Source organism: Esox lucius, chromosome 20, assembly GCF_011004845.1.
Source record: "Esox lucius isolate fEsoLuc1 chromosome 20, fEsoLuc1.pri, whole genome shotgun sequence".
Classification (NCBI taxonomy): Eukaryota; Metazoa; Chordata; class Actinopteri; order Esociformes; family Esocidae; genus Esox; species Esox lucius.
Genome location: NC_047588.1, coordinates 745,320 through 1,033,677, shown reverse-complemented (window position 1 = coordinate 1,033,677; position 288,358 = coordinate 745,320). Strand labels below are relative to the sequence as shown.

Genomic DNA, 288,358 nt, shown 5'->3' with positions numbered 1-288,358 from the left:
CTTTTCCTGGATATCATGATTTTCTAGTTGGTTAAGAACTACTCTCTCTAGTACTTTAGAGAGAAAAGGTAGCATAGAGATGGGCCTAAAATTTGAAAGAACATTAGGATCTAGGTTTATTTTTTAAATAAGATGCTGTACTACAGCATGTTAAAAAGCAGCTGGAACACACCCAGAAATAAGGCAATTATTAATCAGAATAAGAATACTGGGCCCAACCCTATCAAAAACATATTTTAAAAGATGAGAGGGAATGGAATCCAGGGGACAATGTCTGGGGCGCATGGTACGAACTACCTTTGTTAATAATGAAAGTGATACAGATTCAAACTGATCTTAGACAGCTGAGAAAGTAGAGGGAGTAGAGGGGTCTAGGGCAGAGGCAGTCGGTAAATTTTTTTGAGCAGCAATCTTTCCAATCTTTTTTCTTTACAATCCTCACACAGTTTGGCTGATGGAAAAATACAAGCCGCGAGAGTTAAGGGAGTTGAAAAGAACCTGAGGCCTATAATTATTGTTGGAAAAAAGGTTTGAGATAATTTGTGCTTTTGCAGCTTTAACAGCTGATAGTTGTAAAAGGTGCTCCATAAACTAGCACTACAGGTCATTTGATCAGTCAAACCCCATTTAAACACCTTGCCTTCGGACAATTCATAAAATGCGACTGCTGGTATCTAAGGGTTGAAAATGTATCCACCAGTTCACCCGTCTTTCAATTTCCACTCCTGTGCCAACATATCCTAGTTTAGTTGATGAATCAGAGTCAGACGCTGAATCAGTTTCTTTGGGGGTGGCATCATCATTGTGTTATCACTACTTAAATATATTCTCTTGTTGACTTGCTGTGCAGTTGTTAAGCTGTAAACCTTCACTAGTGTTTCAAACCTAATGTTGATTGCTGTGGAATCTGCCATGTTTTGTAATGCACACATAGGTTTACACAGGCTAGTCTGAATGACCAACACTTGGGGTCTGTTTGGTTTAAATACACTGACCATGCCAGCCACCTATGGCGTTGTAAAATCATGGAAAAGTACACTGGTTATAATTTGTTGTACAAACTTGTGGTAACATCTTGTACCTTAGAAGTTTAACATTCCCAAACTCTGGCGCCCTATTGTTAAACAACGGTCTTATCGTAACATCAAATGTCTAGTGAATTTAACATCCCCAGAACCCTGGAGCCCTTTTGTTCAACATCAAAGCCACTATAAATTACATACCACACACACCCCATAGCATATTTCACCCCTGGACATGCATATGTCATACAGGAAGTTACAAGTTACAACCCCTTAACATACGTCACACAGGAAGTTCCACCCCGAAACACACGTCACACCGGAAGTCCCAACCCTGCTTACGTCACACAGGAAGTCCCACCTACCCGTCTGGAAGTCCCTCCCCCAAACCAGAAGTACTACCTACTGTCAGTCAACCATTCAAAATTGACAGAATCTGTTCTGGATATACTACTTGCAGCTGATGACATTGTGGCACATAGGTAGGGATTTCATTCTCAGCCTGAATCCGATCACAACAGGGCAGGGCCTTAAATTCTGATATTGTAGTTTGGCTGGGCTTGCGACAGTGATAAAATAATTAATAAACGCAACAATAAATAATAATAGAATCCATCACTGCAAGGAGGGCATGCAATTAGTGCAGCATTGTACATGTTAGGATTTCTGTAGCGGCTGGTGCCGTAATTGCGTTACAATATTCATATTTTTATGGACGTTTGGAAAACAAAAACCAACCCTATTATATGGGCTTGAATTTTCAGGCACGATGAAATCTTTAAGTCAGAATACATTCTGTTATATATTGCTAATCTCGGCTATTTAATATTTCCAATATTTTTGGGTCAGTTGTTTGTACAGTGGGGCTATAGTATAGGCTACCTTTACATGCATATTGTTGAGCAGGGTTTATCTTTGAGACCAAATGCACTCAATCTATTTTCTATTCTGCATTTTGAATGGGGAGGGTCATGTTTTTTTCTCCCAAAGTCTTGGGGAGGGTGATTTGAAAATATGTTTTGCTTAGGGGATGGTCAACCATTTTCGGTGGCCTTTATCCCCCAGATACTCCATATCATAAATAACGATACATTTCTGATCCCTGAACAGTCCCCTAGATTCAGTGATCAGAAGTGATACAATTAGTAGAGCAATAACATAGGAGCAATATTCTGTCCTTATTACAACCCTTTGTGTAAATTGACAGGTAGTTTAACTCCTCTTCTAATCACCACACTGGACGAAGATGAATCGTTCACTTTAATGATGATCAAAAGTAGGGTAAAACTGAAACCGAAAGTATACATAAATGAGTACTAAATCTTCACATTGAGTCTGTTTACATGTTTTAAACAATACAATTGTACAAATAACTTGTTAATTTGCACAATGAAATTATTATTTAAATGTTTTTAGTCATAACTTAGCTCAGACTATTGTTTATATCACAACCGGAAAACTATACAACAATTTTAATAATATACATCTCATCTTACATGAAAATATTCCTCTGAATAGATAGATGATATGTTAAAGAACATTTATATACCAATGATGCTCGTTTAAAGCTTGAAACGTGAGCAGAAGGACTTAGCTTGATTCCCGAATTTGAGACGCTGCTGACTGTAGACATTACTGAGCGCTTCCTGGTGACATCATTAAAGGGAGCCGCAGAACAACGTGACTGTAATACTTTTAGTATCCACTAGGGGGACGAGTAGCAATACAAAACACTCCAATACAGAACACTCCCCGTCTGGTGTCCCTGGATACCATTACTTAATATATCATACATGTCTGAAAGGGCCGACGTAGTCTTCGGATGGTAAAAGGAGGACCAACTCTGTAACTGGCCTCAAGAATACTTTAACCCAGTCTGGATGTGCCACCTTCATTTCCACCTTGCGGACTCTACCATCCTTGCTGGGAAACACTTCTGTGATACGCCCTATAGGCCATGTGTTTCTTTTGGCTTGATTGACCTTGATGACCGTGGGACAAAAAATATGAAAGTGGGATTTTGAATGACATGTGCTGTGACTTTTTTAACTGCACTTTGGTGCTCTGGTAATACATTTATGAAGATCCGATAAGCCCCAAAAATGCCAGTATAGGCCCTCACAAGTGCTTCTCTCATGTTTTATCATGGTAATGCAAAAATAAAATCTGGCACTGGGGGTTGTTTCAGCGAGACAAATGACAATGCTGCTACTTTGTCCTGTTGTGGAGCTCAATGATTTGAGAAAATCAGCCAGAATAAAGGCTTGCTGTGATTCTGTGCTGGCAGACAAATATCTTCCTCTTCACAATATTTTACATCATCCCTTGTGCGTCTGCGAGAGATCTTGCGAGAGGCCCTCAGCACACAAATTTAACAGGTCTGAGAGGAGAGCAATCTTTCAAGGCAATATCCATTAATTTTGGCAGTAGTGCCCATTGGCACTGGAGATGTTTTCAGGGCAAGAAACACCAATGATTACATTATCCCCATCTCCAATAATGCCTTAATTGGCTTCCTGCACACATTCTTGCCACACTCACAGGACTGTAATGGGAGTTCCACTCAATTTAAACAGCTGTCTTACGCTTTGCCTGGGGTGCTTTGTTGCTTTGGGCATCAGCCATGGCAAGGATTGCAAGTGCTTCAGTCACACAACATTAGCAGCCATTTTACTGGGTAAATGAGTCAGTACTAGCTATGCTGCTACCTTAAAGTACACGGAAGGTGCCTTCTTTTCATCATCTGCTAAACAGTAACAGTCTTCATAACAACCTCTGAAGGATTTTTGGATTAACTTGAATTTCAATTGCCATAAACACTGGCCCTCAGCTACTTCAACTCTCATTTACGCAAATGCACAGCGTCTAAGAGCTGCTAGATATCACCTTAGAGGGCAGCCACTAAAAATACTAGCAGCATGAGCCTGGTTGGACTCCCACCACCAAGAGTGAACCAAGCATTCAACAACCTCTTGATGGAGATGACAAACTCAGTGACACTTACATGGTTGGTGACTGATGCTGACAATGTCCAGACATTGTCCAGACAATGTCCAGACACAATTTTCAAAATTGAGGTGAATAGCTTTTGGATTAACATGCCGCTCAGCTTGAAATTCACACTCGTTACACTGCAGTCCCATGCCTCAGCACACATCACATTGCTCCCAAGTGGGTGCGTATAATGGACTTTACAAAACATTGACTAATGGCATTCTGAAACGGATGAGTCACAGGCAGAGTGTGTGAGTATGTGGGTAAAAGAACACATTGTGAAAGTACAGGAAAATAACCAGTGTCCTCTCACAGACTTATAAGAGAGCCATTGGATAGACACATCCCCAGATAGCAATGAGTCGGCGGACCAGCGGCGGTCCTCCAGAGACAGTAGAAGCATCAGAATGTCTTAATCGCAAACATGTTTGCTGGCTCACCGCCAGCGGCAGCCGCTTTTTAAAAGCGGCAGCCACCTTCCTACAGCCTTTGTTCTGCAGCCGGCCCGTGGGCCAACCGCCGTTATTAAGAAGGCGGACCTTCCGCGGCAAACGCTATTTTCGAGCAATCTGCCGCTTTTATATATACATATTTAATATTTATAGCATGCAGTTTATCGAGAATAATGATTGATCAAACCAGACACATTTCCATTTTGTGTTTTAATTCCACATTTCAAAGTACAGTAACTGTCATTCAAACAAGATGTGTCAGATCACTAAAATAAATAACAGGCAGAAAAAAATATACATATAAATAAACACTACAGAACATGCAGGTTTCCAATTAAATATTGGTAAAAAAAACAGCCATACAAGCAAATTATAACACAAACACAATAATTGTTAATAATATAAAGAGCTCAGCTCTGGGATGAAAATAATTACCAGTAAACATAACAAGTAATGAGGATATTTGGTACCAAAGAATGTGCAGGATACCAAATAAATCGAGGTATAACATCACATTTTCAAGCCATTTCTAACAATAGGAAAAGTGGTAAGAATTTAGAATAAAGCTCTAGAGTAGAATAGACCATTGTAATGGCATTGCTGACCTGGAGCACAAGATTTACACCGTGCTGCAATAAGAATCTGTGTCTCTTGTATCTGTGATAAACAAAACTTGACATATATATTTATATAAAAATACGGAGGTAAAACAGTAGTAGAACAGACCATTATAACTACAATGCTGACCTGTGGCACAAGGATTTACAAGCTATATTCAACAATAGAATAACAGTTAAACACTGTGACGGAATGAAAAATGCTGATGTTAAAAACAGAGTAAGTAGAATATTTGGTATCAGGTAATGTGCTATATCAAGTATCAGAGGTATGAAATAGTATTTCCAAGCTATTATTAATAGAATAACAGTTAAGCACACTGATAGAATGAAAGTAGAATGTTGGTACTAGTTAATGTGCAATATCAAGTAACAGGTATGAAATAGGATTTACAAACTATAATAGAATCGTTAAGCACTGACGGAATGAAATAAGCCAATATCCATCCATCCATCTTCTTCCCCATATCCGGGGACGGGTCGCGGGGGTAGCAGTCTAAGCAGAGATGCCCAGACTTCCCTCTCCCTAGACACTTCCTCCAGCTCTTCCGGGGGGACACAGAGGCGTTCCCAGGCCAGCCGGGAGACATAGTCCCTCCAGCGTGCCCTAGGTCCTCCCCGGGGTCTCCACCCAGTGGAACGGGCCCGGAACACCTTCCCGGGAAGGCATCCAGGATGCATCCGGAACAGATGCCCAAGCCACCTTAGCTGACCCCTCTCTATGTGGAGGAGCTGCGGCTCTACTCTGAGCTCCTCCCGGGTGACCGAGCTTCTCACCCTATCTCTAAGGGATCGCCCAGCCACCCTGCGGAGAAAGCTCATTTCGGCCGCCTGTATCCGGGATCTTGTCCTTTCCGTCATGACCCAAAGCTCATGACCATAGGTGAGAGTAGGAACGTAGTGGTGATAATACATTTTTTGATAAAAAGTGATGCTGAAACTATGTGCAGATGATAATGCACATCCCCTACCCCCATAAGACAGAACTCATCTTTACAGTATACCACCCAAACTCATGACCATAGGTGAGAGTAGGGACGTAGATTGACCGGTAAATCGAGAGCTTCGCCTTGTGGCTCAGCTCTTTCTTCACCACGACAGACCGATACATCGACCGCATTACTGCAGAAGCTGCACCGATCCGTCTGTCAATCTCCCGTTCCATCCTTCCCTCACTCGTGAACAAGACCCCTAGATACTTAAACTCCTCCACTTGAGGCAGGAACTCTCCACCAACCTGAAGTTGACTGAGGACCATGGCCTCGGATTTGGAGGTACTGATTTTCATCCCAACCGCTTCACACTCGGCTGCAAACCGTCCCAGTACATGCTGAAGGTCCTGGTTTGAAGGGGCCAATACGACAACATAATCCGCAAAGAGCAGAGACAAAATCATATGGTCCCCAAACCTGACACCCTCCGGCCCCTGGCTGCGCCTAGAAATTCTGTCCATAAAAATTACGAACAGAACCGGCGACAAAGGGCAGCCCTGCCGGAGTCCAACATGCACTGGGAACAAGTCTGACTTACTGACGGCAATGCGAACCAAGCTCCTGCTTCGTTCGCATTGCCTGACAGACCTGACAGCCCTTAGCAAAGGACCCAGGACCCCATATTCCCGAAGCGCTCTCCACAGGATGCTGCGAGGGACACAGTCGAATGCCTTCTCCAAATCCACAAAACACATGTGGATTGGTTCGGCAAACTCCCATGAACCCTCACACACCCCATAGAGGGTATAGAGCTGGTCCAGTGTTCCACGGCCAGGAGGTTCTACTATCGGCCGTATTCTCCTCCCCAGAACCCTGGCATAGACTTTCGGGGGAAGTGTGATCCCCCTATAGTTGGAACACACCTTCCGGTCCCCCTTCTTAAAAAGAGGGACCACCACCCCGGTCTGCCATCCCAGAGGCACTGTCCCCGACCGCCACGCGATGTTGCACAGGCGTGTCAACCAAGACAGCCCCACAACATCCAGAGACTTGAGGTACTCAGGACGGATCTCATCCACCCCTGGTGCCTTGCCCCTAAGGAGTTTCTTGACTACCTCTGTGACTTCAGCCCGGGTGATGGACGAGTCAGAGCCCTCAGCCTCTGCTTCCTCAATGGAAGACGTGACGGCGGGATTGAGGAGATCCTCGAAGTACTCCTTCCACCGCCCGACAACATCCCCAGTTGAGGTCAACAGCTGCCCACCTCCACTGTAAACAGCGTTGGTAGGGCACTGTTTCCCTCTCCTGAGGCGCCAGATGGTTTGCCAGAATCTTTTCGAGGTCAGCTGATAGTCCTTCTCCATGGCCTAACCGAACTCCCAGGCCTGAGTTTTTGCCTCCACAACCACCCGGGCTGCAGTCCGCTTGGCCTGTCGGTACCCGTCAGCTGCCTCAGGAGTCCCCAACCAGGCCTGATAGGACTCCTTCTTCAGCTTGACAGCATCCCTTACTTCCGTTGTCCACCACCAGGTTCGGGGATTGCCGCCTTGACAGGCACAGGAGACCTTACGGCCACAGCTCCGAGCGGCCACTTTGACAATGGAGGTGGAGAACATGGTCCACTCAGACTCAATATCTCCGGCCTCCCTCGGGATCCAGTCGAAGCTCTGCCGGAGGTGGGAGTTAAAGATCTCTCTGACAGGAGACTCAGCCAGACGTTCCCAGCAGACCCTTACTGTACGCTTGGGTCTCCCGAGTCTGTCCAGCTTCCTCCCCCACCATCGGATCCAACTCACCACCAGGTGGTGATCAGTTGACAACTCTGCCCCTCTTTTCATCCGAGTGTCCAAGACATACGGCCGCAGGTCAGATGAAACGACAACAAAGTCGATCATTGACCTACGGCCTAGGGTGTCCTGGTGCCACGTGCACTGATGGACACCCTTATGCTTGAACATGGTGTTCGTTATGGACAAACTGTGACTAGCACAGAAGTCCAATAACTGAACATCGCTCGGGTTCAGATCAGGGGGACCGTTCCTCCCAATCATGGCCTTCCAGGTGTCACTGTCGTTGCCCACGTGGGCGTTGAAGTCCCCCAGTAGAACGATGGAGTCCCCAGTCAGAGCACTTTCCAGCACCCCTCCCAGAGAATCCAAGTAGGTTGGGTACTCTGCACGGCCCATAGGCACAAACAACAGTGAGAGACCTATCCCCAAACCCGTAGGCGCAGGGAAACGACCCTCTCGTTCACCGGGGTAAACTCCCAACACATGGCGGCAGAGCTGGGGGGCTATAAGCAAACCCACACCAGCCCGCCGCCTCTCACCATGGGCAACTCCAGAGTGGTGAAGAGTCCATCCTCTCTCAAGGAGTGTGGTTCCAGAGCCCAAGCCGTGCTTAGAGGTGATCTCAACTACTTCTAGTTGGAACCTCTCAACCTCACGCACAATCTCAGGCTCCTTCCCCGCCAGCGAGGTGATGTTCCACGTCCCTAGAACTAGTTTCCGTGTCCAGGGATCGGGTTTTCTAGGCACCCGCTTTCGATTGCCGCCCGATCCTCTATGCACCGACCCCTTATGGTCCCACCTGCAGGTGATGAGCCCATGAGAAGGCGGCCCCACGTCGCTCCTTTGGGCTGACCCAGCCGGACCCCGTGGGGAAAGGCCCGGCCACCAGGCGCTCGCATACGAGCCCCAACCCCGGGCCTGGCTCCAGGGTGGGGCCCCAGCTGCGCCATTCCGATTGACTTCACGGTCCTCAAAATGTTTTCCATCATTAAAGGGTTTTCATTCATTCATTCATTCATCTTCTTCCGCTTCATCCGGGGCCGGGTCGCGGGGGCAGCAGTCTAAGCAGAGATGCCCAGACTTCCCTCTCCCCAGACACTTCCTCCAGCTCTTCCGGGGGGACACCGAGGCGTTCCCAGGCCAGCCGGGAGACATAGTCCCTCCAGCGTGTCCTAGGTCTTCCCCGGGGTCTCCTCCCGGTGGGAAGGGTTTTTGAAAGTTAAATTACAAAAAAAAATCCACAGTGAACAGGGTGGATTTGGTTATTGTAGTCTGGCACTTCTGGATTCTTGAAGTTACTGACTGCAGGATAAAGAAAGTGTTCTGGATAGTCAACAGAGACACTAAAGGGTTATACAGATTGACGAGTACCCCTCTAATCCACCCTAAGCCATTTCTTAAAAACAATTACTAAAGGCAATATTTTCAATATTGGTAAAACACTGGACAATAAGACATAGGCCTAGAATATACCTTCATAGCTGAAAACTTTGTGCTGTACACGAGATGCCAGGGGCGTCCAAGGGCCAATAACAAAGCGATGACTTTCTCCTATTGATAATCATTAAATTTGCTGCTGGGGGTGTAAAGCTTAGTACTTGACGAGCTGGGGGAACAAACATAACAGCTTTAATTTAATTGCAGAGATTGCATATTCAGTAATGAAACAATAATTGAACTGTGCAAAGCTAATGGAATGTACAACACACCTCGACACCTTTTATCCAGAAAGTCAAGTGCCCTAATGAAAAACAGATTATGGATAAAAGGATTCCTAATCTTAAATAGAAGCAATAGTTTCCAACACAAAAAACGTCACAAATAACATCACTTACTTGTACTCAACCTCTTGGCTCTGTGAAGTGGAGTCTGAATTACTGGGGAGAAACCTGGTTCTGAGAAAGAGGGAACAGAAATTTGAAAATCTAACAAAGTGTATATTTTAGTTACAGGATCACAAATTAAGCATCACAGCAATACATTTTACATACCAGCACTGAAGTCTACAGATGGCTCAACATTTTCCTGGTTTTCTGGAATCGATGCAACTTCTGTAGCATGTAGTGATTCAAGTGAATGTCCTGTTTGTCCCTCTCAACTCTTTTCAATATTATTTTCCTTTTGGCCCAGTAACTAGACATTGTGACTAACAATGCATTTACCTTTAAAGCCAAAACGATTGACCAACAGTAGGTCTCTTGGGTGAAGATAACCGGTTATGCTCTGGCCAAGGTATCGGCAAGAAAACGTGAACAAAACCAGATTGTTAACGTTAGGAATATACAGTAACTATGCTGTGGGGGGGAAACATTATCAGCCAAATGTGGAACAGAGAAATTGTTAAAAATAAAATGTATTCATTGAGTGTTGTGACTCAAGTGAACACAGAATTTTCCTCAAACATAAAAAGTACAGCAGTTCAGAGAATTTGAAATCACAATCGCCTTAAATCCAGTACAGTAGCAACACAGCACAAAACTTGCTAGTCACAGTGTGTACAAAGGCAAAACAGCATGTGCTAGCTAACACTTACTAGCCACTCTAGCTACTGGACTAGCAGCATACTTGTTCAGGCAAACAAAATAATTTTAAATAACATCGTTATTTTTGTAAGAAAACACTAAAAGTTAAACTTAGTCTTTCTAGATGTAAAGCTTTTGCTACCTACTATAGCTCGTTAAAATTCTACATGTACTAGTAACATTGCTTAAACAAGGCTACTTTAGCTAGTTAGGCAAGAACAAAGATGACTACACATTTTAAATATATAAACTAAAAACAATGTAAACATTGCTTTACACAAAAAGGAAACATGTACTTACTTAAACGATGGTAGTCGATGACTTTGCTAGCTAGCAAACTGCAGGCTGTAGTAACTCGCGATTGAGCGACGAACTGATGCAAATGTGTGTCCAAACCAACATGGCTGGTCGATTTTGAGAGTAGCCTTGTATTTAAAAGCGGCTTGCCTCCAGACGGACGCGGTCCATTAGACCGAGGCAACCGCCAGAGAAAATGAAGCAGTCGGACCGCTGGCTGTTCGCGGGCGGCTTCTCGCAAGAAATGGGAGTGACGTATTCGTCGGCAAACGTTTCATTCCCGCCAGCAGGACGCACCTATAACCGACAGCTTAGGGCCGGAGGCAAAAAGAAGCCGTGCAGATATTTTTTGCTATCTGGGTTTAGGTCTGTAAATATTTGAACACTGACACAATTTTCATAATTTTGTCTCTTTACGCCACCACAATGAATTTGAAATGAAACAACTGAGATGCAATTGAAGTGAAGTCGTTCAGGTTTATTTCAAGGGGTTGAACAAAAATATTGTATGAAACGTTTTTGGAATTGCAACCATTTTCATACACAGTCCCTTTATTTCAGGATCTCAAATGTAATTGTACAAATTAACACAATCATAAATACAATTTTAATGTTTAATACTTTGTCGAGAATCCTTGGCAGGAAATGACTGCTTGAAATCTGGAACGCATGGACATCCCCAAATGCTGGGTTTCCTCTTTTGTGATGCTTTGCCAGGCCTTTACTGCAGCTGTCTTCAGTTGATGTTTGTTTGTGGATCTTTCTGCCTTAAGTTTTGTCTTCAGCAAGTGAAATGCATGCTCAATCGGGTTGAGATCAGGTGATTCTGCCATTGCAGACTATTCCACTTCTTTGCCTTAAGAAACTGCTGGGTTGCTTCCGCAGTATATTTTGGGTCATTGTCCATCCGTAAAGTGAAGCGCCGTAGTAGTTTAATAAAAGATGTGTTTTGGAAGGTTTGTGAAGGTGCCGTGTTTTCTGGCGTCTCAACTCAGTGGGACATCCTAATCTCACACCAATGGACCTATTTGCATCATGAAAGGAATGGACATGCACGGTGGGGGTCAAGGTAGCCCCATCTGCTCAGTCGAACCAGGTGTGAGGATGGACAATTCAACAGAGTAGAAGTATGACTTCCATTGGATTAACTGCACTGATGTTTGGTCTTTTAATGCGTGTCCCATAAAGGGATGAACTCTCCAGTAGGTTTCAATGCTATACATTTTATGTATCGTTTGTTACAGGTAAATGTTTACCAGATGAAGAATTCTGCAACACCAAGTGTCTAGCTTTGAATGGTGCTAATTTAATATATGTACATGCATGAATGCCAGTTTCTTTGTTTTCTTTGTTTTGGCCAAGGTGAGGTGATCCTATTATAGATGCAATGGGAGAGTTTGGAATCAGCCTGTCTGGGTGGGATAAATAGGGAATCTTGAATTAGTTCTGGGAGTCTATCTTTAACAGAAGCACCTAGCATAACTTTGTGCAATTGTGTCTGAAATACTTATGGTATAATTAGTAGACTCTTAGGCTAGTTGAGAGGACGTTGAATTGTGTTGGTATGTAACTATGTTTTGTATTGTAATTTTATTACTTGATTGGAATAAATTATTGGATTATAGATTACTACGGCATTCCTCGTTCATCTCCATACTCAAGCTAGTAGGGCTACTAGTAATTACACACACATAAGTAAGTCTAAGCGACCAGTCCCTGAGTCATGGAATACACAAAGCAGTTTGGTTAGGTATGGAGGTAATTTACTGAGCTGACGTATTGATTAATTATACCATTATATACAGTGGATAAAAAAAGTCTACACACCCCTGTTAAAATGCCAGGTTGTTGTGATGTAAAAGAATGAGACAAAGATAAATCATGTCAGAACCTTTTCCACTTTTAACGTGATATATAATGTTAATAATTCAATTGAAAAACAAACTGAAATCTTCAAGGGGGAAAAATTAAAAATAAAAACCTTACAATAACCTGTGTTAAAGAGTTTTTTGATCTCTGCCTTACCTAGAAGGAGTTGTAATTGATGGAATTGCCATCACATTAGTCCTAGGAACGCATGATCCTAGTCATCCCTGAGTCACGGGCAAATTAACTTTCGGTTAGCCCCAGGAACACATGCCATATTACTGTATGGTTTCTGTTAAACTACCTACACTTTATGGTCGCTTATAATAACTGATATAGGCACATACACATACGTAAACCAAAGTGACCAGACTGATCATCCCTTGTTTTCTGGACTTGACTGATGAGGAGCATTGAGGATAATGTAGGCCGTGAAACATATTATCTTTTATATTTGGCTTGTGAAGAAACTTAGTTACCTAAATATTAGAACTTCCAGCATATCATGGTCATTTATGATAGCGTATGTTTACAAACAATATGGAGTCAGATTTTTAGATATTAAATTATCATGTAGGTCCTAGATTCTAAATTGTTTACAATTAAACCAAGATAAAACAGAGATTATTGTGTTTGGCAACAAAAATAAAAGAACTAGAATTAGTAAAGAGCCGGACCAAGTGCGTAATCTTGGTGTTCTGATAGACTCAGACCTCACATTCAACAGTGATATCAAAGCGGTCACCAAAACAGCATTCTACCATCTTAAAATATAGCAAGAATTAAGGACCTGGTGTCCCAAAAAGAAGCTCATCCATGCTGTTATGGAAATTTTGAACTAAGGTGCATTTGAGAAATGTCTGTCTTTCTATTGGCTGGTATGTAAATCTGTACTTTGATTGTGACACACATGTCTGTATAATATCAGAGGATTACTAGGTATTTGGGCCATGTCCTCCTGCCTAGAAGAAGGATGTATTCTTTGTCTTCCTATACATGATGCCGAGAGGGGTCTGGTGTTTGAATAGGAGACATCCTTGACCGGCAAGGGTGGATTAGAGGGGTACTCGTAAATCTATATTACCCTTTAGTGTCTCTGTTGACTATCCAGACATTGTGTCTCCTCAGGAGTTGAGAAGGATAAGGTGGGGGGACAGCCCGCACTTTGGGTAAACTCTTATGACAAGACAGATGGCAGCATCTTACCACACCCCTTTTTTTTATGTAATAAATATGGATTGTTCATGTATGGAGTTAGAGACTCCATGATGTTTATGTTGGTAAGCGGTTGACGCGTCTCTCATATTTGCATAATAGTTAATAAAACTGTTAGAATGTGCCAAGAGAACTTTGTCTCTGTTTCTTACTCCTTTAAGAGTGTCGATACATGGAATTTCCATCACAATGCTAATACTAATGTAATGGTCTCTTAACTGGACTCCCCAAAAAGACTGTAAAACAGCTGCAGCTCATTCAAAATGCTGCTGCTAAAATGTTAACCAGGACCAAGAGAATGGAGCACATCACTCCAGTTCTTAAATCTTTGCACTGGCGTCCAGTCAGTTACAGAATAGATTTGAAAGTGGTGCTTTTAGTGTATGAATCACTGAATGGTTTAGGCCCCGAATACATTTCCAATATGTTTGAAGAATATAAACCAAGCACTGCTCTTAGATCCATTAACTCAGGTCAGCTAGTAGAGCCCAGAGTCCAAACTAAACATGGTCAAGCGGCGTTTAGCAGTTATGCTGCACACAACTGGAATAGATTATCAGAAGTTCTTAGACATGCCCCAAATGTATACGTTTTTTAATCTAGGTTAAAAACACTTATTTTCACATGCCTTTGACTGCCTTACAGCTTTTATAGCTTCCAATGTTTTTATCATGTTTGTATTCCATTTCTATTTTCTTGTTCTGTTTTCTTATTATACTGTTATTTTATGATGTATTCTATATTACTCTCTTTGATTCATTTTGCTATAAAATGTATATTTTTTTACCAATCGTAATGCAGGTTCTGGTGCTATCAGAGGAATAACCTCTGTGTAAATGGAACAATCTGCGGATGACCGATAATGCAAGTTCTTGTGCTGCTGTTTAGACATCGATGTAGGGTATTTTCTCACAAAAGGACTGACGAGTTTATCCAAGCACAGGAGTGCGAGGATTGAGATACCAGGGTGGTACAGTAAACAGTTATGGTAACTGTAATACATTGAGGATGAATATAAAATGTATGTACAGACGTGGCATAAATGTCCGCCTGGAGAGAGCCATGTAAGACATTGATGCAAAGATTATTTCACAAAGGGACTGAAGGGTTTGTCATAGCACTGGAATGTGAGGATTGAGATACCGGGATGTCAAAGTTAATGTAGTCCCCCTGGTGACAGCTAAGTTAGAGAATTGTAACAATTTGACTGTTTTAATTCTATTGCATATTTTTTTATATATTTCTATCGTAAAGCACATTGTATTGCTTCTATGTATGAATTGTGCTATATAAATAAACTTGCTTGCTTAATTGAAGAAGAAATGACAAAGTAATAGCCCACACCGGTCCGTGAAACTCAATTGTTTTTATGAGTCAATTGTTTTCAATTGTCTTCTGGTCTCATCAATTACTTTTGGTCCCATTGAAAAGAGGGGGCTACATATTAAAGAGCTGTAATTCCTAAACCCTTCCGCCAAATTGGATGTGAATACCTTGAAATTAAAGCGGAGAGAGACAGACCTTTTAAGCCCATATTTATTATTTAACTGTAACTTGAATATATTTTGGAAAACAGCCTAAATAATGAATCTTGTGTCAGTGTCAAATTATTTCCAAACCTACAATGGATATAAAAAGTCTACACATCCCTGTTAAAATGTGTGCTTTGGGTCATTGTTGTGCTGAAAGTTGAAATTCCTCTTCATCTTCAGCTTTCTAATGGATGCGAGAAGGTTTTGTGCCAAAATTGCCTGGTATTTGGAACTGTTCATAATTCTCTCCACCCTGACTAATGTGCCGGTTTCAGCTGAAGAAAAACCGCCCCAAAGCATGATGCTGCCACCACCATGCTTCACTGTGGGTATGGTGTTCTTTGGGTGATGTGCAGTATTGTTTTTGCACCAAACATACCTTTTGGAATTATGGCCTAAAAGTTCAACCTTGGTTTCATCAGACCATAACACATTTTCCCATGTGCTTTTGGGAGGCGTGATGTTTGTTTTTGCAAACTTCAGCCAGGCTTGGATGTTTTTCTTTGTAAGAAAAGGCTTCCGTCTTGCCACCCTACCCCATAGGCCATTCATATGAAGAATACAGTTTGTTGTCACATGTAGCACACAGCCAGTCCTTGCCAGAAATTCCTGCAGTTCCTTTAATGTTGCTGTAGGCGTCTTGGAAGCCTCTCTGACCAGTTCTCTTCTCATCTTTTCATCAATTTTGGAGGGATGTCCAGTTCTTGGTAATGTCACTGTTGTGCCATATTTTCTCCACGTGATGATGACTGTCTTTAGTGTGTTCCATGGTATATCTAATGCTTTGGAAATTCTTTTGTACCCTTTTCCTGACTGTTATCTTTCAACAAAGAGATCCCTCTGATGCTTTGGAAGCTCTCTGCCGACCATGGCTTTTGCTCTGAGATGCAACTAAGAAAATGTAAGGAAAATCTTTAACAGCCACTGTCATTGGGGTGCTTCACAATGCAACAGAACAATGACCCATGTTACACTGGTCAAATCAATATTCAAATTAAAATTTGATTGAACATGCATTTTACTTGCAGAGGAGGAGACTGGAGTCAAAAAGCTGGCCTCCTAGGCAGAGTTATTTCTTTGTCCAGTGTCTGTGTCTTTTACCCATCTTAATCTTTTCTTTTGATTGGTCAGCATCCCGGAGTTGCCTCTTCACTCTTGACGTTGAGACGGGTGTTTTGCGGGTGCTATTTAATGAAGTTGCCTGTTGAGGATCTGTGTGACTGACTGACGAACAAATAATTTTCAAACAAGGGAATTTGTAGGTGACCCCAAACCTTTGAACAGTAGTGTATATAATGTTCAACTGTATTAATAATAAAAATAATAGTCATAGGAAAAACATGTAACCCTAACCCATTTTATTCTATGACATATTTCTCATAGAAGTTGATGAAGACATGGCAAAACAGCCTACATTTACTAAAAAGTGCTCAAAATGCATATCATTCTCTTTCATTAACAGTATGTTTGTATTTTGAAGATATTCTTTGTTTCTGGCCATTTTGAGCCTGTAATCGAACCACTAATGCTGATGCCGAAGATACTGAACTAGGACAGTGTAATTGCTTAAATCAGCACAACAGTTTTCAGCGGTGCTAACATAATTGCAAAAGGGTTTCTAATGGTCAATTAGCCTTTTAAAATAATTAACTAGGATTAGCAAACAAAGTGCTATTGGAACACTGGAGTAATCTTTGCTGACAATGGGCCTCTATAGTCTGTCTATGTACATATTCCATTGAAAATCAGCTTTCCAGCTTCAATAATCATGTACAACATTAACAATGTCCACACTGTATTTTGGATCAGTTTGATGTGATTTTACTGGAAAGACAATTTTCTCTACACGGTGTAGAGCACTGTGCCTCTGCATCTTTATGGTGCCATGGCAACTACAGAACCACAGGACAATGACACTCATAAAAACTAGATATTGTATAAGGTCCCTGTTGAGAAAGTGTCAAAGACGGACATACAGGAACCTGCTTAGACAAGCACCACAATTATTTTTGTTGACCATTCAGATCAAATTTGAATAGCTGATGTAAAAAAACTTCAGTTTTGATTGGCCAAATGGAACAATTAGTGTATTAAAAAACTAAATCAGAACTGAGTTGAAGACCTACATGAAGTTTGGGGTCCCCTGTTGGAGCTGCTGCCCCCGTGACCCGATACCGGATAAGCAGATGAAGATGAGAGGGATCTACAATACGATGGAATTAGTTCAGTGGTTAGCTCATAAATTTATATTCAACACTGCAGTCCAATCTCAGCATGTCATTTCTTTTTAGCACCTTGTCTAATTTCTTTGATGATTCAGCTTTTATCAAGGAAGCCTATAATTGGTTGTACAGGTAAAATATGTAATTCACATGACATCAAAACTGTAGCAGAGTTTGTAAACAAAAATAAACCCTTTAATTGTATCCTTTATAGATAATTTTCCTATAAAAGTGGGACAACATTGACAGTGCTTTGTTCTCCCAGTCTCCACCATTTCCATGGTGATATCCTTATGCTGTGCTGCTTGGAACTAAAGTGTTGAAAACCATTGCTCCAGTTGTGTAAGAACACTGGTCACATCTACAACACAGTAAGAGCTACACAAGAAATAAGGTGGAAAGAACATCATTATAATACATCCGCATTTGGGTCTGTAGATAAACATCAATCCTATCCATTATCCGGGGCCCGGTTGCGGGGGCAGCAGTCTAAGCAGGGATGCCTAGACTTCCCTCTCCCCAGACACTTCCTCTGGCTCTTTGTGGGGACACCGAGGCGTTCCCAGGCCAGCCGGGAGACATAGTCCCTCCAGCGTGTCCTAGGTCTTCCCCGGGGTCTCCTCCTGGTGGGACGGGACCGGAACACCTTCCCAGGAAGGCGTTATGGAGGCATCGGAAACAGATGCCCAAGCCACCTCAGCTGACCCCTTTCGATGTGGAGGAGCAGCGGCTCTACTCTGAGCTCCTCCCGGGTGACTTTCTTCACCATGACAGACCGATACATCGACTGCATTACTGCAGAAGCTGCACCGCTCCGTCTGTCAATCTCCCGTTCCATCCTTCCCTCACTCGTGAACAGGACCCCTAGATACTTAAACTCCTCCACTTGAGGCAGGTACTCTCCACCAACCTGAAGTGGGCAAGCCACCTTTTTCCAACTGAGGACCATGGCCTCGGATTTGGAGGTACTGATTTTCATCCCCACCGCTTCACACTCGGCTGCAAACCGTCCCAGTGCATGCTGAAGGTCCTGGTTAGAAGGGGCCAACACGACAACATCATCTGCAAAGAGCAGAGACGAAATTGTGTGGTCCCCAAACCTGACACCCTCCGGCCCCTGGCTGCGCCTAGAAATTCTGTCCATAAAAATTACGAACAGAACCGGTGACAAAGGGCAGCCCTGCCGAAATCCATCATGCACTGGGAACAAGTCTGACTTACTGCCGGCAATGCGGACCAAGCTCCTGCTTCGGTTGTACAGGGACCTGACAGCCCTTAGCAAAGGACCCAGGACCCCATATTCCCGAAGCACCCTCCACAAGATGCCGCGAGGGACACAGTCGAATGCCTTCTCCAAATCCACAAAACACATGTGGATTGGTTGGGCAAAGTCCCATGAACCCTCCAACACCCCGTAGAGGGTATAGAGCTGGTCCAGTGTTCCACGGCCCGGACGAAAACCACACTGTTCCTACTGAATCCGAGGTTCTACTATCGGCCGTATTCTCCTCCCCAGAACCCTGGCATAGACTTTCCCGGGGAGGCTGAGAAGTGTGATCCCCCTATAGTTGGAACACACCCTCCGGTCCCCCTTCTTAAAAAGAGGGACCACCACCCCGGTCTGCCATCCCAGAGGCACTGTCCCCGACCGCCACGCGATGTTGCACAGGTGTGTCAACCAAGACAGCCCCACAACATCCAGAGACTTGAGGTACTCAGGGCGGATCTCATCCACCCCCGGTGCCCCGCCACCGAGGAGTTTCTTGACCACCTCTGTGACTTCAGCCTGGGTGATGGACGAGTCCACCTCTGAGCCCTCATCCTCTGCTTCCTCAATGGAAGACGTGACAGAGGGATTGAGGAGATCCTCAAAGTACTCCTTCCACCGCCCGACGACATCCTCAGTTGAGGTCAACAGCTGCCCACCTGTACTGTAAACAGCGTTGGTAGGGCACTGTTTCCCTCTCCTGAGGTGCCGGATGGTTTGCCAGAATCTCTTCGAGGCTTCTCCATGGCCTCACCGAACTCCTCCCAGGCCCGAGTTTTTGCCTCCACAACCACCCGGGCTGCAGCCCGCTTGGCCTGTCGGTACCCGTCAGCTGCCTCAGGAGTCCCACAAGCCAACCAGGCCTGATTTCACACTGTAGTGTCAAATTGGATGTTAAGAAAACAGATACTGAAACAGATACTGTAAAAATCAGTTCTCTTAGTATAGGAATATTTAGGTTTATTAGTGTTAAAAAAGCAAGTTAGTGACCAAATTGTATGTGTTCACAGTAGTCATTCGTGGGCATGGATACACTAGTTGTTCCAGTAACTAACAAAGTAACCCAGTGGTATAGGCGAGAGTGAGAAGGCTCAATGGGCTACTTGCACTCAGGGTGGTGATGTACTTCCCTTTTACAATAAACATGATTGAGACTCAGATTTTTTTTTTTTTAAGAAACAAGTAAAGAAATATTCAGAACTCTGTAATTCTGTGCTCCGCATCTATTAAATTCAGTGGGGTTATTAGTATGTATAGTAGTGATGTGCAGTTTGCGAACGATTTGTTCATTTTGAGTTCATTCAGTTCACCGATCAATTATGCAAATTTGCAGAGATAAAAAGATCAAGGCAGGAACTTCATAAAGATATGTTTATAACTGTATTTAATGCAGACTATAATAATGAATATAGTTAGTTGATTTGCCTAAGTAAAAAACACCCGTGAACGACTGACTTGGTCAGTTTCTACCCCGACCGCTGGCTTCCAGCAGAATATCCTACTCTCCGTCTAACAGCTGCAGCTGTTAGTCTGACATTCTCAAAGAAAAGTTGATCAAGCAAGTAGCATTGTAAATGCATGTTTGTAACGGATAATTGGACTCATTGGCCTATAGTAATTAATGTAGTATTTGACTGTAATGATAAACATTGTTGTAATCATAGAGTAAAACAAGCGTTTGGTTAAGTAGAAAAGACACGTAAACAACATTGTGTTTGGGGCGGGCTGATTTAAGATCCAAACTTTTTACTGAACGTCTCGACAAGATCCCCGTCAGCAGAAAGAGTCAAACTTCCAATCACTAATGCATAGCTTCCCGCTTGACGTAGACCTGAAGAAGCAGTGGTTAGTGCAAATACGCAGAGACCATTTCACAATATTGCAGTCCAATCTGAAGTATGCAGCAGGCATTTCAACAAAGACTAACTAGGTCAGGGCTGCACAACCCTGTTTCTGGAGATCTACGGTCCTGTAGGTTCTCTCTGCAACCCGATTCCAATAATTACGCAGTAAAAGAGGGGTTTTCACGATTCTCTGTTTTCACTTGATGAAAAAGTCAGCAGGTATCGTCACCTACATTGTTATGCAGTTATTCTATCAATGTCATTGACGAACGAAGGAAAAATGTATGTTGCTGGGGCATGAAATTAAATAGCTTTGGTAGCATAAATTTATCTTCAGTCTTGCTCACAATTGCTCAATTCTTACAATTATTCCAAGTAGTAAGATACTAATAGGCCTATTACTGGCTAATAAGCCATTAAACTTCATAGGATAAGTTAGTCAGTTTAGTGATGGTTAATGGTTTCAAAATATTCAAACTTGGCGTTATGTTAGTGCGTGAAACAATTATTGAATGTTGAGATAATTGTATGATGAGGTAATATGTCCTCATCGGTCCCAATACTGGAATACTAGCTTACTATATACTAAACAGTACATACTTCACCATCCGCGAAGTACATACTTGTAGTATGTAGTACATTTGAGAATCTTCATCAGTCTGGATCATGACTACTCTGCTGTCCCCAAACCAGCTTCACTGGATGTCATTTCATGAAAAAGAATACCTTCTGTTGAAGTCTAACACTTCCCTGAGTTGGTTTGTTGGAAAGGAGAATAAAACACCAGGAGTCAGGTCAATTACCGTACCGCATATTCCGTTTATTACAAAAGCTTTTGGAGACAAGCTGTCGCCGCACAATGTCTAAACATGAACTGTCATAACAGCATTATTTATACTTCAAACACGCCTAAAAAGTGGGGGCGTTAAGGTAGCCAAGCAGTGTGCCATTGGTCCAATTTATGTTATATACCTTATATGTGTACATTCAGCACAAGCGTCATATTTGGGCTTTATGTCTTCAGCTTGAAGTTCCTCAGTATGTGTGTGCGTTGTCAATCTGTGTCCTGTTCCCTGTATGTCTGAGACACTCAAGCTAAATCTACTTCCTCTTCCTAGCAACTTACTAAATAAGATTTCCTGTTTTTCTACTTGCAACTTTTAGCAGACATTCAACATTTGGCCTTAATGCCCACAACAGTTTAACAGCTTATACAGTCAATATATACACAATTCCCCCTTTTGATCTCTCCCCAGAGAGATCACCCCTATTCGCCCAGCTCCAGTTCTCCCGGGTCGTGCTGTTCCAGTATAGGTATCAGCATACCCAGTGGCAGTCCTGGAGCCTTCTCAATGGCTGTAGAGATCACTCTCATGGCGAGCCCTCTTATGCATGGGATACAACAACACCCACAAGTAACCATTATTGCACAAAATGTAGCAAGCGATAAAAGGACAGACATTATCAAACCTTTCCACTGGCCAAACATCGAGGTCATCCATTCCTCCAGCGGATTATCTACCCCAGAATGCTTGTATGCGACCCCTTGAAATAGTCCAATTCAATGCCCCCAAATTTCCTCAAGCAGGTGTCCTCAGGTGGGGTCGCAAACCTCGCTGGGGGAATGAAGACCCGATGCCAACCTGGGAAACCTGTAACAACATACAACACACATCATTATTCCACCAATGTCCATGTACCACTTCCTTCTACTATCATCTCCCCAGACCTTTCTCAGTAACCCTGTCATCTTGGTACGAGTGGTAGGAGCCACTCGGTATCCTAAACCCCCTTTTGTGACAGTATTCTTTTGGTTCCTTCCCCTAAAAGTCTATTCCCCTGGCGCCGTCCTTTGTCTCCTTCTCTCGCTCCTAGTCCCGCAGTATCTTGTGGTCCGCTCCGGGCACCGGTCCGGCTGGGTTTGGTCCTCTTCCGTCCACACTGGGGCAAGCTCCACCTTCCCAGTTTGGATGAGGTCCGTCAGATATATCCCTGGCTCCTGCGCTGGTGTACACTGGCTCCAATGGTACCACGTCTCTCCTTTGTCCCTCAGGCAGACCGCATGGCTTGTTCTCTCCACCACCTGATGAGGACCCGTCCACGTTGGCTCCGACCACTTTCGTTTGATGACCTTCAGCAGCACCCACTCCGCCTGGGGCAGGTTCTGGTCCAGCGGGTCCAGGTTCCTCCGTTCTCCGACTCTGTTGGTGAATTCTGAAATGAGAGCTCGCAATTTATCAAAATACACTCTGTGATCTTTGGGCCACTTTTCCCCTTCTGGGACCGCAGGCCCCGCGGCTGGTCCTGGAAACTGTCTCCCTGTCAGCAGCTCGTATGGGGTGAACCCAGTGGTCTGATTTAACGAGCATGGAATCGTCATGAGTGCCAGTGGCAGTGCATCTACCCAGTTCAATTTAGTCTGTGCACATATCTTAGCCAACTTGTTTTTTAAATTTTGGTTCATCCTTACTGCCTTTCCCTGGGACTGTGGGTGGTATACAGTGCCAAAAGCATGTTTTAGGCCCAATAAGCTCTCTACCTTCTGTAAATCACTGTTCTTAAAATGAGTCCCGTTGTCTGACCTGATTTTCTCTGGGAAGCCGTGTCTGGGAATGTATTGGTTCACTAAACACTCGATCACTGTCTGACTGTCCTCCCATCTTGCCGGCCAGGCTTCTGGCCACCCTGTGAACATGTCCAAACACACTAACATGTAACGGCACCCCCGTACTGTTTCCCCCATGTCCGTGTAGTCTATCACTATCTCTTGTCCAGGTCTCGTCGTCATGGGGAACGCCCCCATCTCAGGTTTAATCGTCGGTTTTGGATTGTGGTGAGTGCAGATGGTGCATGTCCTAGTGTAGATGCGTACCATGTCTACCATAAACGGGTGCCACCAGTGGCACAAGTTTCTTAAAATTTGAGCCGGCCCTACATGGCCCAACCCATGAGCTTCTGCAAATTTATCTCCTCGCATGGCTGGTGGAAGTATTACTCTACCGTCTGGCCCTCTCCAGAGCCCTCTCGTCTCTGTTGCTCCTCTCTGTCGCCAAATTGTTTTCTCTTGTGGGGACGCCCCCTTTTGATGTCTCACTAGCTCGTTTCTCTCAGGGCCTTCTCCCCACCCCACTTCCTCTTCTGCTCTTACCATCATTACTCGCGGAGTGTACCCTGCTGCCTGTTTTGCTGCTGTGTCTGTTGCTTGATTTCCCTGAGCTACAGCAATATTTGAGCTATCGTGTCCTTTGCATTTTATGATTGCAGGTCCAGGGCCTCGGCTAGCTCTCTCATCTCCGCCTAGTGTTTAATCGGTTTGTCCCCTGCTGTTCTAAACCCAGCTTTTAACCACTGTTCTAGCTCCACGTGCGCCTACCGCGTATGCCGAATCTGTGTAAATGTTTACTCTCTTCCTCTTGGCCTGCCTGAGTGCCTCTATCATTGCTCTCACTTCTGGTCTCTGGGCTGACTGCAGCCCTTGAAGTCTCTCTGCTTTGACCGTGACTAGACCCTCTGGTGTTAAGTTTCACTACCGCAAAGGCCGCCCTCAGCCCATCTTGCACCCATCAGTGAAGAGGTCCTCTGCCCCTTGGAGGGGTTCTGCCTCCAGATCGGTTCGTGTCTTACTCTCCCTCACTACCTCTTGCGCGCACTCATGTGGTAGCCCCGTCCCCATCCAGTCTGCTATATTTATCCCATTGTGTGTGAAAATCAAATTTGGAGCCCCGAGAATTTTGCTTAGGTGTTGTTGCCTGAGGGAAGTCATAGTGAACATCTGTGAATATACATACGCCACTACACTGTGTGTTGTAAGTATCTGAAGTTGATGTCCCTTTACTATGTGTGCACATTTTTGAATGAGTCTCGCCACCCCCGCTGCATGCTGTGTGCAGGTGGGGTGCCTTTTTTCGGTTTTGTCAAATCCTACGCTTATGTACATAAGGATGTTCCTATCTCCCCCTTTTTTCTGAAACAGGACCCCGTTCATGACTTGTCCTGTTTCAGAAACATCTACAAAAAAGGGTTTTTGCCAAATCAGCAGCGGTGGCTAGTTGTTGTTTCAGCATAATGAAGGCCTGGTCGGCCGGGAAAGTCCAATTGAGTGTGGCTTTAAGTTTACGCATTCCCTGCTCTTTAACTAGCGCTCTAAGTGGCCCTGTGAACCCTGAGTAGTTCGGGATGTAATTGCGGCTATACCCCGTGAGCCCCAGGAATGATAGCATTTCATGCACTGTAGTGGGTTTGGGATGGTGGAGGATGGTTGTGCGGTGTGCCGGTGAAAGCCCCGCTCCCTTCTGCGAGATTACTCTGCCCAGAAAGGAGACCTGTGTTCTTACCAGCTGTAGCTTTTCTTTTGACAGCTTGAACCCTTTCCCAGCCAGTCTGGTGAGGACCGTCATAGTAGCTTGCAGTGCTTCTCTCAGTACCTGGTTGAGTATGCCAGGGGTAAGCGCGAACCCCTGTGGTAGTCTCGTGTATCGCCATTGTCGACCCCTATGTGTGAAAAAAAATATATCATGAAGTTTCTCTGCTAGTGGGAGACAGAAAAAAGCATTAGCCAGGTCAATGCAGGTGAACCATTTTTGATCAGGGGTCAAATTAGTGAGTGCTACATACGGGTTAGGTACCCGTATGGTGGGTGTGAGTAAAATGTCGTTAATAGCTCTGAGATCATGGGCCATACGGTATTTCCCTGTCCCTTTCTTTTTTCGGGAGGATAGGTGTGTTTCACGTGGAACATGACTCCTCCAACACCCCTGTGGGCCACAAACCATTCAGTGTTACCTCCCTTCGCTCTAAATATACCCAGTATACTCAGTCCCTGGTGCCTCTAACATATACGTCTTACAGCTGGGTGAGTACCATACGTTTGGCGCCTGAGTGGGTGTCCAATCAGTGCATTCGACCGCCCTTTTAGCCAGGTCTTTTGCTTGATGTTTAGGATGCAGGGCCAGTGACACATGCGGGACGGACTCCTCCGCCATCATGTACCACTGTTTTCTCTGGAAGTCCCTCAAAGACCGCCCTTTTAAACCACTCCTGCTGCAGACCCCCCTTCCCTGGGTGGTGCCCTGTGTGTTTGGTCCATGTTTCTTTACATGCTTCTAGATACTGTCTAGGGTGTTGGTCTTTTTCCCAAGGTAACTTGGGTACCAGGGCCCCAGCAGGCAAGGGGAAGCGGTCCCTCAAGGCTGCGGCTATGCGTCCCGACCACCTGACTGAAAGGGGTGTCGTCATGGTTCCGCCTAGTGGCGCCTCCCACTCTAAAGAGAGGTAGCTGAAACCCAGCGCAACTACCTTCCCCTGCTTGTGATCACGTATAAATTTTATTTTTAGTCTTTTGAGCTGATTCTACTGCGTCATGGTGTAGTTTTTGTTCTGGTGGGGGCGAACGCGGCGGAAGATCTACATCTACGTCGTCCCTTGTGTGAATTTCCCTTTTTCTGCTTATTTTTTTGTCTTTCTCGCTGTGTCACTCCCCTCAGACCCCGACCCTGTGTCCTCAACTAACTGCCTTTAGCACTGCCAGACCTTTTCTTCCTGGTTACTTTAACCTCACTCTGTTTTTTTCACTTTCCTACTTTGTTAGCTTTTTCACTCCTCTCCTCATACCTCCAGTACTCTCTCTCTGCTCTTGCCTTAAACGGCCTCCCTTCCTCCTCAGTGTCTGTCTCGCTCTCTGACTTTGTGGTTCTACCCAACTTCCTCTTTTCTTTCCTTTCTGTAGACTTGGCTACCGGCTCACTGTTCTCCTGATCTCTAGATTTCCTTTTCTTGACCAAACTTGCGGTTTCCTTCTCCTCCCTTACCCTGTCTCGATTCTTGGTACACTCCTTTTCTTTATCACACAAAATTACATGCAATGGTCTCCTTTCATTCATCCTTAATCCTGCCTCACTCACCACTTGTTGCAATTTCTCTTCTATCTTTCCCTTTTCTTTCTGAGTTGGGTCCATCCTGCCTACAACTGTCATTACATTTGCCACCTGTATTCCCAATTTCTTCCATCTCCCAGAACCTGGACCCCACCCATCGTCATCTACTTCTCTCTCAAACTCCCTGTCCATTTCCTTACTAGTGTTTATCTATATGTGAGATCCTATCTCACCCGTTATGTTCGAGGTGTCCCTATCTCCTCGGGTCGTTCACCCGACTGATTGTCAAGTCCCTTACAATGTCCACCGTCCCCGTCGGGAAGTGGTCTGGGGTAGTCAACCCGAGAACAAATACCAATTGCCTCGCCCTCCTGAATTTACACCAGTACCCCACTATGTTTTCCACAGGTTCACAATTTAGTTCATAGCCAATATGCAGATTTAGATATAACAGGCTCTGCTTACCTTTATCATGAGCCGGCTCTGGAACCTGTGAATCTCGTGTATGTTGTCTGGACCGGGTCGAATTTCTTGTCCTTTTTCCAATCCCGGACCGAGCCCCCAAAATTGTTGAAGTTTAACACTTCCCCGAGTTGGTTTGATGGAAAGGAGAATAAAACACCAGGAGGCAGGTCAATTACCGTACCGCATATTCCGTTTATTACAAAAGCTTTTGGAGACAAGGTGTCGCCACACAATGTCTCAACATGAACTGTCATAACAGCATTATTTATACTTCAAACACGCCTAAAAAGTGGGGGCGTTAAGGTAGCCAAGCAGTGTGCCATTGGTCCAATTTATGTTCTATACCTTATATGTGTACATGCAGCACAAGCGTCATATTTGGGCTTTATGTCTTCAGCTTGAAGTTCCTCAGTATGTGTGTGCGTTGTCAATCTGTGTCCTGTTCCCTGTGTGTCTGAGACACTCAAGCTAAATCTACTTCCTCTTCCTAGCAACTGCCTAAATAAGATTTCCTGTTTTTCTACTTGCAACTTTTAGCAGACATTCAACATTTGGCCTTAATGCCCACAACAGTTTAACAGCTTATACAGTCAATATATCCACACTTTGTAATAGTTTATGTATGTCGATAGAAATATCTTAAATCCTTTCTCCAACTTGTTAGCTGGAGCCTTGCAAATACGATTAACATTGTTCATTTTAGGCAACTTTTGTAAACATCTTGAATAAAAGTGTCCCATTATTTTTATAACGGAGCGGCACAACCGGAAATGCGGAAGCGGTTGTGCAGGCAGCCCATTCACCTGCTATACATCCCAATCCCAGAAACCCTGTGCATCCCGCCTTCTTTCCCATTACCAAAACAACCTGATAAACAAAGAACTGAATGTGCCCTTTTCAAAACATATGCCTTCAGCCCATATAAAATTCTTAAATAAAATGTTCAGACAAGTAGCATGGCAGAATCAGATTTGTATTTGATTTCAATGAATGTGGTAAGAGGAAAATTGTAATAAGATGTATGAATAAATAAGATGTAAGGCACCAAGCTGCCAATGTGAACCAGGCGTAACTAAGGAGGAATGTTTTGAGGCAGCAGAGCAATTGGTACTACTGTCCAACCTCGGGTTGTCAGTTCAACCTTTGGAAAGCATGAATAAAAATACGACATGAAATACACAATATCAGGCACAGCATAATGCAAACTGGATAGATTGCACACCCCACCCCCACTTTGTTCACAACATTTTCTTGTCATAGGAAAAATAAAAACAGCCACTACAGAATGGGGCAATGCTCATCAATTAAGCACTTATAGGCAGTTTTTTAGCATTTCAAAGCCTGTGCTTATTGAGTCATTAAGTTTGTGGCTTTGATCTACACACAGGAACCATCATTTGCAATTTGAAGTGATTTTTTTATTTTAATTAACATTTTACTTAAATAGCAATAAATGGTCTGAGATTGATAAAATGTGCATCTGTTGCCCACACATCCCAGCTGTGCCAAAACATGGACAAAGTTTGTCACTGCATCCACCTCAGAAAAAGAAGGGAAAAAAAGGCACCAGGTAAGCCTAGTTCAGCCATCCCGCAATTAGAAGTGATGAATATTGTTGCCCTCGCTGGATTTGAACCTGGGTCTCCCACGTGAGAGGCTGTCTTTAACCACTAGGTCACAGTATAGCACCTCAACATTAAATCATTTTATCAGGAATTATCATCACGACAAGTTTGAATATTTCCCTAGACACCATTAAACATTGGGTTAAACTAACATTTCTTATCGAGTTTACCTCCACCACAAATGGCATCTATGAACTGTATGGCTTTGCCACAGGCCGTTTTAACAGCTTATTAGCCAGTAATAGGCTTATTAGTATCTACTAACTTACTACTTGGAATATTCATAAGAATTAAGTAATTGCTAGCAAGACTGAAGATGAAATTTACACTGCCAAAGCCATTTCATTTAATGGCACAACAAAGTTTTTTTCTTTCATTCGTGAATGACACTAATAAAATAATTATCAATATAGGTGACAAACTGACTTTCCATCCAGTGAAGACAAGAGAATCGTGGCAACCCCTACTCTTTTACTGCTCAGGGGTTTTTGATCTAGCCTATATTACCCCATAAAGCACGCATGGATATGTACTTTGAAAATCCGCCAGAAATAGACGCAATATAACCGTAAACAGTTCTGTTTTAAGCTTACTATAATGTAGCTATTGAAGTTTTTGTCTATCCTGAACAAATCGAATGTGGAAATCACTCATTCAAGACATTCGCTCTTCTTGGCCGGCTCTGCTTACGTGGTCCGACAAAAATAACATCCAAACAATAATCAGTATAAAATTCTACTTTATTTCCAAATTGGACAGGCAAAAACTTGTGCAAGGGGGTACAGTGAACAGCTGTCTCTACTACAGTTTCAAGACACCTAAGGCCATATTTCTCAAATGCCATCATCAACAAGTAGTAGTATTACTTATTAATGATGTTGGCGTGGGAGTTGTATTGCTTGTAACAAGAATGAGCTGTGACTAATTAAAAGGCTTGTCACTAATTTTCCTTGCAAACATACACACACAATGACTGGCATCCCTGACAGGCATACTAAAGATTCTCATTAAAAAGAATTTAAGAAAGAAAAATAAGCACAAAGTAGATTAAAAAAAATATATAGTTTCTCGCTTATTCATCATGATCTACTGAAACACATCGAAATACATTACAGGATTCCACTGGCGCTGATTGGGAGACCAGAGTCCTCTTTAACGGGGATGACGAAGTCGCACCTCGGCCACTTTACCAACTTCAAGGGCTAGCCTGGCTCAGCACCGGAAGTCACATTTGGCCACAAACCCCTCCCCTACATGTAGGCATCTAACACCGACCCCTCACGCACACACCAATAGGTCACCCCATGCCTGAGGACATCAGCTCTCCTGCTCGTCTTTAACAAGCAGGACTGTGTGCTGCCCTCCACTGGCCACCATCAGTACTATGCGCTTCTCCAGCTGCTTGCCCATCATCTTTACAGGGCTCCACTCGTCGTCTTCCTCACCCGTGCCAAGTTGCAGGTTAGTACCCATGCCCCAGGCATAGACAGACCCTGCAACACACACAGACAAAAATCAGTGGACCGCATAGACAACATATGGCAGAGACAGACAAGGAGCCAACCACATGCAAGGTGATTTATGATATCGTAATTTTTACTCCCCACTCGAAGAAGCCCCTAAATGAGGCGACAATCTGCCAGTTTCCTCAATAATGAAATCCAATCAATTCATTTTTTGGTTCCCAAAAGTAGAATAGGTAACAAACAGAGTTGATTACATTTCAACCTTACCTGCGGTAACATTTATACAGTTGTGCTCATTAGTTTGCATACCTTGGCAGAAATTGTGAAATTTTGGCTTTGATGTTGAAAATATGACTGATCATGCAAAAATAAATTCTATTATTTAAGGATTGTGATCATAAGAAGCTGTGAAAGAGGCAAAACAGCAGGTGTGGGAGGAGTTTGGGGAAGCCATGGAGAAGGACTTTCGTTCGGCACCAGGGTGTTTCTGGAAAACCGTCCGCCACCTCAGGAGGGGAAAACGGGGAACTATCCAAGCTGTGTAAAGTAAGGATGGAACACTGTTGATCTCAACTGAGGAGGTAATTGGGCGATGGAAGGAACACTTTGAGGAACTCCTAAATCCCACTAACACGCCCTCTATAGTGGAGGCAGAGATGGAGGCTGATGGGGAAGCATCGTCAATCTCCATGGCAGAAGTCACTGAGGTAGTCAAACAACTCCACAGTGGCAAAGCTCCGGGGATTGACAAGATCCGTCCAGAAATGTTGAAAGCTTTGGTTGTGGAGGGGATGTCTTGGATGACACGCCTCTTCAACATTGCGTGGGAGTCGGGGAAAGTGCCTAAGGAGTGGCGGACCAGGGTGGTGGTTCCCCTGTTCAAAAAGGGGGACCAGAGGGTGTGTGCCAATTACAGGGGTATCACACTTGCCTCCCTGGGAAAGTCTACTCAAAGGTACTGGAAAGGAGGGTTCGGCAGATAGTCGAACCTCAGATTGAAGAGGAACAATGCGAACAACCAACCAGCTCTTTACTCTTGCAAGGATCCTGGAGGGGGCCTGGGAATATGCCCATCCAGTCTTCATGTGTTTTGTGGATCTGGAGAAGGCGTATGACCGGGTCCCCCGGGAGATACTGTGGGAGTATGGGGTGAGGAGGTCCCTTTTGAGGGCTATCCAATCCCTGTATGTCCAAAGTGAGAGCTGTGTTCGGGTTCTCTGTAGTAAGTCGTACTCGTTCCAGGTGGGGGTTGGCCTCCGCCAGGGCTGCGCTTTGTCACCAATCCTGTTTGTAACTTTTATGGACAGGATTTCGAGGCGTAGTCGGGGTGGGGAGGGGTTGCAGTTCGGTGGGCTGGGGATCTCATTGCTGTTTTTTGCGGATGATGTGGTGCTGATGGCATCATCGGCCTGTGACCTTCAGCACTCACTGGACCGGTTCGCAGCCGAGTGCAAAGCAGTTGGGATGAGGATTAGCACCTCTAAATCTGAGGCCATGGTTCTCAGCAGGAAACCGATGGAGTGCCTCCTCCGGGTAGGTAATGAGGCGTTACCCCAAGTAAAGGAGTTCAAGTATCTCGGGGTCTTGTTCGCGAGTGAGGGGACAATGGAGGGGGCGGTATTGCATTCGTTTTACCGCACCCTTGTGAGGAAAAGAGAGCTGAGCCGGAAGGCAAAGCTCTCTATATACCGGTCAATTTTCCTTCCTACCCTCACCTATGGTCATGAAGGCTGGGTCATGACCGAAAGAACAAGATCGCGAGTACAAGCGGCTGAAATGGGTTTTCTCAGAAGGGTGGCTGGCTTCTCCCTTAGGGATAGGGTGAACAGCTCAGCCATTCGTGAGGAACTCGGAGTAGAGCCGCTGCTCCTTTGCGTCGAAAGGAGCCAGTTGAGGTGGTTCGGGCATCTGGTAAGGATGCCCCCAGGACGTCTCCCTAGAGAGGTGTTCCAGGCACATCCAGCTGGGAGGAGACCTCAGGGTAGGCCCAGGACTAGGTGGAGAGATTATATTTCGACACTGGCCTGGGAACGCCTCGGGATCCCTCAGTCAGAGCTGGCAAATGTGGCTCGGGAAAGGGAAGTTTGGGCTCCCCTGCTGGAGCTGCTGCCCCCGCGACCCGATACCGGATAAGCGGATGAAGATGAGAGATCATATGAGGCCATTTATTATCACAGTTTTTTTGGCTCCTTTTACCATATTGATAATAGAAATCACCCAAATGGCCCTGATCAAAAGTTTACATACCCTTGAATGTTTGGCCTGGTTACGGACACACACGGACACACAGGTGAAAATGGCAATTAAAAGTGAATTTCACACACCAGTGGCTTTGTAAATTGCAATTAGTGTCTGTGTATAAATAGTCAATGAGTTTATTAGCTCTCACGTGGATGCACTGAGCAGGTTAGATAGTCATTTTCTGCTCCCCATGGCTCACTATCAAAAGACCAGAGTAAAAAGGTAATGGAATGTTATAAAGATGGAAAATTATATAAAAAGATATTCAAAGCCTTGCAAATGCCAGGCAGTACTGTTCAATGACTTATTAAGAAGTGGAAAATAACTGGGATCTCTTGATACCAAGCCAAGGTCAGGTAGACCAAGAAAGATTTCAGCCAAAATTGCCAGAAGAATTGTTCAGGATACAAAAACCCACAGGTAACCTCAGGAAAAATACAGGCTGCTCTGGAAAAAGACTGTGTGGTTGTTTCAAGGAGCACAATACGACAATGAACAAAACTGAACTGCATGGTTGAGTTGCCAGAAAGAAGCATTTACTGCGCCAATGCCACAAAAAGCCTGGTCACAATATGCCTGACAACACCTTGGTACACCTCACAGCTTCTGGCACACTGTAATATGGAGTGACGAGAACAAAATAGAGCTTCACAACCATAAGCGCGATGTTTGGAAAGGGGTCAACAAGTCAACGGGGGGGGGCTTTCCTATTGCTTGGTATGTAACCATTTTCTTTGATTGTGACACACGTCTGTGACCATCTGTTCCTCTGCTTAAACCAAGAAGGGTATCTGTCCTTTGCTCCTTAGGAATGTAGCAGAGGGGGACCTGGTATTTGCCTAGGGGGCATCATTGACTGGTATAGGCAGATATGGTTAATCATTAATCTGCGCATCTGTATAACTCATCAGGGCATTTATTGTCTGTCCGGATGCTGCAAGAGCTCTTTAGAGTTCATGAGGATACCTGTGTGGGGAAGGACAGCTTGCCCATTGTGTGAAGCCTAGGTATTGACAGAACAAAGGGAATGTGTTTTATTGACAAGACAAATGGGCAGCATCTTACCACACCCCTTTTTCCACTATAAGTACTGATGATTTTCATGTATTAAGTTAGAGACTCCTCAGATGATTATTCGTAAGTGTTTGACGCGTCTCTCTATTTGCAAATAAACTATTAAATAGTGCCAGGAGCATTTTGTCTCAGTACTTCCTCTAAGAATTCTGATGGATGAAATTACCATCCCAAGTGGTAAAAGCAGAAAAAGGTGAATGTTCAGCAGTGGCCATCACAGTCTCCTGACCTTAATATCATCGAGCCACTCTGGGGAGATCTCAAATGCATGGTTCATGCAAGATGACCAAAGACTTTGCATGACCTGGAGGCATTTTGCCAAGACGAATGGGCAGCTATACCACCTGCACGAATTCGGGCTTCATAGACAACTATTACAAAAGACAGCACACTGTCATTAATGCTAAAGGGGGCAATACACAGAACTAAAGGTAAGCAGACTTTGGAACAGGGGTCAGTTCAAGTTTCTTTGTTGCCATATTTTGTTTTATGATTGTGCCATTCTGTTATGACCTACAGTTGAATGTGAATCCCATAAGAAATAAAAGATGTGTTTTGCCGGCTCACTTGACAAATGGTACAAATATTACCAATTCCCCAAGGGTATGCAAACTTGAGCACAATTGTAAATATACAAAAGTACAAATCGCATTGTTCAGGAGTGAAGGGTGACTTGAATCATGACCGATGCATACTTCAAAAGAGTAGCTTCGCGCTAGCTCGAGCATGGTTCTGCCCACCTCTTTCCTAGGTTCTGGCAAATTGAATTCACAAGTATTCCATTGGATCTCACCTTGTATCAGACCCAACACTGAACACCATCACTAGTTCACATGCTGATATTGGCTTTTGTTTTGTGTTCGCCAGTGAGATAAAATAGCACTTAGCCGGTAAGAGATTGTCTAGAGAGCATTGCAGAGTTTGAACACTAGTCTCAACTAGGATTGAACCGCAAGTTTGTGTACAAATATCGCAATCAAACACGTGTAAACAGAGTAGATAACCTAACTTCTAGAATGAGATCATATAAATCCTAGTCTATATATCGTGCTAACTGAATTTAAGAAAAACCTTTGAAGCTTGTAACACGTATTAGCAATTTCAAGATGGGCCAAATGCCTGTGTCTAAAACATTGCAGCATCTACTCATTCACTGAGAAGAGATCTGCACAGTTGCCAGATTGCTAGTTAGGCAAACATTGTAGTATAGTGTGCTAAGATAATTTTAGTGTGCTATGCCACCATTCATAAGCTATATGTATCGGTTATATTCAATAAGAGTATCAAATTGCTGCTAGGCTACAATGTTTTATATTATTGCCATACCTATAATGTTCAATAATACTACCCAGATTGCTGCTAGTTTACAGTACTCTTTTTAAACTGCTGCAAGTGTACAGTGTTATGTTTATTATTGTTTTACTTTTTGTTTGACTATATTTCTCACTATAATTCTCACTAAGTAGTTGTCGGGTGCCATTGCACAAGAATTTTATTGTGCAGCATGACGCTGTTTTGTTCAGTGCATTTGACAAATAAACTTGATCCTCAACCCTTGAGTGACACTTTCTCTTGTATCAAGTAGCCGACGTTTACAGGCAATTACCTATTATATATTTCTTAGGGCTGGGTAACAATTTTTTTTAATCTATTATTAAAATCGCCATTATAAATCTATACATTTTCTCGTTGGAAGTGTTAACTGAGTGGAAGGTTAGAGAAAAGAATAACCAGCCATTGTGACGGACAATGCTGCTAAATATGCTACATTATGGTGATATAGTATATGCATGCCTTGGCTTCTGTACTCAGATCACTGGATACAATCGATTACAACCTTACGTTTTATTACTGTTGCAAATTACTGACATAAAAAAGGGCCAGATATTGGAAGTTTTTATATAAGGCAGTCATGCAAAAACATCCTGAATATCTGAGAAATTTAGTTGGCAGAACAACTTTTACTAAACACTATAAAGGCTGGACAGTGCTGGAGATACCGTGGGCCTATTCTGGGTAAAACCGCTTTTGAATATTTTATCTTAACTGTTTTAGTGCCTTTAGCGCATTTTCCTAACTTATGTGGTATTTCCATTTTGTATGAGTTTTTATTGTGGTAATACAGGCCTCAACTGTGAAAAAGACCTTGGTCTAAGTAGATTTCTTTGTATGAAGAAAGGTAAATAATATGATCGGTGTTGTGGCATTGATGGAGCGGCTTCATGTCGCAGGCTGCTCTCAAACTTTCAGCAATCGCACACTTGCTTGGACGAGTCTGGCACAAGCTGTTTTTACATCAGCACTACAGCCAGCCAAGTGCTTACAGAGAAGCAGAAGTTGCCGGCAATTGCACAATCTTCTGATAAACGTGGTGACCCGGTGGAATGTCATGGTCATTGGTAAAGTGCAGATCGCAAACAATTTCTTCTTTCTGAACAACCTTTTACTGACTTGTCATTTTTAGGGTCTCTTTCAACTGTATTATTCAGTCGAATAGTTTTCGGCGGATTTGTACTAAATAATTGTTTTAATATGCGGTCCTCCAGTTCCAGCCAACAGCTATTTACATTCATAGAGAAAAATAAATCAAGCCAGGCAGAATTGTAAATACACATTATTAACTCCTAATTGGACACAGGTTGCATTAATTAATGCAGATAATCGATTGTGCTGATTAAACATTTATATAAAAACAGAGGTTTTTACTTATACTGGCTAGCTGATGTTACAAGGAAACCAAAAAACTCCCGGCTAAAAGGTTCTCTATGGTTTTAACAAGAAATAACACCAATCATCAGCCGTTGTACAATAAGGGAAAAGTACAGGAAAAGTTGAACTTTCACTGCGCTGGACCTTTAAAAAACCCGGAAGAGATCATCTAACAATGACTTCACCTTTTTTGGTAATAGCGTAGCTGACAGACGCCCCACACGCCACTGCCTGGGCTCCGTCCAGACCTTCGACTGGTGTGGGCTCGCTCTTCTCTTCTGCACCCTGGCCGAGACCCAAACGGCCATACTCCGCCCGGCCCAAACTGTATACCTTCCCTGAACGAATACAGACACACAGGAGACATCACATTTCAACATCCTAAATTTAGGCAATATGAACAAGATGAGACTTGAAACATCCCAAATAAGGAAGTTCAAGCTCTGACATGGTTGCTCTGACCAAGAGTGTGTAAAATAATACTCCTTACCATCACAGTCAAGACAAACTGTATGATGCTGTCCCCCTGCGAAGCTCATCCATTTAATGGTGGAGTTTTTAAAGCATGTAAGTTTAATTGGAACGAAGCAGGTGGTTATTTCTTTGGTTCCTGAAAAGCACAGAGGTCTATAAGTCAATGGGTTTTTCACAACAATTTCTCTGATGCAGGTGCCTGCCATTCTAAAGCAGATAGTTGCACAGCATAGAAAAAAGGCAATGGAAAGTTTGACTCAGTAAATACAAGAGCATGCAGGACACCCTAGTGGTGAACAACAAACAGAAAAGTCTATTTACATACAAGCCTTTTGTTCGGGGCTGAAGTCAGGGCTCTGTGCAAGCCACTTGAGTTCCTCCACACCAACCCCGTAAAGACCATGTCTTTACGGAACCCCACTTTGTGCATAGGGCTGGAACAGGAAAGGGCCTTTCCTGAACTGTTGCCCCTAAATTGGAAGCACCCAATTGTATAAAATGTTTTTGTGTCCTGTAGCATTAAGATGACCCTTCACTGGAACTAAGGGGCCTAGCCCAAACCCTGAAACACAGACCATTATCCCTCCTCCACTGAACTTTACAGCACGCGCTATGCATTCCGGTAGGTAATGTTCTCCTGGCATCGGCCACACCCAGATTCATCCAGGTGTTAGCCATCACTCCAGAGAACAAGTTTCCACTGCTCCAGAGTCCAGTGGTGGCATGTTTTACACCACTAAAGCTGACGTTTGGCATTGCACGTTGATGCGAGGCTTACATACTGTTGCTCGGCCATGGACACCCATTTCCTGAAGCTCCTGACGCACAGTTCTTGTGCTGATGTTGTAGTTTGGAACAGATGGGCGGCCCCACTCCGTGAGTTTGTGTGGTATTCCACTTTGTGGCAGGGCTGTTGTTGCTCCGAGATACCTCCACTTCACAATTACAGCACTTACAATTGACCGGGGCAGATCAAGTAGGGCAGAAATTCCACAAACTGACTTGTGGCAAAGGTGGCATCCAATGACAGAGCACGTTTAAAGACCCTGAGCTCTTCAATACGACCCATTGTACTGCCAATGTTTGTCTACAGGGACATCATGGCTATGTGTTGGATTTTATGCACCTGCAAGCAATGGATGTGGCTGAAACACCTAAACTAAATAATAGGTAGGTGTGTGCACATATCCTTGGCCATATAGAGTATGTCTCAGCTATACAAACAAAGATTATTGTTATGTTTCAAACAAGAATATCTGAAACGATAAACCCATCATGTTTGTGGACTGCAAAGGTAAGGTTTTGTGTACTGTATTTTTTTTGTCATGTCTATCAATCCCTCCAGTTCTGTTACAGTATTTCTGAATGTGGTTGAATAATTGTTCACACTCACCAAGCTGATGATAGTTTGACAGCCCAAATCCGTAGACGTGGCCTTCTCCTGACACCGCAAAGGTCATATAGGCCCCACAGAATGCGTCTGTAAAGTGAACCTTGCCTCTAGACTGGACCTTGACCATCTGTGGTATCAACAACCGTACTGTAATCAAACAGAAACATGGTCATATGAACAGACTCACACAGAGTGATCAAACAGAAAATGTATGTAGTGACCATCTTGACCATAGAATATCCAATCATCATTTAAGTGTACACACCCAAACTGAAGCTAATAACTGGGCCAATATACTATGCATCCTTTTTGCTGTGCTGAACAGGTTAATGAAGGTTGTCTTGGTACTTACAAAGTCCTTTCCTGCCCCCTCGATTGGCAAAGAACTCTGGTACCCTTCCCAGCTGCCCTTGCTCTCCGCAGCCGGATGTGTAAAGGTCACCAATTGCAGTCAGCATTACCAAATGGTCATTACCTGAAGGGGGTGGGGGTATTGTCAACCATCAGTCTTGAGCATGGAACAATGTGGTAGAAAGCGCTGATGTTGAAAAAGCAATGCACTCGAAAACGCAGAATAAGAAATCATGATTGTTCTAATAGACAGGGTATCTACAGGTTTCAGCAAGTTAAATGTAAGACTTTTTTAATGCCACTTCAAATTCAGTTTAAGACCAATATCACAACTACACTCCACGCAAAAAATACATAAGGACTCCAATTCAACTGAAGTAGGGTGGTGGGCGGCAAAATGCAAGCAGTTTTGCTAGCGGCGCAGGGTGTTCAATCCCGTGAGCAGTATCGCTTTCTGGGTCTAGGCGCCAAAAGTTCAACCAAAAATTGACCAACAAACAGGGTTCATCTTGTCAACTAATAAAATCATTGTCAACATCGAAATTCAAGCATAAAAATGAAGGCTAATTAATTATTGCTGTTTTTGGTTTAGTTGATGAGCACCAAAACAAGCAGCTGTTTAAGGTGCTTCCATATTTGCATGCAACGGCAGGAGATACAAGCCCCGGCTGAGTGCCGCTATGTTGAAGTTTACCCCTATGAATGAGAGGGTCGCCTCCCAACGCCTACGGGTTGTGGGGGGGTCTGACTATTGTTTGGGCATATGCCCCAAACAGCAGTTTCGGAGTATTTGGCCTTCTTTGAGACCCTGAATGGAGTCCTGTATGGGGACTCAATCATTCTGCTGGGGGACTTCAACGCACACGTGGGCAATGATGGGAGACACCTGGAGAGGCATGATAGGAAGGAATGGCCTCCCTGATCTGAACTCGAGTGGTCGTTTGTTGTTAGAGTTCTGTGCTAGTCATGGATTATCTATAACGAACACCATGTTTGAACATAAGGATGCTCATAAGTGTACATGGTACCAGAGCACCCTAGGCCGAATGTCGATGATTGATTTTGTGATCGTGTCATCGGACCTGAAAGCGCAAGTTTTGGACACCCGGCTAAAGAGAGGGGCAGAGCTGTCAACCGATCACCATCTGGTGGTGAGTTGGGTCAGGGGGTGGGGGAAGACTCTGGACAGACCGGGAAAACCCAAACGGGTAGTGCGGGTGAACTGGGAACGTCTGGAGGAGGCCCCCGTCCGAAAGATCTTCAACTCACACCTCCGGCTGAGCTTTTGTGGCATCCCTGTGGAGGTTGGGGGCATTGAACTGGAGTGATCGATGTTCAAAGCCTCCATTGCCGAAGCTGCGGCGGGGAGCTGTGGTCTAAAGGTCTTAGGTGCATCAAGGGGCGGCAACCCTCGAACACCGGTGGTCAGGGAAGCAGTCAGACTGAAGAAGGAGGCCTTCCGGGATATGTTATTATAGACAGGATATCGAGGCTTAGTCGGGGTGGGGAGGGGTTGCAGTTCGGTGGGCTGGGGATCTCATCGCTGTTTTTTGCGGATGATGTGGTGCTGATGGCATCATCGGTCTGTGACCTTCAGCACTCGCTAGACCGGTTCGCAGCAGAGTGCGAAGCGGTTGGGATGAGGATTAGCACCTCTAAATCTGAGGCCATGGTTCTCAGCAGGAAACCGATGGGGTGCCCCCTCCAGGTAGGGAATGAGGCGTTACCCCAAGTAAAGGAGTTCAAGTATCTCAGGGTCTTGTTCGCGAGAGGGGACAATGGAGCGGGAGACTGGCCGGAGAATCGGAGCAGAGGGGGCGGTATTGCATTCACTTTACCTCACCGTTGTGAGGAAAAGAGAGCTGAGAGTCAGAAGGCAAAGCTCTCGATATACCGGTCAATTTTCCTTCCTACCCTCACCTATGGTCATGAAGGCTAGGTCATGACCGAAAGAACAAGATTGCGAGTACAAGCTGCTGAAATGGGTTTTCTCAGAAGGGCGGCTGGCTTCATCCGTGAGGAACTCGGAGTAGAGCCGCTGCTCCTTTGCATCGAGTTGAGGTGGTTCGGGCATCTGGTAAGGATGCCCCCAGGACGTCTCCCTAGGGAGGTGTTCCAGGCATGTCCAGTTGGAAGGAGACCTCGGGGTAGGCCCAGGATTAGGTGGAGAGATTATATTTCGACACTAGCCTGGGAACGCCTCGGGATCCCCCAGTCAGAGATGGCAAATGTGGGGTCCCCTGCTGGAGCAGTTGCCCCCGCGACCCAATACCGGATAAGCGGATGAAGATGAGATGATACGGCAGGAGAACATGACTGTAGCACCGATATGCATTGTTAGTGAAACAGGTTACTGTATCTCCAATGTTGTTTAATTCCCTCCGCAGCGTCCAGCCAGTTTCACTATCATGAACATCGTTTTACATCGTTCATGTGATTCCACAGATTAAATTCTCATAGTGCCAATCATAAAAAATTTCACGCAAAAAACACAGTAGGCTTCGTGTTCTTTCCTTTCAACAGATTAGTTCAGTTCAGATTTGAACCACAAACCAAAGTTGCTGTTGTCCAACAACTTCTGATTTAATTTGCACTTTCTTATGGTACATGCGGGACATTTAACAGCCAATGTCTATTAATGAGCTAGTTAAATTACCTAGCTTGTGTGGAATCATATGAATAAGTTTCATGAAAGTTAAATGTGCTTAGATAATGAGAACAACTGAAACATCTGTGCCCTTCAATGTATTTAACCGCTAGCAACCATATGGAGCCAAATTGAGCTCAAATGCATTGACAGTAGGAAAATAACTCAATCGTATAAAATCACAAGGAAGCAGTACTGGTTGCTGAAAAACTGAACAGTGAGTCGTAAAACTACACCATGTAAACAAATCAAGACCACAATAGCTTAGGTACTCAAAAATAAGACCTATGCCACAAATAATATTGAGTAACTTGAGGGGTGGATAAATGAGAGAAGACCTAGTTACTCCCTGACTAGGCCACAAATATCATCACGCAACTCTCTAAGGGTGGATACTTTCGAGAGTCCGTGCTAATTTTAGCACAGGAACCAGTTAGTGCTAAACTGTATTTCGGGTGACCACAGTATGACAGTGCTATTGTGTGTTAGGCGATTATACAGTGATATGTACTGGTAAAATTAAATAATGCCGTCCTTCAGTCGTATGCATAAAACAGGAGAAGGGGACCTGCAGCCACTGAAGCGCATGAGCTCATATTTAAATATCATGGTGCAAAATGGACACCAACAAAAAAAAAAAAGATAATTAAAAGGAACCCCGACTAGTACGGCATGTTGGCCTTATAAGATAACGTGGGCGTCAGTAACAAAAAAGGTGGTACATAAACAAACAAAAATGTTTTTGTTTTTGTTAAAAAACGCAGATAATCCGTTCACTTGTAGGCCGCCATGTTTATGTATGTCTCAATGCATTCTAGGTAGTGATGTGTAAAGGTTGCACCACCTGCGCTGCGCCAACGTACCAGCTAAGTTTTGACAGTAGGCCTACAGTAACAGCGACATGAACACGTCTGCCGTTCAGTCTTTTCTTAAAAAGAACTTAAAATGTATTCCGGATCAGATCGACAGTACTGTGACTCTGTTCACCAAGTTCATCATCTGAGAGGAACAGATCCTGAGAGTTACCAACATCATCCTCCTGTACACATATGCCCAACTCAATTTCAGGTTTACCTGCACACATACGGTCCGATTTGACTGGGTAGTCCACATCTGCTGGCCACTGTACAGCTGCATCTGGTGGATTGTCGGTTACCTCCATGATCGGCGTAGTGTCCGATGATTTGTCTTCCACGACTGAAACTGTAGGAGCGGGTTGTTTACATCCTAGCAGGAGTGTCCAGAGTCTCTTGCCTAAGACGTTTGTTAGCACGGCTTTCACACGCTATGCGCAGATGTTTAGGCTCCTTGTGGGGGGGTAATTGAAGGCACGGCATTGGTTTTAGTCTTCGCTGGTAACCATCAGCCCCTGTGAGCTCTTTTAGCCAACTAAATGCCTCAAATGCATCAGGGCTGAAGTGGCGTGAACACAGCCGTGGGTCTGTTTTCTTATCATCTTCTCGTGAGGAAAGCAGTGGAGGCTTACATCACTCCCCTTGTTGCCTTTGGACTGGAAATTACAACCAAATGCTGCACAATGTGGCATTATACCTCACCTCTCAATCGGAACACAACCATTACACGTCATCAACCCAGAATGCATTTCGAACGCAAAAAATAATGGCTGCCTCCGTAATTCAAAATCTGTAATACAATGTGAGGATTTTTTAAATAACGAAAATATTATGTATTTCTAACTGTTTTTTTTGCAGGGGAGAACAATGGTAGCATATTTAGGCCTATGTATCTTAATAGTCAGGGTTCCCTTTAACAATGACTCCTGAAATCGAAATGGACAGAAAGAATAAGAAAGTTTTCCAGCGTAGCAAGATGGATTCGGAGGAAGTTGTGCTTGGAGGATTCATGGAAGGTGCGGTTCAGACAAAGACCAAAGACAAAGGAATAAGTTTGTTTGTTGGCCGAACGACAGCGATCACAAGATGGTGTCCCTTTTATGGGACCGCGGAATCATGGACGAGACAAGGAACTGATGTGAGCTTTCATGACCATTAATTCAGAGTTCTAAATGTTTATTCCCAAAAGTGTATTGTACCTAAACATTCAGGACAGCTGGAACTTAAAGAATATTGATCGCCCTAACCCTAGTTAATGGCCAGTAGGGGTGGGATGATATGAAAATGTTGATTATCCTGGGCCAAATTATCCCGATTTACAATTTTATCCCATTAATATAAATCCCAATAACAACTCTGGTTTTGAGCTCAAAACGGCTGATCGGATATTCTTCCATTACATAAATATTATTCTTGTACATTTAAAAGCCATTAAAATAAAATAAAGAAAGTTTAATAATTAACTAATACTATAATAACATGTAAATCTCAATGTACAGTGGGGAGAACAAGTATTTGATAAACTAGATTTTGCAGGTTTTCCCACTTAAAGCATGTAGAAGTCTGTAATTTTTATCATAGGTACTCATTAACTGATTTTTTTAAAGAGATTTTTTTTTAAATGCATAAATACTTTATATCAGTTTAATGTACGTATACATTTGTCCACGAAGGTGTCATGAGGGTAGTAAATTGAGAAGGGCACAAGGGTTAATACAAGAAAATCTTCCTTTTCCTTCTGTCTGTACCAAATGTTACAACTGAGCTGGGAAAAAAGGCATTTAAGTTTTCTGCTCCCTCTGCATGGAACAAGTTACAGAAACATTTGAAACTTAATACGCTTGTCCCATTGGTTGCTTTTAAGAGGATATTAATTGACTTGGAAGAAGCCACATCTGGCTGTAGTTGTTCTGCAAGATATTTTAAGGATTTGTGGTTGATGAATTTGCTAATTTAGTTGTTTTATGTTCTTGTGTATTCTGTGTTGTATCTATGGTTGTACTGCTGCCTGTCTTGGCCAGGACACTGTTGAAAAAGAGATTTTTAATCTCAACAAGTATTTTCCTGGTTAAATAAAGGTAAAAAAAGAAAAACAATTCCGCCCTCCTCTATTCGCACTTGTTAGATGCTAATTGCATTTCGTTGCACTGTACTTGTTCAATGACAAAGTTGAATCTAATCTAAAAAGTGATGTGCTCCAACACGTAAACAAAACAAGTAATCAGAAACACTTCAGTGACTGGTAAGAGCTTTTTCAAGTCACTCCTCCGCGGATCAGAGGTGAAAATATATTTAATTTCTTACTGGTACTGACATGTGAGTGCATGAACTTCTGTGCGAATCTTATGTGCCTTATTATCTAACAATAGGCCTATGTGACGTGTCGATTGTTCATAAACTTTATAATTCATTATAACAGCTCCCGATTATGTTGTGCGCATCATGTATTGTACAGATCATGCAGATAGTCAATGCTATTTTGGCACGCACCAATGATATTCTATTTGTCTTCTCCTGTCACTTTCAGTAGGAAAGCGTTAACAATCAGGCTACAACAAAATTATAATTAGAAAATTGAAAGGTATGTATAGTAATGTATATCTTATTCATATTTTCTACAATTAGCAGTTCGTTTGCAGGTTTTTTTTCTGCTTGCCTCCCTCGAAGCTGCATACCATCTAGGATAAGTATAATTGGTTTGTATGAGCTCAACGTTGCTGACAACCGCTTATTTTCAACGGCAATGGAATGGACAGTTATTTGCATATAGGGGGAAGTGGAGACGTGATCAGAAGCTTTTTTGTAGACTACTAAGTGTAGTGGTTACTGTTGTAAAGAAATTGGGAAATTTTATTCTTGGTCATTACAATACATACCCAACTCATAAGAATTTAATTTAGATTTTTATGTTAATTGACAATATTCTTCTAGTTACGCTAGCAGAGCAATTCGGCTTCATTGATTAGTAAACACTGCAGAGGATGTTTGGTGGCGTAGCACGTGAGATGAGATGTGTGCTCTACAAAAAAAAAAAAAAAAAAAACAAGCAGTCAAGGAAACTTCAGCGACTGGCAGAACTTTTTCACTCAGGTGATGATTATCCCGACATATGATAATCCCGATTATGGAAATTCTCCACAATTTCATAATCGTGAGTATTTTCCATCGCGATTAGTAATAAAATCGTTTATCGTCCCATCCCTAATGGCCAGGCTCTCCTAATTGAATACTAATTTGAGAAGCAATTTGATGGTGAATAGCATGTTTTAATATGCATACAAGAAATAGCCTGTTTTGTTGTGCTTTGTCATGTCGGATGCAATTTGAGGGCTGAACGCATTTAGAGCATTGATAATGTTTTATTCTGTGAGGACTCCACTAAGGTGGGGGGGGGGGGGGGGGGTTCTCAAGTTTGGTTGAAGATTTGTTGGGATGGTGAGCACTGTTGGTGTGTCCTGTGTGTGCGCGTCCGACGGTGATCTTTCAATAATTGCCGTAAAGTGTGGCTCGTGTGCTCTCAACCTAGCAAGTTTCAAATCAATTGGTCGTCATTTGAGGAAGATGCATATCAAAACGCACAAGCTGTGCGTAATCGGTGCCAGACTGCATGTCTTTGTTGACGTCGTGTGAAGCATAGAGGCCATGTAAACTATGTCTGGTTAAATGCTAGAGACTCTTCTTTTCAGAAATAATTATGGTGGGTTAAAACCTAGTAAGGGTTTAGAATACCATGTATAGTTTTGTACCGAGTTGGGTTTCGTTCTACAACGCTATATTGAACATGAATCGTTTTCAATTATAAAAACAGATTTTATCAAACAAAACAATGCTTTGCTATATTTCTGGGACCATCAAGATAAGAAATCAGAAGACGCCTCATTGTAAGTACAAAATTTACCATCAGACCCAAAACTAGCAGCCCTGGTTCCTTAGAAAAACTGTTGTGTGGATGTTGACTATACTCAAACACTTGCATAGGAGTTAGTCGCTGTAATGGCTACTTTAAATGATATACTGCAGTTAGAAATGCATGATTTTTTTTTTTAGAATAAATCATGGACTGTGAGTCAAGAAACTTGGTGAGTACAATAAGAGATTACCCAACACATACAGTATATTAGTATATTAGGCAATGTTACGCTATGTCAGTTTCTGAGCGTCTTACTGCAAATTGGGTTACGTCATTATAGTAGATTTCAGTTCATAACGCCCTAATATGTAATCAATTTTCTATGCGATTTGGCTATGACATGTTGTGGCTGTTTCTTATGGCCTATTCATCCCATATTTCGCCATGAATCCCCAACAGTGATTCAGGAGGTCCCTCTGGCTCTTGACCCCCACTGTGACGCCATCATCTGGCTGGCCATTTCAGAGCTTTCTCTCAAGTCAATAAGTATCCCCCTTCTTTCTCCTATTCCCTTCTACTCTTTTCCTTTCTACTCCTGCCAACTGTTTGCTTACTATCTGTGTGTGTGTAAGGAGGCATAGATACCACATATGATCTAACATCATATGTGGTGATCTAACATATGATGTTAGATCATTGGATCCACCTCCTTGTGGCGCCTCCTGTTAGTACCTTTATGAAGGGAAATACATTTTCCAACATGTATAACATTCCTGGGAGTGTGCAACCCTTATTTTAATCACTTTTGCACTGTGGTATGTTCTGAGTAGGTATGAACATGAAAATGAATGTGTCCAAAGTGTCCAATTTGGCACCAAGTGGCCAATCCATAAAGGACACTTTGGCCTTGCTTTACAAATGAGTAAGTAGATCACTGAATTTTATATCAAATGGCCATGAAACTTTACCCAGATCCTGCTGACATCTAGTGGATCAAGTGGAAAGTTCCTACAGGTTCATAAACCCCACTGCAATTCAAACATGTGGGAAAATTGACTTTTTTTGCCCTAACAGGTTAAAAACATACTACCGCATGTGTAGTCACGTGACTCCACCCCGTCCAGTCAGCCACATGGAAGCAACATGGAGAATTCAAACAGCGAGTCAACTGAACAACTTATACCAAAGAAAAACGCAGTGTCCATCGTTTGGACACATTTTGGCTTCAGTAAGGACGACACCTATCACAATGAAGTCAAATGTAAACACAGAAAAACAGTTTCAAGGTAATGCCACCAATCTGTTTCCACACTTGGAGCACAATCACGTTACCGAACAGTGCATGACTCAAAAAGAGAAACTGACAAGCGCCCAGCAAGTACGTCCACAAAGCAGGTGTCGATAACAAGCATTTCCCAAAGCTACACATTATGAAAAGGATTCCAGAAGATGGAAAGAAATAACTAATACCATTTGTTACTACATCACAAAGGATATGGCTCACATAGCTACAGTGGAGCTCAGCTGAAGTCTGTTCAGCACTTTGCAGCCACATCGGATCTCTGGTCAAGTAGGACGATGAACCGATACTTGAGCCTTACTTAGCACTACACTGACAATGAATGGAAGCTGCGCAACAGATGCCTTGAGACAGCATATTTTCCAGTCAGTCACACATCAGAGATGATAGTTCAGGGCCTGAGAGATATGCTTTCTGTGTGAGAACTCAAAATAAAACCCATGGCCATAACGACAGACATTAGCACTAAAGTTGTCAAAGCTGCACAGCGTAATAGACGGACACGGCAGAGTGTTTTGGACACAGGCTGCACCTTATAAATCGGTATGTGCATATCAGCTTAACAGACAATGCTATAGTATTCAATAATCTAATTAGGGATGTCTAGGTGGTGACTGGCTGCTATATTTTTTGTTTGTTTGTGTCATGAAAGATAATGACTATGTTTTTATATGACTGTTTTATTCTCCTTTTCTTTTTTGTTCTTCGATTATTGTTAAGCACTGTTACATGTGTTTAAAAAGGAGCTATATAAATAAAATTTTACTTCAGCACACTAAATACTGTGACAACAATAATGTAGCACCTTAATGTTACAATGTGCTTGATATTACAATGTCACAAGGTAAACCTGACATTACAAAACAAAGCAATTTTTTAAAATCTTTTTCATTAATAGTAATTGATTTGACATTTTCAATTAATCGTGATTTTAGGTCATATCGTCCAGTCCTATAGACTATCATGGCCTTTTCAGATCCTTTTATTTAGTTAATAAAAGAGGAGGGTGAAATGCCCTGAAGCAGGATGTTACCTCTGCAACTGACTGCCTCTCTCAACTCCACACCCGTCCCTCAAACTCACTCCCCTCCCCTTCCAATGTTGTAATAAAAGTATTTTTTAAACCAGTTTTGTTAATGAGGTTTAATTTATTCAAGCATAATAGACATTTTTGTTTATCAAATGGTCAGAAATAACAAGAAAACGCATAGATTTCTGTCACAAGGTGTGGGTGGAGGACCACCAGATCAAGACCTTGTCATGGCCAGCCCAATCACCAGACCTGAACCCCATTTAAAACCTCTGGAATTTGATCAAGAGGAAGATGGATGGTCAAATGAGCTACTTGAATTTTTATGCCACTCCTGGCATAAGGTCACCCAAAAGCAACGTGACAGACTGGTGGAGAGCATGCCAAGACACATGAAATCTGTGATAAAAAAATGAGGGGTATTCCACCAAATATTGATTCTGAACTCTTTCTAAGTGAAAACAAGTATTCTGTCGTTGAAAAATGAATATGAATTTGTTTTCTTTGCATTATTTGAGGTAAGAAAACATTTGTTATTTTGACCAGTTTTCTACAAATAAATACTTTAAATTACAAGATTTTATTTGGAATTTGGGTGTAATGTTGTCAGCAGTTTATATAATAAAAAAATAATAAAAAAAAGTTACTTTTACTCAAACACATACCTATGAATAGTAAAACCAGAGAAACTGATAATTTTCTCTGTTTTTTTCCAGAGCTGTATTTGTGATACAGGGGAGTGTGGAATCATATGAATATATGTTTAATTAAAAGTAAAATGGGCCAAGATAATGAGAACAACAGAAACATCTGTGTTTAGGTTCTCTCTGTAGGTCACGCACTGCCAAACTCAGGAATGTCAAGAATACCAACACTATATGCTATGGTCAACAAGCTTACAAATCCCCTTAAACAGATAGCATAGGAACGTGTCCACTGTGATATGTAATGAATTTGTTTCTTTCGTGAAAAAATCTAAAGTATTAGATGGACCATCAGAACTACACAGTCAAAAAAAATGACACTGTACAGTCGTTAAGATCACCAAGACATAACTCAGTTGCTAGGTCGCATTTTAATACAATTGACCAAAAATCCCTAGAAAAAAACTATTCGACATCTTAAAGCTTCCACATGTCGACACACTGCCATCTGGATCTACAGCAAATAGTTTATGGCTCTCTGCAATCAGGTATTTTCCCAATGTCTCTAAAAACAGCTGCCATTAATCCTTTAAAAACAAAGATGCATGTATATTGAACAACTATAGACCTGTATCAAAACTCAAGCAGTCTCAGGCTTCCAACATCAACACAATACTTAAAGGACACTGATAAAAAATGTAAATGATACAGTCAGGGGAAAGATTTGATTTTAAGTTAGCCCACTGACAAAGAAATGATCAATCTATTACTTTAATAGTAGGTTTATTTGAACAGTGAGACAGAATAACAACAATAAAAACACGTCAAAAATGATATGAATTGATTTGCAATTTAATCAGTGAAATAAGCATTTGATCCCCTCTCAGTCGGAAAGATTTCTGGCTCCCAGGTGTCTTTTATACAGGTAACGAGCTGAGATTATGAGCACACTCTTAAAGTGAGTGCTCCTAATCTCAGCTTGTTACCTGTATAAAGACCTGTCCACAGAAGCAATCAGATTCCAAACTCTCCACCATGGTGGTCAAGACCAAGAGCTGTCCAAGAATGTCAGGGACAAGATTGTAGACCAACACAAGGCTGGAATGGGATACAAGACCATCGCCAAGCAGCTTGGCGAGAAGGTGACAACAGTTGGTGTGAGTATTCGCAAATGGAAGAAACACAAGAATTGTCAATCTCCCTCGGTCTGGGGCTCCATGTATGATCTCACCTCGTGGAGTTGCAGTGATCATGAGAACGGCAAGGAATCAGCCCAGAACTACACGGGAGGATCTTCTCAATGATCTCAAGGCAGCTGGGACCATAGTCACCAAGAAAACAATTGGTAATGCCGTGAAGGACTGAAATCCTGCAGCGCCCGCAAGGTCCCACTGTTCAAGAAAGCACATACAGGCCTGTCTGAAGTTTGCCATTGAACATCTGAATGATTCAGAGGAGAACTGGGTGAAAGTGTTGTGGTCAGATGAGACCAAAATCGAGCTCTTTAGCATCAACTCAACTTGCCGTGTTTGGAGGAGGAATGCTGCCTATGACCCCAAAAACACCATCCCCACCATCAAACATGGAGGTGGAAACATTATGCTTTGGGGGTGTTTTTCTGCTAAGGGGACAGGACAACTTCACCGCATCAAAGGGACGATGGACGGGGCCATGTACAGTCAAATCTTGGGTGAGAACCTCCTTCCCACAGCCAGGGCATTGGAAGTCAGTTGTGGATGGGTATTCCAGCATGACAATGACCCAAAACACATGGCCAAGGCAACAAAGGAATGGCTCAAGAAGAAGCACATTAAGGTCCTGGAGTGGCCTGGCCAGTCTCCAGACCTTAACCCCACAGAAAATCTGTGGAGGGAGATGTCAAGTTGCCAAACGTCAGCCTTGAAACCTTAATGACTTGAAGATCTGCAAAGAGGAGTGGGACAAAATCCTTCCTGAGATGTGTGCAAACCTGGTGGCCAACTATAAGAAACATCTTACCTCTGTGATTGCCAACAAGGGTTTTGCCACCCAGTCATATTTTGCAGAGGGGTCGAATACTTATTTAGTCATTAGAATGCTAATCAATTCATAACATTTGACATTTTTCTGGAATTTATTTTTTATTAATTCTGACTTTCTATGTACATAAAAGGCCCATTTCTCTCAAATATTATTCACAAATCTGTCTAAATCTGTGTTAGTGAGCACGTCTCCGTTGCAGAGATAATCCATCAACCTCATAGGTGTGGCATATCAAGACACTGATTAGACAGCATGATTATTGCAGAGGTGTGCCTTAGGCTGGCCACTCTCAAAATGTGCAGTTCCATCACACAGCACAATGCCACAAGTTTTGAGGGAGCATGCAATTGGCATGCTGACTGCAGGAATGTCCACCAGAGCTGTTGCCCATGAATTGAATGTTCCTTTCTCTACCATAAGCCGACTCCAAAGGCATTTCAGAGAACTTTGCAGTACATCCAACCGGCCTCACAACCGCAGACCACATGTAACCACACCAGCCCAGGAATGGTCGGAAAATTGTGTAGAACCAATCAAGGACTCTCCGAGAGAGTCCTTAAATCGGTTCAGGTCTTATTTATATGACCAGAGTTACTTTGTCACCATTGGCAATCATGAATCTGATAGCGGGACTATGACATGCAGAGTTCAACCAAGGATCAGTTCTTGGACTGCTTCTGTTCAATCTTTATATGCTACCTCTGGGCCAAATTCTACAAAACAACATTAACAACCATAGCTATGCAGATGATACTCAAATATATGACTCAAACTGAATGACAATAGCTCAATAGACTCCGTGTCACTGTACAGAGCACATAAATACCCGGATGAACCAAAATTGTCTACAATTAAACCAAGATAAAACAGAGATTGTGTTTGGCAACAAAGTTAAGAGAACAACCATTAGTAAAGACCTGGATTCACAGGCCCTAAAAACCAGGGACCAAGTGCATAATCTCGGTGTTCTGATCGACTCAGACCTTATGTTCAACAGTCACATCAAGGCAGTCACCAAAACAGCATTCTATCATCATAAAAGTATAGCCAGAATCAAGAGCATGGGGCCCCAAAAAGACCAAGAGAAGCTAATCCACGCTTTTATCTCTAGTAAGGTTGACTACTGTAATGGCCTCTTAACTGGACTCCCTAAAAAGACTAAAACAGCTGAAGCTCATTCAGAATGCTCCTGCTAGAATGTTAACCAGGACCAAGAGAACACAGCACATCACTCCAGTTCTTAAATCTTTGCACTGGCTTCCAGTCAGTTACAGAATAGATTTTAAAATGGTGCTTTTAGTGTATAAATCACTGAATGGTTTAGACCCAAAAACATTTCTGATATGTTTGAAGATTACAAACCGAGCAGGGCTCTTAAATCCATGAACTTAGGTTAGTTAGTTACAGCCCAGAGTCCAAACTAAAAATGGCGAAGCTGTGTGATTCAATGTTTTATTATTTTGCAGTTATTCTATTTCGCTATGTTTTACCAATCATTTTTCTGTAATGCAAGTTCTGGTGCTATCAGAGGAATAACCTCTGTGTAAATGGAACAATCTGCAGATGATGCAAGTTCTTGTGCTGCTCTCAAAAAAAGGACTGATGAGTCTATCCAAGTGCGGGAACGCGAGGATTGAGATAACGGGGTGGTTCAGTAAACAGTTAAGGGAACTAATTCATTGAGGATGAATATTAAATGCAAGTACAGACATGGCATAAATGTCCCCCTGGAGACAGCCGGATAAGAGATCGATGCAGAGATTCTCACAACAGGACTGACAGGTTCATCCTAGTGCTTTTATTGTGTCACCTCTTCCCAATAACAGAACTGAAATACTTTTTTGACCTTTAAAAGACAAAATAAGACTATTTAAGACTTTAAGGCCTTTAATTTAGATAAATTAATTTAAGGCATTTAAAGATTTTAAAGACCTGCAGACACCCTGAATACAAGTATTTGCAACACTCCACAATGTTGGACCTACTGAGCAAGGAAAGATCCCCAGCAGTCTGAAGAAATCCAAAAGTTTAGTGAAAGAAGCACCATTTCTCACCAGACACTACTTTTGTAACATGTTCTTTCAGGGGGATCTTGACAGGCAAGGTAACCTTCTTCATAGGTTCTAGAAGACCAATGACTCCGCTGTTATCCTAACACAAAGGGTAAAGACAACATTTTGTAAAATGTGTCAGAAAAACCGGTATATGATTTGGGTCTACAACCAAAAATATTTTCAGAACATTGAATGCTGCATTAACATTTCCCAGGGTGTCCAAACAGAGTTAAGCCCCACCCACCACTGACCCGGAAAGAGCCCCAGATGTAGACGGAGCCATCATCTGTGAGCGCAGCTGTGTGACTGTCCCCAGCAGACACCTGGACCACCCTGTCGCCCAGGGCCACCTTTCCAGGCACAGTCTCAGAACCCTCCACGGTAGTGTCGCGACCAAGAGCACCCTCATCATTACAGCCAAATGTGTAGATCTAAACCGGAGAAGAATAAAAAATAAATAAAAAGGGAAATTATTTTACATTAAGAGATTTTCCACCAGTTTTTCCAGGTCTGAGTGCTGATGCAGCATCCGTTTTGCCAGTTAAATTAGTGTAAATAACAAAGCAACTCCCAAAATGCGGACTCTCAATTTAGGCTAATTGGTGAATACAGGGCTTAATGAACTGTTTCAATGAAGGATGTCAGTTGAGCATGATTTTAAATTCAGTACCATGATTAATCTGAACTCTTAAAATTGAACAGAAAGGAGATGGCGTGCGATTTACAGATCTAAGTATTAGAGATAGTTGTCATTGGATGGCCACTTTCACTCACATTTCCAGTGTCACTGAGGCAGACTGTGTGCATGCCCCCCGCCGCCACCTGCACGATGCCCTCTGGTAGGGTAACCAAGGCCGGCCTCTTCCTCTCCATGACATCCTCTCCCAGACCCAGCTGTCCTACGTCCCCTTGTCCCAGGACCAGCACCATGCCCTTCTCCTTCCCATGGCTGCTGTGAGAAACTGACACAGATAAAGAGTATGGTTTTTATTGTTTAATACACAGCACAATCTATAGGCACAGGCGCTGATGATTTCCAACATGGGTTATGGTAGCATAACAGGTTGTGTTTAAGAATACCGCTTGACTAAGAAGATAAATGTCTCACAGGAGAATTCATGTTGGAGCCACATTTCATATCTTACTTTTAACTTTCTTAGTATCCTTTATTTCCTGTTTTTTTTCTGCAGGTCTCTTAGGAGCCTTCTTGGCAGGCATGGCAGCAACAGGACCCGAACAAAACACACAGAACTACAGAGATTTCAGAGGGGAAAAAAGCCTGTAAAAAAACAAACAAAAAGAACAACAATGAAAACTAATATATGGTCAACAACTGTTTTAGAAAGGTTGTTAGATAAAGCACAATTCCAGATAAGTTCTAATACTGCAATAGTGATTTTGCAGCAATAAAATATATCAGTTAAAAATATGATCATTGCTAGAGAGCAGGGTTGTTTTGGACACGGGAACAAAGTCCTATTAATTAATTCAGTTGCTGGCAAAACCAGTAAGGACAGCTGTTTCAAAACATCATGATGCCAGTATCCATATGCGATGTTATGACTGACAGGCACCAATGTTCTGCACAACAATAGTCGTTCCTGTCTGCAAACTTACATGACAGACGTACCATTCATATTCTGGCTAGACAGCTAAACTAATTTAACAACTTCGTAACGTTTGCCATGCGTCTTGTACATATCCTGTGACTTAGGAAATTATGATGGCTGTAACGTTACAGACATTAAGTCAGTCCATGTGTGAGGCGGAAGCTAGTAAACTTCAGAAACATGCAGTCATCTCCGTCGGTATCAAGTTAGCTAGCTAGAGGCTAATCTTAACTGGCAAGCGCCAATATAAAAACATGTGGCAACGAGTCTGCTTCCACCACAGTACAGTACAAAGCTAACACTAACTAACAATCAATGTGGTTACATACCGTACCTTAACTCTAACTACAGTACAGTTTAAAGCGCGAAACTTTGACTTATCACGTTTCCGTTAGCATTTAATACAGGAGTTAGCTAACGCTAGCTAGTGAAAGTTAGCAAGCAATGCATGGTGTACTAGTAATAAACCATGCATTCACATGGACAAAAACATTGGTACTGTACGCATAAGCGAATTTAGATGACTGAGGCGTTGTGGTTAACTAGCAAATTAGTTATATTAAAACAACTCGCAAATGCATATTTTCCCACATTCATAGCAACTTACCTTAATTCACTAACGGAAAAAGAAGAGGCCAAACAGTCATCAAATGCGCTACTAGTATTCTGCCAGCAGCACTAACGATGACGTCATAATCGTATTGCAATCAGGATACCTTCAGATTAAAAGCGCCGATGTCAATATATTGCTTAATTCGTTCTAAAGATGGTTAAGTGTGAAGACGGCATTTTTAACACATTTTCTAATGAATGCAAATAGGAAATAACAGAAGAATTAAACAGGATTATGTAAAATAACCTAAAAAACAATATTAAGGCATAAAATATGTAATACTCTTTATCCCAATTTGACCTATGCAAAAAACTGCATTATAACAAAAAAACTAGACGTTGTGATGTGGAACATGGCATTCCAGTATTACTCATTAGGTTATAAAGAATCCATAAAGAACTTCAATTCATGGGGGGAAATACAGGTATTGGCCAGCGGCACTTTCTTAGCCACCCACTCCATTGACTCCAGTTCAATACACTGTAAGCCAAATATGGCTATTCAAATTGCCCTACAACAAAAAAAATTATGTGGTGAGGTAGAACATGGCATTACTCACTAGGGTATAAAGAATCCATATAGAGTGTCGATTTATGGGGCAAAATACAGGGTATAACCAGAAGCACTTTCTTAGCCAGCCACAATTTTGGCTCCAGTGCAAGACTCTATATCTGAATTTGGCCTATGCAAATTGCTTTATGACAAAAAAATAGATGTTGTGAGGTGGAGCATTCAAGATTTACTCACTATGGTATAAAGAATCCATACACAGTGTCAATTCATGAGGGAAAATACACAGTATTTTAATCCAGGGAAAATACAGTCTGATTCTAGCTGTTGCTCTGGGCTTGTTCGCTACATCTGACTGTTAGACCCACCCCCTCATTAGCTTAAGGACAAGGAAATAAATAAATACAGAAATAAAATAATATGGAAATAAATAAATACAGAAATAAAAGAATAGAGAAATAAATAAATAAAAGAATATGGAAATAAATAAATACAGAAATAAATATATAAAAAAATATAAGATTTTGGAAATGAATATAAACAGAAATAAATACAGAAATTAATGATCAAGGAATTAAATAAATAGGGAAATAATATTGATTAATACCTTTATTATTATATTTGTATGTATAAATATATTTATTGATATATTTGTTTATTAATTAAAAAAAATCAAATTTTGGCAGGTTTGGTCCTCCATATGGCAGACTGTGGCTGTTTATCAATCCGCGTTTTTGTGCATTCTTGCAATTGATAAACAGCCTGTGTCTTTAACCATTACACTATTTAAAAGGTGGGTTTTGTTGCACGTGTAGAGATATGGTGTCTGTTTACTTCTACATTGTTAAACCAATTAGTCGAAACTCCACGGATCTTGAAACTAGTTTCCTACATTAGCTAACATCCAAACCAACAACAGGTATAACAGGGTAGCTACACTACATTCAACATGTTAAATTAGAAAGAGATTACTGTAGATGGCTAGCTTATTAGCTATACAGTAATGAAACAATGACTTCAATCACTCCATGCCTGGTTCCAATATGCCAGTGGCTCCCAACCTTTTTCAGTTACTGTACCCCCAAAAAGATTGTGCACTGCTTGGAGTACCCCTGAAGTACCCCCTCATGTTAATTTCACTAATATGCCTATGGTGTCATGAGTATTTTCAAGTACCCCCTGTGGAGAGGCCAAGTACCCCCAGGGGTCCTAGTACCACTGGTTTGGAACCACTGCAATATGCTATGTGAACTACGATATGTAAATCAACATCGAAAGGTTTGTGTTTGTTGTCTGAGTAGTTTTTCCATCGCAATATAACTGTAAACTGTTTTATTTTAGGCGTAATATAACATAATTACTGACGCTTGTAGCTAGCAAAGTTTTACCTGGAACAAATCCTAATTTGTTAATATTGGTTTTGTCCGTGTATGGAGCCAAATTGAGCTCAAATGTAAGAAAATAAAAATGTAACTGAAATATTTTATAGTATTCAAAATTAAATTCAATCGTATTTAAAAAAAAGATTCAAGCGTGGAAAAGGTGTATTGCAAAATCATTAAATGGATTTTCGCATCTGATCCGTTCGCTTCTTCTTATGATTACAATTTCTTCCCATCTTCGTTCAAGTCATTGCCCATCTTCGTATTGGCATGGAGGCGGGGCTTTATCTGGGCACTGAATTCTCGCACCCAATTAGCCATGAATAACACCATTATAAGGTGAAAATCATAGCCTTTCCATGCACTGCTTTCCCAAAGCAACCTGTGGAGAGAATTTTAAGAATTGTACAAACTAGGCTAAATTATTCTGTTTACATTTAAACAGAATAATAAACTGTTATACACATACATAAATTAATAAATGAAACTATCACAACTTAGTTATGAAAAACAAGGGATATTACTAGAAATTAACAAACACAAATATGTGTCACAACATGAGGCGAGTGAAAATGAGGATCGAGAATGATGTCCAACTGAGACCACACACTTCCCGGAGCATTCAGGAAGAGGATGACGTGAAAAGTCCTCAACATGAGTATTATGGTTTGCAGCATGCTCTGTACTGTCTGCAGTCATGGAATGTACTCTGCAACCACCTCTGTAGTCAGATGCAAGATAAAACTGATGGCCTACTGCAAGCATTTTGTGATCAATCAATCAAATGGATTTTATAAAGCCATTTTTACTTCAGCAGTTGTAACAAAGTGCGTATACTAAACACCCAGCCTGACACCCCAAAGAGCAAGCAACAAGTGGCTAGGAAAAACTCCCTAAAAGGAATGAAATTTAAAAAGAAACCTAGAGAGGAACCAGGCTCTGAGGGGTGGCTAGTTCTCTTCTAGAGACCTAGAGAGGAAAATTTTAAGAGTACACATTTTTATAATTAATAAATGCATGTGGGCTTTGTCCAGAGTCTATAAAACATAATCCAAGTCTGCTGCATGACCAGATGGACGAAGACAGGGACAATCAGGAATGGTCGGCAGAGGGGCATCTGGTATGGTCAGCTACTTGAACTGCAACCAAACCAGCAGGAATTTGGACAGGAACGGCTATGAGCCTTTCGGGCCAGGTAGTCCTGAGGTGTGGTTCAAGGGCTCCTGTCCTCCTAAGTTAACACTGAGCAGAACACAAGAAAAATTTAGAGAGAGAATGACTTACATTTACAAATGATTTACAAAGGAAAACTGACCCTACTCCTCCGGCACAATGATACAGAAGTGTAAAACATTGGGACTGAGACAGAGCAATGTGGTGAAAAAGTTACTCACCTCAACCAGTTAGATTTGGAGAAAAGAATTGCAGGGTTGGTGACCACTCTGAGATGCTGAAGACTAAGAGAGAAAGAAAAATATATGTGATTAGACCTAGGCACAAAACTAATAGAAGAAATGACAAGGAATGTGCAGCTGTAACTTTATGCACCATTCATATGGTGTGTGGATGCTACTGTATGTGCACATTTGACTAAGACACATTACTGTTACACTGGCTAAGTTAATACGTACCCTTGACTGACCAACCAGAATCTTGGCCAACCAGTTAATGTTTAACATTAATTACTAGTACAAATCAATCAGCTACTGTTAACGAACATGATACTAACTTTAACAGAATACCAACAAGAGCTACTGTAGCCAATAAACAAAGTTTGCTAAGTTACTATACTAGGCTATAATTGATACTATCCATTAGCCCAAAATAGTCATCATCCTGGCATAGAAAACTAGCCACAGTAGTAGCAAATCATTTTATTTACCGAACGTTAGCTACTGACTGTAGGTCGTTAGAAAGTATAGATAACCAGTGCCGGTCCTAGCCTTTTGGGGGCCCTAAGCAAAATTGTATTTGGACCAGCAGTCCAGGGCCCCCTAGCAGTCGGGGGCCCTAAGCAACCGCTTATGTCGCCTATACCTAGGGCCGGCCCTGTACCTAACATTGACATTGGCTACATATTACTGTAAAACTTATTGATGTGTTTATAGTGAGGATTCTTTTTTTTTCTTTTATCCTAGACCAAACCAATTCAATTTAGTCTAATACAAATAGCAAAATGGTTAGCTAGAAGTGCTCAATATTGCTTGCTACATTTAGCTATAGCACGCTTAGTAAACATGAATTAAAATCAAAAGATAACCTTGTTAACTACAGGTGACTATTTGTAACATCATGTAACATTATTTACTCACATATATTGTTGTTGGCATTCAACAAACATTAAACTAGAAAACGTTTATTCACCAGTATGCTGAATAACTCCTTGTTTTTGATATGACCAACGTCCCAAATGCTTCAAATGGCTGCACCAGCGCTACACGCGACCGTAGATTATGCGGCAGACGCATCCTATCCGAATCTGGACCACTTCCTTCAAACTAGCCATCGCTAAAAACGTGCATTTTGGATCTGGTGCTGAGGCGCTAAGTGAGTGTGACTTGCTAAGAGGATTTGCCATAACAACGCCGGATCCGCCGCGGAGTCAGGTGTTGTCTTGGTAGTGTACCCATGAAAAGCTACGAATATCTTGATTTTTATGTACAATAATGTCAATACCCCTTTTGAGAAATTGCCATTTCTTTGGAGATTTTTATTTTTTTAAACTAACCACCCTAGTTAACGTGTTCTCTAAGATCGCTTATCTGCTAAATGCTTTGAATCTGAAATTCAAATTGCTTGCCAGTGACAGAACACAGAAAACACGACAACCCTTCAACCCTTGTAGCTATCCAGTAGCTACGTTTAAAGATAGTTAGCTACGACGAGGTAGGCTACTTGTTAGCCAGCTCCTGTCAATTAATGTACATTATAACTAGTTAAAGATGCATGATGCACCTGTCACTATGTGCAAAGATCCATTTATTTTTTTGCTTCATATACGCTATGTTGTCATTATTTAGAAAATTATAATTTGTCATGGCAATCTTCTATGCAGTGGTGTAAAAAGTAAAAAGTAGAAGTATTTGGCTGTGTTCACCAATTTTGGGAAGTTGATAAGGATGAGCTAACTAACCAATGACCTTAATTGATCATTTACACTCTTCCTTTTTATTTTATTGATCACTGGTTAGTTTTGAACTCCCTTTACCTGGTTACTTAGATCTTAATTAGATACTTCCCTAAAGTGGTGAACACAGCCGAACCCAGTTGAGTACTTTTACTTTGTACTCCTCTTCTTCTATGTGGTGGTTGTGATCTTTCATTTCAGTTGCCAAGATGCATTGTTGACCTGGGGGATGCTGTTGACTGGGAAAATGCCAACATGGGCCTCTTCTGAGAATCTGGGCAAAGCTGAATACACAGTACATAAAGAAACAGTTTAGTTTTGTCAGTGAGGGAATGTTTTGAATATTTGATCAGGTGATTCAATGTTTAATTGTCTAACTGGCATATCATTTAATTTTGTATTTTTAGGTTATACCATTAACTTCATGCTTTTGGACTGCATTACTTGACTTTCAATAATGTCTTTTGGGCTCATTTGGACCTGTTCTTATTGTAATTTATGCTATTGAATCAACTTTTAGGATAAGGGTTAAATTAGACTTCAGATAATAAATTCCAAGACATGTAACACTTATATTCCTCCCAACAATGTTTTAAGTCCATAACCACATCATTACTCTAGAATTAAAAATGTGCTTGTTCCAGGCACCCCCGGAAAAATTCATATTTCAGATGCTGACCTGACCTCTACATGATGCAAATTGAAACGTGCCCCCTTTCTGCCAAGTACCAATTTCAACTTTCTAGAACATTAAGGGGGTTTTGAACCGCTCTTAGTCTGACCTGTCGTTCAAAACCCCCTTAATGATGATAAAGACTTTGAGTTCCGTGACGTCGCCCGGTATGGCGCAGCCGGGGCCCCACCCTGGAGCCAGGCCCGGCGTTGGGGCTCGTAAGCGAGCGCCTGGTGGCCGGGCCTTTCCCCATGGGGCCCGGCCGGGCTCAGCCCGAACGGGCGACGTGGGGCCGCCTTCCCGTGGGCTCACCACCCACGGGAGGGACCATAAGGGGCCGGTGCGAAGAGGATCGGGCGGCAGTCAAAGGCAGGGGCCTAGACAACCCGATCTCTGGGCACGGAAACTAGCTCTAGGGACGTGGAATGTCACCTCGCTGGCGGGGAAGGAGCCTGAGATTGTGCGTGAGGTTGAGAGGTTCCAATTAGAGGTAATCGGGATCACCTCTATGCACGGCTTTGGCTCTGGAACCACACTCCTTGAGAGAGGATGGACTCTTCACCACTCTGGAGTTGCCCATGGTGAGAGGCGGCGGGCTGATGTGGGTTTGCTTATAGCTCCCCAGCTCTGCCGCCATGTGTTGGAGTTTACCCCGGTGAACGAGAGGGTCGTTTCCCTGCGCCTACGGGTCGGGGATAGGTCTCTCACTGTGCAGTGCAGAGTACCCAATCTTCTTGGAGCCTCTGGGAGGGGTGCTGGAAAGTGCTCCGACTGGGGACTGTATCGTTCTACTTGGGGACTTCAACGCCCACGTGGGCAACGACAGTGACACCTGGAGGGGCGTGATTGGGAGTAACGGCCCCCCTGATCTGAACCCGAGCGGTGTTCAGTTATTGGACTTCTTTGCTAGTCACAGTTTGTCCATAACGAACACCATGTTCAAGCATAAGGGTGTCCATCAGTGCACGTGGCACCAGGACACCCTAGGCTGTAGGTCGATGATCGACTTTGTTGTAGTTTCATCTGACCTGCTGCCGTATGTCTTGGACACTCGGGTGAAGAGTGGGGCGGAGCTGTCAACTGATCACCACCTGGTGGTGAGTTGGATCCGATGGCGGGGAGGAAGCTGGACAGACTCGGGAGGCCCAAGCGTACTGTAAGGGTCTGCTGGGAACGTCTGGCCGAGTATCCTGTCAGAGAGATCATTAACTCCCACCTCCGGCAGAGCTGGACCATGTGGACCATGTTTTCCAGCGCCATTGTCGAAGCAGCCGCTTGGAGGTGTGGCCGTAAGGTCTCCGGTGCCTGTCGAAGCTGAAGAAGGAGTGCTCTCAGGCCTGGTTGGCTTGTGGGACTCCTGAGGCAGCTGACAGGTACCGGCAGACCAAGCGGACAGCAGCCTGGGTGGTTGTGTTGGCAAAAACTTGGGCCTGGGAGGAGTTCGGTGAGGCCATGGAGAAGGTCTATCGGCTGGCCTCGAAGAGATTCTGGCAAACTGTCCGGCGCCTCAGGAGAGGTAAACAGTGCCCTACCAACGCTGTTTACAGTAGAGGTGGGCAGCTGTTGACCTCAACTGGGGATGTCGTCGGGCGTTGGAGGGAATACTTCGAGGATCTCCTCAATCCCACCGTCACGTCTTCCATTGAGGAAGCAGAGGATGAGGGCTCAGAGGTGGACTCGTCCATCACCCGGGCTGAAGTCACAGAGGTAGTCAAGAAACTCCTCACTGGCAAGGCACCGGGGGTGAATGAGATCCGCTATGAGTACCTCAAGTCTCTGGATGTTGTGGGGCTGTCTTGGTTGACACGCCTGTGCAACATCGCGTGGATGAATGCTCAGAGGTGGACTCGTCCATCACCCGACTCGTCCATCATGACCGAGCTTCTCAATCTCTAAGGGATCGCCCAGCCACCCTGCGGAGAAAGCTCATTTCAGCCGCCTGTATCCGGGATCTTGTGATTTCGGTCATGAGAGTAGGAACGTAGATTGACCGGTAAACAGTGCCTCTGGGATGGCAGACCAGGGTGGTGGTCCCTCTTTTTAAGAAGGGGGACCGGAAGGTGTGTTCCAACTATAGGGGGATCACACTTCTCAGCCTCCCTGGGAAAGTCTATGGCAGGGTACTGGCGAGGAGAATATGGCTGATAGTAGAACCTCGGATTCAGGAGGAACAGTGTGGTTGTCGTCCGGGCCGTGGAACACTGGACCAGCTCTATACCCTCTACGGGGTGCTGGAGGGTTCATGGGAGTTTGCCCAACCAATCCACATGTGTTTTGTGGATTTGGAGAAGGCATTCAACTGTGTCCCTCGCGGCCTCCTGTGGAGAGTGCTTCGGGAATATGGGGTCCTGGGTCCTTTGCTAAGGGCTGTCAGGTCCCTGTACGACCGAAGCGGGAGCTTGGTCCGCATTGCCGGCAATAAGTCAGACTTGTTCCCAGTGCATGTTGGACTCCGGCAGGGCTGCCCTTTGTCGCCAGTTTTGTTTGTAATTTTTATGGACAGCATTTCTAGGCGCAGCCAGGGGCAGTTTTGGGGACCACACGATTTCGTCTCTCCTCTTTGTGGATGATGTTGTCGTGTTGGCCCCTTCAAGCCAGGACCTTCAGCATGCACTGGGACGGTTTGCAGCCGAGTGTGAATCGGTGGGGATGAGAATCAGTACCTCCAAATCCGAGGCCATGGTCCTCAGTTGGAAAAGGGTGGCTTGCCCACTTCAGGTTGGTGGAGAGTGCCTGCCTCAAGTAGAGGAGTTTATGTATCTAGGGGTCTTGTTCAGGAGTGATTCACGAGTAACCCTCTAATCCGCTGATGCCGGTCAAGGATGCCCCTTAGGCAAACACCAGATCCCTCATGGCATCTTTAACTAGTAACTCATTTATACATGTATAGGACAACCTATACATCAGTGCAAGAATTTCCACAACAATCCATCCTGTTGATACCAAATCAAACCATGGTATCAATCCATAAACACTTCACTCATTAGGATGTGAAGTGTTTATGGAATGAGTGGATTGAGGGGCAGAGTGGAATAGTTCCATAATTCACCTCGTCTTAACACAAATCTTGACAACATGTTTTATTATAATCTTCATTAGCAATGTTATCATTTGGTAATGTTTTAAAAATCAGGGTGGGATCTTTAATATTGTCATCCAAAGAATACCGTTTTTTGTAGTAATCAGATATATAGTCAGCAATTTTGGTCACCCACGTGTGCAGTGATGGAGACACCTGGAGTGGCGTGATGGGGAGGAACGGCCTCCCTGATCTGAACTCGAGTGGTCATTTGTTGTTAGAGTTCTGTGCTAGTCATGGATTATCTATAACGAACACCAAGTTCGAACATAAGGATGCTCATAAGTGTACGTGGTACCAGAGCACCCTAGGCCGAATGTTGATGATTTTGTGATCGTGTCAACGGATCTGAGACCGCATGTTTTGGACACTCGGGTAAAGAGAGGGGCGGAGCTGTAAACCGATCACCATCTGGTGGTGAGTTGGGTCAGGGGGTGGGGGAAGACTCTGGACAGACCGGGAAAACCCAAACGGGTAGTGCGGGTGAACTGGGAACGTCTGGAGGAGGCCCCCGTCCGAAAGATCTTCAACTCACACCTCTAGCTGAGCTTTTCTGGCATCCCTTTGGAGGTTGGGGGCATTGAACTGGAGTGGTCGATGTTCAAAGCCTCCATTGCCGAAGCTGCGGCGGGGAGCTGTGGTCTAAAGGTCTTAGGTGCATCAAGAGGCGGTAACCCTCAAACACCCTGGTGGACACCGGTGGTCAGGGAAGCCGTCCGACTGAAGAAGGAGGACTTCCGGGATATGTTATCCTGGAGGACTCCGGTGATGGTTGCAGGGTACCGACAGACCCGAAGGGCTGCGACCTCTGCTGTGAAAGAGGCAAAACAGCAGGTGTGGGAGGAGTTTGGGGAAGCCATGGAGAAGGACTTTCGTTCGGCACCAGGGTGTTTCTGGAAAACCGTCCGCCACCTCAGGAGGGGAAAACGGGGAACTGTGTACAGTAAGGATGGGACACTGTTGACCTGAACTGAGGAGGTAATTAGGCGATGGAAGGATCACTTTGAAGAACTCCTAAATCCCACTAACAGCTCTGCCTCTATAGTGGAGGCAGAGCTGGAGGCTGATGGGGAAGCATCGTCAATCTCCATGGCAGAAGTCACTGAGGTAGTCAAACAACTCCACAGTGGCAAAGCTCCGGGGATTGATGAGATCCGTCCAGAAATGTTGAAAGCTTTGGGTGTGGAGGGGATGTCTTGGCATGCCTCTTCAACATTGCGTGGGAGTCGGGGAAAGTGCCTAAGGAGTGGCTGACCGGGGTGGTGGTTCCCCTGTTCAAAAAGGGGGACCAAAGGGTGTGTGCCAATTACAGGGGTATCACACTTCTCAGCCTCCCTGGGAAAGTCTACTCAAAGGTACTGGAAAGGAGGGTTCGGCAGATAGTCGAACCTCAGATTGAAGAGGAACAATGCGGATTCCGTCCTGGTCGCGGAACAACCGACCAGCTCTTTTCTCTTGCAAGGATCCTGGAGGGGGCCTGGGAATACGCCCATCCAGTCTACATGTGTTTTGTGGATCTGGAGAAGGCGTATGACCAGGTCCACCGGGAGATACTGTGGGAGGTGCTGCGGGAGTATGAGGTGAGGAGGTCCCTTCTGAGGTCTATCCAATCCCTGTATGTCCAAAGTGAGTAGTAAGTCGGACTCGTTCCAGGTGGGGGTTGGCCTCCGCCAGGGCTGCGCTTTGTCACCAATCCTGTTTGTAACTTTTATGGACAGAATATCGAGGCGTAGTCGGGGTGGGGAGGGGTTGCAGTTCGGTGGGCTGGGGATCTCATCGCTGCTTTTTGCGGATGATGTGGTCCTTGAAGGCATCAACGGTCTGTGACCTTCAGCACTCACTGGACCGGTTCGCAGCCAAGTGCGAAGCAGTTGGGATGAGGATTAGCACCTCTAAATCTTAGGCCATGGTTCTCAGCAGGAAATCGATGGAGTGCCTCCTCCGGGTAGGGAATGAGGCGTTACCCCAAGTAAAGAAGTTCAAGTATCTCGGGGTCTTGTTCGCAAGTAAGGGGACAATGGAGCGGGAGATTGGCCGGAGAATTGGAGCAGCAGGGGCGGTATTGCATTCGTTTTACCGCACCATTGTGACTAAAAGAGAGCTAAGCCGGAAGGCAAAGCTCTCGATTTACCGGTCAATTTTCCTTCCTACCCTCACCTATGGTCATGAAGGCTGGGTCATGACCGAAAGAACAAGATTGCGAGTACAAGCAGCTGAAATGGGTTTTAGGGATAGGGTGAACAGCTCAGCCATTCGTGAGAAACTCGGAGTAGAGCCGCTGCTCCTTTGCATCGAAAGGAGCCAGTTGAGGTGGTTCGGGCATCTGGTAAGGATGCCCCCAGGACGTCTCCCTAGGGAGGTGTTCCAGGCACGTCCAGCTGGGAGGAGACCTCAGGGTAGGCCCAGGACTAGGTGGAGAGATTATATTTCGACACTGGCCTGGGAACGCCTCGGGTTCCCCCAGTTAGAGCTGGCAAATGTGGCTCGGGAAAGGGACGTTTGGGGTCCCCTGCTGGAGCTGCTGCCCCCGCAACCCGATACCTGATAAGCGGATGAAGATGAGATGAGATCAATTTTGGACACTGTCAATATTTAATTTTTTCAAATAATTGTTTTCAGCCATTCAGTTTTCCAAATTGAAAAAGTAACAACTGTTTTCTCTCCTTTTTCTAACCATTGTCTCCGGGATTTAATAAAAGCCCCTTTTGCATTGGTCTCATATATTTTGTCAAGCCAGGTTTGTAATAAAGAGAGCCGAGCTTTGTCTTCATGAGAGATGCTATCTGTTTCTGTAATCACAGTCATTTATTTTACTAAGTTGGAAACCTGTGCTTTTCTTTGTTTTGAGTGAGCCTTTCCATAAGTTCCCAGGTTGTACCATAGTTGCCAGTAGAGATTGCTGCATTCCAATTACCAATAATATTTTCATGACTAAGCAATAATATCATGACATTTTCCAATGACCACCTAAAAAAACACTTATGAGGATCTTTTTTTTAAAAAAAGATTCAGGATGATTGCGTTGTGATCAGTTAGTATAGCTGGTAAAATACTGGCATCCCTGGTTTGATTCTTGACTGTAATGATAGGTCTTTATTTTTCCAAGTATAACTCTTATGTGATGGATTTCTTATTCTCCAAACATCTATCAAACCGAGATTTTGGGAAGAATATAAAAGTTTGTTTGTTTCAGAATTTGGCTTTGGGGGGAATCTATCTTTCTCATTACACATGACCATATCAAATTCACCTCCTACAATTAGCTTTGCATTGGGATATTTAATCACTAATTCTAAGTACTAATTCTACCTCCTTCAAAAACAAATGATTGAGTGCATTGGAACAGTAACCATAAACATTACAAATAATGCACTTTCTATCATCAACCTCATTGCCATAGCTAACCATAGCTAACCTCATTGCCAAAACTATTGTCCATTTTAGAAATTAAAATATTGCCCTTAAATTTGTGAGAGGATTGCCACTCCCGTCGAATGATTTGATCCATGAGCCAACCAAATGTCTCCACCCCACTGTGTTTTCCAAAAACTTTTATCCTCATTGCATGAATGTGTTTCCTGTAAGAAAATAAAGTTGACGATGTAGTCTTTGCAGAATAAGAAAAAACCTTTCCTTTTGATAATATTTCTTAACCCTCTAGCATTAACTGAAAACAAAATAAAGTCCATAAAAAATATATCAGCCTCTAATGAACAGGTGGATGGAAGAAAATATAAAACTCAGTAATTTCAATTGAAACCTCCCTGCATAGAATGCAGATTTTTGCTATTGAGAAACATTACACATAAACAGTTGCCTGGGGAACCAAAACTTTCTCCGCCGATTGTTCGAAGGGGTTGCCTTTGAGGCAAGATGAACGTCCCCCATAAACCGATGATGATGATGATACATATAAAAACTAGCCTTTGCAGAATATCTCCATACTTTCCACAAAGGCTCTGACTCCTCTGTAGTAAGCCTTTTTGCCTTGCCTCTGAGCTTGGAGGATCAGTGGCCATAGCTTCTCCCTTGCTTTTTTGTCATCCATGGTTAGGTCTTACCCAAAACGCAGCTTCTTTTCCTTCAGGAACTTGTCTCGTGCTTGTCTCCAGACAAAAAAAGCAAATAGCATGATCACTGCGTGGGTTCAGGAGTCTTCTGTTCTGCCCACTCGATGCACCACATCAATAGAGCAGCCCACATTCTGTTTTGGGGCGATCCGCTCACATATGCTGGTTACTTTATATTTGATGTCTTAGCTTTTGATTTTGTTTCTTCAAATCTTGAATTTCACTAAAAGATTTTAACTTGTCAATGACCTTCGTGTTTTCACAAATCTTTTTCTCTAAACTGTCTGCTCTTTCGTTGACGACTTTGATAATTTTAGGCTGTATTTCATGAAGAGATGGTTCTTTCTTCTTTATTTTGAAGGCAGGGCTAGCCTTGGGTTATATGTCATGGAGCTCCGCCCCCTAGGGGGCTTCAGCTCCTAGTGGTTTACCCTGGCCGCGTCCGCGGCCATACTTAAAACTCATTATGCAAGATGCGACAGCCAATCAGGGCATGCCTGCCCCTATATAGGACCCATGAGCCCAGAGAACGCCCTCCCTTTTTATTCAGCAAACACTTGCTGAGTGTCTACTGATTACTCTAATTCAGCCTGAGAATTTTTGCCGTCAACGTTCTTTAGCTCGGTGTCTCAACATGAAGAACTTTTTTGCCGTTGCGCCGACCTGTCTCTAGACCAGGACTCCCATTGTTCGTGTGTTTCCTGCCTGGGACCGGCCCACGCTCACAAGTTCCAGCAACAACGACGATGAGATGTCTGAGGAGGACACTTCTACGCAGAACCCGACTCCTCTGATGCAGGCGGACCCACTCCCTTCCCACGTGGGTTGTGGTAGCGGATCTCGCGCTTCTCCCTCTCTCTGGGGAGAGATGGAGGACGACCTCTCCTCTGCTGTTTCTTTCCGCCCGTAACCATGGTGGCTTCTCATCCCGCTTGCTATGACGAGATCAAACGCCAGGTAACGCCGCTGGCTTTCGCCTCCGTCTCGCTACCTGTCCTCCCTGATCATTCCAGTCCCGTCTGCCCTACTCAGCGTCTCCTTGGCAATGCGTCCCCGCTCAGGGTGCAACGTCCGCGTATTATCTGGTCCAGTTTCGCTCTGCTCCACCCTCCTTCTCGGGGATAGTGGAGACGGTAATGTCATCACCTGACAGAGCGTCCGCTCTACTGTCAGAGGTGACAGAATTGCTGAGCAAAGGAGCGATCTCAGGCAGGACGGCTTTTACTCCTGTTACGTCCTGGTTCCCAAGAGGACGGGAGGAGTGAGGCCGATCTTGGATTTGCACAATCTGAATGCTGTGATGGCAATTTCTAAAATCCAAATAATTGTATGAAAATGGTAGGTAAGACAGGAGAAATCAATTGCGCAATAAACGGTTTTAATCTTGCTTGCAAGGAGAAAGTATACAGGTTACAAAGTAACAGTGGATAGTTTCTAAATAAAAACATCATTTCGACAGTATTTATTACATAGAAAAAGGGGTGTGGTAAGATGCTGCCATCTGTTTCATGTCAATCAAACACCTTTCCCTTTGTTCTATCACACAAGTCAAATGCTATCTTCCCCCACCTTATCCTTCCTGCCATAATGTTTACTGTAGTGTTTACCCAAAGGGGCCAACTGGCCTTACTGCCCCCTGTTGTATCTTCTCCTATCCTGTCCTAAAACCCATTGATCTGCATCTGGACAGACAATAGATGTCCCCTATGCAAATACCAGATCCCCCACATTCCTGTACCTATCTTAACAGTGGGACTCAGTCCTTTACTCAGTGAGAATACATTGTATAAAGAAATTTCCACAACAATCCATCCTCTTGATACCATGTCAAACCTTGGTATCAAACCTTAAACAGTTCACTCATTAGGATGTAGACTGCAACAAAACAGTACTCTTTAACAACATGACCCAGTCAATATTATTACCCTTAGTGATTAGAGAACTGAGCAAATCTGAAATGTCTGGATCCTCCTTTACATTCTTCTAGATCATTACCTTCCGTATAAACACCAAGATCACACATTGTCATCATACAGAATCATAACATAGTACAGCAAAACTTTTATGTTAAAATCATCATAAACACCAATCACTGAATGCATCCTTCAATTCATCACTGTTACAAAGTCCTGTCATGCCAACTGCTCAATTCACTGAAAAGTCCTCTCCATGGTTCCAATTAGATGTACTTCCAAAGTCATCACAAATGGTCTGCTCCTTCAAACGTCAGAAGCTCACAGGAACTCAGCATCCTGTAGACGTGCGGCACCTAGACGCGCAGCGCTCCAGAATCGACTCCTCTCTCAGCTGTAGGACAGTCTGTCTGTGAGATCCATCTCACCTCAGCCACCTCACAGTTGTCCTTTTAAGCCAAGCTCAGTCTCTCTCTGGGCTCCAGCAAGTCCTCTGTTGTTGAATCGCTTTCAAGTGTTCTGTATCTGAATGTGTGAATTATCCTTGAGAAGATTAGTTCCAACTGCACAGTACATCATCACATATGTCCATCACGTTAGCTTGTTGCATCTCGCTGATACATTAGAACCACACACTAACCCTATATTTCCAATATCTCTCTACTTCTTTTCTCCAAATAGAGTAGAACAGTTGAAATCAATAACAGTATCGTTAAAACATTAACATCTCTGGTGCTTCTGTTCTGCTAGTGTAGCAAAATAACAATTCCACTCTTTTCTATAGTTGGTGTAACAACTAACACAAAGAACAGAAGAACACAATTTCACATTTCTCATTACTGTTCCAAAAACTCATCAGTTAAGATAGTTTGCTTACATTGAAGTACCACTTTCTAAGAGCAGTTCATGAACAATTCTCAGTTCACCTATATGATTTACATCTGATTGTGTTGGACCGGAACTACAATCAAATTCACCATTGTTTCAGATAAAGGATCAAATACCTTATTTCAAATCAAACATTTCACACCATCTTGAAGGTCAGCTAACATAACTAACATAATTTAGCCTAATTTCTCTACAAGATGAAACTCAGTGTGAACTTCTCCAAATCTCTTCTTATTATCCTAGCACATCAAAGACACTCTGAAATGCTGTCATAAATCATGACCCCCCCTTTTTACTCCTTTATCACCACAGGGCTCTCCCTGGAGTGGGGGGTGGTCTACTGACCTAAGAACAAACCCTGGTCTTATCAATAAGGGACACTGTTGTTATCTCGAAACACCCCAGGCATTGAGAATAGTAAAACAACCTTTTTTCTCTTCATTCACCTCAAAGAAACCTCTGTTAACCATTGACTTTCCAATGATTGCCTACTAGGACAGAACTTAAATTAGAATTAGAATACCCAATTTTGATAATGTCTGTTTCTCTTCTAAAGAGTCCAAACAAGTTAAAATCCATCTCAAACTGTTTTTTTTTCCTGTAAGTGAGCGGAGTGCTACAGTGTGTCTGTACCTCTCTTTATGCAATTTAGACTATGTAAGACTTCTCAACTTTTCCCCAGAAATATAACTTGATGCAGAATTATTTTCTCAAGATCAATTAAAACATGGCAACATTTTGTAAACATATAAGGAATAACAAAATGTGCTCCCTGCACATTTCTACCCACTTATTCAATAATGTATGAGATTAATATGATTACTTCTAATCAAATATTAAACTAACTGAAAAGTAACACACCCATCAAATTAGTTATTGCTTAGCTAAACCATTTCAAAAATGGCAAGATGTATTCCACTCAACCATAACCATGTTAGATTTCGCATAAAACATACATTTCAAAAACCCAATTTGACAAACTAGATTATTCACGTAACTTCTTTAAGTACCTATTTAATTTGCTTTGAACTCTAAGTTCAACTCTTTTTCATTTGAACTCTAAGTTCAACTCTTTTCCACTATAGATAATAATTTCATACAATCCCCCCCTGCTTTCAAGACAGAAAATGACTTCAAGCTTGAAAGCAGAACCATTACAGAACCGAAATTAAAAAGAAAATCGATAGTTAGGAGGAATCTAACATACATCCAGTAAACGTCGCAAACTGAATATCCAACCAAAACAACCGAAAATAAGAAAAACAAAGGAAATAAAAACTGTACCACACACACGGTCACTCGTGTGAAGGAACTCCCAAAGTAGCATATCAAAACTTGCATTTCCACAGGCAACGGCCAAACTAAGTTGAGACCAACAAACATCATGACTCAATTTACCTCCTAAAGTCTAGGGAATTTTCTCAATTTTAGATGTAAGTCTATGTCGTTCAAAATAGTGGCGGTCAGCCAAAATCGCTACTTTCACGCATATCTCATGCAAAGACATCAAATTTGTACTAGCAATTAACAATGTTGGATAACTTAAGGTCTCCACCCTTACTACAATTTGATTCGAAATCATAAATGTAAACATTAAAGCAACCAAAAGGAAAACTTATTCAGCTTTCACTTAATGTTTTATCATCCCAAACTGAACATGCTTGTGTTGGTAAAATTACCACGGGTGAGAACAGGCTGAACACTCGAATTTAACCCTTAGTAATATGCTACCTTGATATAATGTTAAAGGTGGCGGAAGCCATCCCAGTGGACCTGCCCACCCTTCCTGAAGCTCTGAGCTCCACACATATATGGTAAGCCATTAGCAAGGCCAAATGTTCGTTTATGGTCCCCAGACCATCCTCTCAATTTAGCCTACATCGTTCGTTAACTGAAGATTCTAGATTTAGTGTCCAACCTATCTAATATTTTCGCAGTTTGTAAAAATGTGCTTATCATTATCTATACAAAAACTCAACATTATGGTGGAAATTAAGAAACTCTTAAGAATGGCGATCCAGGCAGAAAACAGATGTATGACGTCACTATAATCAAGGTACAATAAGTAATCCAAAGGAAAACTCAATGTAGCCTTAAACACCTTTACATCAATACCCTATTTGTTCACTAATGTACCATTCCAGAATTTAAATTCCATGAACGAGTAGCAGGCGCTGGTTTTTTAAAAACACAAGTATTATCCCAGTTATCGTTGGTACATACATATAAGAGAAACTATATTATTTAACCAAACTCAATTTAGCGTTTAAAATAGGACGTCTAATTTTAGGTTAATTTAAACGGGAATAAACTGGCTTTGGCTATTTGCAGGCTATGACTATATTGACTGAATCCAGTCTTCATGGAAACAGCATGTTATCTTAATACTAAAAACTTTCGCTATCGTCTGCTTCCCACTCCATACAAGGAGAGAGAAAACACTATTTTAACCCCTCATTACGAAACCATATTTTACCATATTTTACCAAATCACAGAATCATCATTATACCAATTTCTAAGCTATCCCTCTAATTATATTTCAGACAATATTCTCTTAAACACCTAAGTTAGCAGGCTAACACTCCCACGTGTGCCAGCCATCAGGGAAATTCTATTTCGCAATTTCAGCACAAAGGGAAAAGCCGAAAGAGTAGGCCTCCCCAAAGAACCATATTAACAACGCAATGTAAGCGTTCGCCCAAACGCACACCAAACAAGACGAAACATTGCGATTACAAAACTTCCAAGTTAACACCGACCTCGGTAAACGAGATCAAATATTCTATCAAGGAATACTCAATGCAGCCAATCGGATCCCTCGTGCACAGGGAATACCAAAATGGACAAATGCATTTACTAGACCGACCACAACCAGACAATGACAAATGCCCGTGACTCGGGCCATAACCACATACACAAGTGGCGCGTGCATATACAACTTCTGTAGCATACTGATCCAAACCATAAGCTGACTATCAATTGCGGCAATTTACAGGAGCCTTCTACAGGCACTGAAAGTATGAGATCCAATCTCAATTTCATATTTAAGTCCACCCTAAATTGCAGATGTTCAAGCAGTCCAACCGCTTATAATCCAGCACTAATCGCAACGCAATAGGTTAGCAGCATAGGAATTGTTGTGAGGCCTAACTACAGTCGCTATTAACCAAAACACCACACTTCAACATCCAAAACCATTATATACAGGAGCACGCTATACTCCATCACGCAGTCCAACTGCTGCACGGGAATGGGTGTCAGGACACGGAACAAAAACGACATGTTTCTAACTACAGCCGCCCTGACTGCAATACTCCAAAAAAACTTCTAGTCACCATACTTTCTCAAATCCATCTATCAATTTCCACAAAACCATCAAACCTGACTTACAAAAACAACCACATTGTTTACTAAAGCATATGAAAACTGTATTAAGGAACAATCTCACCGGTTGATGCTCCCTCTGGTCCCCTGTCTGACCGTCCGCACCCCTCCCTTAGGCGGTTCAGCGTTCCTGCGTGTTTCCGTTGAATCACTCGCGGCAAGGCCAAAGAGATTACGGGTGTATACACCTGGTGTGTACAACTCCCCACTTTTGGAACTTTTCTTGAAACTCGTAGACATGCTCAACACTTCCAAAACGGAGCAGAAAACGGCCTCCAGCGGCCCACAGCATTTCCACGTTCACAACGAAAAGGTCCACAGAGCTTGGCCACGTTATGACTCCAACGATGCAGTTTCCCGAGCGGGCCTCCAAGGAGACCCACCTATCGGTCCAGCTGAACTCCGCGGGGTGGGGTGACGGGCGATCAGAGGAGAACGAGCCATCTAACCTGAGCAAAAAAAAACTACAACACAGATCAATATACTCCACGCAAACTTTCCATCTACCTCCAATCAACCCGACAGGCCGCGCATCCATCACCGAATGAAAACGCCAGTCGCCGGAAAAACCTAATAACACTCAAAGAAACATTGTTCACATGTCCAAACACCATAAACGTCAGTGATAATTTTTGCCGGTCCAGCGTAAACACGAGAGACCGGCAAAGATTTACTGTCGCACTTCCCCATGTTCCAGATTTACCCAGTAAATCTAGTTTATCTCAACCAACCAGAAAGCGAAGTCAAGCTCGTCAGCCCACAAATGAGATTTTAAAAGGTCCAACCTTTTACTGCAGATTTTAAACTATAAAGTCCAACTTTAAGTTTTTAAACCGAATTGCGTTCTTACCTCCAAATTCAATTTCCGCAGGAAACCTGTACTGATCAGGCACGAGTCACAGCTCCCGTCAGGCACTCTTTCTCAGCCCGTCAAAGGATAAGCCTTTTCTGGACGATACTAGAATTCCAGAGCTTTCTCTGGCCGTGCACGGTTAACCTGTTAGGAAAAGGACTTGAACCGATCAGGATTAGGATCCCGGACGTGCCCCCAAAATGTGATGGCAATTTCTAAAAACCAAATAATTGTATGAAAATGGTAGGTAAGACAGGAGAAATCAATTGCGCAATAAACGGTTTTAATCTTGCTTGCAAGGAGAAAGTATACAGGTTACATGGTAACAGTGAATAGTTTCTAAATAAAAACATCATTTCGACAGTATTTATTACATAGAAAAAGGGGTGTGGTAAGATGCTGCCATCTGTTTCATGTCAATCAAACACCTTTCCCTTTGTTCTATCACACAAGTCAAATGCTATCTTCCCCCACCTTATCCTTCCTGCCATAATGTTTACTGTAGTGTTTACCCAAAGGGGCCAACTGGCCTTACTGCCCCCTGTTGTATCTTCTCCTATCCTGTCCTAAAACCCATTGATCTGCATCTGGACAGACAATAGATGTCCCCTATGCAAATACCAGATCCCCCACATTCCTGTACCTATCTTAACAGTGGGACTCAGTCCTTTACTCAGTGAGAATACATTGTATAAAGAAATTTCCACAACAATGTGCACGTAGGCAAACGACCGTTCCGTATGCTCACCACCAATCGCCTGCTGTAAGCCTTCCTGCCGGGGGATTTCTGTTTGAGGATCAAGGATGCTTACTTCCATGTCCCGATCGTTCGCAGGCACAGGAAGTTTTTCCAATTTGCTTTTCAGGGCAGGGTCTACGAGTATACAAGGATTCCATTCGGCTACGCTCTAGCCCCACGCACCTTCTCCAAATGTCTAGAGGTGGCGCTGGAGCCCCTACGCAGGGAGGGCATCAGGATTCTGGCCTATCTAAACGACTTCCTGATTCTAGCATCGTCCCTGGAATTGGCCAGGACGCACACTGTCTGAGTGGCCAGCCCAGCAGGTTTCTTACTTGGGTCTGGTCATGGACACGCGCACGATGAGAGCACCCATTTTGGACGCGCAGGCTCTCAATCTGCTCTTTGCCCTCAACCTGTGCCGGCCGCCCTGCAGGCGCCCGGTTCGGACAATCATGTCCCTGTTGGGCATGATGGCCGCAGCGCACAAAGTTGTTCCCCTGGGCCTGCTGCACATGGGCAGCCTACCGGCCTGGTTCGCTCACCAGCGGGTGTGAGGGAATTTTCTACAAATTACATATATAATTACACGTTTTATGACGTTTTATATCAATATGCATGCTTAATCACTTGTTTTATGAAATATATTAATATGTAATCCAGACACACTGACAGTGAATGTTATACTCCGGCCACTCACTCAGGGACAGTGAGCTCTTGGGAAAATGCATGATCATCATGATATGTGTATCAAGTCCCGAGAGCCATCATGAGTGATCATCCTCCTGTGTTCAGACACTTATGACTCTGAGATATATGGCCTTTTTGAGTTCATTGGAAAAAGTGACCCAAAAATGAACCATGAGGTTGCTTTTCTTGAGTTCATTCGAAGTGTGACCCAAAAGTGAACCATAAGGTTGTCATGAGTTAGGAGTTTTAATAAAGGACACTTGGGAAGAAACGGAGAACAAAGGAGAGGGCCCCAACCCAAGGGACTTCCAAAAGCGATGGTCAGATGGCGTTATGGGTAACATTTTGTATAAAAGCCATGATCCTGGAATTTGGACGTATCTGCAGAAGGGTTTGGCTTTGATGTCTGTCATTCTTGTATGATTTTCATTAAAGTCTATTGGATTCACAAGTTCCAGAGTTTAAGTGCTTTTTGTTTTAGTCGTTGTGGACTTTTGTTTTAGTCGTTGTGGGTCGACCCCGTGCGTCATCAAAACCGGACTTTGTCTCTGCCAGCTCGCCTACAAGGGGATCTGAACTATAGCGCGTCTACTGGCTCGGATCAGAGCGGAGGGGCTTCGGGTCATCCTGGTGGCACACGATCGTCCTGCAGCTATCTGGTATCTGGAGATGATCCAGTTGCTGGCAGACCGTCCGTGGTTGGAGGGCTCAATTCTACACCCTCCATCGCTCTCAGGAGCTCTCAGGGTCTAGCTCCTGAGTGTGACAGGCTTTTGAACAGAGGTTTGTCCTCTGTCGTCGTGCGCACCATACAGGGCGCTAGGGCAGCGTCTACGTCCAAATTGTATTCCTCTCGCTGGAATTGTTTGTGTCATGGTGCACGCAGAGGTCCTCGGACCCTTCGTGTTGTCCTGTAGAGGAGATTCTGTCATTACGCTTGGTGTAGGCTCACCTCCTCCCTGGGGTGTTACCTAACATTTCATATTCATTTGTATTCTCATGCCCCTCATCTCGTGATGTGTGGTACATGGGTATTTTCAGTTGTGCTTGTGTGGAACGGATACATTTCCCTCTCGCATGAGCTCAACATCCTTTCTTCCTGGGTTGGCCTATATGATCATGGGCCTACACAAAGGGGGATTCCATCATTACGCATTCGATCATCCCTTTCTGACCTTGTCAGCTGTTGTGTATGTTTTTGTCTTGGGGTTTTTGAGGAAGGTTTTATTGGACCCTGCGAGCTTACTGGTGTTCCGGCAGGGAGTGCATCTTTGGCTCGCTCGCTTCGCCGTGAACCACTAGGAACTAAAGCCCCTCTAGGGGGCGGAGCTCCACGACATATAACGTTAGTTACCGGGAATGTAAATCCGGTTATATGAGTGGAGCGGAGCCCCCAAGACTTGTTGCCCTGCCGTCCCACGAGTTATGCTGAATAATCTCGGGAGGGCGTTCTCTGGGCTCACGGGTCCTATATAGGGGCAGGCGTGCCCTGATTGGCTCTCGCATCTTGCATAATGAGTTTTCAGTACGGCCGTGGATGCGGCCAGGGTAAACCACTAGGAGCAAAAGCCCCTCTAGGAGGCTCCGCTCCACTCATGTAACTGGAGTTAAATTCCCGGTAACTAACGACTGCTCACCGGTGTGGGATTGTCCGAGTCGGTAGACATTTCGTTGTCTATCTTCTCCAGTTTGTCTTCAGGAACATAGTTGATTATACACTGGATATAGAAAGTCTACACACCCCTTTTAAAATGACAGGTTCTTGTGTTGTAAAAGAATGAGAAAAAGATAAATCATGTCAGAACTTTTTCCACCCTTAATATGACCTTTAACGTGAACAATTCAATTGAAAAACAAACTGAAATCTTTGAGGGGGAATTATTTAAAATAAAAAACGTACAATAACCTGATTGCATAAGTATACACACCCTTAGTTGAAGCACCTTTTGATTTTATTACAGCACTCAGTATTTTTGGGTAGGAGTCTATTAACATCTTGACGTGGCAATATTTGTCCACTCTTCTTTGCAAAAGCGCTTGAAATCTGTCAAATTGCGAGGACATCTCCTGTGCACTGCCCTCTTCAGATCACCCCACAGATGTTCAATTGGATTCAGGTCGGGGCTCTGGCTGGGCCATTCAAAAATGTTAATCTTCTTCTGGTGAAGCCATTCTTTTGTGGATTTGGATGTGTGCTTTGGGTTGTTGTCATGCTGAAAGATGAACTTCATCTTCAGCTTTCTAACGGACACCTGAAGATTTTGTGCCACAATTGCCTGGTATTTGGGACTGTTCATAATTCTCCTCCCTCCTGACTAAGGGTTCCACGTGCAGAAAAACTGCCCCAAAGCATGATGCTCCCACCACCATGTTCACTGTGGTTATGGTGTTCAATCAAAATCAATCAAAATGTATTTATAAAGCGCTTTTTACAACAGCAGTTGTCACAAAGTGCTTTACAGAGACACCCGGCCTTAAACCCCAAGGAGCAAACAACAGCAGTGTTGAATTTCAGTGGCTAGGAAAAACTCCCTAAGAAGGTCGAATTTTAGGAAGAAACCTAGAGAGGACCCAGGCTCAGAGGGGTGACCAGTCCTCTTCTGGCTGTGCCGGGTGAGATATTAAGAGTCCAATTGGAATAATAAATAAATTTCTCTTGGCTAAATCCAGAGTATATTCGATTTTAGACTAGGTCAGAAGTATGACCAGGTGGACAAGGACAGGAACAGCAACGGTCCCCCCCAAACCAGGTAATCCGCAGGTGTGGACCAGGACCTCATCTCCTTCTAAAATTTAAAATTGGAGGAAACTGAGAAAGTTAGTAGTACATCCCTCATGTCCCCCAGCACAATAATATAGCAGCGTAACACCTTGGAAACTGTTCTTTGGGTGATGTGTAGTGTTGTTTTTGCGCCAAACATACCTTTTGGAATTATAGCCAAATAGTTCAACCTTGGTTTCATCAGACCATAACACATTTTCCCACAAGCTTTTGGGAGATTTGATGTTTGTTTTTGCAAACCTCTGCCGAGCTTGGATGTTTTTCTTTTAGGAAAAGGCTTTTGTCTTGCCACCCTACCCCATAGCCCATTTATATGAAGAATATGGGAGATTGTTGTCACATGTAGCACACAGCCAGTACTTCTTCACAGCCAGAAATTCCTGCAGTTCCTTTAATGTTGCTGTAGGTCTATTGGAAGCCTCTCTGACCAGTTTTCTTCTAGTCTTTTCATCAATTTTGGAGGGATGTCTAGTTCTTGGTAATGTGTCTGTTGTGCCATATTTTCTTCACTTGATGATGACTGTCTTCACTGTGTTCCATGGTATATCTAATGCTTTGGAACTTATTTTGTACTCTTCTCCTGACTGATATCTTTCAACAATGAGATCCCTCTGATGCTTTGGAAGCTCTCTGTGGGCCATGGCTTTTGCTCTGAGATGCAACTAAGAAAATGTCAGGAAAAACCTACTAGAACAGCTGAACCTTATTTGTGATTAATCAGAGTCACTTTAAATGATGGCAGGTGTGTAATGACTTCTATTTAACATGAGTTTGAATGTGATTGGCTTATTCTGAATACAGCCACATCCCCAGTTATACAACCAGGTTATTGTAAGGTTTTTATTTTTCATTTTTCCCCCTCGAAGATATCAGTTGTTTTTCAATTGAATTGTTCACATTATAGGTACACATTAAAAGTGTAAAACGTTCTGACGTGATTTATCTTTGTCTCATTCTTTTACATCACAAAAACCTGGCATTTTAACAGGGGTGTGTAGACTTTTTATATCCATTATAGCTTGGTTGTGGTCTGAGGCTGTGGTAGCTGAGTTAGCTCTGGGCTGATGCTTCCTTTTCTGTTTAGGTGTTATTTTTGGTGAAGGTTCCATAATTACTAAATTCTTTTGATTGTGTAAGTTAAGGTTATAGCAGCTTGAGAGGTTTCAAATGAAATTAAGTATACAAGCTCACATGTGCGACTGCACACTTTGCCAGCTTGAAATCTCAGCCGCCTGTTAGATTAACGCCTACGCCTGTTACATTCACGCCTGCGCCTGTTAATCTGAAGCCTACACCAGTTACCAACGGCTGCGATATAAAAGCTTACTAGTGCTAGATAAACCTTTGTTTGATTTTAAATGCAAAATGTACCACCGTAGCATGTTCCACCTTTTATTATGTAAATATAGTACTCACTCTTTACTTGGGGATCACACTACTCAGCCTCCCCGGGAAAGTCTATGCAAGGGTTCTGAAGAGGAGAATACGGCCGATAGTAGAACCTCAGATTCAGGAGGAACAGTGTGGTTTTCGTCCGGGCCGTGGAACACTGGACCAGCTCTCTACCCTCTATGGGGTGTGTGAGGGTTCATGGGAGTTTGCCCAACCAATCCACATGTGTTTTGTGGATTTGGAGAAGGCATTCGACTGTGTCCCTCGCAGCATCCTGTGGAGAGTGCTTCGGGAATATGGGTTCCTGGATCCTTTGCTGAGGGCTGTCAGGTCCCTGTACGACTGAAGCAAGAGCTTGGTCCGCATTGCCGGCAGTAAGTCAGACTTGTTCCCAGTGCATGTTGGACTCCGGCAGGGCTGCCCTTTGTCGCCGGTTTTGTTCCTAATTTTTATGGACAGAATTTCTAGGCGCAGCCATTGGCCGGAGGGTGTCAGGTTTGGGGACCACACGATTTCGTCTCTGCTCTTTGCGGATGATGTTGTCGTGTTGGCCCCTTCAAACCAGGACCTTCAGCATGCACTGGAATGGTTTGCAGCCGAGTGTGAAGCAGTGGGGATGAGAATCAGTACCTCCAAATCCGAGGCCATGGTCCTCAATCGGAAAAGGGTGGCTTCCCCACTTCAGGTTGGTGGAGAGAGCCTGCCTCAAGTGGAGGAGTTTAGGTATCTAGGGATCTTGTTCACGAGTGAGGGAAGGATGGAACGGGAGATTGACAGACGGATCGGTGCAGCGTCTGCAGTAATGCGGTCAATGTATCTGTCTGTCGTGGTGAAGAAAGAGCTGAGCCGCAAGGCGAAGCTCTCGATTTACCGGTCAATCTACGTTCCTACTCTCACCTATGGTCATGATCCCGGATACAGGCGGCTGAAATGAGCTTTCTCCGCAGGGTGGCTGGGTGATCCCTTAGAGGGTGAGATGCTCGGTCACCTGGGAGGAGCTCAGAGTAGAGCCGCTGCTCCTCCACATCGAGAGGGGTCAGCTGAGGTGGCTTGGGCATCTGTTTCGGATGCCTCCGGAACGCCTTACGGCGTTGACATAAAGGTTAGGATGGTACGCGGTAAAGATGAGTTCTGCCTTATGGGGGTCGGGGATGTGCGTTATCATTTGCATATATTATCAGCGTCACTATTTGTCAAGAAAGTGTCTGTTTCGCCAGCCGTGAAACTTGGACATGCTCATGCTCAACCAATGCCAAGTACCCAATTGAAAGAGTGTGTATGAAGACATTTAGTTTACCGGCTGGGGGTCGCATTTGCAACCAGGAAAACCTATTTTTAGGACCTCTACAAAAATGTATTGTAATCGTATTGGTGGACAATGACAGTTTTACCGGAAGTTACACAAAAATCCATTTAATTTCAAACATTATAATTTGGAGTTTATGGCTATGTATACAGATGGTCAGCAATTTCCTAGCAAACCATTCCAACCAAATCACACAACAGGGTCAGCAGTGCATGAATTTTACCAATTGGCCTTAGCTTCAGGAAAACACCTAAAGGACCAAACCTTGGCTATTGACAGGTCGGACTTCTTACACATGCCCTTTATGCATTCAACTGTGCATCCGACGAGGAGTGTGGTCAGCACCTGTCCTTGATCAAGTCAGGGAATGTACAACTTGAGATGAGGTTCAGACAACCACTACCCCACACAATTAATTTAGTTGTTTATTCAATCTTTGACTCCATTATCGAACTGTCAAACTGGTGACAAGTCATGGTTGACTACTATTAGGAAAACGGTGTGGAAATGAATAGCGCAGAGTTGACTAGTGGGGTGAACCAATTTTCATCTAGGACCCATTTCTATGGTGTGCTTGCAAGCGAACAACTACCTAGGGGGTCAGACCGAGATGTTGCATCAATGATGATTGTCAATACACACCCAAGCATTCAACCCGGGGAGCACTGGCTGGCTATTTACATAACGCACAATGGTCAATCAATGCCTTTCTGAAAACCTGTGAGAATGTGGAGTACAGTTAAAACAAGTACAGGACGTGGTTCAACCACGTGTGGGCAACATTATTTGTTCTTTCTCTATCAAATGACAAAAGTTTTAAAGATACAGAGTTATAAAGATGTTATGTCTTTTTATGTTGATGATTCACGAGAAAATGATGTCCTAGTCTCAAAGTTTATAGCTAAGATGTACCAGAGTAAGCGTGATAAGCAAATGTTTAATTGCATACAACATGCTCAATCTTGTGAATCGTTTAATTTGTGCCATGGTGGTTGAAGAAATAGAAAAGCAAATCACGTGTTTGTCAACTTTATTATTCAAAAATAAAACCATTTGTAAAACCACATCAATGTTTACATAGAATTTTTCATACAACATTTATTCAAGGTAAAACATACACTTTGACAATGGATCACAAATGATAAAAAAGCATGAAATAAAAACACATTAAAAAGGATGCCATTTTGTGGGGTCCGGGATAAGGGGTTCAAAGAAAGCTTTGGTTGGTTGAAAAACTGTTGCTGGGGGTGTGGCTAAACCATCCATTGTGTCCCCAGACGTTTGTTCATACAAATTGATTTTATGTCTTACAAGCGCATTTGGAATAGTCGTAAAAGGCATATTGAGACATGCCATGGCCTCTAAAAACACCCCCCACCCCAACGGTCTTCTATCGTCAGCAATTTTATTGGTTGCAGTCACACTTTTAACAAGATCCAACAGGTGGGACCTTGCAACTGAAGAGTTCTTTCTAGACATGTATATAATTTTGTCTTTTTGTCTCTTTACTTCTCGGAGCTGCGATTCTGTTAAGGGTATATTTCCGCGCCTTAGATCAAGCGCTATTTCACAGAGTGATAGAATGAGGTCGTGGATGCTGATTCTAAAATAACTTTTCGTTGACTTGCCGGTGCCTTAAATATCATGTTCAAAAGTGTTGCATTTCTACGAATGCATTTAGACATGATCCAACTTTCTTAGGAACATACACGACAGTCCAATCCCCTGAAAATAACCCTGTTCTCAGACGGTAGTCTTCTGATGTTGTAGCTTTAAATTCAATAAGTAAATAACCAAAAGGTGGATGTGTTGCATCTTTAAAACTCTCCATGAAGAATCGAGAAAGACCGGGGTATATATGTCTGCCTAAAATGATAATCTTTTGCTTGTCGCGGGGGGTTTTAAACAAGATGAGGTAGTTTGTGTTCAAGTTAATAGTTCTACTAGATTTGCCTTTAACAAACATGTTTTGGACAAGGTAAATTGCACTCAGGTTACGGTGGTGTGAATATTGTGTGAAAACTCTCTCCATCTCCAAACTCTCTGATGCACTTTTCATTAAATCGTCAATAATTAAAAGGTTGTTTTTCTGAATCGGTAGCAGATTGTCATCACACAGCAATGTTGGTAGACCTTCTATAAAAGTAATCTCCGTTACCTTCAACATTTCGTCATACAGCGGTTGCCAACATGAATAAACCAAAACGATATTTTGAATTTCTTTGGAGAAAACAACATCAGGATTATCCAGCAACATCTTCACAAAATATGTTTTACCAGAGTTACTGGGGCCACTAATGACACAGCTGATGACTGGGTGTTGTAGTCGTGGGTCAAAACCGCTATCCATCCTAGACTGTGGTTTAGTACTCGTAAGGCCTTGTGCTGTAATCAGGGAGCAGTACACGCTTGTTGTACACAACTCGGAAACGCTCAGACACTACTCGGTTTTTCAAAGTGAATGTTCTTTTATCTCTAGCAATAGTGTCTGCATTAGCAAGGACATGATCATCATCACCGCCCTCACCCCGTACAAAGTTATCAACCAGTCGTTTCAGCATCTCCAAATTAACAATGGTTGTGTTGTAGCTGTTGAGCGTAATGCCTTTTGCTTTGAGACAGGTCAGACCTTTAACGGTTTTGTAACCGTATGTTTTGGCCCACCACTAACAAATTGAGCTATGCTGTCACTATCTGGTAACTCATCGGTCAAGTCACCTAAGAATGGCCCCAGTGGGGGAACCCAATCCCCAAGGCGTGTGACAAAGATCACGGAATCAGTGTCTGTGTAGAGTACACGTCTATCCAACTTTTCCAAGAGTGAATACAACTCGAGTCTAGCATAAGCGGTTGTGAACGTGGCAATACCAATGTTGCCGTTACGTGGTTTGATTGGTGTCTGTTTTGTGTAACGCCACTGTACCATTGCAACAGTGTCTGAGATGAACGAGAAATAACCAACATCTATTTCACTGGAAAAAAGGTAGTGGCTGAACTCCTCCGGATCTGTAATTAACATTGTGTTCATAAGGTTAGTCCGCTCACCCATCTTACCCCAAAGACTATTCATTGACAATTTAGCTAAAGATCGCCTAGCCCTGTTTATTATAATATTTTCCTTGTCAAGCTGCACACCCTCCTTTTCATGATATTCACGGATATCCTGGTCTTTAGCCTCATCGTCAACCACAGATGGTGGGAAGCCGCTAGCTTCCTGCTTGTGCTTCAGGAATGTTCTCATGTAATCCGCAAAAAGATCATCTGATGTCCTAGTGAAATCCCAGACTTCAAATATTTCCACAATGCGATAACCTTTCTCAACAGCCTTAACCAGCTCAATAGAAACCCAGGTACCGGTTAAAGATATTTCTGAATCAGTATGTGAACAATCAGTTACCTGGTTTTCAGACTCTGCACATAATCTACACAAGGGAAACACAGCAGTAAAACGGGGTGATAAAGGCCTTTCGGTGGACACACTGTAGCCTTAACAATACCATAGTAGGTGTCTAGTGGTTTGAAATCTCGAAAGATTATGTCTGGATTGCCAATCGGATAAGTCTTTGTCTTGTTGCAGAATGGGTAAAGACTACAGACATTGTTATACTGAATAGTCTCCCCTTCTCGAGCCGTAAACTTCAGATGAATCGCATTAGTACGACCGCCAAAAAGAGCATCCCTAGGGTCAAGGCGCTCTGGAGCATCAAAGGTCTTCAAGAAAGCTTTGACATCTGCGGATGTGTTTTTAAGCTGATTCCACTCACACTCCCATATGAATTGAACATGTACGTTGTGTTGTTCTTTCAAAGCCTCTAGCTTTATCAACCATTGCTGGTGCATCAACCCGTACTGAAACTTTGTCACTGGATTGATGCTTGTTGAACAACGACACATTGTGACCGTGCCAGAAACAACATAGAAATTCATAAACCGTGCTCAACCCATCGCGTACTGCATATCCATCAATGCAGTAGGCACCGATTTTCACTTCTCCCTTGTTCAGGGTGTGTTGTATTGATATATTCTCATCGGAGGCCACATATTCAAACCACTTGATTGAGCTGTTTGAGAATGTCTTCTGACAACGGTTGTAGTTGTCTGAGGGGACCAATGCAATGGTGTCCTTGGTGAGGAATCTGTTGCAAAAGATTTTCATGCAAGCCGAAGCAATCGTAATTGACCGGAATTGGTTAACACCACCACACTCTAGGAACTCGAGTCTGTAGGGCATACAACCTCTCTCAAGATGACCACATCATTCACACAGTAAGCCTTTATTTCATCCTGCATGACAAAGGGGTCTGCGGAAACAGTTGCATACCATTGAAAAACTCATCTTTTTCTTTAGCCATCATGGTATTCACACCATAGTAATGCAGTTCCGGATGGGGGCCAGCATAGTTCTCATTCTCCTTGATGTTAAATTTGTAAGGATAGTAGCCTTTTTTCGAATTCTTAAAACCCATAGCACGTGGCAAGGCCGACGCTTCATAGGTAGGAAGCAATGACTATCAATGTATCTCTGATTGAATGTGCTGTCTGTAAAAATCATGAGCTTGCTACCATTAGCAATAAGTGTCGTGCCAACACCATTGTTAGCAAGGTATTGCATCAAGATGTAACCATCGAAACCTTTAGAGTTGTGTGCTATAAATGTGTAGTCATTATATTTCAGTTGCCTAAACTTTTGGAAAAAAGCAGCGACACAACCATCTCTGGCTGAACACCACGTCTTGTTATCAAAGCTTATCGCGCAAACAAAATTTGCAGTGTGTACACCATTCACCGGATTGGCAATTGTCTCAAAATCGTAAAATATGTAGTGCTCACTGGGGTCCTCGGGCTTGGAGGGTTTTATAAAACACTGATGATTCATTTCAACCATCAGATCCACGTTACAATTGGGGCACATGTTAACCATGCACCTGTGTGCTTTATAGTTGGTAATACCAACATTGTAATAACGGCCGCAATCAACACAATATTTCTTCTGGTCACACCTGCTAACCCAACGATCCACACTTTTGTGGTGCTTCAAGCGTTTATGCTGGCTATAACAAAAATCTGAATAACATATCCGTTTACAGTCAGGGCACTGCTTTGTGTTACGGGTGTGGGTATGACAATCTTTATGAAGACAGACACTACAGCTATGTTTACAACCATTATCACCACGGGTGTTGAAACCGGTATAGCACCAGTCACAGACATATGACACACCCAGAAAACCCTTCAGATTCATGATGCCATAGAAGTGGTTATCGTGTTAGTACATAAGGACGGTTCTAGGGTGGGTGTCCTTGCTGTTTTGAAACTTGGTAAAGTGACCATCCCGTGTTCGGTGAAAGACAACAATTTTACACCCTGTCATTTCTTCAAACCTAACGATACCCATCAAACAAACAGAAAAACATGTAGAATCATTATTCACAGCCACATATAAATGCCTTCTTTTTTTTATTGATAATTTGCTCTATCAAGTGTTTGAGCTTTACGTCGCGGGGCACTACCCTCACGGTTTTTGTACCACCAGTTCTAGTGATTCATCAATCATAATCTTGGCATTACTCTGCATAACACTTTCAAGAAAATTACCAAACGTGTGTTCATTATATTCATCCGCTCTCATGGTCACATGTACGGGGTCTATCAGAGATTCACCAATCAACTCAATCTGCAGACGGTACAAAGTCTCAAGCTTTAACAATCAAAGTATCCAAGCCTGCCATAATACTTTCGTAGAATGTGCCAAAATCACCAACTTCACCAGTATTTTGTAAATGTATCAATTGTCGTAATTCAACATTGTCAATCGCATTACGTTGTATAACTCTAACATCGCCATGACTGCATTGTGTTTGCATCAGAAAGCTCGAAGGAGAGTCAACTAGATCATGTGAAAAATGGGGGCTACTAAGCTCGGTTAACAAGCCTTGTATTTGAGGATTATTGTGTGCATCGCTGTGTAACAAAGTAATGTTTGGTTCATTTGTATTTTGGGGTGTGATCGATTGATTATGTGTAGAGGTTGTTGGCTGTTTTGTGTCTGGTCTGTTGTTAGCATTATCTTTCGCCATTTCTCTAGCTTAACGTGTAAACAACGATACACTATTCAGGTTAAAACTCAAGCATACATTTACATACAGCGCAGTTTTTGATGGGTTGATGGTATTACCTTCCGCTTTCAAGCATGAAAGAAAACAATGAAACAAAAATTCCTTTATGCTGTGCAGCCGCAAGGTAGGGTGTCCGTACTCTGTATCATCACCGGGCTGTCCTCAATCTGTTGGAATAAAGAATGTTGTACCAAGGTTCAGCTGTATGCATAGTCAATTGTTAATAACACTTTAGAACAACCCTAAACATTTCTGTAAATATTACACAAATACACAAAAAGTATCTGCTCAGCTTTTGTAAGATCACAACCGCACAGTCCAGCTGACACAGATGCTGTTCACTTGGTCTAAATACAAATAGAATTAACAAGCGTATACAGATAATTAAAGCTGATTAACAATAATGTCAAAAGTCTACTTAACAAGATTTGAAGGCCCAGAAATGTGTTTACCAAACATGGCTGGTGTTTAATTCCGCTCAACCTAAACCGGAGATTTAAACAGGCAATATGAAAGACAGCTAAAAATGCATGGATTGCGCAATCGTAAAATTGATTTACACATTCTTAAAAAGCTCAAATGTCTCGTTTGTTAGCATTTGTAATTGCAGCACAATTCTAATAAATTACTTCAAATAAAATAACTTGTACTTACAACAGAAACGATATACTCCGCGCTTGAAACAACAGCTGACTTCTGTGGATGCTGCGGGTTTAATTACTGTCTTTACATCGCAGCCGGGGCGTTTCCAGCAAGTCACGCCTCTTAACTTTGTCATTGGTTACATGTCATCGTTCTTCACGTTAGATTCAAATTGTGTTAGAACTATACAGGCTGCAATGATAAAAATTCTGGATAAAACGTAACTATTTAGTTTTCTGATTATTGTTGCCGTTTGACAACCAAATATATTGATACATCCTGTCTGTTAGAACCGCCATTCTCGTTAGTTTTCGCAGCTCAGCCGTGACATCACGTCATATAATTTTAAGTATTAACGATAAACTAATCTGCTTATATATAAACGCTGGCTATTGTCACCATATCGCCATTAATCTGTTCAACATTTAACAAACCCAAGACCGTAATACATCAATCAAAAATCTGATTTCAAGAATTGGTCATTACGAGAATGCAGATACTACAGTAATTTTTTTTTTTTTACCAACGTTGCCTATTATTAAACATTTCTAACAATGTGTGGCAAAAGATCTTGCGTTGATCCCCGTTGTAGAATTTCAAAAGACGCCTTTACGAATGTTTTAATTACCTGAAATAACATATCTTGACCTGTCAACGATTCGCCGTTGTTCATGCAAATTTATACGCTACCTGGGGGGTAACTTTGTAAATTTTTGCAGTATAAATCAATGAATGCATGTTTCTGAAATAAATTAGGCCAATAGATAAACTAATGTTTTAGCGGACTTGAGAAATTAACTGTTGCAATGTAGGGTCAACTTCAAAGTGAGGTGAAGTAGCATTATTAGGCACTCTAGAGTCAAATCCAGTGGGACAGAGTTTGATTTTGAGACTGTCTTGTCTGGCTTGATATAAACAAAGGAACAAATGCTGTATGTCTGATTATTTTGCTTGTTTTAATCCCAGATGAAGTAAAGCACAAGGTGCCAAAGATAATGGGTCTTTGCTTTCTTGCAGAAACACCATGTGATAATTGTGCGTTGTTTGTACACTAGAACTACCAAGGCAGTGATTTTGACCGTAGGTAATAACTGCGTGGAAATGAAACATGTACCTATAGGACCCTATACTTGTTGTTTCATTAAAATTGATATGGAACAATTTTTTATGAATACTCATATATTTTCCTTATTTCAAGCAGTGTATTCACTTCTTGGTATAAAATTTGTAAGAAACCAAAGTATGTCAACAGAACAACATTTTTACATCATTATTATAATGCAAATGACATCATATAGCACAAAAACCCATACACTTACGTCATACTCAAAAAAAGGAGGCTGAGGTCCACCGGACCAAAGTACATTTTGGTTCGGATGGACCAAAATGTGCAGCTGGTCTCATCAACAAGACCCGTGTCCCTTACTGACATTGACTGTAATCCTGAACCCACTGACACCAAAAAATCATATAGAATCTAATTCTGTAAACAGTTTTTCATATCTTCTATTACAAACCTGATTCCAAAAAAGTTGGGACAATTGTGAATAAAAACAGAATGCAATGATGTAAAAGATTCAAATTTCAATATTTTATTCAGTATACAACATAGATGACATATGAAATGTTCAAACTGAGAAAATGTATCACTTTAAGGGAAAAATAAGTTGATTTTAAATTTCATGGCATCGACACATCTGAAAAAAGTTGGGACAAGGCCATGTGTGGCATCCCCTCTTCTTTTTATAACAGACTGCAAACGTCTGGGGACTGAGGGGACAAGTTGCTCAGGTTTATGAATAGGAATGTTGTCCCATTCTTGTCTAATACAGGCTTCTAGTTGCTCAACTGTCTTAGGTCTTCTTTGTCACACCTTCCTCTTTATGATGCGCCAAATGTTTTCTATGGGTGAAAGATCTGGACTGCAGGCTGGCCATTTCAGTACCTGGATCCTTCTTCTATGCAGCCATGACATAGTAATTGATGCAGTATATGGTCTGGCATTGTCATGTTGGAAAATGCAAGGTCTTCCCTGAAAGAGACGACGTCTGGATGGGAACATATGTTGTTCTAGAACTTGGATATAACTGTCAGCATTGTTGGTGCCTTTCCAGATGTGTAGGCTGCCCATGCCACACGCACTCATGCAACCCCATACCATCAGAGATGCAGGCTTCTGAACTGAGCGCTGATAACAACTTGGGTTGTCCTTGTCCTCTTTAGTCCGAATGACATGGCGTCCCAGTTTTCCAAAATGAACTTCACATTTTGATTCATCTGACCACAGAACACTTTTCTACTTTGCCACAGTCCATTTTAAATGATCCTTGGCCCAGAGAAAACGCCTGCGCTTCTGGATCCTGTTTAGATATTGCTTCTTTTTTGTCCTATAGAGTTTTAGCCGGCAACGGCGAATGGCACAGTGGATTGTGTTCACCGACAATGTTTTCTGGAAGTATTCCTGAGCCCCTGTTGTGATTTACATTACAGTATCATTCCTGTATGTGTTGCAGTGCCGTCTGAGGGCCCGAAGATCACGAGCATCCAGTATGGTTTTCCGGCCTTGACCCTTACGGACAGAGATTGTTCCAGATTCTCTGAATCTTTGGATGATATTATGCACTGTAGATGATGATAACTTCAAACTCTTTACAATTTTTCTCTGAGAAACTCCTTTCAGATATTACTCCACTATTTTTCACCACAGCATTTGGGGAATTGGTGATCCTCTGCCCATCTTGACTTCTGAGAGACACTGCCACTCTGAGAGGCTCTTTTTATACCCAATCATGTTGCCAATTGACATAATAAGTTGCAAATTGGTCCTCCAGCTGTTCCTTATCTGTACGTTTAACTTTTCCGGCCTCTTATTGCTACCTGTCCCAACTTGTTTGGAATGTGTAGCTCTCATGAAATCCAAAATGAGCCAATATTTGGCATGACATTACAAAATGTCTCACTTTCAACATTCGATATGTTATCTATATTCTATTGTGAATTCAATATAAGTTTATGATTTTTAAATTATTCCATTCCTTTTTTACTCACAATTTTTACAGTGTCCCAACTTTTTTGGAATCGGGTTTGTATTAATGTGTCACTTAATTGTACTGTACATATGCATTTGCCTGTTATTGTCGGTGCACTATTGGTTTATAGTTATGCATCATCAGACCAAAGCAGGGTCCTTGTATGTGAAAATGTTTAAGTTAGAATATTATTTTAACTTGTAAGTGTATCGTAATTTTAAGTGTATCGTACACCACCTTTTTGTTATTATAATTGAATCGAAACAAAGATCCTAAAAAACCTGATAGACAATTCAGAAAGTTTAAGCTATAGAAAATGTTAGAGATGGTGAACAGAACAGACATAATCAGCAGACCACACTCCAAAATACAAATGAACCAGGTAATACATTGTTACACAGCAATCAGGGCAGCAATCCACAGATGCAAAGTTTGTTAGCAGAGGTTAGAAACCTTTTTGTTATACATAACCTAGTTGACTAAAGTATGTGGTACAAATTGCATAGCGTGGGGCCCCACGGGGTAAAGCTCAAACACTATTGATAGATCTGATTATCAATAAAAAAGAAAACATTTATATGTGGTTGTGAATGATGATTCTTTTGGTTAACAATTATTTTGGTTTGTTCGATGAGTATGTTGAACCCACAATACCCATATGCTGAGGTCCTGGTTAGTGGTCATGAGCTACATGTAGGGGGTGGTTTAGCATTTGAACACTGTGACATTCACGGATATTGTTCGGTGTGAAGAAATGACAGGGTTTAAAAGTGTTGTCTTTATGGTCACTTTACCAAGTTTCAAAACAGCGAGGACCCCCATCCTAGAACTGTCTTTATGTACTTACACGACAACCATTTCTATGGCATCATGAACCTGAAAGGTTTTCTGGGGGTGTCATATGTCTGTGAGTAGTGTTTAACAGGTTTTAACACCCGGGGGAGAACACGGTGGTAAACACAGCATTAATGTATGTCTTCATACAGATTGGAATACCTAGCCTCGGAACACAAAGCAGTGCCCAGACTGTAAGCGGATATGTTATTCTGACTTTTGTTAAGGCCATCATAACGGATTGAAGTTCCACAAAGGTGCAGGTCGTAGTATTAGCACCCCTAAACCCCACAAGTATGTGGCTAACATGTGACCTGACTGTTGAAATGAATCTTGAATGTTTCATTAGACCGTCTAAACCTGACGAACCCAGTGAGAGTTACGTATTTTATAATATTGAGACAATGGCCGATCCTGTGAATGGTTTACACACAGCAAATTTTGTGTGTGCAATAAGCTTTGATAACAAAATATGATGTTCGGCCTGGAATGGCTGTGTGGCGGCTTTTATCCACAAGTTTAGACAGCCAAAATATAATGACTATAATGACACCTTTATTACACAACTCGAATGGTTTCAATGGTTACATCTTGATGCAGTACCTTGCTAACAATGGTATTGGCAAGACACCTATTGCTAATGGGTGTAAACTCACTGGCAGAATGAATAAAAAACGTGAGTCCGATAAAGGCGCTTTTGTTTGCTTTTGGAGTGAAGACTTGAGAAGAGTTGATTTGATTCTTAGCTATTGGACCCTCCCAGAACCCGGCGCTGTCTGTACTAGTGATTGACTAAATAAAGGTAGGAACTTGTAAGAGCTCTGTCTCCCTCTTGGTCTCTGTGTGTGTGTGTGTGATTGTCAAATGCTTGATCATAAATTCCTCTGCCTCTGAGCCGCAGCCCTGTTTTTACTAGAGATAGTAGTCATTGAGATTCCGCATACTCCATAAATCAAAACGTAGACCTTGAGACGATATTAGTTCCCCGTCTAGGTCCCTTGCAGGCAACTGAGAGAAATGGGTAGACCCGATCGTCAGTGAGAGTGTGTGTGGTACTGGTTTGCTTCAAGGTTGGGTAAAAAATTAATACCCACACCTTGGAGCAAACCAGAAAATAGTTTAAACTGACCTTAAAGGGACCTAAAGGCTATATAAAGCCATCGCAAATACGATAGGGGCGACTTTCTGATAAAGGTCTGATAAATAACAGGAGGTAAGTTGATCGGGTGATCCCAGAGGTAAAGGCCGCGAAAACTGCCAGCAATTGTTTGTTGAACCCATGCTGTGCCATGTCTAACAGACTCTTGCCCGAGTCACAAGCAGACTCGATTTCAGACACTGACTTTGAATCAGATTCAATTTGAATTTCACTTCTGCCCTCATCCTCATTCTCCACCTCAATATCCACACAAGGTTTACCTTCTGATTCCAATTTGTCAATATTTTGTAGAATGTCTACAACTTGCAGAGCCATATATTGTACCCTTCGGGAAATTATAAGTGAATACGCTACTGACCAAACCGTGCAACTGCTCTTACTGTGTAGCCGCCCAATTACACAATGAACTCCAGCCACACACTCGCTACTATATAGCACTAAACGCATTTTCATAACTGCAACCATGCGAATGGATGATAACAGCCTTCTGAGCCTACCAGTAGGCTAGCAGGCCCCTTCTGACCCATATCTATGAGGCTGATAACCACTGATAACGCCTATTCAATCCAATGATAACATTTGAACCGCCTGGGGCCGCCGACATGTTACTTGCTGGGTATGTTTCAGCTTGCTAAAGAAAAATCGAAAAGATAGAAAAGAGAAAAGAAAAGGTGACAGTATATTACCCAATTTTTCTAAAAGGATGGTGGGTGTAGTCTGTGTGTGGTGGAAATTAACCTGTTAGCTTAGCCTGTCCATAGTGAAATAGGTTACTTTTGCACCCCTAATGTTCATTAAATGAAAATTTAAATGAAAGTTTCCCCACACTGGTATTCACTTCCACACTGTTTGGTTATTGTTTCCTAATAGTAGTCAACCATGACTTGTCTCTGGTTTGACACTTTGATAATGGAGTCAAAAATTTAATAAACAACCAAGTTAATTGTGTGGGACAGTAGTTTTCTGAACCTCATCTCAAGACGTACATTCCCTGACTTGATCAAGGATAGGTGTTGACCACATTCCTCATCCGGTGCACAGTTGAATGCATAAAGGGCATAACCATATAAGAAGTCAGTCCTGTCAATAGCCAAGGCTTGGTCCCCCAGGTGTTTTCTTGAAGCTAAGATCAATTGGTAAAATAAAAGCACTGCTGACCCCGTTGTGTAATCTGGTTGGAACAGTTTGCTAGGAATTTGCTGACCGTCTACATACATAGCCATTTTTTTGTATAACTTCCTGTAAAACTGTCATTGTCCACCAATCCAATGACAATACATTTTGGTAGAGGTCCTAAAAATAGGTTTTCCTGGTTGCAAAGCCTGACCCTTTGCCGGTAAACAAAATCTCTTCATACACACTCCTTCAATTGTGTAGTTTGCAGTGGTTGAGAGTAGCGCTTGGGCGTGTCCAAGTTTCATGGCTGGTGATACAGTCACTCTCGTGACAAAGAGTGATGCTGATACTTTGTGCAGACGATAATGCACATCCCCTGCCCCCATTAGGCAGAACTCTTCTTTCCAGTGTACCATCCTAACCTTTAAGTCCACCCTGTTTAACCTGAGTTTTTCTTGAAAGAAGATGTCACTATGAACAGGGCCAATCATTTCAAATGTTGTACTATCCGCTGAATAGGCAGCCATTTTCGTGATTCCATTGTTCTCTCCTGCAGGGTCTGTAACATCCATGTGACCTGCGGCATCCTTGAAAAACAAACCAGCTGAAAATTGTGTCTTTAAAGTGTCACATCCATAATTCAGAATGCTGTCTATAACAGCTCCGTAGGGGTATGTATTGCTATTCTGGTTAATTAAACAATCACCCAAAGAGACATCCACTTGTGAAAATAGGGTGGCTGTCAGGTAATTGATAACGTGCTCCGGCATCAATATTGGTTCCGTCCAGGTATAGTGACTTTTACGCGTAGGTACAGCAGAGTATTGTTCAGATCAACGTAGTCTTCGCCCTTTCCAGCAATAAAGAACTCCAGGGGGGCTGTATCTGATATTGTTGATAGGGTTTATATTTCAACGTATTCATTTTTCTCAATAGATGTCTGTGTGAAAGGAACCGTGAATAAATCCAACTCTTTTTTCATACATTCAGCAGACATACAGTGTAGGAGTGCCATCTTCCTTCCTTCTTAATCATTCTTGCGGTTTTCCCTTTCACTGTCCTCCGATTGGTATGGTTTCGTTTAATCATGGCTCTTGTTTTTGTCTCATTCTTGTGTTTTTTACTCTTTGGTATGCTCCTCCTACAAGGTGGCCTCTTTCTAACACCTCGAGTCATAACCATCAATCCTGATCCATCTTGCTGTTTTGTTTGTCGTGCCATAACATTGCTGACAACCTCGCCAACAATATTCCTCGCAGCATTTTTCAAATGTGGTTTTGTGAGAGAAACCACACTTCAACTACGGGTATAGCCATCTTTTAGATCCCACGGAAAAGGCCCTCTAGACCCATGGCCCCCTAGACATGTACATTGCAGCGCTATCATGTTACCCTGGTAAACCGTTACCCGCCTGAGATGTATGGTATTCAACAAACCTTTGAGGATCATCATAGAGTTTCTGAGGCTGCATCTTACTTTAATACAGATCTCATCAAACTCACTCTTACTGAGTGGTACATAGTGTGGCTTGTCGTACGTCACTATGAAAACGTCCTCCTTTTTCCGTGCAATACAGTGGGGAGAAGTATTTGATACAATGCCGATATTGCAGGTTTTCCTACTTATAAAGCACATAGAGGTCTGTAATTTTTATCATAGGTACACTTCAAGTGTGAGAGACTGAAAACAAAAATCCAGAAAATCACATTGTATGATTTTTAAATAATGAATTTGCATTTTATTGCATGACATAAGTATTTGATCTCCTACCAACCAGTAAGAATTCCGGCTCTCACAGACCTGTTAGTTTTTCTTTAAGAATGCCTCCTGTTCTCCACTCATTACCTGTATTAACTGCACCTGTTTGAACTCATTACCTGTATAAAAGACACTTGTCCACACACTCAATCAAACAGACTCCAACCGCTTAACAATTGCCATGACCAGAGAGTTGTGTAAGGACATCAGGGATACAAATCTAGACCTGCACAAGGCTGGGATGGGCTACAGGACAATAGGCAAGCAGCTTGGTGAGAAGGCAACATCTGTTGGCGCATTTATTAAAAAATGGAAGAAGTTCAAGATGATGGTCAATCTCCCTCGGTCTGGGGCTCCATGCAAGATCTCACCTCGTGGGGCATCAGATATCATGAGGAAGGTGAGGGATCAGGCCAGAACTACACGGCAGGACTTGGTCAATGACCTGAAGAGAGCTGGGACCACAGTCTCAAAGAAAACCATTAGTAACACACTACGCCGTTAATGGATTTAAAATCCTGCACCGCACACAAGGTCCCCCTGCTCAAGCCAGGGCATGTCCAGGCCCGTCTGAAGTTTTCCAATGACCATCTGGATGATCCAGAGGAGGAATGGGAGAAGGTAATTTGGTCTGATGAGACAAAAATAGAGCTTTTTGGTCAAAACTCCACTCGCCGTGTTTGGAGGAAGAAGAGGGATGAGTACAACCCCAAGAACACCATCCCAACCTTGAAGCATGGAGGTGGAAACATCATTCTTTGGGGATGCTTTTCTGAAAAGGGGACAGGATGACTGCACTGTGTTGAGGGGAGGATGGATGGGGCCATATATCGTGAGATCTTGGCCAACAACCTCCTTCCCTCAGTAAGAGCATTGATGATGCACACAGCCAGGGCAACTAAGGAGTGGCTCCGTAAGAAGCATCTCAAGGTCCTGGAGTGGCCTAGCCAGTCTCCAGACCTCAACCCAATAGAAAATCTTTGGAGGGAGCTGAAAGTCCGTATTGACCAGCGACAGCCCAGAAACCTGAAGGATCTGGAGAAGCTCTGTATGGAGGAGTGGGCCAAAATCCCTGCTGCAGTGTGTGCAAACCTGGTCAAGAACTACAGGAAACGTGTGATCTCTGTAATTGCAAACAAAGGTTTCTGTACCAAATATTAAGTTCTGCTTTTCTGATGTATCAAATACTTATGTCATGCAATAAAATGCAAATTAATTACTTATAAATCATACAATGTAATTTTCTGGATTTTTGTTTTAGATTCTGTCACTCACAGTTGAAGAGTATCTGTGATAAAAATTACAGAGTTCTACATGCTTTGTAAGTCTGAAAATCTGCAAAATTGGCAGTGTATCAAATACTTGTTCTTCCCACTATATATACATTTCTCAATAGCGACTCAACTCTTTCATAATCTATTATATCTGTTTAGATGTATAGGGTGTTAAGTATAGACCTTTGCTGCATTTGAATAAAAAATAAATAAATTCACCCCAGTAACGGCACATTTTTTACATTAAGAACAACTGCATATTAAATGCACATCAATAGTAATTAATTAGTAATATAAACCATAGCACACACATTAGACTCTGCGCTGATAGGCCTGTCAAGCCGTGAGTTTGCTGTGTTTTATCTACTCCTGTCACCCAGGTTACCCTTAACCTGGGTGGAGATTATGTTTGGGTACATAGTGCTGCCATAAGCAGAGCACGTTAAACTTTCAACTTTCATTTACCACGTTTTAATTTAAAAAAATGTCATCCTATTGAATTTAGTTTTTTTATACGGTGAAATCTTTTTTGTTAACCTTGCTTTTATTTTTATTTTCAAAAAATATTAGTTACATTTTTCTTTTCTTACGGTTAATAAATAGTTGTTGTCTTGGCACCATGTTGCCAAGTCACTTACCTCCTCTCTGTATTAGGTCTCATCATCGTTGTTGGAGATGAGACCCAAGATGGTGGTGTCGTCCGCAAACTTAAGCATGACATTGGAGCTGTGTGTAGCCACACTGTCATGTGTGAACAGGGAGTACAGGAGGGGACTGAGTACGCAGCCCTCAGGGGCCCTGATGCTCAGGGTCAGTGCAGAGGTGGTGAGTCCCGAGCAGATTGCCTCTCAGGGAAAACCCTACAACGACAACCGACAATTCCACCAACCAGTATTCTGTAAGGAGATATATTTTTAGCTAAATGTTATAGCTAGTTTTACTGTAGGTACAATACAGTAAAGTTTTTTTATTTATTTGATCTATCTTTCCTTCCCCCAGTGGAGCTGACACCCTGTGGGATGGAGGAAGTGCAATGCGAGGATATTGCAGCAATTACTGCAGCAGCACCAGAGAGGCCAAGCAAAAGCCCCAAACCAGACATGAATCAGGCCCATATTAATGTATTGCAGCTAGAGAGAGAGAAAAATGCAGCCTACTGCAGATTGAGGTCCTGAAATTACATAAGAGGTTATTCTAATAATAAAAAAAGTGCCCACTTTGCAATGAAGGATGATTGTATTTACAGTAAATGTATATTTATTTATAATAATTTATATTGATTCTTTAATTTGAATCCAAGTAGGCCTAAAACAAACATTTTCCAAGCAATAGTGTCCTCCATTCTTGTCCCACTCTTCTGTTTGTGCTTCCAGTTCCAACAGGTATAGTGTTCAGAATAACAACAGATAGAAGTCTCAAAAATATATTCTATCAAAATATTGCACACAGGTGACTGTTATCCCATATTCTGCTGTCATGGGTGGATCCTGGCCATCTAGCTACAACGTTACTAAGATGGCCATTTTCATCACAGACAGCCTGCACATTGATGGAGAAGTAGCCTTTACGATTATGGAACAGACCTCCATTCTCGCCACCAGTGTTGCCAAATCTTCAGTAAAGAAAGTAGCTATTGGCTGTCCTAAAAGTCACCAGAAGACGCTACGTGACGTCATCACCTAATTTGCATAATGGGCCATGTGTATGTAATTGTGATGGACACAGTAGGAGAGAGGAATAACATTGTGGGATAGAAAGCAGCTCTAAATGCTTCTCCAATGTGATCACATGCCAGCATGGAAGTGTTCAGCGATAGCTAATGCTATGGTGGCCTCAGCCTTTTTTGCAGAGTTAATTTTTTATACCATAAATGGCAACTTGTTTTGGGTGGAACTGTTATAAGGTTTTGCCTTTTGAGTATGTTTTTGAGTTGTCATGTGTTTTTTTTTACATCACTAAGTTTGACGTAGAAATCAGCCTTACAATACAGGCAGTATGCCCGTGTATCATCTTCAATAAACAACTTCAACCAGCATTTGAATTCAGGGTTTGATTCCCACTCCTTTCTGTATTTTATAGTGTACAGTTAAGACTGAGACATGATGAGCTAGCCAGGTAGATGTTTAACTTATGTCACAGAGAGGCACACACACAGTGGACAAGGTAAGAGACTGAGTATGTGTGAGTCAAATGCAGTGATTTATTTTTGTGCAGGGATTTATTTTAGACAAAGAACATGTTACATTTACATCCCGCCCTGAATGTAAGCCAGGGCGGGATCAGCCAGTGGTGGCTTCCCGCCTGCACGATTTATTTGCAGTCTCAGGACACGGAACGCTTGTTGAGAAGAGTAAGAATGATAACACCAGAAAAAGTTGTTAGACTTGTCGGTAGTCGCTTTTTTGAAAAAGACTCGCTAGAGGGGTCTAAATACTCGCTAAATATAGCAACAAAATCACTGTTTGGCAAAACTGCTTGCTACCAGGGTTGGAAAGAGGAATATGAGTACAGCCTATTAACCCTAGAACAGCTGGGAATCAAGAATTTCTTGAAAATCCACCTGCTGTTTCTGCTGTTGGGTGACATTTGATATACTGACACTTTTCCAGACATTCTGGCCACAATCCTGACTTGAGTCCAAAAAGGTCTTCATCCACTATTTGGAAGCATCCAGTTGCAAAAAAACACAGGGCCACCAGGAGCAGAAGCATTGGAGGGACAACTGCATTCCTATGCTGAATGACTGGTCCAAACTTTTGGTTTAAATGAGTAACCGAGTCCTTGGAGAAGCACTATCATAAAACTCAAAAGAGCTTAACCTGTCTCTTATTTTTCTACTGTACGTCTACTGTACTCTCTCCACAGCAAATATGCTCCCATCTTTGTCAATTTAAACCTCCTCCAGTTTAGAATTAATCTGTTATCTATGTTTAAATTCCCAAAAAATATTTTTGGAGAAACAGTCAAAGTTAATTTAGGTTTAAAGTCAGAAATAAACCAAAAGCAATGGAGAACATCAGCGAGCGTAACTTTATGTTCAGGAACCCCCATATTAAGTAATGCCCCTGACTTGCACTCTGCAGATATACCTTATTGCCCTTTGCTTGCAGTGCTTCTTTTTTTGCTTTTGAAACTTTTTATTTATTTATTGAAACACTAGTTCTTTGTTTACGCTCTTGACCCCACAGCTGTGGGTGGGCTTTAGTGGGAGGTATGGATGATGCGTCTCCATTGGTCAGCCATTTAATTTTTTTTAGTTTGGCTACAACCAATACTGTTCCTGCCTTTCTTTTCTACTCAAAGGAAGTCATAGTGGATCCCTACCTAGGAACTTGTACCTACGAGCATCTCAGGTAAGCAGCACAGCTTTCTTCAGTCCAATTCTTACATAGCTAGTTGTTTTGCTGCTAAGATTCAGTGTCGATTCATTATGTTCTACTATATTACATACATTCTGTAGAAGACAATGATATAAATAGAAACACACACTTGCACTCAGTGTCATATATATATATAAAATGTACTTTTTCTAGGCACCCCCTGATAAATTAATATTTCTGTAAACAGATGTTGACCTGACCTCTACATGATGCAAAGGGAAACTTGCCACCTTTCTGCAATAGGCTATAGAAAATTCAACACTTCCAGCTGAGAACAGGTGGGAAAATGCATTTGTAGCTCTTTTGGTTAACTTGAGAATACTTATTGTATGATTTATCATTCTGCCGTATGTACAGTAACTCACAAAAGTGAGTACACCCCTCACATTTATGCAAATATTTGATTATATCTTTTCATGTGACAACACTGAAGAAATGACATTTTGCTACAATGTAAAGTAGTGAGTGTACGGCTTGTATAACAGTGTAAATTTGCTGTCCCCTCAAAATAACTCAACACACAACCATCAATGTCCAAACTGCTGACAACAAAAGTGAGTACACCCCTAAGTGAAAATTTCCAAATTGGGCCCAAAGTGTCTTTATTTTGTGTGGCCAATATTATTTTCCAGCACTGCCTTAACCCTCTTGGGCATGGAGATCACCAGAGCTTCACAGGTTGCCTCCGGAGTCCTCTTCCACTCCTCCATGACGACATCACGGAGCTGGTGGATGTAAGAGACCATGCGCTCCTCCACCTTTCGTTTGAGGATGCCCCACAGATGCTCAATGGGGTTTAGGTCTGGAAACATGCTTGGCCAGTCCATCACCTATACCCTCAGCTTCTTTAGCAAGGCAGTGGTCGTCTTGGAGGTGTGTTTGGGGTCGTTATCATGTTGGAATCCTGCCCTGCGGCCCAGTCTCCGAAGTGAGGGGATCATGCTCTGCTTCAGTAAGTCACAGCACATGTTGGCATTCATGGTTCCCTCAATAAACTGTAGCTTCCCAGTGCCGGCAGCACTCATGCAGCCCCACACCATGACACTCCCACCACCATGCTTGACTGTAGACAACACACTTATCTTTGTATTCCTCACCTGGTTGCGGCCACACCATCTGAACCAAGTAAGTTTATCTTGGTCTTATCAGACCACAGGTCTGGTTCCAGTAATCCATGTCCTAATTTTGCTTGTCTTCAGCAAACGGTTTGCGGGCTTTCTTGTGCATCATCTTTAGAAGAGGCTTCCTTCTGGGACGAAAGCCATGCAGACCAATTTGATGTAGTGTGCAGCATATGGTCTGAGCACTGACCCCTTCAACCTCTGCAGCAATACAGATATTTGTCAGGACCTGGGACACCCAGCTTGAAACCGGGACAGTCCCGGGCAAACTGGGATGTCTGGTCACCCTAATGTATGTATGTATGTATGTATGTAATATAGTAGAATGTTATAAACCGACACTGAATCTTTGGAGCTAACTACTAGCTATGTAGAAGTTGGACGGCTGCTTAACTGAGATGCCGTCATCACACAGTCCTTCGCAAGTGTCAGTTATGACTTCCTTTGTGCTGGAAAGAAAGCTTGAATACTCAGAAAATGGCTGACCAATGGCAAAGCATCATCCACACCTCCCAATAAAGCCCGCCCACAACTGTGGTGTCAAAGTGCAAACGAAGAACTAGCGTTTCACTAAAAACGTTGTAAAAGCAAAAAAAAGGCTCTGCAAACAAAGGGGTCTGTCTAGTCAAAATGGAGGGTGGTTGATTGCGCTCTAGCACAAAATACTTGAATGCAAAAAATAATTATTACTTTGTTTTTGCTTTCAGAACGATTATCATTGATTGAAAAGAGAAAGGTTTTGCTCTCGACACAAATGTACCTCCATAAACAAATCCTTAGATTTTGGGTTAGGTTCAGATAAAATAATTCTGGAAGATCATGGGTTGTTGGATTAACTGGAATGAGTGAATATCTGAGAGACATTTAGTGTGTAATGTAGAGATGTAGCCCTATCATACTGAAGTAGAAAGAAAAAATTTAGAAACCCTTTCTAAACACACTGTATATAATCCATAAGGTAAGACGCAAAATTCAGTTTTTGGCCAGATATGTAAACTCTAATATTGATTGATCCAACAACAGGTGTTCAGTTAGTAATATTCCAGTTTATCTTGTAATGCCTCTTAAAAAGAAAGTAATTTAAAAGTAATTCAAAGTAATCAGAGTTTGAGTAATGTCACTTGTAACTGTAGCAAATTACATTTAAAAAGTAACCAACCCAATACTGCTTGCAAGTGGAGCCTCTATTAGTGTAGAATCGATCAAAGGGGCCACTGGAGGGTCTAATTAGTCCCTACACCCTTGCTTGTTTTTACTCCTCCTTTAGGTTTAGGAAGCTTGTGCAAATGGCAGCAGCACCTGGGAACCCTGGAATAGAGGGCTAAGGGTGGAGTGGATTTACTGATTGACAGCTCTCAGGTGCATGCACTAATGTTGCAAATAAACACACCTGCTTAATAAGAGAGAGATGTGAAGCCAATTTCCAAAATACTTTTGCTCCCCTTACATGGGCAATATTTACATTTACATAAATTGTTCATTTGAAATGGATGAAAATACCTCAGATTAAAGCTGACAGTCCGTATTAACCCACTCATTATTGTATCACTTCATATCGAAAGTGGTAGAGTCTTTGTACAAAACAAAAAAGTGTCACTGTGTAAAATAGGCCTTTACTGCAGCGATCTACAGTTGTTGTTTGTTCGTGGGTCTTTCTGCCTTAAGTTTTGTCTTCAGCAAGTGAAATACATTCTTGATCGGGTTGAGATCAGGCGATTGACTCGACCATTGCAGAATATTCCACTTCTTTGCCTTATAAACTCCTGGGTTGCTTTCGCAGTATGTTTTGTGTCATTGTCCATCTGTAAAGGGAAACGCCGTCAAATCAACTTCGCTGAATTTGGCTGAATCTGTGAAGACATATCCCTATACACTTCAGAATTCATCCAGCTGCAGTGCAGACAATATATCCCAATACATTTCAGAATTCATCCGGCTGCTTCTGTCTTCTGTCACATCATCAATAAACACTAGTGACCCAGTGCCATTGGAATCCCATTCATACCCATGCCATCACACTGCCTCCACCGTGTTTTACAGATGATATGGTATGCTTCATCTGTAAAATACAGCGAATACGGCCGATAGTAGAACCTCGGATTCAGGAGGAACAGTGTGGTTTTCGCCCGGGCCGTGGAACACTGGACCAGCTCTATACCCTCTACGGGGTGTTGGAGGGTTCATGGGAGTTTGCCCAACCAATCCACATGTGTTTTGTGGATTTGGAGAAGGCATTCAACTGTGTCCCTCGCGGACTCCTGTGGAGAGTGCTTCGGGAATATGGGGTCCTGGGTCCTTTGCAAAGGGCTGTCAGGTCCCTGTATGACCGAAGCAGGAGCTTGGTCCGCATTGCCGGCAGTAAGTCTGACTTGTTACCAGTGCATATTGGACTCCGGCAGGGCTGCCCTTGTTCATCGGTTCTGTTCGTAATTTTTATGGACAGAATTTCTAGGCGCAGCCCGGGGCCGGAGGGTGTCAGGTTTGGGGACCACACAATTTCTTCTCTGCTCTTTGTGGATGATGTTGTCGTGTTGGCCCCTTCAAACCAGCATGCACTGGGACGGTTTGCAGCCGAGTGTGAAGCAGTGGGGACGAGAATCAGTACCTCCAAATCCAAGGCCATGGTCCTCAATCGGAAAAGGGTGGCTTGCCCACTTCAGGTTGGTGGAGAGTGCCTGCCTCAAGCAGAGGAGTTTAAGTATCTAGGGGTCTTGTTCACGAGTGAGGGAAGGATGGAACGGGAGATTGACAGACGGATCGGTGCAGCTTCTGCAGTAATGCGGTCGATGTATCGGTCTGTCGTGGTGAAGAAAGAGCTGAGCCACAAGGCGAAGCTCTCAATTTACCGGTCAATCTATGTTCCTACTCTCACCTATGGTCATGAGCTTTGGGTCATGACCAAAAGGACAAGATCCCGGATACAGGTGGCCGAAATGAGCTTTCTCCGCAGGGTGGCTGGGCGATCCCTTAGAGATAGGGTGAGAAGCTCGGTCACCCGGGAGGAGCCCAGAGTAGAGCCGCTTCTCCTCCACATCGAGAGGGGTCAGCTGAGGTGGCTTGGGCATCTGTTTCGGATGCCTCCGGAACGCCTTCCGGTTCCGTCCCACCGGGAGGAGACCCCGGGGAAGACCTAGGACACGCTGGAGGGACTATGTCCAGAAATGCCATAGTTTCATCTGTCCAGAAATGCCATTCCAGAACTGGGCTGACATTTTTTGATGTCTGGTCTTTCTGTTCTTGAGGATTATGAATGGTTTGCATCTTGTGGTGAATCATCTGTATTTGTGCTCATGAAGTCTTCTCTTTATGGTAGACTTGGATAATGATATGCCTTCTTCCTGGAGTGTTGTTCACTTGGCAGGATGTTGTGAAGGGGTTTTCCTTACCATAGAAATAATCCTATGATCATCCACCAGGGACTGTTGTCTTCCATGGAGGTCCAGGCCTTTTTGTGTTACAGAGCTCACCAGTGCATTATTTTCATCTCACAATGTACCTAACTGTTAATTTGGCCACTCCTGATGTTCCTGCTATCTCTCTGATGGATAGTTTTTTTTACAGCCTAAGGATGGCCTGTTTCACTTGCATTGAGAACTGCTTTGACCGCATGTTGTGAGTTCACAGCAACAGCTTCCAAATGCGAATGCTACAACTGGAATCAACTCCAGAACTTTCCCCTGCTTAATTGATGAAGAAATAAAGGAATAGTCCACACCTGTCCATGAAACAGCTTTTGAGTCAATCCAATTACTTTTGGTCTCTTGAAAAAGAGGGGGCTACATATTAAAGAGCTGTAATGCCTACACCATTCCTCCAAATTAAAGCTGAGAGACTGCATGTTAAGCCCATATTAATTATTTAACTGTAACTTGAATATATTTTGGTAAACAGCCAAAATAACAAAACTTGTGTCAGTGTCCAATTATTTCCGGACCTAACTATCTGAATTTACAAGGCATGCATGTACAAATCAAGTGGGTATTTCAATCCAACAATAACAATTGAAAAGTTATCCGTAAGGTTTTTAATTAGATTTTAAGTTGACTATTTACATACAGAAAGATACTGTCAGTTACTAAAAGTCCACATAAAAAAAACTACTGAGTAAAACAGAACAGGTACCCTAATATTCCTGTTCTCATTCACTAATATTTGTGCTTAAAATAGCAAGCAACCTATAAAACTTAAAAATGATATTTCAAATGTATTCTCAAATAATAAGAAAAACAAGATATACACAATATTATGTTAAAACCAAAATTAATCTGTACAGTACATGACCCTGTAATCAGCTGGCCAGAAGATAACGCATGATTAAACTTATCCACAGATAAAAGTATGTTCCTGCCGAAATGATTCCCTGTCAACTGAAAAATACACTCAATTATGTTTGAGTAATTAAGCCCAATCTACTCTAACTGCACTTTGAGACATTCAGTAAAGATCTAAAAATCTATTTAAGATGCCATCCTGATGATCTTAGCATTTTAAAACAGTAATTATTTGAATTGCATTGCTTGACCAATCTACAAAAATCTATGAGTTCAATAATTGCACTGTGTTGGCTCATGCAGCTAAATGAAATAAAAGGTGATATGGAAAAAAACTGGACTCTATTGTCAGCATGGAGAGCAGTTTCTGGCTGCTAAACAAATTAGCACACTTTATGCCAACTATCTACCTTGTGTTCTCTCATATGACAAGTTGCAGCTCAAACACTCACCCCACGCCAGGGCCATAAATACAATGCAAACTATAAAACGGTCATAAATACAATGCAAATTATAAAACGGTACAATCGAATATGATAAAAATTACAAAATAAAAATATTGTGGAGTAACAGTTCTGTCATTATTAGTGCTCTCAGTTTCAGTCTAAGAATTCACAGCCATCTATACACAAGTATACACATACAAAACAATTTTCCCAGAGCTTTTCCAGTCTCACGAACGGCAAATCCCAGTTGCCTTTTCCACGCCTCTTTCCACACCTTCCAGTCTGAAATGTATTATTACTGTGTTCATTATTGTCATTATTATTCATATCATTATTACTTTACTGTTATTAGATGTCCGCAACATGGGTTAGTTCTGTGGTATATACAGTAAAAGCAAGAAATAAAGGCAACATAGAAGTAGGCGGGAAAACGTTGGCGGAACCAAGTTTCTGAGTAATGCCAAGCTTGACAGAGTGGCTCCCAGTCAGCCTTCTCGATCATGCCTGTTTGTTGGCACATGGTTCCCCCTACTGTCCAGGAAAATACTGCATCAGGTCTTCAGCCCAACTCCACCCCACACATCAGCTCTGCATTAGTAGTAGTGGCAGAGTGCTAAGCTAGGGGGATCTGTGTTACGTTTAGTCTGTTCCAGGGCCTTTTCTGATCCGTACAGCACAATTAGCAACATAAAGGAGTGGTGTGTTTAGGGTGCACCAACACCCTGTGACTGGTTTTGAGAGACTCGGGTGGCCACCTGCTAAGTAAGTGCTTTCCCAGTGGAGGCTAAGGCCGGTGGAACCTAAAGATGGAGACATCAGTGCTACTTTTTAATTAACAGAGCAAAATCAACAAATCATAAAGCAGTTTTCTGTGTCTTTAAGAGCAGGCCTTAGTAAAATACAGAATAATGGTGCATCAGCCCATAGGTAGAGGAAGTACCTTGTATATATCCTACTGTCTTCATGAACTTCCATTTCAGAACTCTTAAACTCATTGAGTTCTTTCCGAATGGCAGCCTGGAAGGAAAGTAAACTGTATTAGGGAGTGTGTTTGAAAACATCTAACTTTTAGATGCAGGAAAAGTAGAACTACATTTCTTTTAATGGCGATTCAGGGAGATACCAGTAACCACTGATTGTACCTTGTCAGCAGGTGTTAGTTTGGTCCAAGGCTTGTCCGCCCGTCGGTCATAATCATTGGCTGTGGTGACCTCCACATACTCGTGGAAGCGCAAGATCTTTCTGGCCTGTAGCTCAGCAACTGTGGGCCTCTGACTCAGCTAGAAGAGGAATTAAATACAGAGTTTAAGACAACTCTATTTTCTTTCAGCCGGTCTTCTAAAAGGTTTAATAAATTCCTAGTATATACACGTATGCAAATCTTCTGTTAAATGATGTAGCAAGCTTGTAACAGGTAGCAACAGTGTGTCTTATTGTATTGCATTACCAGAAAGAGGACCAGAATTTTTTTTTTTTATATGTACAGACGTTTTATAAAGACTATATTTGTCTGTTTAAATAAACCTGTTCTCTGTCTTCGAGCAATAATTTTCAGAAAATATATCAAGTTTAATGTTAAAGGCATGGTCAAGGTTATAATCTATTTAAATCCATTGTTCATCTACAAAAGTTCTTAAGTAGTGAAACACCAAAAGTTGTATGTTTGTACAGTGGTGAGAACAAGTATTTGATATACTGCCGATTTTAGAAAAATCCAGAAAATCACATTACATGATTTTTAAATAATGAATTTGCATTTTATTGCATGACATAAGTATTTGATCACCTACCAACCAGTAAGAATTCCAGCTATCGCAGAACTGTTAGTTTTTCTTTAAGAAGCCCTCCTGTTCTCCACTCATTACCTGTATTAACTGAACCTATCCACACACTCAATCAAACAGACTCCAACCTTTCCACAATGGCCAAGACCAGAGAGCTGTTTAAGGACATCAGGAATAAAATTGTAGACCTGCATAAGGCTGGGATGGGCTACAGGACAACAGGCTAGCAGCTTGGTGAGAAGGCAACAACTGTTGGCGCATTTATTCGAAAATGGAAGAAGTTCAAGATGACGGTCAATCTCCCTCGGTCTGGGGCTCCATGCAAGATCTCACCTTGTGGGGCATCAATGATCATGAGGATGGTGAGGGATCAGCCCAGAACTATAGGGCAGGATCTGGTCAATGACCTGAAGAGAGCTGGGACCACATTAGTAACACATTATGCCGTCATGGATTAAAATCCTGCAGCGCACGCAAGATCCCCCTGCTCAACCCAGCGCATGTTCAGGCCTGTCTGAAGTTTGCCAATGATCATCTGGAGGATTCAGAGGAGGAATGGGAGAAGGTCATGTGGTCTGATGAGACAAAAATAGAGCTTTTTGGTCTAAACTCCACTCGCCGTGTTTGGAGGAAGAAGAAGGATGAGTACAACCCAAAGAACACCATCACAACCGTGAAGCATGGAGGTGGAAACATCATTCTTTAGGGATGCTTTTCTGCAAAGGGGACAGGACGACTGCACCGTATTGAGGGGAGGATGGATGGGGCCATGTATCGTGAGATCTTGACCAATAACCTCCTTCCCTCAGTAAGAGCATTGAAGATGGGTCGTGGCTGGGTCTTCCAGCATGACAACGACCCGAAACACACAGCCAGGGCAACTAAGGAGTGGCTCCGTAAGAAGCATCTCAAGGTCCTGGAGTGGCCTAGACAGTCTCCAGACTTGAACCCAATAGAAAATCTTTGGAGGGAGCTGAAAGTCCGTATTGCCCAGCGACAACCCCAAAACCTGAAGGATCTGGAGAAGGTCTGTATGGAGGAGCGGGCCAAAATCCCTGCTGCAGTGTGTGCAAACCTGGTCAAGAACTACAGGAAGCGTCTGTAATTGCAAACAAAGGTTTCTGTATCATATTTTAAGTTCTGTCCTCCCCGCTTTACATCCACCTACTTCACCATTTTGGGGTAGCTCTGCAGATGCCCTGTTAATTCTTCCTGTTGTTTTTTTTTTTTGCCCTTTTAGACGTCTCTACTCCATTTCGCTTCTTACACTTTTCCCTGTTTGTTTTTTGAACTACTTCTAAATCGTGTGTAGTATATTACTATGCCTGTTACTGTCTTTCCTACAGTTTCTACTGTGTTCTGCTTCCTGTTGTTTTGATTCTGTTTGATTATTTCATACAAATGTTTACCCTTTTTTTGTACAGTTTCTACAGTGTTCTACATCCTATTGTTTTATAATTTCATTGTTTAGTACATATCTGCTTCCCTCTATGCTCATTGTCCTTAGCCTCATACATCTCCCCATATAGTGTGATCCGGAAGAATATGTTGAACAATGACTTCTACGTTGTCAATAATACAGCCTCATTGTGACCATTTTCTATATTCACTATATTGGAGGACCCCGTCCATTGTTGCTATGCAACAATACAGCTCCAGAAAAAATGGTGAGGAACAGAAGTTCCTTAAAGGAATTAAAAAGGAACAGAAATGGTCTCTTAATTTTAACCCTTCTGTTCCTCACTCCCTTAACACTTTTCAACTTTTTAGGAAAGGAAAGAAAAAGGTGCATTCATTCATTCATCATCTTCCGCTTTATCCGGGGCCGGGTCGCGGGGGCAGCAGTCTAAGCAGGGATGCCCACACTGTTGGTAGGGCATTGTTTCTCTCTCCTGAGGCGCCGGACGGTTTGCCAGAATCTCTTCGAGGCCAGCCGATAGTCCTTCTCCATGGCCTCACCGAACTCCTCCCAGGCCCGAGTTTTTGCCTCCACAACCATCCGGGCTGCAGTCCGCTTGGCCTGTCGGTACCCGTCAGCTGCCTCAGGAGTTCCACAAGCCAACCAGGCCTGATAGGACTCCTTCTTCAGCTTGACGGCATCCCTTACTTCCGGTGTCCACCACCGGGTTCGGGGATTGCCGCCTCGACAGGCACCGGAGACCGTATGGCCACAGCTCCGAGCAGCCGCTTCGACCATGGCGGTGGAGAACATGGTCCACTCGGACTCAATATCTCCAGCCTCCCTCGGGATCCAGTCAAAGCTCTGCCGGAGGTGGGAGTTAAAGATCTCTCTGACAGCCAGACGTTCCCAGCAGACCCTTACAGTACGCTTGGGCCTGCCGAGTCTGTCCAGCTTCCTCCCCCACCATCGGATCCAACTCACCAACAGGTGGTGATCAGTTGACAGCTCCGCCCATCTCTTCACCCGAGTGTCCAAGACATACGGCCGCAGGTCAGATGAAACGACAACAAAGTCGATCCTCTCCGCACCGGCCCCTTATGGTCCCTCCTGTGGGTGGTGAGCCCACGGGAAGGCGGCCCCACGTCGCTCCTTCGGGCTGAGCCCGGCCGGGCGCTCGCGTACGAGCCCCAACCCCGGGCCTGGCTCCAGGGTGGGGCCCCGGTTGGGCCATACAGAAAAAGGTGCAGTGGTCTCTTAATTCTTTCCGGAGCTGTATTTCTTATTATTAGGGGTCCAAGCAGCCAAGCTGGGGGGCGCTACTGAAGTCACGAAACCAATCTGAAATTGTGCTTTGTGTTGCACCTATGACCTGCGTCATCTTCGTTTCCCAATATTTTGAATAGATTAAGATTCTTAGGCTGTTCATCCGAGTTCCCCTAAACAGCCAAACTAAATTGTGTCTCCCATCAATGAGTTCTGTCATATTCATTTCCGTGAACTTATATTAGATAGAAACTAAAACAAATCAGTCCTAGACCACTGGTCAGGTTTTTGAGAACATTTCAACAGAATCAGCTTTCGGCTACGCATATATACAATCATAAAAAAGTTGGAATTTCATAATATAGTGGCCACCATATGCCAATCAATTTAAGCACCATGCATTGTATGTTCACATTGGCATGTAAATGGACTAGAAGGCCAAAAACAGGCCTATGAGACCTACAAGCATTGTAAGGCCTTAAAAGGGCTAAAAGGCCTATAAATCCTTTAGACAATTTTCTGTGACCATAAGATAACCTTGTACACAGTGATATGCCTACACCTCTAATGGCTTACCAAGTATGTGTCTATAACATTAAGCCGACGGACAAGTTGTCACCAACAGCCTTGTAGAAAGCGATGGGGCATATGGGACACTAGGATATTTGTTTAGTTCAAAGCACTATGACCACCAAAACACTTCCCCAATACTTTTTGGGGGGTGGTACAGTACATCATTAAACTTGAGATTTGGTAATCACCATATATTTAAACAACTTTGACCTATAGTCACCAACTGTATTTCAAAGTGTGTATCATATTCTAATTACACAAAATGTGCACGTGTTGGACATATCACTTATATCACTTCAATATCACTTCAAGCACAATAGCACAAAGAAACAGAAACAGATTTATTACCAAGTAGATTTTCACATACAAGGAACTTGCTTTGGTTTGTTGATGAATAACTAAAAAAACAATAGTGCACAGACAATAACAGGCAAATGCATATGTTCCAAATAAAGTACAATTAAGTGACACATTAATAATAGAAGATATGAAAAACTGTTTACAGAACAAGATTCTATATGATTGTTTGGTGTCAGTGGGTTCAGGATTACAGTCAATGTCAGTAAGGGACACGGGTCTTGTTGATGAGGTTTCTGTACCAAATATTAAGTTCTGCTTTTCTGATGTATCAAATCGCAATAAATCGCAAATCACAATAAAATGCAAATGAATTACTTAAAAATCATACAGTGTGATTTTCTGGATTTTTGTTTTAGATACCGTCTCTCACAGTTGAAGAGTATCTATGATAAAAATTACAGACATGTTCTACATGTTTTGTAAGTGGGAAAACCTGCAAAATCGACAGTGTATCAGATACTTTTTCTCCCCACTGTACATTCTAATAGTATTTTAGTAAAAAAAAAGTAAAAAGAAAAGCAATTGAATATTTTATTGAATTTAAAGTATAGGCAGTATTATGCTTGCAATGCATATGAACAACTATTCAAACTAAACAATTAGTTTTTTGGGGCCAATATCTTTTTTTGCTCTTCTCAAATACCAAAAAAAAAGTTTTTTACAAGAAATGTGTGTATTGTTACCCGGGTCAGATTTCTGTGTGTGTTTTTGTTGATGGTCTTACCTTCCTGGTGAGCCTGCGTTTTATCTCTCGGACCTCTGCCTGCCTGTCAGCATGGTTCTTGGCTGGAAAAGATAGAGTGGTATAGAACCCTGTGAAGACTTTGAGCCAAGCTTAACAGTTGGATTCACAAAATAGGTACATTATGGTCTCCCTCACAAAATGCGATTTCACAATGGGATTAAAAAGATTTCCTAGGTACCAGCGGCTGCTACCTCCGTGAAGTTGGCACCCCATAAAAGGAAATAATCTCCAAAACTATGCCATTCGTTTGTGCTGCGTTTGTGCTGATTTGTGCCGTAAAAACTGACGTTTGTGCTGGTTTTGTTTTTGAGATATTGAACATTATTTTTTTGGTTGTGTTATGTCACTCTCCACCCCATGTCATTCAAAGCGCTCCAAACCGGTGTCATTCGTTTGTGCTCGGTTTGTGCTGATTTGTGCCGTTAAAACAAACACTATCTATTTCCCGTTCACAGATATAACAATTTTAATTCGGGAGCTGTGACGTCATCTCTCCACCCCATTTCGTTCGAATCTCTCCAAACCGGTGTCATTCGTTTGTGCTGATTTGTGCCGTAAAAACAAACATTTGTGCTGGTTTTGTTTTTGAGATATTGAACATTATTTCTTTGGTTATGATGTTGTATGTTGAGATAAGCCTATAGGAACTTTTTTTTGATCGAGTTATTAAGACTGTCAAGGTAAATAGGCGGAAGCAAGATGCAAGTGACTCAAGTTTTAATGTAGTAGGCTATATAGTCCAGAGATAACACACAATAAGTCCACAAACACTGATGATGATGATGATGGCGACACAGGGACTTCGATGGTCGGTGATGGTGATGAAGTGCTCAGTCGTGATGAAGAGTGATGAGGTGAATAATCCAGCAGAAGTGAAGACACAGACGATCAGGAGCGTAAACAGGTAGGCTACACACTCGACTCAACATTAAACAGGATAACTGAACACACACACGAACGATGCACCAAACAACGATACGACAAAGGAGAAGCAGACAACACAGTGAGTATGGATGAGCTGAATGAGCTGCAGCTGGTTTATGAGTGATGGTGATCAGCTGCGCGCTGATGGGTGTCATTCGTTTGTGCTGATTTGTGCCGCAGGCTATAAACAATGGTTTTGTTTTTGAGGTATTGAACATTATTTTTTTGGTCGAGTTATTAAGACACTCTCCTCCATCCCATGTCGTTAAAATCGCTCCAAACAGGTATCATTCGTTTGTGCTGATTTATGCCGTAAAAACAAAGGTTTGTGCTGGTTTTGTTTTTGAGATATTGAACATTATTTTTTTTATCGAGTTATTAATACACTCTCTAAAAATCGGTCCAAACCGGTGTCATTCGTTTCTGCCCATTTTGTGCTGGTTTGTGCTGGTAAAAGTTTTGTTTAAAAATCATAAATCGTTTGTTTTTTTCTTCTTCTGGAAATCAAGATATAGCTACAACTATTCAAAGGTTTTGGTTAAGTAATATAGCCTAGGCCTAACCTAAAAAAAAAATTCCCCTGTAATGTGTAAGATAAAAAGGAAAAAATAAGAGTAAGCTAACAGCAGTGAACACCAGTAATAATTGAGCACAAAATCAACATCTTAGGCCTACTGATTTCTAAAAAACAATGTGATGTTGAAAACGAGTAATGGTAGCCTAGCATACATAAAATTCAGCTTTGAAATTACTAAAACAGGAAATGTATTTTAGAGTGTAATCCTATTTCACAATATCAGCAGTATTGTGCAAGTTAATACATTATAGATTATCCTTACTGTTAGGCCTATTTAAAAGTAGTTCTTTACATTCCAATATTACTGCCTCAGAATTGTAAGTATTACTCCTGTATTTCTTATTATTTAGTTTCACCAAAATGTAACTAAGAACTTAACATTCTTAAACAACTAGACAGAACCCGTCCAGGGCAACGTCGCTATCCTTTCACGAAGTGCTGAAATGTATGATTTCCAGAAGAAGAAAAAAACAAACGATTTATGATTTTTAAACAAAACTTTTAACAGCACAAAATGAGCAGAAACGAATGACACCGGTTTGGACCGATTTTTAGAGAGTGTATTAATAACTCGATAAAAAAAATAATGTTCAATATCTCAAAAACAAAACCAGCACAAACCTTTGTTTTTACGGCATAAATCAGCACAAACGAATGATACCTGTTTGGAGCGATTTTAACGACATGGGATGGAGGAGAGTGTCTTAATAACTCGACCAAAAAAATAATGTTCAATACCTCAAAAACAAAACCATTGTTTATAGCCTGCGGCACAAATCAGCACAAACGAATGACACCCATCAGCGCGCAGCTGATCACCATCACTCATAAACCAGCTGCAGCTCATTCAGCTCATCCATACTCACTGTGTTGTCTGCTTCTCCTTTGTCGTATCGTTGTTTGGTGCATCGTTCGTGTGTGTGTTCAGTTATCCTGTTTAATGTTGAGTCGAGTGTGTAGCCTACCTGTTTACGCTCCTGATCGTCTGTGTCTTCACTTCTGCTGGATTATTCACCTCATCACTCTTCATCACGACTGAGCACTTCATCACCATCACCGACCATCGAAGTCCCTGTGTCGCCATCATCATCATCATCAGTGTTTGTGGACTTATTGTGTGTTATCTCTGGACTATATAGCCTACTACATTAAAACTTGAGTCACTTGCATCTTGCTTCCGCCTATTTACCTTGACAGTCTTAATAACTCGATCAAAAAAAAGTTCCTATAGGCTTATCTCAACATACAACATCATAACCAAAGAAATAATGTTCAATATCTCAAAAACAAAACCAGCACAAATGTTTGTTTTTACGGCACAAATCAGCACAAACGAATGACACCGGTTTGGAGAGATTCGAACGAAATGGGGTGGAGAGATGACGTCACAGCTCCCGAATTAAAATTGTTATATCTGTGAACGGGAAATAGATAGTGTTTGTTTTAACGGCACAAATCAGCACAAACCGAGCACAAACGAATGACACCGGTTTGGAGCGCTTTGAATGACATGGGGTGGAGAGTGACATAACACAACCAAAAAAATAATGTTCAATATCTCAAAAACAAAACCAGCACAAACGTCAGTTTTTACGGCACAAATCAGCACAAACGCAGCACGAATGGCATCGTTTTGGAGATTATTTCCTTTTATGGGGTGCCAACTTCATGGAGGTGCTGCTGGTCTTTCAAAGAGGGGAAGCTAATTTTTGGCCTACATTATAACCCTCTGATGGTCTTCATTTGTAGTGACACTCAGGGTCTTTGGGGTCTTTTGGACCCCAGACAATAACATTTAATTTTGTAACAGAACAATATATTTTTTTTTACAAATATAATTTTACTCTGTTTATTAATGGCTTTGCTAAAATCAGGTAGACAATATTAGCACCTACTGTATATGAATGAATGAATGAACGAACTATCTAAAAAATATATATTAAACTTTGTAAAACTGAAACAAGGATTGTGGTGTACCCTATAATTATGTGAAATGTATGATGCAAATCGGCTAGCAATTTCGCCAAACAAATATCAAGAACTATTGCAGCAGTTTGTCTTTCAAATATACTTGAGAAATCCGCGATGGGACTGAGCGCGAAATAGCTTCTGTGACTTCTTATAGTACAGACCGCTGTCAGTCAAAAGGAGATGCAGTTTGACAGATCGTCAGATCCTCCAATCATCACGCGGAAGCCCGGAGTCTGGGCCAGCCCACTCCTCATTCACCCCCAGAGACGCTGAGCGTTCGTGGACGGGACATAATCGCAGCATTTATCCAATCATCGTCTAAAACTGTTCTAAGCAGCCCCATTGAAGTCAATGGACGCTCAGCTTCAACAGGGAAATGCACTGTGACGCTGCGGGATTGTATGAGAAGAAAATCGAGTCAGCCGGCCTGTAGCTGATTCTGAACTAACTAGTTATAGAGATGAACGTGTTTTAACGCATTTTTTGTCAATAAAATGTTTACACAATAGTACATATTTGACCATAATTTATTTTGACATTATAGGGGAAGCCTAGCTTCCCTTGCAGTCTTAAAGAAATCCCCACTGCTAGGTACATAATCTGGGTTATTTATAACTGGTCTCGTGCTTTTGTAATGTGGCCTTGTTTATATACAAAATCTTTATTGAGGGAAAAATACTGAACCAGCTGGCATTGAGCAGTGATTAAGGATAAACATATGCATTATTCCTTCCACCCTTCTTTGAAGTCATGTGAGTATGTGTGAATGTACTTAGCGAATAAAGGTGATTCTAATTGTATGTGATTGGAAAGGTAAACACATGGGCTCCATGAAATTTCTTTTACCTGTCTAGTCATTTGTAATAAGTACTTTGGTAAAAAAAAATACATTTAGGAATAATGAATGCACTTCTATATCCACAGTCTGGATTTGAAAGAATAATAAAAAAAAATTGAGGCTATACAGCTTGAGTGTTATAAACATTGGCATAAAACACGCTTTTGGGATCTGCTTTGCACGACAGCCGAAACTAAGCACATGAGACATTTTTAGGTTACATTCTTCAAAATCAATGGCCATTCACCACCATTACCAAGTCCAGAAATGGATGTAGCAGCTAAGGATTGGTGCTCTAAAAAATTTGAATGGGACCCTGTTTATAGTTCAGACAGAAAGGAAAGCGTTGGTGAAAAGCTGACTAACAGAGTCCATGCGGAGTATCTCTATGAATGAGGATGAACAAAAGGGAACTGGATGGACAGAAAGAATATAAGAGAGAATGAAAGACTCACGCTGAAGGATGTTTCTCTGCTCCAGCTCCTCTGCACTGGGTCTCTGGCTGAGGCGCCTGTAAGACAGAGGTTAGGACATCACCATCACCCCAGCCTGATGTTGTTTCTGCAGGTGTGTGTGAGTAAGAGAATGTGAAAGAAGGATAATGAGACTATAAATCTGAGTGTGTTTTATATATGTATCTATGAGTGTGCATATGTATCAGTGTGTGAGAACCTAAAAAACATCCCCAATAAAGTTTATGGCAGGTCCCCATTAGGAAAGATCTGGTTCGGGACTGGGCATAGTGAATTGGAGTTACTTTTAGGTTTAGGAATACTGGTTAAGCTTAGATATTAAGCTTAGGTTGCATTTAGGGGTAAAGGTTAGGTTATTGAGGTTAGGTTCAGATTAAGGCCAAGGCGATATGGAACTGGTATTTCTAGGTTAGTTACCCACAAGTACAGAAAAACCAAGGTGTGTGTGTGTAGCTCAATGAATGACCTTGTGAGTGCGGAGCCGATCTGTGTGCGTATGGCCTCCCACTGCTCCCTGCTCTGCCAGGTCAGTCCAGTTGACCCTTGGTGAGTGTGTCCCGGAATGTGTCCTCCAGTGTGGCTGCTGGACTGGTCCTCCCAAGCATGCCTCTCCAGGGTGTGCCTGTTACTTAGTTTCAAAGCCAAAGTGTCTTTCCTTCTGACCCTGCTGGCCAAACCACCTTCACCAGAACCAAAAGAGGTATACAAAGACAAAAGTCTTAATTGACTCAATGGTTGATGTTGTCTACCACTGGCAGTACCATTACACCAAATACATTTTGGGCATGTGTAGATGTATTTACTAAATAAAGGAAATCCTGAGTCTGAATCGGAGCAGTCAAGAACTTACACAATAAAATATTATCATATTACCAATCCATTACGTACTGCGATTCTCACATTTTTCACAATTATAATTGCATTACATTCAAAGGGATTGAAAAGGAAAATGTATTTCAATCCGATGTTCCAAATGTTTATCAGTATTTGCCTACTGCAGGGAGATATTCCCAAAACATTTCATTGAAAGCTATGAAAGAAAAGCTTTTATTAGTGCCATGAACAAGTATTTGCATCTTTCCTGATTTGCTCTATTATTTTATATTTGTCCCACTGAATGGTTTCATATCATCATACAAAATGTAATATAAGACAAACAAAACCCAAGTAAACTCAAAATTCAGTGTTTTAATGATTATTTAATTTACAGAAGAAAAAGGTTATTCAACACCAACTGTGAAAAAGTGATTGCCCCCTTAGTTACTAATTTAACCCCTTTACCAAATTCAGATGACAGACGAGTCAAAAGTGTTGGCTGCAGTTATGTCTGGCGAAAGCAAACAAAGCATTTCCCAATAAGAACATCATCCCTACAATCAAACATGGTGGTGGTAGTGTAATGGTGAGGGGATGCTTTGCTGTCATCATTGAAGAGACCATGCTCTCTACCAGAACATTCTGAAAGAGAAAGACAGCTCATCACTTCGTGATCTGAAGCGTAATAAGGTTATGCAGCAGGACAACAGATCCCAAACTCAAGAGTAAGTCCAACTCAGAATGGCTCAGAAGAAACACAATTAAGGTTCTTGAGTGGCCTAGTCAATGTCCTGACTTGAACCCCATCGAGATTCTGTGTCTGGTCCTTAAACAAGTAGTTCATGCTCAGAAACCGTCAAAAGTCGCTGAATTATAGCAATTCTGCCAAGAAGAGTGGGCCAAGATTCCTTCACAGCGATGTGATAGACTGATCTCCAATAACAGGAAGCCTTTGGTTGCAATTGTTGCGGTTAAAGTTATAATTTTTACACTCAATTTTGCGTTTACTCAGGTACTGTTTGTCTTACATTACATTTTGTATGAAAATCTGGCAACACAGCGGTTCAAAACCCTTTAATGATGAGTTACATTTTGAGCAACGTGACGTCGCCCGGTATGGCGCAGCCGGGGCCCCGCCCTGGAGCCAGGCCCGGGGTTGGGGATCGTATGCGAGCGCCTGGTGGCCGGGCCTTTCCCCGTGGGGCCCGGCCGGGCTCAGGCCGAAGGAGTGACGTGGGGCCGCCTTCCCGTGGGCTCACCACCTACAGGAGGGACCATAGGGGTCGGTGCGGAGGGGATCGGGCAGCAGTCGAAGGCGGGGGCCTCGACAACCCGATCCCTGGACACGGAAACTAGCTCAAGGGACGTGGAACGTCACCTCGCTGGCGGGGAAGGAGCCTGAGATCATGCGTGAGGTTGAAAGGTTCCGACTAGAGAGTCGGGATCACCTCTACGCACGGCTTGGGCTCTGGAACCACACTCCTTGAGAGAGGATGGACTCTTCACCACTCTGGAGTAGCTCATGGTGAGAGGCTGCGGGCTGGTTAGGGTTAGGTCCCCAGCTTTGCCGCCATGTGTTGGAGTTTACCCCGGTGAAGGAGAGGGTCGTTTCCCTGCGCCTAGGGGTCGGGGATAGGTCTCTCACTGTTGTTTGTGCCTACGGGCCGAACAGCAGTGCAGAGTACCCAACCTTCTTGGAGTCTCTGGGAGGGGTGCTGGAAAGTGCTGTCAACTGATCATCACCTGGTGGTGAGTTGGATCTGATGGCGGGGGAGGAAGCTGGACAGACTCGGCAGGCCCAAGCGTACTGTAAGGGTCTGCTGGGAACGTCTGGCCGAGTCTCCTGTCAGAGAGATCTTTAACTCCCACCACCGGCAGAGCTTCGACTGGATCCCGAGGGAGGCTGGAGATATTGAGTCCGAGTGGACCATGTTCTCCACCGCCATTGTCGAAGCGGCTGCTCGGAACTGTGGCCATAAGGTCTCCGGTGCCTGTCGAGGCGGCAATCCCCGAACCTGGTGGTGGACACCGGAAGTAAGGGATGCCGTCAAGCTGAAGAAGGAGTCCTGTCAGGCCTGGTTGGCTTGTGGGACTCCTGAGGCAGCTGATGGGTACCGAAAGGCCAAGCGGACTGCAGCCCGGGTGGTTGTGGAGGCAAAAACTTGGTCCTGGGAGGAGTTCGGTGAGGCCATGGAGAAGGACTATCGGCTGGCCTCAAAGAGATTCTGGCAAACCGTCCGGCGCCTCAGGAGAGGGAAACAGTGCCCTACCAACGCTGTTTACAGTAGAGGCGGGCAGCTGTTGACCTCAACTGGGGACGTCGTCGGGCGGTGGAAGGAGTACTTCGAGGATCTCCTCAATCCGTCACGTCTTCCATTGCGGAAACAGAGGATGAGGGCTCAGAGGTGGACTCGTCCATCACCCGGGCTGAAGTCACAGAGGTAGTCAAGAAACTCCTCGGTGGCAAGGCACCAGGGGTGGATGAGATCCGCCCTGAGTACCTCAAGTCTCTGGATGTTGTCTGGCTGTCTTGGTTGACACGGCTGTGCAACATCGCATGGCGGTCGGGGACAGTGCCTCTGGGATGGCAGACCGGGGTGGTGGTCCCTCTTTTTAAGAATGGGGACCGGAGGGTGTGTTCCAACTATAGGGGGATCACACTTCTCAGCCTCCCCGGGAATGTCTATGCCAGGGTACTGGAGAGGAGAATACGGCCGATAGTAGAACCTCGGATTCAGGAGGAACAGTGTGGTTTTCGTCCGGGCCGTGGAACACTGGACCAGCTCTATACTCTCTACGGGTGCTGGAGGGTTCATGGGAATTTGCCCAACCTGTCCACATGTGTTTTGTGGATTTGGAGAAGGCATTCGACTGTGTCCCTCGTGGCATCCTGTGGAGGGTGCTTCAGGAATATGGGGTCCTGGGTCCTTTGCTAAGGGCTGTCAGGTCCCTGTACGACCGAAGCAGGAGCTTGGTCCGCATTGCCGGCAGTAAGTCAGACTTGTTCCCTGTGCATGTTGGACTCCGGCAGGACTGCCCTTTGTCGCCGGTTCTGTTCGTAATTTTTATGGACAGAATTTCTAGGCGCAGCCAGGGGCCGGAGGGTGTCAGGTTTGGGGACCACACAATTTCGTCTCTGCTCTTTGCGGATGATGTTGTCGTGTTAGCCCCTTCAAACCAGGACCTTCAGCATGCAGTGGGACGGTTTGCAGCCGAGTGTGAAGCGGTGGGGATGAGAATCAGTACCTCCAAATCTGAGGCCATGGTCCTCAATCGGAAAAGGGTGGTTTGCCCACTTCAGGTTGGTGGAGACTGCCTGCCTCAAGTGGAGGAGTTTAAGTATCTAGGGGTCTTGTTCACGAGTGAGGGAAGGATGGAATGGGAGATTGACAGACGGATTGGTGCAGCTTCTGCAGTAATGCGGTCGATGTATCGGTCTGTCGTGGTGAAGAAAGAGCTGAGCCGCAAGGCGAAGCTCTCGATTTATCGGTCAATCTACATTCCTACTCTCACCTATGGTCATGAGCTTTGGGTCATGACCGAAAGGACAAGATCCCGGATACAGGCAGCCGAAATGAGGTGGCTTGGGCATCTGTTTCGGATGCCTCCGGAACGCCTTCCTGGGAAGGTGTTCCGGTCCCGTCCCACCGGGAGGAGACCCCGGGGAAGACCTAGCACACGCTGGAGGGACTATGTCTCCCGGCTGGCCTGGGAACGCCTCGGTCCCCCTCCCCGGAAGAGCTGGAGGAAGTGTCTTGGGAGAGGGAAGTCTGGGCATCTCTGCTTAGACTGCTGCCCCCGCGACCCGGCCCCGGATGAAGAGGAAGAAGATGGATGGATCTGGCAACATTCAGTATGCAATAATGGAACAAAGGGGGCAAATACTTTTTCACTGCACTGTAATAATAATCATCGACCTGAATAATAAGTCTACGACTGCTATCTGACAAAAAAAACTGAAACTGGGAGATACGCACTCTGTGGAGACTCCTCCTCCTCATTTTCATCTGAATCTTCATCTTTGTAGAGCACTGGCCCGTCCGAGTCGCTGTCGTCTCTTTGCAGTTCCTGCTCTTCCTCATTATCCTCTTCCTCCTCACTGCTGTTGGGTCCTTCCGGGATGACGCTGACGCTGGGTTCTCCTACCATGCACCTCCTGCTCCGTGGCTCCAGCTCTGGCTGGGGGAGCTCTCCATCATACTCCTCTTCCTCCTCTTCATCCTCTTCCTCAGAGTAGTCATCTTCAGCCCTGATGAGGAAAAAGGAGGAAAGGGAGAGAAATGAATACCAGATGAGATTTTGGCAAAACGATGCCAATCTAATATCACTGGTGATTGAGATGTCAAACAGTTAGAATCGCAGAAGCATTCTGTGGCTACATTCTACAATACACCCATGAGATCCTACCAACTTCACGCCTTGCATTTCTCAAGTGTGATTTACTAAAGTCTCATAAATGGTTTAGATACCCACAGTGCAAAATCAAACAGTACTTACAGTTTGAGGGGCTGGAGACTGACAGCTAGTGGGCGGCCGCGGTCCCCCTGGTATTCGGACTGGGTCTCGAAGAGCAAGGAGTGGGCTGAGCGCTGCAAGCCATCGGGGTGTGGCTGGGCAGGCCCGGGACTTGAGAGGGCCCTCTGAATCATGATGTGCAGCGGCACAGGTGCTGGCCGCTGGGGGGACTCGCTGGTGGGGCTGGGAGGGTCGAAAAGCATGGGCTGGGGGATGGGGTGTTGGTAGGAGTGCTGATGGTGGAGGTGGTGTGTGTGCAGATGCTGGCGGGGGGGAGAGGGGGGTGTGTGCGTTGGTAAGGGCGGCGACGGAGGAGGGGAAGGCAGCTGGAAGCTCACTGATTGGCTGTTCTGGCGGTCTTCAGAAGACAACGGGGAGGGGGTGGAAATAGGCTGGGTCGAGGCATCCTCCGGGGTGCGCTTGGTCACCGGGGTGGTCCGCTTCGGTGGCATTGGTGGCGAGGGCTTGGCTGGCACCAGGCTGCTACCGCCGCCAGCCTGCATGAGGTCGCCTGTAGGATGGAGAAACACAGTCTGAATTATTACTGTTCATCTGGCTGTCAGCAGTGGAGTGGAGTGCACGCGATTGTAAGCGTATTCATACACGCGTATGACCCCGAATAACATGGGATCCATTAAGCATGGACAATACAAACATATCAAGTACACTTGGCAACTGAGGTTTACAGTGACGCCTTGAAGTACACATGTTCTAAGCATAAGCGATGTAAAAATTATTGGCCATTGGTGCATCTGATGGCATATCTGAACAGAGCATTATGGAAATGTTCCATTCTACCAAGCTCTGGAATAGGCATTTCGCTATTGCATGCAAACCTTTAAATCAATAAGCTTGATGAAGTGGTTGTCAAATGTGTTTTCAATGTAAAAATGTGCATTAAAATACATTGCTGTGGACTCACACTGCGTCCAAGCACAATAGATCGCAGCACCTATTGACTGCAAGGTTTCAAGCATGCAATGTGACTGGTTTGGATTACGACATCCAAGTTATCCCCTGCCCCAGCAAACCCTCCTTCACCCCACAGATGTTCCTTAGAATTAGCATTGATGCCACAGCAGCGAAACCCGTTCACATGCCAGAGGTGGTGATCAGATGCTTGCATACCCGCAGGCACGCATACACACACACCCACCCACAAACGCACATGCAGTCTAACAGTGGCACCAGCAGAAGAGCGCTCAATTGAATTTCAGGGTTAGTCCAGCAGAATTTAGCTGGGGTTTGACACGTCAGGATGATGCAACAAAATAGGTTGAGATTTAACGGGTTGGAGGGTGTACACAGCCACACACACAACGCAGGCTTGGCAAGGCACCGTTGCTGGGGGTGGCCGACGCCAGTAAAGAGAGGTCATCCTTCATTTTTTACCTGAGCGCAGGCCTCTGCCCTCCCGTCGGCACAGGTAGACGGGAAGAGACAGGTAGACGTCGTAGTCGCCCTCACGTTTCCAGCAGGACCAGTAGAGTGGCAGCTGGGAGTTGTTCTGGTTCTCACCCCCCTGTATTGTGGAGGCTGGCAGGGGACGAAGAGTCACGGCATGGAGGCCCTCAGCTCTCTCTCGGAGGGCTGAATGCTCAGCATGTGTTCTCACATTCAAATCATCTTATTTTAGCTCTCTGGTGTATTTACACAGGGTGCCTGTATAACTGAGCATTTTTGGGACAACTGCTGATGTAAGGGCTTTATGAAATAAACCGGACTGATCAGGACGCTAGAATTCGAAAACAAAATACAACAAAGTGTTTTTGCAGTTGTGCCACCGATATATTCGAAGGCTGAAAACACACTGCCAGTGCCTCAGAACAAGGAGGTTTGTTGTTGCAATCCTTTGCTAAGTGTCTAAAGGCTTGTCTGGACTGTGAGAGGGACACCAAGTAGAGGACACAGAGAGAGGTAATCACCTTAAGTGTTGGGACCTTCAGGTTTGCCGTTAATGTTTCACTACCTGTTAATCCATTCTCAAAACAAACTAGCAAAATGGCTTTGAAAACAGTCCATACAGGCTCTGATATGGAGATAGAATTGCTTCTAAATTATTGCAAATTTGCAGATCACAATTTACAAATGTATATTACAATGTGTAAACAGAAAATAAAATGTACAAATAGTGTAACATCCACGAAAACATTTCTCATGATCTGCAAATGCAAAACAAATATATTTCACAACCCATAAATGAACTCCATTCTACAAAAAATATTTTCGATTATCCCTCACACCCTTGAACAATAAATACACTATTTGCGGATCACATTATATTTGTGGATTGGTTCCTATTTGTTTGTAACATTTTGAGTCAAGTTTTGCGATGTTTGATACAAAATAAAAATCTACAATTACACAAATTATATGAACAAATACATCATGATCTGTAAATATGAAACCTGGTCCACAAATGCAGGGTTTACAGTGTAGTAGGCTATATACAACATATACCAGAGTTAAGGGCTGTTATGCACTCTGCAAAGTATAGGCATACAAAGGTATATCGCTCAACCTTTTTTCTGTACCACCTGTTGATACTGTGATTTCATATGACACATCTGTTCTATACTATTGTATATATTTTCTATAACCTCTTTTTCGCTGTTTGTGCTCTGAATGTTGATCAAACTGTAAATATAGTATTCAAGTTTTCTTGTCTGTGTCAATTTTGTTCATACCCCTTACCATTTCATGTGAAATTAAAATTAAAAGCCTGAATATATTTGTAATTGTCTAATTTTGTTTTGCCCATATATGCTTAATTGATAACATACAAAAAACTCAAACTAAAGTCAGACAAGTGTTAGATATAATATTTTTTTTTTTTTGTCATGTTTATTTATAATTTATATTTTAGAAATGTTGCTTTTTTAATATATGTATTTCATGCTCATCCTACCCATGTATATTTTGATTGTATGTGGTTAATAAAACTATGCTGTATAATGGTTCAAATTATCACACTAAATATGCTGATGCTGTGTATAATCAAGAGGTCTAAGGTAAGGTTAGGAACATGTGTACATTCTTTCTCTGTTGTCTCTGGCCATTCATTTCCTGGCTACTTCTGAAGATACTATGGTAGCATGCTACCTTTTACCTTTAATTTCTGTCACAGTAACAGAAATAAAATGAATGACGGTAAGTATTTTCTCTGACAGGACAGTAGACTAATATGTTACAATTGGGCAACAAATGAGGACTACGCACACACATGCACCCACAGAAGTAGTACCACTCCTGGCCAGGTCTTCAGCTAACAAACATGGATCTGTAGACCATTTATCCAATGTTATGTTTTTCAGTACATAACATGTACGTTTTCATAAATGGCCCTCCCTTCGCCACAACACAAATTCAGAGACACATTTTCATGGCCGGTTTGAGATATGGCTTTTTCCTTGTAACTCTGCTTAGAAGGCCATCATCCCAGAGTTGCCTCTTCACTGTTGACACTGACACTTTGCAGGTACTATTTAATGAAGTTGCCAGTTGAGGACCTGTGAGGCGTCTGTTTCTCAAACTAGACACTAATGTATTTGTCCTCTTGCTCAGTTGTGCACCGGGCCTCCCACTCTTTCTATTCTGATTAGAGACATTTTGCGCTGTTTTGTGAAGGGAGCAGTACACAGTGTTGTACGAGATCTTCAGTTTCTTGGCAATTTCTGGCATGGAATAGCCTTAATTTCTCAGAACAACAAATGGCAAAAGGGTTTTCTAATGATCAATTAGCCTTTTAAAATGATAAACTTGAATTAGTAAACAACATGCCATTGGAACACAGGTCTGGTTGTTGCTGATAATAGGCCTTTGTATTTACATATCCCATGAAAAATCTGCTGTTTCCAGCTGCAATAGTCATTTACAACATGAACAATGTTTTCACTCTATTTCTAATCAAATTTATGTTATTTTAATGGACAAAATATTTTCTTTTCTTTTGAAAACAAAGACATTTCTCAGTGTTCCCATACTTTTGAACAGTAGTATAATCACCTGTGAATTCACCTTGATTGAACTTGCAGGTGCCTAAACCCATTAGAAGCAGTTGCTTGAGTGAGTCAGCAAGGCACACCTAGTCTATGTCTCCAGTTAAACCTCAGCTTCTGCCTTAAGTTTTGTCTTCAGCAAGTGAAATGCAAGCTTGAGATCAGGTTGAGATCAGGTGATTGACTTGGCCTTTGCAGAATATTTCACATCTTTGCCTGGGTTGCTTTCGCAGTATGTTTTGGGTCATTATCCATCTGTAAGGTGAAGCGCCGTCCAATCAACTTTTCTCAATTTGTCTGAATCTGAGTGGACAATATATCCCTATACACGTCAGAATTCCTCAGGCTGCTTCTGTCACATCATTAATAAACACTAGTGATCCAGTGCCACTGGAAGCCATGCATGTCCTTGCCATCACACTGCCTCTACCGTGTTTTACAGATGGTGTGGTATCCTTCGGATCATGAGCCGTTCCAAGCCTTCTCCATACTTTTTCTCCCCATCATTCTGGCACAGGCTTATCTTTGTTTAATCTGTCCAAAGAATGCTGTTCCAGAACTGAGCTGGTTTTTTTAAATGTTTTTTTTTGCCAAAGTCTAATCTGGCCTTTTTATTCTTGAGGCTTATGAATGCTTTTCAACTTGTGGTGAACCCCCTGTATTTGCTCTCATGAAGTCTTCTCTTTATGGTAGACTTGGATACTTCCTGGAGAGTGTTCACTGGACTGGATGTTGTGAAGGGGTTTTTCTTTACCATAGAAAGGATCCTACGATCATCCACCACTGTTGTCTTCTGTGGACATCCAGGCCTTTTTGTGTTGCAGAGCTCACCAGGGCATTATTTTTTTCTCAGAATGTACCAAACTGTTAATTTTGCCACTTCTAATGTTCCTGGTATTTCTCTGATGGAACTTCTTTTTTGAAGACTAAGGATGGCCTATTTCACTTGCACTGAGCGCTCTTTTGACCACACATTGTGGGTTCACAGCAACAGCTTCCAAATGCGAACTCCACACCTGGAATCAACTCCAGACTTTTTACCTGCTTAATTGATGAAGAAATAACGAAGGAATAACCCACAACTGTCCATGAAACGGCTTTTGAGTCAATAGTCCAATTACCTTTTGTCCCTTGAAAAAGAGGGGCTAAATATTAAAGAGCTGTAATTCCTAAACCCTTCCTCCAATTTGGATGTGAATACCCTCAAATTAAAGCAGAGGGACTGCACTTTAAGTCCATATTCATTAATTATTCATTTATACTGTAACTAGAAAATATTTTGGTAAACAGACAAAAAAAAACTTGTGTCAGTCTCCAATTATTTCCGGACCTAACTGTACCTTTGTATGCCTACAATTTGCAGAGTGCATAACAACAGACCTTAACTGTGGTATATAGCCTACTATAAACCCTGCACACTGTAAATCCTATTAGGTTGTATTTTAAACAAGGTAACCACATGGGTACTCTACACACAATCAGTATGGTATATAAATAAATCAAAATCAGCTAGATCATGTGGTGGTCCAAATGAAGCTGGCAAGTTTATCTTTTTAAGATGGATACATGCACATTGCATATGCCTGCATTTTGTTGTATTTGTTTGAAGACTAAACACACTGTAGATGTTATAGTATCAAGAGGAATGCTGAGGCGTCATTCCATGTTGTCTGAACTTCTGCTGAAGTAGTCGTGCAACGTAGAGCTGAACCAGGAGCAATTGTCTTTATCATCTAGGCAAAGAAACAATGAAATGACAATGCGAGAGCTACATGTGAAACTATCACAACATAGGATGGCTGGATAGCTGGCTAGCTAACAAACTACTTTGACAGGGATAAATAAATCAGGCAGAGAGAGTGACACGTGTGTCACTAGTGTATCTACTCTATTTAGTAATGAAGCCTATACCCGGTAAACTAGCTAGTATTGTAGCGATACAACGCTAGGTTTTAGTCAGGCACAAAAACAATTACCTGAGTGAGGCATACAAATAGCTAGTTGGTCACAGTAGATATCAAGCCATTTCTTCCAATAACGGTTTTTAAAACAGCTTGCCAGTTTTCTGTATAGTTGCTATTTTCACCAAGACTTCAGGAAATATTACACTTCGTAGCTCTCGAACCAAGACCTGACATAAGACTAAAGGCAAGTGCCTGATCGGCAGGAGCTCAGGCCAAGATGGTGTAAAGAAAGTTGGCGAAGAGATAACCCTATTAGCCTCGTTGGATTGCAAGTACAAATTGTTTTTGCAAATCTAAGGCGGAATATTTGCATAAAAAGTTGGTAAACAAAAAGGAACCAATCCATAAACACAGTTTTCTATCCACAAATATGATACGTTTCACAAACTAAAATGTCACTCACAAATATCTCTTCACCTGATGAAAATAGTTTGCATATTGTGAATTCCGATTGCGGATCGTGATTACAGATCATAAATTATTTGTTTGTGAATTTTAAATGTGTTTGTTTAAAGATTCTGAATTACATTTGTGGATTGCATTTCCTATTTACAGATCGTGATGTATCCTTGCTTTGAATATATTTAATATATAAGTTTGAAGGAGTTTATTTATGGGTAGTGAATTATTTGTAGAATGTGTTATGTATTTGCAGATCATGAGAATGTTTTTTGTCGATGCTACAGTGAGGGAAAAACTTTTTTGATCCCCTGCTGATTTTGTACGTTTGCCTGCCGGTGTAGCGAGCTGGACCCGGCCGTGGACACGTACACATTAAGCTGTACGTGTCTGGGGCCGCTTCATGCTCATGAGGGTGCTACTGAGGAACCTGTGTGCACCATCTGCGCCGTCCTCCCTTTACCGGTGAGGATGGAGCGGCTTGCGTACTTCACCGAGGAGGTCCCCCTCGCCGACGTCCTCTCTCTCCTCTCTGAGGAGGACTCCTCCCCTCGGGTGAGCGGGTGTGGCGGCGTTCCAGCTCTTCCTCTTCGGAGGGGAAAGAGGCTGTCGTCACCCCCAAGGACAGGAGGATTTCTTTGCTGCCACCCGACGTCTGCGCATCCCCTTGCCGGTGCCAGAGGAAGGGGATGATTTGTTCGAGGCTGCCCGCTGGACGCGGGGCCACCGCCGACAGCTGCGACAGAGGTCCCCTCTCTGTGTAAATACGCAGAGGAGGCGTGGAGCGCTCCGTTCATGACCAGGGGGACCGTGAAGTCACACCTCACCTTCACTACTGTGGAGGGACGGTTGGAGATGCTGAGCAGGAAACCTGGAAACAGCTCTGGTGTCCTTCCTGGATCTGGGCCTGAGTACCTGGTCCGACAAGAGCCCTGCCCTGCCTTCGGTAAGGGACTGTGTCTCCGCCAGCTTGGCGGAGAAACAATACGCCCTTTCGATGCAGTCTCTTGCAGCCTGCAACAATGTGGGCCTCCTGGCTGCGGCGGTGGCCGGGATGACGGTGGGTCGCACCTCTTTGACCCCGGCTGAGGTGAGCGAGGTGGCGTGTGCCTCGGCGGCCATTTTGAAGCTGACTCAGGCTAATTCCCTCTCGGCTGGTAAGGTGATGGCGATGTCGGTGGTGCAGGTTTGGCACTTATGGCTGGCGTTGACCTCCCTGAAGGGAACGCTCCACTTCAGGAGGACGCGCTGTTCGGTGCTGCTGTCACCGAGGCCCTGGTGCGTCAGAAGAAAGAGAGGGAGGAGCGTCTCCGTTTGGGTCCCCTCTTACCCGTCCCTTTTTCGTCTGCAGCGTCCTCTGCTCCTCCTGAGGCCTTGCGGAGGCCTGGGGGTTGCTTACGTTGGCGGGCGCAACTTTGCCGCGCTAAGGCAGTGGGTGCTGCTGAACTGGACACGGCGCATCCGACGCAGCGCATCCGACGCAGCGCCCCCAGAGGTTGTCCCCTCCTCCTCCTCGCCAACAGAACGACGGGAGCCTTGACTCTTTGGGGGGGGGTGTCCCTCGGACACTTCCTCACCCTGTGTGCGTTTGGTGGGGATCTCCTCTGTTTCGGTAAATAAAGCCGTGTGTTCACTTTACCTGTGAGTGAGCCTTCATTTCAAACAGCCGCTGTGTGCCAGGGTATGGTTAGTGAGCGGGCTCCCTGCCCTCAGTCTCTGGCCGTAGAGACCGTCATGACATCTGTGAAGGTCGCTGCCCTACAGGGGGAGATTGAGGACCTTCTAGAAAAGGAGTCCCTAGTCCCGTTGGGGCGGAGGGAGAAGGGGCTGTACTCCCCTTGCTTCCTGGTGTCCAAGAACACGGGGGGCATGCGGACGATTCTTTACCTGCGTGTTTTAAACAAATGCGTGTCAAAGCGGCCATTTCGCCTGCTCACGACGAAACGTCTCCTGGAGTGTGGGCACCCCGGGGATTTTTGCGTCAGCATCAATCTGAAGGATGCCTACTTTCATGTTCCTGTTCTGCCACGCCACAGGAAGTTCCTGCGGTTTGCCTTTCAGGGTCAGATGTACGAGTACACAAGGATTCCGTTCGGGTATGTGTTGGCCACCCGCACTTTCACCAAGTGCGTAGAGGCTGCGTTGGGACTGCTGAGGTGTCAGGGGGTCAGGTTTCTGGCCTACCTGGAAGACCTGTTGGTTCTAGCGCACTCGGCGAAACAGGCAAGTATTCACACGTTCCGGTTGGTGACTCAGCTCACTCGCCTGGACTTTGCGGTGAACTGGAAAAAGGTGCCCCCCAGCCCAGTCAACTGGTGGTATTTCTGGGGCTACAGTTATCCACAGTCTCTGTGAGGGCCTTGGCTCATGTCCGGCCGTCACGAACGGTGGCGGTGTACGCGGTTATGTCTCTCCTGGGCTTGATGTCGGCGTGTTGCTCCCTAACCCGGCTTTTCTGTCCAAGGTGATCAAGGCGTCTTTTCGTTCTATGAAGATGGTGTTGTGTGCGTTTTCTCCACCTCCCCATGCGGGTGTGAGGGAGGAGAGGTTGCATCGTTTGTGTCCGGTCCGCGCTTTGGCACAGTATGTGCAGCTCTTTGTGTCCCTAGCTCTTTGTGTGTCACGGTGGCCCCAAGGTGGGCCAGCTGTTGTCAAAACAGCGTCTCTCTCACTGGTTGTGTGAGGCGATTGATCTGGCCTACAAGTTACGTGGTATTCCTGCGCCTAGTGGGTTTGCGGAGCCCACTCCACGTGTGGGGCGCGGCCTTAGCCGCGCCGTTTAGGCGCATGGGGGTGGAGGACAATTGTGCGGCCGCGTCTTGGGTGATGCCGTCGCCATTTGTCTGATTTTACTTGTGTGACATGGCCTCAGGCACGTTGGCTCACTCTGTGCTCAGTGTGGCTGAGTCTGGGGTGTGAGTTGGGTCCGTTGAGCTACTGGGATGGCGCAAATTGACTTGGGTCCATCCGCTGCTCCGGTTTACCTGTGTGCTTTTCTGTGTGACGCTCGCGTTGTGTGTGCTTGAGCGTCTACTTGTGCGCCAAGTCAGGGTCTCAGAGTGTTCTATGGGCTGGCCTCGGATGCTCCGGTTCAGTCAAGACTGATTGAGGAGGTACCGGTTGGGTTGGTGCTGTGTGTACATTTGTTCGGGGGCTGTGGTCAGCACGCAATCAAATGTGCTTAGTGTGAGCCGGATGGAAGCGGCTCAGTGTCGTGGTTTCCACGCCTGGGCCGTCCTGTTTGGCACTTGTCTCTTTGGTGAGGTGGGTGACAGGCAGGGAGTACATCTTGGGCCTCTTTTATAGCCATGGGGCAGATGGCCATGAGAGGTGCGATTTGCATATTTAAATATTCAGTGACTGCCTATTGGCAGAAAGGGTAAACCAATAGGAGCGAAGCCCCTAAGGGCGAAACTCCACTCATAGAACTGGGGTTACGAAAGTAACCATCAGACCTTAATGTGCTTCTTCTTGAGCCACTCCTTTGTTGCCTTGGCCATGTGTTTTGGGTCATTGTCATGCTGGAATACCCATCCACGACCCATTTTCAATGCCCTGGCTGAGGGAAGGAGGTTCTCACCCAAGATATGACGGTACATGGCCCCGTCCATCGTCCCTTTGATGCGGAGAAGTTGTCCTGTCCCCTTAGCAGAAAAAAACCCCAAAGCACCTCCACCTCCATGTTTGACTGTGGGGATGGTGTTTTTTCATACACAGCATTCCTCCTCCTCCAAACACACAAGTTGAGTTGATGCTACAGAGCTTGATTTTGGTCTCATCTGACCACAACACATTCACCCAGTTCTCTTCTGACGGGCCTGTACATGTGCATTCCTGAGCAGGGTTACATTGCAGGCGCTGCAGGATTTAAGTCCTTCACGGCGTAGTGTGATACCAATTGTTTTCTTGGTGACTATGGTCCCAGCTGCCTTGAGATCATTGACAAGATCCTCCCATGCAGTTCTAGGCTGATTCCTGATTCTCATGATCATTGCAACTCCATAAGGTGAGATCTTGCATGGAGCCCCAGACCAAGGGAGATCTTGTGTGTTTCATTTGCGAATAATCACACCAACTGTAGTCACCTTCTCACCAATCTGCTTGGGGATTGTCTGGTAGCCCATTCCAGCCTTGTGTAGGTCTAAAATCTTGTCTCTGACATCCTTGGACAGCTCTTGGGTCTTGGCCATGGTGGAGAGTTTGGAATCTGATTGATTGATTACTTCTTTGGACAGGTCTCTTTTATACAGGTAACAAACTGAGATTAGGAACACTCCCTTTAAGAGTGTGCGCCTAATCTCAGCTCGTTACCTGTATAAAAGACACCTGGGAGCCAGAAATCTTTCTGACTGAGAGATGATCAAATACTTATTTCACTCACTAAAATGCAAATCAATTTATAACATTTTTGACATGCGTTTTTCTGGATTATTTTGTTGTTATTCTGTCTCTCAATGTTCAAATAAACCTAACATTAAAATTATAGACTGATTTCATTTCTTTGTCAGTGTGAAAATGTACAAAATCAGCAGGGGATAAAAAAAAAAATATATTTTCTGTTTACGCATTGTAATATAAATTTTTAAATAGTGATCTGCACATTTGCAATAACTTAGAAGCAATTCTATCGCCATACTCTGATACAGTTGTGCTCAAAAGTTTGCATACCCTTGGAGAATTGGTAATATATGTACCATTTGTAAAGAAAACATGAGCAGGCAAAACACTTTTATTTGTTATGGGATTCACATTCAACTGTAGGTCATAACAAAATGGCACAATTATAAAACAAAACATGGCAACAAAGAAAAGAATGAACTGGTCCCTGTTCAAAAGTCTGCATACGCTTAGTTCTTAATACTGTGTATTGCCCCCTTTAACATCAATGACAGCGTGCAGTTTTTTGTAATAGTTGTCTATGAGGCCCCGAATTCTCGCAGGTGGTATAGCTGCCCATTCGTATTAGCAAAATGCCTCCAGGTCTTGCAAAGTCTTTGGTCGTCTTGCATGAACAGCACACTGAGATCTCCCCAGAGTGGCTCGATAATATTAAGGTCATGAGACTTTGATGGCCACTCCAGAACCTTTACCTTTTTCTGCTGTAACCACTGGAGGGTCAACTTGGCCTTGTGCTTAGGGTCATTGTCGTGCTGGAAAGTCCAAGAGCGTCTCATGTGCAGCTTTCATGCAGAAGAATGCAAATAGTCTGCCAGTATTTTCTGATTACATGCTGCATTCATCTTGCCATCCATTTTCACAACATTCCCTGTGCCTTTAGAGCTCTCACACACACGAAACATCAGTGAACCACCATGCTTCATAGTGGGGATGGTATTCTGTCCACTATAGGCCTTGTTGACTCCTCTCCAAACACTGCACTTATGGTTGTGACCATAAAGCTCTATTTTGGTCTCGTCATTCCAAATTACAGTGTGCTGTTATGGAAATTCTGAACTAAGGTGCATTTGAGAAATGTCTGCTTTTCTATTTCCTGGTATGTACAGTGGGGAGAACAAGTATTTGATACACTGCCGACATTGCCGGTTTTCCCACTTACAAAGCATGTAGAAGCCTGTCATTTTAATCATAGGTACTCTTCAACTCTTCAAAAGAAATCCAGAAAATCACAATGTATGATTTTTAAGTAATTAATTGGCATTTTATTGCATGACATAAGTATTTGATATATCAGAAAGCAGAACTTAATATTTGGAACAGAAACCTTTGTTTGCAATTACAGAGATCATACGTTTCCTGTAGTTCTTGACCAGGTTTGCACACACTGCAGCAGGGATTTTGGCCCACTCCTCCATACAGACCTTCTCCAGATCCTTCAGGTTTCGGGGCTGTCGCTGGGCAATACAGACTTTCAGCTCCCTCCAAAGATTTTCTATTAGGTTCAGGTCTGGAGACTTGCTAGGCCACTCCAGGACCTTGAGATGCTTCATACGGAGCCACCCCTGGCTGTGTGTTTCGGGTCGTTGTCATGCTGGAAGACCCAGCCACGACCCTTCTTCAATGCTCTTACTGAGGGGAGGAGGTTGTTGGCCAAGATCTCGCGATACATGGCCCCATCCATCCTCCCCTCAATACGGTGCAGTCATCCTGTCCCCTTTGCAGAAAAGCATCCCCAAAGAATGATGTTTCCACCTCCATGCTTCAAGGTTGGGATAGTGTTCTTGGGGTTGTACTCATCCTTCTTCTTCCTCCAAACACGGCGAATGGAGTTTAGACCAAAAAGCTCTATTTTTGTCTCATCAGACCACATTACCTTCTCCCATTCCTCCTCTGGATCATCCTGATGGTCATTGGCAAACTTCAGACGGGCCTGGACATGCACTGGCTTGAGCAGGGGGACCTTGCGTGTGCTGCAGGATTTTGATCCATGACGGTGTAGTGTGTTACTAATGGTTTTCTTTGAGACTGTGGTCCAAGCTCTCTTCAAGTCATTGACCAGGTCCTCCTGTAGAGTTCTGGGCTGATCCCTCACCTTCCTCATGATTGATGCCCCACGAGGTGAGATCTTGCATGGAGCCCCAAACCTAGGGAGATTGACCGTCATCTTGAACTTCTTCCATTTTCTAATAATTGCACCAACAGTTGTTGCCTTCTCACCAAGCTGCTTGCCTATTGTCCTGTAGCCCAGCCCAGCCTTGTGCAGGTCTACAATTTTATCCCTGATGTCCTGCAGTTAATACAGGTAATGAGTGGAGAACAGGAGGGCTTCTTAAAGAAAAACAGGTCTGCGAGAGCCGGAATTCTTACTGGTTGGTAGGTGATCAAATACTTATGTCATGCAATAAAATGCAAATTAATTATAAAAAAATCATACAATGTTTGTTCTAGATTCCGTCTCTCACAGTTGAAGTGTACCTATGATCAAAATTACAGACTTTTACATGCTTTGTAAGGAGGAAAACCTGCAAAATCGGCAGTGTATCAAATACTTGTTCTCCCCACAGTAACTATTTTCTTTGAATGTGAGACACATGTCTGTATAAATATCAGAGCATCACTAGGGGTACTCTGACCATGTTCCTCTGCTTAAATCAAGAAGGGTATCTGTCCTTTGCTCCTTAGGAATGTAGGAGAGGGGGATCTGGTATTTGCCTAAGGGGCATCATTGACTGGTATCAGCAGATTAAAGGGTTACTCAATCTGCCCATCTGAATAACTCATCAGGGCATCTATTGTCTGTCCGGATGCTCTTTAGAGTTCAAGAGGTTACCCATGTGGGGAAGGACAGCTTGTCCCTTGTGTGAAGCCTAGGTATTGACAGAACAAAGGGAATGTCTTTTATTGACAAAGACAGATGGGCAGCATCTTACCACTCCCCTTTTAACTGTAATAAATACGGACTGTTCATGTATATACTTCAGAGACTCCTCAGATTATTATTTTGTAAGCATTTGACGCGTCTCTCTATTTGCAAATAAACTATTAAATTGTGCCAAGAGACTTTTGTCTCTGTACTTCCTCCTTTAAGAGTTTTGATCAATGGAATTGCCATCACAGTGCCAGAGGCTGTGAGGCGTGTCAAGGTGTTTTCGGGCATATTGTAACCTGGCTTTTTTGTGGCATTGGTGGAGTAAAAGCTTATTTCAGGCAACTCGACCATGCAGCTCATTTTTATTCAAGTAGCGTCGTATTGTGCTCCTTGAAACAACCATACCATCTTTTTCCAGAGCAGCTTGTATTTTTCCTTAGGTTACCTGTGGGTTTTTCTTGGTATCCCAAACAATTCTTCTGGCAGTTTTGGCTGAAATCTTACTTGGTCAAGAGATCCCAGATTTTTTCACTTCATAATAAGTGATTGAACAGTACTGACTGGGATTTGCAAGGCTTTGGATATATTTTTATATCCTTTTCCATCTTTATAAAGTTCCATTACCTTGTTATGCAGGTCTTTTGACAGTTCTTTTTTGCTCCCCGTGGCTCAGTATCTAGCCTGCTCAGTGCATCCACGTGAGAGCTAACAAACGCATTGACTATTTATACACAGACACTAATTCACCTTTGATTGCCATTTTCACTTGTGTGTGTCACCTTGTGTGTCTGTAACAAGGCCAGATATTCAAGGGTATGTGAACTTTCAATTAAGGCCATTTGGGTGATTTCTGGTATCATTAAAAAGGAGCCAAACAACTATGTTATAATAAATTATGTAGTTTGCATGATCAGTCAAATTTTCAAAATCAATGCCAAAATGTCACAATTTCTTCCAGAGTATGCAAACTTATGAGCACAACTGTAGCATACAGTTGAATATGTTTTCACAATGGCTGGGCAAGTTATGCAGGTTTAGTACCATTATAAATTAGGTTTGAACTATTTGTCCCTTACGTTATCAAGGAAATTGAACACTTTTTATAACAACAATCTTGAGAATAGTTAAGGGAGGTGATGAATGAGCCAAGTGGAATCACTGAGCACAAACGGATTAACACCACTATGCCCTTAAGTATCACAGAATTCTTCATAACCACTGTCTGGGCACCATTCTAACATCCCCATCTGAAATACGGTACATCGAGCAATGTCCTCTTCACTGCCCTGGGGCTTTGGGATTTTCTCATTAAGAAGAGTCCCCCTACTAGCCATCCAACTCAGCAGCAGTCTCTTTAGGGGAGTGCCAGGATGTAGGAAACTATTATGTTCAGTAGTTTCATGTAACCTTGGTTTGAACAATACCTAAAAAAAATACACTGCGGAAATTCAGACAATATCAGTATGTTTATGAATGTATTGTAAAAAAATAGGAGAGTCGAGTAGTTCATCAACAAAGCAATTTCCTAATTCAGTTTTCTATCCATCCTCCTACCATGTCTGCATTCATTCTTCACTTCAAAGTTACTAAAATAGAGATCCAAATAAAAAACTCCAGAGTTCCCAAGAGTATTCCATGCCTGATTTCCAATCGTATCTGAGGTGGATTAATCATTAATAATTGTTTGCGTAATGACAGCTGAAGAGTAATTCTAGAATGTGCATGTGAAATAGCTAAGCGTGATGTTGTGGAAATTCTTGAACTAATGTATTCTTGGTCGTCCTATACATGTACGAATGAGTTACTAGTTAAAGATGCCAAGAGGGGTCTGGTGTTTGCCTGGGGAGGCATCCTTGACCACCATCCTTGACCGGCACCAGTGCATTAGATGGTTACTCGTAAATCAGTAAATCTGTATAACCCTTAAGTGTCTCTGTTGATTATCCAGACATTGGCCCTCATTTATCATTCTTGCGTAGAAACAGGTGTATGTGTTGGCGTAAGATTTTGCTTACACTCCTCTCACCGCCTGATTTATGAAGCTGTGCGTACCTTTAAAATACAGGTGTACGCAATACCTGCCCTTGATAAATGCCGCGGCTGAAAACGACCGTCATTTGAATAACACGCCCCTATATAGTCAAGTCTCCACTTCCCCCACGCCCTCATTCTACGCCATGGACACACGGAAGACGGGAAAAAAGAGAAACTTCTGTGACGTGGAGATTGAGATGATCACCAGGGAGGTAGAAAGAAATAAAATTGTTTCATTTGGCAGTTTAAAAAGCGGAATAAAAGATGATGATGTGATGTGGAGTACCATTCATTCACATTAATATTTGCATGACAATTTGTAACATTCGTCTTATTATTTTATGATATTTATTATTAATGACCTTTATTGTTATTTAGAAGAAGAATGTCGTTATTTTTATTATTTCTATTATTATTATTATTATTTAAAAGAAGAAGAATGTCATTTTTATTATTTTGTCAGTCTGAATTATATTTTGGTCATTAAAAGCCTTTTATTACTGAACCCAGTCCGTGCGCAACTGCCGGGCCTAACCCTGAAACGTCATGTAAAGCGCACAGGCTCGCATCTGAAGGAATACATATAAATCAAAAGCTTTGGTAAAGTCACACAAATTAAACATTGAAGTCCATGTTGCACAAAACTAAACACTGAAGTTTTTTTTTTACAGTGGGTCATGATATATCATATCTTTTAGTTTGTCAGTGCGTTAGGATTATTTTTTCTGCGCATTTCCGCACTAACTCAAAACGTGTGTACACCACCTCCTGAGCTAGCGTAGGATTTGAGAGTGCCGTACGCCAACGTCCATATTGATAAATCTCAAAGTCACCGTGGTTTTGGGTGTACGCACGAAATTTGGTGTACGCACTTTTGATAAATGAGGGCCATTGTGTCTCCTCAGGAGTTGAGAAGGATAAGGTGGGGGGACAGCCCGCCCTTTGGGTAATTGTTAACCAAGACAGATGGGCAACAACTTACCACACCCCTTTTTGTATGTGATATATACTGTTGAATGAGCTATATTGAGTTAGAGACTCCTCAGACGATTATGTTTGTAAGCGGTTGACGCGTCTCTCTTATTTGCAAATAATAATAAAATGATTGCACCAAGATAATTTTGTCTTTGTTTCTTACTCCTTTAAGAGTTTTGATCAATGGAATTACCATCACAATTTGGGAGCTCGTCCTCGGTTACTGATTCTGGGGTCTCCTACTTTTTGGGATTCCTCAGTACAGGTAAACTCGGGAGGTAAGGGCACTTTAGTTTGCGTTAGGGCGCGAGTATACTTGGAGTTAGGGCTCCTTTTTGCGTTAGAGCACGAGTATACTAGGAGTTAGGGCTCCTTTTTGCATTTGCGCGCAAGTATGTGTTAGGGCACATTCTGGTATTATGTGTTAGGGCACATTTAAATTCTGCAGACAAGGCTAGGCCTTGAACATCTCACTTACGGGCCGACGGGTCTATTAACGATGTTCGGGCTCGTTGATTGAGATGAAAGTGTTAGAGCACTTATGCGTTAGGGCGCAGGTATGTGTGTTCGGGCACATTAAGTTTACATGGTTCTGGTGTGAGCGACGCGCAACAAAACAAATAGGGTTTGTTTCGCCGCGTTTGTTTTTTTTGCTGCGTTAAATGTTGGGTAAGCATTGAGGTGAGTTTTTGGCGACGGTGTTTATGTTTCTGATGTTTGGACATGTGAACTTTTGTTTCTTTGAGTGTTATTAGGTTTTTCCGGCGACTGGCATTTTCGTTCGGTGACGGATGCGCGGCCTGCCGGGCTGATTGGAGGTAGATGGCCGTGGTAACGAATGGAAGTTGCAGGAGGCGCAATGTGAAGTTGTTTGGAAGGCGTAGGTTACGGTATGTAGAAAGTGGTGACTGATGGAAGCTTTGGGAAAGTTGTGTGGGGTGTATTGATCTGTGTTGTAGCCCTTTTCGTTCAGGTTGTCCTATCTGACTGCCCCCCCCCCCCCCCCCGCTAGGACTTCTTGGAAGTTTGCGTGGTCCCAACATTTCCCTGGAAGCGTCTGAGGGACATTGGATTTGGGAAAATACCAGTGGGACTCCAGACAACGGCTATTTAGATGTATTGTTCCCGCAAGCATTGAGACAGTTTTGGCTGCCTCGTTGGCCTCACCCACAGGAACACGCAGGAACGCTTAACCGCCTGAAAGAGGGGTGCGGACGGTCAGACAGGAGACGGACCAGAAGGAGCATCAACCGGTGAGATCGTTGCTTAATACAGCTTTCATATGCTTTAGTAAACTATGTGGTTGGTTTTTGTATGTCAGATTTGATGGTTTTGTGGAAGTCGATAGATGGATTTGAGAAAGTATGGTAAATAGAAGTAATTTTTGAGGTGTTTTGGTTATAGCGCCTGTAGTTAGGAAAATGTTGTTTTGTTCCATGTCCTGACAACCATTTCCATGCAGCTAACCTATTGCTGGGCGATTTGTGCAGGATTTTATGCAGCTCTCTGTTGGTGGAATTGGTTTCTGTGCACCTCTCTGTGCGGAATGCGAGAAGGGTGTCTCATTTGTTTTTCGACTGTAGGGGAATTGTGCCCCTATGTCTCCCCATGCAACCTGTATTATGGGTAGGGGAGAATCGGTCCTATGGGCTAGCGGTGAGCAGGCCTCGGGTTGTTTCCAACCACGTAGCTAGGGCACTGATGGCTTAGGGGCTATATCTGTTGCGCGTCTATGCCTACTGCTGTGCTTGGAAGACCTTGTGGATTTTGTCAAAGCTCTATGTCCACCAATTTCAGAGACTGTGGGAAGGAGTAGGGATTGCACCTGTCAATTGCCAAAATTGTTGGTCAGCTTATGGTTTAAATCAGTAGTTGTACTAATGAATTTGTATGTGTGCGCGCGCCAATTGTGTTTTTTCTCTATGTGATTATGGCCCGAGTCGCAGGCATTTGTCAATATCTGTTTGTGGTTGACATCTAGTAAATGCATTTGTCCATTTTGGTAATCCCTGTGCATGGGGGTTCCGATTGGCTGCATTGTGTGTTCCTTGGTGGGATATGTGTATTTGTTCAAGGTTGTTGTTACCATGGAAGTTTTGAAATCGCAAGGTTTTGCGTTGTTTGGTGTCCACTGGGGTGTATGCGAAAGTAATGTCCTAAATTTAATAAATGGGATAGATTGGTAATTGGTATAATGCTGCTTCTCTAATTTGGTAAACTATGGTCTCGTAATGGGGGTTCAAATAGTGTTCTCTCTCCTTGTATGGAGTTGGATACAGACCTGGCTGGACGACGGTAGTCTCAGAGATGGAGTCTCTCTTACGGGATCCTGGAATCATGGACGATACTAGAAACTGACGTGAACTTTCATAATAATTGATTCAGAGTTCTTAAATGTTTATTTCCTAAAATGTATCATACCTAACCATTAAATGAAGCTGGAACTTATCAAGGAAACCTGATCACCTTCCTAGGTAATAGCCAAGCTTATTTAATTGAATATTACATGCAGTTTGAAAAGCACTTGAATGTTATATAGCATGGTTTAATAGGCGTTCGAAATAGCCTGTTTGTTCTGTCATGCTTGACCATGTTTTAATAGGTATTCAACAAGGCCCACCACGTGGTACCCGGCTGTTCTCTAGCAGAAGTGGGTAGGTCTGCAACCTAGTGATGAATTAGAATTTGGTACAATGATTTTCTAATCTGGTAAAATAGTCTCATGGTTGTCTTACAAAAGGTTAACGTATTGTTTTCGCTCTCCTTATATATTGTATAAGTGGTAGAATGAAGAATCCACATGGTGCTAGACTTGAACGTTAAGGAGACATGCTGTGTCCCATGAGGACTGAATTTGAATCCAATAGTCATAGCCTTAAAAAAGGGGTAAAACAGCCAACTCAAGTTTATTCCCCACAAAATTAGATAACCTATTTTTTAAATGCTGAATTGAGCTTGGTTAATTTAAGTAGTTTCACTTCGTTTGTATTTACAATGATACCTGGGATAATACTTGTGTTCTCGGACCTACGCCTGATGCTCGTTACTGGCGTTTTAAATTCTAGCCTGATGGGTAGATGTGTCTGCGTTTAGAGATCTGGGTTGGAGTATCATGGGGTTCACTCCCTGATTGTTCCTTGATTTTAGTAACTTCTTGCATCTGTTTTCTGTTAACTTGCCTTTATTTTGAGAGTTTTTTTCCCCCTACTGTTGCTGTGTTGACAAGATAAGCAATTTTTTGGGGAACAGCAACGATATTAGATGGGTGGAGCAATTACTCTGTACTTTTGGTTAACGTAGGATATCGGCTAAATTGTAGGCATGACATCTTTTACTCCAGGCAGTCTGAAGACTGTCACGTCACGTTGTTGTGTGGGGACTTTTATTGGCTCCAGGAAGGGGGGAAGCCCCCTGGGTTGGCCTTTGCTCTAAGTTTCTGTTCGGGTTTTCTGCCTGTCCTCACCAGTGGTAATGTCCCCTACATGAGTATGTTTAGTTTTGGGTTAATCAAACATTAAGTGTGAGCTACATACGTTTTCCTCTCAATAGCTTTAATGTAGAAATTTATGATTTTGAAACAAATTGTAGTAAGAGTGGAGTCCTTATGTCATCCAACATTGTTAATTGCGAGAACAATCTTGCTGTCGTTGCATGAGAGTAGCGATTTTTTACTGATCACCGCTATTTTGAATAACATGCATCTAAATTGAGAAAATTCCCTAGACTTTAGGAGGTTTGTTGTGTCATGTTACATGTGTTGTTTCACCTTAGTTTGGCCGTTGCCTGTGGAACTGCAAATGTTGATATGCGAAGTTGGGAGTTGTTTCGATGTACTTCCTTCACACGAGCGACCGTGTGGTACAGTTGTTTTTTTGATTTTCTTTATGGGTGTTTTTCTAATTTTCGCATTTGTTTTTCTCAGATTTTCAGTTTGCGACTTTTTATTGAATACATGTTAGGATTTTCTTTTCATATCGGTCCTGTAATGGTTCTGCTTTCACTTGAAGTCATTTTCCGATGACTCTATTGTGAAAGCAGGGGGGGGGGGCTGTATGAAATGATTATATATAATGTAAAAGAGTTCAACCTAGATATTTAAAGAGTTACATGAAGAATGGAGTTTTTCTGAAAATTGATATAAAATCTAACATGATTATGGTTGGGTAGAAAACATCTTACCATTTTAACTTGGTTTAGCTAAGAAATAACTAATTTGATGGGATTCATTTCTAATTCAATTTCTGTCTTAGTAGGCAATCATTGGAATGTTTCAGATGTTACAGAAACAGATGTTTCTGTGAGGTGTATGATGAAAAATAAAGGTTTGTTCACTATTGTCTGGCCTGGGTTGTTTCTCAAGAAAACAACAATGTGTCCCTTATTGATAAGTTGACCATTCTTCAAGAACAGGGTCTGTTATCCTTAGGTTAGTAAACCACCCCCCACTCCAGGGAGAGCCCTGAGGTGATAAGACAAAAAATGGGGGGTCATGATTTATGACAGGATTACAGAAGTGTCTTTTATTTGCTAGGATTATAAGAGACATTCACACTGAATTTCATCTTGTAGAGAAATTAGGCTAAATAACAGTTATGTTAGCTGACCTTCAAGATGGTGTGACATGTTTCAATTAGCAATAAGGTATTTGATCATTTATGTGAAACAATGGTGAATTTGATTGTAGTTCGATACAACACAATCAGATGTAAATTATATAGGTGAACTGAGAATTGTTCATGAATTACTCTTTGAGAGTGACACTTCATTGTAAGCAAACTATCTTAACTGATGAGTAATTGAAGCAGTAATGAGAAATGAGAAATTGTGTTCTTCTGTTCCTAGAAAAGAGTGGAATTGTTATTTTGCTAGCAGAACAAATGTTAATGTTTTAATGATACTGTTACTGATTACAACTGGAAGTAGAAAGACATTGGGAATACGGTTTCGAGTGTTTGGCTCTAATGTATCAGCGAGATGCAACAAGCTAATGTAATAGACATTTGTGATGGAGTACTGTGCAGTTGCAACTAATCTTCTCAAGGAGAATTCATACTTCAGGTACAGGACACTTGAAAGCGATTCAGCGATAGAGGACTTGTTGGAGCCCAGAGAGAGACTGAGCTTGACTTAAAGGACAACTGTGAGGGGGGCTGAGATAAGACAGATCTCATTCACACACACACACACAGATTGTCCTGTCCGACAGCTACGAGTGGAGTCTACTCTGGGGCACCGCACATCTAGGCGCCACACGTCTACAGGATGCCGGGTTTCTGTGAGCTGGACTAATTCTAGTCCTGACGATCCTGCCATGTGATGGAGAAGGCAACCTCCAACATAGAGGATGGAGGCGAAGGAAAGCTCCGGTTCCTGACAAAAATTACGGGGGCGCGGAAAGACCAACTGCACGACATCATGCTACGCTGATTGGGTCCAGGTAGCTGAGAGAGGAACCTGGGGTTGACGACACAGGCTACAGGAGGGCTTCGGTGGTTAAAGGTTAGGCACAGTGAATTGAAGTTACTGAGGGGAAAGGGATTTTTCTGGTGCTAGTAACCAGTCCCTTTTTCCCGGCCTTTAGCTATGGAGCCTTTAGCTAAAACTGGTCATCTTGGCATTCACAAGGGAGAACACACAGACAACACCTTGGAATATACATCTGACTTTTACGTTCTGTTACACTGGCCTGCCAAGAAATGGTTCATAACTGACTGTCTGACGTTTGGAGGAGCAGAACATTTGTGATGACTTTGGAAGTACATCTAATTGGGACCATGAGAGGACTTTGTAACAGTGACTAATTGAAGAATGTATTCAGTAATAGGTGGTAACACACTCACGTGTCGATGCTACATAACCAATACTGTCAATATATGTGTCACCTGAATTCATTTCCTTTGTACTATGTTATAATTCTGTATAATGAAAGTGTGATCTTGGTGTTTATACAAAGGTAATCGTCAAGAAGCATGTAAATGAGGATCCAGGATTTCAGATTTGTTCCGTTCTCTAATCATTAAGGGTAATGATATTGACTGGGTCATGTTGTTAAGAAAGTACTGATTTGTTGCAGTCTACATCTTAATGAGTAAACTGTTTAAGGGTTGACATGGCATCAAGAGGATGGATTGTTGTAGAAATTCTTGAACTGATGTATTCTTGGTCGTCCTATACATGTATGAATGAGTTACTAGTTAAAGATGCCGAGAGGGGTCTGGTATTTGCCTGGGGAGGCATCCTTGACCAGCATCCTTGACCGGCACCAGTGGATTAGATGGTTACTCATAAATCAGTATAAATCCCTTTAGTGTCTCTGTTGATTATCCAGACAATGTGTCTCCTCAGGAGTTGAGAAGGATAAGGTGGGGGGACAGCCCGCCCTTTGGGTAATTGTTAACCAAGACAGATGGGCAACAACTTACCACACCCCTTTTTGTATGTGATATATACTGTTGAATGAGCTATATTGAGTTAGACTCCTCGGACGATTATGTTTGTAAGCGGTTGACGCGTCTCTCTTATTTGCAAATAATAATAAAATAATTGCACCAAGATAATTTTGTCTCTGTTTCTTACTCCTTTAAGAGAGTCAATCGATGGGATTACCATCACAGTGAACATCGCAAAAAGGTGACACACAGCAAATTACTATTAAGCCTACTAGCTCCAGGCAAAAACCACGTGACATTGACATGTTAAATGAATCAGGAGGTAATAAAAACCCAATTCAAAAGTCCTAAGGTAAACATGCGTACACGTCCTGGCAAGTAGAAAAATAACGAATGAAGCTCAACGTTGACATGGCAATCAAGCTGGGCTCCGTAGAGAGTAAGCGTCCCCAGAAAAAAAGTGACAACAACAAAAATGTTGTCTTAGCATGGGGCTGTGTAGCAGTGGGGCAGGAACCACCAGTCAACCGTGCCAAGGAGAGAACACTGCCAGGGAATATCAGCTCGGCTGCTGCTGTCTAAAATAGACTGGTCTTATTATGTCAACGACTGGGGAGCAGCTGCTGTAGCCGCAAGGGGTAACATCGTTATCAGGGTATGAATGGCAAAGTGTGTGTATGAGCTCCAGCAAGTACATATGAGTTTCATCTTGAAATGCCCATTACGTAATTGTTCTGCAAAACGCATGTGCGCACGTGAAGGAGCCTATGTACTGTACACACACCAGTGGAGAACAGCTGGGGCAACACGCATGCCTGAGCAAAATCAGGCTGATGCAGGTCTTCCCTGCCACATTATTGGCTTATTCTGCTATCTTGGAATAATAGGGCATCATTGTACTCTACTACTACTACAAAAATCACAACTAATACTAATAGTACTACTACCTTAGAAAAATAATGATTAATCCTTTCTTTAACCAGATTGAAACTCATTAAGATAATTGTCTTTTCCAAGAGGAACCTGGCCAAAATAGCAGCAAATAAAGTACAATAAAAGCAAGATAAACAAAATCCACAGTTCCTAATTATACATACAACAGGCGTACTGCTGTTAGTACTGCTATTCCTCCTCTTACTACTTCTACTCACCCAACTTGGCCATGTTTCCGCCCCTGTTGACAGGTTTGGGCGGGGGAGGGGGGGGCTGCTTGGTTGCCTGAGGGGTGGAGGGTGGTGCAAGGGACAATATTGCTGAAGACTGTGGGTTAGCGCCTGCAGAGGAGACAGTTCGGGAAGGTTTGGCCAGCGCAGAGCAGGAGGAAGAGTGCGTAGTTGCAGGATGATTGGACGGGGTGCGAGGTGACCCTTCGTTGCCGGGCTCAGGGGTTGAGCTCATTAGCCATTTGGGGGGTGGGACAGAATGTTTGGGGGGCAATGGCTCCCGGAGAGTGTCCTGCAGCGAATCTGGGTCAGGGACAAAGTGGCCGTCGGACTCTGCGAACACACAATACACAGAGTACCTTATATATAATATTAAGTACCTTCAGAAAGTATTCAGACCCCTTCATTTTCTCCACAATTATGTTGTGTTACAGACCAGGGGCGGACTGGCCATCTGACAATTCTGGCAAATGCCAGAGGAGCCAGACCATCTTTTTTGGGGTGGATTAGTCTTTTTTATAAATCTTTTATAAATAAAAATGTTTATGATTGGCACAATTTCACTGTTGTTGTAATTATCCATATTAAGCATTTTCCCCAGTGGGCAACGGCCACCTTGGTCACAAAATGGGGCTGGCCCGATCAAAGGGTTGCTTTAATTGGGACATTCAGTCAAAATCAAATGTGTCATCAGACAAAGTGCAATGCGAGCTGATAAGTCAGTAAGTTAGTCTAATATTGAATATAGAATATAAGATAATGAACTGTAAAAAAGGAGAGGCGGTGCTGAAAGTTTAAGAAAGCAAAAATGGGCTCTAAAGTCCGATGCTGCAAATGCATAAAATTAACCAAACAAATGTTTAAGCTATTTTGAGTGCTGTGTCTGAGACTGAGACAGAAAGATCAATTGCTGAAGCAGCAGCAGGGACAGTAGTGCAGTGGACGTAGGAAGAAACAGAGAAGAACAGCTAGCTCAAGTCATTTTCACAAAGTTCACGCTATGTCTGCCAGTTAGCTCTACAGTTTGTATGTTGTATTAAACTGCTTAGGCTAATTAGCATAAAATCCCTGTATATCAATATTTCACTGTCTTGTGATGAGTGGTTTCGTAGTTACAAATGTTAGCAAGCGTGTTACTGAATCGCGTGACTGAAACATGAGTAGATTAGGCTGAATTTGGGGTAAATAGACTAGGCTAATTGCAATACAGTCTAATTTTGAAAACGTAACCTACACCGATCAGCCATAACACTTTGACCACCGACAGGTGAAGTGAATAACACTGATTATCTCGTTATCATGGCATCTGTCAGTGGGTGGGATATATTAGGCAGCAAGTGAACATTCTATCCTCAAAGTTGATGTGTTAGAAGCAGGACAAATGGGCAAGCATAAGGATCTGAGCGACTGACAAGGTCCAAATTGTGATGGCTAGACCACTGGGTCAGAGCATCTCCAAAACTGCAGCCCTTGTGGGGTGTTCCCCGGTCTATAGTGGTCAGTACCTATCAAAAGTGGTCCAAGGAAGGAAAAGTGGTGAACATGGGTCATGGGCGGCCAAAGCTCATTGATGCATGTGAGGAGCGATGGCTGGCCCGTGTGGTCAAATCCAACAAACAGTAGCTCAAATTGCTGAAAAAGTTAATGCTGGTACAAATTGAAAGGTGTCAGGAAACACAGCACATCGCAGTTTGTTGCATATGTTTGCATAGCCGCAGACCAGTCAGGGTGCCCATGCTGACCACTGTCCACTGCCAAAAGCACCTACAATGGGCACGGGAGAATCAGAACTGGACCACAGAGCAATGGAAGAATGTGGCCTGGTCTAATGAATCACGTTTCCTTGTAGATGCATTAATTTCCTCCCATCTAGACTATTGTAACTCTTTGTATATGGGAATCTGTCAGTCACATTGTCCTGCCTTCAGCTTGTTCAAAATGCAGCCGTTAGGTTTTAAACAGGTACAAAAAAGAGAGAAAGCTTCACTCCTGTACTGGCCTCTCTCCACTGGCTACCTGTTAAATATAAGATTGATTTTAAGGTTATTTTATTTGTTTTTAATGCCCTACATGGATCAGCACTCGCATATATTTCAGACCTCCTTAGCCAGCACTGTACCTCAAGTAACTTTAGGTCGTCCAACAAATTTATTTTGTGTGTTCCACAGTCACATCTGAAATTCAAAGGAGTACTTTTTCTGTTGCTGCTCCAAAGTTGTGGAACAGCCTACCTTTATATATTAGGTCCTCTACTAGTAGCAAGGTTTTCTTTTTTCTTTAGCATTTGAGTCTGCAAATGGGTAGGAAGTTCTGTTTATGTTTGTCATGTCCTATAAATATGTTTAGTTGGATATATGTTTTGACTGTACAGCACTTTGGTCGACTTAAGTTGTTCTTAAATGTTTTATAAATAAATTTGACTTGACTTTGACTTACATCAAGTGGATGGCCAGGTGCGTGTGCATCGCTTACCTGGAGAACACATGGCACCAGGATGCATTATGGGAAGGATGCAAGCTGGCGGAGGCTGTGAGATGCTTTGGGCAATTTTCTGCTGGGACACCTTGAGTCCTGTCATTCATGTGGATGTTACTTTGACACGTACCATCTACCTAAGCTTTGTTGCAGACCTTGTGCACCCTTTCATGGCAGCGGTATACCCTGATGGCATTGGCCTCTATCAGCAGGATAATGCACCTTGCCACAAAGCAAAAATGGTTCACGAACGGTTTGAGGAACACAACAATGTCTTCAAGGTGTTGACCTGGCCTCCAAATTCCCCAGGTCTCAATCCAATCAAGCATCTGTGGGATGTGCTGGACAAACAAGTCTGATCCATGGAGGGCCCACCTTGCAACTTACAGGACTTAAAGGATCTGCTGCTGCTAACGTCTTGGTGCCAGATACCACAGCACACCTTCAGAGGTCTAGTGGAGTTCATGCCTCAACTGATCAGGGCTGTTTTGGTGGCAAAAGGAGGACCTACACAATATTAGACAGGTGGTCACTACCGTTCAAAAGTTTGGGGTCAGTTATTAATGTCCTTGCCTTACAGACCCTTGACACTGTAGTTGTCAATTTGTTGAGGTAATCAGAAGAGATTTCACCCTATACTTCCTGAAGCACCTCCCACAAGTTGGATTGACTTCATGGGTCATTCTTAAATACCATACGGTCAAGCTGCTTCCAAAACTGTTCAATTGGGCAGAGATCCAGTGACTGTGCTGGCCACTCCATTATAGACAGAATACCAGCTGACTGCTTCATCCCTAAAAAGTTATTGCATAGTATCACGCTGTGCTTTGGGTTATTGTCCTGTTGTAGGAGGAAATTGGCTCCAATCAAGTGCCATCCACAGGGTATGGCATGGTTTTGCAAAATGGAGTGAGAGCCTTCCTTCTTCAAGAGCCCTTTTGCCCTGTACCAATCTCCCACTTTACCACCACCAAAGCACCCCCAGACCATCACATTGCCTCTACCATGCTGACAGGCGGCATCAAGCACTCCTGCCATAACTTTTCATTTGGTCTGCATCTCACGAATGTTCTTTGTGATCTGAACACCTCAAACTTAGATTTGTCTGTCCATAACACTTTAATTTCAGTTTTCCTCTGTCCAGTGTTTGTGTGCTTTTGCCCATCTTAATCTTTTCTTTTTATTTGCCAGTCAGAGATTTGGCTTTTTTTTTTTGCAAAAAATTTTTGCGGGTTCAAATTAATAAAGCTGGCAGTTGAACATCTGTGAGGCATCTGTTTCTCAAACTAGACACTAATGTATTTGTCCTCCTGCTCAGTTGTGTACCGGGCCTCCCACCTCTCTTTCCATTCTGGTTAGAGCCAGTTTGCTCTGTTCTGTGAAGGGAGTAGTACACAACATTGTACGAGATCTTCCATTTCTTGGCAATTTCTGCCATGGAATAACCTTAATTTCTCAGAAGAATAGACTGATGAGTTTCAGAAGAAAGTTCTTTGTTTCTGGCAATTTTTTGCCTATAATCAAACCCACAACTGCTGATATTTCAGATACTCAACTTGGCTAAAGAAGGCCAGTTTTATTGCTTCTTTAATCAGCACAACCGTTTTCAGCTGTGCTAACATAACTGTAAATGATCAATTAGCCTTTAAAAAATATAAACTTTAGAAAACCAATGTGCCATTGGAACACAGGACTGATTGTTGTCAATAATGGGCCTATATGCCTATCTAAATATTCCATATAAAATCAGCCTTTCCAGCTACAATAGTTATTTACAACATTAACAATGTCTACACTGTATTTCTGATCAACTTGATGTTATTTTAATGGACAAAAGAAATGTGCTTTTCTTTCAAAAACATGAAGTGACTCCGAACTTATGAACGGTACTGTACACAGTTTCGATAGTGCAGTAGTGTATACGGTAGTGTATACAGCTGTATATATATATATACAGATAAATACAAACATACAGAGAAAGTGAGAAAGAGAGAGAAAGAGAGGCAAAGAAAGATAAGAGAGAGATGAAAAGAATAAGAGGGAGAGATACAAAGGTATTGTGCTTTTTAACGCGACAGCAGAAGCTAAATGCATTAGCTCTCAGTGTGTAATAGTGGGAGTGGTATCAAATAGCTTTAGCTTTTCTGCAGGATTACGGTTGAGCTGACTGGCATTCATTTGCGTTTAAGGGCAAAACATTTTTTTACGACAGTCCCACATTAATTACAAAAGGACGAGAGGAGAAGTTATTTGTTCTATTCCCGATCTGTTCCTAAATAAGACGCAGAGCTAGAGCAGAACTCAGGGGAGCGAGGGACTTAGAGACTGGTGTCTATATCTGGGCCCAAATCACAAGACAGAAAGTGTGTGGGTGTGTGTGGGTGTGTGTGGGTGTGTGTGGGTGGTGGGGTGCAGTCAAGAGAATGCTTCAGGTATAAGTTGGCCGTAGGAACCAAATTATGGATGAGGTAAAAAGCACAATGTATCGACATATATCCTACAGATGCAGGTCAAGCATAAAGCTTGCAATGCTAAAGTTACGCAAACATCAATGATTTGGCCTGCCGTATTTGAAGAAGTCCTCCTTTACAGGACAGTGACCCGTTGAACTGTCTGTAGGTAAGGAACTGTCAAGTCCCTCAGATGAGCATGTTTGGATATATGTTCTAATCCCAATGGCAGTGTGTGTGTTTGTTTACGTGTGTGTTTTATTGTCTCACCTCTCAGGGTCCGCCCCTCCTCTGCAGAAGAGCGCCTGGGCAGGATCGGCTTCCATTCGGCCTCAGCAGGGCGGCGACTCCTTCCATCTTCTGATGGAGCCTTCTGAAGTCCTGTCCTCTTTTCTCCATCAGAAGGGTATGGTCTGACCCCGCGTCTTCCTTCCACCCCTAGCCCCTGTCCCATCCCCTGGCCCTGCCAGGCCAAGTTAGATTTCCACTCCCCCTCCCCCTGGGGCCAGCCAGCTCCCCCTCCTCGCCGTGTCTCCTCTTGCTGTCCCGGGCCTTTGGGGATGACCTGGCCACCACGCCGTTCTCCGTCTAATGGGAAGCGGACACGGCGGTCCTCTGGCTGGGGCAGCCAATCCGGGTTCATTCTGAAGTCTGAGGGGTTCACCCCAGAGTCTGAAGGGGTTCTTGGCTGGTTCTCCTGCCCCCTGCCCCCGCCGCCCCCACCACCAGAACTTATGGGCAGGGTGTGGCCATTCTTCACGTAAGGTTGTTTAGGACTGAGAGGAACATCCCCTTCTGTCACAGAAACTGACAAAATAAGTGAGATTTTCTATACAGAGAAAAGCACCACGCAACTACAAGAAGATCCATAAACAAACACTACTTTGAGTTACCAATCATGTGTGTGTGAATGAGAGGTTAGCCCTAAATCAAACAACCAAAGCATATATACAAAATGTTGCTGCATAATTCAATACAAATTGTAATATTTAATTGGTTTGTTGAAATAAGGCTACAGATAGCATAGCGGTTAGAGCATCTCACCAGTAAGCAAAATATCGAGTCAACACCTAGATGAGAATCTGCTTAAAGCATGATTTGTATATTTAATAATTGTGCTTGGATGCGATTAATGTTGATAGGCTTGTTCCCTGGGTGCATCTGGACATTATTTTACAGCAACCCGTTTGAATGTGAGGTTTAAGCAAGGTGTCCTGCTCCCTAAGCCTTTTGAATCAGAGAACTGCCCATGGAGTGAAATAGGAGCAGCTGCTGGTTAAATAAATGGACCTCAGCAACACAGAGGCCAGCAGAGTGAGTGAGAGCACTCACTGATTTTCATAGCCATTTGGATGCAGGGCATGATTCGTTCCACTAACCCCAACGGAAGAAAAACAGTATGTCACTTTCTATGGACGTTCTACTGATAAAAGGGAACGTGATGGTGAATTAGCTTTTTTGTCTGTCATTGAATCTGTTAAATATTAATATATTCCTGTCATTGGGTATGCTGTCTGTGTAGGTGTGATATCCCTGGGCTAAAGTCTGATACAGATGAAGCCATTTCCAATTTATTCACAACTCTCCCAAAACTGTCAATGTTTGCTGATTGGATGAAGAGGTGTCCTAGGAATTGGTGAAACCTCTACCCCATTACTTTCACCTGATAAATAGGCAAACACTAAAAGGTTATGTCAACGGGTAAAGGGTGAGGAGCCACAGTCTTACCATTCTCCGGGAGCTCCTTCAGCACTCCCTGTTCTATAAGCTCCTGCCTTGGTCGCCTCATCGACATCTTTCTCTCCAGAACTGCCGTCAACACACAGAATTTAAGCCAGCATGTTAACAAACTCAAGTTTTTCCTATTTTGATTCCAACCGGATAGTATAAAATTTGAGTGTTGTAGGTTCCAGAAGTCAAAGATGTAAGTTAACAGATCTTCCAATCAACAGGATTTATTTTAATCACAGTTAACAATTGTCCTGTTTAAGTAGACTGGACTAAACAAAAATGGTATGGAAAAAGCTGTGCGCACATAGATAACACTAGTAGACAGGAAAAAGCACACTGAAATTAGCTTGATAAACATTGAATGTAACGCATAAAAACCAACAGAGAAATTGGGACAACGGAACACAGACCTTCTGAAGTTTCTGTAAACTTCTCGCTGCTTTTCTTTTTCCTCCACTTCCATGGTTTGAAAATCTTTCCAAGGGTAGAGAACTTTCCCTTGCCCTTGCGCAAGGTAGGGGTGTCATCCCCCACATTGCCCCCCTCTCCCCCGATTGTGTTGTGCTGGTGGTCAACTTCATCATCTGGAGACAGAAAAAATAAAAACGCACTATTGAAATATTACCAGTACATGTCATTTTTAACTTAATGGCAAAGAGAGCAGAGATAACGGAGCCCAGACAATGTACAGTAAATAATTAGCCTAGCTGAGCTAGCTGGGCCCATGCACAGTAACTTTAAGCATTGCAGCATTAGCCTACTGCTGAAGAACAGTAAAACATTAGCCAAGCTAGGCTAGCCTGACACCCATATTCACCCAGAGAAAAGTGCACTGGAGGGCCAGGCTCATTAAAAAATATATTATCTTTAGCTCAGAGCTCCAGGACTGTGTGCGCTTTGGCAGGGTGATGGTGAAAACTCATTGACTCCTCCACACATTCACGAGCACATAACCAATGGTTATGGGAAGGAAAAGACCCTTCCGCACTGCCCTCTGTCCTGAGCTTCACACAGTCAAACCTCACATTCATCCTCACATGGAGAATGTCTTATCAGCGTTTAAAAACGCTGATATGTGTGTCTATATGTGTGTGGAATGGAAGCACACATAGACACAGCAGGCTTCTCCACTAACGATTTGGAGGAATACACCTTTAAAAAAAATAATTCTAAATAAAGCGTCTCTTTTTGGCCTGAGCGTGTTCTCTGAAACGCACACAGACACCCAGCTGCCATGGTAACAGTTTAGTTGATAGACAGGTTGACTGACAGGGTGCAGACCAAATTTTTTGTGTGCAGAGAAAGTGACAGAGGCTGGGATGAAACAACTAACCCAGTCCCACAAACACAGGATGTCCTGTCGACAATGCTGCTCCAGCAATTCTGGTCTCTACATTGATGCATGATTAACCAAAAAACACCAGCTGTTTATTGGCGGGTAGGTGATGGGCATATATGAACAGCACTATGTAATACCATCCTTCAAGAGACCAGTAAATGACGTACGTGAAACATAAATGTCATTCTGTCACACACTGTCCTCTTTTTTTTGTTTGCACACAAGCACAGCTGGCACTGGGAGAGAAGCCTGCCTCTGACAGAAGAGAGGCCGGCAGGCAGGCAGCTCAGCTGAAACCACTCGAGCAGAATAAGTGCTGGACTATGCTGGTCTAACACACTCCAGGATCCACAATGCGTTGCTTGACTGATACTACCAGAGAAGTACCCATTCATTACTGCTAGTGGCTAAGACAATTGATCAAATTCTGATGGGTGGAAGGCTAACCAGTGGAACCATCCCTTAAGAGGTGTATGCAAGGGTTAAGATGATGGATCACATTCTGTAATGTGGCTCACAGAGGCTCCTGCTAGTGAGCCAAGGAGGCTGAAGAGTGAGTAGAGGTCTGGTGTGTATAGGCTGTCTGCAGTAGTTTGTAGACAGAGAGTATGAGAGAGAGAGAGAAAGAGTATGACAGAGAGAGAGCGAGAGAGAGAGAGAGTAGTAGAGAGAGACGGGGGGGTAGGAAATACAGGGAGGAAACAGAACTCCACCCTGATCCTAACTGTGACAGAGAACAAAGACAACTTCCACCCCTCAAGCTCCAAAACACGGCTTATTGTACTACACATGGAAAACAAGAGCCTGTTTCAACTGACAGCCTCTACTGTAGGCTACAAAAGCACGCAGCACAGAAAATCAATATCATAAATGCTCTATCATTTTCATCCATTTCTAACTCATCAATCATCCACACTGCTTTAACACTTCTTACATGTTGTCTACAATGAGGTTGTTTAAAAATTAAGGCAGTCAGAGAGGTCAGGATGACAGAAGAGAATGAGGCAGTGTTATCCAATCAGGATATGGGGCCAGACAGTGCTGTCCAATCAGAAAGCCAACCCATATAGAGCTTGCCAATAAGGAAACAGGGCAAGACAGGGAGGCAGACTGAGATGAAATCAATGCACTGTTGGTAGTCGCACCCATTCCTGCTGTCAATTATCTCCCTCAACAAGAAGAAGCACTCATAGTTTAACAGGTGCATGCTTGTCAACAATCGAAAATAATCATAAAAAAAATACTGGGTAGTGATCAGTAGGACAAACCATTGCAAACGATTTTACAACAGAAACTGAAAATGAGCCTATACTATATGACAGGTTCTGAGATGAACTCCCTGTTTGTCTTGGATTGATTTCTTCCACTTCCTGCCTAATGATCATAACCCAGGTTTAGCCTCAACCCCATGACTCAGTTTCAAAGCAAAAGCTGTCAGGTAAGAATGTGCTGAAGAACGTGAATTGCTGTTTTAAGAGGCCTCCGTAGAAGGCCTCCTGCCTGGTCACATACATTAATGTCTGTTCCTCAAAAGAAAGCCCAGTCCATACACCTGCCATGTTTTAAACTGGAGAAAAGGTGTACAGAGAGGTAATTCCATTACTTAAAGTTGACAGTGCCTCTGGTGCACATGTATTCCTGCAGCATTGGTCCAATTCTGGCCCACTGCCATTGCATAAAAATCTCTCTCTTCTACTTAATATACCTAGAAAAATATGACAAAAATAGATAATAATAAAAAGTAAATCACAAAGACAGTTTCTAAACTTTGCTTTACATATCTACACATGGCTGCTACCCATTCATGGCTGCTACCCAGTAAGAACTCATAAACAACAGTATAGTACCTGAGGAGTTTTGGGGGGAAGTAGGGGAATTCCCTCCTCGCTGCTCATTTTACGGTAACTTTACACAATCACCAAGAAAGACGCAGGCTTAACCTCGGTGTGATGACGGGCCATAACAATACTAGGGGTAATGGGCATAACACTTTAAAATAACACTATAATACTTTATGCAGTCACAGATACAATCTTATTTTCTGTAATCCCAGAGACAAATGTGTTCCAATACATTGATGTTTATTGCCGCAAACAGTGAGGTGAGTTTGTGTGTAGCTAATCTTTTTGTTTTGCACATAGCCCGTCAGAAGGGTATCCTCCACTTGTGCAAGAAAATGGATGGTCAGGCGAGTGCACAAAAACACACAGACAACTGAGATTCATCCACCTGATCCCAGTGCTTTAGAATTCCCTGTGGTACCGAGAAGGGGAGAAAGTGCAACATTGTTGATTACACTCCAGCCCCCACCTCTCCTCTGCCCTCTCAGCTTCACACAAAGGCTAGCACTACATGTTTCAGAAACTGAAAACAAAAGATATTTTAAATTGTGAGTGAACATCTTACTAGAATTATGAATATATGTACTAGATAGATTTAGTGTACATGTATGAAAGTAGGTGAACTCGTTAGAAACTCACCGCTGTGGTGGATGTGTTGGTGTGGGTCCTGAGCTGGGGTCTCAATAGGAAGGCTCTGTCCCATGATCCAGCCCCAGAGGGGCCTCTCTTGCTCCTTCTACCCAGGAATAAGCACTTTGTCCTGGGCAGGGGAGTAAAGGAGCACACCAGGCCCAGAACCAATTTCACACAGTTCCAATGTCTTGTATTTTCCGACTGCAACCGGAAACTTTCTCCACTTCTTTCAGCATACTCCTCCTACCATCCCTCCCCTCTTTCTGTCTCCATAAGACCTTCCCTCCCTGTTTCCTTGAAGTGCTCTTCAAGCACTCTCCACTTTCTCACTGACCCTCCCTCTGTGGATCTTTGGGCAGGTCAGCCTTTACAGACAGATGCCTATCATTCTTTTGTGCTGTGCTGGTGGTGTGTAAAACTGTGTGTCTTTCATTGTGCCTGTGGTAGTGTGAGCCAGTGGTACTGTATATTGGGAAATACCATCAGGAAAATCACTCAACTGTCTTGGGCTAAGTACTCAGGCTTAGCCTTCAGACATCCCCGCCATGATCCACCGTCGTTGGGATCCCGTAACCACATTAAATTCAGCGGCCTAATGGACCACAAGTGGTTAAGCAGATCAGGGGGTGGGGGGGTGGGAATCCTGACTGATGTGATCTGATATTGGCCAGATACAGATCAGAGGTTACCCACAGAGATTCATATTCAGTCTCTGTGGTATCAGTGGAAAATAGGAGAACATCTAACTATATAGCGGTCTATCACTTCACAATTATGTAACTACCTAGCACTTCACAACTGAATACAGGCTTTACTTGACTTTTAAAGAAATTGGAAAAAACTAAAAAAACAGGAAAGGAGACGGTACAAAACTAGCTAGTTCTTTGAGAGAGTAGTCTGTTTTTATCTGTGCCCTTTGTGTGTAGAGATGAAAATGACATACAGGATAGGAGAGGCTGTTGTCTGTCCAGAGCTACCAGTGAAACATCAGGTTGTAAGATGCCTCTTCCGTCTACTTGTAGAAATGCTGGCCGATGTGGATGGAGACCACAAAGCGTTCCATCAGTTGAAGCTACACTGCTGAAGTGGTCAATATTCACTCATTAGTAAGAAGCCAATGGCTAGCCATTAAAAATGGCTGCATATGCTAGATAAAAGCCTCTTAAATCAATTTGTCGTCAGTTTCCAGCAGAAGAAACTCCTTCGCAACTTGCCTGGCTGGCATAGGTATTATATTCCCATCTGAATCTGAACAGGCTCTAAAAGGGCCAATGGCCTTTGTTTGGGCATTTGAAACTGGTGTTTGCCCATGAATATGCCAAACTGTTTGGGTTCAGACAGAGAGGAGGGATAAATGAGGGGAATGTGAGTAAGACACAAATTACTCTTTATCTTACCACGAGTGGGTAGAGAAAGGAGAGGTTAGAGCAGAAAAGGGGCAAGGCAACCCAGCCAGACTATTTTCAAGTAGTAGAGTGTGGTTGGTAATGATTGAGTTGCATAATCTCACTGTTGGCCTGACTACTTTTTATACTCTTAGTATTCCACAGAAGGCATTGCTTCTGACCTCCCAGAGAGGCACGTTAGCACACCTTGCTGAAGTCACATAAGCTCATGCCAGACCACACGGGCACTGAACAAACCTGGGATGCATTCTGTGACATTAAATGGTCTAGGTGTTGCAGACAGAAACAGAGAGAATAGAACTATGTTCTACTGATACGCTCCTATTAGGAATTTCTGTAAAGTTACATCCTCCTGAGTGTGCTCCTGGGTTTAAGTAGTTGTATTTTTTTTATGATCCTGTCTAGTGTATTTTCATTGGTTTTCTTGCCAGGCAAGTTCAAGTTTAAAGGTTTATTTGTCATTTGCAATAACAAGTTATGGCAAAGAAATGCTTGATTTCCCTACTTAAAAGTTAAAAGTAACAGTAATTATAATAAAAAATTAAGTTGATAACACAATCAATCAATAATAACACTATACAAAAACACACATCAATAATAACTATAAAACTATACAACCGATAGCACAATGTAAAAGTGACAGGCGTGCATGATATAATATAATTGGCAGATGAGCATGATAAAAAGTGACAGGTGTGCATGGGACTATGGTTGGAAGGAAAGAGGGGTTCCCGAGTTGAGCAGCCTTAGAGCCTGAGGAAAGAAGCTGTCCCGTGGCCTGTTTGTTTTGGACGGAATATTCCTGTACCTTCTGCCTGATGGCAGCTTGATAAACAGTCCGTGGCATGGGTGACTGGGATCTGTAATGATCCATTTGCTCCTCCTCCTACACCTCTCTGTGTAGAGATCCTGCAGGGATGGCAGGTCAGACCTTGTGATGAGCTCTGCTGTTTTAATCACCCTCTGAAGTGCTTTGTGGTCGAGGGCAGTGCAGCTGCAATAACAGGTGGTGACACAGCCGGTCAAGATACTCTCAATAGTGCATCTGTAGAAGTTGGTGAGTATCCTGGAGTCCATGCCAAATCTCCTTAATCAGCGTAGGAAGAAGAGCCGTTTCCTGACCTCCTTCACCACGACATTAGAGTGATGAGACCAGGTCAAGTCATTGCTGATGTTGACCCCGAGGAACCTGATGTTGTGAACTCTCTACTGTTGACCCATTGCTGTGTATTGGGGCATGGTCTCCCCGCTGCTGCTTCCTGTGATTAATAATCATCTCCTACGTTTTGCTGAAATTGAGCTGGAGGTTGCTATCCTGATATCATGAAGTCAGTGACCTTACCTCGTCTCTATAGGCTGACTCGTCATTGTCAGAGATAAGGCCTATGATTGTGGTGTCGTCAGCAAACTTAACGATGGTGTTGGAGACATTAGTTGCCAGGCAGTCGTGGGTGAAGAGAGAGTACAGGAGCGGGCTCAGCACACAGCCCCGGGAACTTTGAGAACACAGCCTGAGATGTTGTCTGAACCTTGCGGGTGTTAATCCTTTTTAGGGCTTTACAGACGACTGACCTGGTCATTTGGAAAGGGCAGCTGTCCTGGTCCATTTGAGTATCCATGCCGGGGATGATGTTCTCAAAGCGAGCATAGAAAGAGTTCAATTCCTCAAGGAGAGAAGCCGGCACTTCCCCCACACTACCTGTATTGCCTTTATAGTGAGGGATGGTTCTCAGACCACTCCACATGTTCCTGGTATTGGAGCCCTGGTAGAGAGATTCTACTTTGACTCTGTATTGACTTTTTGCTGTATTTATTGCCTTCCTGAGATCATACCAGGATTTCTCATAAATGTCCATGCCGCCAGAGTTGAATGCTGTAGTCTGTGCCTTTAGCATGGCAAGGATACCACTGTTGACCCATGGTTTTTGATTAGGAAATTATTTTGTATTTGTACATGGTACAACATCGTCAATACATTTGCTAATAAAACCAGTCACTGATTCTGTGTATTCGTTGATATTGCCTCCAGATCCCTCTCAGAACATTTCCCAGTCTGTGGTGAGGAAACAGTCACGTAAGTCAGCGTCCGATTCGTCCGTCCATCGTTGAATGGACCTCGTCACTGGCTTCTCTTGTTTTAGCCTCTGCCTGTAAGCAGGGAGCAAATGTATCGAAGCGTGGTCTGATTTGCCAAAAGCTGGAAGGGGGAGGGCATTATATCCGTGAAGAAATGGAGAGTAGACTTTTTCATGAGTGTTTTTCCCACGTGTCGGACTTTCTTCAGATTGTTGCTGTTAAAAACGTCAGCAACAACAAAGGCAGCCTCCGGATGTAAATTATTTAAGCCTATCGATAACTCGAAAAAAGTTTTCGGAGCTCAGCCCCAGCAATGGCTTGGGGGAAGATGTACACAGCTGTTAAAATGACTGATGTAAACTCCCGGAGTAGATAATAAGGGCGACATTTAATCATAAGATGCTCCAGATTAGGACAGCATCCAGAAGAGATGCAGTCCACATCCAGACACCAAAGATTGTTTACCATGAAGCAGACACCAACCCCCCTGCTTTTACCGGACTCTGCTGTTCGATCGTGCTGATGAATGGATAGCCCTTTAGGAACAATGGCTGCTTCTGGGATTGAGGGCTCCAGCCCTTAAAGTCCCGCTGGAAAGCTAGCCTGCTCCTAAGTTCGTTCAGCTTGCTGTCTAGTGACTGGACGTTCGCTAAGAGAATATTTGGGAGAGGAGCACGGTTTCCCCGCAGCCACAGTCGGACCAAAACTCCACACTGCTTCCCATGCTTACTTCGTCGGCGTCATTTTCCTGGTGCTTGCTCAGGTAAGCACAACAATGGGTATCCCATTGCCTGATGTTCTGGACTAAAAAGGTGATTCCAGTGCAGTTCTGATGTCCAATAGTGATTGTCTGGTATAGGTTAATAACGTGGTTGCGAATGTAGCAAAATTACACATCAGTAGTAACAACAAGAAATCTGCAAAGTTGGTTGGGAGCAGGAAAAATGGCAGCCATCCTCAACGACGCCATTATATAAAGAGGCTGCTCATTTAAGTGGAGCTACAGAGTTTACTGAACATGGTGGTCTTGCTCATATGAATATAAAGGTATTCTTATGAGCAAGGGGGTCTTAGACCATATCTCTCTACTCTTCTTTTCTTACTGCCCTACATACAGTGGGGCACACTACACTTGTTTTGAGAGAGACACAGGGTGAGAGAAACAGTAAGAGAAAGAAAAAGAGCTGGGACAATCCGCATGTGTTTTGAACCAGGGCTTGACAGTGGCACCAGCCCACCTGCCAAATGCAGGTATAATTTGGCTGTGGTGTGTAACATAGTCACTCTTATTAGCCACTTTGGTGGGTGGCATTCTATATATCTATACACAGAGTATTTCCTGCATTGAAAATTGAAAGGCATCACCCTTCCCAAAATATCGCACCGCCTTTGTGTGTTGGCATGGTAAAACATGAATTTGCACTCATATATAAAATACCTGTGAAACATTGCAGCGAATGTGACTGTATGAGGAACCTTTTTCCATATTAACAGTGTAGCCAGGTGGGGTGTTTCCTACACCATTGTGTATGTATTGGGTATGTACTGTCGCCAAAAACATTACGCTTTACACTGATCCGCCATAACACTATGACCATTGACAGGTGAAGTGAAAAACACTGATAATCTTATTATCATGGCACCGGTCAGTGGGTGGGATATATTAGGAAGAAAGTGAACATTCTGTCCTCAAAGTTGATGTGTTAGAAGCAGGAAAAAAGGGCAAGCGTAAGGAGCCACTTTGACAATGGCCAAATTCTGATGGCTAAATGACGTATGACAGCGTATCTCCAAAACTGCAGCCCTTGTGGGGTGTTCCCAGCCTGCAGCGGTCAGTACCCTTTTAAAAGTGGTCCAATGAAGGAAAGGTGTTGAACCGGCAACAGGGTCATGGGCAACCATAGCTAATTGATGCATGTGGGGAGTGAAGGCTGGCCCATGTGGTCCAATCCAACAGACAAGCTACTGTAGCTTAAATTTCTGAAAAAGTTAATGCTGGTATTGATAGAAACACACAGTGCATCGCCGCAGACCAGTCAGGGTGCCCATGTTGACTCCTGTCGAAAGTGGCTATGAGCACGTGAGCATCAGAACTGGACCACGGAGCTATGGAAGAAGGTGGCCTGGTCTGATGAATCAAGTTTTCTTCTACATCATGTGGATGGCCAGGTGCGTGTGCGTCACTCACCTGGAGAACACATGGCACCGGGATGCACTATTGGAGGAAGGCAAGCCGGCGGAGGCAGTGTGATGCTTTGGGCAATGTCCTGCTGGGAAACCTTGGGTCTTGCCATTCATGTGGATGTAACTTTGACACGTACCACCTACCTAAGCATTGTTGCAGACCATTTCATGGCAACGGTACTCCCTGATGGCATTGGCCACTTTCAGCGGGATAATGCGCCCTGCCAAAAAGCGAACATGGTTCAGGAATGGTTTGAGGAAAACAACAACGAGTTCAAGGTGTTGACTTGGCCTCCAAATTCCCCAGATCTCAATCCAATTGAGCATATGTAGGATGTGCTGGACAATTTGTAATTTTTTTATTGTAGTCTCATTCCAATGAAAGTGACAATTCGAGCTACGTCGCTACAACTCCCATGAGCACTACCTCCATACATTGTTTGATTTTGGTCCATTTGTGTTAGGCCTATTGCATTGCACGCCAGTGATCGACAGTGTGAACAAGACAGGCTACGATGAAGCACACCACAGTCAACTTTTAGCAAATACAATGTCATCTCCCAACAACAAAATGGTGGCTGTGAAAATGCTGAATGTCTAGTAACTTGGAAAACCACTAGCCACAATGGCCGGTGAGCAAAAAAGTGAATGTCAAGTACTGCTTTAAACCTGTTGTCTTGACTTGGATAACAGGCGGGGCCAGGGCCCTTCAGCAGGATGGTTTTAACTGAGAGGGAGCCTCTCACACTACCCAAACAGAGGGCGCCATAATGAATGGGGCTGTAAGTTGTTCACCAAGTAGCAGCATTATACAAAACTCCATAACCCTTGCCCTTTAAGTGGTGGAGTTGTGCATGCCCCCCATAATTTCCTTAAGTGTAAGGTTTTCTTTATGTACCCAGTTACCTGTACCTTGCATTACCACACAAACCAAAACAAGAGTCAAACTTACCACGATTTTCCATTACAAGGTCTGAGGCACAACAGTCAGCAGTTCCTGAAAAACAAAATGTTTTCTTTAGACCAAAAATGCTCAAATGGCAAAATGTAAACTTTGACTTTCATTATTAGTATTTATGAAAATCCAATTTAGCATTTTCGGAAGAGACATACATTAGAGAAGGTCATTTGCATTTGGAGGTGGTGGTCCCCAGGCAGCAGTAGGTAGGTCTGTTGGGGGGAGGTTTCAGGCCTCCCTGGAAATGCCCTCTCTGCTCAGTCCCTCTTCCCGGAGAGAGCACAAAACATAGTCACACACAGCTAGGAATATTTAACCAGATTTAATGGGAATAAACAAAATCAATGCTGCTAATGTAATCCCAGAAAACAAGGGCTAGTGGTTGTGTCTCATTACTTTTTTCTCTTCGAGTTCAATCTTACAACAACTGTAAATCTAATAATAGTTTTAGAACAATGTGTCCCAGTTACTATCCTGTAACTCTATTTATAATTCTTTTAGCAATCACCTATACTAATTACGTTTCCATCCACAGTTTTATATGAGAGTAATATAATTTCACAAAGAACTAATGAAAATCAAGACAGATAGGGATATTCTTCACTTCTACAGAATAAAACATTTCCCCCCATTTGACAGGATCCTTTTGATTCTGCTGAAAATGCAATGCGCATGTGTGACAAGAAATAAGTATTTGATTGAGAACATGCAGGAATGGGTACAGGTTGAGTTTATTGAATGTGCAGGGACCACGTCGGGAGGGGTCATGTGTGCGCATCCTTGTAGTGAATTAATAATGAGGACCTAAAGAAACCCAAAGAAAAGAAAGGACCATAGCGACATACGACCACCCGATCGTTAGGTTTATGTTCTGTGCTCATTTGAACAAATAAAACTGACCTTGCCCTTATTCTTTGTAGTTTTATAATGTTGCCTCTCTGAGTAGCCTTCCAGTACTTAGCAAAACATGATGTGAAGATCAGAGGCACATTTGAAATTTGACAGTTTTTTGTGACTACTACTATCAGTAGTTCTATCAGAGTTAAAAATATGATGGAAACACATTGACATTTTACACCAAGTCAATTTAACTTCAGGGATATAAATTGTGCCAGCCATTGTACCAGTGCCGAAGCAGTCGACTGCGTCTAGCCTGAGTGACTTCCATCCTTTCACACTCAACCCCACGAAACACAAAAGACTCCCCCCAACACTAGAGCCCTACCAGTTTGCCTACCGATCCACCAGGTCTGCAGAGGACGCCATCTCCACAGATTTACACTCTGCTCTGACCCAAATGGACAAAACCAACACCTATGTGAGAATGCAATTCATAGACTTTGGCTCAGAATTCAAAATGGCCATCCCCTCTAGGCTGGTCAACAAACTCCACAACAAACTCAGCCCCTCTCTCTGCAACTGGACTTTGGACTTCTTAACTAACAGAGCCCAGTCTGTCAACTTCACCTCCTCCACCAGTGTTCCACAACGCTGCATGCTGAGCCCCCTCCTGTACTCCCTCTTCACCTACGACTGCGTTCCTGTACACAGTTCCAAAACCATCGTCAAGTTCGCAGATGACACCACAATAGTAGGCCTGATCAGTGACAATGACGAGTCAGCCAACAGGGAGGAGGTCAAAGTGCCTGATGGCATGGTGCACTGACAACAATCTGGCCCTTGATGCAAAGAAAACCAAGGAGCTCATTGTGGATTACAGGAAGTCTAAAGGCAGCACAGGTCTCTTTGTTCCTGCACTAGCAGGCTCAAGAACAATTTCTTCCCTACCACTGTAACCCTGCTGAACACTGTACCCAACACAAACCATGCCCACCTGCCCACCGCTTAGTACTGCCCCGCAAGGAGCGTGTTGCACTACGCTTCTTGTAAAATTGGACTCTGCTTTACAAAGTCTGATAAGGACGTGTTCAGTTGCTACATGTACATGTCTACCTCGGGAACCTCATTTCTGGATCCCTGCATTTCAGTTGCACATGCACCATACATTTTCCTTAATTGCACATTTAGAATTGCCATTTGTACTTGCATATAGCCAAGTACAAATGTTTTGCTTGTGTTGCTGTCACTTATGATAGCATGAGGCGGTACCTGCAGCCCATTCAGGTAGCACAGGTAGTCCAGCTCCTCTGGAATGGCACATCCATACATGCCATCACCGGATGGTTTGCTGTGTCTCCCAGTGCAATCTCAAGAGCATGGAGGAGATACCAGGAGACTGTCCATTAGACGAGGTGAGCAGGAGAGGGCCATAGAAGGACATCAACCCAGCAGCAGGACTGGTATCTGCTCCTTTGTGCGAGCAGGAACAGGGGGAGCACTGCCAAAGCCCTACAAAATTACCTCCAACGGGCTACTGGTGTGCATGTTTCTGACCACACCATCAGAAACCGAATCCATGGGGGTAGCATAAGGATATTCTTGGAGGGTCGCACAGACCTCCATGTGCTAGCCAACGGTACCCTGACTTCTGTTAGGTACTGGGATGAAATCCTCAGACCCATCGTTAGACCCTACGTTAGTGCAGTGGGCCCTGGGTTCCTCCTGGTGCAGGAAAATGCCCGGCCTCAAGTGGCCAGTGTGGAGGCAGTTCCTGGATGACAAAGGCATGCATGCCATTGACTGGCACAGTCCCCAGACCTGAATCCAATTGAGAACCTGTATTCGACACCACCAAGTAGTGCCACAGACTTTCCAGCAGCTCACTGATATCAATCAATCAAATGTATTTATAAAGCCCTTTTTACAAACAGCAGTTGTCACAAAGTGCTTTACAGAGACACCCCGGCCTTAAACCCCAAGGAGCAAACAACAGTAGTGTTGAATTTCAGTGGCTAGGAAAAAACTCCCTAAGAAGGTCGAATTTTAGGAAGAAACCTAGAGAGGACCCAGGCTCAGAGGGGTGACCAGTCCTCTTCTGGCTGTGCCGGGTGAGATATTAAGAGTCCAATTGGAATAATAAATAAATTTCTCCGGGCTAAATCCAGAGTCTATTTGATTCTAGACTAGGTCAGAAGTATGACCAGGTGGACAAGGACAGGGACAGCAACGGGCACCCCAAACCAAGTAATCCACGTACAGCCCAATTGCACAAGTGTGCAACAGAGAGTCAACATCAAGCCAGTGACTCTTCCCCCAAAAGGCATTGGAGGGAGAGCATCCCAGTGGCGACGAGAGCCCACCTGGCAAGACAGCAAGGGTGGACAGTATCAAGCCTACTGGTCACCTTCACGCCCCCGGGCCAGGCTACACCTAATTATAAACCATGCTGTAGAGATGAGTTTTTAGTAGACACTTGAAAGTTTGCACTGAGTTTGCATTTCTAATTTTAATTGGCAGATCATTCCACAGGAGTGGAGCTCTATGAGAAAAGGCCCTGCCGCCAGCTGTTTGTTTAGAAATTCTAGGTACAATTAAAAGGCCTGCATCTTGCGATCTAAGGTTACGTGTAGGTATGTATGTATGGATCATTTCAGCAAGGTAAGTAGGAGCAAGTCCATGTATTGATTTATAGGTTAAGAGTAAAACCTTAAAATCAGCCCTAACCCTAACAGGCAGCCAGTGTAAGGACGCCAGGACAGGGGTAATATGTTCAAATTTTTTTGTTCTAGTTAGGATTCTAGCAGCCGTGTGCAGCACTAATTGAAGTTTATTTATTAATTTGTCTGGATAACCAGAGAGAAGAGCATTGCAGTAATCTAATCTAGAAGTAACGAAAGCATGGATTAATTTTTCTGCATCAGTTTTTGATAGAAAGTTTCTAATTTTTGCAATGTTTCGAAGATGAAAATAAGTAACTCTTGAGACATATTTTATATGTTCTTCAAAGGAGAGGTCAGGGTCAAGGGTAACACCAAGGTTTTTTACAGTTTTTTGGGATACGACCATGCAGCCGTCGAGGTTCACAGTGAGATCTGCTAACAACGCTCTTTGTTTTTAGGGTCCTAAAAGGAGCATTTCTGTTTTATTTGAGTTTAAGAGCAAGAAATTCTCTGTCATCCACTTCCTAATATCTGAAACGCATGCTTCCAAAATAGCTAATTTAGGGGCTTCTCCATGCTTCATTGAAATATATAACTGTGTGTCATCAGCATAACAGTGAAAGTTAATATTGCGATTTCGGATTACATCGCCCAGAAGGAGCATATATAGTAAGAACAATAATGGGCCCAGAACCGAGCCTTGAGGAACTCCAAAGCATACCTTTGACTTGTCAGAGGATATGCCATCCACACTAACTGATATCTTTCAGATAAATAAGATTTAAACCAGGCTAGAACATGTCCACATAGCCCAATATGGGTTTCCAGTCTCTCTAAGAGAAGGGAGTGATCAATAGTGTCAAAAGCAGCACTAAGATCAAGAAGCAACAGGACGGATGCGGAACCTTTGTCTGAGGCCATTAGAAGGTCATTTGTTACCTTCACGAGTGCAGTCTCAGTACTATGATGGGATCTAAAACCGGACTGGAGTATTTCATAAATGTTTTTTGTCTTTAGGAAGGCATTCAGTTGATGGGAAACACATTTTTCTAAGATTTTTGAGAGGAACGGGAGGTTCGATATTGGTCTATAATTGTTTAATATGTCGGGATCTAGATTAGATTTTTTTAGAAGAGGCTTAATTTCTGCAATTTTTAGTGAGTTTGGTACGCATCCGGAGGAAATGGAGCAATTTATTATGTTCAGCATTGGCTGACCTAGCAAAGGAAATAACTCCTTAAGTAATTTTGTAGAAAACGGGTCTAGCTGAGAGTTTGTGGGTTTAGAACTCATTACAAATTTTGTAAATGTGTCGAGCGATACGGTATCAAAAAATTCAAGTGTCCCCATTGACACCTGGTCAGGGAGGTTCTGGAAATGTTTTGGACAACTGAGATTTTGAGGACCATAACTATTTAAGGAGTCAGTTATTTGTTTTCTAATGGTGACGATCTTTTTATCAAAGTAGTTAATGTATTCATTACAACTAAAGTGAAGACCAACTTCACTTGCTAAGCTTTGCTTTTTTGTTAACTTTGCAAGTGTATCAAAGAGAAATTTTGGATTGTTTTTGTTCGCCTCAATCAGGTTGGAGAAATAAGCTGATCGAGCAGACGTGAGTGATTTCGGTATTGTAGTGTACTGTCTATCCAGGCTAGTCTAAATACTTCCAACTTGGTGGAGCGCCACTTTCGCTCCAATTTCCTGGAGGCTTGCTTAAGTGCTCTAGTATTGTCTGTGTACCAGGGAGCAGGTTTCTTCTTGCGTAATTCTTTAGTTTTTAGTGGTGCAACTGTGTCTAATGTTTTTCGCAGTATTGAGTTTAGATCCTTGATTTGATCGTTTACAGATTTATTTACTCTGTCGTTAATGAGCGAACTTGTAAGAATATCAAGGAATTTATTTGTAGTCCGAGAATTTATAGTACAGCTTTTGAAACTCATTGTTTGGGGGGCAAGTGGATTTCTTGTTTTAACGATAAATGTAATAAGACAATGATCCGATAATCCAGGATTTTGGGGGTAAATTATTAGATCTACAATATCTATTTCTCGTGACAGGACTAAATCTAAGGTATGATTGTGGCAATGTGTTGGACCTGAGACATGTTGGATGAAACCCATTGAGTAAATTATGGCTTCAAAGGCTTTTTGAAGAGGATCATTGGACTTTTCCATATGAATATTGAAATTGCCAAAAATTAGAATACTATCTGCCATGACTACAAGGTTAGACAAGAATTCTGGAAACTCATTGAGGAACAATGTGTATGGCCCGGGGGGCCTATAAATAGTAGCTATGTAAAATTATTTATCGGCCTGGTTAACTTTCATGAGTAAAACTTTGAAAGAATGAAACTCTGTGATATGTTTGAGAGTAAGTTTATATTTACTGTCATAAATAATAGCAACACCCCCTCCTTTTCGGGACGCACGAGGGATATGATCACTAGTATAACCAGGAGGAGAGGCCTCATTTAAGGCAGTGAATTCATTAGGCTTTAGCCACATTTCACATAAACCAATAGCATCTAGTTTATGATCAGAGATTAATTCATTTACTGCAACTGCCTTTGGAGCAAGGGATCTAATATTTTGGAGTCACATTTTGAGATGCAAAGTGATACAATCATTTTTTATTTTTTTTTTATATTTTATTTTAACTTTTTTAAACTTTTACAAAAAATAGAAAAAACCTACATACAAGATGGGTATACAGCATATGTCGTTGTTACATGGATTAAAGAAAGACAGAAACTATATGAGAATACACACAATAACCAGTGGTAGTCCAGTGCTTCCTGTCTCATGATACCGTCATGTACGTAGAAATAGAAAATAAAACACAAAGAACAAGCACACACACACACACACACAAAAAAAAGAAAAAAAAATAATAATTAAAAAAAAGGCCCAGAGAGGAGAATCAAACCCTTATTCAGTACCGAAAAAATACAAAAGAAAGAGATAAAACCGTACAAATACATAAAAGCCTGTTTCATACATTGGTCATTTAAGTATCATCAAGTAAAGTCAAAAATGGTTTCCACACCTTCTCATAATAGTTTGGTGCATCCCCTCTGCTAAGGCGAATCTGTTCCATTCTAGAAACACAAACCATTTCGTTGAGCCACCTCTTAAAGCAAGGAGACGATGGAGACTTCCAGTTAAGTAAAATCAATTTCTTGGCCGCTACCATGCCTGTTTTGAGAGCCTGCTTACAGTGGGAAGGGAGGGTTGTTGTCCCTTCAGAGGAGCCAAAGATTGCCAGGTTACAGTCTGGTTGAATGCTTATTTTGTATTGCTTAGAGAACCAATTAAATATGTCACTCCAAAAATTGTCCAGTACTGGGCAGTACCAGAATAAATGTGAAAGTGAACCTTCGGCTCCGCCACATCTATCACACATGGGAGACACTGAATCAAATATTTTATGAAGTTTAGTTTTGGAGTAATGCAGTCTATGTATGACTTTAAATTGAATTAACCGAAATCTAGAGTTTATAGAACACTTCTGTATACCGGACAGGCCCTCGTTCCATAATTCCTCCGACAGTGGGACTCCCAGTTCTTTCGCCCATGCCTCCTTGAGATGACTGGTGTTTGCCGGCGTCTCAAAGGCAGTGATAAAGTGGGAAATCAAGTGTTTGGAGTTTGGTTGCAAGAGAAATGTATCATAAAAATTATAATTGTGTGGTCTATTTGGAAAATTAGAAACGTTCTCCCTAACAAAATGTCTCACCTTTAAATATCGATAAAAATGTGACTGAGGGAGGTGATATCTAGCCTGGAGCATAGGGAAAGAAGCAAAATTGTTATCTATATAAAAATCTGAAATGCAACATAGGCCCCTCTCCCTCCAGTCTGAAAAAACCCCATCTGTCAATCCTGGTTTGAACAAGTGGTTGCCTGTTATTGGGGAATTTACTGAAACATTTGGTAATCCAAGAAATATTCTTATTTGATTCAATATCTTCAAAGAGTTACTAAGAACATAATTGTGGCTAAACAACTTGTGAGACGGTTGTGCCTTTGAAAAGAGCAACGCTGGGAGTGAGGTCTGTGACACAAACCTGGATTCAATCTTTAACCAGAGCGGAGAGGAACCGTCATCGTAAGGAGGACCCCACTGCCAGAAAATGAGAGCCCTTGCATTTGCAGCCCAGTAATAATGCCTAAAAACAGGGAGGCCGAGACCCCCACTCTTTAAATCCTTCTGCAAATGGGCTTTAGAAATACGAGGGGGATAATCTGCCCAGACAAATGACAGGACGGCTAAATCCAGTTGTTTAAAAAAAGATAGTGGCAAATAAATAGGGAGGTTTTGAAAAAGATACAAGAATCTCGGAAGTGCAACCATTTTAACAGCATTGATGCGGCCGATCATTGACAGAGGGAGCAACTTCCAGTTCCTAATATTAGCTTTAAGTTTATCCATCATATCCAAAAAATTCAATTTCAGTAAAAGTTTGGGGTTTCTGGAAATCTTGAGGCCAAGATACGTTATGTGGGTAGTAACTAATTTAAATGGCAAAGATTTCAAGAAAGTAGGATACATGTTTGTCAATGGCATGAACTCACATTTGTCCCAGTTAATTGCATACCCACACAATTTACTAAATTATTTTATATAATTCAAAAGGTTGGGAACTGAGACCACTGGGTCTGATAAACAGATCAATAAATCATCAGCATACAGATTAACAAGGCTTTCAACATTACCAAACTTTACCCCATGAATGCCTGGGTGACTCCTTATGCCTATTGCAAGTGGTTCCAGGGTAATATCAAAAAGAAGAGGAGAAAGAGGGTCACCCTGCCTCACACCCCTCTTCAACTCAAAAGATTGGGATCTATCTGAATTTGTGAGAATAGAGGATACTGGTTTAAGATAAATTATATTTACCCATTCAATGAAATTTTCGCCAAATCCAAATTGTTTTAGTGTCTTTAGCATGTAAGGCCATTCAATCTGATCGAATGCCTTCTGGGCGTCAAGGGATAAAACAGCAGCCTGTGTATTCTTCCCCTGCACTGAATATATTGTATTTAAAAGCAAACGGACATTACTAAAAGAAAACCGACCCGGGATAAATCCAGTCTGATTAGGGTGTACAATTTTGTCGCCAAAACTTTAGTTAGTATTTTTAAGTCACAGTTTAGGAGAGCAACAGGTCTGTAACTTGCCGGATCAACCTCTTCCCTTCCCTCTTTCAAAAGCAAGCAAATATTTGCTTCATATAATGAACTGGGAAGCGTCTTATTTCTCATAGAATCGTGGAACTATTTTGTCATGAAATGATTTATAAAATTCACAGCCAAAGCCATCAGGACCGGATGTTTTTCCCGAGGGGAAGGCTTGAATAGCATTCAAAAGGTCAGTTTTAGAAATTGGGGCCTCCATGTCATCTCTTGCTGCACTATCTAATTGGGGAACGTTTAAATTGGCAAAAAAGTTACAGAAATCTGATTCAGTGGCCTTTACTTTACTAGATTACAGTTCCTTATAGAAGTCCCTGAAGCAAACATTTATCTCTCTCGGATTGGTTAGGAGTCTGCCTGATTTGGATTTTATCCTGTGAATAGCCTGTTTAGCCCTTTCGCCCCTAAGTTGGCTAGCTAACAGTTTCTCCGGTTTATCTCCAAGTTCAAAATATTTCTGTTTAATTTTCAATAGAAGACTACCAACACGCTTATTAAGAATGGTATTGTATTCACATTTTAATTTCAAGATCTTTTTGTAATCAGCGGCTAAGAGGGAAGATCTATAGGTCTCTTCCAGTACTGGAAGCATTTTTTCAATGTCCCTGAGGCGGCTGTTAAGTTCTCTTTTCTTGGCTGATTCAAATGAAATAACGTGGCCCCTCATAACTACTTTAAAGGTCTCCCACAAAATAGAATCAGAGACCTCTCCGTTATCATTTGTAGCAAGAAACTCGTCTATATGTGCAGACATGTGCTCAATAAAAGACTGGTCCTCAAGAAGAAGAGGGTTGAGGCGCCAGCTATATTTTGGACTTGACAGGATATTTTTGAAATTAAGAGAGACTGGACTGTGATCAGATATTAAAATATTATGATAAGTAGAAGTAGTAACAGTAGGCAGTAATTCAGAAGCTATCAGAAAGTAATCGATTCTAGTGTAAGACTTATGGACATGAGAATAAAAAGAAAATTCCCTATCTGTAGGATGCTGCAGTCGCCATATTTCAACCATGTTCCTTTTTTTAATTAAATCATTCAGAATTCCCACTGAGGTTATTGCAGGAGGTGGTTTTGTAGAAAGTCGATCTAGGACCGGGTCAAGATAACAATTAAAGTCGCCTCCAATAATAACATTAGAGGCAGAAGCCGGTATCAAATCAAATGCTTTACGGAAGAAATCAGGATTGTCAATATTCGGACCGTAGATGTTAAGCATCGTTATCGGAAGGGAGTTAATATGCCCAGATACCATCAAATACCTGCCATATGGGTCTGCTGTCATATAATCAAGGTGAAATGGTAAATTTTTTCAGAAAAGAATAGCAACCCCCCTAGACTTGCGAGTAAAAGGTGCTTGATAGACTTGGGAGATCCAATTCGCTCTCAACCTGCGCTGCTCATTTACACTAATGTGCGTTTCCTGAAGAAAAATTACATCTGGCTTTAGTGACTTGAGATGCGAGAAGACGCGACCCCTTTTAACCACATGACCCAACCCCTTTACATTCCATGTGACCAATGTAAACTTATCATTTATACCGGCTTCTTCGGCATATCGTTGCATATACTTAACTGGTTAAGCCCCTCGTATGTAAAGTTATTCCTGAGGCTGATAAAATTAAGTACGAGACTGTCAAAATAACGATTTTAAATATTGGCAAGGAGGAGCCCCTGAAAGCACGTCTACTCCATGCTCTGCTCACTAGCGCCCCCCCAATCATTTTTATTTTTGACCGAGGTGGAGGAAGGCTTTATCTTAATAAGGTTGTTTTTGTTAGCACTACCTTGTTTAACTTTTCTCAGCCTAGAACGAGTCACAGTGGCAATAGGTAAAGCTGTACTAACTACTCTGGCTATGCTATTGACAGACTCCACTATGCTAGCAGGCTGGCTAACAGCCTGCAGCCTGACCTGCACCCTATCTCATGTTAAAGCTATAGGAGTGAGACTCCTGTCAATGTTCCTAGATAAAAGAAGAGCACCACTCCAGCTAGGATGGAGTCCGTCGCTCCTCAGCAGATCAGGCCTGGCCCTATTTCTGGGAGAGCCCCAAAAAGAAGGCCAGTTATCTACAAACTCTACCTCCTGCGACGGGCAGAACTCCGTTTTCAGCCAGCGATTGAGTTGCGCAAGTCTGCTTTAGAGCTCGTCACCACCCCTAGCTGGGAGGGGGCCAGAGACAATTACTCGATGCCGACACATCTTTCTAGCTAGTTTACACGCTGATGCTATGTTCTGCTTCGTAAGCTCTGACTGTTTCATCATAACATCGTTGGTGCCAACGTGAATAACAGTATCTCTGTACTCTCTATACTTGCCAGTTTTAGACTTCGCTAGCACCAACCCCAGATTTGTGGCTACGTCGGTGGCTCTGCCCCCCGGTAAACAATGTACGATCGCCGGCTGATTCTTTAGTCTAATACTGCGTGTAATGGAATCGCCGATGACTAAGGTTTTTAGTTTTTCAAGGCCACCGGTAGAACATGCCTGCCGATCATTCCCCTCCGAAGACGGCTCGGGCCTAGACTCCGACTCCAGTGGGGAAAACCTGTCCAAAGTCTCAGTTGGATTTAGCAACGATTCAGGTTTAACTGGTCGACGGCATTTCTTCCCAGTGACCAAGAGAAAGTTATTGCCCGGCTGCAGGAGCTGTGCCGGGGGGCTAACAAAACTATCGTTTCTACCTGGTGGCACTGACACAGATTTTTCTATTTCTACACTAGCATAATCCTTGCCTGGCATTTGCGTCAGAAGCCGAGCCTCTAACTCTGCTATCTTTAACATAAGACGAACATTCTTCTCTGTGTTGTTGCTACAAAAATTACAGTGATAAGGCATTGTAATGATACTTGTAATGATATAATTTTGACCAATTAGTTTATATAGAGTAAATTTGAAAAGGTTTGGCAGGTAGCCAGGTAGGTAACAGCAAGCAGAGTACAGCATGTCAACAACCCCACAATGCAGTTCGTCCAATGGTTCTCCAAAAACCCTGATACCCTGATCCAGGTCTGGAAGGAGATCCCCCAGGACACCATGCACCCTCTCATCAGGAGCATGCCCAGACGTTGTCGGGAGTGCATACAGGCACATGGGGGCCATACACACCACTGAGTCACATTATGAGTTGCCGTGATTCAATTCACACAACTCATGAAGTTGGAACAGCCTGTGATTTCAATTGTTTATTTTTTTTGGAAGGAGTTTGAATCCAGCCCTCAATCAGTTGGTGATATTGGTTTCCATTGACTATTGTTAATTAATTGTGTTGTTGGGTATGTGTTAATTGTAGGTTTATTGTTCCAGCACTTTCTATCACCATCATTATATAATTTTGTCCAACCTCACGTCAAGATACTGTTATAAATTGCTTTTAGAATGTTTAGAAACAGATATTTATTTGAAGGCACAAAGGTAAATGTAAATTTATTTTTAAAAAAGCTTCATAGTAGAGATACAAGAACAAAGCTTAATTGGAGCCTTATGCATTATGTTAGTAGGCTACTTGGTAATGATGGTATGTAGCAATGTGAAAGCTTGACACTGAATCTACTTAAAGGGAACAACTGGTGCTTTGACTTAGCTGGAATCAAACTAGCTGTGAGCAAGCAAGAAACAACGTGACAAACTGGCACTCCAAATACAGGTGCTGGTCAAAAAAATAGAATATCATCAAAACGTTTATTTATTTCAGTAATTCCATTCAAAAAGTGAAACTTGTATAATGTATACATTAATTCCACACAGACTGATATATTTCAAGTGTTTATTTCTTTTAATTTTGATGATTATAAATTACAACTAATGAAAACCCCAAATTCAGTATCTCAGAAAATGTGTATATTGTGAAAAGGTTCAATATCGAAGACACCTGGTGCCACACTCTAATCAGCCAATTAACCCAAAACACCTGCAAAGGCCTTTAAATGGCCTCTCAGTCTAGTTCTGCATGGCAACACAATTATGGGGAAGACTGCTGACTTGACAGCTGTCCAAAAGACGACCATTGACACCTTGCAAGTAGGACAAGACACAAAAGGTCATAGCTAAAGAGGCTGGCTGTTCACAGAGCTTTGTGTCCAAGCACATTAATAGAGAGGCGAAGGGAAGGAAAAGATGTGGTAGAAAAAAGTGTACAAGCAATAGGGATAACCGCACCCTGGAGAGAATTGTGAAACAAAACCCATTAAAAAATGTGGGGGAGATTCACAAAGAGTGGACTGCAGCTGGAGTCAGTGCTTCAAGAACCACCACGCACAGACGTATGCAAGACATGGGTTTCAGCTGTCGCATTCCTTGTGTCAAGCCACTCTTGAACAAGACACAGCGTCAGAAGCGTCTCGCCTGGGCTAAAGAAAAAAAGGACTGGACTGCTGCTGAGTTATGTTGTCTGATGAAAGTAAATTTAGCATTTCCTTTGGAAATCAAGGTCCCAGAGTCTGGAGGAAGAGAGGAGAGGCACAGAATCCACGTTGCTTGAAGTCCAGTGTAAAGTTTCCACAGTCAGTGATGGTTTGGGGTGCCATGTCATCTGCTGGTGTTGGTCCATTGTGTTTTCTGAGGTCCAAGGTCAACGCAGCCGTCTACCAGCTTCCTGCTTCCTGCTGCTGACCAATTTTATGGAGATGCAGATTTTCCAACAGGACTTGGCACCTGCACACAGTGCCAAAGCTACCAGTACCTGGTTTAAGGACCATGGTATCCCTGTTCTTAATTGGCCAGCAAACTCGCCTGACCTTAACCCTATAGAAAATATATGGGATATTGTGAAGAGGAAGATGCGATACGCCAGACCCAACAATGCAGAAGGCCAACAGGCCACTATCAGAGCAACCTGGGCTCTCATAACACCTGAGTAGTGCCACAGACTGATCGACTCCATGCCACGCCGCATTGCTGTAGTAATTCAGGCAAAAGGAGCCCCAACTAAGTATTGAGTGCTGTACATGCTCATACTTTTCATGTTCATACTTTTCAGTTGGCCAACATTTCCTTTTTTTTGTATTGGTCTTAAGTAATATTCAAAGATACTGAGATACTGAATTTGGGATTTTCATTAGTTGTCAGTTATAATCATCAAAATTAAAAGAAATAAACATTTGAAATATATAATGAATTAATATAATATGCAAGTTTCACTTTTTGAATGGAATTACTGAAATAAATCAACTTTTTGATGATATTCTAATTTTATGACCAGCACCTCTATATCCGTAACACAGGTATGCCATGAAAAAATTGGTTTAACCAGAAATTTATTAATTCAATGTGATATGTCCCAAATCAAGTAAAATCATACGTTTTAGGGCTAGCGCTCAATAGCTGCGTAGTTCTTTTATTAACAAAGGACTTTGCCTTTCTTCAATGAACCCTGTAATTAACCCATGACTACACAAGGGCAAAAGCCTTTTTGTACTCAATGTGACGGTCTATCCTCTTGAGGGGCCCAACTGACAAGAGCTATAAATACATGCCTTCCAATCAATGCCTTGCCGTGAGGTAGCCCCATAGTGTGTTCAGGATGTGGCTTGGGACAGGGTGTAACACTTATCACAAACATAAACACTCACAGCGAAATTATGAATGAACAACCGTACACATCCACACACACTGCTTGGCTAATTGTCTCTCAGGGACACAACTGGGTACCCAGTTCCAGTCACTAGCCACATGATTTCCCCATGGTTGGTATTTAAACATGACTGTCATTGAACATGATGTCCTCTTCTTTAGAAAGCATGTTCAACACCGAGTTCCTCTTGCTGTGTGAGCTTTACTTCAAGAGAAAGCTAACAGAATAAAGGAACAACAGGTAGTAGATAAGCACCTTCTTTCCTGTGAGTTGTTGAATTCAGGGGCTTTTCAACTTTCAAAATGGCAATCCTAAATGTATTTTTTAACAACAAAATAATTTATTTTATAGCCTTTTAAAAAGGGAAAAAAGGGAATTTCCTGTATTCTTTTTATTGTCGCATACTAATACAAAGCTGGTAATTATTTCAATCTTCCTTTTTTATGTTTTATCTGTGAGAACAGATCAATTCATTCAAAGTCAGCTAAATGTGCTAGACAAAGCACTGAACCACACAAGGACTGTCATTTAATTTTTGGAGAAGGGGCGCAAACACCCTAACTCGGAATGAGACAGCATGTCAGTGTGGTTGATGAGGTTTCTCACACTCTCGCCCATTACTGGTGCTTCAATCAATTAATCAAATGTATTTATGAAGCCCTTTTTACATCAGCAGTTGTTACTAAGTGCTTTTCCAAAACACCCAGCCTGAAACCCCAAGGAGCAAGCAACAACAGTGTTGATGCACAGTGGCTAGGATAACCTCCCTAAAAGGGGCCGAAACTTAAGAAAAAACCTAGAGAGGAACCAGGCTCAGAGAGGTGACCATTCCCCTTCTGGCTGTGCCTGGTGAACATATGAAGAATACAAATTGTAGTAATTAATGAATGCATGTGGGCTGTGTCCAGGGTCTATAAAACATAATCCAGGTCAGAAGCATGACCAGATGGACAAGGACAGGGAGATGGAAAAGGACTTGATGAGTCACAGAGCATAGTGGCAAGGTCTTCTCTTTCCTACAAAAGTATGGTTGTGTTCTTGGCATGCCCTCATCTTTATGCTCTACATTTAAAAGCATCAGCGCATGTCATTTGAAAGCCACAGGAATCATCCATCTTAATGCTTCCTCCATCTCTCTCTCTCTCTCTCTTTCACACCCACACCCTACCCTTAGGACGGTGACCATGAAAAAGGGATGTAAATGACCTAGTTCCCTTTTAAATAAACTGTCACTGCTGGGACTTGCTTTTTCACTCAATCAATGCTTTTAAGCACCCCCACAAGCCACACGAGTCCAGAGATTTGGGTCACTCACCTTTCCGTAACGGCAATACCAGATAGACTCTGCTCGTCATTGAAATTTCATAACACCTCTGTCTTCAGTCCAGAGCCCAACTGATAACACCAGACAGCCCTAACACTTCACCATCACTGCAAAGCATGAGCTAACGAGATATGGAGCGAAACTTTTTTCAACTATCGACCAAACAAACAAGAGAGAGTGGGCCTAATGGTTTCCGTTGCGGCAGGTAGCTGAATGAATCAATCCTGATTAACTTATGAGTCAGTGGCCATCTAATCGCTCATTCTAATCAGCTTCAACTGATACCGAACATTCTCTTAAATATATATACATAAACCCACAATAATTATTCCTGTTAAAAGTTACTTTAAGTCCTGCTGTTGACTGCACCACCCACCCCCAACAGACATACAAAAATCATACCTATTATACCAAGTACTTTATTATACTTAATTATACTATAATTGTACTTTAATTATAATAGTAATTATACCAGGGCATCAAAACGCCCTGGTCAGGAAGAATCACAAACGAGTTGTTACTGTATAATATATTGTGGAGTGCATACTCACTGGCTGGCGCACTCCACTAGTGTTTATTAAATTACGACACGAGCGGAAATGCGAGCAGCTGGCTTGGTTATGTGATCTTTAAATAGCTGCACAGATTGCCTCTTTTCACTTCGGGGCTGTTTGGGTTTTGGGCACAAACAGCCACAAATAAAGTGCAGAGAAATCTTTAGTAATCCACACTTCACCAGGCAGACATTGAGCTTAGCCTATAACATGCAACTCATGCTACAGAAAGACGGGAAGGGATGCATGGTAAAGCACTGCAGTTGCCAAGAAACACAGGCTAAACCAGGTGGACCAAACACAAGTGCCATACTTACAAGATGTACTCCAGAAGGGCTTTTTTTGACAGATCTCTCCCGTTCCAAAAAGTGTTTCAGACTTGGGCAGACTTACAGCCTTTCTGATCTCTCTCCTGCAGATCTCTACGATCAGCACCGCTCCACAGCCCCTTCTCAGATACAGATGGACGATGGCGTCTGTTCCCAATCCGGGCCGCCTACACGTCATCGCCCCAGAAAAAGAACCGCTCACCAGAGGGACTTGTGGCCCACTTTCCCAAGGATCCCAAATACCCTCCTCTGAAAAGAACTAGACTTTTTCACTCTCCTCACCTGTTTAAAAGCACTCTTGAACAGGAAGCTAGTGCAACTGGATTGTTGAAACACTTTTTGTATTCACTCTGTTATATGCCCTAAAGGGAGAAGTAAAGAGTCCACACAACGTAATATGGAAGTAGTGTTTATGAATGCATAGAATAGCTCTGACAGCAATCATCATGATCTAGGTTGAACACACATTGTTAATTTACACACCCATCCCACAAGCTCTACACTGCAGCCTCAAACCTAACCCCTTCTTGTCGGGTTGGACGATAAGGGGAGCAGAGCAAATTAGCAGAGAGTTACTGGAGTGGCTCAGTCTAAGACCTGTCATTCTTTGGTCTAACTGAACAAATCTCAGCTGATTGGTACAGCGTACCGCTGTTCTCTTAATGTGCCTCTTTACTGTTACACTGCAATTCAAAAGAACATACCAGCCCACAAAAGCCGTCCATTCCTCTCTCCAAATCATATTTACAATACTGAAAAAGGATATGTATTATAACAATGTGAAATCTCCACTATTTACAGACTAACAGAAATGTTGATTCCAGTCATGGAATAATTTAAGTGAGCTTTTAGAACAGGTTTACTATTGTTAATTTTTACTACCAGTATTAAGGCAGATTTTGTTTTTATTGATGTTAATTATGAGCAATTCCATTGTAGAGAGATGCTCAGACTAATTTCTTAACATTAAAATGTCTAAAATGTACTTAAACAGGGTTTTTCCTGACTGAATATTAGTCAAAGGTGGTACCCCAACCTCCGCTACCCCACACTCTACTGGACGCCCCTCTGTGATATACTTTATATAAACTATTATAGTATTAAATCTGCCCGGTTGTCCATGAACACTTGAGCACCTAATGCACACTACAATGTCCTCCCTAATACAATAGCAACCAAAAAACAAGCAATAAATCCATTCTTTACAAATCAACATATCACATATTTTCTTTTTCTTTTACATACAGTGCCTTGCAAAAGTATTAACCCCCTTTGGCATTTTTCGTGTTTTGTTGCCTCACAACCTGGAATTATTGCATCATTTAATTTACAGAGCATGCCCACAACTTTGAAGATTTTCTTTTATTATTGTAAAGCAATACAATAATAAAAGTCAATACTTTGTAGAACCACCTTACCACTGGGATTTTTTCCCATTCCTCCTTGCAAAACTGCTCCAGCTCCTTCAAATTGGATGGTTTGCGCTTGTGAACAGCAATCTTAAAGCCTGACCACAGATTTTCTACTGGATTGAGGTCTGGGCTTTCACTAGGCCATTCCAACACATTTACATGTTTCCCCATAAACCACTCAAGTGTTGCTTTAGCAGTGTGTTTGGGGTCATTGTCCTGCTGGAAGGTGAACCTCCATCCTAGCCTCAAATCACACACGGAGTGGTACAGGTTTTGCTCAAGAATATCCCTGTATTTAGCACCATCCATTTTCCCTCAACTCTGACCAGATTCCCTGTCCCGGCTGCTGAAAAACATCCCCACAGCATGATGCTGCCACCACCATGTTTCACTGTGGGGATGGTGTTTTTTCGGTGATGTGATGTTTTGGGTTTGCGCCAGACATAACGATTTCTTTGATGGCCGAAAAATTTAATTTTAGTCTCATCAGACCAGAGCACCATCCTCCATACATTGTGGGAGTCTCCCACATGCCTTTTTGCAAACTCAAAACGTTGCTGAAAGTAATGGCTTTCTTCTGGCCACTCTGCCATAAAGCCCAACTCTATGGAGCGTACAGCTTATTGTCGTCCTATGTACAGATACTCCAGTCTCTGCTGTGGAACTCTGCAGCTCCTCCAATGTTAACTTAGGTCTCTGTGCTGCCTCTCTGATTAATGCCCTCTTTGCACGGTCCGTGAGTTTTGATGGGCGGCCGTCTCTTGGCAGGTTTGCTGTTGTGCCATGTTCTTTACATTTGGTTAAAATAGATTTGATAGTGCTCCTGGGGATCATCAAATATTTGGATATTTTTCTATAACCTAACCCTTCTGTACTTCTTAACAACATTGTCCCTTACTAGTTTGGAGAGTTCCTTGGTCTTCATGGCAGTGTTTGGTTAGTGGTGCAACCTCTGAGGCCTTTCGAAAAAAGTGTGTATATATAATGACAGATCATGTGACACTTAGATCATTGACATCTGACATAATTTCACTAATTATGTGACTTCTGAAGGTTATTGGTTGCACCATAGCTTTTTATGGGCTTCATAACAAAGTGGGTGAATACATACGCACATGCCAATTTTCTAAACTATTCAAAAATAGTTTTATGCATATAATTTTCTCATTTCACTTCCCCAACTTACACTATTGTGTTCTGATCCATCACATAAAATTCAGATTTAAAAAACATTGTACTAAAGGCTGTAAGGTAACAAAATGGGTAAAAAGCCAAGGGGGGGGGGGGTGAATACTTTTGCAAGGCACTGTATGAAGGATTTTACACTCATGTGTTTTTTTTTGTTCTCCTCTGCCTGTCCAGGATTGTGAACATGACTCAAAAAAGTTGGGACAAGGCCATGTTTACCACTGTGTGGCATCCCCTCTTCTTTTTATAACAGACTGCAAACGTCTGGGGACTGAGGAGACAAGTTGCTCAAGTTTATGAATAGGAATGTGGTCCCATTCTTGTCTAATACAGGCTTCTAGTTGCTCAACTGTCTTAGGTCTTCTTTGTCGCACCTTCCTCTTTATGATGCGCCAAATGTTTTCTATGGGTGAAAGATCTGGACTGCAGGCTGGCCATTTCAGTACCCGGATCCTTCTTCTATGCAGTCATGACATTGTAATTGATGCAGTATGTGGTCTGGCATTGTCATGTTGGAAAATGCATGGTCTTCCCTGAAAGAGACGACGTCTGGATGGGAGCATATGTTGTTCTAGAACTTGGATATAACTGTCAGCATTGATGGTGCCTTTCCAGATGTGTAGGCTGCCCATGCCACACGCACTCATGCAACCCCATACCATCAGAGATGCAGGCTTCTGAACTGAGCGCTGATAACAACTTGGGTTGTCCTTGTCCTCTTTAGTCCGGATGACATGGCGTCCCAGTTTTCCAAAATGAACTTCACATTTTGATTCATCTGACCACAGAACACTTTTCCACAGTTCATTTTAAATGATCCTTGGCCAAGAGAAAACGCCTGCGCTTCTGGATCCTGTATAGATACAGATAATTTTTTGTCCTATAGAGTTTTAGCCGGCAACGGCGAATGGCACGGTGGATTGTGTTCACGGACAATGTTTTCTGGAAGTATTCCTGAGCCCATGTTGTGATTTCCATTACAGTATCTTTCCTGTATGTGATGCAGTGCCGTCTGAGGGCATCCAGTATGGTTTTCTGGCCTTGACCCATACGCATAGAGATTGTTCCAGATTCTCTGAATCTTTGGATGATATTATGCAATGTAGATGATGATAACTTCAAACTCTTTGCAATTTCTCTCTGAGAAACTCCTTTCTGATATTGCTCCAATATCTTTAGCCGCAGCATTGGGGGAATTGGTGATCCTCTGCCCATCTTGACTTCTGAGAGACACTGCCACTCTGAGAGGCTCTTGTTATACCCAATCATGTTGCCAAATGACATAGTAAGTTGCAAATTGGTCCTCCAGCTGTTCCTTATCTGTACATTTAACTTTTCCGGCCTCTTATTGTTACCTGTCCCAACTTTTTTGGAATGTGTAGCTCTCATGAAATCCAAAATGAGCCAATATTTGGCATGACATTACAAAATGTCTCACTTTCAACATTCGATATGTTATCTATATTCTATTGTGAATTCAATATAAGTACATGAGATTTGTAAATTATTCCATTCCTTTTTTACTCACAATTTGTACAGTGTCCCAACATTTTTCTAATCGGGTTTGTACTTAATACAATGTGATTTTCTGGATTTTTGTTTTAGATTCCATCACTCACAGTTGAAGAGTACCTATAAATTGGCAGTGTATCAAATAATTGTTTTCCCCACTGTATTTTAAACTAGTGAGCCAGTATCTAAAGTTAGAGGGAAGGGTAGAGGTGCTGGAGGAGGAGCAGGCTGAGGTTCAACCAGCAGGAGCTGGAAGACAGAGACAGATTCAACAAAGAGTGACAGCGGTGAGCAAGGTTTTGATTTGGGGATAATAGGAATGAAATCCTGGCCCACATTTTTTAGAACTTCAAGATATGGTTTTAAAATAATCACATAAAAAAAAGTTCTATGAGAATTGGAAGTTTCAAGAGGCTGGCTAGAAAATGATGCTCAGGCTGTGGTGATGACGTGTTCGGTGTGACACAAAATGCACAAAAGGGAATGCATTATTTTGGCCGGTAAAAAATATGCGTGGCTGGTGGATTATTTCATCTACCAGTCCCCTTGGCCGGTGAGACAAAAAGTTTATTTCGGACACTGGCATCAGAGCTGTAGGCCTATATATTACAGCCTTGTTGCGTTGGTTTTTTCCTCCATCCTTGCCTTCTCACGATTTATCCCCTTCTCACGACTTCCTTGAGCTGTAGGCTACTTGGCTATGCTGCTTGCACTCATCCAGCGTCTTCACGTTCTTATATATACAGACGTGCTGAAATTTGTTTGTACCCCTCCACAAAAAATTAAGAATGCTAAATGTTCCCTGAAATAACTTGAAAATGACAAAAGTAATTGGCATCCACCATTGTTTATTACATATTTAATAGAAATCAGACTGCTTTTTTTATTTTTTATTCAACATAATATTGTAAATAAGAAAACAAATGAAAATGGCATGGACAAAAATGATGGGACCGCTAAGCTAATATTCCATTGCACAACCTTTAGAGGAAATCACTGCAATCAAACGTTTTCTGTAGCTCTCAATGAGACTTCTGCACCTGTTAACAGGTAGTTTGGCCCACTCTTCCTGAGCAAACTGCTCCAGCTGTCTCAGGTTTGATGGGTGCCTTCTCCAGACTGCAAGTTTCAGCTCTTTTCATAGATGTTCGATTGGATTCAGATCAGGACTCATAAAAGGCCACTTCAGAATAGTCCAATGTTTTGTTCTTATCCATTCTTGGGTGCTTTTAGCTGTGTGTTTTGGGTCATTATCCTGTTGGAGGACCCATGACCTGCGACTGAAACCGAGCTTTCTGACACTGGGCAGTACGTTTCGCTCCAGAATGCCTTGAAAGTCTTGAGATTTCATTGTGCCCTGCACAGATTCAAGGCACCCTGTGCCAGGCGCAGCAAAGCAGCCCCAAATCATAACCGAGCCTCCTCCATGTTTCACTGTAGGTATGGTGTTCTTTTCTTTGAAAGCTTTGTTTTTTTGTCTGTGAACAAAGAGCTGATGTGACTTGCCAAAAAGCTCCAGTTTTGGCTCATCTGTCCAAACGACATTCTCCCTGAAGGATTGTGGATTGTCAATATGCATTTTAGCAAATTCCAGTCTGGTTTTATGTTTTTCTTTCAAAAGTGGAGTCTTCCTGGGTCTTCTTCCATGGGGCCCACTTTCGCTCAAAAAGCGACGGATGGTGCGATCAGAAACTGACGTACCTTCACCTTGGAGTTCAGCTTGCATCTCTTTGGCAGTTATCCTTGGTTCTTTTTCTACCATTCGCACTATCCTTCTGTTCGATCTGGGGTCGATTTTCCACTTGCGGCTGCGCCCAGGGAGGTTGGCTACAGTTCCATGGACCTTAAACTTCTTAATAATATTTGCAACTGTTGTCACAGGGACATCAAGCTGCTTGGAGATGGTCTTGCAGCCTTTACCTTTACCATGCTTGTCTATTATTTTCTTTCTGATCTCCTCAGACAACTCTCTCCTTTGCTTTCTCTGGTCCATGTTCAGTATGGTGCACACAATGATACCAACCAGCACAGTGACTACTTTTCTCCATTTAAATAGGCTGAATGACTGATTACAAGATTGGAGAATAGTTTGAAATATCACTATGATCCAGTTATTTATTGCCTTCTCTGAGGGGTACCAACAAATGTGTCCAGGCCATTTTAGAATATCTTTGTAGAATAAGCAATAATTCATCTCTTTTCACAGCTTTTTTGCTTTATTCTATGACATACCAAAGGCATTCAAGTATACATGATAAAATAGTTTTCAATTTCATCACTTTTCAAGAGGAATGCAGCATTATTTCAATGAGCTGTAGGGGTACCAACAAATGTGAGCATGTCTGTATATTGTTATAGAGTTAAATATGTAAATTGCATTTTTCTACAGTGTAAATTGCATATAAAATGTTGTTGGGGACAGTAGCCTACATACCCTAATCTAATCGTCTTTCTGTCTCAAACTCTATTGAAATAAATCTGTTATCTTACTAGACGTCATCTGAAACATTAACAAAATGTTATGTGGACTGGATGTAGTTTAAGCGTTATTATGTTTTATTTAAATATTTTTACATGCTTGGGAGTAAAAGAGAAGTAGGATGCACTTGTTTTTCCAACCTACTCATCTACGTGACGTCATGACCGGTAAGGTCCTGTTTTGCAAGTTTGCCAGATCATTGACAGTTAACCGTGGAATCCGTACAAATGCCATATCTTCTATACAACCCTGTAAATCGACATCTGTAAATCGACCTGCCCAAACCTATTAAAAGCAGCCCAATTAGGGGGGAAACCTACCTATCTGGCAACACTGTCAACATGAAAAAAGTTTCCTCCTACGGTCACATTCAGTGCAGTACATCGCTGGTATGCTATTTAGCGTATAAGTGTAAAATTGTGTTTTACTATGCTGATACACAGAGGCGGTGCAAGATTTTGGTAAGACCTTTGAGCTTTATATGCAGGAAAATCCCTGCTATAGGGCATTTGATCATAGCACAACTACTTTATGTACTGATGTCGCTTATCTAATTACAGCGCTATCGTACCAAGGTAAGATCAGGTACAGTAGATTGCATCAGCATGCGGTAGATTGGGTCAAGCTATGATGGCACTATTCCAAAGCATGGGGGAGCCAAAAGGCAACAAATTCTATTATTTCTCAAAAATATTTTCTGAACAATAGTTGCACACAATATTTACAATGTTCCTAACATTACAGCTCCTAACATAACAGGTTTAATTCAAAAGCAAAATGTTTCCAGTTGCATCTTAATCACTGCCATAAAAATGATGTGTTTTTATAAAGAAACACTAACAGCCTATACAGAAATAAATATTATTTGTTTAAATACTTGAATTATCTTAGGAAATAATATAATACAAAGCAAAGCTATTTGCTTTGATCATGGTTTTGAAGTAGAGTATGGTAGAAGGACGCATATCATGACAATTCCCGAAATTACTTTAAAATGAGCAGTAGGCTATATTGTATTCTCTCCTAATTTGGCAGACTACATTTAAATTTCACTTACTGATTTTTTTCCTTTCTACAAGGCTGAATAACGCTTGAGAATTAGAATTCAGTTGTTGGAAAAACAAAATTATTATATCCTTATTATGACGGGTTTTCTCTGTTGACTATAAGACCAAGCACAAACTATAAAACCCAAACATATGATACTGTATTTTCTGCTTCAACACCACTATATTATTTCAACAAATAACCAAATCCAAGATTTACACTATTCTAGAACCGCCAGGCATACACACCCCTACTATTTTTGTGGTTTAGCATCGTTAGCATTCAAAAAAACTAAATTACAGTATTTGTTTGTTTTAAATGTCAAATTAATTTGAGGAAAACAATAATGTGTTTGTATTTCAGGTCTTATGATAGGAATACAATAATAACAAAAACTTCAAAGAACACAAACTATAGCATTTTAATTTGTTTATTAGGCTCTACAAACCAATTAAATTAAAATACACCACATGTATGATAAACGTCTTAACCGGTTTTAAGAGCCCACACTCCACTCTAATTGACCCCTTTACAATCTATTCCATTATAAGAATTCTGAATGGATGTTTTATATCTCAGGTATTATGTAATACATTAGGCTTTAGGTCAAATTGGCTGATACATTTCTTTGAATAGTCATAAATGACTGCCACTCTCTTCCCTTTGCGTATATATAACACGGGTTCACACTTCACAATTTCGTGCTATGTATACGCCAAAGTCCTTTTTTGCGTGCAGTGCAGACGCAATCTCCTCCCATGAAGAACTATGGTGAATAAATGCGATATTAAAGCTTTACCTTTACCCTTTGACATTCTTTCAAGAAAAAAGTACATCTACGGCTTTTAAACAATTAGTCAATCTTTGGGAAATCCGTGCCTCGATGATGGTGACGTCAAATAGGTTTCAGTTGGTGCGTGTCAATGACACAATTTTATTGACCATTATTATTAATGGTAGGAGATCGCGTCTCAACTGCACGCAAAAAAGGACTTTGGCGTATGCATAGCACGACATTGTGTGAACCCGTGGTATATGTACGCAAAAGGAAGAGAGCGGGTTGGCCATTAGTTTTTGATACTTTGATAGTTTTTTGTTTTGGCTACACTCAAATGATTAAACAACATAGTCTAAGCCTATAACTTGTATTTGTAAAATGATTTATGAAACATGAGAACAAAATATAAAGTGTTTCCGATACACAGTCAATCGGCTGCCAAAAAAATTAAGTGCTCAGAATTTTTAAGGAACATTTTGCCTATAAAATTTATAAAATAAAATAGTAACTAATAGTAACTAATCTATATATTTTTTATAGTATATATTATAGTAATAGTCTTATCATGCAGCCAATAATAAACAAAATATAGATTATTTTAAATGGAATACATTGCAAATAAGGTGCTTTCAAATATGAAGTGCTCTGCATTACACCAACTAAAACAATGCACAAACACTGAAAGGCTAAAAAATTATAACGGCATTAAACTCACCTAAAGGATTATTAGGAACACCTGTTCAATTTCTCATTAATGCAATTATCTAATCAACCAATCATATGGCAGTTGCTTCAATGCATTTAGGGGTGTGGTCCTGGTCAAGACAATCTCCTGAACTCCAAACTGAATGTCAGAATGGGAAAGAAAGGTGATTTAAGCAATTTTGAGCGTGGCATGGTTATTGGTGCCAGACGGGCCGTTCTGAGTATTTCACAATCTGCTCAGTTACTGGGATTTTCACGTAAAACCATTTCTAGGGTTTACAAAGAATGGTGTGAAAGGGGAAAAACATCCAGTATGTGGCAGTCCTGTGAGCGAAAATGCCTTGTTGATGCTAGGGGTCAGGAGAATGGGCAGACTGATTCAAGCTAATAGAAGAGCAACTTTGACTGAAATAACCTCTCGTTACAACCGAGGTATGCAGCAAAGCATTTGTGAAGCCACAACACGCACAACCTTGAGGCGGATGGGCTACAACAGCAGAAGACCCCACCGGGTACCACTCATCTCCACTACAAATAGGAAAAAGAGGCTACAATTTGCACGAGCTCACCAAAATTGGACAGTTGAAGACTGGAATAATGTTGCCTGGTCTGATGAGTCTCGATTTCTGTTGAGACATTCAGATGGTTGAGTCAGAATTTGGCGTAAACAGAATGAGAACATGGATCCATCATGCCTTGTTACCACTGTGCAGGCTGGTGGTGGTGGTGTAATGGTGTGGGGGATGTTTTCTAGGCACACTTTAGGCCCCTTAGTGCCAATTGGGCATCGTTTAAATGCCACAGCCTACCTGAGCATTGTTTCTGACCATGTCCATCCCTTTATGACCACCATGTACCCATGCTCTGATGGCTACTTCCAGCTGGATAATGCACCATGTCACAAAGCTCGAATCAATTTCAAATTGGTTTCTTGAACATGACAATGAGTTCACTGTACTGAAATGGCCCCCACAGTCACCAGATCTCAACCCAATAGAGCATCTTTGGGATGTGTTGGAACGAGAGCTTCTTGCCCTGGATGTGCATCCCACAAATCTCCATCAACTGCAAGATGCTATCCTATCAATATGGGCCAACATTTCTAAAGAATGCTTTCAGCACCTTGTTGAATCAATGCCACGTAGAGGCAGTTCTGAAGGCGAAAGGGGGTCAAAAACAGTATTAGTATGGTGTTCCTAATAATCCTTTAGGTGACTGTATATAGCCACTTCTTTTCCAAGTTGTTTCATTCATAGAAGGACAATGTGCCTGTTTTTGTGGTTCACAGTGAACAAATGTATTATTTTCTGGGTATCCAACGCTTTTGTTCTTTTGGGGTAGATGGACAGCAATGAAGTTCCAGTTTCGCGCATCTCCCACATTGTTCCTTAGATGCAATCAGTTGTAAAGTTCACTGAATCGTGAGTGCCAATTGTTGTTATTCAGCATGGTGGGAAACTTGACTTGGGTTGACCTGAGAATTTCACAACTGTGCAAACTGTGCATAGGTGGGCGCAACCATTTAGAAAAGCAAACTTATGTCTTCCATTACAAATAATGCAATGTATGTTTGTATTAAAAAATTGAATCATTAAAAAAAGTATTCACGACTTGCCATCTTTTTCATCATTAAACCATGACCATCTTTCAAAATGTTTACTCCCCAAATATTTACCCCTCATTAACCTTTTCACGCGTGAGTTTCAAATATTCCTTACCGACCCCCCAGCGTGAGTTTTTTTGCGCGTGACTTCAGTACTCTCTCCAGCATTTGAACTCATGCCAGCATTTGAACAGTCACCTTGCTAGGTAAGGAACACTACATGCATTGCATTGCAAGCTTCTCTCGTTGACTCAAATTCTAAGAGCTGCAAAAGTTGGTTGATTTATAACTGTAGCTAGCTAGAAAACATCAGCTAACGGCTAGCAAACGTCAGCTACCCGCTAGCTAACAAATCGTGACCAGTAATTCAGTGCAGTGAAAATGAATAAACTATATAAAATGCATACAACGGGTGACGTAACTTCTAGAAAGTTTTTGCAATGGTTTTGATCGGTAGTAGTCGCTAATATAATTTTTGTGTATTAGTGTTGGCTGTCTGTTGGTACGTAAGTAACACTTCTTGTCCCGATTTGAATGCTTTCTACCTGGTTAATATCATAGTATGGTCTTGAAACAATTACAATCAGGAAATAAAGTTATAAACACAGTTTGAGCTAAATGTGAGTAAATAACAGTGCGGTCTGACCAGCCATTGTTACGTTACTTGTAGCTAGGCATGCTAATGGTGCGTTCTAAACAAGACGTTCTAATCACACCAGTGTGATCGTACCCTTCAGGGACCACTCTAGCCTGATCACACTGGTGTGACCGTACGTGTCAAACGCATGTGAAACCATCAGTGAGGACAGTCAAAGTGTGGCCAGAAGGCTCAGACTCACATCTACAGCACCAGTTTCAAACACACAGACCGGAGTTCATTTGCCACTCAAGCCACCCCTGACTCCCATACGGACACATATGCTTCCTCCATTCTGGATTACATCAACATCTGCACCAACAATGTCACCACCCATAAACTAATAAAGACCTTCCCCAACCAGAAGCCGTGGATGAACAGAGAGGTCTGACAACTGCTTAAGGCACGCAACGCTGCTTTCAGATCTGGCGACGCAGAGGCCTACAGCTTATCCAGGGCCAATCTGAAAAGGGGCATCAAGGTGGCTAAAAATGACCATAAACTGCGGATCGAGGAACACTTCCACAACAACCCCGACGCATGTGGCAGGGCATCCAAGCCATCACTACAGGCCAAAGAACCCTACCCCACAGCCAACAACGTCTCCTTCACCGATCAGTGAAACAGGTTCTATGCACACTTCGACAGGGACAACAAAGAGCCAGCTATTAAAGCTGAACTCCCCCAAGACGCCCACCCCCAGACAATCCTCCTCAAAAGTGTCATCTGCACTGAGCAGGGTGAATGCACGCAAGGCTGCTAGTCCCAATGGCATCCCTGGATGTGTGCTCTGAGTATATGCTGGGCAACTGGCCGAGGTCTTTACCAACATTTTCAAATGTCACGGGCCCAGGCGGCAGTCCCAACGTGCTTCAAGATCGCAACTATTGTGCCAGTGTCAAAGCAGTTGACCGAGTCTAGCCAGAATTACTTTCATCTGGTTGCAATCACCCCTACAATCACAAAGTGCTTCGAAAGACTAGTTCGGGCCCACCCTAACACTGGAGCCCTACATAGCTAAAAAATATGCCCCCCTATTATCGGCCACCATCCTCAATTATTGGCCACCTGACTATTTTGTTAAATTACTTTTTATTTGTATTACAAATGACAGATCATGGTCTTCTCTGAAGTGTCTATTAGAAAGTTTTAGCTAGCTTTCTTGCCTTCCGGTAAAGAAAATAGACTGATCACTTCATTACATGACATCTGGTCTGTCGCACAAGTCGAATTTCACAAATTGCATAAAAACATTTTAAACTCCATACATTTCTATATGGGCTAGCTGAAAGGATATAGTGATTAGCAAAACGTACCATTCCTTTCCAGTGCATTTACATTTTGATCTGATTGGATCTATACAAACAGACACATTTATAAACTGAAAACCTTTAGAGACAATTTACCAATTTTCTTACACCATATTCCTACTTAATCTGCCAAAATCACACTAGTGGGTCAGGCGTTAATCTGTACCAGTGGTGAGCCGTCAGGGCCTGTAAGGCCTTCTATGCTGGAAGAATCAGATTTTCTTTTATTATTATATATATATTTTCATTAACACTATATGTATTTTACAAAGTTCATTCCCATCAGTCTAATGTAATTTCAATGCTACTCTCTCCATCAGTTGTGCTGCTTCTAATGGAGCTCATCTAAATTAAAGCTTTCATCCCATCAGATTTTTCACCTGTGCTGTCTCTGGGTAAACTGGAGGCCTTCATAATTTGAAGTGAATCCCCTTTTGCTGTTGAAGCGAATGGGTCCATGTTATTGATTGTCATATTAATTAACCAATCAGATTGAATTTGTCGTGTTGGGCGTATTTTTTGACACACTGGAGCCTTCTAGCTGGCCTAGCCTTATGTCAGCATTTGTAGTGTTTTTGATAGGAGTGGCAGTAAAAACTAGCTGACACCTGAAAGTTTTCAACCAGCTGACACCTGGTTGAAACTAAACATTTTTTGCTGTAGTGCTTTAGATTTGTTGTTTAGATATTTACTTTTGGCAGAATGGCAGATGGAGGAAAAGGAACAAATTTGGTGGAGAATTTACAAAAAAATAAGTATATTTTCCAAAAAACAAAGGAGGATGGAATTGGTCTTCAAACAATAAGCAGCTTTGGTAAGTCTGATGGATTTTTATGGATTTTTACTAGCAGGCCTTTGGGGTGCTAAGTGTTTTTGTATTCAGTATTTAGAACTGAAACAAAGCAGGAGGAGATCAATAAGCAGACAAACTTAATCCTGGTGCCGGACCTGTTAATAGCTATTATTATTGCTTGCTTTAGATTGTTGCTGCTGTTATGAATCATTTTCAGATTCAGTGGCCTAGCTGGCTGGCTGGCTGTGCCTTTGAGTGTGTGGTGGCATACGTGGGTGTTTAGGCCCAGCAGCTTGGCTGGAATTACTAACTGCGTGTCCACCAAAAAAAATACCTGGAACTTTGAGTCCCAGGAACTGCTACTCAAGAACTAAAGGGAACCTATAGCCCATTGTTGTGTGTGTTTCCACCGCGGTCTAAAGACCTGCGAAGATTAGGCAAATGAGTCCTCTGACGTAACCATACCAGCCAACAGTAACCATGGAGAAGATTCAAGTTGTGTTGATCATGATTTATTGGTTTGCAAATGTGGTCATTGAGTCAATGGTGGATAAGAGATGAGCAGTAGTAGCAAATCCGATTCAAAATGTGCAAAATGCTAGACGAGTTGCAATACAATTACAGCAAACATGGAGACTGACCATGAGATGACTGAGACAGATTCAAAAAACAAAATGGTAAGATTTTCTTAGTAGACCTATATATGTTTAAGTAAATCACAGTTGGAAATAATGTTATTGTAAACTACATCGACTTGTTATTGGCATCTTTTTGTGTGTGTTTCAGATATGCAAGTATTGCAGAATGCGTTGTGTTTCTCAACGGAGTGGTGAGAAACCATGGTTCCAACTTTCACAGAGGCCCAGTGGATAAAGATTTTCCGTATGTCTAAAGACACGTTTCTATACCTGTGCTTTCGATTGCAACCATAACTGGAGAGACATGACACTGCTGTTGTGAAACCATTCAAAAAAAGGATCACCATTGCACTGTGGAAACCTGTGACCAAAATAATTTCTCATTTGGAGTCGGCATTACTATGGTGTGTCACTGTAAACTATTTCTGCAAATGTTTTTGGCAGACTGAAGGGCAGATGGAGATGCTTGTTAAAACAAAATGACTGCAACATACACAAGGTCAAATCCATGGTGACAGCATGTTGTGTTACAGCATAGAATTACTATTGAATAATATTGATACATGAGTGTAATATACTTATGAATGGTGGCATAGCAAACTTCAACTACGTAGTGAGAATTAAAAAAATATAGCAAGAAGATAAAGCAATAATATACATTACTGTACATGGTTAATGTACATAACATGGTTTCTTCCGCCTGAGACTCCAGGAATGCCAACTCTCGACTCCATATCGCTCTTTACGCGGCTCTCCTCAGCCTGACTATTTCCTTAGTTTAACAGCTGCATACTAAGGAAATAGTCGTCCATATCCCTCAGCGTGTCAAGGAAGTCTGTCTCTTTTCCTCTTTCCTAAGAAAAATAAACACACTCCAATAAATTAATAATACACATGCCGACTGCATAGCCAACAGCAGATTTGAAAAATAACTTGTACCGAGTAATCTGTTGTCAATGTTTAGTGATTATTAGAGACATACAAATGTTAACTAGCATGTAATTAATTATAATTTCTGAAATTCCATTGACTACTATTTGCAGCTAGTTGGTTAGCAATGTGGCTAAAAAATACAACCCCTATTATCGGTCACGGTCCTCTGTTATTGGCCACCTTACTATTTTGTTCAATAATGTTTTATTTCCCCTTTATTTGTGTTACAAAATGCCTGATCACAGTTTTACTTACATGTCTACTAGAAAGTTTTAGCTACCTCTCAAGCCTTCTGGTGAAGAAGGAAAAAAAGACGGATCACTGATAAATTTAAGTTGATGCCTATATGATGACGTCCAGCAACGCATCTAGATGGTCAAACCACTTGCTCCACCGGTCAGAGTCGCTTCTGTTATTGTGATCCTTGAGCTTCTACTAATCTTGTTTTTATTTTTTAACCTTCTCTCGGTTTCCCGGTGTGAAAAATGTTCAGCTCATTTAACTTGCAGGGTATTTTCGTGAACACCTTATTATTACGGATTGCCATTTCCAATTCCCACTGTATTTGGTCTTCAGCATAAACACAATGAGGCCTGGACTTTGTTGTCGGTCCATCTGTTGTTCGATTTCTTCTCCATAAAAAGGTTATTCTGTTTGTAAGCACAATTTACTCCTTTACTACGCTGAAGATGGCTGCAGACATTTACAAATGGCGGTTGAAAACCTTTATGAGTAATGTGATGGAAATTCCAATGTATTGACACTCGGAGTAAGGGACACAGAGACAAAGTTCTCTTTGTACATTATTTTATTAATTATTATGCACAGAGACTATTATGAGAGACGCGTCAACCGCTTACACAAACATAATCGTCTGAGGAGCCTCTAACTCCATACATGAACAATCCGTATTTATTACATAGAAAAGGGGTGTGGTAAGATGCTGCCATCGGTCTTGTCACAAGAGTTTACCCAAAGGGCGGGCTGTCCCCCCACCTTATCCTTCTCAACTCCTGAGGAGACACAATGTCTGGATAGTCAACAGAGACACTAAAGGGTTATACAGATTTACGAGTACCCCTCTAATCCACCCGTGCCGGTCAAGGATGTCTCCTATTCAAACACCAGACCCCTCTCGGCATCTTTAACTAGTAACTCATTCATCCATGTATATGACGACAAAGAATACATCCTTCTTCTAGGCAGGAGGACATGGCCCAAATACCTAATAATCCTCTGATATTATACAGACATGTGTGTCACAATCAAAGAACAGATTTACATACCAGCCAATAGAAAGACAGACATTTCTCAAATGCACCTTAGTTCAAAATTTCCATAACAGTAAACTCTACTACTCGACCAATCAGAAATGTTCAGCACCGCAAGAACCGCCAGCCCCACCCCAAAAGTTCTGGTACTCTGGGAAAGTCCTACCTCCCGAGCAAGGACTGTTTTGCGGGTAAAATGCAGTTCCTGGTTCTAGACCCTGGTTCCTGCGGTGGAAATGCAGCGAGTTCCTGGAAAAGTTCCTACTTCCTGGGTATAGTTCCTGCAATGGAAACACGGCTTCTAAGGAAGCCCGAATCCTGATTGTGTTATTCCCCCCAGCATTTTTGCTTGCTTCTTGGTCGTATGAGTAAATGTGACTAGTTGTTGTTTGTTTTTGTTTATTTGGCAATTACATTGATTTGGGCTATGCCATGGCTACATGTGATGCAGCATCCTGTCATACTGAGTTCGATAAAGGTTGTCGTGAATTGGATTAATTTAAAAATGAAGATGATTTAGATTAAATTAAACTTTGTCACTGAACAGTACAAGAAATGAATTTAGCATCTAACCAGAAGTGCAAATCGAGGAGGGAAGAAAATAGGTCTTCCCTCCTCTACGTAAATATATAAAGTATTTACAAATATTAAGCATATTACCAGTGGAATGTGTAGATGTGCAATGAGGCAAATCCAGCACAAATGGCAATACTAAATAAGGCAATAAGGTGGACATTTTACAGTATTAGGTATCATGTAGGTTACAAGAGGGGTAATAGTTGTTTGGGTAAAAATGGTAATTTCAAAATGGCATTCAAGATGTGCAAAAGAGGCAGGAGTGATGTACTAAGGTAGCAGGTGCACCCGAGATGCAGAGATAGCAGCAGTGAGGTCCCTAGGTAGACATGGATGTGTAACGATTGTAAGAATGCAAGCACAATGGCAATTTTAAATGTGCAAAGAGGCAAAATTGAATGTACAAGGTGTCTGCGCAACTGAAATGCAGGGTTAGCAGCAGTGAGGTTCCTGAGGTAGACATTAGGGGTGGGTATTGGCAAGTACCTTGCGATACGATATATAACACAATACACATGTTACGTTTCAATAGATCACAATTCAACACAATATAAGGCTATATACTTGAAAGGTCAATCTTTAGCAACTCCTAATGAACCACTAACTTCTAAATTTAGACCCCCTTTAGACCCCAGTTTACGGTTCTATTGCGACTGTTTCTGGTGGAAGTATGCATCCGTGCATGTGTTTTGGGTCACGATAGACAAACATTTGCTGGCTACAACATACAGTAGTTACGTTATAGTAAGCCTTAACTGGAACTGTATACGGTTATATTGTGACTGTTTCTGGCATGGAAAAGTTAATCTTCAGTCTTGCTAGCAATTGCTCAATTCTTAAGATTATTCCTAGTACGTTAGTAGATACTAGTATGACTATTACTGGCTAATCAGCTGTTAAAATGGCCAGTGGCAAAAGCAATACAGTTCATAGACGCTATGGTGAAGGTAAACTTTATAAGAAACGTTAGTCAGTTTAACACAATCTTCAATGGAGTCTAGCGACTGCTGAAACGTGTAATGCCGTGGCATAGTGGTTAAAGACAGTGCCTCATGTGGAATTACTAATTTCGGGTCTATTGAGAGCAACAACATTTACTTATTATGTATGTCATTCACAAATGGCCAAAAACAGCCAGTGGCAAAAGAGGATTTGTTCAGGATAGACACAAGAGGCTATACTGACACCTGACAAATGTACAGCTCCATAGTGTAGTGGTTAATGACACAGCCTTACACGTGGGAGACCCGGGTTTGAATCTCAGGCTGAACTAGGCTTGCCTGGATTCTTGTTCAATATTATTAATGTCACTTATAGACAAACAATGCATGTGCTTAAACAAGGAGACTGGATCTATGCACTGGCATTGAAATCAACTCGTTAGCCCTGGGAGAGACTAACAAAGACGTGACGTTTTAGCAGCCTATTTACTTGGGGAAAAGGATGTTGTATTTTTCCCAAAACTCCTCGGTTTTTCTATAGCTTATTCTTGGACAACTGATGCATGTGCTTGAACTATGAGTCTGGACCTATACACCAGCGTTTGAATTAACGCCTTTTCGTAGCCTATTCACTAGGCGAAAACTCCTCTCAGTGTTAGGCCTTGTGGATCTTTTGTTCATCTGGTTGCCTTTTCACTACCCATTAAGTGTAATTGTTCTTTTTGTATGCTTTTATTATTTTTATTTGTACAGTTATGGTAACAGATGATCTCCTCCTCCATACACTCGTATGTTGAGTGTAAATATTATGCCAAAAAAAAATCACATTAAACGAAGTTGAAGAAGAATTTGACTGATAGCATTTTTTATTCTTCAGATATTCTAGAAATACCGCGATAATATCGTTACCATGTACTCTTTTGGCCACGATAATCCTATAGTGGCCCATAACTTTTGGCCCGTAATTCCTGTAATGAAAATCTGATATGGTGACAGTCCTTTTTGCAGAAGAATCAATTTCTTCAAAATTGATTTTCATAAAATACAATAAGTTCCAGAATTCATAACAAATGTAAATTCCGCCTACCTAACAAAATAACAGTCTAAGAAAATATTTATACTTTTAGAATACAAAAAACACACATAAAATAATGGTTATTTTTGAAACACCAACGTTGTGTTTTTCTGTGCATGTCGGCAGCATACCTGGCTTATATAACATACAAAAAACAATAACATTATGAAATTACTATTTCGATTGACAATATCCTTTTGACAAGCTAATTCTATACCTTAGTGGTTACCTGTCAAAACTTAACATAAAAATACGTTAACCGGTAGGAATAAGAATTCATGCTTTCTCAACATTCAACAAAATCTGCTGTTTATATGAAGGATGCTGCGATTGTTGCAATAACAGCAAAGTAACTTAAACAGAAATGATAAACGAAAACACAAACAATAGTTAAATCCACAGCATGGTTTTCTAGAAGCAAGGTTCAAATTAATTGCCATTATAACAACAGTAACTAGCCATATACACACACCTAAAGGATTATTAGGTACACCATACTAATACTGTGTTTGACCCCCTTTCGCCTTCAGAACTGCCTTCATTCTACATGGCATTGATTCAACAAGGTGCTGAAAGCATTCTTTAGAAATGTTGGCCCATATTGATAGGATAGCATCTTGAAGTTGATGAAGATTTGTGGGGTGCACATCCAGGGAACGAAGCTCCCGTTCCACCACATCCCAGATGCGTTGGAAGATCTCTCTCAATTGGGTTGAGATCTGGTGACTGTGGGGGCCATATCATTACAGTGAACTCATTGTCATGTTTGAGAAACCAATTTGAAATGATTCAAGCTTTGTGAGATGGTGCATTATCCTGCTGGAAGTAGCCATCAGATGATGGGTACATGGTGGTCATAAAGGGATGGACATGGTCAAAAACAATGCTCAGGTAGGCTGTGGCATTTAAACGATGCCCAATTGGCACTAAGGGGCCTAAAGTGTGCCAAGAAAACATCCCCCACACCATAACACCACCACCACCAGCCTGCACAGTGGTAACAAGGCATGATGGATCCATGTTCTCATTCTGTTTACGCCAAATTCTGACTCTACCATCTGAATGTCTCAACAGAAATCGAGACTCATCAGACCAGGCAACATTCTTCCAGTCTTCAACTGTCCAATTTTGGTGAGCTCGTGCAAATTGTAGCCTCTTTTTCCTATTTGTAGTGGAGATGAGTGGTACCCGGTGGGGTCTTCTGCTGTTGTAGCCCATCCGCCTCAAGGTTGTGCGTGTTGTGGCTTCACAAATGCTTTGCTGCATACCTTGGTTGTAACGAGTGGTTATTTCAGTCAAAGTTGCTCTTCTATCAGCTTGAATCAGTCGGCCCATTCGCCTCTGACCTCTAGCATCAACAAGGCATTTTCGCCCACAGGACTGCCGCATACTGGATGTTTTTCCCTTTTCACACCATTCTTTGTAAACCCTAGAAATGGTTGTGCGTGAAAATCCCAGTAACTGAGCAGATTATGTAATACTCAGACCGGCCCGTTTGGCACCAACAACCATGCCACGCTCAAAATTGCTTAAATCACCTTTCTTTCCCATTCTGACATTCAGTTTGAAGCTCAGGAGATTGTCTTGACCAGGACCACACCCCTAAATGCATTGAAGCAACTGCCATGTGATTGGTTGATTAGTTAATTGCATTAATGAGAAATTTAACAGGTGTTCCTAATAATCTTTTAGGTGAGTGTATATAAAGAGTATAGGCAATACATTTTTCAGTAGGGTACTAGCCACATAACTCAATTATTAGCTTCTTAAATTAACCAAAATAAGCAGTAAACCCAGTATTAGTTTGGCACAAAACAATAGAATAATCTTATTTGCTGCTTTGGTCCTATTAAACCCCTGTGCAAAATGCTATTACCAAATGCTTTACGACCACTGTCTTTCAAATCTGTACAGTAGCCTTTTCCAGTTCAAACACATATGGTTCAATGTCACAATGTAAGATCACTTCCAAAAATGAATCCTTCTAATCATGACAACAAGCCACTGTAAAGTTAGCTAGCTAGCAGTATCCCATCTACCACGGAGAGATTATCAAAAAAAAATGCGGACTGGAGGGGAGAGAGTTTCTTTTGCTCACCCTTCAGTGATGTAATACTGTGTGGTTGTTGGTGCGCAAAAAACAAACATTGCATCTTCAGGGAAATTATGTGTGAAACAAATCTCACCACCCTAGAAATCTTTCAGATAGAAAACAAACTACATAAGGTCCCCCAAGGGAGAAGTGCTGTGATGGATCTGTGATGAATCAAAGTGGGATGACAGAATGACAGTGAATTCAGTCTGCCAAAAGAAATACGTTTTTGTGATGCAATTGAAATAATGTTGACCGATTAATACTAGCGGTTAAACGGTTAAAAAAGGCTGCCATACCAATCAATGTGTCACTTCACATGCAACCAACCACACATACAGTGGATATAAAAAGTCTACACACCCCTTCTTTTGTTTTTGTGATGTCAGAACTTTTTCCACTTTTAATGTGACCTATAATGTGAACAATTTGATTGAAAAACAAACTGAAATCTTTGAGGGGGAAAAATGAAAACCTTACAATAACCTGAGCACACCCTCTTATACAGTATGGATAACAAGTATTTGATACACTGCCGATTTTGCAGGTTTTCCCACAATTTTTATCATAGGGAATCTATGATCCAAAACAAAAATCCAGAAAATCTAAAACAAAAATCCAGAAAATCACATTGTATGATTTTTATGTAATTAATTTGCATTTTATTGCATGACAAGTATTTCACACATCAGAAAAGCAGAACTTAATATTTGGTACAGAAACCTTTGTTTGCAATTACAGAGATCATATGTTTCCTGTAGTTCTTGACCAGGTTTGCACACACTGCAACAGGGATTTTGGCCCACTCCTCCATACAGACCTTCTCCAGATCCTTCAGGTTTCGGGGCTGTCGCTGGGCAATACGGACATTCAGGTCCCTCCAAAGATTTTCTATTGGGTTCAGGTCTGGAGACTGGCTAAGCCACTCCAGGACCTTGAGATGCTTCTTACAGAGCCACTACTTAGTTGCCCTGGCTGTGTGTTTCGGGTTGTTGTCATGCTGGAAGACCCAGCCACGACCCATCTTCAATGCTCTTACTGAGGGAAGGAGGTTGTTGGCCAAGATCTCACGATACATGGCCCCATCCATCCTCCCCTCAATACGGTGCAGTCGTCCTATCTCCTTTGCAGAAAAGCATCCCCAAAGAATGATGTTTCCACCTCCATGCTTCACGGTTGGGATGGTGTTCTTGGGGTTGTACTCATCCTTCTTCTTCCTCCAAACACGGTGAGTGGAGTTTAGACCAAAAAGCTCTATTTTTGTCTCATCAGACCACATGACCTTCTCCCATTCTTCTTCTGGATCATCCAGATGGTCATTGGCAAACTTCAGACGGGCCTGGACATTCACCAACTTGAGCAGGGGGACCTTGCGTGCGCTGCAGGATTTTAATCCATGACGGCGTAGTGTGTTACTAATGGTTTTCGTTGAGACTGTGGTCCCAGCTCTCTTCAGGTCATTGACCAGGTCCTACCGGGTAGTTCTGGGCTGATCCCTCACCTTCCTCATGATCATTGATGCCCCACGAGGTGAGATCTTGCGTGGAGCCCCAGACCAAGGGAGATTGACTGTCATCTTGAACTTCTTCCATTTTCTAATAATTGCGCCAACAGTTGTTGCCGTTTCACCAAGCTGCTTGCCTATTGTCCTGTAGCCCATCCCAGCCTTGTGCAGGTCTACAATTTTATCCCTGATGTGCTTACACTGCTCTCTGGTCTTGGCCATTGTGGAGAGGTTGGAGTCTGTTTGATCTAGTGTGTGGACAGGTGTCTTTTATACAGGTAATGAGTTCAAACAGGTGCAATTAATACAGGTAATGAGTGGAGAACAGGAGGGCTTCTTAAAGAAAAATGAACAGGTCTGTGAGAGACGGAATTCTTACTGGTTGGTAGGTGATCAAATACTTATGTCTTGCAATAAAATGCAAATTAACTATTTAAAAATCATACAATGTGATTTTCTGGATCTATGATAAAAATTATAATAATAATGATAATAACAATAAATAATATGGCACAACAGAGACATTACCAAGAACTGGACGTCCCTCCAAAATTGATGAAAAGACAAGAAGTAAACTGGTCAGGGAGGCTTCCAAGAGGCCTACAGCAACATTAAAAGAATATCTGGCAAGTACTGGCTGTGTGCTTCATGTGACAACAATCTCCCGTATTCTTCATATTAATAGGCTATGGGTGGCAAGACAGAAGCCTTTTCTTACAAAGAAAAACATCCAAGCCCGGCTGAAGATTGCAAAAACAAACATCAAGCCGCCCAAAAGCACATGGGAAAATGTGTTATGAGCAGTAAATGCAGGGTATAATGTTTTAGAATAGGGATTTATGACCCTGGAGGGTGGGGCTTCCAGATTGATGTGACAGGTGGGCGGGACATCCGGTTTGTAGGGTGGGACTTCTGGAGTGACGTATGCATGTCGGTGACTTTGTAATTTATGATTACATTGATGTTTTACAACGCCTAATGAGCAAACCAGACTAGTGTTATAAAAAATGGGCCTTAGGGTTCTGGAAAATTAAATTCCCAGGCAATAAATAAGTGTTGGGTCAGCGGCAAAATGATTGGTGTTTGACAAATGGTGTTCAGCAAAGCTATAACCCCCCGAGGCATTTTATGTTCTGACAAGTGGTACAACAGATATACCTTTTTTACAATGGGCGTGTAGCATGGTGTTTTTCTACAAGCACGGAATTACGTGTAAGATATAAAGAAGAGGGCGGGACTTACTATTCAGAGAGTTTCAGATCATTTTTCATTTTTCTTAAGATCAGATCCGCCCAGCATAAGCATCAATACAGGTCAAACTATTTATTTTCCAAGAAACCAAAGACTGATAATGGAACAAGGATATTTCCCCCAACAAACAGGCGATATACATCTCAAACTGTTGCTTGATCAGATGTTGTAAGGACCCTGGGAGAGACCAGGTCCTAGGGTTGGTGATACAACCCGCAGTCGGTCTCAAAAATCTCATAAACCTCACCCAGAAGCCTTTGCTGTATTCTAATTTGTATAAACATCAGCCATAGGTCAACAAATTGATGGGGTTTGTGTGTGTGTGTGTGTGTGTGTGTATATGAACATGCTGGTTGGTTGTAGGTTCGTTCTGAACTACGTGCAAAGTTGTTGAACAGGATGTTGTGGTGCGTGTGCCTGTGTGTGTGTGTGTGGGTGAGTGGAGTCAAATCTGTGTGTATTAAGTTGTGATATATTGGGATAAATATTTAATATTGTATTATATTGTTTATAACAAGGTTATAATGTTCAATTTGATTTCAAACATGGAATGGTTTAGATTAAAGCAACCTTGCTTTCGACATAATAGGGCTCCTAGACACAGCAGCATTATTCGACAGGGGGGTCCTGATTCAGGTGTAAGGCAATGTAATATATTCAGGGCTGGGATGTGTTTTTTGTATATCGACCAATAAGTATCTCTTATTCTGTAAAAAGCTGTTTTGGGGGGCATATGTCAAATGGTCCAGGGGTTAAATAAAGTGGCCTTTCTCCCAGCTCACAACATATTGGCAGCACACGTCAAGCTTTCTAAGGTATGTGAAACAAAATTCTTAACACAAAGTAATTATGAATGTTTTAGGCTACACTAAAAGCAAAGTTATGTAGTTTTATTATTCCATGTTAAGCCAACTACAAGGTATAGCTAAATAGATTTGCTTTGTGTAACAACGTGTCTGGTGGTTTTCCTGGGCCACAAGGTGTTGTGAAGGCCCAAATGTGCTATTTTAATCATGTGTTGTTAACCAACAAGATACATAATAACTTAAAGACATCCCAATAAGGCTACCGCATATTACCCAATTGTATTCCAATAGGTTTCCAGCAAATATCGACTGTCTGTTTTGAAAGGTCATTGTGTTACCTAATTCAACATGGCAACAGGTATGTAATAACGTGGTATGTTTTTATTTTTGTATAGATCGGCAAATACCGTTTACCGCACATCCGTGGTATTTTGATGATTTGTTTTTTAATCAAGCTGACTAACGTGTTAAAATGAGGTAACCGTCTTGTTTATATCACAAGCTACATATATCAACTTTCAATAAAAGTATATACATTTTTATTTATTATAAATTATCGTGTCGGGGGGTTGGCTAACAATAGACCTATTATATTTAATTATCTGTACATTTTGTACTCATAGGATGTTCAACAGATTGTGATTTTTCAAGGGGTTGGGTCAGAAACAGTAAGTAAGTAATCCAGCTCAACATCACCATCGAAACAACAGCATCGTTCAATTAAGAAGATTTTCTGCCGCCGTTAGACTTCAGTGGTCCGGTAAGAGAAAACCGTGATGGTGCCGGTGTTGTTTTAAATCAATTGTATGATATGGTTTATGATCACAGGCGCAAGCATCAGTTTATAAATTACCACATGGTCAGAATCGAAGATATTGTTCGTAACAGGTTCGATGATATGGATTTCATTATTAATAGTTTTAGATATGAAGTAGATACACATTTACAAGGTTTGAGATATGAAGCTACTGAGGTGTCCATACTAGCACAAGAAAACAGATCGCTGTTTAGGTCCGGTCATTGATGTTTTCATGCATAAAGCTTGTTACCTTTTTAGTCTCAAAAAGGGTATGTGTATGTCTGCATGTGTTTCAAAATTGATTTTACTGCCGTTTATTTTTTAGGGGTGTGTCATGAACTTTTTTTAACATTTTGTTTACTATAATTGATAAAAATCATGGAGCCTAAAAAACCTAGTAAATTCTCATTGACCAGAAAATGTAGAGCTAGAGAATTGGCTAGAGCGAACGGTAACACCAACCCATCCCCGTCAAACTCTACACACATTCAGTAGACCGTGCCTAACAGAAGTGCAACAAATATGTCCACGGATATTATCCCTAGTATGAACAATGACAATCCCATAGACAATAGCGATTTTGCTATGATAAGACCACGCGTGTCGTATCTGAATTCGGCATTTCCTAAAAAAACGAATAAACTACCTTTGACCAGAAGACGTAGAGCTAGAGAATTGGCTAGAGCGAGCAGTAACAGCACCACATACCCATCATCCTCTACACACACTCAGCAAACCAGGCCTAACGCTTCAAGTGCAGCGGCTATATACAGGGATATAATGCCTAGAATCAACAATGACAATCTCATAGATAATAGCAACAATACATTGACCTTGTAGTCATAGCAGATAGTATTCTAATTTTAGGCGATTTCAATATTCATATGGAAAAGTCCAATGATCCTCTTCAAAAAGCCTTTGAAGCCATAATTGACTCAATGGGTTTCATCCAACATGTCTCAGGTCCAACACATTGCCACAATCTTACCTTAGATTTAGTCCTGTCACGAGAAATAGATATTGTAGATCTAATAATTTACCCCCAAAATCCTGGATTATCGGATCATTGTCTTATTACATTTACCGTTAAAACAAGAAATCCACTTGCCCCCCAAACAATGAGTTTCAAAAGCCGTACTATAAATTCTCGGACTACAAATAAATTCCTTGATATTCTTACAAGTTCGCTCATAAACGACAGAGTAAATAAATCTGTAAACGATTAAATCGAGGATCTAAACTCAATACTGTGCTAGGTCAGCCAATGCTGAACATAATAAATTGCTCCCTTTCCTCCAGATGCGTACCAAACTCGCTAAAAATAGCGGAAATTAAGCCTCTTCTAAAAAAATCTAATCTGGATCCTGACATATTATACAATTATAGGCCAATATCGAACCTCCCGTTCCTCTCAAAAATCTTAGAAAAATGTGTTTCCCAACAACTGAATGCCTTCCTAAAGACAAATAACATTTATGAAATACTCCAGTACGGGTTCAGATCCCATCATAGTACTGAGACTGCACTCGTGAAGGTAACAAATGACCTTCTAATGGCCTCAGACAAAGGTTCCGCATCTGTTGCTTCTTGATCTTAGTGCTGCTTTCAACACTATTGATCACTCCCTTCTCTTAGAGAGACTGGAAACCCATATTGGGCTACGTGGACATGTTCTAGCCTGGTTTAAATCTTATTTATCTGAAAGATATCAGTTCGTTAGTGTGGATGGCATATCCTCTGACAAGTCAAAGGTATGCTTTGGAGTTCCTCAAGGCTCGGTTCTGGGCCCATTACTTTTCTCACTATACATGCTCCCTCTGGGCGATGTAATCCGAAATCACAATATTAACTTTCACTGTTATGCTGATGACACACAGTTATATATTTCAATGAAGCATGGAGAAGCCCCTAAATTAGCTATTTTGGAAGCATGCGTTTCAGATATTAGGAAGTGGATGACAGAGAATTTCTTGCTCTTAAACTCAAATAAAACAGAAATGCTCCTTTTAGGACCCAAAAAACAAATAGCGTTGTTAGCAGATCTCACTGTGAACCTCGACGGCTGCATGGTCGTATCCCAAAAAACTGTAAAAAACCTTGGCGTTACCCTTGACCCTGACCTCTCCTTTGAAGAACATATAAAATATGTCTCAAGAGTTGCTTATTTTCATCTTCGAAACATCGCAAAAATTAGAAACTTCCTATCAAAAACTGATGCAGAAAAATTAATCCATGCTTTCGTTACTTCTAGATTAGATTACTGCAATGCTCTTATCTCTGGTTATCCAGACAAATTAATAAATAAACTTCAATTAGTGCTGCACACAGCTGCTAGAATCCTAACTAGAACAAAAAAATTTGAACACATTACTCCTGTCCTGGCATCCTTACATTGGCTGCCTGTTAGGGTTAGGGCTGATTTTAAGGTTTTACTCTTAACCTATAAATCAATACATGGACTTGCTCCTACTTACCTTGCTGAAATGATCCAGCCATATATACCTACACGTAACCTTAGATCGCAAGACGCAGGCCTTTTAATTGTACCTAGAATTTCTAAACAAACAATTGGCGGCAGGGCCTTTTCTCATAGAGCTCCACTCCTGTGGAATGATCTGCCAATTAAGGTTAGAAATGCAAACTCAGTGCAAACTTTCAAGTGTCTACTAAAAACTCATCTCTACAGCACGGTTTATAATTAGGTGTAGCCTGGCCCGGGGGCGTGAAGGTGACCAGTAGGCTTGATACTGTCCACCCTTGCTGTCTTGCCAGGTGGGCTCTCGTCGCCACTGGGATGCCCTCCCTCCAATGCCCTTCGGGGGAAGAGTCACTGGCTTGTTGTTGATTCTCTATTGCGCACTTGTGCAGTTGGGCTGTACGCTACTAGCAATACTCGGCCCTCATTCAGGGGGGTTGCGGTTGGTGGGTGTCCCTTTGGTTGATGCCTGGCAATGTGGTTGGATTGATTTCCTGCCTGTTGGGCCCTGTCCGGGGCCTCCCCCGGGTAGGGCCACAGTGTCACCGGACCCCCCTGTCTCAGTTCCAAGGTGTTACGCTGATATATTATCGTGCTGGGGGATATGAGAAATGCACTACTAACTTTTCTCAGTCTCCTCCAGTTTTACATTTTAGGAGGAGATGAGGTCCTGGTCCACACATGCGGATTACCTGGTTTGGGGGGCCTGTTGCTGTCCCTGTCCTTGTCCACCAGGTCATACTTCTGACCTAGTCTAAAATCAAATAGACTCTGGATTTAGCCCAGAGAAATGTATTTATTATTCCAATTGGACTCTTAATATCTCACCCGGCACAGCCAGAAGAGGACTGGTCACCCCTCTGAGCCTGGGTCCTCTCTAGGTTTCTTCCTAAAATTCGACCTTCTTAGGGAGTTTTTCCTAGCCACCGAAATTCAACACTACTGTTGTTTGCTCCTTGGGGTTTAAGGCCGGGTGTCTCTGTAAAGCACTTTGTGACAACTGCTGTTGTAAAAAAAGGGCTTTATAAATACATTTCATTAATAAGGCGTCACATGGTGCATCCGAATACGTCAAACCCTAAAAAAGCAGATAGACAATCCAGAATGTGTGTAGCTATAGAACATCTTACATATTTTCTATAGCCAGACATGGAACAACCAACAACCTCTAAACATAATCATCAGAACACCCCCCCAAAATACAAACTTTGTTACACATCAATGCAATCCTCAGATGCATGGCATGTTAACAGAGTTTACGAGCCCCCGTCTTTCATGCGATATAGTAGACTCGCCGCCGAACGCACTGATGCAATCTCATTGCACTGATGGTGATGTTAGAGTTATACAACGTAATGCGTTTGACAACATTGAATTACGACAGTTGATACATTTACAAAATACTGGTGAAGTTGGTGATATTGGCGCATTCTATGCAATCATTATGGCTGGCTTGGATACTTTGATTGTTAGAGCTTCAGACCTTGTACACGGGCCTGGTGATCGTCTGCAGATTGAGTTGATTGGTGAATCTCGGATATCCCCCAAACATGTGACCATGAGGGCGGATGAATATAATGAACGCACGATTGGTCTCTGATATCCCCCAAACATGGGACCATGAGGGCGGATGAATATAATGAACGCACGTTTGGTAATTTACTTGAAAGTGTTATGCAGAGTAATGCTGAGATTATGATTGATGAATCACTAGAGCTGGTGGTACAAATTGTCAAAAACAGTGAGGGTGGTTCCACGCAACTTAAGCACAAACACTGTTGATAGAGGAGATAATCAATAAAAAAGATGCCATTTATATGTGGCTGTAAATAATGATTCTACATGTTTTTCCGTTTGTTTGATGGGTCTGCTGAACCCGCAGTCACATATGTTGAAGCTGAGGATAGCGTTCATGAGATACATAAGGGAGCTGGTTTTGCGATAGTTGAATGTGTGTCATTCACAGATAATGTTCGGTTTGAGGAAATGACAGGGTATAAAATTGTTTTAAGGATAATAGCCTTTTTTCATCGAACACGGGATGGTCACTTTAACAAGTTTCAAAACAAGTGATGACACCCAACCTAGAACCGTCTTTACGTACTTACACGATAACCATTTCTATGAATCTGAAGGGTTTTCTGGGTGTTACATATGTCTGTGACTGGTGCTATACCGGTTTTAACACCTGTGGTGATCATGGTTGTAAACATAGCTGTAGTGTCTGTCTTCATGACGATGGTCATACACAACCCCGTAACACAAAGCAGTGCCCCGACTATAAGCGGATAAGTTATTCAGACTTTTGTTATAGACAACATAAACACTTGAAGCACCACAAAAGTGTGGAACGTTGGGTTTGTAGGTGTGACCAGAAGAAATACTGTGTCGATTGCAGCCATTATTACGATGTTAGTATTACCAACTATAAAGCAGACAAGTGCACGGATAACATGTGTCTCAATTGTAATGTGGATCTGGCGGTTGAAATGAATCATCAGTGTTTTATAAAACCCTCCAAGCCCGAGGACTCCAGTGAGTGCTACATATTTTATGATTTTGAGACAATTGCCAATCCGGTGAATGGTGTGCGCAATAAGCTTTGATAACGAGACATGGTGTTCAGCCGGAGATGGTTGTGTCGCTGCTTTTTTAGTTTAGGCAACCGAAATATAATGACTACACGTTTATAGCACACAACTCTAAAGGTTTCGATGGTTACATCTTGATGCAGTACCTTGCTGACAACTGTTTCCGCAGACCCCTTTGTCATGCAGGATGAAATAAAGGCTTACTGTGATATGGTCATCTTGAGAGAGGGTTGTGTGCGCTACAGACTTGAGTTCCTGGAGTGTGGTGGTGTTGACCCATTCCGGTCAATTACGATTGCTTCGGCTTGCATGCAAGTCCTTTGCCACAGATTCCTCACCAAGGACATCATTGCATTGGTCCCCTCACACAACTACAACCGTTGTCAGAAGACATTCTCAAACAGCTCAATCCAGTGGCTTGAATATGTGGCCTCCGATGAGAATATCAATATCAATACAGCACGCCCTGAACAGGGGTGAAGTGAAAATCGGTGCCTACTACATTGATGGATATGCTGAACGCGATGAGTTGAGTACAGTCTATGAATTTCTAAGCTGTCTCTGACACGATCACCCAAAGTGTCATTGTTCAGCAAGCATCTATCCGGTTACCAAGATTCAGTACGGGTTGATGCACCAGCAATGGTTGACAAAGCTTGAGGCTTTAAAAGAACAACACAATGTACATGTTCAATACATATGGGAGTGAGTGGAATCAACTTAAAAACACATCCGCAGATGTTAAAGCTTTCCTGAAGACCTTTGATGCTCCAGAGCGCCTTGACCCTCGGGATGCTCTTTTTGGCGGTCGTACCAACGCAATTCATTTGAAGTTTACGGCTCGAGAAGGGGAGACTATTCAGTATAACGATGTCTATAGTCTTGACCCATACTGCAACAAGACAGACTTATACGATTGGGCATCCAGACATAATCTTTTGAGATTTCAAACCACGAAACACCTACTTTGGTACTGTTAAGGCTATGGTGTGTCAACCCTAAAGGCCTTTATCACCCCGTTTTACTGCACAGGATCACGGAAAGCTGTTCTTTCCCTTGTGTAGATTATGTGCAGAGTCTGAAAACCAGGTAACTGCTTGTTCACATACTGATTCAGTTGTGATGGTACAGTGGCGTTACACAAAACAGACACCAATCAAACCACGTAATGGCAAAAATGTTATTGCCGCGTTCACAACCGCTTATGCTAGACTCGAGTTGTATTCACTCTTGGAGAAGTTGGACAGACATGTACCCAGCACAGACACTGATTCAGTGATCTTTGTCACACGCCATGGGGATTGGGTGCCCCCACTGGGGCCATTCTTGGGTGACTTGACCGATGAGTTACCAGATGGTGACAGCATAGCTCAATTTGTTATTGGTGGGCCAAAGACATACGGTTACAAAACCGTTAAAGGTCTGACCTGTCTCAAATCAAAAGGCAATACACTCAACAGCTACAACACAACCATTGTTAACTTGGAGACGCTAACACGACTGGTTGATAACTTTGTACAAGGCGAGGGTGGTGATGATGATCACGTCCTTGCTAATGCAGACACAATTGCGGGAGATAAAAGAACATTCACATTGAAAAACCGAGTAGTGTCTAAGCGTTTCAGAGTTGTGTAGAACAAGTGTGTACTGCTCCCTGATTACAGCACAAGGACTTATGGGTACTGAACCACATTCTAGAATGGATAGCGGTTTTGACCTGCGACTTCAACACCCGTTCAGCTGTGTCATTAGTGGCCCCAGTAACTCGGGTAAAACATTTTGTGAATATGTTGTGGGATAATGCTGACGTTGTTTTCACTAAAGAAATGCAGAATATCATCTGGGTTTATTCATATTGGAAACCGCTGTATGACGAAATGTTGAAGGTGAGGGAGATTACTTTTATAGAAGGTATACCAACATCGCTGTGTGATGAAAATCTGCTATTTAACGATTTAATGAAAAGTGCATCAGAGAGTTTGGAGATGGAGAGAGTTTTCACACAATATTTACACCACCCTAACCTGGATGCAATTGACCTTGTCCAAAACATGTTTTTTAAAGGGAAATCTAGTAGAACTATTAACTTGAACACAAACTGCCTCATCTTGTTTAAAACCCCCCACGACAATCAGCAGATTATTAATTTAGGCAGATAGATATACCCCGGTCTTTCTCGATTCTTCATGGATAGTTTTAAAAATGCAACACATCTGCCTTTTGGTTATTGACTTTAAAGCTACAACATCAGAAGACTACCGTCTGAGAACAGGGTTATTTTCAGGGGATTGGACTGTCGTGTACATTCCTAAGAAATTTGGATCATGTCTAAACGCATTCGTAGAAATGCAACACTTTTGAAGATGTTATTTAAGGCACCGGCAAGTAAACGAAAAGTTATTTTAGAATCAGCTTCCACCGACCTCATTCTATCACTCTGTGAAATAGCGCTTAATTAAAGGAGTGGAAATATACCCTTAACAGAATCGCAGTTCCGAAAAGTAAAGAGTCAAAAGGCCTCGAAAGAACACTTCAGTCACAAGGAAAAGAAAAACCATCAACCAATCTGGAGGTTTTCTACTACTGTTACTAAGCATTGCAGTTCCATTCCTAACCAGTCTAATTGCATCGAGACAGTGTTAAACAACATGGATCATGCTCAGAAAATGTTTCTGCTGCCACAACATCAGTTAGAAAAATTGTGAGAATCCAAAACGACTAGCAACGATGTAAGACAATCTGTTGAAAATGATTTGGACTCTCATTTGATTTGATTCTCAATGTACTGTTGAAGCCTGATGTGGATTTACATGAGAAAGCTAAAAGATATTCTGCCAATTTACAAAGATTTTGGACTGTTGTAAGACAGGGGGAGCTTGATACAAATACACTGACTTGAGAGACTGTAGTAAACGTGACTGAGACTAAGCAAACTGTTGACCGAAATGTTAACCTTGTAGATGACATTTTGGATAATGTGCCTGCGAGGCGTAGGAAGAATGTTGAATATATTCTTAATAGAATGCACAGGTTTAACTGGACTTCATGGAATTCAAATAGTGAATTCATTTTCAAAGGAGAGATAATCAGGGGCTCCCAACTGTTGGATCTGGTTAAAAGTGTGACAGCAACCAATAAAATTGCTGACGATAAAAGGCCGTTGAGGTGGGGAGTGTTTTAGAGGCCATGGCATGTCTCATGGCACCTCAGCAACATTCTTCTCATGCCTTTTACAACTATTACAAATGCGCTTGTAACGCGTAAAATCAATTGGTATAAACAAATGTCTGGCGACACATTGGATGATATAGCCAATCCCCCAGCAACTGGTTTTCAACCAGTTTTCTTTGTACCCCCTACCACGGATCCCACAAAATAGCTTATTTTATGCATTTTTTTATCATTTGTGATTCATTGTCAAAGTGTACGTTTTACCTTGAAAAATACTATGTAAACATTGATGTGGTTTTACAAGTGGTTTTATTTTTGAATAAAGTTGACATACACATTATTTGCTTTTCTATTTCTTTAACAACCATAACACAAATTAAACGATTCACAAACTTTGAGACTAGGGCATCATTTTCTCAATAATCATCAACATAAAAAGACATGGCATCTTTATAACTCAGACCTTTTGTCATTTGATAGAGAAAGAACACACAATGTTGCCCAAATGTGGTTAAAAACATGTCCTGTACTTGTTTAGAACTGAATTCCTCATTCTCACAGGTTTGCAGAAAGGCACTGATTGACTTGGGAAAATATGTAAAATGCGGGGGGTTTCCGAAATGGTCATAAAACCTTCCAATGCCATTGTCCATTATGTAAATAATAAGCCAGTGCTACCCGGGGTGATTGCTCTGTTGTGTATTAACAATAATAATTGATGCAACATCTAGGACTGGCCCCCTAGGTAGTTGGTCGCCTGCCAGCTCACCATAGAAATGAGTCCTAGACGAAAATTGGTTCACCACACCGGTCAACTCTGCGGAATTAATTTCCACACCGTTTTCCTAATAGTTAAAAGATTGAATAAACAACCAAAATAATTGTGTGGGGTAGTGGTTGTCTGAACCTCATCTCAAGTCATACATTCCCTGACTTGATCAAGGATAGGTGCTGACCACATTCCTCATCAGGCGCGCAGTTGAATGCATAAAGGGCATAGCCGTGTAAGAAGTCAGACATGTCAATAGCCAAGGCATGGTCCTTTAGGGGTTTTCCTGACCCCGTTGTGTAATTTGGGTGGAATGGTTTGTTAGGAAATTGCTGACCGTCTACATACATAGCCATAAACTCCAAATTAAAATGTTTGAAATTAAATAGATTTTTTGTTTAACTTCCTGTAATCTTTCATTGCCCACCAATCCGATGACAATACATTTTGGCAGAGGTCCTAAAAATAGATTTTCCTGGTTGCAAACGCGACCCCCAGCCAATGAACTAAATTTCTTAATACACACTCTTTCAATTGGGTAATTGGCAGTTGTTGAGAGTAGCGCTTGAGCGTGTCCAAGTTTCACGGCTAGCGAAACAAGACACTTTCTTGACAAACAGTGACGCAGATAATATATGCAAACGATAACGCACATCCCCAGCCCCCATAAGGAAGAACTCATCTTTACCACCTTTATGTCAACACCGTTTAACATGAGTTTCTCTTGAAAGAAGATATCGCTATGAACAGGGCAATCATTTCAAATGTTGTACTATCCGCTGAATAGGCAGCCTTCTTCGTAGATCCAACGTTCTCGCCTGCAGGGTCCGTAGCATCCATGTGACTGGCGGCGTCCTTGTAAAACAAACCAGCAGAAAACTATGTCACATCCATAATTCAGAATGCTCTCTGTATCGCCTCTGCAGGGGTATGTGTTGGTACTCTGACTAATTAAACGATCACCCAAAGAGACATCCACTTGTGAAAATAAGGTGGCTATCAGATAGTTGTTAACCCCAACACGTGCTCCAGCATTAATATCAGTTCCGTCCGGTTTAGTGACGTTTACATGTAGGTACAATAAAGTATTGTTTAGATCAACGTAGTCCTCGCCATTCCCGGTAATAAAGAACTCCAGAGGGGCTGCGTCTGATATTGCTGATAGGGTGGTATTTCAATGTATGTATTTTTCTCAATAGATGTCTGTGTGAAGGGAACAGTGAATAAATCCAACTCTGTTTTCATACATTCACCAGACATACGGTGTAGGGGTGCCATCTTTCTAACATAAATTCTTAATCAACTTTGCAGTGTTCTCTTTGAGTGTCCTCCGAGCTATCAACTTTGCGGTGTTCCTGTTGAGTGTCCTCCGAGCTGAATGTCTTCTTTTAACCAGGGCACTTGTTTTTGTCTCATTCTTGCGTTTATTAGTCTTTGGTAGGCTCCTCCTACCAGGTAGTCTCTTTCTAACACCTCGAGTTATAACCATCAATCCTGAGACGTCCTGCTGTTTTGTTTGTTGTAACATAACACCGCCAACTATATTCCTAGCCCCATTCTTGAGATGTGGTTTTGCTATTGAAAACCTGCATTTCAACAAAGGTATTCCCATCCGGAAAAGACACCCTAGACCAGTCCCATACATTGCAGCGCAACCATGATACCTCGGTAAACCGTTACCAGCCTGTGTTGTGTAGTAATCAACATACCTTTGAGGATCATGGTAGAGTTTCTGAGGCTGCATCTTATAATCTAAAAGATTGTTTGACGGGTCTGAATTGTAATTTTGCAATCACCTTCCCCACTACGAATGAAACCAGCTGGTTTTGATCAGATTTTACCTCAATACAGATCTCAAATTGACACTTACTAAGAAGGTACGTAGTGTGGCTTGTCGTACGTCACTGTGACAACATTGTTATTTTCCCTGCAATATGTACAGTTCGCAACAGTGGGACATGACTGTCACCAACACGTTGATAATCAGTTATATCTGTGTAGAAATATAGGGTGTTAAACCCAGCCAGAAAATCTGTGGGGAATGTTCCGTACCTTGAAGCGTACCACCACTTGCCTGGTTATAAGGCTAAATATCTGATCCAGATCCAAAATTTCAAACAAAAATGGGGCACGCCTTTTCGAAACATTCTATTTTTAAATTCATCATACTCTGCCACTAGTTTTACTATGCCATTGTAATAACCGGTGTGAGTTCATATTTCCGAGTTGTCGTTATTCGAGTCATGTAGGTCAAATGCGTTTTCACCCCATGGAAATGTCTTCCACGTATGCGGTATTAGAATTCTATCAAAGATATTTCTTTCAAATCTATACCTTTGGCAAATGTTGTGGTATAGCACAAACTCGTATTGTTTGGATAGACATGTCTCGATTAGTTACTGGGCAGCGTTATGTAGAAGCCACCATCAGCCATGCTCATCGCAGTCAATGTAAATGACGTGATCCTGAAAATCCTGGAGTTTTATCCAGTTTCTAGGTCAAGCACTTGATGGTATCCAGCTGTTGAATTTCTCAGGCCAACAAAGCCATTTCACAAGACTCTTTTTCTTCCTTTTCTGTACTTTCTCATCCAGAACTGCTTCCACTTTAAAAGTTCTATCCTTAGCCACGATTATTTTCAACAATTCCTGTTCATAAAAGGTCCCAACTATCACATCACCATTGTAATCTTTTATTCTATATACAGGAGGTACCCGCGGAATGCATTCTGTTGTTGTAAAATATTCATCTGTGTACCCTTTTTCATAGCCTTTTGTAAACACTCGTCTCAACATTGAGAGTCTCACAGTATCCCTAACCCGGAACTTGTAGCTTTGATTACCATTTCTCATAATTGTTGAACCATACAGGCTCTTGAGAACTACTCAAACATTTTCTTCACAAAAGTCAGCAGGCTTCATCTTAATAGACCGATGGTAGCTATGGTTGTATCCACGAACTAAATCTTGAATAACCTCAACATAGCGATGAGTGTTGGCAGTTGTGAAATACCTCCACATTCATGATTAAATTGTTTTATTAAATCTCTCAACCATACTGGCTTTTACATCATTTCCTGTAGCAAAATATTTTATGTTCACTTCTTCATTAACATTTCAAAATGGGAATTAAAAAACTCCTTCCCCTTGTCCGTTTGGACTTTTTGCGGTGTTCTTCCTTCTTTTAATATGTCTTCAAATGCTCGCTTTACCTCTATAGCGCTTTTATTTCTCAGCACACGAATCCATGCGTATTTGCTTATACATCTATGCATGTTAACATACATTTCATGTTATCATTTTCCACACTGTAAGCACTCATGTCAACCAAATCCAGCTGAAATTGTGAATTTATATTATGAACTATAACTTTTTTTCTTTGAAAATATATAGCCACAGAACTGAAGTTACCCGTCCTTAGACAACATACTCTTTGCTTTTGTCGCACCATGACGCCACTTCAGTGCATACAGCACCTTCATTAAATGTATCCATGTATTCATCCCGGTTCTCATGTCTCTGTGTGATGTTCGGCTCCAACTTGAGCTCATGCAGAAAGTTCTCAGCGGCCGCGTGAACACCAGTCATCAGTGCTTGAAAGCCTAAAGCGTTCAAAGCCTTGACCAACACGTTTCATTCGCAGTGTTAAAACTGTCTCCATGATGTCATCATAATGGGTCTAAAAATAATCAGGCGGATCGAGACAAGAATGTCTTGTCTGACCCGGGTGGTCCACTTCACATCCGATGCATGCTTTGTGGAGAATAGCCCCAATAATTTTTTCCAGAATCATACCCAATGTTGCTTTGATGATCTTTAAAACTTTTGGTGCAAGGTGTTTGTCCATTTTGTGGTAACTCTTATTAGCATTTTAAAGCTATGACAGATTAAGAGGACCTAGCTGATCACCAATCTGGTCAATCCAGTGGTAGTTTCTTGCTGGGTATGCTGGTGGTATCGAGCTGTCGGGGTCAGGGGTTCCGTAGAAGGCTTCAGCGTTGTCATCCCAGGTGTCACACAGCCAGTCCTCAGCCTTGGGTTCTTCAATCACTGCTTGGTGGTAATCTTGAGACGTTATGTAAATACTTCCGACTAATTGATAGTCATAGGCGGTTTGTCTGTTTTTATTCTGTGTTGAGGACGGTGTTAGCTTAAGGCGGGGCTTCAGGGTTTTACGTCAGTCGAACAGTCCGCAGTCGCAGTCACAATCTAACCCGCTGACATTTTCCGGAAATAGTTCCAATCTAACAGAGTCATACTCTTTCATCCCCTCGACAACTTTAAACAGTACATCTACCGTATTATGTGGGCATTGTTTTGGCCCCAAACAAAACACTTTTCGAAAGGTGCCCTATAAACTGGCATTAAAAACCATTTGATCAGTCACACCAGCCTAAACTCATGGCCTTTGAGTAATTCATAAAATGCAACATCCATTAGCTCTGGGTTGAAGATGTATCCACCGATCCGATCATCGTCCAATTTCCATTCCTGTGCCAACATATCCTGGTGTAGTTGATGGATTCGGTTTAAAGTCTGCATTGGTTTCTTTGGGGCTGGCATGTTGATTGCATCTATGCTGTCCATTTGTAATGTCTTACCAAATCTCTGAGCTGCGTTTAAGATGTTAGCTTTCAACGGTGTTTCACCCAAAACATTGATCGCCGCACAATCCAATGTTTTGTATTGTGTAGGTAGGTTTACTCAGGCAAGACTGAATGATCATCACCGATTTCTGCCTGTTTAAATACACAGACCAAGCCAATCATCCCATAAAACATGAGAGGTTAACAACCACCGGCCATCTGTTGTAGCACTTGTCAGAAGATAAAACACCTGGGGGGTTATAGAATTGCTGAACACCATTTACCCTCCCAGGTCGAAATCCGCGGAATCGCAGACAGTGCTCATTTGCATAAATATTGATGAAAATATAATCGCCAATCACCCCAAAAGAAGTGATATAAAATCATTCTTCTTTATTTTATTGTGTTTTATTTCTAGGTAGAAGAACCATTTTTTTGGGGTTCCTATATTTTTTACCATCTATTATTTAATTTTTTCATTATTTTCAACCAAATACAGTGTAATTTGAGAGTAAACGCATGAAAATATGAGGGAATACCATTGACACAATTCTTTATAATCATTATGCTGAATGGCAGAAATATTTTCACAAAAATATTTTTTTGCCTTTCCAATAGATGAGTTTTCTAAATGGTGACCCAGAAGTCTGTTTTTATGTGTTTTTATCCTGGTTGTGATTACCAGGATACATCATAATTGGTTGTATCTGTTACAGAAATGAATCTAGGACCCAAAATGTCCAAGTAGTGAAATCCGGCCGAAATTCCTACCGACCACTTAGGGTTAAACACCAATCATCTTGCCGCTGACACAACACTAATTTATTGTCAAGATGTGCCATGCCAATAGACCTTTACCCAAAACGACTGAGTGCTGTAAGAAAATCAAAAGGTGATTCAACAAAGTATTAGTTTAAGGGTGTGCACACTTATGCAACCAGGTTATTGTGAGTTTTAAATGTTTCCCCCTCAAAGATTTCAGTTTGTTTTCCAATTGAATTGTTCACATTAAAGGTGGAAAATGTTCAGACATGATTTATTTTAGTCTCATTCATCACAAGAACCTGGCCTTTTAACAGGGGTGTGTAGACTTTTTATATCCACTGTATGGCTGCATCTTCTATGCATAATAGACAGAATGGAAGGTACAGAAAAGTAGTAGTTCAGATGGTATGGTACTACAGGTCGATTTTCGTTGCACAGCATAAATAAAACATATGTGCCACCAAAGCTAGTTAGCTACTGTTTATATGTTAGTATCTTATTGCTAAAACAAATGCTTGATGTTAGCTACCTAAGATATTGTGTGATGTCTGTTTCAAGACACAATTACAATGAAGTGCAGTTTCATTTATTGCCAAGACGTACAATAATGACCTTAACCTTTTCACGCGTGAGTTTCAAATATGCCTTAACGGCCCCCCAGAGTGAGTTTTTTTGCGCGTGAGTTCAGCACTCACTCAGAGTTCCAGAATTGAATCTGCAGCTTCCCAAAAACACCATCCTGCTTACTAGTTATGCATCTATTTTTTTATTTAAATTATATTAACAAACTTCTACCGGTAGTAACTGTTAAAAATGTATATTGAATAATTATGAACCAATCTTAAAAATGCTGTCCTATTTCTAAAGATCGCGGCGAGAAATATACTGAAACGCTTCACTTGTTGTATCAATAAAACATACGCAATCTATCAGGCAATAGGTGGTGTGTAAATTGTTTTACGTAATTATTCAGAAGCTCTCAAAAAATTATAAATTCCGATTCTTGCATTTAGTAATGGACAAATGCGATCAGTGAAAAGGTAGATTTTTTTAAGATTACGTTGAACTTTTTTCTCAACAAAAGTAGTAATACTGTTTTAGTTTGCGCCATCGGTTCGCTGCTAGATCTGCCAATTGAGCTATTGTGCATGAACCCTACGAAAACAAACTGACTGGATTAACCCCACGTTAGCTACATGCATTGAGTGGCGTTCAGACGGTTGACATGAACAGTTACTTTGCCAGCCAGGTAAGGAACACTAAATACATTGCATTGCAAGCTTCTCTTTTTGACTCGAATTCAAAGAGCTGCAAAAGCTGGTTTATGTGTAACTGTAGCTAGCTAGCAAACGTCAGCTAACCGCTAGCTAACAAAGTGTGACCTGTAATGCAGTGCAGCTAAAATGAAGATCATAGTTTTCCCAGGATGGCAAATCTGTCCGAAAGACTGGCAAATGTAAATGACCATCAGGTCTTAGAGTTACTCACCTTTCTTTATCTTTGGTTGATAAAAAGCATAGCAGCACCCTCAACAGGTAACGTAACTTGAAACTTTTTGACCTGTTGTCAGTTCTTTCAGGAAATGGTTAGATGCTCTATAGTAGTCGCTAATATAATTAGTTTTTGCGTATTATGTTTATTGTAGAAAATCTAACTGCTAGTGTTGGCTGCCTGTTGGTACGTAAGTAACACTTTTTTATGCTTGCTACCTGGTTAATATCATAGTTTGGTCTTGAAACAATTACAATCAGGAAATAAAGTTATAAACGCTGTTTGAGCTAAATGTGAGTAAATAACAGCGCGGTCTGACCAGCCATTGTTACGTCACTCGTACCTAGGCGTTCTAATGATGCGTTCTAAACAATATGTTCTAATCATACCGGTGTGATCGTACGCTTCAGGGACCACTCTAGACTGATCACACCGGTGTGATCGTACGCGTCAAAGGGTTAATCGAATTCAGCATAATGATTGTGACAAAGGGGTTTGATTTTAAGATGCAAGTTTATAACGAGGTAGTATGTCTCAATACTTGCAAACTATCCCTACTACATACTAAAAGTAAATACGTCACAATTTTCCTCGAAGTAAGCACATAGCCATAACACTTGCAAAGCAAACATCCAGCATGGGGTGATGGTGATAGGCTAGGACAACCAACTTTGCCTTCCATGCTAGTAGGGAGAAGATGCGATGTGCGGCACTCTGAGGAAATAACTCAGAGAATCTCTTCCATGGTAGAGAAAGACATGCTGCCCACAAGCATTGTCTCTGGCAAGGGAGCTACTGCGGTACATCGAGCCAAATTACCAAATACCAACGTCGTGGCTGCTAACTCTCCCTGACGGGTGAACTGGGATTTAGTTTGCTCGTTTTGCGCATACACTGCAGCTGGCAGTAAATTATGGATTTAAAGTGTTTGTGCATCACATCATCGTTGCAGCTGGGCGGCTTGTTATACTTCAACCAGAGCAACCCTCCATACATGGCACTGGAGGCCAAACAAGAACAAATGAAACTTCCGAAACACCAGCTCATCCAGTCATGCAAAACAAGATGGAAATCGGTGTGCAACATGTTTGAAAGATGTTGTGGAAATTTCTTTATACAATGTATTCTCACTGAGTAAAGGACTGAGTCCCACTGTTAAGATAGGTACAGCCTGTCGGGCTGATTGGAGGTAGATGGACGTGGTAACGTATGTGAAGTAGTTTGGAAGGCGTAGGCTACGGTGTGTAGACAGTGTGGAGTATATTGATCTGTGTTGTAGTTTTTTTTGCTCAGGTTGGATGGCTCATTCTCCTCTGATCGCCCTTCACCCCACCCCGCGGAGTTCAGCTGGACCGATCGGTGGGTCTCCTTGGAGGCCCGCTCGGGACACTGCATCGTTGGAGTCATAACGTGGCCAAGCTCTGTGGACCTTTTTGTTGTGAACGTGGAAATGCTGTGGGCCGCTGGAGGCCGTTTTCTGCTCCGCTTTGGAAGTGTTGAGCATGTCTACGCGTTTAAAGAAAAGTTCCAAAAGTGGGGAGTTGTACACACCAGGTGTACACACCCGTAATCTCTTTGGCCTTGCCGCGAGTGATTCAACGGAAACAAGCAGGAACGCTGAACCGCCTAAGGGAGGGGTGCGGACGGTCAGACAGGGGACCAGAAGGAGCATCAACCGGTGAGATTGTTCCTTAATACAGTTTTCATATGCTTTAGTAAACAATGTGGTTGTTTTTGTAAGTCAGATTAGATGGTTTTGTGGAAGTTGATAGATGGATTTGAGAAAGTATGGTGACTAGAAGTTTTTTTTGAGTATTGCAGTCAGGGCGGCTGTAGTTAGAAACATGTCGTTTTTGTTCCATGTCCTGACACCAATTCCCATGCAGCAGTTGGACTGCGTAATGGAGTATAGCGTGCTCCTGTATGTTTGGATGTTGAAGTGTGGTGTTTTGGTTAATAGCGACTGTAGTTAGGCCTGACAACCATTCCTATGCTGCTAACCTATTGCGTTGCGATTAGTGCTGGATTATAAGCGGTTGGACTGCTTGAACATCTGCAATTTAGGTTGGACTTAAATATGCAATTGAGATTGGATCTCATACTTTCAGTGCCTGTAGAAGGCTCCTGTAAATTGCCGCAATTGTTAGTCAGCTTATGGTTTGGATCAGTAGTTATGCTACAGAAGTTGTATATGCACACGCCACTTGTGTTTGTTGTGTATGTGGTTATGGCCCGAGTCAAGGGCATTTGTCATTGTCTGGTTGTGGTCGGTCTAGTAAATGCATTTGTCCATTTTGGTATTCCCTGTGCACGAGGGATCCGATTGGCTGCATTGTATATTCCTTGATAGAATATTGGATCTCGTTTACCGAGGTTGGTGTTAACTTGGAAGTTTTGTAATCGCAATGTTTCGTCTTGTTTGGAGTGCGTTTGGGCGAACGCTTACATTGCGTTGTTAACATGGTTATTATGCGAGGCCTACTCTTTTGGCTTTTGCCTTTGTGTTGAAATTGAATTTGCCTGATGGCTGGCACACGTGGGAGTGTTAGCCTGCTAACTTAGGTGTTTAAGAGAATATCGTCCGAAATATAATTAGAGGGATAGCTTAAAAATTGGTATAATGATGATTATACCAATTTTGGTTTCATAATGAGGGGTTAAAATAGTGTTTTCTCTCTCCTTGTATGGAGTGGGAAGCAGACGATAGCGAAAGTTTTTAGTATTAAGATAACATGCTGTTTCCATGAAGACTGGATTCAGCCAATATAGTCATAGCCTGCAAATAGCCAAAGCCAGTTTATTCCCCGTTTAAATTAACCTAAAATTAGACATCCTATTTTAAATGCTAAATTGAGTTTGGTTAAATAAAGGAGTTCTCTTATAAGTGTTTTCTAACGATAACTGGGATAATACTTGTGTTTTTAAAACCAGCGCCTGCTACTCGTTCATGGAATTTAAATTCTGGAATGGTACGTTTGTGAACAAATAGGGTATTGATGTAAAGGTGTTTAAGGCTACATTGAGTATCCTTTGGATTTCTTATTGAACCTTGATTATAGTGACGTCATAAATCTGTTTTCTGCCTGGAGTGCCATTCTTAAGAGTTTCTTAATTTCCACCATTATGTTGACTTGTTGTATAGATAATGATGAGCACATTTTTACAAACTGCGAAAATATTAGGTAGGTTGGACACTAAATCTAAAATCTTCAGTTAACGAACGATGTTGGTTAAATTGATAGTATGGTCTGGGGACCATAAACAAACATTTGGCCTTGCAAATGGCTCACCATATATGTGTGGAGCTCAGAGCTTCAGGAAGGGTGGGCAGGTCCACTGGGATGGCTTCCGCCACCCTTAACATTATATCAAGGTAGCATATTACTAAGGGTTGAATTCGAGTGTTCAGCCTGTTCTCACCCGTGGTAATTTTACCAACACAAGCATGTTCAGTTTTGGGATGATAAAACATTATGTGAAAGCTGAATTAGTTTTCCTTTTGGTTGCTTTAATGTTTACATTTATGATTTCGAATCAAATTGTAGTAAGGGTGGAGACCTTAAGTTATCCAACATTGTTAATTGCTAGTACAAATTTGATGTCTTTGCATGAGATATGCGTGAAAGAAGCGATTTTGGCTGACCGCCACTATTTTGAACGACATAGACTTACATCTAAAATTGAGAAAATTCCCTAGACTTTAGGAGGTAAATTGAGTCATGATGTTTGTTGGTCTCAACTTAGTTTGGCCGTTGCCTGTGGAAATGCAAATTTTTACATGCTACTTTGGGAGTTCCTTCACACGAGCGATCGTGTGTGTGGTACAGTTTTTTATTTCCTTTGTTTTTCTTATTTTCGGTTGTTTTGGTTGGATATTCAGTTTGCGACGTTTACTGGATGTATGTTAGATTCCTCCCAACTATCGATTTTCTTTTTAATTTCGGTCCTGTAATGGTTCTGCTTTCAAGCTTGAAGTCATTTTCTGTCGTGAAAGCAGAGGGGGGAATGTATGAAATGATTACTTAAAGAGGTTACATGAATAATCTAGTTTGTCAAATTGGGTTTTTGAAATGTATGTTTTATGTGAAATCTAACATGGTTATGGTTGAGTGGAATACATCTTACCATTTTGAAATGGTTTAGCTAAGCAATAAGTAATTTGATGGGTGTGTTACTGTTCAGTTAGTTTAATATTTGATTAGAAGTAATCATATTAATCTTATGCACTATGGAATAAGTGGGTAAAAACGTGCAGGGAGCACATTTTGTTATTCCTCACATGTTTACAAAATGTTGCCATGTTTTAATTGATATTGAGAAAATAATTCTGCATCGAGTTATATTTCTGGAAAACCAAGTTGTGAAGTCTTACATAGTCTAAATTGCATAAAGAGAGGTACAGACCCACTGTAGCACTCCACTCACTGACACAAAAAAAAACAGTTTTTGAGATGGATTTTAACTTGTTTGGACTCTTTAGAAGAGAAACAGACATTATCAAAATTGGGTATTCTAATTCTAATTTAAGTTCTGTCCTAGTAGGCAATCATTGGAAAGTTAATGGTTAACAGAGGTTTCTTTGAGGTGAATGAAGAGGAGAAAAAAAAGGTTATTTTACTATTGTCAATGCCTGGGGTGTTTCAAGATAACAACAGTGTCCCTTAGTGATAAGGTGACAATCCTTCAAGACCAGGGTCTGTTATCCTTAGGTTAGTAAACCACCCCCCCATTCCAGGGAGAGCCCTGCGGTGATAAAGGAGTAAAAAGGGGGGGGTCATGATTTATGACAGGATTTCAGAGTGTCTTTGATGTGCTAGGATAATAAGAAGAGACTTGGAGAATTCACAGTTTCATCTTGTAGAGAAATTAGGCTAAATAACGAAACTGTTATTGATTTCAAATGTTCTACTCTATTTGGAGAGAAGAAGTAGAGAGATATTGGAAATATAGGGTTTGAGTGTTTGATAGTGTGTGGTTCTAATGTATCAGCGAGATGCAACAAGCTAACGTGATGGACATATGTGATGATGTACTGTGCAGTTGGAACTAATCTTCTCAAGGATAATTCACACATTCAGATACAGAACACTTGAAAGCGATTCAGCAACAGAGGACTTGCTGGAGCCCAGAGAGAGACTGAGCTTGGCTTAAAAGGACAACTGTGAGGTGGCTGAGGTGAGATGGATCTCACAGACACACAGACAGACTGTCCTACAGCTGAGAGAGGAGTCAACTCTGGCTCGCTGCACGTCTAGGTGCCGCACGTCTACAGGATGCTGAGTTCCTGTGAGCTGGACTGATTTGAGTCCTGATGATTCTGCAATGTGATGGAGAAGGCAACCTCCGACCGAGAGGATGGAGGCATAGGAAAGATCTACTGCACAACATCATGCTACGCTGATTGGGTCCATACCAGGTACATCTCATCTGCTGTCCAGGTAGCTGAGAGAGGAACCTGGGGTCGACCACACGCTACACAAGGATTGCAGTGTTTGAAGGTTAGACACAGTGAATTGAAGTCACTGAGGGAAAGTGAATATTCTGGTGCTAGTAACTAGTCACTTTCTACATGGCCTTTAGCTCTAGAACCTTTAGCTAAAACTGGTCATCTTGGAGTTCACAAAGGAGAACACACAGGTTCTCCTGGCCTGGCTGATAAAACAGCTAGAATGGAGACAACAAGAGCTGTGTCTGCATTTGAGCTGTGAAGGACAACACCTTGGAATATACATCTGACTTTTTCGTTCTGTTACATCGGCCTGTCAAAGAAATGGTTCATAACTGACTGTCTGACGTTTGGAGGAGCACAACATTTGTGATGGCTTTGGAAGAACATCCAAATGGAACCATGGAGAGGACTTTTCAGTGAATTGAGCAATTGGCATGAGAGAACTTTGTAACAGTGATGAATTGAAGGATACATTCAGTGATAGGTGTTTATGATGATTTTAACATAAAAGTTTTGCTGTACTATGTTATGATTCTGTATGATGACAATGTGTGATCTTGGAGTTAATACGAAGGTAATCATCTAGAAGAATGTAAAGGAGGATCCAAACATTTCAGATTTGCTAAGTTCTCTAATCACTAAGGGTAATAATATTGACTGGGTCATGTTGTTAAAGAGTACTGTTTTGTTGCAGTCTACATCCTAATGAGTGAACTGTTCAAGGTTTGATACCAAGGTTTGACATGGTATCAAGAGGATGGATTGTTGTGGAAATTTCTTTATACAATGTATTGTCACTGAGTAAAGGACTGAGTCCCACTGTTAAGATAGGTACAGGAATGTGGGGGATCTGGTATTTGCATAGGGGACATCTATTGTCTGTCCAGATGGAAATCAATGGGTTTTAGGACAGGATAGGAGAAGATACAACAGGGGGCAGTAAGGTCAGTTGGCCCCTTTGGGTAAACACTACAGTAAACATTATGGCAGGAAGGATAAGGTGGGGGAAGATAGCATTTGACTTGTGTGATAGAACAAAGGGAAAGGTGTTTGATTGACATGAGACAGATGGCAGCATCTTACCACACCCCTTTTTCCTATGTAATAAATACTGTCGAAATGATGTTTTATTTGGAAACTATTCACTGTTACTTTGTAACCTGCATACTTTCTCCTTGCAAGCAAGATTAAAACCGTTTATTGCGCAATTGATTTCTCCTGTCTTACCTACCATTTTCATACAACTATTTGGATTTTAGAAATTGCCATCACAAAGACTTCTTGAACAACGGTGGGCAGTTACAGCTGTTCTGTCTGACCGAAAAGTTACAAAGCTGTAAGAAGCCAGAACACTCGAGATCCGAGATGAACACTGGCAGATAATGGAGGAGATGTGCAACAACCGTCATGTCCACAGAAGCGGGCGTGTCAATTTACCCCATCACCTTCAGCCTGCGAAACACATACCTGATGAGAGCTGAGGATGACAGCAGAAGAGTGACAGAGTTCAAGGCAACGGTGCGGCAGTCCTTGAGTGACCGCATGGAGGTAAGCTATTTCATTGAGTTAATTTCCTTAAATTGTTTTTTCAAATAGCGTAGGAAGGAATTATTAAATTCTCTAGCGTGTATTAGCTTACTATTAGCCTATTATGATGACTGTCATAATAGCCTGTTTGGTTATGAATTAAGAGGGACATTAATTAGGCTATATTGTTCACCACAGGTTGACACTGATGAGTTGGTGGCCAAACCAGCGCAAATTGCCGCTGTCCTGGATCCTCGACATAAACATGAGAGAAGCCGCAAAAGAAAAACATCTGGAAAATTGTGCTACTGTGGAAGTGGCCACTGATGAGCCTGGCGCTGTTGATACTGGGGGAGATGAGACAACAGTGCCTACTAACCAGGCTGGAGTTGTACGACGCCACCAAGGCAATGCCTTGATGTTGCTTCGGGGACAGCGCCCCACAAAAAGACCCAAAGGCAGAGGTGGACACCTATCTGAGAGACAATCCCCGGGATATCCATTCTGTCTGAGAGGATTTTCTCCGCTGCTAGTCTGACAGTAAATAATTTTTGCACAAGACTAACACCAGTCCATGTCAACATGCTGATTTTTTAAAATAAAAACCAGTAGACGAGCTGTCCGGTCATGCAGGTCATGCTGTAGCTGAGGAAGGAGGTTTTTTTGAAGAATGTTTCCATTATGTTGGTTGTTTTTAGAAAGGTGCTAATTTGTTGTTTATGCTAGAAAAAAGATTGGTATAACTAGCTGCAAAACACACATTGCAATGAACATTATGAGAGAAAGTAAAAATGGCATAGTTATTTAAGATACATTTAATATTCTGCTACTATGGCATTACAGCCGGGCTAACTAGCTAACAAGATCTTTGGCTGGCGAGTTAGCTGCTTTTTGCATTACGCTGCTTTTTGCGACTGGCATGAAGCGTTTCGCCACAGTCAACTCTTGGATCACATTACCATAAAGCAAATTGAAATTAGTGTAAACGTCTTAATTCGAAATAAGTCTACATGTGGCTGGTATATGCTCACACCATTTTATTGTTTGGCTATGTGCTCACCTCTCATTCACAGAAGAGCAGTTTAAAAACATAAAATCTGGACATTTTGGGCAGTAACAAAGTTTTTTTGCTGGACCGCGTAAGTTGAGCCAACCAAGAAGAGCGAATGCCTGCCTGGCGGCCTCAGACGCGGACCTGCAACCAATAGGTCCCACATACGAATCTCGTCACACTCAAAGCAAATTACGCAAGTAGTTATTAGTAAGCCTATTACTAGCTAATAAGCTGTTACATAGGTCATACATTTCATAGATGCTATATGTGGTGGAAGTAAACTTAATAAGAAACGTTAGTCAGTTTAACACAGTGCTTATAGGTGTCTAGGGAAATATTCAAACTCTGCATGTTGTTAATGCGTGACAAAATATCAAATGTTCGAGATGCTATACCAACACAGGGCAGACATATAGAACCGTGGTGTGGTGGTTAAAGACACAGACACTTAAGTGGGAGCCCCCGGTTCAAATCCAGTGAGGGCAACAAGATGTATCACTTTTTACTGCGGGCCAGTGGAACTAGGCTTGCCTGGACTGTTTACCATTTTAAAACTCTTACTAATCACTGACCAGGTTTTACTTATTTTTACTCATCACTAACCATGGGTAAAGTTTTTAAAGTAGTCAACAAAGACAACATAGATACACAAGGACAAACACTAAGTTACTTGTCATAGGCGTAGAAAATACTAAAAGCTGTATAGCATGTACATTGAAATATAATAGGTGATGCGGTTACAGATGGGATTCAAACTCAATCACATGACGATAGACTTCTGCATCCATCACCTCTGCTATGTTCTGTTTGAAGAACAGGACAGTCTGAAAACACATCTAGTTTTAGCATTAACACAACTGCTAAAGTAACCTACTAAACATAGCCTATAGTTGTATGGCACTCACTCAGACTAGTCTAACAAAAAAAATTGCCACAAACAACGTGTTACTTTAACATGCCCTTTGAAACCCCTAGGTTAAAAGAAAAACTGAAATATTCATACATTCCAATTTAGCTCTTGCACAACAACAATGTATAGAATACTCTCATTGACTATTGTGTAGGCACAAACCATGGTTTTCAGGCATAGCCTACAGATTCGGGAGCCTCTAACACCGCCTACTGTCTGCATCTTCGCTCTAGCATACAAAGCAAATTTAAATTTACAGGAACATTTATAATAAATCCTCTCAAAATTATAACTCACCATTTGAAAAAACAATTACCAACGACCCGTGCGTGTACCTTGGTTTGTTTAAACAAAAAATGTAATCTACAACGCAAACGTGTGTAGTTCAAACACAGGAAAAAGCAATGTTTTTTAATTTAAAAAACGAGAGCGTATGAAAGACGGTTTCTCTTGAAACAAATGTCGAGTGACACTGAACATTGTGAACCGTGCCTTGTGTGCTCATAAATAGCAGAGCTCCAGCAGAGCTTGTATTTGGAGGAACGCGTGGTTTTGGATACAAAGCAAAAATAAACACGGCTGGTTATAATCTACACGGACTGGTTATTGCATGAAACATACAGCGGTACACAGTGCAATAAGCTTAAGCTGCAGAGCACACAAGGTGAAAAACCTGACGTTATGCCCTTGAAAAGAGCAGTTAACCCTAATTGCTCCAAGGTCTTCGTCAATTATGGCTGATCCCCTGGCTGTGACCCCACTCCCTGAGAGAGCTTAAATTTATATTTCACACATGCAGTATCATACGGCTACAACAAAATGTATCCACAATATTGTTCAAATTGGCTATAAAACTCCCGCGGACAGGTATTTAGCATAAAATGGAAAGGCAAGTCATATCCGTAGAAACATTTTGCTATGGCTACTGTACAGTACATCCAAGAAGCCACTGTAAAATGTCTAAGTGGGTACAGTGGGTAAAACCAGCATCTAAAGAAATTTCACAAAAGAACAAGTCAGTCTAATTTCAAACTTACAAAGTAGGCCTAGCCTAGAAGTTGTGCGTATCCTATTGGCTATTAGCAATAATGGCTATTTTCTATTGTCGTTCAAAACGAATTAGAATAGACTAACCTACGCCATCGTGGTATTTGAAGCATAGCCAGCATTTACTACAATGCATTTAAAAAAAACACCATCAGCACCATTTAGCACACCTCTTAGTAGGAAACAGAGGATTGCTTGTTACCCAGTGCAACATCACTGCTCCATCCCGATAACATCTAGAGTGCATCACGCGCATCCATTGTGCCTAAACGCTAGCAGAGCATCAACGGAGATCAATGTAGACAATACACTGATTTAAGCGGCAAACCAAATAAACAATCGGAAAACGGATATAAAATGATTTTACTAATATATTAGCAAATTAGTTAATGATGTTACAAATCCATATTTTCAATACAATGGTCTCTTTTAATGATCGGCAAAGTTTAAACTTTCATTGTGTTTTGCAAGGAATTATTCAAGACTGCTGTATGTATACTCTACCATGTTACTTCAGACATCACGTACCTTCCCTCCTGACTCATGAGTTGCCCTTCTATTCCTCTGAAATCAGTTACAGTTTTAGCTCCTCAGTCATGTCACCACCAAACACTTTTTTTCTGCCCCAGTCCCCCTTTGGAACTTTTTTCCCGGAACTACCGGAAAACCATGTGGAAGGCATTTCGGTAGTAGTAGTTCTTGTATGACACTGCAACCGGAGCGCATGAGACCGGTCTGAGAGTTGCAAATCGAATGTGTCTCGCAATAAAAATACTTCAATACCCAGCATACATTGCAAGGAAACCGGTCCAATCGCACGGCTATGAGCGACTGTGTTAGTATTTAATCTAATTAATATTAATAATCTAAAAGTCCTCTAGCCAGCTTTGTATCTTCAGATGGCATATTATTCCAATTAGCTCTACTCGAAACTACACTTCCTTTGATTAAATATTGTTAAAAGGTATTTACGAAAACTCAGATCACAGCCCTAATTGTCTTTTCACAAAAGAAATCGGACTGTAGTGCAGGCCAGTCAAAAACAAATAATAAAGATCTGCAAAATAGGTTTAATACCGCGGTAAAGATAGTATCAACGTCCCGGAGAAAGGACCACTTAGGGACCGGGGTAAAAGCGCAGTCCTCAGACCGACGGCTTTTTATGATACATTTGTTAACTTATTACTTGAACATTTATTTTTCAAAAATAAGGAGGTACAGAATTTCTTTAGGAATATTTTTAAGTTTCCTTTTGAAATAGCTTTTTCAAATTTTGAGATAGTCATACAAAATCGCAACAATATATCTAAGAGCCTCAACTTAGATTTTTCACAAATCATGAGGCACAAAGGTTTTACAAATATTTTATATAAAACTTAGATTTTTACAAATTGTCAAGCATAGATTTTTTTATAATGTGTTAAATTATCCTTTGAAGTCGCTTTTAAAACAGCAACAACAAGGAAGCTAAGGCTGCTGTGCGGCTAACTTTCTTCAGATCTAATTTTCATGACTTTTTTCTGCCCTTACTGACTTGCCTGAATGCATTTCATCCTCTGCATTCTCAATGCAAATCATTGTACTCAGATATTTGCTAATTACCTAATGTAGCAGGGACATACTAGAGTGACAAATCAAATGTACTTTTCCCATGACAAAGGAAAAAAATAGATAAGTATGATATCATAATATCATTCTGATATTAACCCAACGTCAGGAACAGAAATCATAATTTGTCTCATGCACAAGTTATATTAGTGTTTAAAATTTGTTTCACCATGATTTACTTTCTAAAATATAATTTTTTTTAAATTGAAAATCCTGTCATCAGGTTATTTTCAAAATATATTCTTAGGAATGGAGATTACTGTACCATTTAAACCTACAATTTAAGGCGAGATGTGTAATAAGTTGGGCATATCTGCGCGATCGCAAAGTAGAATTAATAAGTGTCAACTTAACAGAAAGTGTTATCGGATGTTTTGTAATTACCTATTGTTTTTCCACAAGTGTAATAACCTGTACCGATAAATGATAATTCTATATGTAATTACAATGTAATACCGGTGGTAAAAGCTATTTAAAAAGGAAACTAAGTTGAGGCTCTTAGATAATGTAATGAGGAATATATTGATGCAATATGGGATGAATATCTCAAAATCAGAAAAAGCTATTTCAAAAGGAAGCCATAAAATATTAATAAAAATGTATATACCTCATTATTTATGACAATTGAAAAAGCTATTTTAAAAGGAAACATTAAGATATTAGTAAAAAAGATATGGTTGATAATTTGTGATAAATAAAAGTTGAGGCTATTAGATAATGTAATGGAGAATATGTTGTCGTGATTACGGATGGATGTCTCAACTTCTGAAACCATTTTTTGTCCATTTTAATGGGGTCATTAGCCCTGGGCGTCCGGGGGCTATTACCCCAGATCTCAAACGGACCAAAAAATAAATAAATAGCCCCTGATCTATTCATCTATAATTCCAATTGCGCGTTATGACAATGTAGCAAAATGATTAATATGTTGCAAATAATGTTGCAACAAATGCGACAGCATTCATATCAATCACAAGGTGGTGCTACATAATAGACAAAATTTGCTCTTGATCTACATCTACATTTTTACTGGTGCATATATTACGGGGTGAGGTGCGAAAGGAGGGGTCAGTATGAGGTTTATTGTACACTTCAAAATACGATACATATCTAACTATTTGCTTCTAAATATATTGAAAGATTAGTAATGTCATTGTACGTCAAAGGAGAAAGGTCAGATATTAAAATATATAGGTCTACAGTGTGCTATTGGCAAATCACTTGCAATACAAAATATTATCACTACAGTCTGTTTTAATTGGCTAATAATCAATAATCATGTTTTGGCTGTTTTGTTTTTTTTAGGGCCTAAATGGAACAAGTGCCATTGGAGGAAGTCTGCTTTGTGAGAATTCCTCTACATGATATACACCCAAACCCTAGATAACTACATTTGAGAGGTTACTGAATCAGTGCACTTCAGTTTGCTTACATTACAAGAATTAGTTAACCACTAGTTTAGAGGTTTTGCTGGAACTGCCCGGTCGACTTTAAATCATATTGTAAAAGGCTGTGTTTCAATTGAGATATTAAAAAAGCATTCTGGCATTTGGGTAGTATTCCACCTCCTTAGATATGTTGATGTAACATTTGGTTGGATACAATTTAATATAATTAAATTCAAAATATTCAATATATTTCCTGCTTCTCTTTGCCTAACCATAACAGATACAAAAACGATGTAAGGTATAGTACAGAATTGCCAATGTATTTGTTATTTCTTCCCAACTCTGTTCATCTGAGATGTTGATGGAACACTGCATCCATACGTTTTGTACAACATAACGAAACATGATCTGCTTCCTTGGCATGTAGGGTATTTTGTGTCAGATTGGTGATTTATGAACCTTGTGGGAAGGGCTTCTAGATTGACATTCGGTTTTCAGGTTGGGACTTCCAGTGTGACATATGTACTTCCTGTATGACGTGTGTTAGGGCGGAACTTCCGGAATGACGTATGCATGTCCGGTGACTTTGTAATTTATGATTACATTGATGGGGTCGGGGCTTATGATCTCAGAGAGTTCTGCCCATTTTTTTACTTTAACAAGAGATGGGCCTTAAGATCAGATCTGCCCATAATACTAACTGTAGTATATGCAGGTTGACAATAATCCTGCATTTCATGGTTTGTAGTCCAACAAAGCACTACAATTAACAAACAGTGCATGAGCAATGCTATTATTTTGAAGGAACAGTCATGGCCTGGGCCGACCACACATTATGCCTAAGTTGTCGTGGTTGGGTTTAAAATATTGTTAAAAATGAAAACAATGATTTTGGTACATGGGTATGTATGAGCAATGGTGATTTTTGTAATAAAATTGGTTGTATTAAGTCAGCATTACCTTTTAAGTTGCATTATATTGCAAAACGTTACAAAGTTACCCAGAAAGTAGCGTATAAATTTGTATGAACAACAGTGAATCGTTGACTGGTCTGACACATATGTTATATCAGGTAATCAAAACATTTGTAAAGGCATATTATGAAATTGTACAATGGGGATCAATGCGAGATTTTCTTCACATTGGTAGAAATGTTTAACAGGCAACGATTGTTACAATCTGTGGTATTTGCAAGTTTGAGAATACCGGTCTGTGTTAGTGTGGGCAGATGCTGGGAGCTCCGTGTAAAATGTGCTGCATTCTCGTAATGACCAACTAGTGAAAACAAATTTTTGATTGCTGTATTATGGTCTTGTGTTTGTTAAATGTTGAAAAGATTAATGGCGATAAAGTGACAATAGCTAGCGTTTATATAAAAGCGGATGAGTTTGTCGTTGATATATCAAATTAAATGACGTGATGTCACGGCTCAGCCACGATAACTAAGAAGAACAGCATTTCTACCGGACAGGAAGTATCAATATATTTGGTTGTCAAATGTCAACAACCATCTGAACTAGTTAATTAAGCTTTATACAGTGGGGAGAACAAGTATTTGATACACTACCGATTTTGAAGGTTTTCCTACTTACACAGGATGTAGAGGTCTGTAATGTTTATCATAGGTACACTTCAACAAAAATCCAGAAAATCACATTGTATGATTTTTAAATAATTTATTAGCATTTTATTGCATGACGTAAGTATTTGATAACCTACCAACCAGTAAGAATTCCATCGCTCACAGACCTGTTAGTTTTTCTTTAAGAAGCCCTCCTGTTCTCCACTCATTACCTGTATTAACTGCACCTGTTTGAACTTGTTACCTGTATAAAAGACACCTGTCCACACACTCAATCAAACAGATTCCAATCTCTCCACAATGGCCAAGACCAGAGAGCTGTGTAAGGACATCAGGGATAAAATTGTAAATCTGCACAAGGATGGGATAGGCTACAGGACAATAGGCAAGCAGCTTGGTGAGAAGGCAACAACTGCATTGAAGATGGGTCATGGCTGGGTCTTCAAGCATGACAACGACCCGAAACACACAGCCAGGGCAACTAAGGAGTGGCTCTGTAAGAAGCATCTCAAAGTCCTGGCCTAGCAAGTCTCCAGACCTGAACCCAATTAAAAATCTTTGGAGGGAGCTGAACGTCTGTATTGCCCAGCGACAGCCCCGAAACCTGAAGGATCTAGAGAAGGTCTGTATGGAGGAGTGGGCCAAAATCCCTGCTGCAGTGTGTGCAAACCTGATCAAGAACTACAGGAAATGTATGATCTCTGTAATAAAATGCCAATTAATTACTTAAAAATTATACAATGTGATTTTCTGGATTTTTGTTTTAGATTCCGCCACTCACAGTTGAAGATTACCTATAATAAAAATGACAGAATTCTACATGCTTTGTAAGTGGGAAAACCTCCAAAATCAGCAGTGTATCAAATACTTGTTCTCCCCCCTGTACACAATTTCAATCTAACGTAAAGAAAGATGTAACAGACGACCAAGTTAAGAGGCGTGACCTGCTGGAAGCGCCCCGGCTGCGATGTAAAGACAATATTAAACCCTGCTGAATCCACAGAAATCAGCTGTTTGTATCCAGCGTGGAGTACGCCGTTTACACTGTAAGTACAAGTTATTTTATTTGAAGTAATTGATTTGAATTGTGTTGAAATTACAAACGCTAACAAACAACACATTTGAACTTTTTAAGAATGTGTAAATACATTTTACGATTGAGCAATCCATGCGCTTTTATCTGTCTTTCATATTATCTGTTTAAATCTCTGGTTTAGGTTGAGCGGAATAAAAGCCAGCCGTGTTTGGTAAACACATTTTTTGGGCCTTCAAATCTTTGTAAGTACACTTTTGACATAAAATGTTATTAACAATTACGACAATATGCATACCGCTGAACCTTTGTATTCTATTTACCAACCAACAGATTGAAGACCCCTGGTGATGATACATAGTACATCACCATAGTGGCTTCAGTTACGGACACCCCACCTTGTGGCTGCACAGCGTCAGGGGATTTTTGTTTCATTGTTTTGTTTCATGCTTGAAAGCTGAAGGTAATACATATTTTACCGTCAACTCATCAAAACTGTGATGTCTGTAAATGTATGTTTGAGTTCGAATATGTTAACCTATAAGTGGATTGTTATTGACATGTTAAGCTAGAGAAATGGCGAAAGATAATGCTAACAACAGACCAGACACGGAACAACCAACATCTACACATAATCAACAGACCACACCCCAGAATACAAATGAACCGACCATTACTTTGTTACACAGCGATACACACAATAATCCTCAGATTTGTTAACCGTGTTTAGTAGCCCATGATCTAGTTGACTCTCCGCCGACCTCTCTGATGCAAACTCATTGCAATGATGGCGATGTTAGAGTTATACAACGTAATGCGTTTGACAACGTTGAATTACGACAGTTGATACATTTACAAAACAATGGTGAAGTTGGTGATTTTGGCACATTCTATGCAATCATTATGAGAAATGCAGTATACGGCGCCCCACATCAGAGTGATTTATTGCTTTGACCTTTGGACAGTTGCATCTGTGTGAGAATATGAAAACGATTTTTGATTTATGACCGTTATGGTATCAGTTATTTTTCCAGGGGGTCCTGTTAGAGAGGGAGGGGATACAGCAGATGATTCAGGGGGGATGAAAGAGTTTAGGTCAAAAGGATAATAAAAAACGACATTTTAAGAGTTGTTAATTTATGTTGTTAACAGTTGTGTTTATCCGGGGGGTCCATGTCCGGTTAGGTGGGGGTGATTAATAAAAGTGTTTTATGGTTCTGTTGATCTAAGTGAGTCTTGAGATGAAAGATGGAGAGGAGCAAGCAAGGGGGGTTGAGAGTGGGTTGGGGCTGGGAAAAGAGGGTGTGCAACTGGTGGTGTGGGTTTTTTTGATATGATCAAGTTCATTTATTTATATAGCACATTTAAACTGCCGCTAGACAGACCAAAGTGCTTTACAGAACAAGCATATAAAAATAAAAGCAGCAGAACAACCTATAAACACAGAGAACATCTAAGCTAAGATTAACTTTAAAACAAAGACACAAATGTAAAATAGTACAAACAGCCCAAGAAAAGTAATCAATATGCTAACGAGAACAGGTATGTTTTAACCAAAGACTTAAAAGCAGAGAGGTTGGGAGCCGTTCTGATCTCCAGAGGCAGGGTGTTCCACAGACGAGGCCCTGCCACCACAAAAGCACGCTCCTCTCTACGCTTTAGTCTGACACGAGGGACTACCAGCAACGACTGGTCATGGGATCTGAGACTTCTGGAAGGAATATACGGATGAATAAGTTCAGAGAGATAAACCGGAGGTAAGTTGTGTAAAGATTTGTAGACAAAGAGGAGGATTTTAAAATCTATTCTCTGCTGAACTGGTAGCCAGTGTAAAGATCTGAGGATAGGAGAGATATAATCATATTTGTGACAATTAAGGATGAGTCTGGCCGCAGCATTTTGGACTAACTGAAGACTGGAAATTTGAGAATCTGATATACCGCAATATAGTGAGTTGCAATAATCCAGCCGACACGTGATGAAAGCATGAACCGCCATTTCCAGAGTTATTGGAGTGAGAAAGCCTTTGATTTTAGATAGTAAACGAAGTTGGTAGAAACCAGAACTGATTACAGATGAGATGTGTTTATCAAACTTTAAGGAATTGTCCACAAGAACACCTAAGTTCCGCACTCCTGTAGATTTAAAGGGAGATAGACTCCCCAAGTCTGGGCTTGTACACTGGGACCTCTCACTCGGGCTGAAAACAATGACCATCATTTAGAGAGAGGAAATTTTGAGCCAGTCATGCCTTCACCTCCTCTAAGCATAGCAGAAGAGAGTTTAATGCTGCAGGATTGTTTCGCTTGATTGGAATGTAAATTTTAGTGTCGTCCGCATAAAAGTGAAATGATACACAGTGTTTCCTAAAAATTGCGCCCAGCGGTAGGATGTAGAGAGAAAATAGAGAGGGAGCCAAAATGGAGCCCTGTGGAAGACCACAGCTCAGAGGTGCCATGGAGCAGGAGAAGTTGCCCATCTTTACTAAAAACTTTCTGTCAGAAAGGTAAGACTGGAACCATGACAAAACAGAGCCTTTTATGCCCACCCACGTCTCCAGTCTAGCTAACAGGGTAGGGGGGTTAACGGTGTCAAAAGCCGCCGAAAGATCTAAGAGAACTAGAACCACAGTATCTCCAGAGTCAGTAGAGATATAAATGTCGTTTGCACTCGCAGGAGAGCGGACTCAGTGCTGTGGGCAGTCCTAAACCCAGATTGAAAAACTTCATATATACAGTTATTTGACAAAATGTGTTGGAGTTGAAAGGTAAGACAGAGATTGGCCGGTAATTCTTTAAAACAGAAGGATCCAGTGAAGGCTTCTTGAGCAGAGGAGTGACCGTAGCCACTTTAAAATTGTCCGGAACAGAGCCTGAGTTTAAACACTTAAAAGATACCATACCTGAACCCACCGAGTTGATGATTAATTTTAAAAATCTCGGCTGAATGATATCATTTGGGCAAAATGAAGGTTTGAGCTTGGCGCTCACATCCTTCAGTGTCTGGAGGTTAATTAAAAGCCTCCCAAACACAGGAGGTAAGCGACATAATAGGGGGGAGAGTTCATTTAGGGCAAATACTAAACCTTAATTTAGTGATTTTGTTAATAGAAAATCTCTGGAAGTCTTCACATAGAGAATCTGAGGCAACAGACAATTTAACAGATGGATTTAAAACAGATTGAATGAGTTTGAGATGTATACGGCTTTAGCTGATTTAGCAGCGTTCTGGTATGCTATAAGAGAGACTTTGAACATGTGGAAGGAGACAATTAGCCTGTCCCATTTCCATTTGCGTTCGGCCTTTCTACAAATTTGTCTTTGGTGACGAGTGTCAGAATATTGCCACATATCTGATTTTGGTTTGGTGTGTGAGGCTTAAAAGGAGCAGTCACATTTGCTACTTTAAGCCAAGCAGAATTTAAAAGGCTAAGATGCTGATGTCAGATAATGGTTGGTCCAAGTGCAAGTGAGAGCATAGTTCAGCAAAGCACAAGTTTGTGCTGAACTGTGGAGAATAGAACCACGACATAACAGGTGCGATAGTGGGTTGAGAAAGCTCCAGAAGAGACTAAATGAGAATAAAATAGACTTGTGATCAGAGAGAAGAAAATCAGATAATACGATATCAGTGACATCAATCCAGTAAGATAACACAAGGTCCAACGTGTGGCCCTGAATGTGAGTAGAGTTTTTGACCCACTACAGTAAATTAAAAGCATCTATTAATATGCAAGGGTGGTGTGTGTGTGTGTGTGTGTTTGGGGGGGGGGGGTTGAGCAGCAGTTACCTTTAGTTCATTCTCTGTTAACAATAAATAAGAGTTAGACTTCTCCTGGTTTGCAGTTGAAATCTTTTTTTACTCTGTATAAGAATCAAGAGATGGCGTCCGTGCTTAGTGATACACCTGTGAAAACCCAGATTTACGAAATAGGTAGCAGACCGGTAGAATGAATGAAATGATATGTTTCAGAAATATACGATGCGCCAAAGAAGCATTTTCTTAATGTTTATAGAACTCAGATACCACAGTTTAAGCAGCTGATGGATCAGCATGACATTGCGGATGGAAAAATGGTGGGCTTTGCATTTGATTTTCCGGCTTCTAAAGTGAAGTTGTACATTTTAACCATGGGAGGTGAATATACAAACGACACCTGTGGCGTGGAGTACCAAATCACTGACTGAGAAGTAATATGCCATGTGGTGTGTCATGAAATGAAGTCAGGGGTGAGAGGTTACACTATCGACACTGGTTGGAGATCGTTTGGGAAGGTGTACCGAGCTCCAGAGACAATGCAACACACAGTAAAAATCTGGAGGAAAAATTGACTTCCATTCGGTTTTGTTGAGCTTTCTTCCCTGACGCGGAACATAAGCGATGGAAAGATTGCTAAAATGTCAGAGGTGAGGATAGCGTTTAACGTCTGGTGTGATCTGGAAAATGGTATGATTCGACAAATAAACGAATAGGTGAGCTAAACACACAAAGTCAACAATGGCAGAGCATTGTTAACTTAGGAGATGTCTTGTTGCAGACACTAGTTACGAACACAATCCCGTTTTTGATGGGGGACTGAAACTGATTTTTGTGAACACCATCAAGGCTTCCATTGTAACACTTTTAGAGCTTGTGATCAAGGAGCACAAAAAAGAAAACTGCAACGGATGTTTTTCAGGCCATGGTAGTCAGCGGCAGCACCAGTGTCTCTGATTTTCCCAAGTATTATTATACCAACCATTTTGATGCTCTCGTCAAGCCACTGTGGACTGACCGTTTCATACCAGCGTTGGCCATAGCTCTGAAATCCTTGGGACTTAAAGTTGAATTACCTAGAGTCCATGGAATTTCAGAGGTTTTTCTAAGCGAGTTGAAAGTGTCAACAAACATCAGTAAGACTCTGAACAAGATCTATGATTCACTGCTAAGTAAGAACAAAGATCGCCAGGGCCTGGTAAACGAAGTGGTTATTTTCTGGCAGAACGTACCTGAAGATTTACTGAACTGAACTGTTTATGTAAGTTATTTGAGAGAACAACTCAAACATTTCTTTTGAGAAATGTTACAGATCTTATGATGCAAATTATTGAAAGGAAAGTAAATTATTCTTCACTCTACACATCCCAAAAGTTTGTTAATGTTGAACGTGTGCAACGAATGGAGGAAATCTTGGATCGTGTCCTTATGACTCAAAAATGGTTACACTGGATATTGTTAGAAGTAGATGGCCCTTTAGAAAAATATTTGTCTAAAGTTTTACGTATTTACTTTGAACCACCGATGACAAGTAATGTGAATAATCTATTTTGTTTGTATGCATATATACTCTGTGTGTGTTTTAAAAATACAGAGCCATAAGCCTGTAAATGTAATCAAAGTATTCAAAGTCATTATTATGTAACCGAGAAAACAAATTTTAAATTCTTGATTGATATTGTAAGCATGTAAACTGATTTTAAATTCTTGATTGATATTGTAAGCATTTAAACTGATTTTATACTCTTGATTGATATTGTAAGCATGAAAAACTGATTTTATACTCTCGATTGATATTGTAAGCATGTAAACTGCTTTTATACTCTTGATTGATATTGTAAGCTCTTGATTAATATTGTGAATAAATTCTCCTCAAGCTTTTCTATAAGTGTCTCATGCATACTTTTTGAATAACCATAATAAAGAGAATTAGGAGGATGGAGCAGCTAATTTAAAATATATATTTTCATCCAGCTCACCCCGGTTCTTTTGGGGGAAAGGAGCGACTTTGGTGAGGAGTTACACAAGAAACAGGAAGTAGTAAGATTGTCCGGACAGGAGGCTTATACTCTCCATAAGCCTGTGAGAAAAATCTACCCTCGAAATAAGGTGTTTACAACTCATCGTTTATCACAATTCCAGGCCGACTGGTGTGATATGCATGCTTTTGCTGACAAAAATTATGGAAATCACTTCATGTTAACAGTAATAGAAATCTTCTCAAAAGTAGCTTTTGTAAGTGTTAAAAAATAAGAGCGGTGCTGAAGTGACGAGAGCTTTTGCATCTATTTTGAAAGAGAGTGGAATTCCCAAGAAAGTACAAACAGACTCTGGAAAGGAGTTCTTTAATCGTAATTTCTTAAATTTTTATGAACGAGCACAATATTATCCATATTGCCACCGGTTCAGATTTAAAAGCTTCCGTTATTGAATGTTACAACAGGACTTTGAAGCAAAGGATGTGGCGATATTTTACAGCTCATAACACACAACGTTATGTCGATGTGATTCAAGACCTGGTAAAAAGTTATAACAACAGTTATAACAAGAGCATACGTATGACACCGTTACAAGTAACATCCGAGAGCACACTTGAAATCTTTAAAAAGACTGGTTTCCCCTTTGTAAAAAGTGTTTTTGATAAGAAATATGAACAAGGTTACTCTGACAAATAATTTTCAGTGACAGAATGCGTACTGCGTATACCGCCTGTTTATAAGCTAAGAGATTATGATGGAGAATCTATCGAGGGTACCTTCTATGAACAAGAGCTTGAAAAAGTGAAGATAACTAAAGACAAAGTTTTTCACGTAGATAAGATTCCCAGGCCAGCCGGGAGACATAGTCCCTCCAGCGTGTCCTAGGTCTTCCCCGGGGTCTCCTCCCGGTGGGGTGGGACGATACCGGAACACCTCCCCAGGAAGGCGTTCCGGAGGCATCCGAAACAGATGCCCAAGCCACCTCAGCTGACCCCTCTCGATGTGGAGGAGCAGCGGCTCTACTCTGAGCTCCTCCCGGGTGACCGAGCTTCTCACACTCTCTCTAAGGGATCGCCGGGCCACCCTGCGGAGAAAGCTCATTTCGGCCGCCTGTATCCGGGATCTTGTCCTTTCGGTCATGACCCAAAGCTCATGACCATAGGTGAGAGTAGGAACGTAGATTGACTGGTAAATCGAGAGCTTCGCCTTGCGGCTCAGCTCTTTCTTCACCACGACAGACCGATACATCGACCGCATTACTGCAGAAGCTGCACCGATCCGTCTGTCAATCTCCCGTTCCATCCTTCCCTCACTCGTGAAAAAGACCCCTAGATACTTAAACTCCTCCACTTGAGGCAGGCACTCTCTCCACCAACTTGAAGTGGGCAAGCCCCCCTTTTCCGACTGAGGACCATGGCCTCGGATTTGGAGGTACTGATTCTCATCCCCACCGCTTCACACTCGGCTGCAAACCGTCCCAGTGCATGCTGAAGGTCCTGGTTAGAAGGGGCCAACACGACAACATCATCCGTAAAGAGCAGAGACGAAATTGTGTGGTCCCCAAACCTGACACCCTCCGGACCCTGGCTGCGCCTAGAAATTCTGTCCATAAAAATTACGAAAAGAACCGGCGACAAAGGGCAGCTCTGCCGGAGTCCAACATGCACTGGGAACAAGTCTGACTTACTGCTGGCAATGCGGACCAAGCTCCTGCTACGGTTGTACAGGGACCTGACAGCCCTTAGCAAAGGACCCAGGACCCCATATTCCCTAAGCACCCTCCACAAGATGCCGCGAGGGACACAGTCGAATGCCTTCTCCAAATCCACAAAACACATGTGGATTGGTTGGGCAAACTCCCATGAACCCTCCAACACCCCGTAGAGGGTATAGAGCTGGTCCAGTGTTCCACGGCCCGGACGAAAACCACACTGTTCCTCCTGAATCCGAGGTTCTACTATCGGCCGTATTCTCCTCTCCAGAACCCTGGCATAGACTTTCCCGGGGAGGCTGAGAAGTGTGATCCCCCTATAGTTGGAACACACCCTCCGGTTCCCATTCTTAAAAAGAGGGACCACCACCCCGGTCTGCCATCCCAGAGGCACTGTCCCCGACCGCCACGCGATGTTGCACAGGCGTGTCAACCAAGACAGCCCAACAACATCCAGAGACTTGAGGTACTCAGGGCGGATCTGATCCACCCCCGGTGCCTTGCCACCGAGGAGTTTCTTGACCACCTCTGTGACTTCAGCCCGGGTGATGGACGAGTCCACCTCTGAGCCCTCATCCTCTGCTTCCTCAATGGAAGACGTGACAGCGGGATTGAGGAGATCCTCGAAGTACTCTTTCCACCGCCCGACGACATCCTCAGTTGAGGTCAACAGCTGCCCACCTCTACTGTAAACAGCGTTGGTAGGGCACTGTTTCCCTCTCCTGAGGCGCCTGATGGTTTGCCAGAATCTCTTCGAGGCCAGCCGATAGTCCTTCTCCATGGCCTCACCGAACTCCTCCCAGGCCCGAGTTTTTGCCTCCACAACCACCCGGGCTGCAGCCCGCTTGGCCTGTCGGTACCCGTCAGCTGCCTCAGGAGTCCCACAAGCCAACCAGGCCTGATAAGACTCCTTCTTCAGCTTGACGGCATCCCTTACTTCCGGTGTCCACCACCGGGTTCGGGGATTGCCGCCTCGACAGGCACCGGAGACCTTACGGCCACAGCTCAGAGCGGCCGCTTCGACAATGGCGGTGGAGAACATGGTCCACTTGGACTCAATATCTACAGCCTCCCTCGGGATCCAGTCGAAGCTCTGCCGGAGATGGGAGTTAAAGACCTCTCTGACAGGAGACTCGGCCAGACGTTCCCAGCAGACCCTTACAGTACGCTTGGGCCTGCCGAGTCTGTCCTGCTACCTCCCCCGCCATCGGATCCAACTCACCACCAGGTGGTGATCAGTTGACAGCTCCGCCCCTCTCTTCACCCGAGTGTCCAAGACATACGGCCGCAGGTCAGATGAGACGACAACAAAGTCGATCATCGACCTGCGGCCTAGGGTGTCCTGGTGCCACGTGCACTGATGGACACCCTTATGCATGAACATGGTGTTCGTTATGGACAAACTGTGACTAGCACAGAAGTCCAATAACTGAACACTACTCGGGTTCAAATCAGGGGGGCCGTTCCTCCCAATCACGCCCCTCCAGGTGTCACTGTCGTTGCCCACGTGGGCGTTGAAGTCCCCCAGTAGAACGATAGAGTCCCCAGTCGGAGCATTTTCCAGCACCCCTCCCAGAGACTCCAAGAAGGTCGGGTACTCTGCACTGCCGTTTGGCCCGTAGGCACAAACAACAGTGAAAGACCTATCCCCGACCCGTAGGCGCAGGGAAACGACCCTCTCATTCACCGGGGTAAACTCCAACACATGGCGGCAGAGCTGGGGAGCTATAAGCAAACCCACACCAGCCCGCCGCCTCTCACCATCTCAAGGAGTGTGGTTCCAGAGCCCAAGCCGTGCGTAGAGGTGATCCCGACTACCTCTAATCGGAACCTCTCAACCTCACGCACTATCTCAGGCTCCTTCCCTGCCAGCGAGGTGACATTCCACGTCCCTAGAGCCAGTTTCCGTGTCCAGAGATCGGGTTGTCTAGGCTCCTGCCTTCGACTGCCGCCCAATCCTCTTCGCACCGGCCCCTTATGGTCCCTCCTGTGGGTGGTGAGCCCACGGGAAGGCGGCCCCACGTCGCCTGTTCGGGCTGAGCCCGGCCGGGCCCCATGGGGAAAGGCCGGCCACCAGGCGCTCGCATACGAGCCCCAACCCCGGGCCTGGCTCGAGTGGGGGCCCCATCTGCGCCATACCGGGCGATGTCACGGTACTCAAAATCTTACGCATCATTAAGGGGGTTTTGAACCGCTCTTAGTCTGACCCGTCGCCTAAGACCTGTTTGCCTTGGGAGACCCTACCAGAGGCATATAGCCCCAGACAACATAGCTCCTAGGGTCACTCGGGTACTCAAACCCCTCCACCAGGTTAAGGTGGCAGTTCATGCAACCAGGTCTGTGAAAATAAGGTTGCAAATAAGCAACCAGGTCTGTGAAAACAAGCCCAAAACAAGCAACTTTTTCTACTGAGCACCCCTAGGTTCCGGGAAGTGAAAAATAAATAAACTGTGTGCACGGTTTTCCAATCTGTGGGGATGGATTTTAAACCGCGGGTACAGATTGTCAATTTACATCCATGTGGACAGATTGGTAAACTATGCGCAGTTTTGCAAAACTGTACACACAGTAGTTTATTTTTCTCCCCACTGAGCTTCAGGACAAAGACCACAAGAGTGAGATAAACCACCTTCTAACATTATTAACATTAGAAAACTGATGGGATATCAAATATAAACTGATGTACCAAGTACATTATATACACAGTAAACCTCTTATTTTTAAAATTTGCACACACAAATAAATATCATCCTGAATTCACAAATTGTTTATTTATTATTGCAGGGACTGCAGAAGATCCCATTTTTAAATAACTATAACCCAGAAACAGAAGTAATTATTGATAATCTTAGTGTGCAGCAATAAAGTGGCTCCTGCTCTGATAAACATAAGAGTGAGTTAGAAAAGATTTAAATAAACTAAACTGGTTTAAAAACCATTCCAGTCAAAACCATTTGAACAGGTGAGGATGAGGCTTGGTCTAAAACATTTTTAAGAATCATAACACTTTAGCCTCATATATATGAAGAATAACACCACCATTATCTTTCAAGTTGCTTCAGGTACCAAGGTGCAAATTAAACATTTAATAACAATTTGTCTGAACAGAATCTATGAAATATCTGAAAATATCTTCAATATCCTGAAACATTCAACATGTTTTAGTTCTACATTCAGACGTTCTTGATGGCCTACATCCAAACAAGAACATAATAAAACCATATAAATAATAAAAACAAAACATTAAAAAAAATGTGTGTGAAATGAGAATGTAACTATCCTCTTGTTTAGTTGAGGAGAGTGTGGTGACCCAAAGAGGGCCAATCAAAGTCAAATGTCAAAGTGGCATATGAGCTTAAGACGCCACAGGACAGGTACAGAGTAGGCAGTTTCAATCTCTGTAGAACATGGACTTGTACTGTCTTCAGGTGTGTCTTCATACCTCCACTGCTGTTTCCTTCATGTGTAGAGGCCAGAGCTTGTGCTGCAGAAAGAAAAGGTAAGATTTTTTAATAAGGGATACGGTCAAAATATACTTCAGCTATAACACTAGAAGATGGACACCTAGGATTCCCTGAATCCCATTAAATATTACAGCACTTTCAGGATTATCATCATTCATCAAAAACAACTTTCCTTCTTAGCATCATATCCTGGCTCTAATTAAAAAGATACAGTAACAGTGCTTACCTTTAAATCCATCTTCACTGTCTTCATCTGCATCCGTGTCCCTGCTCTCTGGTGCTCCACTCACAGACTACATGCGACTATTGAAGCACTGGAACGTCTCCTTGCTTGAGGCAAAGTCCTTGCAGCATATGCCTTGTCTTCTCAGTCCTTATTTTATGTGGAATTTGCTGCTGAGAGTTTCTTGTCCCATTCTGTTCCTCAGTTTGGACTTGACCAGGCTCATCTGTGAGAACACTGTACGTCAGTATTGATCAAAGGCATTGCAAGCAATGACAGAGAAAAGAGGGCAAGTTTTTTTTAAAGTGGGGTCTCCACTGCTCTCTTTGTAATTGAGCACTTCAACCCAAAAGGCCTCTGCCTGGCTGTCCTCCATGTTTGTCCATGGGATATATGCAACAGCCTGATACTGTGTTTCAAAAGCTGCAAGATCACCAGAGTAGAGCTTCAGCATTAAGACTGAGCTGAGCTGTGGTTTTGTTTGTGACAGGATGACAGTCGGACTGAACACAGTCATAGAGTCTCTGTTGCACTTGTCTGCCCGCTTCCACCAAGAAGTCACGGCACCTACTCTTCATATTTCTCTCAGCCGTGCTCTCCATTTTTGCCTCATCCAATGCCATCATTAAGGTGACCCCATAACTGACTGCACCCACAAGTGACAAAACACTGGGGTCTGTTATGTCGATTGCAAGCAGTTGTTCATCTGATGTGGGGATCATTCCAGGTCTCACCACTCTGGAGATGAAGGGAGCGAAAGAAAAGAAGCAGACACTCCAGCATTTTGAATGGATTGCCCCTGTCCTGCTGGGACAGCTTGTTGATCCTGTTGAATTCTTATAGAAAAGGCATTAAAAACAGCAGGTACAGTTAATTAACAGGATCACTGTACATCTGGTGCAGGATTTCAGCATCATAACATCTCTGGTGGTCTTTGGTTAGCTGAAAGTGAAGCTTCAGTTCTTCCCACTGATTGAGTATGCGCAAACAGCAATCATGGATGGAAAGCTACCATGTACCTGACATCTGTACAAGCATCAAAGGGATTTCACCAGGATTGATGAGGCTGTAGATCTTTGCATACTCACGGCGGCGAAGAGCACTGTGGGAAAACCAGTTGTGAGAATTAGAGACCAAGTATTCAAGGTTGCGTGGGAGGTCTCCACTGCCTTGCTTACACCCAGTTGTATGGAATGGCACACGCACTTGAACAGATTTAGGTTTTTCTGGAGAAGGTGAGTGTGAATTCCTCTTCCCTACCATGACAATGCAGCCTAATCTGTACCTAATCGAATGCACTTTTTGATGTCCTGTCCAATACTCTGTAGAAAACGGGTCAGAGTGAAGGCAATTGCCTCTGCTGTTTCACCCTCCAAGTTTATCAAACCCAAAAATGTAGACACAACTTTGTTCAGTGTCATACTGAAGTAGCGGATTACCACAAACAGTTGCTTGACAGATGATACGTCTGTGCTTTCATCAATAACAAGGGAGTATTCAGCATCTTCGATATCCCCCTTAAGTTACATACATACACGGCAATGGCATAGTTAATTAATGCCGTGCACCGGTGTATTTTGATGTCTTTGTCACAAGTTGAGCAAATTAACTCCCCAAGGTGATCGAGTGATTTAATGGATGTGTGACAAGCTACATTGGTGGCTACCTTCAGTTCAGCTTTCTGTCTTGACTCGTTCTGTTTGGAGACCGTGAACCCAATGTCCGTAAGACTCATTGTGGAGAACAGTGCTGCATTTTTTAAATGTTTTTCTGTGCTAGCATGTTGTACGAGGTCTGCATGGTGTGCACGTATTCCACACTTACATACTCTGCACAGTGCTTTTGAGTCGTCCCCCACGACGGGTTTAATCCATTCTTTTATTCCTTTCTCTTTCTCCAAGTATTTGTTATATTTCTTCCCGTATTTCGCCCACTTTGTCCCGGGCATTTGTTCCTCCAAAAACTCTCCTACAGTCCAGTCACCATCAGTCGCGACTCGCGTGTATTTTCATTCAAACGTCACTCACTAACGTTTTCCTAAACAGAAAAAAACCGATTGCCCAGCTCTGGCTAGTACTCGTTGCCATCTGGGTCAGACCCAATTAGAAGCAGGATGTGGGTGGGTGAAAACTCTGCTGTCTCCTGTGTGTATGGGGAAAGGAGATGGACAGAGGGAACAGGCAAGATAAACTCGTTTAAATAACATAGAAAATATCTGCTTGACAACTTATTATGGAGCTGGGAACAAGCCCAAATAAGCAACTACACTTTAGAAAAAAGCCCAAAACAAACGCGACCCGCGACTATCAATATTTGTAAGCGACTTAACAGAAAAACAAGCCCAAAGTCGCTTATAATCAACGTACTTGGCAACACTGCTGGGTCCTAGACTCGGAGGATATTGGACGCAACAGGATAAAATAACTACCGTTAGTGTGTGTTGTTCAAAAGTGATTTCAACAATCATGGAAACCTCAGGTTTTTATCTGACTCTGCCCAGCAATGCCTCAGCCGAAATATATCCAAACAACAAAAGTTCTAATTTCACAACAAATGTTGCCAAACCGATAGAGCTAAAGGGGAGCTGGGAGGTACGTCTCGTGGTGATTATATACCCGCACAGCTGGACAAATATCCTGAAAAATTATTTAGAGTTTTTCTACACAATAGACTATAAACCCCCTGAAGCTATCAGACTCAAAGGTATAAAAACATAGAAGCGGTTGTCTATGGGATGAACCAGGCCTTAAATGAGAAGATTAAGAATGTGTTTTTAGGTTATGAAAATATTCAAAAGCAAGTAAAAATTGTGAGTGAGGAAACCCAGTCAGCTATCAAGGCTGTTTAGCCTACATATTAGGGATGCATTTTGACAGATGGTTGGAAACAAAAGATCATGTGAGCCCACTGCCTGTAGACATACATGCAGGATTTTATAACATGTTGGTGTACACGGATATTATATATTTTCAAAGGGTTGGAGACAGTTTTGTGCCACTCCTACGGACAGTTCATATAGAGGGAACAGACGGAGATATTATCACAATTAATTATACGTGGCCACACTATGTACCTGTAACCAAGAAGTATATTGAAAACATCCAGATTGAGATTAAGACGGATCAGAATAAAAATATAGTGTTCGATTGTGGTAAAGTGATTGTGGTAAACTCCATTTTCGACCGGTACTGTCTTCTTTACATATTTAAAGATGTTACACAATCTGCAACTTGACCCTAACCGGTACATATCAAATTATGTTGATCAAGTAAGGAACGGACTCCCCGGTTATTATGGCACCCCTACTATGTATGGTTCAGGGGTTGGCGGTATATTTCGTAATCTGTTTAGAATGATTTTACCACTAATGACTTTAGTATAGCTAAGCCACATCTGAAACATGCAGCAAAAAATATTGTGGGTGAATTTCTAACAAACGTTATGAGTTAACGTTCAGCATCAGATCCTGAACAACAAAGAGGTTCCGGTGGACTCATGATGCTGGTTCGCAGAACTAAAAAGAGACCCCCTGGTGTGCAGATGCCTCTCCCTAAAAAACCAAGGTCAGCAGTTAAAACAAAATCAGTAAGTCAGAAGCGGCACAAAGGCAGGAGGTCTGCAAAAGGAATAGGTGAAAGTATTTTCTAAAAAAATAAAAATGGCTCTTTTACGTAGACTGTCAGCTGAACCAATAAAAATGGAGCTGGACCTTTTTTCGCCCCCATGACAAAATGTTCTATAGATAGTGCAAGTTATTTCGAGATCATGCCGATCTCGGCTCTTACAGAGAACAGCCCTATCACATTTTTTATCCCCGGTCACGGTGAGCAATACTTGGACCTGAATAACACTCTGTGTCAGCATCAAAGTGACCAAGAAAGATGACGGTAATATTCCAGCTGATGCCAAGGTGGCTCTCGTTAATTATCCTCTGGCTACCATCTTTTCACAAGTGGATGTGACATTAGGAAATCGACTCATCAGCCAAAGCAGCTCTACCTACCCCTAGAGGGCAATAATGGAATGTTTACAAAATTACTCTGTAGACACACTAAAATAGCAATTTGCAGCCAGCTTATTTAACAGAGATACAGGAGGCGGTATGGAGTTCGTCGACCACGCAACCGTTTTCTTTCAGGAGTGTTTACTCCTAAATGCCATTGATTTAAGAATCAAGTTATCAAGAGCAAAAGATGAATTTTGTCTGATGGCAGCAGCCAACAGAGATTTTAGCTTAAAAGTGCAGAGTGCCTCGCTGTTTGTGAAAAAATTCTGTCTGTATCTCCGGCCATTCGTTTAGGCCATTCTCAGGCCTTAATGAAAGGAAATTACAATTATCGTTTGTGTATTTATTCAGAAAATTGTAACCAGTCTTTGGTATTTGGTGTCTTTTGGAGGGAATCGATTTAAAATGTTGTATCTGTTAACACATTTTATTATTAGCCACACCGGCCAGGAGTAAATTGAGATCAGTCATGGTCTTAACAAAAGGAGTCCATCCTAGAGGTCTTCTGTCTTCGGATACCTTGTGTGAGGCAGTTAAATTTTTTATCAAGTCTATCATATTAGAGCCTCTTAAAATTTTACCATTACTGATGAATTCACCCTTGTCATTCAAGCCAGCTCTTCCTTTTGAACCATTTATTTTATTCATAATGTATACCAACTTGCTGGAGTATGCTCGAGCATTTCATTTACAACATCATCCTCGTCTATGGCGTGATCCTGTAAGATCCCTGGAAAAAGAGGTTCTGTAGACTCTGTTTCCGGTAGGGAGAGGGTCAAGTGTCCCGTGTCATTTTCATCTTGTTTCAACTAAGACAAAAACCTTTGTAGGAGTTGAGAGTATTTCTTTGCCTTGTCATAAGGATTAATTCCTTTCATGTTCAATACATCCTTCATATCGGTATCCTGATCCATTTCAGCCGTTTGTCTAATAGTTTCAGGACCTTGTTGCTTAAGTTTATCCACCTGATGTTGAGGCACTAAATACATTTTGTTAGATATTAGCTCCCACTCCTGGGGGCGATTAGGTTACTGAGGAAAGGGAGGGCTACGCTTAGTAGGGGTAGGATGAAACCGCCCATCTGGTGTATGGCACGCCTCTTTTTTTTAATACTGTTCCTTTTATCCACAAATAGCTTGATGACTGCCTTTTGCCTCTTTAGTTTTTATAATTGTTCCCGGCTGAGTGGGATGTGCCCTTTGAGAACATTCAAAGTGTTAATCTGCAGTTTGTCTCTAGGATTTTTAAACAAAACCATGTAGTTGGAGTTCAAGCTAATGGTACGGCTATTTTTACCCTGGTGAAACACATTCTGTACCAAATAGAGCACTGATAGGTTTCGATGGTGAGTAGATTGAGTAAAAGCTCTGGAAATTTCAGGATGTTCACTACCTGCAAACAGCATATCTTCCAAAACCTAAATATTATTTCTGTTGGGAGGAAGGAGTTCATCATCATTCAATGATTCAGGGACTCCTTCAACAAAGTTTATTTTTATTTTCTTTAACATTTCATCATACATCGGTTGATGGCAACTATAACACCACACTATATTGTCAAAGTTCTGAGTTAACATGTTCAGAATTTTCTAAACTGTCTTTACAAAACATGTTTTCCCACTATTAGATGGTCCTACGATCAGAGCTGAGAAAGGTAAATGCAATCTTGAATCAAAACCTTCTACACACTCCATCTTATCTAATCAGAAGCCGAATGGTAATGTGGTACCGTCTGCTAGAAGTACTCTCTTGTCATACACCATCCTGAACGTTTTGATGAGTGATGCATTGCGCAGATGGAAACCTTATCCCTTATCCCTGACAATTATTTTGTAAGAGGTAAAGATTTCTTCACTGGTTTTGTCTCTTATGAAACCCTCGACCAAACGTGTGAGTGATTCCAGGTTTTCCTTTGAAGCGTTTTCATAGTTTTGTGTGATGCCTTTGACCTTCAAGACTATGCAATGTTTTTAGTCCTAAACCCATAACTCTTGGGACCACACGATAACCATTCTGTGATATGATCACCATCTTCATGTTCATTTGTTAAACCTCCCAAATAATTGCTCAGAGGGGGCTTCCAGTCACCCCGCTTGCTCACATAAACCACAGAATCTGTGTCGTGGTATTGAACTCTCCTCTGTAGCTGTTCCATTAGATTTTACAATTCAAGATGGCCGTAAGCCGTCAAGAAAGCTGCAATGATTACATTGACATTTCCGGGACATCTAAGGTAATTATTTTTATGCCGCCACTGTACAAGAGCAACCTCCTGATTCAAAAATGAAAAATTTGAAATTTCAAAACGGTTTGAAAAAATAAACTCTGTAAATTGCTGGGCTTTTCTAACAATGGATGTTGTCAGCATATTGCTTTTCTTCTCATACTTTCCACACAAATAGTTTTTAAACCCTTCTCTTAGGCTTATTGAATCAAATTTTTTCAGGATCCAAACGTATGCCCTCTTTGTCAAAATAGTCCTTAATGTACCTGTCTTTGCTCTCTTGATCGGTGGCTGATGCAGGATAACCCGAAACCATCTGCTTGCCTCTCAAGAAAGTCTTTATATACTCTAAGTGGTCGGTGGGAATTTCGGCTGCATTTCACTACTTGGACATTTTGGGTCCTAGATTCATCTATGTAACAAATACAACCTATTATGATGTATCCTGGTAATCACAACCCCCTTGGCTACAATAAAAACACATAAAAACAGACTTCTGGGTCACCATTTAGAAAACTCATCTATTGGAAAGGCAAAAAAAATGTATTGGGAAAACATTTCTGCCATTCAGCATAATGATATTTTTTGAAAGCATTATAAAGTTCTGTGTCAATGGTATTCCCTCATATTTTCATGCCTTTACTATCAAATTACACTGTATTGGGTTGAAAATAATGAAAATAATAGAAGGTCAAAAATATAGGCACCCCAAAGAAATTTGGTTCTTCTTCCTAGAAATAAAACACAATAACATTTTAAATAATTATTTTATATCACTTATTTTGGGGTTTAATGACGCAGAACGGCACTAGATCGCTAGTTACGTTTGGACATATATAATTTATAAACTCAGAAAAATGACCAACTTCTTCCCAAAAACTCAACACCCCCATACTATGTTGACAACATATTTTTTTTTATATCTTATTTATAATACAAACTATGTATTTTGGTTCAAAACATCATACATAGTGATGTACACTCTTGTAATCCCTATTCTTGTCTACACATTAGCCTTTCTAAGATGCATGGTCAATGTCGTTGCCTGGTGAAAAGTTCCCATAGCAACCCAAACTATACACAGACAACCCAAATTATACACGGAACACTTCACGAAAGTGGCTACAAATAATATACCCTTGAAACCGGACGATTATGGGGATTCTATTTTCATCAATATTTATGCAAATGAGCACTGTCCGCGATTCCAGCGGATTTCGACCTGGGAGGAAAGACTATCTGATTTTCTGGCAAAGTTCCACACTTCATAGATTTTAACCACAATGTAGTCTTTCTCTAGAGCCTTATTAATCCCCTCAGTAACCCATTCACCTGTCAGAGCTCTCTCTTCATCAGAATGATCACAGGGATGTTACTGATTATTGTTGTCACTGCATGTGCGACAAAGAGAAAAGTTTCCCATTAGGACCATGGGTTGGTAACATTGGAAGAAACTGTTGGGGAAGTTTCTGAAGCCTGATGCATTCTTACTGATTAAAGGACTTGAGTCCCATTGTTTAGATGGGTAGAGGAATGTGGGGGATCTGGTATTTGCCAAGGGGGTATCATTGACTGGTATCAGCTGATGAAATGGTTACTCTTTATCTCCTCATCTGTATAACTCATCAGGGCATCTATTGTCTGTTCGGGTTCGGTTGGAACTCTTAGAATTGAAGAAGTTACCTATGGGGGGGAAGGAGAGCTTGTCCTTTGTGTGAAGCTTAGGTAGTAACATAACAAAGGGAATGTGTTTTATTGACATATGACAGCATCTTACCACACCCCTTTTCACTGTAATAAATACGGATTGTGCATGTTTTGAGTTAGAGACTCCTCAGACGATTATGTGTGTGTAAGCGGTTGACGCGTCTCTCATATGTGCATAATAGTTAATAAAACGGTTAGAATGTGCCAAGAGAACTTTGTCTCTGTGTCCCTTACTCCGAGTGTCGATACATGGAATTTCCATCACAAAACAAAACCAGAGGAGAGTAAACCGTTGCCTTAATCAGACCTAAATAGTTTTGGGGCAAGTCAAAGTCACTATGAATGATTTCGGGATGGCCTAGAGCAGGGGTGTCAAACCGGTTCCACAGAGGGCCGAGTGTCTGCAGGTTTTTGGTTTTTCCTATAAATTGGTTCCCAGTTCAGACCTACACAACCAGGTGAGGGTAGAAACTAACCAATTAGTGACCTAATTAATCAATCAAGTACAAGGAGAGAGCAAAAACCTGCAGACACTCGGCCCTCCATGGAACCGGTTTGACACCTCTGGCCTAGAGGAAAGTGGTATTTGCTCATAACATGAGGATAAAAATAAATATGTAAAGTCACTGTACTCTATTGTTTCATCCTCTTGGGCTAAATACCTTAAAGTCAAAGCATTGGTACGGCCACCAAATAATGCATCTCTGGGTTCCAGGGGTTCTGGCATGCCAAAATTATCCATAAAAGCTTGAACCTGAGGGTCTGACCTTTTCAAGTGAGCCCACTCGTGCTCCCACAAAACCACCACTTTCAGACAATAATCAACCTGTAAGGATTTCTGTTTGTCTTGGAACTCTAGATACATGTCACCAAAGCTCTGTTGGGTTAAAGCACACATTTCCTGTGTTAAAAAGCATGATGTACATCCGTGAAAGAAACATCCGTTGTACCGTCGATGACTACATAACCGTCTGCATAAAAAAGCCCAAACTTTTTTTCAACCATTGGATGGAACCACTAGAGTATGATTTGTACTGCCTCCTATAGTTATCAGGTGAGAGAATGGCTATAGATTCCACGGTCATAAAATTAGCCGATGCAATAGTTACACAACTCAAGGGATCAACACCTGCGTCATAGATTACTTGAGACAACATTCTGAACTTGAGACAACATTCACGCAAGATCGTTGTCACAATACATTTCCATCTCTTTATGAAAATCAAAGGTTTCATGACGGACTGTCTCATACCATGTCATAAACTTCTCTCTCTCTTTGACTGTCATTTGATCAGCTCCATACATTTCAGGACCGGGGTAAGGACCGATGTAATTGAGATTCTCCTCAGAGCTGAAAAAATTTGGAAACCAACCTTTAACAGCCATTTCAAAACCGAGAGTTTCATGGGAAGAAAGCTAAGACTGTCAATATATCATTGATAAAATGCGTGATCTATAAAACACAACACCTTGCTTCCTTGTGTTATAAGAGTGGGAGTTACGCCTTTGCTTTACCAGGGGGTTTAAAAGAAGGTAGGAATCATGACCTCTTGAATTATGGGCTATGCAAGTGTACTTTCTATTTTTTGATTTTTTGAAAGTCGTTTAAAAAGAGCATGGCACAATTTTGTCCCTTAGCCGTCCACTTTTTAGCCTCGAAAGTCATGCTAGACACAAATACAGGTATGTGTAAACCTGTTGAGTCATTCTGTCGTGTTTCAAAGTCATAAAAGAAAAATAATTCTGAGGGCTTCTCTTCATTCAAAGGTTGAATATAACATTTTCAAATACACCAACGTCATCCAAAAGCCCTTTACATATTGGACGTTTTCTGCTACATTTGTGTGGTTCAGGGTTATTCATTTTGAGATTATAATTACCCTGGCATAAGGGACATCTCTTATTGATGTCACACCAGCTGGCAAAATTACCTGCCCCTGGATGCCTTAAAGCCAATTTGTGTTTTTCATAGCAGTAAGCTGAACGGCATGTACGGTTACAGTCACAACACTTTGTGAGATGCAGGGTCTGCATCAATTCGTACTGAACAGTTATACCGACAGGAGTGCCTTAATGTTGTTAATACCATAATAATGATTGTCTACAAACAAATACAATGTTTGAGGATGGGGTTGTAACGTGTTTTGGAATTTCAAGATAGCCAAATCATGCCTGCTGTGATAGAGAACCACCACTTTGATGTCGAGTAAGATTTCAAATTTGTCTATATCAGAAAACGCTACCGTTTCATAAACGGACAAGCCCGCTGCTCTCTGAAGTTATGTAGCTATCTTTAGACCTTCTATATCACTAATACCGGGATTCAATAAATGCACCAGTCAAATGGCAAAACATAATTTGTTGTCAGCATTCTGAGGAATAAGATATTCCTTTTTGTTGTTAATTATTTCGGATTTCAAAAGAGTTTCAGCCTTCCTCCTCTGTCCGCCCGCACCCTGAGGAGTTCTCAATATTTGCACAATCAGTTCTAGGGTATTATCGGATAAGATTGATACATTGGACTGTACTAGCCTTTCAAGCATGTCCAGAAATTGATTCAAGTCTGCATCACCATTCTCCATAATATAGGATACATTGTTTCATACAGAATCACCCCTAATTTCTAATTGCAGTACATCTCTAGGCTCAGTGTAGCCTGTAGCTCTATCTAACAGTTCTGTTAAAGTGGTTAACACATTGACATTGAACGCTGAATAATCATACATTTCATTCATGTGAGCAAAATTAAAACACTGTCGGATTTCAATGTTGCTGAATTTACTGTGATAAACAATATTCACATTTCTATCAACACCTCTACCCTGTTGATTCGCACCTGAACAGGAGGCCTGTGGTTCTAAAGGAGTCGGCAGTGTCATGTGAGAAGCTGGTTCAGGATTTAACTCTTTTATTTGTCTGATCAGAGCATCATAGTCAGGGTTTATGTGTGACTCTAAGTTTATGTGACTCGAAGCTGTGATTAATTCATCATAGTTTATGTGTGTCTAATTTGATCTATCAAGGCCTTATAATAGGGTTTTGGATCTGTCGGCAGATCAATTTTTCAGATGTTTGCCTATGAGCCATGGAAGCTTGTTTTTCCAGAAAGCTTTATCTTTACGCCTTTGGCAGCTTAATAGATCAAGTATACGTGTGTGTAACTGATCTTCCCTAGCTTTTACAAACCGTGCAAGCTCTTTTCTGAAAAACAAATGGATCTGCTTCGTCTTCACTATTAGAAATCTCAAACAATGATTCGCGAGGTGGGGTTATAGAAGCAACAACAGTTACCCAGAACAACACCCTCGTCGCTACTTGCGCTCGTCAAGATATCTTGCCTCAAGCCATCTTGCATCAAATCGTCTTGCTCTGGAGTATGTGGGGTAAGATGATCAGCACTGCCATCTTGCGGATCTTCGGACCCTGATACAGCTACGTTGTCTGAAAGGATTAAATAGACCTAATTGGAAAAATGTGTAATATGTTTTACAATATAATATATAACGTTTAAGATAATACTTACCATTTCTTACAAATTGGGCACTTGGTAGAAAACAATCTAGTGTTTGTTTTCGGCAATTATGCAGAGAAACAGTTTTGCTGGTTTTATTCTGTGCAGGGCCCAGGAGGACTTCGGGTAAATCTCAGTACGCCTCGTCAGAATCTGTAATTAAACATTTAAGGCGAGAATTTTAAGAATGGGACATAACATGCTCTTTAATTTTTCGAAACGATTAAAGATCTTACCGTAAGCACCTGTTACGCTTTTTTGCTCCTCTGGAGCATCTTGGTACACCTCGTCAGAATCTGTAATTACAAATTAAAACAATAAATGAAGCGTACGTAGAATTATTATTTATTTTTACAGAATTCTTACCATAAGTAGCAACTTCTTGCAGATATCCTGGATAAGACCAAGAGCTCTGTGAATAACTTCGATGCACTTACGCTGAAATCTGTAGCAGATTATTTAATAACTTTGGAGAAGGAAGAATAGTCGGAGCGTAGAGTTCTTGTGAATTGTCCTGAAAATTGGGATTAGTATAGAAGGGTAGTAGCTCGGCATTTCCATCTTCACCATTAAATTCCTCTATACTCCTGGAAACAACATGATGTGAGGGCAGGTCCCATGGTCTATACAATGATCTTGATACCGGTGGCGGAGTGACAGCTATAAAAACAACATTACAGTTTTAAAAAACAATAAATTCAATAAATGAATTAAATCTCACCTATAACATATCTTGATGGAGATGAACCGACTGGAGCTTCGGCCTCTTCTTCAGGCCTTAATTACTTCCGAATGAAACTGATCAAACGACATGTCGAAAATACCTATACCCAGTGTGGAATCTGAGCATTGACAATTACAATATGAATGTACGTTTCATTGGAAGTGCATGTGCCTAGATAATGAGAACAACAGAAACCTCTCTGTTTAGATTATCTCTCTGTAGGTTGTGCTCTGATGACCAAAGGAATGTTTACGATGGCCATTTGGCATGGGGGTTACTGTCTTGGAAACCTGATCTTTGCTAGGTAGACACACCCTTCAATGTATATATCAGCTTGTAACCAACATTACAGTGAGAAGAGATGGACTGAGATGAGATTGAGGTTGTGTAAGGAAGACCAGGTCCGTAAACTCATGAACAAGACTTTCTAATGCTGCAATAAATAATATAATTTCTCTCTCCCTTGACAAACGAGTATGCTAATTATTACAACCACTATACAAAACGGCCGATTTCTAACACCAGCAAGCAACACGCCAGTGGCCCACTGACGGCTCACTAGCTTTTTGCTGCTGCGGCCGCCAAGCGTTTCTGCAAAGAGTCCGGCCAGCGGCCCGACGGCGCTAGCCGCTTTTATGCACTAAACCCAGCGGGATTGATAATGCAATCATATATATAACACTGTACATAGCATCAAAAATAATTATAAGAAGAAGAAGAAATACAGTACTGCAGCTTAGCAGCAATATTGGTTGTGCTGGAGATGTCATTCATATTCACGGCAGGTCCCTTGTACATCTTCTCCCACCTGCACGGTCAGCTGCCCCTTTCTGGTACCTGGGGACCTGGTTCTGGACAGACTCATCAGTGGCATCCCAGTTGGAAGGATTCTTCCTTATGGCTCCTGTAATACAGTAATCAGATATTGTACTTAAATGGTCTGACATGATTTTGAGAATGGTATGACATTCAAGACAGATGATTTTTCATGAAGACAACATGCTAGCGCAACTATAGTCTTGTTTTTACATGATTGTAGAGCCAGCGGTGCCCTTGGCTTGACATTCTTTTCAGTCAGACGTTTATCAGAAGCTAAAAAGCACAATGAAGTGTCAATAGTTTAATAGTGAAATAAACCAAACTGCCATATACATGTAATTTCAGAAAGGCTGTACAGTATTGCATTTTAGTAAAGAGCACACATTCAGACAAATACAGTTTCATTAAGACAAGATGCTAGCGTAACTATAGTCTTGTTTTTACCTGATTGTAGAACCAGCTGTGTCCTTAGCTTGACCTTCTCTTCAGTCAGCCACTTGATCTTCTCCAAATGTTCTGAAAGTAAAGACAGACAGTTAATTATTCAGTTAATAACACAATAGATTTGGCAGAAGATAAAACAAAACAAAAACATACGTTTTTTATTTTTTTTATTTTTATCATCATGTTTGAAATGCAGTGGGAAGGCCATGCATTGAGATAGGAGGCTGGAGACACTTCAAGTAGTGTCCCTTAGAAGGCAGGAGACTGTAGGTAAAGTTTTAGGCAGCTACATTGAATGACCATAGAGCTGCAGAATATTCTGTAAGAGGACTCCCAAGTGTCCTTCCCGAGTGTCCCCAAATCTACCCAAGTGGCCAAATTGGATAAATGATTAAATTCCAAGCATATGACAACAGAGATTATTCAAAAATACAAGTGTAATAACAAATAAGGTTTACACACTCCCAGAAATGTCATACATGGTGGATCATTGGTTTCTCTTCATAAAGGTACTGACAGGAGGCCCAACGAGAACGCTGATCCAATGCCCCCCAAAATAAGTGAACTATTTACAATAAGGGCTAAGTTAGAAGCCAACACTGATCTAATGTCAAAAGTGCAAACAGCAAACCACAGCAAACAAAAAGTGAAAAAAAAACTTTGTACACATTGAGGGTCCAGATCACCCAAGTCAACCCTCTACATAATGTTATGCTGCTGATGCCAAGTACCATAAAAGTATCTTTCTGTTGTAAAGCACAGGGTGACACCACAAGTTGTGCAGGTAATAGGTGACTTTTTATGGCACAGGGTACAACGGCGCCTTCCAACTGTACCCTTTTGGCCTTGAGGCACATTCAGGTCTGCAACCAGATACTTTGGTATGTGCGCACCACTGGAGGCAGGTCCTGGGGCAGGAGTGCTAGAGGAGCACAATCCCCATGTAAATGACCAGTGATATGTAGGAATACATGTCATTGATGGAAATGGTCTTCCATGCCTCTTTTTTTCCAGCTTGCTTTTTAGTCCCATACTTGTTGGTGTTCGACACCAGCTTCGCAAGAACAGAGGTAGTAATAAACAGCTGGAACAGATGGAGGGGGCTGTATGTCCCAGTCATGTCCAGCTGAGGTCCAGGCTGCCTTTTAGGCCTGAATGTGGGTGGACGTGGCTCCACATCCTCCTCCAGTACTGTGTGCCAACGGTCCTCTCCCTCAGTGGGGGTGTCAGCTGGTGCACTGGCCCGTCTTTGTCTCTGGGCTGGTCTCTTCACACCTCTGGATGGCCGGACGGGGGTAGGTGTGGATGACATCGGACCTGGAGTGATTTTGGAGACAAAAGGTGTGCTTGTTGTAGAGCCAGAAACAATGGCAGATGTAGATGCTCCTGAAGTAGTGAAGGCAGGACTGCTTGATTGTGGTTGTCTCTTTGCAGCCGGCTCCCAGAGATCATCCGAGTCTGAGTCGCTTCCACTGTTAAAAAAATAAAATACATTTAGATTTGACTAGAATTACATATGGGGACAAATACTACAATTATATATTGGGACAACAACATGTTATAGCCATATAACAAATGTGTGTGTGTGTGTGTGTGTGTATATATATATATATATATATATATATATATATATATATTCTAATTTAAACTTTATTTCAACAAGGCATGCAGACTGAGACTAAGATCTCTTTTACAACTGGGCCCAAAACAGGACGGAAAAAACCCCAGACAAAACAAGACGCTCACATATAGCACAGGACAAAGAACATTTCTTTCAATCTGTATTTATATAACTTTTTATATGAAAGTTTAGCTGAAATATATATTTGTGTATGTGTTTATTTGTACTGTAATTGTATATTTGTAATATATACATATTACTACCCAGATAGCAAAAAATATCCGCAAGGCTTCTTTTTGCCGCCGGCCCTTAGCTGTCGGCTATAGGTGCGTCCTGCTGGCGGGGATGAAACGTTTGCCGCCGAATACGTCACTCCCATTTCTTGCGAGATTTTTTGACTGCTTCATTTTCTCTGGCGGTTGCCTGGGTCTAAAAACCGCGGTCCTTCGGCGGCAAGACGCTTTTAAATAGGCTACTCTCAAAATCGACCGGCTATGTTGGTTTGGACACATTCGCATCAGTTCATCGCTCAATCGCGAGTTACAGTCTGCTAGCTAGCGAAGTCATCGACTACCATCGTTTAAGTAAGTACATGTTTCCTTTTTGTGTAACGCAATATTATGTTGACATTGTTTTTAGTTTATATATTTAAAATCTTTGTCATCTTTGTTCTGGCCTAACTAGCTAAAGTAGCCTTGTTAACGCAATGTTGTTAGTACATGTTGAATTTTAACGAGCTATAATAGGTAGTGTTGAGATAAATGTAGTTTAAATAATGCTGATTTAATAACCATGTATTCTTATGTTTTTGTTTTATTAAATTGTATGCTGCAGCCAGGTTAGGGAAATATGATTGAATACAATAACCATAAAGTTTAGAACTCCTTAAATTACACTCAGCCACACTCAGACTTTACACCTGGCTCTGATAGAGAGACAGGATTAAAACCCCACAATTAACATACAAATGAAACTGCCCCCTATACAGCACAAAGAGACCTTCTGTCTCCAGCCCCCTGATGTTATAGTCTAGGTTAGGACAATAGAATGTAAATTACTGTAACCTGGTTAAGATTTCACACCTGTATGCAAAGAACCTGTTGATCTATGCTCGAGAGTTAGTGCATGTCCTTCCTCATTGGATAGCGAAAACCAAGAAATTCGTCCAACATGTCACCATGCCAACGAAGAGCCAACAAGGATGGGTTTTACTCACGAGAGTGAAAAGTAACCGCCCCTGTGGCGGGAGTATTAAAACCAATGTTCGATCTTGTTTCTGCGCGAATATTTTGTGGAAGCTCGAGGGTTGAGCAAATATTTGACCGCTGCAGTGTATTTCATGTATTTTGACTTATCAATTCTTATTAATAAATCTTTATGCTAAATTTCCATTTGGACCGGATCCTCGTCCTTCTTCAGAAATTCTGGTACACGTAAAATTCTTAACAATTGGTGACCCCGTACACGTGATTTCTGATAGGAGGACGGAGGAACGAGTATATTCACAGGACTGAAAGGTTGATTCTGCCGCTTGACTCTTGCATGGGCCCATCTACAAAAGGTAAGCCATTCCTGTTTAATCGAATTTGGCGTAGGATTATGTAGAAATATTAGATGTAAGGGTCAACGGCCATCAACCCGTAAGTCTATTCAAATCTGTAAAAGTTATTGATAAAAGTAATATCCAATTGAAAACTTTGTTGAAAATGATAAGTCAAAAGCAATGTCTGTGAATTGTGTGTGATTGTTTGTGATTGCCTTAAAAGCCAGAGGAAGGGAGCCTGGTAAGCGCGCATTAGAAATCCGAGAGAACGGCCGGGGTACATGCTTAGGTTTTGGATGTATGAGACCTTGGAAGGATAGGCCGTGTCCAACATACATAGACCCTAATTTCATGTGATGCGACCAGGGTAAACCTGTGTGGATTCTTGATTTTGGGTGGGCTACTCTGTTGAACATGTATACATTTGGAAACCTGATCTAGAAAAGGAGGTATTGGGACGCCTGGAAAAATTTCAGTAAACGTTAAAGGTCCGGATTGGGTCGGCCGAGTTTAGACTCAGTAAAATTTTAAATAAAAAAGACCGCGGGGCGGCAACAGAGTAATAGTCTCTGTTAGGCACGAAGATAAACATTAAGACTTTTTTAAAAGCCAGCTGAAAATAGTTGTAGGTAATCTACTTGTTACAGCTGTGGAAGTAAGGACTTGGTAACGCTGACGTTGGCGTGACGACGGACGTAGATGCGCCATTGGAAGTGCTTTCAGTTTTTTCTCTCGTACTTAATAGCCAAAAATAGGAATCAATTGGAACATAGGTATAGTCGAATTGTGTGAAGATACACTTAGGAAATGTACAGAGGCCTACTGTAAATATTTTGAAATAGAATGGTGTTGATAATTTGAGTCCGTGGCAGCGACTCGCGCAGTGTGTGTTTTGTGATAAACTGTAAATAACGAATTGCATAAGATTGGGTTGTTGAATTGGGAGCAAGCGAGCTCAAGCAGTGTGGTTTTAAACAGGAGAAAGCGTCCATTAGCGCCAATTCTGTAGTGACTGGGGAATGTGGGGAGGATTTTTAAACTGGAAAAACTTATCAGAAAGGTCTGTTTGAAGTAACACATTCAAAGTATAAGTGTCCGCCTGAAAATGGTAGAAGCCTGGCTCTATATTAAGTGAATTAAGTGTAAGAAAACAAACAGATCTTTGAGTTTTACTCTGTGGCAAAGGGGGTGGGGAACTGTGTGTAAACTAATTGTGTATCGTGATTGGACTGGAGCAGCAGACTGCGTCTAGACCTGTGTGAGGAAGTTGTTTCCTCTTATGAACAAAAAGTAACACTGGAAACAGAGTGGAATTGTCTTAATTTACTCGATCCAAACCAACTAAAATAAATATTACAATCCAAATAGGAAATACTCTAATGTTAAAATGACTAGTAGTTAAAGAAGCGAAAATTAAATAAATCTCCCTTGGGATTTGTAGACAGAATCCCCTGATCCCCATCAGTTTGAACATTAGAACATCAGACCAGGAAAAGTAACAGAGAGAAGTGAAATCAGGCACCAAACTAAGATTTGCATAAAATTAGAATCCTCCTTGAATTAGTACATGGCCTTTAGCTTCCTTTCCTTATTTACATAAATGTTCTAGTTTCATTCATTTCTTTAAGCAAATTTTTATTTTTCAACATAGATTCATGCTCGTTGAAATATCCAAGTTAGATCAATTTTACGTTTTGTTTTAAATTTCTTTTCTAGATTTCCACAATAGGTTAATTTCTTCTGCTTCTGTTTAGAATTTATTTGTAATTTTTTAGAACTCCCTAGTTTCATTTATTACATTTTATTTAGCAAACTTCTAATAAGAAAAGAGAAATCATAATAAAACTCACAATAGATTCATTTTACATTTTTGTTTCAAATTGTATTTGTTATTCTAAGAACTTTCGGGTCTCATAGATTTTTATTATCTTTAGTTTCAAAAACACCTACTGATCACAGTCTAGGTTAGCACAAGGGTAGACAAACAGCCCCTAGAGTTGTTCCTAAACAAAATAACAGAAGACTGGAAGAATACGATTTTCAAAAGAATTGAGCCCACCACAGAACCAAAACCAGGTAGACTCATTGGGGTTAGCAAAGAGAGAGATTCAGACTCAGACATCTCCAACGAAGAATTAAGAATCCTCAAGTTACATTCAAAGCCCATGGCACCCCCTCCTTACAGGGCACCTAACTCCCTCTGTCCGCAAGTACAGGCCCCGGTCATGCAGGTAAAAGGAGGGATCCTTGAATTTGATGAAATTACTGTAGCAACCCAAAAACTGAGTGAGATGCTGTCAGATGTCATGGTGGCGACTCAAAATGCACAGCAAATGCTGAGCGATGCAGTTCAAAAGGCTGTCGCTGCAGCATTGAAGAATCCCCCAGTGGGAGCCACGCCTCCACTCACAGGGCCAACATCGCTGATGGGACCAGAACCAGGTACGCCACACCAATACCCCATGCAGGACCAAAGACCACCACTGCTTCCACTTAATCCTCCAAAGAGAGGACGGAATAGGAGGAGACCAAGAGGACACAGAGGTTGCCACAACTGTGGAGAGCTCACACACTGGGTCAGAGATTGTCCTTCCGCGGGTCCACCAGCACCCATGCCTTATGGCTCACAAAGAGGAAGAGAATCATCGTACAGTAGGGGACCATCACACTCAGAAGGATGGAGAGGGAGGAGCAATGATGGGACCCAGAGAATCCAACTTCGGGTGTTCCCACCCCACCACACCTTCAACCAATAGGCACCGGCACAAAAGAGGGAACAAATTGAGGCTCCTAGAGTTTTGAGGAATATAGGAAAATAGTAACTTCAGCCATAACCAGTTTCAATACTAGTGTTGGGGTGTACTTGGAGTGTAAATTGTATAAATATCTTTTGATGCGTTTGATGTTGGGAAAGCGTTGTGGTACGTCTTTGGCGACAAAGTAAGTGTTTAGTTGTTTGAACATGTGAACGAATGTTCCTTTGAGTTTTATCAGGGTTTCCGGTGACTGGCGTTTCCTTTCGGTGACGGATGCGCAGCCTGGCAGGCTGTTTGGAGGCAGATGGACGTGGTAACGTATGAAAGTTGCAGAAGGCGCAATATTAAGTTGTTTGGAAGGTGTAGGCTACGGAATGTAGAAAGTGGTGACTGATGGAAGCTTTGGGAAAGTACAATTTTCATATGCTTTAGTAAACTATGTGGTTGGGTTGTGTATGTCAGATTTGAGGGTTTTGTGGAAGTTGATAGAGGGATTTGAGAAAGTGTGGAAACTATAGGTTATTTTTGGAGTATTTTAGTCATAAGCACCTGTAATTAGAATGATGTCGTTTTGTTCCATGTCCTGACAACCATTCCCTTGCAGCTAGCCTATTGCGTTGCGATTAGTACAGGATTTTAGGCAGTTGGACTGCGAGATGGAGAAGTTGAGTGCTCCTGTATATAGTTAAACTTTATCTACCTCAACATGAAGCTGGAACTTATCAAGGAAACCTGATCACCTTCCTCGGTAATAGCCAAGCTTATTTAATTAAATATTACATGTAGTTCAAGAAACATTTGAATGTTATATAGGCGTTGATGATAATGTGTAAAACCGTAAGGCCCCAAGGGGGGTCTCACGGAAAAGTAGGTCTGCCTTAATCAAGGCCTACCACGTGGTACCTGGCTGTTGCGTGCTGAGCTATTCGCTAGCACAAGTGGGTACGTCTGAAACCTAGTGATGAATTAGGATTTGGTACAATGATTTTCTAATCTGGTAAAATAATCTCATGGTTAACGTATTATTTTCACTCTCCTCATATATTGAATAGGTGGTAGAATGAAGTTTATCCACATGGTGATAAACTTGAACATTAAGGAGACACGCTGTGTCCCAAGAGGACTGAATTTGAATCCAATATAGTCATAAATCTTAAAAGGGTAATAAACCTAAAGCAAGTAGATGTATTTTAAATGCTGAATTGAGTTTGGTTAATTAATATATTTTCACTTTGTTTTTATTTACAATTATATCTGGGATAATACTGGTGTTTTCAAACCAATGCCTGATACTCGTTAATGGAGTAAATTCTAAAATGGTAAATTGACAAATGCACAAATGGGGTATAGATGTGGGGTATTAAGGCCTACATTGAGTTTCCTTTGGATTACTTATTGTACCTTGATTTTAGTGATGTCATGCATCTGGTTTCTGTCTACATTACCATTCTTACGAGTTTTCTTAATTTCCTAATTTCCAAAAATGTGTGGAGCCCAGAGCTTCAGGAAGGGGGGTTAAATCAAAATCGCCTATTACTAAGGGTTACATTCAAGTGTACAGTCTGGTCTCATCTATGGTCATTTCACCAACACAAGTACATTCAGTTTTGGGATAATCAAACAATAAGTGGAAGCTAAATACATTTTCCTCTCAGTAGCTTTAATGTTGACATTTATGATTTCGAATCAAATTGTAATAAGGGTGGAGACCTTAAGTCATCCAACATTGTTAATTGCTAGTACAAATTTGATGTCTTTGCATGACATATACATGAAAGTAGCGATTTTGGCTGTCCGCCATTAATTTGAATAACATAGACATACATCTGGAGTTGAGAAAATGCCCTAGACGTTAGGAGGTAAATTGAGTCATGATGTTTGTTTAGTCTCAAATTCGTTTGGCCGTTGCCTGTGGAAATGCAAAATGTGTATATGCTAATTTGGCCTATAGGTTTTCTGGGTTCCTTCACACGAGCGAACGTGGGGCATATTTGTTTTATTTTCTGATTTACATAAAGTTTTTGTCATTTTCATTTGTTTTTGTTACATTTGCGATTAGAAAGTTTTTACTGTATGATTGTTGCTTTCACTTGGATTGTAAAAGCAAAGGGGGGAATATATGAAATAATTGTCTATAATGAAAAAGAGTTGAACTTAAAGTTCAAAGGGATTTAAATAGGTATTTAGAGAGTTACATGAAGAATTTTGTTTTTGTTTCATAGTTATAGCAGATAATTGGTTGCTGAAAAAATGTCCGTTCACAGTTTATCTAATTTGGTTTTCTGAAAAGTTTGTTTTATACAAAATCTAAGTAGAATACATCTTACCATTTTGAAATGGTTTAGCAAAAACAACTAATTTGATGGGATTGTTCAGGTATTTGATATTTGATTAGAAGTAATCCTTTTAATCTCATCCACTAGGGAATAAGTGGGTAAAAAGGTGCAGGGAGCACATTTGGTTATTCGTTACAGGTTTATACTGAGAAAGTAATTCTGCTTAAAGAGAGGTACAGACCCCATGGCGTGCCCAACTCACTGACACAAAACAAGTGAAATGGGTGGGGGGCTGTTCGAAATAGGTCTTTGTCTTGTTTGAGCTATTAAGCAGAGAAACAGACTAAATGGGGACATCAAATTGGGTATTCTAATTCCAGGTTTATTTACATATTCAATACCTCTTCATTATTTTTATTTTTATCATTTAAGTGAAACAATGGTGAATTCGAACACAATCAGATGTAAATTATATAGGTGAACTGAGAGTTGTCCATGAACTACTCTTTGAGAGTGATACTTCAATGTAAACAAACTATCTTAGCTGATGAGTAATTGAAACAGTGACAGGAAATGAGAAATTATGTACTGTTGTTATTTGTTGGTTGGTAAACTAACTATAGAAAAGAGTGGAATTGTTGTTTTGCTACACTAGCAGAACAGAAGCACCAGAAATGTTAATGTTTTAACGATACTGTTACTAATCTATTTAGTCAAAGGAAGAAGAAAGACATTGGGAATACGGTTTTGAGTGTTTGATGGAACTGGGTTACAAGCTAATGTACTGGACCTATTTGTGATGGTGTACTGTGCAGTTACAACTAATCTTCTCAAGGATGATTCACACTTCAGGTACCGGACATTTGAAAACAATTCGACTGGTTGGAGCCCACAGAGACTGAGCTTGGCTTAAAGGACAAGAGGCAGGTGGGCAGAGATAAGATGGACACACAAACACACACTCACATCCACACAGACTGGTCTACAGCTGCAAGCAGAGTCTACACTGAGGCGCCGCACATCTACAGAGAGGTCCCGGGTTCCTGTGAGCTGGACTAATCCTAGTCCTGACGATTCTGCCGTGAGATGGAGAAGGCAGCATCCAACCGAGCAGATGGGGGCTGAAGGAAAGCGCCGGTTCTGAACAACATCTACAGGGGCGCGGAAAAGATCTACTGCACAACATCATGCTACGCTGGTTGGGTCCATACCAGGTAACATCTCATCGGCTGTCCAGGTAGCTGAGAGAGGAACCTGCAGATTGACGACACACTCTACAGGAGGGCTTCGGAGTTCAAAGCCTGCAGCTATGGAGCTTTTGGGCTAAAACTGGTCATCTTGACATTCACAAGGGAGGACACACAGATTCTCCTGGCCTGGCTGATAAAGCAGCTGGAATGAAGACAACAACAGCTGCATTGGAGCTATGAAGGACAACACCTCGGAATATACATCAGATTTTTATGTCCTGTTACACCGGTCTACAAAGAAATGGTTCACAACTGACTATCTGACATTTGGAGGAGCAGTACATTTGGGATGATCTAATTGGAGTCCAGAGAGAGACTGAGTACTTAGTTGACCATGCGGTGAACAAGTAGGTTTTGATTGAGATAATGGTGAATTTGGATTAGACACAGCAGAACCAGAAAACCTTGGTCTCTCTTTCTGGTCACCTTGGATGCAAGATGAGGAGATGAGGAGAAGAAACTGAATCTCTTGTATAAATCATGGTGTACTCTATTCTTTACAACTTGTTTACATTCCAGCAATCTACCATGAAGTATTTTTACAACTGGTCTACAATAATTGATGTTTACATTTGTCATATTTCTGTTTAGGTAATGATCTTATTCTCAGTGACATTTATAGTTATTTTCACACCATAAATGGTGTGAAACGGGGGATTGTTGAGATAAATGTAGTTTAAATAATGCTGATTTAATAACCATGTATTCTTATGTTTTTGTTTTATTAAATTGTATGCTGCAGCCAGGTTAGGGAAATATGATTGAATACAATAACCATAAAGTTTAGAACTCCTTAAATTACACTCAGCCACACTCAGACTTTACACCTGGCTCTGATAGAGAGACAGGATTAAAACCCCACAATTAACATACAAATGAAACTGCCCCCTATACAGCACAAAGAGACCTTCTGTCTCCAGCCCCCTGATGTTATAGTCTAGGTTAGGACAATAGAATGTAAATTACTGTAACCTGGTTAAGATTTCACACCTGTATGCAAAGAACCTGTTGATCTATGCTCGAGAGTTAGTGCATGTCCTTCCTCATTGGATAGCGAAAACCAAGAAATTCGTCCAACATGTCACCATGCCAACGAAGAGCCAACAAGGATGGGTTTTACTCACGAGAGTGAAAAGTAACCGCCCCTGTGGCGGGAGTATTAAAACCAATGTTCGATCTTGTTTCTGCGCGAATATTTTGTGGAAGCTCGAGGGTTGAGCAAATATTTGACCGCTGCAGTGTATTTCATGTATTTTGACTTATCAATTCTTATTAATAAATCTTTATGCTAAATTTCCATTTGGACCGGATCCTCGTCCTTCTTCAGAAATTCTGGTACACGTAAAATTCTTAACAGTAGCAAAAGCTTTACATCTAGAAAACACTAAAATTTAAACTTAGTCTTTCTTACAAAAATAACGATGTATATATGTTGTTTAAATTATTTTGTTTGCCTGAACAAGTATGCTGCTAGTCCAGTAGCTAGAGTAAGTGTTAGCTAGCACATGCTGTTTTGCCTTTGTTACAGTACACACTGTGGCTAGCATGTTTTGTGCTGTGTTGCTACTGTACTGGATTTAAGGCGATTGTGATTTCTAATTCTCTGAACTGCTGTACGTTTTATGTTTGAGGAACATTCTGTGTTCACTTGAATCACAACACCCAATGAATACATTTTATTTTTAACAATTTCACTGTTCCACATTTGGCTGATAATGTTTCCCCCCCACAGCATAGCTACTGTATATTCCTAACGTTAACAATCCGGTTTTGTTGCAGATACCTTGGCCAGAGCATAACCGATTATCTTCACCCAAGAGACCTACTGTTGGTCAATCGTTTTGGTTTTAAAGGTAAATACATTGTTACCCACACAGCAAAAGGACTCCGCGGTGGAACCGCTGCGGAGGTATTGCGGCTTTCGGAACGGACTCGCGAAGCGGAACTGTATCGGTGTCTGTTAGAGCTCAGTGACGGATCCGCAACGAAGGCGGATCGCGGACCCGCCGCGGCTCCGCGCTGCATCTGTTCCGCATCCGCGATTAAAACCTTGCCTCCGCGGCGGGTCCATTTGGGACCCGCTAATTGATACATACATCCGCCACGGATCCGTAACGGCCTCATAAAATTCCTGGCTCATCTGGCCCGGGTCCGTTTTGGACCTGCTTTTCTCATTTTCAAAATCCCTAGGACTGTTCTTGCTGTAGGATAAAAATAGGATAAACTAAACCATAGGATTTCTATCACTAGGCCTAGTCTAGGTTACTCCAGCAATATAGACCTAATCTTAAATCTGCATTGCCTTGTATTTTTAACCTAACAATATTGTCAATAGGCCTAACAGAAAAGGTTCAAGTCAAGACATCAATTCACTGTACAAAAGTAATCACTACTTAATGGAAACATAAAATTGTCATTTACATTTATGGAAAGTTACAAGTTCTTTCTATTCCGTTTTTGTTAAGTAGCCTACGTTGGCTAAGCTGCTTTACATTCATTTTGTGGTCAAAACCTAATTTAGTGCTTTATAGGCCTAGGTCGGTGCAGACATAAAATATTTTATCCATTAGGCTAAAACTTCAATGAAATGCACAGCTAAAATATCAGAAAATTAATAACTGGTGAACGACAAGAAGTTCAATAAAAATATTGTTTATTGCTTATTTCTCCTATTACTCCGTTTGTGTGGCTTGAGGCGGGACACGTCTCCTCGTTGCCCGATCCGCTGCCAGGTTGAACCACCTGATTGCATGCTTGGTGACCTCTGCGTCCGTGGCTGACCGTGTCACTGTGTTTTTCCTCACAGCACCTGTAATCAAACAGATAGATATGATTATGGTATGTGGCATCCAAAGCCAAGTATGCTTACACAATACAATATGAGATAGGTATTAAGGAGATTAAATAAAAAAAGAAACATGACTATAAATTATTATAAAGTTATAAACAGGGTTGCGGTGGTTAAAATAAGAGGTGGGTAAACTATGAATTTGTGATCAGGGTAAGGTTTGCCACACCTTTCGCTATCGGATGTTTAAAAAAGACATCCAAAATGTTCAAACAATATCAGTGGTATTAAATGGTTTTTGATCAGAGCACAATTGTATGTGGATAAATCAGTATTTTAAGTTTGGTAGGGTCCTACATAGATTCTATTTGGAGGTAAACTCTTAACAGATGGATAAACTCTATTTCTGACATTTGAGCTGTGGGTAAACTCCATTTACTTGCGTTTAGTCTCTATTACAGCCCTGGTTAACATTACGTCAGTTAGCAGATGCTTTTATCCAAAGCAACTTAACATTCAAGCTATATGTTGCAGCAGAGACCTTAGTGTTAGATTAACCATTCCAAAAGCAACACTAAATTAAAATACAACTCACATGGTCATTTACAAACCAGACAACTGCATTCCATCAGTGTTTATTATTATTATGGAGAGCCAAGACAAATGTACGCGAGCGAAGCTATCACAACCACCAGGCAGCCAATACATTTGCGTGCATTTACTTCGATAACATGACAATCCACTGTGATTCCAACCCCCAAATTTCGACCGTAGTTGCGCTCTTACGCACAAATACAGGTATGCCACTGTCTTGCCCAAGACTGTGCCGGAAATTAGCATCTCCACGAGGGAGATTGTCACTCACTGACAGAATCTAACCACTGGGAAAAGGCGGATCAGGACAGGCCTGTTCAGGGCTGTTCAATAGAACATTTGCAATAATCATGGACAATCAATAAACCTAAAGGCAAGATTCATATTAAGTAAGTAAACTCACCACGCTCTGTCGAGCTGGGCCATTTGACGGTTCCTTTAAAAACATTTCAAATGCCTCCACTGCCTCCAATTGTTCCAGGGGAAACTGGAGATTGTCCGGCATCTCAACATCTGGCCCCGGGTTGCTGTTCAGCCTGCTGCTGAGGTAGTTCACCTTTACCACAAGCTGGTCTTGTTGTTGTTTAATGGTCTCCAGCAGGCTAAGGATGTGGACCTCAGCCGCTGTTGACACACAAGAAATATAGCTAAAATGTAGTGGATAAAATTTATCACGTTTCAGTGTTTATACTCATTACTCATAATACTAACCTTAGTTATTGAGAATAGTTAATGACAAAAGTTATGAAAATATGTGATGGTTGTGGGATGTTTTTCCAAAATCTGTGGCACAGAATGCCCCTATGGATTTGTCAGTTAGTGCTCACCAGAGCAGGGAATGGTATCGGTCACTCCTCCCCCTCGCCATGTTGGTCTGTAGGCCAGGCTTGAAGATGGCGCCTCTGTTCGCCTCATGTTGAGGGCCGGTGCGGGAGGTGGAGGGAGTTGAGGAGGGACTGCCGTTCCTGGCCCATAGTGAGTTGGGTGGTGTGAGAGAGTGGGAATTATTTTTAATTAAATGGTAGTCATCTGTTAACCATGACTTATAATACACTTTGGGGCCTTCCAATTCACTAATATTTCAGAAATCAGTCCCTACCTTGAGTAACTCTCCTCATGTTAAATACAGGTGCAGGGAGTTGAGGTGGTGAAGGGTGTTGGGGTCCGGCCCCATGGTCAAGTGCTAAGGGAGAGAAATTGCTATTAAATGGTTGTGATCTGTTAACCAATGGTATGCTGCGAGCTACAGGGCCAAACAATGGCAAACAAAAAATCTCTGGTCATGGGGAACATGAATTTGTATGTTTCAACATTTTGGTATGAACTACCTATTTCAACCCCATGAATGGATTGCCAGTGAAAAACAATTAATCTAGACGGGGCCCCTTTACCTAGACAGTTTCCTCCAGGTTGAGGAGTAGTGACTCTGCTGCATGGCACTCAGTGAGATGGTGGAGCTGGAGGAATGGATACAAGGAGAGGGGAATATCTTTAGCACTAACAAGGTAAACCATATCTATATTATTAATATTATGATTTTGTTATTTTGATGTTGAGAGATTATTCCTTACTCTGCCAGTGTAATTGGTTTGGGCTTGAGGCTCCAACTGATACACCAGCCGAATTTTCTGGCTCTTCTTCACTCTCATCAGAGTCCCCAAAACGATGGCTGTTAAGTAACCATATCATTTTGGTTATTGCAATCCCAAAATTGCCAAATATACATATAATACATATAGTATTTTTGAATGCTACAGGAAATAACCTTCCTATTACTGTAGAAACACAACAAAAACAAGACCGAACCGACTTACATTGGCTTCCTGAATCATTTCTCTGGCAGCTATCCCTCCTGCTCTGCCTCAGACTGTAGCTCAGAGGCGTTGCAGCCGGTCTGATATTGATTCATTAGCCTGATGGCGTCTTTGTAGTTGTCTAAAATGAAATATGTTAAAATGAACATGAGTTTCAAATTAGCTGTAGAGCTGCACAGAATATTATTATTGATGATGATAATTGTTAGTATCATTATTATTTTTTATTTAACCACGTTGGTCTCGTTGAGAACACAATATCTCTTACAAGAGAGACCTGGCCAAGAATAGCATCAACAGATATAAATTGAACATTTTAAAAATTGCAAGGCAAAGACAATTTCATGTCCATTTTCAGAAAATAAAAGGGTTTGTTATTCCAAGCATAAGGAGAAGCAACCATGAAATTATTTTTAAACAATAATTTTATGAATATGCATACCACAAGTTCTGACGACCTTTACGTCATATCTTGGCCAGTTTGGCTCATGCTTCTCCTCGTTAGCAGCTGCCCGTTTCACACGTTCACCTGGGCCAGTACACCATCACGTCATCATACCAGTCAACTGGCACAAAAGCAATGTCCTCGCTTGCCTGAAATTCAATTAGATGAAAAGGCATCCTTAATGTAGAAAGAAAGAAAAAGGGTATTTATTCATCATCAAAAAAGGAATAACATGGACTAAAGCATGCACAAGTATAGGCCTACAATGTATACAAATAAGCAAGTTAGATGGGCTGAAAGTTAACCTGAATGGTGCCCCAAGGTGGGAAGAAGTATAAGGAAGGTACTAGACTGTTTATTAGACCCCAAATGAAACAAGAAGCTAACGTTAGCTAACGCTGCGGTGACTGTCCCTCTGCCTCTGACTCCCCCGCTGCATGGAGTATTCCTCCGTATTAGCTAGCTAGCTAGCTAGCTAATTTTACTGTTTTAAAACTATTTTCTAGGTTAGTGGGGGAGCCTACCGCTCAAAACCAACATGAAAAACGTAGCTAGCTAGCTAGTAATGTTCACTCATTACTAGCCGCTCATTTTAAACGGTGTGTAAAATGAGCGGTGATGTTAAATCTCCATTTGTACTGTGTATTTGCTGAATGGTTTCAAAGTAATGGTCGGTAGCAACCATTAGCAGAAAAGCCCGTACTTCTTGACGTTCAAACAGGCGCCAATACCCATTAGTTGTCTGAACCGACTTAAACAGTGATTAAAATGCCGAAGCTTGATTTTCATTATAAAGAGGATGGCAGATAGACACTACACATGAGACCAAACTTGACAAAATGCAAACTTAATGCACAGCTAGCTAGAAACTAAACATGCTAAAATTTTACCTGCTAGCTATCATAGCAGACAAGTGCTTCACTGGCTGTAATATTGACCCCACTTCATTGACTGAAATACCAGTGCCAATTTATCAGCTATAGGTTTGCATCGCAAACGTGAACTCAAACATATAGCTATATATAGGCATTATCAATACTTGCGAAATGATGCAATCGCGCCTAGCAGCATGCTAGCTAGCAGCTACATGCTGCTAACATAGCATAAGCTACATAAGGATAGCAGCGACACATTAAAACAGACCAAACCAGTCTTTATCACACTACCATAACATATTCTGCCGAAATGACTATCCCATTTTAAATCAAATGGGCTACAATATCATAAAAATCTCTCAGCTAGCAATAGCATGTTGCACAAGTCCTAATATCAAACAACGTCATTACAATCATTATACATGATGAGCAAAAAAAACACAAAGGCCTATGTTTGCTGTGAATGTCGCAATAAATCAATACACTTACTCAGATAGTTCAGCGTAACCGTGTCCCAGGAAAGAAAATCTCCACTGATATGACTCTTGTCTCGGCGTAGCAAGAGCACACCAAGAGGTTGTAGTTCAACCTTTACAGTAAAGGCGCGTCCACTTCTACGGATCCGACACGGATCCAGTGTCGGACAGTAGAATTCACCGCGCTGCCCGGAGGCGGAGCGGATCCGACACGGGTCCAGTGTGGGACAGTAGAATTCACCACGCTGCCCGGAGGCGGAGCGGATCCTCTGGGCGGTGCCAAAACGAATGTGACAGTCACGCGGGTTTCGCGACTTGGATGCGGATCCGCGTAGGCGTCTACTGCTGTGTGGGTAGTCACAATGTTTAGTTACTGGGCCAAAAGGAAAATAATAATGAAAAGATTTGAGAGGGACAAACAGGACATTCACTTGAATCACTACATTCTACAGAAGTTGCATTGATTCCAGAAAACCAGGAAAATGTTGAGCCATCTGTAGACTTCAGAGTTGGTATGTAAAATGTATTGCTGTGATGCTTAATTTGTGATCCTGTAACTAAACTGTACACTTTGTTAGATTTTCAAATTTCTGTTCCCTCTTTCTCAGAACCAGGTTTCTCCCTAGTAATCCAGACTCCACTTCAAAGCCAAGAGTTTGAGTACAAGTAAGTGATGTTATTTGTGATGTTTTTTGTCTTGGAAGCTATTGCTTCTATTTAAGATTAGGAATCCTTTTATCCATAATCTGTTTTTCTTTAGGGCACTTGACTTTCTGGATAAAAGGTGTGGAGGTGTGTTGTACATATCATTAGCTTTGCACAGTTCAATTATTGTTTCATTACTGAATATGCAATCTCTGCAGTGAAATTAAAGCTGTTATGTTTTTTTCCCCCAGTTCGTCAAGTACTAAACTTTACACCCCCAGCAGAAAATGTACCCTGGCAGCAAATGGGTGAAAAGGCTGGAGGTATGTAATACGTTGCGCTAAACTGTTACATTTAAGTCCAATTCATTACATGTATGCAATAACTTCAAACATATTTTTACGTCAATGATTATCAATAGGAGAAAGTCATCGCTCCGTTATTGGCCCTTGGACTCCCCTGGCATCGCATGTACAGCATGAAGTTTTCAGCAATGAAGGTATATTCTAGGCCTATGTCCTAATGTCCAGTTTTTTAACAGTTTTGAAAATAACTGTGCCTTTAGTTTTCCAGAACGAGAACCAAGCCCTGAGGGAGGAGAACCAAGCCCTGAGGGAGGAGAACCAAGCCCTGAGGGAGGAGAACCAAGCCCTGAGGGAGGAGAACCAAGCCCTGAGGGAGGAGAACCAAGCCCTGAGGGAGGAGAACCATGCCCTGAGGGAGGGGAGCCATGCACGAGCAGGTGAGAACATGCACTCTTTCTTTAATTTTACTTTTTTGTGTGTAATGTAGGTTCAGAATGACCATATGCCTTTCATTTTGTAGCTTCGGGTGACAGCGGCTCGCTTCAAGAGCAGGTGAAGCTATTTGGGACAACGCTGAAGATGTTTGCTCGCACTGGGCAATCAGGTACAACTTGCAAACAACACCTGTGGTTGTTGATTTAATTCCCACTGGGTCCACATGTACGTGTATTAGACCTAGGTATAAATGTCATTGTTTAGTAATTGAGGGACCAGGACTGACTACTTTATTCTTTTATTCTGGGAACCCCTGTAGGTGCAGATCAGACCCTAGTGCTGCGACGTCTTGGAGAGTTTGGCGATGTTGTGCGTAGCATGGAAAACAAAATGGACACTATGCTGCAACATTTCAGTGCCAATGTGTCTGTTGGAGAGCTATCCCTGCCAGGGGATGTTACTCCCCCTAGACACCCAGGAAGATTTGGTGTTTCTTGACAGCATTTTGAGGGAGGATAAAGAGCTCCAGGAACGATTTGTAAGTGTGTTGCTTTCGTTTATAAGGCCGTAGGGTAATCTAAAAAGTCAAATTAAGTTTGTACACTGTATATTCTACAGTCTAAATCCACAGCCTGTCACATTTTATATTTATGTATGAGAAGCTTGCGAGAAATGTAATTTAACACATTTTCAGCTTCGGTTTTTGGCTATCAAATGTGGGAGGGACCTGAAGACAACAGTGTGGAGAATGCTTCAGAGTATTTTCTCTAATAACCTTGCCGTTAATACAACCTGGACTGGTATAGGGGATAAAACCTGTTTTAGAGACCTGTTCCTGAAGACCATTGTTCAAAGTAATTTTTTTAAGTAGATGCCCTTATGCCTTATGCCATTCAAATGTAATGACAGATCTGTATTTTCTACAGGGGCCCTCCGGAAGAACCCGGCAACCCAGGATGCCACTGATGAGGCGGTCCAGGTTAACGTTACACGTTACCTGAAAGGAGCATCAGACTGTGAAGGAGGAAAAAGCCGCCCAGCTGAGAAGGACCCACAGCCAACCCCTTAAACCTAGGCTGACTACTGACACCCCAGCATCCCTGAACTGGAACACTTTCTTTATCCTGCAGTCAGTAACATCAAGAAGCCAGAAGTGCCAGACTACACTCACCAAACCCACCCTGTTTTTTTTTTTGTATTAACTTTAGTATTGGCTTATTTCATTCCATCTTAACGATTCTATTATAGTTTGTAAATCCTATTTCATACCTGTTACTTGATATTGCGCATTAACTAGTACCAACATTCTACTTTCATTTCATCACTATGCTTAACTGTTATTCAATTAATAATAGCTTGGAAATACTATTTCGTACCTCTGATACTTGATATTGCACAGTACCTGGTACCAAATATTCTACTTACTCTGTTTTTAACATCAGCATTTTTCATTCCATCACAGTGCTTAACTGTTATTCTATTGTTAAATATAGCTTGTAAATCCTTGTGCCACAGGTCAGCATTGCAGTTATAATGGTCTGTTCTACAACTGTTTTTACCTCTGTATTTTTATATATGTATATCAAGTTTTGTTTATCACAGATACAAGAGACACATCTTAATGCAGCATGGTGTAAATATTGTGCTCCAGGTCAGCAATGCCATTATAATGGAATATTCTACTCTAGAGCTTTACTCAATGGCTTGAAAATGTGATGTTCTACCTCGTTTTATTTGGTATCCTGCACATTCTTTGGTACCAAATATCCTCATTACTTGTTATGTTTACTGGTAATTATTTTCATCCCAGAGCTGACCTCTATATTATTAACAATGATTGTGTTTGTGTTATAATTTGCTTGTATGGCTGTTCTTTTTTTTTTAACCAACATTTTATTGGAAACCTGCATGTTCTGTGTGTATTTATGTTTATTTTTTTCTGCCTATTATTTATTTCAGTGATCTGACACATCTTGTTTTAATGACAGTTACTGTACTTTGAAATGTGGAATTAAAACACCAAATGGAAATTTGTCTGGTTTGATCAATCATTATTCTCGATAAACTGCATGCTATAAATATTAAATATATATATAAAAGCGGCAGATCGCTCGAAAACCTTTTGTATAACGGCGGTGGAAAGGCGGTTGGACCACGGGCCGGACGCAGAACACAGGCGGTAGGAGTGCGACTGCCGCTTTTAAAAAGCGTCTGCCGCCGGCGGAAAGCTGGCAAACGTGTTTGCGATTTAGACATTCTGACGCTTCTACTGTCTTTGGAGGACCGCCTCCGGTCCGCCGACTCATTGCTATCTGGGTACACTCACTACCCAAATAAAAATATTTTTCAGGTGTACACAAGCATATACACGTACACACATACATATGAACATACATATAAAGAACAATAATTTATTTTACTCACCAATCTAAAACGGGATCCTTTCCTTCCAAGAACAATTCTTCCTCGCCAGAATAAAAACTTTGTTCACTAAGAGAGTCCTTGTCTAGCTCTCGGTCACTCTCTCGCTGAATCTCCTCAAAAATCTCCTCCAAGTTTGTGTACTTGGTCTTGGATTTCGCTTTCCCACTTTTAGGAGCCATGTTCAAATTCGAAATGTTTAAAATTATCGAAATAACAAGAAGAAGTAACTACTAAGTACTAGCAACAATGTGCGTAACGAAAATACTAGCTCGCTCTGATGCTCTCTCAATTCGAAATGATGCAGGGGTGTCCGGTTGAGCACACCTCTAGATTCCAGCCCATTCTTCCCACAGTGCACATTCCCACATCACAAGAAAGGCCAGCTCATTGGCTATCTAGCTAGCTATGTTTCAAATTAATTGGTCGTCATTGGAGGAAGATATTGTCCTTCAAGTTTGTCTTGGTCCATCTTATTGGTGCGTAACGTGAGGCGCGCTACTAGGGTTTACTGAGGTATTGCGCAGCCAATTCGCTGTGTAGAATCTCGGAATAAGGCTAGTTATCTTCCTGAGTGTCTAATCATTACAGACATACCAAATGTCACGGGGAAAATACTTGTGTTACGGTCTGGATAGCATGAATAGTTTGGTTGCATGTTGATCGAGTCATTTTTCATTCTGTGACGCATGGATACTATGAAAATTAAAACGGATTTTACCAAGCAAAAATATGCTTCCCGTCCTCTCTGGGAACAGAGGGATAAGAAATCTGCGGAGGTTCAGTAATGTAAGTACAATATTTTCCGTGATACATGAAAAATGAAACCGAGTGCCTACAGTAAAGTATTTTGTTCTTGTTGACTGTCCTGAAACAATTGCACCGTGTTTGGTCGTCGTAATAGCTTTTTTAAATTGCATATTATAATTAGTTTAACGAGATTCCAAGCTTTCTGGCGATATAAGACATGCCTATGCCAAAAAAATATATATTTTACGAATCGTCGCAGTTTTTACCACATGCCGCAAATGAGTATGAACCGTCCCGTAGACGGGACGCCTGTATGGTTCAGGTTAATATCTGTTTTTTTACAATCAGAACTCAAATCGCAGTGTCTGCCAAAATGTTCATTCTTACCTTCATGTGCAGAGCTAAAACTTACTTCTGCCTTCTTGCCCTTAAAATCCTACCTTTGCCTTCTTGCCCTTTAAAATAAATTGAAATTGACAAATAAAATTGGAAGCAACATGCTTTAACAAATTATGCATCTGGGTTAAGTGAATGAACCCACACTTACCTATGTAGCCAACCTACATGGTGGCGTGGAGTACCTCTCTGGTGCCTTGGAGTACTGTGCTTGCTCCATACTAAAAATAAACATAAAAGTTGGTGAACAGGTAAATATGGTGAAACCAAGTAAACATTGCAGCAATTACGAGATCAACATGTAATTCACATACCTCCAGGGCTGCAATCCACAGGGTGTTGTGGTGTAGATGTGCATCCTTGGGGTGGTATAGGGGCCCACGCTGGAACGATTTTCACTCCTCTGGCGATACACATGTCCGGTCTCTCACGTGTCTAGGAAAAGTTAAGGTTTTGTAAGCATTTACCCTGCAAAACATCTTTTCATTCCAAGTTTCAAATTGTTATTATGTTTTCAAATTCACCTGCATGCTTGATGAGCTTATAAGGCTGAAGATAGCCTCCCAGGTGTCTTCAGGTGTCTTCTGGCAAACTTGTCGTGGCTGCTGGTGATGCTGTTTGGTGGCCAGTAGCAAAGTCCTCCTTTGAGCCACAGGCATGGAACTACTGCCACACAGTCATCCTCCTCAGGGAACAAAACTACAGAAAACGTCATCACCTGAAAGCAATGTTTAGAAAAGAGGTTTATAAGACACATGTGTAATTCTCTATAGCGCCATCTATGGACACGGCGGTGTTTAAACACAGTAAAGAACTGTCCCCCATGAAGCATTAAAGTCGAGTCTATAGATGAGTAGTTGAACCGGTACCATGCAGTGGAAAATGGCCATTAGTTCAGGAAAATGTTATGGTAAGTAATGTCGAGATGTGTTTACTGTAGATGTCGACACAAAGGTCCTTTACACAACCAATAGTGCAATAGTCAAAGTCTATTTTATTTCAAAACTTTTGTTAATGTTGTCTGAAGAGGTATTTTATGATGAAAGTTTTGATGAAAGTGTGCCAATTTTAAGCTAGGCTCTGAAATATGCCTTTCCCGCTAAACTGTTGCAGCAGATACAGCAGACTAAAGCGCATGCCTTCTTTTCGGAGGCTAGCCGCCAGCGTAACGCAGTCGGGCCACTGATGGAAAGCCACCTGTGATGCAAATTAGCTTATGCAAATTGAGATCTGGAGAAAAGCGGCAAAAGCTGGTGGCCTGTTGGCTGTATGACATTATAGCCGCCGGCGGCCCACCAGCAATTGCTCACTTGGTATGAGTTAAGAAACCTGTTTAAGGGCTTTCATCATCATCTTAGTTAAATATAATGTTACATTAGCATAATGTCTTACCTTTTAACGTGTTGAGAGAGCAAAATCACTTTTGAATTGGCGAGAGATTTTTCTTGAGAGACGTTTCCATAAGTTCTTCAACAAATGACTGAATGGTAAAGAGAGAATAATGAAACTCTATAACTGTTTTTGGATACCTGTTTACCAACCTATTTTATAGCTTTTTTGACATTGGGTCATTAGGGTCAAGAGATGTCCGGTCAGATTTGAGATAGATGTACGATGGTGTCAAGCTTTCATTTTAAATATCCCAAAATTTTAGATTAACTAATCTGTTATTGGCCCCAATGTTTCAAATTTTTTCTTTGTCTAAAAAAGTTGTGAATATTGTAAAGCATAAGAGAAATAACGGCCCAGTCATCCATGAGGAAGCCAAATATCTCTATAAAATTATTCACTTTGTTTGCTACGTCACCATAAACCGGACAACCAGTTACAGGTGCTGGTCATAAAATTTGAATATCATCAAAAAGTTGATTTATTTCAGTAATTCCATTCAAAAACCTGTATAATGTATACATTCATTCCACACAGACTGATTTATTTGAAGTGTTTATTTCTTTTAATTTTGATGATTATAACTGACAACTAATGAAAACCCCAAATTCAGTATCTCAGAAAATTTGAATATTGTAAAAAGGTTCAATATTGAAGACACCTGGTGCCACACTCTAATCAGCGAATTAACCCAAAACACGGAAGTGACATTATGCGAGGGAGTCCGCGTTCATGCTCAAATTACAATGGACGTGGATGAAGAAACCGAGCATGCCGATGATGGCCCACAGGCCTATAATTATGAGCCTCCTAGGCGAGATAGAGGTCAGGCGGAGGAACAATGAGCAGAGGAGAGAAGTAGAGTTGTGTTGTCAACAAAACCAGTGGCGAATAGGGCAAGTGACTTGGTTACTGAGTTACTGTGTAGCATGGTGGCTAACGCTGGTTCGTCTAGGCTAGTACATTGGTGGTACACAATAAATCTGCTTCAACAAACATACTTTCGACCTTGTTTTATATTAAACATACATGTAGATTGTCTTAATTTAAGCCAGCAACTAGGGAAACAGGGTGTATGGGCTAGCTGCCTGTCAACAGCTCATAGCTAGCTTAATGAAATGCGGGGGAAACGGGGGTGTTTGGGCTAGCTAGCTACCAACAGCTCATAGCTAGCTTAGCTCAGTCTCTCCCTCTCTCTCTCTCTGTATACTGAAGCCCTGATGCTAGGAACTTGCAGTCAGCGCATTTTTTATCTAGATGAGGGAATGGTTTCATTTTAGCAAATCAAATCAACAGCTACCAAATGTTTGCTAATGCAATAACATGTAGCTATGTTACTAGTTAGATGGTGGATTGCCCAATACATACACGCTCAAATCACTTCTTTATTCTGAAATTATTAGACTAAAACATTATGAAATCAGGCAAATTAAGTGTTAAAATAATTAAAAGTAAGCCTTACCCTGCTAAGAGCTCTTTTTCAGTGCATGAAATTTCTGCAAGTGCTAGCACTCCGAGACTCCAACAAATCTCCAGGTCTATAACTCACCGGAGTGAAATGAGCGCCACAAACGACCGAGTGTGTGGTGACAGACTCGGCAGTGAAGTCTGCTCTCTTCACCTGCACAAAACGCACCCAAAAACGAATGCCCTTGCTTTTCCTCGAAGGAAAATTATGTACACGATTTACAGACAGGTTGTAATTTGTGCAACCAGCACAAATACAATAATTTACCATTATGACTTGACTTCTCTAAAACTTTCTCTATATCTCACTCTCTGTATGGTGAAAAGCGAGGCGGGAGCACAACTTATTGTTTGCCTCTGCCTATGTCATATGACGCGTTGCTAGCGGGAAAGGCATATTTCAGAGCCTAGCTTAAAATTGGCACACTTTCATCAAAACTTTCATCATAAAATACCTCTTCAGACAACATTAAGTATTAATTCAATTATGAATTCAACCTGCACGTTGCCCTATAAATGGTCTCTCAGTCTAGTTCTGTAGGCTACACAATCATGGGGAAGACTGCTGACTTGACGACCATTGACAACTTGCACAAGGAGGGCAAGACACAAAAGATCATAGCTAAAGAGGCTGGCTGTTCACAGAGTTCTGTGTCCAAGCACATTAATAGAGAGGCAAAGGGAAGGAAAAGATGTGGTAGAAAAAAGTGTACAAGCAATAGGGATAACCGCACCCTGGAGAGGATTGTGAAACAAAACCCATTCAAAAATGTGGGGGAGATTTACAAAGAGTGGACTGCAGCTGGAGTCAGTGCTTCAAGAATCACCACGTGCAGACGTATGCAAGACATGGGTTTCAGCTGTCGCATTCCTTGTGTCAAGCCACTCTTGAACAAGACACAGCTTCAGAAGCGTCTCGCTAGGGCTAAAGACAAAAAGGACTGGACTGCTGCTGAGTTATGTTCTCTGATTAAAGTAAATTTAGCATTTCCTTTGGAAATCAAAGTTCCAGAGTCTAGAGGAAGAGAGGAGAGGCACATAATCCACATTGCTTGAAGTCCAGTGTAAAGTTTACACAGTCAGTGATGATTTGGGGTGCCATGTCATCTGCTGGTGTTGGTCCACTATGTTTTCTGAGGTCCAAGGTCAACGCAGCCATCTACAAGGAAGTTTTAGAGCACTTCATGCTTCCTGCTGCTGACCAACTTTATGGAGAAGCAGATTTCATTTTCCAACAGGGCTTGGCACCTGCACACAGCTACCAGTACCTGGTTTAAGGACCATGGTATCCCTGTTCTGAATTGGCCAGCAAACTCGCCTGACCTTAACCCTATAGAAAATCTATGGGGTATTGTGAAGAGGAAGATGCGATATGCCAGACCCAACAATGCAGAAGAGCTGAAGGCCACTCTCAGAGCAACCTGGGCACACCTGAGCAGTGCCACAGATTGATCGACTCCATGCCACGCCGCATTGCTGCAGTAATTCAGGTAAAAGGAGCCCTGTACATGAGTGCTGTACATGCTCATACTTTTTATGTTCATACTTTTCAGTTGGCCAACATTTCTAAAAATATTTTTTTTGTATTGGTCTTAAGTAACATTATAATTTTCGGAGATACTGAATTTGGGATTTTCATTAGTTGTCAGTTGTAATCATCACAATTAAAATAAATATACTTTTGAAATATATCAGTCTGTGTGTAATGAATGAATATAATATAAAAGTTTCACTTTTTGAATGGAATTACTGAAATAAATCAACTTTTTGATTATATTCACATTTTATGACCAGCACCTCTATGTATGTATATACACTCACCTTATTAGGAACACCATACTAATACTGTGTTTGACCCCCTTTCGCCTTCAGAAATGCCTTAATTCTACGTGGCATTGATTCAACAAGGTGCTGAAAGCATTCTTTAGAAACGTTGGCCCA

General features: G+C 42.0%; 3 protein-coding genes and 3 long non-coding RNA genes across 14 annotated transcripts; 1 reads left to right on the top strand and 5 right to left on the bottom strand.

The window, feature by feature from the left end:
* Positions 1-29,257: 29,257 nt before the first annotated feature.
* Positions 29,258-54,966, bottom strand: rcc1 (regulator of chromosome condensation 1). Of its 2 annotated transcripts, none has more exons than XM_010868052.4 (10): positions 54,862-54,966; positions 53,790-53,923; positions 53,419-53,606; positions 52,896-53,075; positions 52,645-52,741; positions 38,245-38,367; positions 37,893-38,039; positions 36,516-36,635; positions 36,211-36,363; positions 29,258-30,028 (listed from the first exon to the last, which is right to left on the bottom strand). In XM_010868052.4, the coding sequence occupies exons 2-10, from the start codon at positions 53,860-53,862 to the stop codon at positions 29,853-29,855; spliced, it is 1,257 nt and encodes a 418-aa protein (XP_010866354.1). In that variant the 5' UTR covers positions 53,863-53,923; positions 54,862-54,966; the 3' UTR covers positions 29,258-29,852. The 2 variants fall into 2 exon arrangements, with proteins under 2 accessions (XP_010866354.1, XP_028971781.1); XM_029115948.2 differs by having other exon boundaries at positions 53,790-53,895; positions 54,862-54,929.
* Positions 54,967-56,919: 1,953 nt separating this feature from the next.
* Positions 56,920-87,928, bottom strand: LOC109615590. Its single transcript, XR_002196587.3, has 3 exons — positions 87,832-87,928; positions 58,154-58,216; positions 56,920-58,001 (listed from the first exon to the last, which is right to left on the bottom strand). It is a non-coding gene; the product is annotated as an uncharacterized LOC109615590 (long non-coding RNA).
* Positions 87,929-106,100: 18,172 nt separating this feature from the next.
* On the bottom strand, positions 106,101-232,686 carry phactr4b (phosphatase and actin regulator 4b). 8 transcript variants are annotated; one of them, XM_034288740.1, is made up of 18 exons: positions 232,522-232,685; positions 195,579-195,764; positions 164,481-164,591; positions 164,320-164,364; positions 157,708-157,828; positions 154,299-154,472; positions 153,886-153,966; positions 152,428-152,964; positions 147,221-147,565; positions 124,436-124,579; positions 123,026-123,554; positions 122,506-122,777; positions 118,179-118,392; positions 117,695-117,750; positions 112,909-112,970; positions 107,945-108,082; positions 107,743-107,819; positions 106,101-107,602 (listed from the first exon to the last, which is right to left on the bottom strand). In XM_034288740.1, exons 5-18 carry the CDS (start codon positions 157,769-157,771, stop codon positions 107,587-107,589), a joined length of 2,709 nt encoding a protein of 902 aa, XP_034144631.1. In that variant the 5' UTR covers positions 157,772-157,828; positions 164,320-164,364; positions 164,481-164,591; positions 195,579-195,764; positions 232,522-232,685; the 3' UTR covers positions 106,101-107,586. The 8 variants fall into 8 exon arrangements, with proteins under 8 accessions (XP_034144631.1, XP_034144632.1, XP_034144628.1 ...); XM_034288741.1 differs by lacking the exon at positions 195,579-195,764 and having other exon boundaries at positions 152,428-152,952; positions 232,522-232,686; XM_034288737.1 differs by lacking the exon at positions 195,579-195,764.
* A 15,172-nt stretch (positions 232,687-247,858) lies between these two features.
* Positions 247,859-251,120, bottom strand: LOC109615589. Its single transcript, XR_002196586.3, has 3 exons — positions 250,562-251,120; positions 248,741-249,839; positions 247,859-248,534 (listed from the first exon to the last, which is right to left on the bottom strand). It is a non-coding gene; the product is annotated as an uncharacterized LOC109615589 (long non-coding RNA).
* Positions 251,121-262,312: 11,192 nt separating this feature from the next.
* Positions 262,313-283,426, bottom strand: LOC114829770. The gene is made up of 2 exons (XM_029115852.2): positions 282,419-283,426; positions 262,313-263,643 (listed from the first exon to the last, which is right to left on the bottom strand). Exons 1-2 carry the CDS (start codon positions 282,595-282,597, stop codon positions 263,094-263,096), a joined length of 729 nt encoding a protein of 242 aa, XP_028971685.2. The 5' UTR covers positions 282,598-283,426; the 3' UTR covers positions 262,313-263,093.
* Positions 279,955-281,031, top strand: LOC117593518. Its single transcript, XR_004574939.1, has 4 exons — positions 279,955-279,996; positions 280,080-280,163; positions 280,314-280,532; positions 280,921-281,031. It is a non-coding gene; the product is annotated as an uncharacterized LOC117593518 (long non-coding RNA).
* Positions 283,427-288,358: the final 4,932 nt, after the last annotated feature.

Bases quoted from the DNA above. Each gene is read 5' to 3' on its own strand.
- rcc1 (XM_010868052.4), bottom strand. From the start codon at position 53,862: ATGCCTGCCAAGAAGGCTCCTAAGAGACCTGCAGAAAAAAAACAGGAA. The intron at 36,636-37,892 runs GTGAGTGTGAAC...TGTGCTTTTCAG, and splicing joins GTCAAACTATCATCAGCTTG to GAACCAAAGAAATAACCACC. The intron at 36,364-36,515 runs GTAAGGAGTATT...GTATTCGTTCAG, and splicing joins AGTTTGTCTTGACTGTGATG to GGAAGGTATACAGTTTGGGC.
- phactr4b (XM_034288740.1), bottom strand. From the start codon at position 157,771: ATGGGACAGAGCCTTCCTATTGAGACCCCAGCTCAGGACCCACACCAA. The intron at 154,473-157,707 runs GTGAGTTTCTAA...TTCTGTCTCCAG, and splicing joins CCAACACATCCACCACAGCG to ATGATGAAGTTGACCACCAG. The intron at 153,967-154,298 runs GTCTGTGTTCCG...TGTTGACGGCAG, and splicing joins GTTTACAGAAACTTCAGAAG to TTCTGGAGAGAAAGATGTCG.
- LOC114829770 (XM_029115852.2), bottom strand. From the start codon at position 282,597: ATGGCTCCTAAAAGTGGGAAAGCGAAATCCAAGACCAAGTACACAAAC. The intron at 263,644-282,418 runs GTGAGTAAAATA...TTTTTTTAACAG, and splicing joins AAGGATCCCGTTTTAGATTG to TGGAAGCGACTCAGACTCGG.